The sequence below is a fragment of the Canis lupus genome, chromosome 2 (genome assembly GCF_003254725.2).
Source record: "Canis lupus dingo isolate Sandy chromosome 2, ASM325472v2, whole genome shotgun sequence".
NCBI classification, from domain to species: domain Eukaryota; kingdom Metazoa; phylum Chordata; class Mammalia; order Carnivora; family Canidae; genus Canis; species Canis lupus.
The window spans coordinates 77,419,945-77,686,563 of NC_064244.1; the positions used below are offsets into that span (position 1 = coordinate 77,419,945).

Sequence of the window (266,619 nt, forward strand, 5' to 3'; positions counted from 1 at the left end):
TAATCTTTCCAAGCTCCAATGTCCTCATCTGGAAAATGAGAGCAGTCGGGGCTTCCTCGCGGTGTGGTTGTGAGACATTGAGATCATGAGTTCAGCAAATACCTAGTTCAGCAAATACCGGTTTCCTTCCCCCTCTCTCCCTTACTTCTCTTTTGTCCCACCTTACCCAAGCCCAATCTCTCCACTTTCCCTGAGATGACTCTATACTACATACTATAATAGACGGAAACATCTATTCTAAATTATTTATATATGCGAAAGGAGTAGTTAATATCATCCATCACTCCTTTTTTCTAGGAACTAGATAAAACCTTCACTGCCCTCATGGGGAATGAAAGACATTGGTTTTTGTTTTCGTGTGATCCTTGCTTGACTTCTCTGTTTGATCAATGGCCCTTGTTGGGGTGGAAGAAAGTCCTGGAGAATGGGAATAGGGGCTTCTGTCCCTGGGCTAGATTTTAGATTGCTTGTACTCTCAATGACTTGGCTGGTCCTTGAGCGGCAAGATTGATCTTTATGGCTCCATAATGATTTCTTTGTTTGGTGTCTCTGTGCCAGAGATCTAATTGCTCAGAGAGTCTGAGTTACACAGAGTTACCCTGTGTCAACTACCTACACCATTAGCACCTGTGCCAGGACCCTGCCCTGTGGCCACATTAACCCTGCAGGCGAAGGGAAGAGGAGCCCTGTGCTGGAGGGCACACAAGGGGGCAGCAGAAAGACACCTTTCTCTCTCTCCTCTTAAACCATACACGCGGAAATGTTTTGGATATGAAAAATACAGCGTTTTTCATGGGAGAAAATTTTGACATCAAAGAATAACAAAGAAAAAAATCATCCATAATCCCACTCTCAGAAGTAGTAATTATAGCCGTGTTTACGCGTATTGGCTTGAACCATATGAGATTGCTGATAACTGACCATTATTAACCTACAAAAGTGATCATGTGGTTTAACCTAATATTTCCTCCCATCTTTTCTGTATGACAAACATAAATGCCCTTTTTAAAAATATATTTTATTTTATACTTATTTAACAGAGAGGGAGAGCCAAAGAGTGCAAGCAGGGGGAACAACAGAGGCAGAGGGAGAAGCAGGCTCCTTGCTGAGCAGAGAGCCCAATGTGAGGCTCAATCCCAGGACCCTGGGACCATGACCTGAGCTGAAGGTGGGCACCTAACTAACTGAGCCACCCAGGCGCCCCCATAAATGCACTTTTGAATACAAATTCAAGATGGGAGTATAGGCACATATGTGTGTACATCTTTAAAGCCTCTTTTAAAATGAAATATTAATGATAACAAACATGTGTACGCTAGTATGCCTAACATTCTCCCGTGAGAAATGAAATATCATGTGTACAACCAAAGCCCCATGTACATCTCTCCCCAGTGGTCACCCCCTCCCTATCTCCTTGAGGTAGCCATTCTTATAGGTTTGGTGTTTATCATACATAGATTTGTATCACACAGTATGCAGTCTTGTTTAGCATTTTTAACTTTATATGATTGATACCAAAGTGGATATATGTGACTTGTGTATCTTATTAAAATGTATATTTTTGAAAATTTGTCCATATTGATACAGCTTATTTTCAATTTTTTGCTATTAAATATTCAGATTCACTATCTGCCTCTCTCCACTACCCTGGGTGTCTCTGAGATAGGACTCTCCTCGCTATATGTAGCTTGAGAGGCTGCACAAATGGGTGTTGGATAAATGGATAAATATAGGAATTAAAAGAGTAAGAAGCACTGTGCTAGAAAAACCCAGACTCCTTTGTTGGGAACCCAAGGCAGAGCACCCTGATGACAAGAAGGTTCTCATATCTGGAGAGGCAGATGTCAAAGCTGAACAGAACACTTCATTAGGATGTCAGATACAGGGTGCTAGGGCATCCTGTTCAGAACTGCAGGGGAGAGGCAGAGCATCAAGAAAATCTTCCAGAGGGTCCTGAGCCCACTCCTGAAAGAGAACTAGGCCCCTTCCACCATCACAACCAAAGGCCCACATTCCCAGATAAATATGCTTGGGATCGACATATTCTTGGGATTCTCTGGTTATATTTATCTCCAAGTTTTTTCAGACAGTTATAATTTATGAGTGGTAGAAAATGACACTGCCGGAGCCTGTGCCGGAACACAGGCAACCAAAACCAAAACCGAAACAAAAAAAAATTTTTTTTTGATAGTTAAAATCTTCCTGACCCCAATCAGCTTAAAATTTCCCTGTAAATGGAATGATGAAACAGAATAGCCATAAACCACAATGACAATGAGGCATCGTGGCAACAGTTTAGGCGCTCTGGAAGCAGAGCTGTGTTAGAATCCTGCCTCTTCTACTCCCTGAACACATGACCCTGGGCTGGAGAGCTAACCTCACCCCATTTCTGTCTCTTTATCTGCAAAACAAGACACACCACCTTACAAGTTGATGGGTATAAACTACCTGGTGGACTGTCTGATGCACATTCTGTAAATGGGAGTGACTTTAATTAGCAAGCTGGGTTGGGAAGGAGCTACCATTGACTATTGAAGCTGGACATGGTTGTTGAACTCCTCATTCTTATAAAATCTTTATGAAATCTCAGAATCTCACCGTGACTGCTGTTGCAAGCTGCTGCTCCTGCATTGCAGCTGGGACTAAATATCCTCAGCCCTCCTCAAGAGATGCCTGTCCTTTGAAGAAGGTACTGCTCTGGCCTCCCAGGAAGCTGCCTTCGGTTCTGGATCCACTCCTCTTCTTCGAGAAGATGGAAAGAATAAAAATGTATATATCAGCAAAGTTCAGGAGAGACCCAGACCTAGAGATAAGATCTCTGAAGTAAAATGGACTGTTCCCAAGCCCGTAAGCGTCAAATCTGCAGCTGCAAAAGGGCGACTCAGAAGTATCCTGAAAGGAGGAGACACCTGCTGGTTCCCCCACACCTACTACTCCCCAGACAAACATCTCCTTTTTTTTTCAGTTAAAGGAAAAGAAACTGAGGTCAGATTGGCCCCCTTGAAGTAGATCTATTCAAAGAAGCAAGTGTCTAATTTCTATATTTTGTATTTAGCTCATCATAACATCTTACACACACATATACACACTTTATTTTAATTAGCCTTTATTTTATTTTGCACAGCTAGAGCCACTGGGATTTCCTCACCTTGCTGCCATTTTAAATTATGCCTTAAAAATGTACCACCATTTGACTTGATGCCTAACCTCAAAAAAAATCATTGCAACATTTATCCTGGGAAAAGTAGTAAACTTATTTCAGGGAGCTGATATGCTAACTGGGGAGATAGTCAATCCACCAAGAAACAAATGTATGTCTGCTTTCAGATGGTGACAGCACTATGACAAAATCGCAGAGGTTGTTAAGGCATATGAAACAGAATCTTGGGGTTCAGGGTGGCTGGATGGCAAGGGGAGCAGGGAAGTCCCCTCTGAGAAGATAGCATTTGAGCTTTGACTTTGGATAACTGTGAAAGTACTCATTTTTAAGTGCTTATTTAGCTTTTTTCAAAAGCTTTGTTCCTAAAAATAAAATTTCAGGGACATGTCTGACACCAACTTTCTGGTTTTTTTTTTTTTTTTTTAAGGTTGTATTTATTTATTTGCAAGAGAAAGAAAGCACGTGAGCAGGGACAGGGGCAGAGGAAGAGAGAGAAGCAGACTCCCCGCTGAGCAAGGAGCCCAGACCCAGGGTTCGACTCCTGGACCCTGAGATCAGGACCTGAGCCTAAGGCAGACACTTAACCAACTGACCTACCCAAGCACCCCTGACATCATCTTTTTCTTGACAGCAGGCACTAGGCCTCCTTCATCACTGTGAGCTAGCAGGATGATGTGGCAAGCACACGGGATTTGCAACTTGCACTAACTGGGTTCAAATCCTACCTCCACTACTTCCTAGCTACAGATCCGGGAAAAGTTTCCTAAGCATGGGCACCTCAGTGTCCCCATCCAAAAATGAGGATGATGATGACAGTGATGATGATTAATAATAATAACAATAACAATCATAAGACTTGTACAAAAGAGATGACTAGCCACCCACCAAAAATCCTTGATTCCTCTTCCAGAGCATGAAGTTGTTTCTTATTAGAAACAGCTGCCCAACCATGGAATGCATTTCCCAGCCCCTCTTGCACCCAGATCCAGCCAAAAACAAATTTTTGCCATTGAGATGTGAACAGAAATGATGTGTGTCACTTCCAGGCCTGGGTCCCTGAGTCACCTTAAGGAGGAAAACCACCCATTGCCCAGGAACATTCTCATGGGACTAAGTCAGGGGAAAACAAGCTTTGATTGTGTGCAATGTCTGAAGTTGGAGGGTATATTCATGATGGCATCTTTCACTATGCACTTGCTACTGCAGCCTTACAGTGTTGTGAGAAGTGAATGAGTGTGTCATGCTAAACATAAGTGTGGTCACTGGCTAAACATAACTGAGGACAGGGCTTTGAGTCCTATCGAATGGGCTTCATGAGATGTTGATCCCTTGCCCCTTCTCACCCTTCCAGAAGGGGCTGGTTTTTTACTGTCCTGGATATTTATTTCTGGGAAGAGCAGTAGCTATAGGAAGAGGGATATTAGGCTCCTTGGACTTAGCAGATCTGTATTGTCCAAAAATATATTTTTTAATTGCTGAGAATACAGAAGAAAAAAGTCTTTTGCTCAGCAATGTAATCTATCTCCTCCTTGAGCTCAGACTTTGCACAGTGGAGCTTGAAAATCAAGAGCTTTACCCAGAATATAAAACATTTTTTTTTCTTTTTTACTTCCTCTTCCTCCAAGACAATTCTTCTGTGATGGGGTCTCTGCAAGGCTTTGAGCTCTCAAGCATCTAACTAGGAAGAAAAAAACTGTATGCCTCACTTTTTAATCCACTTTAAAATGAAGTAATGAATATACAGTTCCCAGCACAGGAAATGACACGCAGTAGAAATGTGACAAAGCAGCCTGGTTTCCCTTTAACTCATTTAACTCCTGTTAGTTCACTGTAAACTATGACATGATTGATAGCTTATCTCAGCAGTAATAAAAATGATTTAACTGGTATTATTTTCCCCATTGGACAAATAAGAAAACAGAGGGTCAGGAAGGTCAAATATATAGCAGTATTTTTTTTAAGATTTTATTTATTCATTCATGAGAGACACAGAGAGGCAGAGACATTGAGGAAGAAGCAGGCTCTTCACAGGGAGCCCTATGTAGGACTCAATCCCCAGACCAGGATCACGCCCTAAGCTGGAGGCAGATGTTCAACGGCTGAACCACCCAGGCATCCCTCATTATTTTTTTAAGATTTATTGATTTATTTGAGAGAGAGAGAGCACGAGCAGGAAGGGAAAAGGGAGGAGAGAGAAACTCGAGCAGACTCTGTGCTGAGCGCAGAGCCCAACACAGGGCTTAATCTCATGATCCTGAAATCATGACCTGAGCTGAAACCAAGAGTCAGGCACCCAACTGACTGTGCCTCCCAGGCACCCCAAAAATATAGCATTATTATGTCGGTAGATGTCTGGTACAGATTTTATCTAATTTAAATTCTAACAACCATATAGGAATCCATGAGATTGGTACTGTACCTATTTTCCAGATGAGAAAAATGAGGCTCAAAGAGTACAGGCAACGTTCCTTTGAGAATTTTTAGTACTTTTCTGTGTGCCAGGCTCTGTGCTGGGATACTAGGAATCAACAAAAAGCAATAAAGACACATTCCTTGCTCTCATAGAGCTCATAGTCTGGTGTGAGATATTGCTAGATAAAAAGGCAATTTCTAATATGGTAAGTTTAAAAATCTGAATAAGCTTGGAATGCTATAGGAGCACAGAGGAGGAGCCACCTAACTCTGCATTGGGGAGAGGAGGTGAGAATAAAGCATTTTAATTTAGGTTAGATGTAAATCAAGATGTGACTTGTGGATAGGATTTAGCTAGAATGGGCACTGTGGAAGAATGTTCCAGAAACAGGGAACCACTGGGGCAGTTTCACCATTAGGTGTCCAGAGTCTGATTTCTTTCTATTTATTCTGTCTGGGAATTTCTGGGCTTCACGTGTCTGTAGAGAGATGTGCCCTCACTTCTGGAAAATTTTTAATCATTTTCTTCATATACAACCTCCATACCATTCTGTTTTTCCTTTTAGGGCTCTAATTAATCCTAAATTGGGCATTTTATGTCATTTACCTCTTCTGTACTTCATTTCTTTTTGATTCCCTATCCTTTTTTTCTGGAGATTTTCTTTACCTGTCTTATAGTATATGCTGTTAATCCTTTCTTTACCTGTGCCTAATCTGATATTAAACCTATCCATTGTACTCCTAGTTTTGGTTCTTATATTTTTTTAGTTTTAGAGTTTCTATTTGGTTCTTTCTAAAATCTGCTATGTCACTTTTAATCACTTCCTGTATCCTAACCAAATTTTCCAGCTTAGGTTGTATCTCTCAGAACATAATGCGTGTTGTTGTTTTATTGTTGGTTTCTGATCAGTCTTACAATGGTAGTCCATATGGGTCTGTTTCTGTTGTCTGTTGTTTATGTAGACACTCATGGTGTCTTGTCTTTTAGTGCACCTAGTTATCTTTAATTACTTTGTATTTTTAAACATATTTGTTAAAATAATTTAAGACCTAGAATAATGGTATGTTCTTCCAAAAAAATTTTATTAGCTCATTAGCTTCTATCAAATACCTGAGGGTACTAACTGGTCCAGGACAATTTAATCAAATTAAAAGATTGAAGTTTTCTGGGCCATTCTAATGACTCAGAGACTAGTTAGCTGTAGTCTGAACTAGAGCTGGTTAGGTCCACTTCACATTTTCACCTAGGGCACAGCACTTTTGAGTCTCAGGTGAAAATGGAAATTGTTTACCAGGATCACTACTCTTGATAGGATTCAAAATCCTACTTTAATTCTCCTAGCTCTGAGAGGCTGCCAAAAGGTAGCTCAATATTCCAGCTGTTTATCTGATATCAGCAAGTATTCCCGATCAAAAGCAGCCCTGAGTACATGGCTCACCTCTCTGGGATCCTATCTGTTCCCAGATCTCCGCCACTACTCTTCACTATCTTTTTAGGTCTTTGATGCTTTTAAGATATTTTTGTACTTTATACAGTTCATTTAAGTATCTTCAGCTTTCATCCATTACCAAATACAAAAATTCAAGAATAGTAAGTGCCCAGATGTCTCAAATCTTCTAAGTAGTACAGGCAGAATTGGAAAGATCTGTTTCAAATCCTAGATTCTTTCTACACTGCACTGCTCAATGTAGATGATGATGCTATAGACAGATGATAGATAAGATAGATGATAGATGATAGATAGATAGATAGATAGATAGATAGATAGATAGATAGATAGATAAAAGCTAGCACTTACTAAGCCTCTACTCTGTCGGGCACTCTGTTCTAAAAGCTTTAGATTCTTTAACTCATTCAATCTTCAAAACAATCTTATGATGAGTACTACCATTACTCCCATTTTACAGATGAGGAAATTAAAGCACAACAAGATTAAGTAAACTCATCCAAATTCACACAGCTAGCAAGAATTGAGCTGGAATTCAACACTGAGTCCAACTCCAGAGCCTGTGCTCCTAACTACAAAGTTTTAAACAAAACTATCCTGTTGCCAAACTCTTGAGAATAATTTAGTCTACTGCATAGATTTAGGCACAAATATCAATTATAGGACTGTTGGTTCTCCAAGGTTGTGTTTCATACTATTCCCACCTACACCTGCCTAACTCCACATAGAACAAAGTCTTCACTTCTAGGTATCAGGAAGGGTTGCTTTGAAAACAAATCTTCAATTCTATAAATCACAACCATTGTCATCACCTCCAATAGATGGAGACCATGAGTTCACAGGCTAATCAGTGTTCCCACAAGCCTCATATGTTGAAAAAGGGGTTGGGGAGTGAAGGGGAAAGCGTTTTATTGTCTCCATTTTGCAAAGGTAGATTCCAAGCCAAAGCAGGTGAGTCATTCACAGAGATCAGAATCCAACATCTCGTCTGTTCCACTCCTCTGAATTCCCTTCTAGAGCAGGAGACTTCACCCCATAAAGAATGCCACTTCTCTTCCAAGAAATATGCAAAGTATATTTTGTGTCATCAGGAAAAAGGCACTGGGAGACAGATGCATGCAAGATTCACGAGTCTCCCTAGAGATTAAGTGATCCCATATCTTGAATTTTTAGGACATTAATAATCATTCAAATTACTACTGATTGAGCATTACCACTTTGCTAAAGCACCTTTATACATTTTTTTTAAATCCTTGGACAACCCTCTAATGAAGATTCTATCATTATTTTCACTTTTGGATTAGGAAACTGAAGCCCAGAAAGGTCCTTAAGACAACTTGCCATGGCCACCTAGGTAGGAAGAAGCAATCCTTTGGTTCGACACTCTGAAGTCAGTGATCTTTTATTGCCTTTCCTTCCCCTCCTACAGACAGGATTTCTAGATACTGAGAGACAGAGTAGAGACATAGGGTTCCTTGGGGCCTTGGTTCATTCGGAGTCACAGCTGAGGGAGCTGAACCCCAGAGCAAAGGACACCAGGAAGAAAAGAGAATTTCTCTGAAAACAGCAGGGTAGGTGCAGACTGACGTGTTTGTCAACATGACAACCTGGACACACCTGGAAACACGTACTCCACCACCCAGATGGCCACTAATGGGGCAAGTGCCACCAGGTCATCCTCTTCCAGTTATTCTCTTCTCATTTCTTCAGAGCTGTAGAAAGGCCAACTCCCATCAAAAAAGTCCCAAGAATCCCTATCCCACCTTATCTAAGAATGAAGCTTCAAATATATTTTGGCACTGAAGCCCATCTACTGGGAAGGCCCCTGCCATGACAAGGAAAGTGCTGCCACAGGTACATGAGTTGAGATATGTCCCCAAATACCTATCTTATCTTGACATATCACACTGGCTGAAATTCCACCATCAGAATTATCCTTCTCTGTTGAAAAATAGTGAAACCTCTTTCAAATTATAAACATTCCCAGAAAGGGTCCTGAATTTCTGTCAATCTTAATGTTTTTCTCACATAAATACGTCTTTTCCCAGACTTTTGGAACCTAATACCATCTGTCTACCGCGAGTCCAACCCATAAAAGGCCCCCAATAAATATAGTATCTGTCTGCTATCTGATGAATGCTCTAAAATGACTACACATATAAACAAGTAGCAGCCTAAAATTAGGAAGTTCAAAGAGATTCATGCTTCATCCAACCTTTCTCTTTCTCCTTTTTTTGGGTTGAACATATAACATAGTTGCATTAACTTGTCCTTTGGGGCAAGTATATATGAGTTTTATGATGTTCCACAAAAAACACTGTGATTAAAGATACTTTTGCACCTGCCATTTTTGAAATCACTGGATTCAGGGGACTGGCTCTGCCAGCACTTGTTAATACTTTAGAATAAACTATTTTATGAAGCTGTCTTTCTTCAGACACCTTTCTGGGTGTCTTGGCATCAGCAAGAAATCATATTGAAAGGACTCAGCACACACCCTGACACCAGAATGTAAGCTCAGAATATATTTCACCTAGTATTTTTGCTATCTGGGGACTTGAACTTGGAGACTTTTAACATTTGGTCTAGAATATCTAATACCACCTAATTCTGTCTCTTAAGGAGCAAGAACACTGATGGAGCAGAATGTGGGAGAGGGGAGAAGCCACAGGTTGGAGCTCATCTGTAAAATTTATGGGCACTGCTAGGTGATTTTTGGTGCCCCTTTCTAGTACTCTAGAAATATTAGTATAGGAAAAAAAAAAAGAGAGATGGTACCTGATGGAAAGGAGTGATATGGTCTGAAAGGCTAGAGGAAGGTGCTAAGCCCCTGAAGACTATGTTGCTTATCTCATTTATTGTAACTAGTCTACAGATCCTACAGCACAAAGAACAGTAAGGAGAATAGCAACTGTAGAGATAACCTCCTGTCATCTCAGCCTGCTTTTCCTACTACAGCCTTGTTGGTTCCCACTCTATGCCAAGCAACCAACATGGTGCCCAGGACATGGTAGGTGCCCCACAAACGTCTGTTGGCTCAAACATAATCATGCTTTCATTTTAGAAAATACAGGGACAAATCACCAAAAAGTGAAAAGAAAAGAATAACCATGATTTATGAGCCCGTTGCCAAGAAATAGTAATAGAAAAAGATAAGGATTATTTATTGAGCCATTATCATGTGCTGAGCACTATATATGCTGTCTCATGCACTTAACCACTGCCAATATTTCAGATTTCTCCCCAAAGTTTTTTTAATACAAAAATAAATATTTTCTATGGTTGTGCTAAGCCCTTTACGTATGTTTTATTACCATGCCTCTCACTATTATTTCTTATAATCCTCACAACAGACTTGGGAAGTATCTGTTTTTTTTCTCCTATTTTACAGATAAAATCACCAAGACTCAGGAGGTCAGTGACCTTATGTCACAGAGCTAATAAATGGCAGGGCTGGGATTTGAACCAAGATTGGACTGGCAGTAACGTCCATGATTTTGTCTATTACATTCTCTCTCTCTCTCTCTCTCTCTCTCTCTCTCTCTCTCTCAGCTTCCTAGGTGTTCTTCCCTGTAGGATGTGAGTGAGAAGCGATGCGCTGAATGTTCCCATGGTATCCTAATGTCAGGCCTTTGACACAGTACAAGGGTTAAACACGTGTAAGGTTTGAGTGTTACTGTAAATAGCCAGAGACCCTTAATCCATACCACCCATACATCCAAAGAGATAGCCTTCTTACATCCAGTGACCCGACCAGAAAGGTATGGGCAGTTCCAATGACCATTCAGGGCTGTCACTGTAGTAAGCAGGGATTGAGCTCCCAAGAACTGTGATCTGATGAACATCACTTTTATCACTGCCTTAGCCAGTTCAGCCAGATAAAGGAGAGAATTTACCTATATCTTGAGACTAGGATTGCCAGATTATCAAGGATATCCTGAGTCCAGGATATCCAGTTAAATTTGAATTTTGCCATTTGTTCAGCATGATCAATATTATAGATATATACTTACAGGTCTAAGTATGGAGACATACTTACACTAAAATATTATCTATTCTGGGGTGCCTGGGTGGCCCAGTTGATTCGTCATCTGACTCTTGGTTTCGGTTCAGGTCATGATCTCATGGGTGGTGGGATCAAGCCCTATTTCAGGCTCTGTGCTCATCAGGGAATCTGCTTGAAGATTCTCCTCCCCCCCCCCCGCCCCCCGAATCATGCACGCTTACTCTCTCTCTCTCAAACAAATAAATAAATCTTTAAAAAATAAAAAGATACAGTATCTGTTCTTTATCTGAAATTCAAATTTAACTAAGTGTCCTGTATTTTTATTTGTTAAATATGGCAACCCTAGAAAGAGGCCCACATTGGTTTTATTTTGTTTTATTTTTCTCCTCCCCTTCATCTTCCCTTCCACTTCTCTTCTTCTCTCCCACCATAAGCACCCAAATTGATTTTAGTTAATACAAGTCCATCTAATTTATCTTTCATTTGTTTATTTTGATATATACACAAATGTGAAACTGTATCACATGGATTTTTTTTAATTCACACAATGGAATTGTACTATAAATATCATTCTGTTCCTTCTTTTTTCCTCAATACTTTCTTCTTGAAATCTATCCATGTGGATGCCTGGATGGCTAGTGGTTGAGCATCTGCCTTTGGCTCAGGGTGAGATCCTGTGGTCCTGGGATCGAATCCCACATCGGGCTCCCTGTAGAGAGCCTGCTTCTCCCTCTGCCTATGTCTCTGCCTCTCTCTGTGTCTCTCATGAATAAATAAATAAAATCTTTTTTAAAAAGAGAAAAGAAAAATCTATCCATGTTGTTACATACACATCTGGATCATTACTTTTGGATTCTACATAAAATTGCATTGAATGCATAGACCAGGTTTTACCTAGTAGTCCCCCAGTGGTAGACACCAAGGAAATTTCTACCTCCTGGCTCCACAAAGAATTCTGAGTCAGATTGTGTGCACATTTGATGGGTGTCAAATCAATTTGGTATTTATTTTATATTTCTCTAATCTTACAGAGGTGTGTAAGAGTTTCTCAGAGGAGTGTTCTTAGCAGTGGAATAGCTTGTTCATAGTATATACATATGCCTGTTATTCAAACTATTTAATAGCCATCAAGATGCAGGCACTGCCCACTCAGAACGGGCACTGCCCATGAACCAGATTGGTACCCACAAGCTGGACATCTGCCTTACACACACACAAACACAGTTTCTTTAGGGCGACTAGAGTTACTCAGGAGTGGCTCTGCCAGACTGCACTCCACCAGCAGTGCAGGAAGATCCCCTTTTTTCAAATGTTGTCACTATTTGGAACTACTAATTTTGCATTTTTGCTCAATAGATGGGTCAAGTTACTCTTGTTGTATTTATTCATATTTCTCTGGTTATTGGTTCTTTGTCTTCATCTACTTTTTAGCCATTTGGGTTTCCCCTTTTTTCTTTTTCTTTTTTCTTAAAGGAGTTGATGTTCATTTTTTAAAAATACATACGTTTTACTCTTTCATATTAGACAATGTATATCATTGATGTCTCATCTGCTTTTTTAATCTGCTATATCCTGGAAGTCTTTCCATGTCATTGCATGCTTAGCTATCTCATTTTTTTATAAATTTATTTTTTATTGGTGTTCAATTTGCCAACATATAGAATAACACCCAGTGCTCATCCCATCAAGTACCCCCCTCAGTGCCTGTCACCCAGTCACCCCCACCCCCCGCCCACCTCCCTCCCCTTTTTTCTATAAGTTTCCTGTTCATGATTTTTGCCTGTTATTCTATTGAGTCCCCACTCTTTTTTTCCTGCAGATGTACAGGAGTTTCTTGTATTGCCAAGGAGCAGCACTGTCCAGTAGAAATATATTGTGAGCCACATACATAATTAAAGTTTTTCTAATAGCCATATTTAAAAAGTAAAAAGAAATAGGTGAAGTTAATTTTGACAATATATTTATTTCATTCACCTCAAAATATTATTTCAACATGTAATCAATTTAAAATTATTCAGACACATTACATTTCTTTATGCATACTAATCTCTTGAAATCTGTTATCTATTTTATGCCTAAAATGCAGTTCAATTTATACTAGTCACATAAAAAGTGTTCAATGGCCATATTGAACAGTGCAGGCCTAGAACCTAGACATGAGATAATAATTCTCTGTTGGTTTAGGCTGAAAATATCTCCTTCTGGTCCATCCATCTGTTAACTTGGCTTATGGTGTCCTTTGTTTAAAAAATATGTTAGTGTATATGTAGCTAAGTCTATTTTTTTCCCAAAAAATTGTGTTTCACACTCTTGTTTTGGAAATCCATACCCATGCCAATATGTCCAAGATATAATCTTACACTTTTTTTCTATTAGTTTTATGGTTTTTATCTTTTGTAGGTAGGTCTTAAGTCCACTGGGGATTTTTTTCATATTGTAGGAAACAGAGGTTCAACTTCTTTTTTATTTTTTAAGTTTTTAAAAAGATAGATTTATGTATTTATTTGACAGAGAGAGAAAGAGCATAAGCAAGGTGAGCAGCAGGCAGAGGGAGAGGCAGGCAGAGGGAAAGGAAGAAGCAGGCTCCCCGCTAAGCAAAGATCCAGATGAAGGACTCAATTCCAGCACCCTGGGATCATGACCTGAGCCAAAGGCAGATGCTTAACTGAGCCACCCAGGTGCCCCTCAGCTTCTTTTTTCTAGAGCTAGTGGTTTTCCCAACACCATCTGCTCAATAATCTGTCCTCTTTCAACTCATTTGCAAAGCCATGTCTATCATACATCAGCCTCCTAAATATATAGTCTGTCTGAGTTCTCTGTTCTGATACGTAATCACCACTATAACCCTTGTGTTTTAAATATGATGATTAAATTGCAGAGAATTGGGGGCACCTGGGTGGCTCAGTTGGTTAAGCATGTGACTCTGGCTTGGATCATGATATCAGGGTTCTGGGACTGAGCCCTGTGTCAGGCTCCATGCTCAGTGCAGAGTCTGCTTATCCCTCTCCCTCTCCGTCTGCCCCTCCCCTATTCATGCACACATGCGTGCTCTCTCTCTCAATAAATAAATAAATAAAATCTTTTTTTTTTAATTTCAGAGAATTAAGGTAAATGGCCCAAAGTCATCCAAACAGCAAGTGTTAGACTTGTGATTTGAACCCAGGTATTTCCGATCCTGTTCCGATGCATTGCATTTGATTCCATGTAACAGAAACCAAACTACCATGGCTGGAACAAAGGGATTTATTCTCCTTACATACCAAATATTCTGGAGATAGACCATCAGTACAGGCATAGTGGCTCCAAGTTACCACCCAGGATCCAGGAGCCTTCAAACTTTCCAACCAGCTATATTAAGGTGTGTTTTTTGTCCTCATGGCTGCAAGATAGCTGCTGCACCTCCTTGAATATGTTCTCATTTCAAGAAGGAAGAGGAGGAAGGAAAAGAAAAAGACAAAAGTGTACCAGCTGAATCTGTGCCTTTTAATCAAGGAAACAATTGTTTTTCTGCAGGCTTGATCAACAGATTTCTGCTAACGTCTCCTTGACAGGGTAGGCCATGTGCACATGCCTAGCTGCAAGAGAATCTGGAAAGTGGAGGGGAGTGTTATTTTTTTTTTTAGCTGGGACAATTGCCACCTGTTTTAGTCTGTTTGCACTCTTACAACAAAATATCACAGACTGGTGATTTTAAAACATCAGAAATTTATTTCTCACAGTTCTGGAAGCTGAGAAGGCCAAGATCAAGTCTGTGGCGGATTTGGTATCTGGTGAGACCCCACTTCCCAGTTCATAAGCCACTTCCCATGGCAGAAGGGCTGAGGCCTATATCATAAGGGTACCAGCCTCATTCATGAGGACACCACCTCGTGACCTAATCACTTCCCAAAGGCCTCACCGTCAAATACTACCACGTTGGGGATTACCTTTCAACATATAAATTTTGAAGAGGCACAAACATTGAGTCCATAGCATCACCCAAATAAAATTCGGTTTCTGTTAAAAAATTGAGAAGCAGAAGGCACCTGGGTGGCTCAGTCAGTTAAATGTCTGCCTTCAGTTCAGGTCCTGATCCCGGGGTCCTAGGATGGAGCCCCATATCAGGCTCTCTGCTCTGCAGGGAGTCTACTTCTCCCTCTCCCTCTCCCCCTTCCTACCACTTGTGCTTGCTCTCTCTTTCTCTCAAATAAATAAATAAAATCTTTTTTAAAAAATTAAGAAGTGGAGAGTGGATATTGGGCTGGCATCAAAATAGGTTTACTGAAAAGTTAATGACGCTTAAGCTTCAGGGTAACTCATTTGTCCATCCTCCTCCAATGCCCTATGTCTAATTTTTTTTTAATTTATTTGAGAGAGAGAGTGAGAGAGAGAGGGAGGAAGCAGGAGAGGGGGGAGGAGCAGAGGGAGAGGGACAAGCAGACTTCCTGCTCAGCACAGAGCCCAACACAGGGCTCAATTCCACAACCCTGAGTTCGCGACCTGAGCCAAAATCAAGAGTTGGATCCCCACCCACTGAGCCACCCAGGAGCCCATGCCCTATATTTAATTGTATATACTTAGTTTCATATTATTTTTCTTAATATGCATAAATTTCAAATTGCATAAATTTCAGCTTCCACAAAACCCGGATCTTCACCTGGTGAACATCTAGCAGTGTCTGTCACATGTGCCCAAGCCCACATTCCATTGATTGCTTTGCATTTTTCTAGTTGTAGGAGATGATAGGGTGAAGGGTGTGCTTGAGGTTACCAAGGCAGGCAGGTACACATTTCCAACTAATGCTCCCAGGATCCACAACTATGCTTTTTTTTTTTTTTTTTTTTTTTTTTTGACTAGGACAAGGGCCCAAGAAAAAAATGTTATTCTGAGTAAAAGAGAACAATAAGAATTGCCATTTTTGAATGCCAATTACTTGCCAAGCAGTGTACTAGGAGTTTTCCCGTATGTTTTCTTTGGTTAATTCTTACCACAACTCTTTGTGGCTCAGAGAGGTCAAGTAACTTGTCCGAGGTCCCAATGTCTGTAAGTGGTAAGATTAGAATGTGACCCTAATGTTCAACCTTTCCATGCTTTCCACTGCATTTTGGCTAAAAGCTCCCCGAGGGCTCTGGACTCAGGCAAGATTGTAAAATTTAACAAATCAATATATGGATTGAGTTATTTGGTGTGTTATTTGTTGTCTGAAGTTCAAACTCAAATGACTATCCTGAATTTTATCTTCCAATCCTACCTTTACAGATAGTTACTGTGCACGTATCATTCTTAAACATTAAACAAGGTAAAGTATGAAAAGGGCCACGGCAGTCAGTAAGGTTTAACCTCTTGGTGCTGGGTGTGGGATTGCAGGGATTGGGCTCTTGGCTGGATGATCTAAGAGAAGCTGATTTCTCTCTCTGGGCTCAGTTTCCCCTTCTGTCAGATGAGGGGCTGCTCCAATCATTGCTCGGGACCCCAAAGGGGCAGTGTCCAGTGGTGGCCTGCCAAATCCAAGTCCTAAGGACTTTTCTTGCGAGGGAAGTCACATCAGCTCAGTTTCCCCTTTGGCTGTTTTCAGAGACCAAAATCACTTTGGTTGACTTTCAGGGACCACATGGCAAAAAGCTAAAATGTCCTCAGCTGAGTAGAACCTCCACCAAGTTTCTGAAACTGTGTTCTACTGAATCCTCATCCAGGGAAATGTTCTATCTGAAAGGGGAAGAAGAGGTTTTATGATTAAATAAGTTTGGGAAACAATGTTGTATATGTCCACCCCATGTATCCCTTGGCAATTCAAATGCACATTTTTGGATAAAAAGGAATTGCAAAGGTGAATCCTGTTTAACTCTACTTAACACCCCCTTTCTCAAGATCGTTTGCAAAACGTCCCATGCAATATGCATCCCATGAAACCCACTTTGGGGTGCTGAACTACAAGAATGAGGGTGACTGTTCTATTAGTATGTCTCAGATAATAGTCAAAATGGACTTCTTACTCCAGGGGTGACTTTAAATTGGGACAGGTACTAACATTCAAGATGGGATTCAGGGAAATACGGAGTAGATTTCCTTTTAACATCAATCTTATTTTCTCTTTGGAAGTGGATAGAGAACCCAGAAACTGTGTAAGGCAACCAAGTGGGGCTAGTTAGGCACAGAACAGAGACTCAGACCCCGAAAAGGAAGATAATGAATCCCTGTGCTACTAATTCCCAGCTCGGCGACCTTGGACACGATCCTTACCGTTTCTGACTCTTAGATTCCATGTCTAAAAACCAGACATGCTCTACCTCCCACATAAAGAGTAAATGAGTTACCATATGAGAACACCTTGCATAATGCCTGACACGTAGGAGGTGCTCATTAGATGTCTCTTAGATCTGAGCCAGTTGTTGAAGCAAAGAAACACAAATGGCCCATGCTGAGAAGATTGGAATTGATGGAGAGAATGGACAGGTGTAAAGAGTTGACAGACAACAGAAACGAGCATGGGGTAGTCGCGTATGCAGAGCACAAGGCAATGAGAGAGAAGCAAAATATTGACAAATTTCAAAACCAGTGAAAGCCCAAGAGGCCCCAAATGCTGAGGGCCAATCTCAAGGTTGAGTGGGACAGCAGGAGGCCCAATCTAGCCCGCCCAGGACACAGGAAAGAACCACAAAAGACCCATTTATAGATCAGATTTCTCTCGGTGCAACAAGTCAGACAGTATCTCCCTAATTCACCATCAAAGTGTAATGTAAGGATAACATGGGATTTCGTATGTGACAGAGCTTTTTTGAATCTCATGTTAGGTAGAATACGCCCATATAGATACAATTTGAAAGTAAAAGAAGTATAAAGTTTGTTACGTGGATCAACGTCGGTGTTTATACAAGGGGTGTAATGAGTGTGCATTAAACTCCTTAACAATCTGGCATACGAAGTGCTCATTTTCTAAATCAGCTAATGAGCCCCCACCGGCCTGGCTGCCAGAAAATTCCATCTCAGTTGTATTCCTCAAAGCCCTCCTCTCCTGAGAATTGTGCAAAAGTCCTCAGGGGCTTGTACAGCCTGAACCATCCCAGAAGAGACCCTCTGACCACCAGCCCTCCCTGGACTTGCTGATCCACCATCCCAGCGTACGTTGAAGGTGGCATTTCTATTGCCTTGGAGCCAAGATTGTGCACAGGACATCTTTGCCCTGGCTGGGTGGCGGTGGCAGTAGTGGCAGGGGCGGAGTTCTCTGTGCCTGGGGTCAGAACTCCCTCTTCTCAGCTCACAGCTATGCCCATCAGAGGTCCTGCCAACTCCGCTTTTTTGGAACTCATTAAATTTTTCCATCCTACCCTTCCTATTCTCTGGGGGAGCCCTCCCCTATTCCTCCTCTGTCCCCTCCCTACTAGGAGCTGCTTCTGCCAACCGTTGGAACCACATCCTCTCGCAGACAATCCCACTCTGGTCACCCAGAGGAGCTCAGGCCCTGGGGGCTCTGGCTTAAGGGGGACCTGGAAACTTCTGCTTCCGGCTACCTTCTTGGGATGAAAAAGAGGAAACTACCCATCATTGTGAGAACAAAAGCACAAATTGATACTATCTCAGCAAATGATCACATAGACACAAATAGTACGTTCTTCACACTCCTTAAACAAAATTTGATTTAAAGTGAGCTGTTTGGAATGAGTTCCTTTTTCTTTGTAATGAGAGATCCATTTGTGAGCAAACTGCGCTGCAGGCAGAAAACTTAGAGCGCCAGCCACATGCTCTGACCTCAGTCCTGATACCAGCCGGACGAAGATCTCCCTGGTTGCTGGCTCAGTTGTATGAGGAGGCAGACAAATTTCTTGAGGATGAATGGGTAATGCTGACTCTGTAGGGTGAAGACAGTTCCCCAGAGATGACCAAAGAAAAGAAATTCCAAGCCGCACCCTTCACCTCCTCGTGTCCTCACCCTCACGCTTCCTTACATTGGAAAACTGTCCTGTCTCTCCTTCCTCCTCTTTTCAGGTCACAGCTGTTTATTTTACGGCACAAATTCACTGTAAAGAAAAAGCCAGACAACCCTGGTAATTTTTCCTGTGATGTGGGGCCAAAGCTATAAAACCAGGACTTTACTCTGACGTGAAATTACCCGTCTGGACATCTCAGTGCAGAAGAAGGTGACTCAATTGCTAGGGAGATGACTTCATGCTCGTTTTTTATGAAAAGAGAGTAGGAAAATTAAGGTCAACAGAGAGAAGAAAGAAAGAAGGCTGGTGGATCCTGTTCCCAGGGAGAACACTAATGCTCCAGGATTGTCAGAGTTGGCCATGAACTTGCCACCCAGTGTGGCCTAGAGGAAAACACGAATGCATAGAGTAGGCCTGGAGGAGAAAACCAAAGTGACAGAGAGGACTGGGATTGGGGCCATGGGGGCTGGTAAAGGTGGTTGGGGAGAAGTTAGACTCAAACTGGGGTGCATTCAATTTTAGGATGACTATATATAGTTATAAGTTCCGGATTGGAGACTTTCCTCTCCCTCTTGGAGATACTCAGACATCTTTTATTGAGCAACTAGTGTATGCAAATACTCCAGGCACTGAGGGTACAAAGATGTACAAAAAGAGCCATTATTCTAATATTTAAGATCCTAACTTAATTTACTTCAGTCTCAGTTTACTTGCCTCTATTATAATGGGTATGATCATTCCTATTTTATAGAGTTGTCAAGAATCTTAAAGGAAGGTATAGAAGTATATACTTCTGTTAACTGTAAAATGCTATACAAATGCTCCTCTTTTTTTTTTTTTTACAGCAACTATGGAAAGAGTATGGAGGTTCTTCAAAAAAAATTAAAAATAGGATTACTATATGTTCCACTACTGAGTATTTACCCAACAAAAACAAAGCACTAATTTGAAAAGATATATATGCATCACATGTTTATTGCAACATGACTTACAATAGCCAAGACATGGAAGCAGCCCAAGTGTCCATCAATAGATGAATGGATAAAGATGTATAATATATATATATAATAGATAAATACTATATGAAATAGAATATTACTCAACCGTAAAAAAGAATGAAATCTTGCCAGAGGGGAAGGAGGAAGGGAGAGGGTAGGGGGGTGGGGGGGAAATAGCTGAAGTAGATTAAGACTATACTTCTGTGATGAGTAAGGAGAAAGGTATAGAATTGCTGAATCATTTGTACACCTGATACAGTAAAACACTGTATTTAATTATACTTGAGTAAAAAAATACAAATGCTCTTTATGTATTTATTGTAGCAAGCAAGCCTTGTTCAAAGGAAGGTTTGAAACAGTAACTTGTCAATAAATTTTTTCCTCTTTTTTTAACTTAATAAATGTTTGAGATCCAAGAAATGTACCAAAATGTTGGGAAGATGCTACAAAGAATGGTGTCCTGATAAATGTTCAACAAATGGCTCTCCAGTGCAAAAAAGTCTTGAGTTGTAACATTCGCTAATTTCCGTGGTGTAAATAATCCCACCACAGCCCATTTCAAGCTACCAACAGGACGTTACTAAATGCATAGTTGGGAAAATACAGATATGTGGACGCCAGCATATCACTGACACCAAGAAGTCTTTTTCCTAGATAAAATAAATTTGAGAATAAATTGAAAATCTGATGCATCACCTCCAAGTACAACAGTATGTATTTCCCACAAATACAGGCATTCCCTCATACAACCACATTAAAACTATAAAAATCAGGGACGCCTGGGTGGCTCAGCGGTTGAGTGTCTGCCTTTGGCTCAGGGCATGATCCTGGAGCCCTGGGATCGAGTCCCGCATCGGGCTCCCTGTGTAGCCTGCTTCTCCCTCTGCCTGTGTCTCTACCTCTCTGTCTGTGTCTCTCATGAATAAATAAATGAAACCTTAAAAAAAAAAAAAACTATAAAAATCAGGAAGTAAATGCCAGCTGATCCAGAGACCCTCATGCAAGTTTCACCAGCTATCCCCACAATGTCCTTTATAGCAAAAAGATCCAGTTTAGAACCACATGGTGCAATTAGTTGGTGAGTCTCTTTGGACTCATTTCATCTGGAACAGTTCCTTGGCTTTCCCTTGACTTGCATGATCTTGACATTTTTTAAGATTTCAGGCCAATGATTTTATAGAATATCCCTCAATGTGGCTTTGACTGTTCACTTCCTCACGATTCTATTGAAGTTTTGCATCATCAGCAGGAACATGAGGGGAGCAGCAGCGAGTTCTCACTGCGTCCGATCAGGTGGAACACTGTTTAGCTGTATCCCATTACTGATGTTCATTTTTATCTCTTGATTACGGAAGTGTCTGCCTTTTGCAATTAGTAAGTATTGTTCGGGGAAGTACTTTGAAACTCTGGAACTATCCTTTTCTTCATGACATTTTCAATTCATTCCTTTTTTGATTTATATCTCTATGGACTCATGGTTTCCTATTTCATGAGTTTTAATCCATTATTATCATTATTTTGTTGCCAATTTGTCCCTGATTTGGACAGTGGGACATTGTTCTTTGAACAGTTCCTTTTTTTTTTTTTTTTTTTGGCACCACATGATGTTCCAGGCTCACTATGTACCATCTCTACCCCAGCTTGGAATCAGCTGTTTCTCCAAGGTGCTCCGCTTCCCTGGACTCCTTAGCAGAGCCATTAGTGGAGGATGGTATTTAGAAACCAAGATCTGAATTGTGCTCTGAGGGTTGTCATGGGGGTATCACCGCTCCTAGGCACCTTCAGCAGAGAGAGCAGGATACACACATGTGAGCACGCACACACATCTATATTTATTTCTGAATCTATCTTTTTTTTAATTGAAAGCCATGAATTCACACCGACCTTTAATTCTGATTCAAAACCTCAAATTTTTTTCTGGTTTTCTCCCTCTTAATATTTGTATCTTCCTTCTCCAACAGTGAAAACCTGGGTCCCAGGAGTTATGGAGATATATAACTCACATCCTGTAAAGACAGGCTTCGATGGCTTAAAGACAATTTCTTGTCTTTTAGGATATTCACAAGATTGTACAAACATTATCATTGTCTAATTCCAGAATATTTTCATCATCCCAAAAAGAAACTCCAAACCAGTTAGGAATCACCCCCCAAATACTCCTCCTTCTATCTCCTGTCACCACCAGTCCAGTTTCTGATTCCATGTATTTGCCTTTGGGGACATTATAAATGGGAATCAAACAATATGTAACCCTTTCTACCTGACTTCTTTAATTTAGCACAGTGTTTTCAAGGTTCATCCATGTTGCAACATGTGTCATGACTTCATTCATTTTTAGAGGTGAATAATATGCCATCGTATGGATAAACCATGTTCTCTCTTCTCTATTGGTTAATGGGTTTGGGTTATTTTCACCTTCTTGGTTATTATAAATAATCCTGCCATGAACATTCACTTACAAGTTTTTATGTGAACATGTTTTTGATTCTCTTGAGTATATACTGAGGAGTGCAATTGCTGAGTCAGGGGGTAATCCTATCTTACTTTTTGAGAAACTGCCAAAATGTTTTTCAAAGTACCAAAAAAAAAAAAAAAACCCAAAGTACCTGCATGATTTATTTTCCCAATAGGAATTATGAGGGTTTCTTCTTTTTTTTTTTTTTTTTGAGGGTTTCAATTTCTCCACATCTTCCCCAAGACCAGTTACTGTCTGCTTGTTTTATTATAGTCATTCCAGTGGCTGTGAAATGGTCTCATTGTGGTTTTGCTTTGCATTTTGCTAATAAGAAATGATACTGAGCATCTTTTCATATATGCTTATTGATCACTAGGTAACTTTTTTGGAGAAATGTCTACTCCTTTGCCCATTTTTTAATTGGTTTGTCTTTTTGCTGTTGGGTCGTAAAAGATTGTTATGTGTTCTAGGTACTATACCCTTATCAGACATCAAATTTTCAAGTATTTTCTTTCATTCTATGGATTCTCTTTTCGCACTTGTGAGACTTTCTCTGCTAATTTTGATCAAGTTATCTATTTTTTCCCCTAGGTTGCTTGTGTTTTATGTGTTGTATCTAAGGGACTATTACTTAATCCAAGGTCATGAGGATTCTCAACTATGTGTTCTTCCGAATGCTAAGAGTTTTAGCTCTTACATTTAGGTTTGATCAATTTTAAGTTAATTTTCATATAAAATGTCCAACCTCATTCTTTTGTACATGGATATCCAGTTGAACCAGCATCATTTGTTGGAGACAATTTCCCCTTTGAGTTGTTTTAGCATCCTCGTTGAAAGTCAATTGGCCATAAATAGAATGATTTTACTTCTAGACTCTCAATTCCACTGAACTCTATCTCTCCCTTTCTGCTAGCACCAGATAGTCCTGAATACTGTAGCTTTTTGGTAAGTTTTAAAATCAGAACTGAGCTCTCTAACTTCATTCTTCTTTTTAAAATTTGTTTTGGCTATTCTGGGTCCACTGTATCGCCATATGAGTTTTAAAATCAGCTTGTCAATATCAGTTTAAAAAAAAAAAAGCCAGGTAGGTTTTCAATAGGTTATTTTTTATTGTGGTTGCCCTTTATCAAATTGAGGAAGTTCCTTTCCATTCCTAGCTTCCTGAATGTTTTCATAATGAAAGTGTGTTGAATTTCACCAAATGCTTTTTCTGCAACTATTGGGATGATCATATGTTTTTTCTCATTTATTTTAATAAAATTATATTGCATTGATTTTTTTATATTGAACCAATCTTGCATTTCTGGGATAAATCCCTAGTTATGGTATATAATTCCTTTTATATTTTGCTGGATTTGGTTTGCTAGATTTTGTCAAGGATTTTTGCATCTATATCCATAAAGAATGTTGGTCTCTATTTTTTCTTTGTGATATGTTTGTCTAGTTTGGGTATTAGGGGAATATATGTCCAGAATGAGTTCAGAAATGTTCCCTCCCTTCTATTTTTTTAGAAGAGTTGGGTTTTTTTAAAATATTTTTTAATGATTTTATTTATTTATTCATGAGACAGAGAGAGAGAGACAGAGAGAGAGAGAGGCAGAGACACAGGCAGAGGGAGATGCAGGCTCAATGCAGGGAGCCTGACATGGGACTCAATCCCGGGTCTCCAGGATCAGGCCCTGGGCTGAAGGCAGCTCTAAACCGCTGAGCCACCCAGGCTGCCCTCTCCTGTGATTTCTTTTTTGACCAATTAATTATTTAGAAGTATGCTGTTGAATTAGCACATGTTTGTGAATTTCCCAAATTTCCCTCCGTTATTGATTTCTAATTTTATTCCATTGTGTTCAGAGAACATACCTTATATGACTTCAATCCTTTTACATTTATTGAGACTTGTTCAATGGCCTATTAAATCATCTATTTTGAAAAATGTTGCATATGCACTTGAGAAGAATTTATAAGAAAAAATAATATATATCTTTATGGCTGAGGAATGATCCTGAAGGAAGCAAGAGAAGTGATTTTGTACAAAAGAGAAGAAAGAATTGTCGGTGCAATGTCCATGACCAGACCGTGGGGGAGGGGTTCAAGTTCACAAATGGAGGGACTGGCTATAGCCAGAACAGTTTACCTATGGGAATAGGAGTGCAGAGAGATCCTGATGGGTGATTGTTTCAATATCCCAATAAATAGGCAGGAAGGTCAACAGATGAGAGTAAGGATTGGGAAGAAGTAGGGGTTTAAGGAGAGAGCAGAAGATACCAACTAGCCACTCTGGAGAGGAGAGAATGAATGGACTAAAGACATGTTGGGTGCTTGCCTGGAAGCATTAAAGCCCCATTGGAAGATCATGGTCAGCAGGTTGTGTTTTTGTTTTTTTTTTTTTCAGCCTTGTTTAGCATCCCTGGGACAGGCCCAGAACACACGGAGAGTTGGATTTTATCAAGAAGTCAAGTGACTTACAATTAACCATGGAATTGTAGCTGGGGAAGGAGACAAGTAAGGGCATTAAAAGACAAGAGGCCATAAAATGCTGATAGAAGCACTAGAGGTTCCAATGTCCACAGATTGTGAGAGTTTGCATACTAAAGAAAGTGAACTAGAAAGACAGGAACTGGTAGGTAGACTTGGGTGCACAAAACCGATTTGTGGCTTATTAGTAAAACAGAGCATGGTCAGTGGAGTGAGAGACTGGGTTGGATGGGAGAGAAGATCACAGGAGGAGGGGTGGCCAAGGAACTGAGATCTCCAAGGCTTAGAAGGATCATCCACAAATATGTTGCAACCATCACAAATTCAGACTGGAGTTGGGGGGAAACCAACAGTGAGCCAGGAGCCCAGATCACTGGAAAATGAGAAGAATGAGCCAGAAGTCAGCAGAAGACAGTAGAAAGTAGAATCTGATGACAGGAAGTCCAAATCTAATTAGAATGAGGGGAGGGATAAGGGTCTACACTTGGCAATCAGGAGCAAAGAGGATCCTGCCCACCTCCAGACCCCTCGGTACAAAGGTGATGAAAAGAGCAACAGCCGCCACCTAAGAGGGACAGCAGAAGCCCAAAGGGGAGCCGGGGTCCCAGTAGCATGTGTTGGCAAAAGGAATGTCCAGGGAAGAAGTCAAGAAATGGAGATTATTTTGCTGATAACCCAACTCCAGAGGGCAGAGTGGAAGGTCTTTTAGGAGTCGGGGATAGGTGGGTGAAGGGGACCAGAATAGGGCATGATAGAGCCTTTTGGAGATTAGCAATCCAAGATGAGGAGCCACGTGGGAGTCTGGAGTCCAAACAACAGGACAAAGGGGCTTGTAGGGGCTCAAAGCAGATCATAGTAGTGAGGTGGGAGTGCTGGGGTAGGGAGGGCCAGGTGTTAGGGGCTCCTTCTTTACCCTTAAAGGTGCGTGTTCCCCCCACATGTTGCTGGCAAAGGAGGAATCTAATTTAGTGACTGGAGCATTGGTGCAGGAGCCAGATTCCTTCGGGTTGCATCCTGTTGTCACCTGCTAGCCATGTATGGCCACCTAACCTCTCTGTGACCTAGTTTCCTCACCCACAGAGTAGAAATAAAATCTATTTCCTAGATGTGTGGTGGACAGTAAGTGCCTAATCCATGAAAACGCTCAACAAAGGGTAGCTCTTGTGAGAGCCACAGGGTGAGGTTCACCTAAAGCCAGACTGCCTCAGGACTTCCCAGTCATATGAGCCAAGAAATGCCCTTTCCTTGTGGACTATACTAGCTTGAATTGAGTTTTCTGGATTTTTTTTAAAGATTTTATTTATTTATTTATGAGACACACCCAGAGAGGCAGAGACGTAGGCAGCGGGAGAAGTAGGCTCCCTGCAGGCAACCTGATGTGGGACTTGATCCCAGAACCCTGAGATCATGAGCTGAGTCCAAGGCAGACGCTCAACCACTGATTCACCCAGGTGCCTGAGTTTTCTGACTTTTATGCCCAAAAGATTTGGGAATAGGAATAGATTCCTATTTTCAATAGGAAAGGAAGCTAAGAATCAGAGAGATTAACTTGGCTACTCAAAGATACACAGCTCAGATTTAAACACAGGATAATCTGACCTACCAGCCTGCTCAAAAATAGCCATGCCACCACGATTCAAAGCCTAGGTGCCCAGGAGTCTCTAATATTTCTAGTTGAGTGTCTCCCTCCCAGGAAGACTCTGCAAAAGCCAAGACTGGACATTGTAGAGAAAAGAGAAGCTGGTTTGGCCGCCTCTTGACCTTGGGCTGATCACTCTGCAGAACAGTTTAATGGGTGACAGGCCGTGCTTGGGAGGACTAATTTTCACATGGCCCAGTGGTCCAGATCCTGGGTCTGTGCTCCCTGGAATGTGGTGAGCAGAGGACAATTGGAGAGGTGTTCTCGGATAGGCACATATTGTCTCCAGGCTCCTGTATCCAGGACAGCATGAGTCAAAGGAGGCGAGAGCCGAGGGGTTTCATTTCAGGCAAGAGATGCCACATTACACACCCACACTGTCCCTGCTTTATTTACCAATTTTTTTATTTCTTTTTTTAATATTTTATTTATTTGTTCATTCATGAGAAACACCACAGGGAGAGTATTTACCAATTTTTCTTCTATTATTCTATCTTCATGTCTCTTCTTTTTTTCTACATCTCCTCTTTGTACAAATATTTTGGAATTATTTACCAAAAATATATACAAATGAAATATAAATCCAAAGATGGAACATCAGATCTCAGGACGAAGTAAACCATAAACTAGAATAGGGCTTTTATACTAGGGGCACCTCAGTGGTTCAGTGGTTTAGCATCTGCCTTTGGCTCAGGTCGTGATCCCAGTGTCCTGGGATCAAGTCTCACATCAGGCTCCCCATGGGGAGCCTGCTTCTCCCTCTGCCTATGTTTCTGCCTCTGTGTGCGTGTGTCTATCATGAATAAATAAAATCTTTTTTCTAAAAAAAGGACTTGTACACTAGGGAATGGAGACAGACTGTAGCACCATATACTAAATGTATTATTTCATAATGGCTATGGTTGAGCTTCCTGGTGGCCAAAGCAAACATGGGAAAGTACAATATATAGTTTGGAATATCTAAGCAGTATGGACAGACACAACTGTCCTCAGAGGAAACAAAGCTTTTCCAAGATTTAGTCCAAAAAGAAAATTCTCATATTGTGTATACAGGTGACACCAAATAGTGTCATGCACAGATATCCCTAGCCACATCCCTGAATGTACATGCAGTAATGGGTTTTTTAAGCCTATTTGTTAGAGCGCCCTTTGAAAAAAACCCAACAAAATAGTCCCAAATACGACTCAATGACAGCCTCTAGGAAACACAGAGACACATGCAACTTTCTAATGATTTCCCTTGATCCAATAGCATTTCCCAAACTGTTTCTCAGCACCCCCAGAGTTTTACATAATACTCAAAAGTATTTTGCAGGAAATGAATTCCACAGGCAGAGAAATTCAAGATAAAAATCAGGATTAAACAAAATCAGGCCGGTTTTCCAATGACGGAATTTCCAAGAGCTCCTAACACTCCAGCATCCATGTGAATCTCCAAGTTCAGGTAAAGGGTGCATTCTTTCCCATGTTTGTCTCTGGAACCCTCCTTTCCACCTACTCGCACTTTTTCAGGAGGAACTTATAAGAAGCTCACAGAAAGCTGGAGTTGCATGGACATGGTTGAGAAATTAAGATCTGGAATAATGGGTGAGCCCAACTCCAAATAAAATCCCTCTCGGCCAGGTATTTAGTAGAGTTGGCCATCTGATGGTCTAAGGTCATGGCGTCTGACTGGGACCAGGCTTCAGGTGGCCTGCTACTCTCGTGATGTGATAAGAACACCTCTTCCTCAAACCCTTCTTTTCCTGGACTCACATTCTTAGTCCAAACAACTGGAGGACACAGGAAAGAGGTTATAGAGGACAAAGACAAGAACCTCTCAGAACCCATGAGATGCTCCACCTCTACCATAGGGGGACAGGTGTGCTCCCCTGGAGGCCTGAGCCAGGTCAAAGGTGGGGTTCCCTTTGCCCATGGCTTAGCTCCACAAAGCTGAGGGAGTAGATAAGGGGATGGGGGCTTAGGACCAGATATGCTAGACGTGTCCCTGGAGGTAGACAGAGGGGATCAAGGAAGAATTCCAAGTTGAAGTCTCAACTAGAGCTAGCCAGAGATAAATAGTGGGAGGGGCAGGAAAGTAAGTTTAGAGGTGGCAGAGGGAAATGGGTCTAGACCCTAGAATCACTACGAATTCAAAGCAAATGTGGCCTTAGGGGCTCATTACCTTCTTTCTGAAACCTCAAGGAGTGAAGTGTGGTGATGATTCTGAGTTGGTCAAAAGTGGCTTCATCTACGGATCATTGGCTGAGAGTTCCAACCTTCATGGCTTAAATCAGGGTCATCGACAACTCAACATAGATGCAGGTGTGGGATCCCAACCACCAGATGCTCCCCAGCCGAAATGGCAGGTAGAGAGGTAAGGCACATATCGAAACTCTGAAAGGGCCAGATATGAAAAACGCATGTCCGGGCACGCGCATCCCAGGACTGCAGATGATGGTGGAAAATGGAAAAACCTAGACGTGGCCCTTATGGGAACCGATTCATGAACACATGGTGCATTCATGAGACAAAATACCCCACCACCTTCACGAATGACTTGAGGTACATTAATATGAAAATGGATGATAAAATAATGGTTAAAGGGATCCCTGAGTGGCACAGCGGTTTGGCGCCTGCCTTTGGCCCAGGGCGCGATCCTGGAGACCCGGGATCGAATCCCACATCAGGCTCCCGGTGCATGGAGCCTGCTTCTCCCTCTGCCTGTGTCTCTACCTCTCTCTCTCTCTGTGTGACTATCATAAATAAATAAAAATTAAAAAAAATAATGGTTAAAAATACAGATCATCGAAATATGAACAGCAGCATCGCATTTCAACGGGCAAACTGTTTTGTGTGCAAGTACGCACAGAGAGACGTCTGAGAGGGGATCTCGAAATCAAGACTGGTTCTCTGTGAGCTGTGAGGCTGCTGATTACTGACATTCTTTTCCTTTTCATTCATCAGTAATTCTTTTCTATAAATAAACGTGGATTTTTTTTAACATAATTATTTTTTAAAAACAGAAAAAGAAAGCAGAGTGTGGTTTCAAACTTCCTGTAGCCGGTGCCCGAGGCACACGCTGGTCTCTCTTGCTTCATGTCTCCGTCTCTGTCCTTCAATTCTGTTATTCTGTTACTGTCACTCTGTTCCAAGTGCCATTCTTCTGTCTCCCCCAGCAGCCCATCCTCAGACTCACAGATGCTCTAGGGGGGACCAGAGCGTAGGCGGCCAGGTCCTAACGTGCACAGAGGCAGGAATTCTGGAATAAGACCCCAGCCAGCCCAGGGCAGAGAGAGGAACGAGGATGATGGGGTGTCTGTCTGGGACACAGCCCTCTGTGGCCTTGGAAATGTGGAGTGAGGGTGGGTTGGCCAAGATCAGTGCCAGGCATGGATGACGTCGTGTTTTCTCCCTGCTTTCCCGGTGAACTTGAGACAGGCCCTAGAGCTCAGATGAGCAATGTCTTTGCAGGGCGTGCATCCGTGGCCACCAGCGCCGAGTGCCCAGGTGGTCCATCACGAGAACTGGCTCTGGCTTCCCCCCTCACAGGGGACCTCGAAGGTCTAACCTCCCTTGAGACTGTACTTCTCAAACTCCTTAGAGCCCCGGGGGTTGTGTGAAGCCACAGGATGGAAGGAACTGCTTTTCAAAGGGGGAAAAAAAAAACCCAAAAGTTTTACAAAGAACAAATGAGTTCATCTCTGTGCAGCAATTTAAAACAAACACAAATATCTTTTCTTTGAAGATTTGGAGGGACTCTAACCTTTCAAATTCTCATATGATAGCAAGCACAAACATCACACATGACATCCTAAATGAATTCTCATATTAAGTCTCTAGAGACATTTTGTATTTCCCCTGAGATGGCGCTGCTTCAGGCCATGCTGCAGATCCTGCACACGGTCACTTCTCCTTGAGAAGCCCTGGCTGGGGGTGCCTGGGGGGCTCCATTGGTTCAGTGTCTGCCTTCGACTCAGATCATGATCCCTGGGGTCCTGGGATCGAGCCCCGCATTGGGTTCCCTGCTCAGTGGGGAGCCTGCTTCTCCCTCTCCTCCCCACTCATGCTCTCTCATGCTCTCTCTCTCTCAAATAAATAAAACCTTAAAAAGGAAGGAGGAGGAGGAGGAGGAAGAGGAGGGTTGGCTGAACACATCACCAAAGTGTTTTATTTCCATGTCCCTGGGAGAGCTCCATGACACCGAGGTCAGTTATAAAGCAAGGTGCATACATTGCTGAGTCTTCCCCGAGCAGGGTGGAACGGAAGTGGGGGACTTAAGTAGCCTCCCACAGTTTCCTACAATGTTAGAGTCTCCAGTTGATCAAATTAAAATCGGAGCCTCAATGAAGTTGAAATGACTTGCCTAAGGTCACACAGCTAGTAAACTGATGAGCGTTGGATGTCCAGCTATAAAAAGCCAGGGCAGGTGATAGTTAAGCCAAAACACCTTTAAGAAACAAAGTGTTGGGACACCTGGGTGGCTCAGGGGGTCAAGCGTCTGACTCTTGATCTCAGCTCAGGTCTTGGTCTCAGGGCAGTGAGTTCGAGCCCCAGGTTGGCCTACTCAGAAAAAAAAAAAAAAAAAAAGCATTTCCCAGGCTACCATGGTAGGATACAAGAAACGTGAAGGAATGTGCTGTTAAGAGCCATTATTCTCGGGGGCGGTAGTCAAAGAAGCTTTCATGTTCTAATTTCTATTTTCCTGTAATATCTGGGCTGTTATGCCCAATATATTTTCTTAATGGTGGTTGCCCAGTGATATCAAAAGGTTCTTCTTGGGGCCCCTGGGTGGCTCAGTGGTTGGGCGTCTGTCTTTGGCTCAGGTTGTGATCCTGGGGTCCTGGGGTCCTGGGATCCAGTCCTGCATCGGGCTCCTTGCACAAAGCCTGCTTCTCCCTCTGCCTGTGTCTCTGCCTCTTTCTCTGTCTCTCGTGAATAAATAAAATCTTGAAAAAAAAAAAAGGTTCTTCTTTAGACATTACCCTTAAATACCTTCCCTTGGTCTGATATCAAGCTCACCTAGCTCCCTTCCTGATTATTTGGCTTTCCATAGAGCTGGCTGGCTGGGGGTGGGCAGCACTAGCCATGCTGACATCACTGTGTTATCCATCTGATTTTCTATTTCTCATTATAAGCGAACGCACCTCAACAAATTTTTCACCCTCCATCCCCAACCCTTCCTAGGGTCTAGCAAACAGAAAGTAGTAGTATATAACGCAGGTCAAAGCAACAAAAAGACGCAGAGTCCCTTTGAGCATAGTGACACACAGGCATTAGTTCATTCTTGGCCATCTCCAGGCTAATTGTCTTATTGATGCTTGACCCTGTGTCAGACATCAAATAAAGGGTTCTGGTCTTCATCTCTCACTGTGTTACTCAGAAGTCTTTCTCATGCAAGGGACAGAAATCCAACTTGAGGTGGCCGAAGAATAAAAACAGGGATGGATTTTGTAGGTTACGATAACTAAAAAACAAAAACAAAAACAAAAACAAAGATAGAGTTCTTGCTGCAGGTATGGCTGGATCCAGGCATTCAAACAATGTCATCACGGCTGTTTCTGACCCCCTCCCTCATTTTTCTTCTGTGCTGGCCTTACTGGGGCAGGTTCTCTGCACACTGTGGTCCTAGCAGCCCCAGGGCTCCATCCTCTAGTGTGGAAACCTAGCAGTAAGACAAACTTCTCAACGGAAGTTCCAGAATTAGTTGAATCTCACTGGTGTGGTTTAGACGGCTTGCCTGTGTCTGAATCGACTGCTTCAGCCAATAGGGTGGAATATGCTGACTGTCTGCCCTGAATCACATCACCCTCCCCTTTCCACAGAATGGGAGCCACATGGAATGACAGTGGTTGGCAGTGGTGGCCTGAAAGAAAAACAGGCCCTCGGAGAAGGGGAAATGGATACTGGGCCTGGGAAAAAAACAGACGCCCAGCATCAGATCCAGGGCCCCTTTCAGCTTGATCTGGGGGAAAAGATTAATGGAAAGAAACAGCCGATTGTCAAGCTGAAGGCCAAGAAGAAATACCTTGGCAGAGGTGGAATTTGGGGAACTGGATTTCAGAGACAGAGGCCCCCCTGGGAGGGGGGGCGGGGGGCACAGAGGGTGAAGCAGGAGTGCAGCACCTGCCCCTTGCGCGGGGGGGGAGGAGCTGATCGATAGAGCTGGACTCCGTGTGGACCTCAACAGGTGACGTGGGCGGTAAAGGACCGTTCGCCACGTCCTCCTGGAGTCGGGGAAGCCTACGTGAGGCATTTTTTTGAGGGAGTGGATGGGGCCACCCCACCCTCTGATGTTCAGGGCAAAGTAGGGGGATCACGTTTTCTTAACTGCACGCTGCTTACGTCCATCGGTCCCACGTGAGTCCTGGTAAGGGAGTCGGCTGCCTGGAGGCCACACGACTTTGCATTCCTGGGAACCTGACCTTGGATCTTGGAAGATTCCACAAGGCTCTGGCCCCATGGGAGTCCACTTGGGAGGCTGCCAGCAGGCCTGCCCTGACCACACCCTGTTTTTGCTCCCAGGCCTCACAGTGCCTCCCTTACAGGCTGTGCCAGGAGCCCAGGAGACTGGGGGCTTGGCTCAAAGTCATCCCAAACACATGGTAGCTGCCCTTGCTACTACCGAGTATGGATGCGTCTTGCACACAAGAAATGGCACCTTATCATTAGGTATGGGGAGGAAAGCAGGCCCCGAGGGTGATGCTCGTGAATCCGTAGCCGTTGATTCAGCTGCTATGACGAAAAAGGAACTGGCTACAGTAGCAGGTGCTAAAGACCCATGAGCAGCTCGGGTTGGGGTTTTTCTATGTTGCCTGCGCTTTCTTCTCCCCTACCGCCCGCCACCCACTAGGAGTTTTTGTTCCCATCACTTCTCTCTTTTTCATGAGGCTACCGTTTGCAAATGCACTCGAAGCACAGCGCTGTTCTCCACTGATCTTGACCCTGGAAGGTTTTTTTCTGAAACGTGGCCATGGGTGTTATTTCTCAAAGTGGGTTCCCCAGTCCACCTGCGTCAGCATCACGATGTCTGTCAGCTGTGCCCAGAGATTCCTAGATCCCGTCCAGACCGGCTGGATCACAGTCTTTGAGTTTGGGGCGTAGAGATGTGCCTTTTTAAAGGCTCCAGGGATGGTGTGGGGTGGGGACCCTAATGCATCTCAGTGCTCCTAAGCCATCATCTTGCTGGGGCTCCTGAGGCACCTGGCCGCGACAGCAAAGTCCTGACTCACCGCACAGGCCCCGCCCCTCCAGCCTTTCTATCGGGGCAACTCGAGGTCTCCAGGTCCACGGGTTACTGATTAACCCTAGGTTTCAAGAAAAGAAATAACAATAACTCGAGAGAAGACGTAAGCCAAGAAACAAGCTGGGCAGCCCCAGGAGAGGGATGACAGACGGCTGTTGTCACCAGGCGCCTGACGAGGCCGAGAGGGAGGCTGAGACGCCCGGCCCGAGGCCAGGCTGCATCCAGGTCCCAGCAGCGCCTGCGGACACCCCCTGGCAATGCCCAGGCCCTGAGCCACCGCGGCCCGCTGACGCCGTGCCCGGAATGGCCTGTGCCGAGGTCCCCCAGCCGCCAGCCCCACGGCAGCCCCAGCCCGTCTCTGCAAAGGCCACCACTGCCACCGAGGCCTCGGACCCTGCCGGGGACCACTGCGCCTCCGCGGATGGCGACCTGGAGTGCCTGGTGTGCCGGGAGCCCTACAGCTACATCCGGCCCCCCAAGCTGCTGGGCTGCCAGCACTCCTTCTGCGCCGTCTGCCTGAAGCTCCTGCTGTGCGTCCAGGACAACACCTGGTCCATCGTCTGCCCGCTGTGCCGCAAGGCTACCGCGGTCCCCGGCGGCCTCATCTGCAGCCTGCGCAACCACGAGGCCGTGGTGGGGCGGCTGGTCCGGCCGTGCCCGGAGGTGCGGCTCTGTCCTCAGGGACTAGCAGATCCTGCCAGCGTGGCAGCAGGGTGCCCCAGCTCGGTGGGCGAGGACGGACAGGATGCGGAAAGTGCCAACCGCGTGGCGGCCCGGCGCCTGGCAGCACACTTGCTCCTGCTGCTCGGGCTCATCATCCTCATCCTGCCCTTCATCTACCCGGGCATCATGCGGTGGGTGTTTGCCGTCGTTATCTCCTTGGCCCTGCTAATGTCCTCCCTCTTCTGCTGTCACCCCAGCAGCCAGGGCGGCTGCCGGCCGGCCCCCAGGACTCTCTTCTGCAGAGGACGGAAACACAGCGAGATCTCTTCCATCGCCTGAGCGCGCTCCAAACAGATGGCACCTGCTGCCTCTTGGGCCCCATTGGGCTCGCAGTGAACAGGGTAAGGGGCTATGAACTAAGGCTGCTTCCCTCGGGGGATTGCATGCCCGCTGGACTTGCAAGCCAAAGCCGGGTGGCTGTGCTGGGTCAAGAACTACGTGCCTAGATGACAGACACGTCTACCCAGGGCGCAGCACGTCTACACCACTCGGGGTGGGGAGGGGCACATATTACTTGAACACCGCCAGCGGACTCCTGTTCCTCCCGTTCTGATGCCCCTGGGTTTTCTTTATATACTTTGATGAACTTTTTGCAGAACAAATAGAACCAAGACTCCTTTTTTTTTTGTAATTTATGTAGCCGGTTTTATTTTCTTGCTTTGCTTTGGTTTGGTCTTCCGCGTTTGGGGCAGTTTGTTCAGATTTGTAGCTGTTTGTTTTTCCTCCTGGAAGTCAGAGCCCACAGGAAGTCCTCCTGTGTGCTGCCCACCTGGTGCCCATCCACCTCGACAAAGGTCCTGGTGGCTCGGGTGTCCTCCTGAGTCACCCCCAGGGACAGAAGGGGAGAATTTGTGTAAAGGAGCGGTTCTGAGGCTGCAGGGGGTCCCACATTTAGTTGGCAGATTTGGGGAGGGGTGGAGAGGATGTAGAGGGAATTCCTCCCAGCAGCAGCACCAATTGCCCAGCCGATGTCATTGGCTTCACAGAGAATCTCAGAGTTATAAGGTCCCCCCGGCCCCTGCCCAAGAAGCAGGTCCCACTGCCTATCAGATGCACCAACTCACGTTATGGAATCAGCTCTTTACGGATGTTGTTTTTCCTGCATTATTGCATTTCAATTCCCATCTGAGCTTTTGTCGGAAAGATAAGAGGCCCCATAAATGCAACAGTTCTTAACAATAACTCCACCTTTCCTGCCTCGCCCTGACAGTCATAGTTGTCTGAAAGATTGCTCTGGAATACAGAGGAGGCTTCTGCTGGAGGGAATGACTTTCCATGGTTGCCAGGATCGAGTCTTAGCCAAGACAGGAGCCCTGGGGGGTGCAAGGGAACAAAGGGTGGGAGATGATGCCTTGTTTCCTTCCAAAGGCCTCATAATTGGGAAGCAGACGTGAAACCTCAGTGAGGCTCACTGGGCATGATCTGTTGTCCTTCCTTGACCCCACCTTTCCTCCTGATGGGATGAGAGTGGTAGGTTGGATGCTCATTCATGGCTATTGTACCTCTGTTAGGGAGGAAGAAGAGACATCTATATTGGAGCACAAAGGGCTGATCCTGGCCCCATGGGTACGTGTTGTCCAGCAAGATCCTTTGCCTCTTTGAGCTTTCTCTTCCCTGGAATGAGTTAATTGGATTGGATTATTCCTAAGACTCCTGAAGCCCAGAAACTGGGGGCACTGTTGGGCCCCTGAACAGTGGACATGAGTCACATCCCCTCTGAACTCACACAGAGAAAACTCAAAACATGAGGATGTATGCAACAAGCTGTTCTTGAAATCTGGGTGCCTTCCTTTGTTTCTTATAAAGGTATTTCCAGGGCAACTCTGCACCACCCATGCTATCGGCCGCATTTACTCCTCATGCTAAGAGTATGTGTGAGTGTGTGTACGTGTGCATGAGCCCACGCTCTTAAGCCAAGGCCAGGTGGACCTAAGAACACCCTGTCTTCCCAGGATAAGTAAATGATGCAAATCGCTCAGCATTTCCAGAACTGGCCTCGGGCATGTGCAGTTTGGGATGGTTGCCAATAGGATAGGGAAAGAACACTGTCTCCCCACTCACCTCCATTCATATTCCTTCTAGTTCTTGGCCCTCCACCAAGATTTCAGTTGCCAACAACAGCCCCATCTCTGCCATCACAATGACGGCACACATTTATTGAGTGCCTTCGACGTGCCAAGCACTACACTGACCGCTTTACATGAATTATCTAGCTAAATCTGCGTAACTACCTTATGAAGTAGAAATCATCTTGCCAATGAAGAGACTGAAGATCAGAGAGGTAAATCCATTTGCCTAAACTCACACAGCCAATCGCTTTCAGAGTTCCCCCAAGGGATTAATCCAGAGCTCTTTCTGTTCCATCAAGCTGCCTCCTTTCCATGACAATCCAAACCAACCAGGAAGTTGGTTGCTGCAAGGGAGAACAGGGAACAAATCTCAGGAGGCTCTGAATTCCAGAGTCAGGTTTCCGGAGAGGCCACAGAATTCCAGAACTTGTGGTCTGCACCAATGAAAAAAAAAGGGGGTGCTCCTGGGTGGCTCAGTCGGTTGTGTCCAACTCTTGATTTCAGCTTTGGTCATGATCTCAGGGTCATGAGATCGAGCCCCAAGGAGGTTCCACACAAAGCATGGAGTCTGATTGAGATTCCCTCTCTTTCTCTCTCCCTCTCTCTCTCTTTCTCTCTCTCCCTCTCTCCTTCTCCCTCTGCCCTGCCCCTCCTCCCATGCTCTCTCCCTCTAAAATAAATAAATAAAATCTTTTAAAAGGAAGAAGAAGAAAGAAAAAGAAAAGAGAATTATAAAAATGGAATGGCTTTCTTATAGACTTTTACTACCCAGCCCCAACCTCCCCTGCAGGAAGCTGTGTTGACACATGGTCCCCAACCATTGGCCTCCCATCTCCACTGGGGAAAGATGTCCTGACACAGCTGTCTCCACCCCCTGTGAAGCCAGCTGGTCCCAAGCACCCTCTGGCTCTGGCCGCATGTGCATGGAGGACACAAGAGACCAATATTGGTCCAGACTGTCCTGGGGAGCAGGGGAGAAGAGAGGAAGCAGGCAGCTCTGCAAAAGAACGTATGTAGGCGAATCCAGAGAGGCAAGCCTAAGCTCAAAGCTAAGCTCTGACCCAACGTATGACGAGTCGAAGTTACAGAACTTCTCTGAGCCTCACTTTGCTCACCTGTAGGGGGGATGCCACACACACACCTCCCAGGGCCCCCATGAGGATTCAAATGGATGAGATGGATGAGAATCCCATGCCCTAACAGGCTGCCTTTGTCATCAGTCAGTGACCCTTGTGGGTGAATGGGCTTCCTGGGGCCTGTTGAGTGTGATAGCAGGCTTAGGGTTGGCCTTAATAGTGGGGTGAAGCCAGTCCAGAGTCGGAGGGTTGCACAGGACAGGCCAATCTGGTAGAGAACTTGGCGCTTAGGTCCTAAGGACGAAGAGGAATTGCAGGGAGAGGCCAAATTTTATCCTTATCAGACCATTTCCCTATTCTGCGGCCTTGCAGTCAGACATAGCTGGCTTGATTCTAGCACCACCGTTCACAAGCCCCCTCACCTGTCTGAGGCTCAGGGTCCTTACGCATGAAATAGAGGTTATGGTATATATCTCATAGGGTTGCTAGGGGAGGGCTGACATAGCCCTTGGCTCAACACTGGGATTACAAGGAGTTAAAGAAGGGAGGGAGAAGACAAGGTGGAAGAGATGGGTTGAGTTCTAGAAAGCACTTACAGGAATGATGAGGACAGGCTCATCTTATTTTATTCAACCTTATTGATAGGGAAGTCTGCTAAAGCCTGGCCACTAGAATTCATCTCTTAAGTCTACTAAAGCCTGGCCACTAGAATTCATCTCTTCTGTTATCACCCTCAGCATCAGCAGAGTTCTCAACAATAATTAATAAAATAATCACTAACATGACCTGAGTGCACTGTGCAAAGTGTATTACACATGTTATCATATATGCTATAAAGTAGGTACTATTATTACCCCCCCCCCACTTAATTATCAACAGGGCTGCTGAGGCACAGAGAGGTTAAGTAGCTTGTTCAAGATCACACAGGGAGGCAGTGGTGGCATCAAGAGGGCACCATAGAAGTCCAACTCCAGAGTTTGGACTTTGGGTCACTTAGCTGTATCTGATGGATCATTCCTGGCATATCATGAGTGTTGATGGTATGTGGGTGCCGAGGCCTGAAGGGCAAAGAATTAAGAAGAGGTGTAGTTCCTCCATTTGGTTACAGCCTCCCGACTTAGTGGGTGCTTGGGGCACAGGGTTGTGAGAACCCACGTGTCCCATTACCTACAGGCACTTTCTCATCTCACCTGACAGCCCCTGTTCACTGTTGGAACTTCTTTTCAAACGCCTAGAGGAAGTGTTTCAGTCTTTGCTAAAGCAATGAATTCTTTGTGGCAGAGGAAAGCTTTTCCAGGAATGAGGGACCTGCCTGCCCTTTCTCAGGCTGTAGGAACAGCATAGAACACAAAGAGAAACCAGATCTGAATTTTTGAATCTGCCTGGAGCTGTTCTTAGGAATTTTATATTCTTGTCTGAATATATTGAAATCACCTTTTTAAGAGGGGGGAAATATTTCCTGGGTCAGTAGAGAACTCTCTGAGGACTTGAAAACACTCTGGAACCTAGGATCCATCCATGCATTTATGCAACAAACATTTATTGAGGGCCGGCTCTATGCCAGGTATTTAATCTCATTCAATAAGGAAGTTTGATGAGAAAGGAAAACTATATGCTGACCACCTGGAAGGGGTTGGATTGTGGTGCCCTCTCGAAAAGAAAATATACTGGAGCCCTAACCCCTATAACTTCAGAATGTGACCTTCTTGGAAATAGGGTTTTTAAGAGACAAACCCTATCATCCAATATGACTGTCTTTCTAGAAAGAGAAAGTGTGGACATGGAGACAGACAGGCACGGAGGGAAGACAAGGTAAGGATGCCATGTGGGGAATGAAGGCAGGTTGAGGTGATGTTTCTACAAGCCAAGGAACGCCACCGATGGCCATCAAACCACCAGAAGCTGGGAGAAAGGCTTGGAACGGATTCTCCCCCAGAACTCTCAGCAGGAATGAACCCTGATGACACCAGGATCTTGGACTTCAGCCTCCAGAAATGTGAGGGACAATTTCTGTTGTTGAAGCCACTCAGTTGCTAGGACAGCCCTAGGACACCACACCACACCTTTCCTGTGCCTGCCCTCGTGCTGTGCCCCTCAGCTGGGCTACTTCAAGTTGAGCCTATAACTTGCCTAGAGTCTTGTAGCCCATATGTGGGAATGTCAGCTCACATTGAGTCTCATTGACTCTTGGGACTCAGCTCATGTTGAGTCTCATTGACTCTTGGGACTAGGTCCTACATCTTCCATTTATGGATGGGAAATTGAGGCTCAGAGAAGCCCAGTGATTACCCCCCCAAAAAAGTGCCCAACATGTTAGAGGTGGAGTTAGATTCATCACCCACATTTCTGAAATATCCTTAACTTTTGCAACAACCATATGAGAATTACTGGATTATTATTCCCATTTCACAGATTAAAGGCTTCAAACCCAGAGTGTCAGTGCCTCCATCGTGTATGTGCCTTTCTGTACATATTTCATAGTTTAAAAAAACAATTTAGGGGACGCCTGGGTGGCTCAGCGGTTGAGCGTCTGCCTTCAGCTCAGGTCATGATCCTGGGGTCTGGGGATGACGTCCCTCATCGGGGTCCCTGCAGGGAGCCTGCTCCTCCCTCTGCCTGTGTCTCTGCCTCTCTTTCTGCATCTCTCATGAGTAAATAAATAAAATCTTTAAAAAAAAAACAACAACAATTTAAGCCCAACATAATTCTATGGAGTCTGAGCAACTTGAGGACAAAGACTCAGTGTGAGTGAAACTGGTACTTGGGGCTAATCCCGTGCTGACACGTCTGCCCCAGGGTGGTAGAGCTTTGTGGGTGATGCTGAAGACTGGTTTGCATCCTGCCTCTACCACTAAAAGCTGTATGAACGAGTCCCTAAACTCCAACTCTCTGAACCTCAGTTCTCACGTCTCTATAAAGGGGAAATAATCACAATCACAGATTTGTGAGCATCAAACAGGAGCACCTGTAGAGACCACTCAGCACAGTATATGGACACAGAGGATGTGCCGATGACCCAAACATTAACTGCTCTACTTAGACAAAAAGATGGGTGAACTGGCTCATTTAACCAAGTGGTGGCAAGGGCGGTTAGTTTCCTGGTGGACGTTGGTAATGATGAAACCACGGCCTGGGCCTTCCCCATTCAGACTGTTTCTCCCCATTTCTGCCTCCTTTTCTCTCTGCATTTGGATTTTGGGTTTTGTTCTCTCCGACCAGCTTTTTTCCATTAGCTTGGAAACTTGACCATCTCCTGCTGATGTCTTCCTCGCTTCACCTCCGGAAAGAAAGAGACAAGATTCTTCCTTTGGTAAATGATGACAAATCCCACAGGAAGGACTCCGATTGGTCCTCTTGGGTCACATGCCCTCCTCTGTGACCAGCGGGGCTGTGTCTGGCAGTCCCAAGTAGAATCTCGTGATGGGGGAGGAGAGGACCTGGGACAAAGGAGGGCGCTGTTGGCAGAAGGATGAGGGGAACCGGGGAGACAGACAGTAGTTGATGGCTCAGCAGAGAACCGATGTGAGTAGCAGGTGTGTACGCCAATCCCCCACCTGGACCCCAGTTAATTAGAGGTGAACTTCCACCCTCATTGGCTGGCCTCCTCCCCATCCAATCTCTGTCCAGGTGGGTTCCCATGGAAATAATACCATATTTGTCTTTTGAGGGAAGACTATGTGTCCCAAATCTGCCGGTCAAAGCATTGTATGCCCTGGCCACAGGGTCTGGTTCAAGGCTAAGCCAGTGACAGCTTTACCCAGGAATCTTGCTGGAGCTACCTGGAGGGAGTGGTTTCTCCACCATAGCTGACTTTCTGGTGTCAGTCTTGCCACCTCCAAGGGAAAGCTATTTCTACTGGCAAAGCCAACCCAGAGGGAAGCTGAACCCAGCTTTCTCTCTACTAGAGAGAAGTTCCTAATCATATTATTTGAGTACCCAAATCAGGCATGCCTGATGGGTTTTTCAATAGTTACATAAGTCAAAAAAAAATGCCCTTTCTGGGCAGCCCCAGTGGCACAGTGATTTAGCACCGCCTGCAGCCCAGAGTTTGATCCTGGGGACCCTGGATCGAGTCCCACGTTGGGCTCCCTGCATGGAGCCTGCTTCTCCTTCTGCCTGTGCCTCTGCCCCGCTCTCTCTCTCTCTCTGTGTCTCTATGAATAAATAAATAAAATCTTTTTAAAAAATGCCCTTTCTTTGCTTGCACCATTTTGATGGGGTTGTTTCTCTTGTAACCTAAAGGAACCCTGACTCATTCGCATGTGCTTGAGTTATAGGGTCACGTGCAGTGAAAGTTAAGGAGCTGATATGGATCCATGTGCATGTCAAAGGTAGGGAGCTGAATGCCAGTGACTAATGGAGCTGAAACTCACAGGCAGGCAAGAGGGAGGCCACATGGCCTCTTGGAGGCCAAGAGAGAAACCTCATGTCCTGACTTTCCCAATCACCAGTCTTGATAGGTCCTAGCTGTTTGCCATTCCTCTCCTGCCTGCCCATGAGACCCCCATCATATATTTTCATATCTCTCTTTAAATAAGCTAGTTACCCAGAGAATTCTGATACCTCCTTATCCCTTCCCCCAACATAAGATCTGGTGCCTGGTGAGGCCCATGACCACTGTTGAATGTTAAATGGAAGAGTGTTCAGGGCAGGACACAACATATGTGAATTCCTAGGGCAGACGCGAAGAAGGGGCAGCCAAGGCGAGCCTCAGAAAGGCTACAGGAACTGGCTGGGGCTTGAAACGAGGATTTGATTTGAACAGCCAGGAAAAAATGGGCTGAATGAGAGCAACGCAGGCAGCAGGAAGTGTGAGGACAGCACAGAAGTTGGAAATATAAACAGTATACTCGGGGGCAGAGAGCAGACCTGTCTGAGCTGGGGATTTCTCAGGGGACGAAGGCAGGCCTGATGGTGAGGGCGCTTGTATGCCAGGTGGTAGAGGTCCACTGTTGTCCAGGGAGGGCTTGGCCTGCGAGTCCCTAGCCCTGAAACTCTGAAATGGCAACAGCAGACCCTTGCTGGCAGGCCCTGAGGAGAGTCTGGCTATGAACCTGAAAAGGATGTGTCCACTAGAGGTGAGCATGGTAGGATGGGGTACAGCACGCAAGGTGTCAGGAGTTCTGGGCTGTTGTTCCACTATGGATCCTGAACAAGCTCCCTCAGGGCTTCCCTTCTAGACTCTGGCCTCCAATTGCATCTATCCTGGTGTGAGGGGGATGCGGGGCAGTTTCAAACACCACTGATAGTGATATCCATTCATTCATTATGCATTCGATCATTCAGTAAGTATTGAGCACCTACCATATACCATGCATTGAGTTAGGCCCTAGAGAGGCAGGGAGGGGTCAATAAGACTTAAGACCATCAAACTTTGGGATCCCTGGGTGGCACAGCGGTTTGGCGCCTGTCTTTGGCCCAGGGCGTGATCCTGGAGATCTGGGATCGAATCCCACATCGGGCTCCCGGTGCATGGAGCCTGCTTCTCCCTCTGCCTATGTCTCTGCCTCTCTCTTTCTCTCTGTGACTATCATAAATAAATAAATAAATTTTAAAAAATAGTTATTCTTAAAAAAAAAAAAAGACCATCGAACTTACCCTGGACACTGAGGGCCACCTACTCAACAGCCTTTCCACCTCCTGCCTTAAGACTTTTTTTCTGGGCAGCCAGGTGTCCGATCATCACTGGCAAGAGCAGTCTCCGCTCTGGGCCCCATCCTTTAGACCCTCATCCAGCCATGCCCATCCCAACGGAGAGAGACTACAAAACCAAGAAGATGTGCCCATCGAAGCCCACACTCTGGATATGTAGCACCCCAATGTTCCCTGTCCAAGCAGCCCCAAGCTCACTTCCAGCCTGCGGGAATGAGCCTCTTCCCTGACCCATTCTCCCTAGGGTACAACCAGTACCCACATTCCTGGGTTTGAGGAGTAGCCAAGGAGTGGCTGTTTGTGGGAGGGGCAGGCAGAGCTTGGATGCGAGGGCTGGAGTGTCCACACAGCTATGTGCAAGACCCCACGTGGTATAGGATGGAACTGGGAATGAGAGAGAAGGAAGGTGGGCAGCGAGCCAGGAGCCACATCCTGGCATGGAATGCTGATGAGTCAAAGGATTCTAAATTCACAACTGATCTTCCACGTGATTCTCAACGTGTATCTGCCAGGCTGGAAGGCCAGGACATGTTTTGCTTCTTCATGTGGGCTTCATCTCATGTTCTTGCCCTGAGCTCCACAAGTGTTAGGACTGGCTTGTTCCCACCTATAGGGATCTGAGCCTGTCTCCTTGCCAGAGCCTTGCTTTCCCGGACTCCCTTGCAGCCAGGGATGGTCATGTGATGCAGATAGATATATGATCCCAGCAAGGGGGCTTCCAGGAAATCTTTTCCACCCTGACCATGGGGGAAAAGCCCATAAGGAAAGGCTCCTGGAGAGGGTTCCCTTTCTCCCCTTTACTTTCCTGCTTTTGAACATAACTGCTGAAGGATGTGTATGACTGACAGAACTATCTTTGGACCACAGGACAGAGGAGTCCAACATGCTGAGTAATGGAAGGTGGAAAGAGTCTAGGTCCTTGCTGACATCACCGAGCTACTGGGCCAACTCTGGAGCCACCTCCCTTTGGATTTTATGTTTCATGAGTCAACAGTGTCATGATTTGGGCCACCGTGCTGGTCCGTGTCTGATATTTACCACAGTGGCCGACCATCCTAAGGGAAACATACGTTCTCAAGACTAGTGAGAGAAGCCAGCCTGGCTGGAAGACCATCCATCTGTCTGATAACCACCATACCAGCCCATGGGGAAGATTTTCTTACAGGTGAAATCAACCCAGAGGGAATTAAGAATTTTTACCATATCTGCATGCCACTTTTACTATTATAGATTTTTTTAATCATCCATTTTTCTTTGCTTAATGTTTTAAAGGGAAATAGATCACTGCCACCCATTTAAAAATTTGCATTATTGAAAATATTTTTTAAAAAAACTTTTAAAAATGAGATCAAGACTGAAAAAGTGACAAACCAAAAACCAGTCTTTAACTAATGGCTGCCAGAGGAGAGGTGAGTGGGGGGTTGGATGAAGAGTACGCTTATTGTAGCGAGCACTGAATAATGTATAGAATTGTTGAATACCACCCTGTATACTTGAAACTAAAATAATATTCTATGTTAATTATGCTTCAATGAACAAAAAAGACTGAAAAAATAAATAAATACCACTAAGGGCATGTGGTATCCTGGATTGGATTCTGGAGTGGGAAAAGAACATTAGTAGAAAAACCAGCAAATAAAGTCCATACTTTAGTTAATAGTAATTTACCAATATTGGTGTCTTAGTCCTTACAAACGTACCATGGTTTGTAAGATGTTAACACAGGAGAAAGAGGGTGGATACATGGTTCTTAGGTAAGAATTCTGTACTACCTTTGCAACTTTCCTGTCAATCTGAGCTCATGCCAAAATAAAATGGCTATTAAGTAAATAAATTACAGAAGGATCAAATCCTAACTCAGTATTTCAGAGAGTCAAAGGCTCTGAGCTGAGGCCTAGTCTTCCTCTGTTAAAAAGGAAGATAAGCAAATGTTAGAGGAGTACAGTGATTATTACTCAACAAAGAAGGAAATCCTCCCATTTGTGACAACCCAGAGGACGAACCCAGAGGACGTTGTGCTAAGTAAAATAAGCCAGACACGGAATGACAAATAGTGACCAATATCACTCCTGTGTGAAATCCAAAATAGTCACACTCAGCAGAGAGTAGAATGGTGGTTGTCAGGGTCTGGGGCAGGGGGAAGGGAGAAATGAGGAGACGTTGATCAAAGGTCAAAGTTTTAGTTGCTCCAGATGAATGAGTTCTAGAGATCTAATGTATAGTACGGCGACCATAGGTAGCAATACTATATTGGAGACTTGAAATTTCCTAAGGGGATAGATCTTAAAGTAAACTTTCTCAACACACACACACACACACACACAAATATTAATTGTATAAAAGTGGTGAATTAAGCTATCTAGCATGATCAAGGTGAACTTTTCGCAAGGTATACATACATCAAAATATCAAATATTAAAGTCATGTAATTTTATACATCAAAGATTTTCAATAATGTTATTTAAAAGAAAGGTAAATGTATATATGGACATATACATATATATGGTATGTGTGTATATATGTGTGTGTATATACATATATACTTTCTGTTTGTGAAGCTGTAAGTCACAAAAAAATGGTTTAAATAGAAGTTTAATTAATGGGCTTGATTACTTTATAAGAAACAAGTATTTTAAATTGTACCTCAGTTCTGTTTGTGAACCTGTAAGTCACAAAAAAATGGTTTAAATAGGAGTTTAATTAATGGCCTTATTACTTTATAAGAAACAAGTATTTTAAATTGTACCTCAAAATAAAAAAAGAAAAAAAAGAAAAAGAAAAAGAAAAAGAAAGAGGGGCACCTGGGTGGTTCAGTCTGCCTTTGGCTCAGGTCATGATCTCGGAGTCCTGGGATCGGGTCTCACATCAGGCTTCCTGCAGGAAGGCTACTTCTCCCTCTATGTCTTTGTGTCTCTTTTTAAAAAGAGAAAGAAAAAAAAAAAACACCTGGGTGGCTCAGTGGTTGAGCGTCTGCCTTTGGCCCAGGGCATGATCCCGCTTCAGGGATTGAATCCCACATCGGGTTCCCTGTGAGGAGCCTGCTTCTCCCTCTGCCTGTGTCTCTGCCTCTCTCTGTGTGCCTCTCATGAATAAATAAATAAATAAAATCTTTAAAAAAAAAAAGAGTAAAAAGAGAAGAAAGAAAGAAAGAAAGAAAGAGAGAGAGAGAGAAAGAAAGAAGAAAGAAAGAAAGAAAGAAAGAAAGAAAGAAAGAAAGAAAGAAAGATTCGATAGCATTAAATTGTGTTCTCAATGGAATAAGGCTTGAAGGGAATAACTTTCTCATGTATGATCCAAGGAGATTTAATGCAAGTTCTCACGCCAGCTAAAGATATCTCACGTACCACTGATGATGTGGGTCTCATCCTCCACTAGAAAATATGAGACCGGGGGCAAATGTAAAGCATTGTTAGTTAAGAAGCAGGCAGAGGTCGTCACCCAAGCCTCTGTGTAAGAGATATGGCAGAGAGCTACAAAACTAGAGCATAAGAACAAAGGGAGAAAATATTAACCCACTCTGCCACTTAGCCTCACCGATTCCAATTAATTGGGCCATTTGATGGTCCAACTAACAAAATGATGTCCAGTTCACTGGGTCAAAGAACCCTTCAAAACATGAACAAGAGATTGCTCAACAGTATCACAATATCCATGGTAACCACAAACCATCTGCCATGCCCTCCACCCTAGGCCTCCTCTGAAGGTGTCTCCCATCCTTCCCCAAGGCACTTCTGTTTTATTCTGGGTGTCATTAGGAAAGAAGGGACCAGGGATGCCTGGGTGGCTCAGTGGTTGAGCGTCTGCCTTCAGCTCAGGCATGATCCCAGGGTTCATAGGATCAAGTCCCACATTGGGCTCCTCTCAGGGAACCTGCTTCTCTCTCTGCCTGTGTCTTGCCTCTCTCTCTGTGTGTCTCTCATGAATAAATAAATAAAATCTTAAAAAAAAAAAAAAAAAGGAAAGAAGGGACCATAAACAATCTCCTGGGCCCTTCGGTCTCAAGCTTAGCCTGAAGGCATCACAAGGATACTCCACAGTAAGGGATTCAGGGCTGCCTTCAGTAACATCACCCCATAATTCAGTTCTGTTCAAGAAGCACCAATGCCGGGCCAGCCCCAACCACATCCTGGAAGGACAGACATCTATGGGACATAATGAAGAAGCCTTCATCTGCTGGGAAATTCATGATCTGAAACTCCTCTAAATATCTCTGAACCTGTATTGATATTTAAACCTATGGAAAGACGAGACAGCAGAAAAAGCCAAGTCTGCGATCAAATCCTGGCTCTGCCATTGGTAGCTTGGTGACACTGGCCAAGTTACTTAACCACTCTGAGCCTTGGTTCCTTCCTTTATGAAATGGGGCTAATCATAGTATCAACTGCATAGGATTGAATGATATAAAGTAAGCATGGAAACCATGTAGAGCCAGCCACAGGGTACTATGCCCTAAACAGTATTCATGGTTATTTCTACGAGAATCGAATCCAATCATTTGGTTGTTCCAAACCTGACTAATCAGCAGAATCACCAGAGGAACTTGTTAAAAATAGAAGTGTTTAGGCTCCTACACACCTGAAAAATTCTACATTGGTAGGCCTGGGGCTGGGCTCCATAATATATGCCTCCATTATATACTTTTATTATGCCTAGCCCATTGTAGGCACTCAACAAATATAAGCCCCTTCCCTAGCTGGATATTGCAACAGCTTCCTAACCAGTTGTGTCCATTCTTATCTCTGCCCTTGCAAGGAACCAGTGGGATCTGTGTAAAAGGTGAGATCATGTCACATCACTGCCCAGGATCTTCTACTAGTCTCCACCTCATACAGAATAAAATCGAGGGATCCCTGGGTGGCGCAGCGGTTTAGCGCCTGCCTTTGGCCCAGGGCGCGATCCTGGAGACCCGGGATCGAATCCCACGTCGGGCTCCCGGTGCATGGAGCCTGCTTCTCCCTCTGCCTATGTCTCTGCCTCTCTCTCTCTCTCTGTGACTATCATAAATAAATAAAAATTAAAAATTAAAAAAAAAAAGAATAAAATCGATAGACAAGCTCAGTGGTTCCTGAAGCTAAGCACACATCAGAAATACCTGGTGAGCTGTGAACAATGCCTATGCCTGGCCAGGCTCCAGACCAACAGAATCAGAATCTCTGGGAGTGGGGCTCAAGCAGGATTGCCAGATAAAATACAGGACACCCAGTTACATTTCAATTTCAGATACACAATGAATAATTCTGCATTCATAAAATTCTAAACATCCACCAAGTACCCAGCACAGTCCCTGGGACCGGGCACACAGCAGAGGACAAGGCAGCAGAGACTCCTACACCCAGAGTCTTTAAATTCTAGTGGAGATGGCAGACAATAAACTGCAAACAGGAACAGCTGGGTGGCTCAGCGGTTGAGACTCTGCCTTGGGCCCAGGGTGTAATCCTGGGGTCTCAGGATCAAATCCCACATCGGGGTCCCTGCATGGAGCTTGCTTTTCTCTCTGCCTATGTCTCCACCTCTTTCTCTGTCTCTCATGAATAAATAAATAAAATCTTTTTCTTTTTTTTAAGTAACTGCAAACAGAGAAAGAAATTAATTCCAGAGTGGTTAACTACGACCATTAAAATAGAACGGGAGTGGAAACTGGTGTGATCCCCTGTGCTCAGAACGGTACCTGGCACATAGCAGGTGTTCAGTAAATATGTGTCCAATGACTGAATGTGCTGGGTGGTCAGGGAAGACCCACAGACACCACCCTGAGTGGACACCGTAATGCAAAGCTGGAAACAGAGTGCCAGGCACAGGAACCTCAAATGCAAAGGCCCCGAGTGTGGCCCACACTTGGCGTTAGACAAGCTAAAGGAAGAATCAGAGCCAGCGCGACTAGCAATGTCCTAGCAGTGGCGCAAGGTGGAACCTGGCAGGGCCCCTCTCCGGCCCTGAGGTCTTGCTGCTTCCTGCAAGGCAAAGGCCCACACACCGCGTTTCGCGCCCCGGTTGGGCTGTCACTTCCTGATGCCGGCACCCCTGTTGCAGGGTGGCGGCAGGGAGAGCCGGATTGGGGCGTTCAGCAAGCGAGCCTGGGCCCGGAAGGCCAGCCCCCGCGCCCGGGAAGGTCTGCGCAGGCGGCGGGACCTGCTGGGCGGGGGGCGGGGCCGAGCTGGAGGGGCGGGGCGGAGGCCGAGCTGGAGGGGCGGGGCGGGGGCCGAGCTGGAGGGGCGGGGCCAAGCTGGAGGGGCGGGGCGGGGCGGCCGGGAGCGCAGGCTGGAGAATAGGCCGGGTGGGCCCGAGGGGGCGGGGCAGGGGCGGGGCCTGGGGCGGGGGCGGGGCCAGGCGGGGCTGAGGGGCGGGGCTTGGGGCGGGCCGGAGGGCGGGGTGGGAGGAGGCGGAGCCTCCGCTGCTGCAGCCGCCGCCGACACCGCCGCCAGGTAAGGAGCAGGGGTTCAAATGGGACGAGGGCGGAGTTCGTCCACGCTGGCGCCACTCCCCGCCTCTGGCCTCACGAGGGTTGCTCCCGCAAGGCCCGATCCGACCCGGCGGGCCTTTGCCCCCCACCCTGCCCTCCGCCCCGTGGGCGCCGAGCCTCCCGAGGAGGGGCTGCCCGCGACTCCCAGCGCTGACTGCCGGGAGTCCAGGCTGCCTGGTTGTTGCTTGGTTGTTGCTTTCAGGGCTGAAAATACCTTTAGAAATTACGTAGGGCGGCAGGTGGGGAAACTGAGGCCGGGCGGAGCTCCCAGGCATCTCCTGCCTCCCAGCTTGCAGCTCTGAACCCGGGAAGGTCGCCCAGCACCTCCCGTGATAAGTGAGGACGCAGCTCTGGTCCGGGGAGACCAAGGAACTTGCCCAAGGTTACACAGGGTCACTGCGCTTTCTCTTGTCACACGAGGCCCCTCCAGGGACCGGTGGGGAAGGCCTCCGGCACCCCTCATCCCCTCTCTCCTCGCCCCTACCGCCCTGTGAGCTCATCGCACACATTCGAACTGGGAACTCCAAAAGAGGGCTGGGAATTCCTTCTGGAAGGGAGCTCAGGCCCCTAGTTAGGTGGGGCCGTGTTTCCCACCCTGCCACCTGTTGGTAGGGTGAGAAAAGAATTACTGTTACTGACTTTGGGGGGGATTTAACAGCGAGGTAAACAGGCTCAGAGAGACGACCTCCCCAAGAGAGCACCCCTAGGAAGGAGAACATTTTAAGAACCTGGGTTACCTGACTCCAGAACCTGACCCAGGGCCTGGCACAGAGGCAAAGGAGGCTTTCACGGTGCTCTTTCTCTGCTCTGCCCTGGAGTCAGAGTTAGGAGCACAGCTAGATTCTGGGTCTTGGCCTAGAGACCACTGCCTAACACAAAGTAGGAGTTAACATGTTCTCTTTTCCCTGACTCAGTATTCATTTCACTGAAGAAAACACGAAACTCTTTTAAGCTTTAGGGGGCATCCGTTCATTCATTAGACAAGTGTTAATTGAGCACCTACTGTGTGCCAGTGGGTGCACTGTTTACTGAAAATACAGCAGTGAACAAGACAAGTGTTGCCCTTGGGGAGTACAGTAGGAAGAGTAGAACAAAACAGTGCCCTCCATTCAGGGGGTGGAGGGGTGGGGAGGGCTGGGCAGAGAACACAGACCACTGGAATCTTATCAACTGTGACATATGTGAAGAGGGCAGGGAGAGAATGAACATCAAAGCCTCATGGGCCTTGTTCGAGTTGCCCAGCCACCATGAGTGTGCTCCCTGACTCCCCAGGGATTGGGTGGGGAGACCTAGGTGGGTAGAGGATGGTCCAAAGGAAGCCCGAAACTAACCTCAGAGTCTGGAAACCTGGCATTGCCACTTCATAGCTGTGTGACCTTGGATATGTCGTATCGCCTCTGTGGGCCTCTGTTTCATTAGCGTTCAATGGGGGTCATAAAAGTACATGGCATTGATGATACCATGTCAGAATGCTTCTTAAATGGTAAAGCGTGATCCAAAGTGTGGCCTATAGCAGAGGCCTTGGCAAATCAGAGATGTAAGCAAGGGTGTATTTATTTAGAGGCTCCAGCGACCCTGTTGGTAACCTGTTACCGCTCTCAGTAGAGAAATATAAGAGGTAGAGGTGGAGGTGGCTGAGTTCCAAGCAAGAAGGCTGAGGCTCCCTGCCAGGCTCAAGAAACGGAATGTTTGCCACACAGCATTTCAGCCTCCACAGCCGTTGCTGTCACATGTGCAATAGCAGACTGATGTAGGCTCAGGTCCTAGCTTAGTGACCTCCTGAGTCATCTTGGACAAGCCACGTGACCTCTCTGTGCCCTCAGTTTCCTCATTTGTAAAATACTGTCTCTAAGGTTGTCATGAGGATGAAAGTAGCTGAAGCCACAAAGGCCCTATGTCTGACACTCCGGGAGCCTCTTTTGCTTTTTGACTGAAGGCCCAGGAGCAATCGGACGGCCACCGTTGAGTAAGTAGGTTACTGTAGCCCAGCCTGGGAAGCTGGTGAAGGTTGGAGTCTAGAGAATTTCCCATGAGCCCGAAGCCATGTCTCCCCGCACTGGTGCTACCGGGCTGCAGAGGCAGGACCAGCTATTTGGGCCCGTACATGTGACACCTGAGAAATGTCAGTAGGTGACTTATCACCATGTCCTTTATGGCCTGTGTGTTTTGTAAACACTGCTGTACATTATAATCCAGGGCTGCAGAATGATGAGGGGCTCACTGCCTGGAATGTGTTCTAGCAGGCCGAAGGGAGCTGAAGGAAGGAGGGGGGGCCAGTCCACTTTTTTACTTAGCCACCCTCCACATGGACAGTCGGACCAATTCAGTTGTACCACCCTCTGCTCAAAATTCTGCTGTGGCTTCCTGCGTTTTTTAGGACAAAGAACAAATCCATTAACATGGTCCATAAGACCCCGTGCAGCCTGGCCTGTACCTCCAGCCACATCTCAGACCACTTTATTAGTAGCCGTCTGTGCTTGTGGCATGCTGGGCCTTAGCACATGCTCTTCTAGAACACCGTTCCTCCCTTATCTCCCTTTTCCCAGGTTAACACTTCCTCATCCTTCCTTATCCTTCAGATCTGAGCGCAACCCCACACTACAAGATAGCCCCAGGTGTGTGGGAGGTTTGGTTCAGGAGGGAGTTGTGTCCTCATTTGGGGGCTAATTTCTGCCTATACCCTCTATGCCACCCCAACTCTAACCCTCCTGACTTCCAGGACTGGACTGAGTTTGCTGAGAGGTGCTCAGTAATGAAACCTACGTCCAGGAGTATCTCTTGAGCAAAGAGCAAATATGGGAACCTCGCTTTGTATAAAACTGTTTTGTCTTTCTTCAAAAATATAAGGCTGAGGGGTTTGTGGGTGACTCAGTCGATTAAACGTCTGACTTTGGCTCAGCTCATGATCTCGGGGTCCTGGGATCCAGCCCCGAGTCAGGTTCGGTTTTCAGCAGGGACACTGCTTCTCCTTCTACCTCTGCCCCTCCCCTCCCTTGTGTGCACACGTGCTCTCTCTCAAATATGTGTGTGTGTGTGTGTGTGTGTGAATATGTAAGCTGAGGCGGGAAGGCAGGATGAAAAAAATATATAAGGCTGAAGTCATTTTGCAGTTGTGGGGGTAGGTGTTCACTTGTTCATTCCTTCGTTCATTCATGTGACACACAGGGATCGAGCCCCTGCTCTGCCAGGGTACATTAAGGAAAGTCACATAGGCACTGCCCTGGTGAAGGTTTTTCTAGAGACACAGAGACCACAGACCAGTAAACCCGTGGCCCACTGTGTGGTGGTAGCAAATTTGATAAGAAAGCCACGCAGGGTCTGCTGGGAGGGAGGAGACGCAGGGCCTGCTCTTTCTGCTGGCGAGCCTGGGGGAAGCACTGATGTCCTGGGCCTTAACTTCCCTCCCAGGTGGGGAGACTGGCACTTAGGCCAGGCAGGTGAGGGGCTGCGCAGATGAAGCCCAGGGGCTTCAGAGGCAAGAGGCCCCAGGTCAGCTGACCAAATCCAGGGTGGCCCATGGTGGTCCCTGGGCCCCTTTAGTAAAGTGGAGAACTCGGGGTTTGAAGTCACATAGGCCTGTGGGCTGCATCCTGGCCCTGCCAGCCGTGTGGCCTTCACCTCCCCTAGCCTCAGTTTTCCCATCTGTAAAATAGGGACAGTGACTGTTTCTTCCTCATGAGGTTGTCGTGAGGCTGGAATGGGCTCCTGAGAATAAACCCACAGGAAACCTCTGGCCACCTCGGATTTTGTTATGAAACTGTGCTTTCGATAAAAGGACACCATTTGGCATGAGGACCCACCGGGAGGTCAGCAGAATTGAGGTCAGAGGTGGAAACCCCAGTGCGGGCAGGAAGCAGCAGGTGGTATGGTTTGACTGAGGCCTGGCTGGAAGAAAATGACCCTGGGAAGGCAGGTTAGGTCCGTCCCAGAGGTGCTTGGGGCAGGCTGAGAAGTGGGGGGTTAGCCTGTGGACAGGTGGGCGCGAGTGAGATTCGTCTGAGCTGGTGGCTTTTTTGAGACCCCCTGGGCCTCCTCAGGCCAGCAGCTCGGCCAGAGACCCGTGTGGCATCGTAGAGGAGATGGCTGCGGCGGGCCAAGACCCAGGTGCCTTCCATCTGGGTGACCTTGACTTCATTTCTCAGGGCCTCTCTGTCCTCTTATAAATGGGGGATAATAGCACCTACCCTGGAGGACTGTTGGGAGGAAAAGAAATGATGGATGGAAAGGAGAGGCCGGTGGCTAACATCTACCAAGCGTTCACTGTTATAATGTTTAAAAATTTAACTGTGAAAAAATAACACAGAATTTACTGGCACGCCTGGCCCGGCTCGGTCGGTGAGAGCGTGTGACTCTTGATCTCGGGGTTGGGAGTTTGAGCCCCACGTGGGGAGGAGTACTTACCTGAAAATATTGTTTTAAAAAAATAACACAATATTCACCATCTTAACCATCATTAAGTGTGTAGGTCAGTAGTGTTAAGCGTGTTCACATCACTGTGCAGCCCATCTCCAGAACCTTTCCACTTGCAAATCGGAAACTCCGTGTCCATTAAACAACTTCCTGTTTCGCCCTCTCCCAGGCCCCTGACACCCACCGTTCTGCTTTGTGTCTCTATCATGTTGACTCCTCTAGGTACCTCCCGGAAGTGGAATCACACACAGTATTTGTCTTTCTGTGACTGGCTGATTTCACTTAGCGCAATGTCCACAAGGTTCATCCATGTGGTACTATGTCAGAATTTCCTTCCTTTTCTAAAAGCTGGATAATATTCCATCATATGGATATATTGCCTTTTTGTTGTTCATCCATTCATCCACTGACGGACACTTGGGTTGCTTCCACCTTCTAGCTATTGTGAACAATGCTGCTGTGAACATGGGTGCACAACAAATATCTTTCTGAGACCCTGCTTTCATTTCTTTTGGATGGATAATACCTAAAAGTGGTACTGCTGGATTATTTACTGCTATCATTTGAATGTGGGGCGTTGAGGATCCCCACCGTGTTTTGTCTTGCCCACCAGAGTAAGAGAAGTCCCTGGGGGCCTATGGGGCAGTTTGAAAACCAGTGGATCAACTGGGACCTTTGCCATGTCCCCTCCACCTCTGTCCTCAACAGATGTGCCTCACGTTATGTCTTAGCTATTCCCAAGTAGAAACCACCGTTCATTCAACAGATGTTTCTGAGTGCCTGCTGGGCTGGCATAACGGCAGAAAGAGGTGGCCAGTAAGCAACAGGTGTAACCAAGGAAATGATCTAGTATGTCAGACAGTGATTCGTGCAGGAGACCAAGCAAAGCATCCAGGGAAGGGGGATTGGGAGGAAAGGCAGGGGCAGGGTGGTCTCATGAGCTGAGATTTGGGCAGAGACAAGAAGGAGGTAAGGGAGCTGGTCATGTGGTTGAGGGCAAGAAGAGCATTCTGGGCAGAGGGAACAGACAGTGCAAACGCCTTGAGGTGAAAGCATGCCTGGTGGTCTCTAGCAGCAGCAAGGAGGAAGGTGCAGCTGGGATAGAGCAAGTGAAGGGAGGACAGCAGTGAACAAGGACAGAGAGGCCAGGGGACAGATTGCATATGACGCAGTTACCACTGGAAGAACTGTGACTCTGGGAAGGGAGTCAGTGGAGGTTTGGAGCAAAGAAGGGACATGATCTGATTTCCGAGTGGAAATGGAGCTCTCTGGCCACAGCGTGGTGGATGGGATGGGGAGAGCAGATGGAGCAGGAGACTGGTGGGGGAGGAATGGAGTGGCCATAATGTGCACAGAATGTCACACAACCTGAGCGCCCATCCCTGTCACCCCACTTCACCACCTGCCCATCGTCCAGGCTGCTGAAGCGTCATGGGACAGGGACTCTCCCGTATGCCAACATCCCTTTCTTCTTCTGGTCTGTAGGGGGACTGTCCGAAAGCCTCTGGATTCTTCTGTGTTGGAACTGTTGCCATGGAGACCTCCTGAGTGCTCCATGTACCACTGGCTTCCGATTTAACTACCAGAGAGAGGTATAGAATGAATGAGTTTCTCTCCTAAAATGCTGGAGGGGGGTGGGGTGAGGGAGTGAACTGGGACTGCCTAGAGTCCTCCCTTCTAGGACCATCTCAAGGTTGTGTGTCTGGGTACACGTTTGTGTGTGTCTGAACTTTGAACTACCATCTTCAGAGTTTCTGGCCTAAGAACAATGCCATAGCTATTTGTTGTGAAGGATGCTTTTCTTTCTCCTCGGCTCCAGAACATCTAGTCCCCAGCCCTCCCATAACACTGTCGTTCTCCCTCTGTGATGCTTATTTCACTGTACAGCAGGCTCATCTAAAAACTCAACTGTACGGGTGCCCAGGTGGCTCAGTCAGTTGGGTGTCTGACTCTTGATTTCAGCTCAGGTCATGATCTCAGGGTTGTGAGATCCAGCCCCGCATTGGTCTCTGGGCTGGGCATTGAGTCTGCTTGCAATTCTCCCTCTCCCTCTGCCCTTCAAAAGAAAGAAAGAGGGATCCCTGGGTGGCGCAGTGGTTTGGCGCCTGCCTTTGGCCCAGGGCGCGATCCTGGAGACCCGGGATCGAATCCCACGTCGGGCTCCCGGTGCATGGAGCCTGCTTCTCCCTCTGCCTGTGTCTCTGCCTCTCTCTCTCTCTGTGTGACTATCATAAATAAATAAATAAATAAATAAATAAATAAATAAATAAATAGAGGGAGAGAGAGGAAGGAAGGAAGGAAGGAAGGAAGGAAGGAAGGAAGGAAGGAAGGAAGGAAGGAAGGGAAAAGAAAAGAAGAGAGAAAGAGAGAGAAAGGAGGGAGGGAAAGAGAAGGACAAACATTATATGTTCTCATTCATTTGGGGATTATAAATAATAGTGAAAGGGAAAATAAGGGAAGGGAGAAGAAATGTGTGGGAAATATCAGAAAGGGAGACAGAACGTAAAGACTGCTAACACTGGGAAACGAACTAGGGGTGGTAGAAGGGGAGGAGGGCGGGGGGTGGGAGTGAATGGGTGACGGGCACTGGGTGTTATTCTGTATGTTAGTAAATTGAACACCAATAAAATAAATAAATTAATTAAAAAAAATAAATAAATAAATAAATTCTCTTAGAAATGAAAAAAAAAAAAAAAAAGAAAAGAACCAAACTCAATTCTAACCAGTTCACCAGAAAAAGAAGGAAAAAGAAAGAAAGAGAACCCCTGTCCCCACCTGCCCCATGCACGGACATACACATCAAATTTGACTTTGACCTTCACTGGCTGCTCCAAGAGGTAAAAAGCATAACAGATTGGTGTGTAAGAAACACAAAAGAAGTTCATTATTGCACGTGACCCCCTAAAGGCTCAGGTCCTGGAGCTTTAAGGATGAGTTAAAGGACGTTCCAGGATGGCATTGATCATATTTGTTTTTTCCTCAACGCTGACTTTGGGATTTTTCATCTCATTGAGGAGAAATCCCGCTGCGTTGTTCATGGTGTTACTTAACAAATATGGTTGAGCACCTGCTGTGGATGCTTGCAGAGCTGAGGACAGGTGTGGAGTGGCTCTCTCCCCTCACTACTGACAATAATGGCTCGGCCAGCATTTCCTTTGGCTGTAGGTAAGAGAGCTGGCTCGGTGAAACTCATAATCATAGACCAGCATGCCACGGCCCACTCCAGTGTAACGCCTGTCCGTCCTGGGCCTGGGCTTAGCAGTCCAGCCATGGGTGAGCGTTGGCCCTGCTGGTTCTCACTGTGCGTATGTCCTCTCCCTGCCAGTTGGTGCTCTTCTGGGACAAATACAGGCCTTTCTCAGAGTTCCTTGGAGTCTCCACAGCATCTAGACAGGGACAGACCCCTGGTAGCTACTGTGTCCATCAGTGACCTCCTTGGCCCTGGGTGCTGCTGGACCAGCTCTCTGCGCAATAGGTGGCCCCAAGACATGGAGTCACCACTGGTCTTTTTCTTATTTATTTATTATTTATTTATTTATGTATTTATGTATTTATTTATTTATTTATGATTTTATTTATTTATTCATGAGAGACACAGGCAGAGGGAGAAGCAGGCTCCCCTCGGGGAGCCGGATGCAGGACTCAATTCCAGGACCCCAGGATCACGCCCTGAGCCAAAGGCAGATGCTCAACCACTGAGCCACCCAGGTGTCCCTCTCACACCCTCTTGAAATCAGTTTACCTTCTCAGACATATTTGGGAATCTCAGCTCAACTTAGACCAGATCCTGATCCCAAATCAGTCCAGGGGGTAGAGTCCCCTGCTGACCAGTGTACACACTTTAGGTGATAGATCTCCCAGCCCCACAGCTGCATCCACACTCCCTCAGTTGGAAGTGGTTTGGGGGCGCAGCCCATCCAAGGAGACAATCCGCAGGTTTGGAACCAAGGACTCCTCCATCACACCTTCACAGATAGATGGGGATTGCCTTAGCCTGTCATGCTACCCCTTGTCCATTTTGTTGATTATAAAGACTTGTTTGTTGGTCAGTGGAATGGGATTTAACTGTGACCTCAGCCCCACAGGCTTGGTGGTCCACACGAGGCCAGGGCTCTCTGAGATAAGGCACTCCTCTTCTGGGGATTGAGAGCAAAATTGTTTTAATTTAATTTTTTTTCATTATGAAAGCACTAATGTGCTCAGGTTGGCATATATTAAAAATACAGAAAAATAGGAAAGAAAAAAAACAATTACTTCTAGTCCCACAGCTCCACCCCCCAGAGGCAACGATCATTAACATTTGGAGAGATTTCCTTGTGATCTTTTTGTTCCGTGAAACTTTTTTTAAAAAAACATACCTGGAATTGGGGCACCTGGGTGGCTCAGTCAACTAAATATCTGCCTTCGGCTCAGGTCCTGATCCAGGGTCCTGGAATTGAGCCCCACATTGGGCTCCCTGCTCAGTGGGGAGTCTGCTTTTCCCTCTCCTTCTGCCCCTCCTTCACTCGTGTTCTCTCTCTCTCAAATAAATAAAATCTTAAGAAATAATAAAAATAACAATCTCTAAAAAAATATTAAAGAGGCAGAAAATAATATTCTGGTTCTTTGGCATGGAAAGTGGCCATTAGGGTGAAACTCAGATTATTTGAAGTTTTGGGAGACTCTGGGCAATTCCAGATGCTTGGCCCCTGCCCCATCTCCCTCCCTCATCTGATGCTCGATCAAAGTTATAAGAACAGGAGTGCCTGTGGGAAGAGAATCAGCAAGAAAATCTAGCCCTTCCTCAAGCCTAAAACCTAGTTCATTCATTCATTCCAGTAACAGACATCTTTTTTTAATTATTAAAGATTTTTTTAATTTATTCTTTTGAGAGAGAGAGAGAAAATAAGCAAGAGCAGGAGCAGGAGAGAAGGGCTGAGGGAGAAGCAGACTCCCCACTGAGTGGGGATGCCAACTTGGGACTTGATCCCTGGACCCCAAGCTCATGAGCTGTGCCAAAGGCAGACACTTAACCAACTGAGCCACCCAGGCGCCCTGGTAACAGACGTCTTCTGAGCATTCACCCCGTGGCAGGTGATTGCTTGGGGCACCAGGAACAGAGAGGAAGGAGATGGGGTGCCTGGTGGCTACTGCCAGGCTAACCACCGAGCTGGGCGCTATAACCACATCTCAGGTTATGAGGAGTGAGAAAAAACAGGAATATTAAATGAGACAACCTATGCCAAGTGCCCAGGCTGTGCTCAGTGGGTACCGCAGCCTGCAGCCCTGCTGAGAAAAGCATCCCAAATAGGGCAAGCTGCTGGGGCCAAGCCCCAGAGGAGTGTAAGTAGTAGGGAGGCTCCCCTGAACCTGGGGCTAGCCCATCTCTCTCTCCTCCTCCAGATCCCACACCCTATGGACCCATAGGCTGGTTTTTCTGGTTTGCTCCCCCCAGGGCAATTTGCATATTCCTCCAAGAACCTTCAAGAAGCTGAACAGCCTGTTTTCAGACACAGAGACGGGAGGCCCACAACTATTTCCTGAAATCTGGGTAAGTGTTACTTAAGGTTTCTTTTTCATCAAATCCTTGCCATTATTTAAAATCATCTTGTTTTAAATCTTTGCATATTGTCTGTCTCCCGCACTGGAATATACCTCCATGGCGGGGGGCTGCTGTCTGTTGTGTCTCCCGCTGTGTCTACGGCGTGTAGGATGATGCCTGGCGGCACGTAGGTGCCCATGGGCATTTATTAAATGGACTCGTTCATTTGGGGTGAGGTGGATATTTATTTTTCATTTCTTTAGAACTTAAGAAAAGGTCTTTAAAATTCTGTAGAGACATCCTGCTGCTTTTTTGAAAGCTTTCTATCTTAAAGTAATTATAGTCTCACAGGCAGTTGCAAAATTAGTCCCAAGAGGTCCCACAAACCCTTACTCAGCTTCCCCATGGCTGCTGCCTTTACAATTAAGGTCTGACACCAGGGATCCTTCCTGGGTGGTTCAGCGGTTTAGCGCCTGTCTTTGGCCCAGGGTGTGATCCTGGAGACCCAAGATCGAGTCCCATGTCGGGCTCCCTGCATGGAGCCTGCTTCTCCCTCTGCCTGTGTCTCTGCCTCTCTCTCCCTATGTCTATCATGAATAAATAAAAAAATCTTTAAAAATAAAAATAAATAAAAATAAAGTCTGACACCAGAGCTGGAACAACTTGGTTCTGCATGGTGCCCCCCAGCAGCTTCCCCACCCGCTCATTTCTTCCCTCCCACCCCTCCATGCCCACCCACTTGTCCAAGCCCTGGCTACACTAAGCATCTTCATGGTTCTTCAAAAGCATCTTGTCTCTTCTGCCTCTGGAAGTTGGCACATGCTGTCCCCTGAGCCCAGAACACGCTCTTCCTACCACCCCACCCCTGACGGTGGCACCTTAGAAGCCAGCTCTGGGTTGTAGGCCTGTTTGTTTCCCTCCATCTATGTTTCTCACCCCACCTCACCCCCGGCCCCATCCCAGTGCTTATCCTCCTGGTTTGTCATCATCTGTTTACTTGTCTGTCTCTACCACGGCACAGTTTCTTCTACGGAATGCCCTCTCCCACCCAACCACAGGGCTGCCCCCCTTGTTTCCTGCGGACCTCTGCTGGTACCTCGCATTGTAACTGCCTATTGTTGTCACCCCCTCCTACCCGACACTTCATATCCCCTCACCCTGATTGTTTTCCCAGATGCCTACTTCCTGACCAACTTGTTAAGGGCGTGGATCCTACCATCAGACCTGAGTATGAATCTTGGTTCCACCACTAACTAGCTATGTAGTCTTGGGCATGTTACTTAGATTATTATTATGTATTGCTGTGTTGGTTTTTTTTTTTTTTAGATGTTTGTTTATTTATTTATTTATTTACTTTGGAGAATGAGAGAGCGTGACTAGGGGGAAGGGCAGAGGGAGAGGGAATCTCAACTAGAATCTGTACTAAGCGCATAGCCCAACATGGAGCTCAGTCTCAGGACCCTGTCTCCCACCAGGATGTAAGCAGCGAATTTGTCAGTTTATCACCTGATCTGCCCCAAGACCCAGACAGGGCATCACATGTCATTTTCCCCTATTCATTTATCTAGCATATGCTTATTGAATGCCTGCAATATTCCAAGGCTTGTTCAGAGAGCTGGGGGCATAATAGTTAAAAAAAAAAAAAAAAAAAAAAAACCAAGGGCCTCCCTTAAGAAGCTTATATTCTATTCGTATATACAGGTAAACAAATACTTTAAATATATATCATTTTTCCCCACCCCTAAATATATATTATTTAAGGTGGGAATAAGTATTAGGAAAATAGAACAGGGTACTGGGATAGAGGAGTACTTTAGCCTGGGAAATCAGGGAGGGCATTTCAGAGGAAGTAACATTCAGGCTGAAGCAGAGTGATGTGAAGGTCAGAGGAAGAGTGTCCCAGGCAGAGGAGACAGCAGGAGGACAGACCAACTGGTATATATATATATTTTTTTTTAAAGATTTTATTTATTTATTCATGAGACATAGAGAGAGAGAGAGATTGAGAGAGGCAGAGACACAAGCAGAGGGAGAAGCAGGCTCCATGCAGGGAGCCCGACGTGGGACTCAATCCCAGGTCTCCAGGATCAGGCCCTGGGCTGAAGGCGGCACTAAACCGCTGAGCCACCTGGGCAGCCCCCAACTGGTATATTTGAAAGCCCAGCAACAGCCAGTGTGGCCATAGCATAGTGGGCAGGCCGGGTTTGGGGGCATGAGATGGAGTTTAAAGGCAGGCAGGGGCCATCCTTAGGGGATTGGTGTTTGTCCTGTGGTGAGGGGAAGCCTTTGGAAGCTGTTAAGCAGGTGAGTGACATGATTGGTATACATGACAAAAAGGCCACTCCAGCTGCTATGTAGAGAATGGATTATGGGATATCGAGGGTGTATTTTGTTGAACAAATGAACCAATTTGCCCTGATCGCAGCGTTTTGTGCACTAAGCACATTCCTTCTCCCCTGTGGATAGAGACAGGCCACCTCGTTTCTCTGATTAAAAGGCTATTTATTCTTTAAAAAAAAAAAAAAAGATTTTATGTATTTATTCATGAGAGACAGAGAGAGAGAGGCAGAGACATAGGCAGAGGGAGAAGCAAGCTCCCTGCAGGATTCGATCCCGAGACCCTGGGATCACAACCTGAGCCCAAGGCAGACACTCAACCACTGAGCCACCGAGGTGCCCTGAAGCTATTTATTCTTGAATTAAGAAGTAACCTGGGGCTCTCTAGGTACCAACACAATAAAATTCCATCTTGGGCACCTCTGGGTGGTAGGCACAATTACTGCAGCCTCCAAATGGCATGCAGAATGGATTAAATGTAGAAATCACTAAGCCTGCCAACATCATGACTGGGTGCTGCCCTTGGTGCTATCCTGCGTTTGTGACTCGTTGCCATCCCCTTCATTCACCAACAGGGTCTGGGCTGATCCTGTAGAGCCAGGGAAATCTGCAGATCTCAAACGTGGGCTCCTGGAGCAACCTTTGGAGGCCAGTCTTGCTGGGTGACACCGGCCAAGGTCTTAACCTCTCTGGGCCTCGCTTCCTCCATCTGAAACAAGGGAATGAGGATCCCTGTGCATATGTAGAGAAAAGAGCCCAGGGGTCAGAGCCAAAGTCTGGTTTGGCTTTCATCACTTGCTTACTGTATGACTTTGGGAAAAGCACTTGGCCTCTCCGAGTTTGTTTCTCAACTATAGGAGGGAATCATAACGGCTCCCATCCTACTCAACCCTGTGAGAATTAATTGCATTGGAAAGTGCTTCCTAAACTGTTACACGATGTACAGATGTTGGTTTGTTGCCTTTAACTACTTCGGGGTTACTTTGCAAAGCTCATGAAATATTAGTCGTGCACAGACTTTTAAATGAGTCCTCTGTAGAAGTAATATATTGAGGACAAAAGTTTTTATTGCTCAGCCAGATGAGAATGAATTTATGGAAGAAATTCAGCACAGACTGTGGTTATTAGACTTGAAGTCTCTTGGGAACGCGATGAGTGTTTAAGCAGAGGTAGCAGCCAAGAGCTCTGGCTTTCGCCTCCACTCTGCCATTTGCTGGCTGTGACTCGGGCCCAGTTACTTTTCCCCTGAGCCTGCTCCCTGTTTGCAGACTGGACATTATGGTAGTGCCGGGCTCGTGGAGTCAGCTGGGACGGGGCACGTTAACACCGCAGCCGCAGGCCCGGCTGCCAGCCACAGGCACGATAATGTTAGCTCTTGCCAGTGTCTGTGTGCCTCTGCTGTGTGCCAGGCACTGTGCTGAGCACTTCATTGATTTGTTTGTTGATTTTTTTTTAATTTTTATTTATTTATGATAGTCACACACAGAGAGAGAGAGAGAGAGAGAGAGAGGCAGAGACATAGGCAGAGGGAGAAGCAGGCTCCATGCACCGGGAGCCCGATGTGGGATTCGATCCGGGGTCTCCAGGATCGCACCCTGGGCCAAAGGCAGGCGCTAAACCACTGCGCCACCCAGGGATCCCTGTTTGTTGATTTTTTAATGCATTTATTGCTTTAACAAACGTTGTTGTGGTATGAGCCCTGTGCCAGGCTTTGTTCCAAGGGCCTTACGAATACTAACCCACACAGCTATGTCGCTTTCTGCTAACACAGCTCCTCCAGGCAGATAACTGCTAATAGGCCCCATTTGCAGGTGAAGAAATGTAAGCGCAGAAAGGTTGAATTGCCCAAGGCTCCATATCTATCAGATGGAGGTGCTTGGATTCATGCCCAGGTCTGTCTGGTCCTGAGTCTGCATTCATATCCACAATGCCCTGGAGTCAAGGCAGGTTCCCTTCCTGGTACCCACTCCCGGGACCCTTCCTGCCCCTTGGATACCTGCCTTGGTTTCATGTGTCTCCTCCTCTGCCTTCCCTGCTTCCTCTTCTGGAAGGAAAGAATAAAGGGAGAGGGAAAAGGAGACCTCCCTCCACTTCCTTCTCGCCTTCCTTCCTTTCATGGAAGTGTAACATGCATATAGTACACAAATCCTAGGCCTACAGCTTGATGAATTTTTAAATAAATTTGTAACCATATAATCACCACTGGGTGATATATTTATAGAACATTTCCATCATCCAGAAGCCTCACTGTGCGCCTTCTGAACCAGTACTCACTACCTTCCATCGGCAGTCTCTCTCCTGTCTTCTTCCACCCTAAATTGGTTCGACCTGTTCTTCAAGCTCATATGAACACAGTTCCACAAATAAGTACGCCTGCTTATCATTGTCTGTGATGTTCACCCATGTTGTTCTGGTTAGCCAGACTTCATTCCTTTTCGTTGCTTTGTGATATTCCATGGTCTGAATATGGCACAGTTATTCCATTCCACTGTGGATGAACATGCGGCTTGCTTCCTGTTTGGGACTATTGTGAATGAAGCTTCTGTGAGTGTTCATGTACATGCCCTCCGGTGGACCTAAGCCCTCGTTTCTCAGGAGTAGAATTGCTGGAGTGTAGGAAAGACATATATTTAGTGTTAGTGGGAAATGTCAAACCATATTCCAAAGGTTGTACCACGAATACTCCCACCAGCAGCATGTGGACCTTCTATGTGTCCGTGTCCCTTACCTGAGCAACACTTAGTATTGTCAGCCTTTTAATTTTAGCCGTTCTGACAAGTAAATAGCAGTGTCTCATTGGAGCTTTATTTCTCGGATGACTATTGGCTTGTTGGCCATTGGGTATCTTTTATGAAGTACCTGTTTGAGTGTTTTGCCCATTTTTAAATTTGACTCATTTTTTTTTCTTCATGACTTATAGGGGTTGTTTATACACTATAGGTATAAATCCTTTGTTGATACACACATTGAAAATATCTGCCCCCAGTCCATGGGCTCTCTTGAAAATGATGCTTTACAGTTCTTAATCTGAATAAAGGCTCCTTTATCAGCCTCTTCTTTCATGATTGGTAGCTACTGTGTCCCATTTGAGTAACTTTTACCTGCCCCCTGGTTGCATTTTTCACAGATTTTTTTTCCCACAGGGCTGGGTGTGGCCACAGGGGACAGGTCAAGCCAGAGACTGCCTCCCATGGCTGAGCCAGCTGTGGAAGGGGAGCCGCACCTGCCCACGGGCCGGGAGCTGGCCGAGGCCAACCGCTTTGCCTATGCCGCCCTCTGTGGCATCTCCCTGTCCCAGCTATTTCCAGAACCTGAGCAAAGGTGAGTGCTTCTGTCTCACAGAGGGAATGTCATGGCTTCTTCAGGGAGGCAGCTATTGACAGCCAAGCCACCTACCCTGGGTATCACCAGCAAAGAGGAGAAAATCATTGTCCTTGCCTTTAAGAAGCTCACAATCTGGGGGATAAGATGTACATCATTTCATACTCACTCATTTATACCTACACCAAGCATTTTCTGACACCTACTAAATCATGCCTGGCATGATTTAGAGTACAGGGAAGGTATACATGAATGAGATGAATAGGACACAGTCTAATGGGAGAAAAGGTATGTGCCAGGCCCTGTGAGTACTTGAGCCTGGGAGGCAGAGAGGGAGTCTCAGAGGAGGTGATACTCCTCTCAGGGGAAGTTTATTCATGCATGCAACACGCATTTGTTGAGCACCTACTCTGTGCTAGAGGTAGTGCTAGGCCCTGTGGAGAAGACAAACAAGGCCTGGCTCCTGCCCTAATTTAGGGGCACAATCTGGGGTAAGGCACCCAAATAACTGATTACCATTATACCAGACAGATGGGGTAAGTGCCTGGATGGGTTTAAACCAGGTGTCACAGGAACAAAAGATTGACAGGGTGAATAATAGTGTTAGGATCTGACATGCTGCTGTCCAGCAGGCTTGTGTTGAAATCAGACATTTGGTGTCAGAATAGCTGAGTGGTTAAGAGCTGAGGCTCTGGCCTCCTGAGTCCTTCAAGGAGTCGTGGGGGAGAGAGTTTCGAGGCAGGAGGAAGCCCACAGGAAGGCTGATACAGTTGTCTGGGGAACCAGGGCAATGACCGGGAGGTGGAGGGGCGCACAGGTGAGACAGACTTTCCTTGGAGTTGACTCTCAATGGAGTCGAATCCAGGACAGGTCGGATGCTGTGGATGGAGCAGAGGGAGGAACTAATAACTGTGGCCCCAAACCTCTAGGTGGTGGGCAAGGATAGAAGGACAGAAATATCATCACGGAAACCAAGCAACAGATGGGAGCAGGAAATGACAGGAAGTTTTTACATCCGTAGTATTTTCTAGACTTCCTCCCAGAAGGTTCCCCCATGAGTAAACTTCCCCATGCCTTAGGTCTTAGCTGGGTTTTTATTTGTTCTATTTGTTTTTTATCTTCGTCTCTCCCCTGGGACTAAATACTTGAGCATGTTTATCTTCTTGGGAGTCACCTCCAGGAAGCCTTCCTGGACCCTCCTCATGCCCCAGACCAGAGTGTTTCTCCAGCCATATGTTCAGCGACCCAGCCCTGCAACCACCACGCTGCCCTGCAGCTCTTCCCACACCCACCATCCATCCAGTTTGGGCACCTGGAGGGCAGGAGCTGCCTTGTTCACCTGTGAGTTTCCAGAGCTTCCTGGACAGCTGGGTGTACCTGACAAGCCAGCATATAGTGAGGGGGAAGATGTTTGTGTTCTTTGTTCCCATAAACAGATGTTTATGAGCCGTCGCTGTGTTCCAGGCCTGCACTGGGCACCACCTAGGAGGGCACGTAGAGAAGCTAGTTACTGTCCTGTGTGTCCCCCCAGCCCCCCCCCCCCCCCGCCCACACACACACACCCAGGGACCGCTCTAAGCACCTGTGTCTTCACTTGGCCGAAAGCATGTGCCCTGGGGTGTTTCCTTCCTGAAAGTTTCCCTTTCAGAATGCCGATTCAGAATGCACATGGTCAATCTCAGTTTTCTTAGGCCCAAAACACATTCTAAAAACAATTCCCATCATTTTAGAACCCAGATACACCATTGGTTTCAGTAATCTTTAGAAGACAGCTTTTTGTCCCACATGGGACATACAAGCCAGCCTTTTTTTTTTTTTTAATATATTTCTTATCTAAGCCGTAAACATCACCGATGCTGTTCCCTGTAATTAACTCTGTTTACGAAATATGGAGAAATTATGGGGTGGAGTGGAGGACAGCAGATGTTTTCTGTGCAGGGCCAGGTACTTTAGGCTCTCGGACCACGTAGCTTCTATGGTAGGTAGTTTCCCAGCTCTGCTGTCATAGGCTGCAAGCAGCTGGAGACAAGATGTAGAGGATGGAATCAGCTGTGTTCCAATAAAACTTTATTTACAAAAGCAGGCTGCAGGCCAGCTCTGGCCCCCATGGCTCGTCCGCCAGTCCCTGGTGAGTAGGAGGAGACTTGGACACAGTGTGAGAAACCCTGGATTTCGGGTGAGGTTTGCTCCTTGCCAGCCGTGAGACCCTTGATTTAACCTCTGCGGCCAGGTGCTCCATCAGTAAGTGGAGGCCAAGAGGCACCCCCAAACAAGGGGACGTCGGGTGCACCTGCTTACCCAGAACCCGGCTAGGGTGAGTGCCCGGGAATGTAATCACTGCAGGGTGCAGTCTCTGCGGTGGGTAAGCAAGGCCTCTGGTATCATGGAGATAGGGGTTTGAACCCTAGAGCTGTCTCTTCACTTCTCTGGGGCTGGGTTTCTTTATCTCCAGACTGGGGGTAAAAGTAGCACCTCCCTCCCCAGAGGGGGTGTGGTGAGTCAGGGTGAATAAAGCACTGACCTGGCACAGGGACTGGCAGATACTTGCTCTGTGATTGTCACATGTTATCATTGCTGCTGCTGATTCTCACACATCTTGGCTAACGCAGCAAGCACAGCAGAAGCAATTCCGGAGGCCCTGCCAATCTAGGACACTGTTTGTTCCATAATCCATGGCTGGGCTGCCACTTTACGTACGTATTTATTAATTTGTTTGCTCATTTATTGTTTTTAAAGATTTTATTTATTTATTCATGAGAGACATAGAGAGAGAGAGGCAGAGACACGGGCAGAGAGAAGCAGGCTCCATGCAGGGAGCCTGACGTGGGACTCGGTCCCAGGACTCCAGGATCACACCCTGGGCCAAAGGCAGGCGCTAAACTGCTGAGCCACCCAGGGATCCCCGTTTGCTCATTTAAAGACACGCATATATAGCGCTTTATATGGCCCAGATTTTGTTCCGAGCACAAGGACAAACGTTAACTTACTGCATCCTTTCAGCAACCCTATGAAATGGGTTTCTTCATTATCACCACCATTTTACAGCTCAAGAAACCAAGGCACAGAGAGGTCGAGTAGCTCATCCAAGATCACACTGCTAGTGGCAGTGCTGGGATTTGAACCAGAGTCTGTGCTCTTTACCCCCTCCGCTCTTATGAGGAGATGCTTCTCTACACCCAAGGCCTTCCTCTTGGACACAGGGCCAGGCCATGCTTAGCTTACTTGTAAGTAGCGCTCAGCTCACGAAGTCATTTCCTGCCTCCGTACACACCCACGTAACCGCCCCCGGGTTGTCCCTGTAGACGGCAATGGGGCAAATTGTAATAACTGTACTAGCAGTAGCTAACATTTATTGACGGTTATCAGGTGCCAGGCCCTATTACGATGTCACTTAATCTTCTCTCCAATCTCTGAGGCACATCCTGTTATCATCCACATTTTATAGCAGAGGAAAACCAAGCGAAGAAAGGTGAAGTAAGGGCACAAAGCCAGTCACCGAGGGAGCCAGGACTCCCGTGGGCCCTGCACGTCAGAGCCCGACCCTGAAACCTATCCTCTGCTCCCTCCCTTGGTCACCTTAGAAACAAAGGTCGTGAGGCCAGCTGACATTCCTTGAGCATCTCCCACATCCCAGTCTCTGCTCTGGGTGCTTTGTATGTACCGACTCATTGATTCCTCAAATAACATCATAATGTTGGTCTCTTAAACCCATTGCAGATAGGGAAACTGAGGCATGGGAGGTCAGTTTATTTGGCAGGCTGCTGCAATGGCCTCCTTCTGCCCCTGCAGAGAGCGCTGCCTCTGCTGAAGAGAGCCACCTTGCCCATGCTTCTGCCCCCCTCCCCTGGCAGCCTTGGCTCAATGATTGCCTGATGCGGGGAGGGATATAAAGGTCCCACTGGGGGCAGCTCTGAAGGGTCACCCATCTCCAGAAATCCCCACAGGACTGGCTGAGGCTCTAATTGAGGCTGCATTGCAACTCACCTGTGCCCCCTGCCAAGTCCTGCTTCCTTCTTCCCTCCCATGAGGACCCCCTGATTATCTCCATTTCAGAGCTGCTTCCTGGGGACCTGACGCATGACAGTGGCAGGCACACCTCTCCACTGGGCTTCAGCATGGAGGCTGTAGGGAGGGGGTGGGCGGGCTGATGGGATCCAGGGGCCCTCCCGAGGTCACCCGTACCACCAGGGTGCTCTGTTTCGGGGCGGGGGGCAGTCCTGGTTCTGCCCTGCCCTGGTTGGAACCCGGGGTGCAGAAGCCAGTGCAGGGAACCCCGGAACAGTGCAGTCAAGGCGGGCTGGGATGAGGGTTTGCAGATAGATGTGGCCTCTAGGCCTCAGCCATTTTTCTGGACTGATGACACCAGTAGAGGACATCCCCAGCCCCGCCATCCCATTCACCACCAGGAATGGTGGCTTTGAAGCAAAGCCCGACGTGGACTGTGCCCTCGTCTCCCAGATGCTGTGTGCTTCCCACAGTTCACGGGTTCCTTCCCCCTCGGGCACCCAACCGTCCCCTGTCCGGGGACTCCTGTGGACCTGAAGCCAACGGCATCCTTTCACACCTTGTGGGGACAGACCGTTCCTGTGCACTTACCTGCTCCTGCGGTGTCTTCTCTGCTTTCCAACAGTGGCCGACCACCCTCTGTAGGATGCTTTCTCCAGCAGCGCAGCCCCTCTCCTACCCACCCCCCCCCGCCTCCTTTCCCCTCCGCAGGTGGTTTGGGTGCTGCCTCTCTGCACTCATCAGGGTTTCAGCCCTGCCTCTCCTGGTGTATCGTGCGACACTGTGACACAAGAGTGTGTGAGTCCCATCTGTGGCTCTGCCCTGCTGTGAGCTTCTCCCCAGAGGTGGCATCCTGCTCTCGGGTTCTGCAGCCCCCAGCACAGCCTCGGGCTCAGGCCGGGCCCAGGACACCTGTCACCAACTGCTCCTCACCCTCCTTCTTGTGGTTTACCAGCGGCTTTGGTAAAAGTTCTGGTAGGGGAAGAAACTAAGACCCAAAATCACCGGAAATTAGGTTTGCAACTCTCCATCTTCTTCCACAGACTGCAGTCACCGTGGTTTTTGTCTGGGCCAGCTGCTCACACCCATAACTGTATCAGACCTAAACATGCGGCCTTGCGAGACTGTTCCAGGATCTAAGCCCTGTTTTTCTTTCAGCTCCTTCTGCACAGAGTTCGTGACGGACCTCGTGAAGTGGCTGGAGTTGCCCGAAGCCGTCTTGCCAACCATGACTGCTTTTGCCAAAGGCCTGGGAGGTGAAGGAGCAGACGTGTTTGCTCCGATTTTATTGAAGGACCCCATCTTGAAGGATGACCCTTTGGTGATCATACAGGTACACGCACCACCCCAGGGGCAGCTGCTGGGGAACATAGAACAGATCATTTCCTTTTTTTTTTAAGATTTTATTTATTTACTCATGAGAGACACAGAGAGAGAGGCAGAGACACAGGCAGAGGGAGAAGCAGGCTCCATGCAGGGAGCCCAATGTGGGACTTGATCCCGGGACTCCAGGATCATGCCCTGAACCAAAGGCGGATGCTCAACCACTGAGCCACCCAGACGTCCCTCATTTCCCTTCAAAGTCAGTCTGAAAATCGTATCTAGTGGGGTGATGTAGTTGAAAGATAAAATATTCTGGGGCCCCCTGGATGGCTCAGTCAGTTTGGCACCTGACCATTGGTTTTGGCTCAGGTCGTTACCTTGGGGTCGTGGGATCGGGCTCCGCTCAGTGTAGAGTTTGCTTGTCCCTCTCCCTCTTCTCCTCTACCCCACCCCACTCGCTCACACTTGCTCTCTCTCTCTCTCTCTCAAATAAATAAAATCTTTAAAAAGTAAATAAGGAAGATAAAATATTTCATCCTGTTATCACAGGATGATGATCACAGCTAATAGTGAGTTTACATTATTGAGTATTTACCATTGATTTAATTCAGTGCTTACATGGTGCTTCTTATATGGTAGCACCCTCCGAATATTAACTCATTCAATTCTCAAAGCCACTTTATGAGTAGGTGGTGTGATCATTCCCTTGTTATAAATGAGAAAACTGAGTCACAGGGAGGTTAAGTGACTTGTTCAGGGTCAGGTGGCTCAGCCAGGATTTGAACCTTGGCAGTCTGACTCCAGGGTCCGGGTTCCTGAGTGCTGAGCTGGGGTGCCTCTCTTTGGTTTGTTTTGTTTTGCTTTGTTTTTTATTAAATTTTTAAAGATTTTATTTATTTATTCACGAGAAACATGGAGAGAGAGAGGCAGAGACACAGGCAGAGGGAGAAGCAGGCTCCATGCAGGGAGCCCGAGTGGGATTCGATCCCGGGTCTCCAGGATCACGCCCTGGGCCGAAGGCAGGCGCTTAACCGCTGAGCCACCCAGGGATCCCCAGGGGTGCCTCTCTTTGGAAGCAGCAGCTGTGCTAACCTGTTAGCAGGTCACTAACCTGCTCTGTGTGCAGTCAAAGCAGGCAGCTTGTGACATGGCTATTGTCAAATGAGCAGATTTCACTCCTTGGGGTTCTCACACATCTGTGCATTTATTGGCCTCCCTGTGTGTCTGGCTCAGCACTAGAACACAGGGCAGGGATACTTGGTCTATCTTGTTCTCTGACTTAGTGAAAGTCAGTAAATATTGGTCAAATGAGCAGGCTAATTACCCATCAACATATTGCTAATTCCTGTTACTTTTCTCTCCCCAGGACCTTCTGAGCTTCTCACTCAAGGATGGTGAGCTGATTTTCTTTCTAAGTTCTGTAAACCTTTTTTTTTTTTTTTTAAAGTTCTGTAACTTTCGGGTGCTCATCTTCCCACTTGGCCAGTAAAGCCAGAAATGGGTGTTGCCACCTGTGGGCCTGTCCCCCATGGCCCCGTGTAGTGCGGGATTCCACCTGCATTCTGGTGCATGAAAGGAAAGGAACCCTGTGTCCTTGGGGAGCCAGTGAGCACCTCATTGGTGCCAAATGCTGTGGTTATTTCCTTTCTCCTCATAAGGCCCCATGGTTTTACCTCCTAAGGGGCTCTTGAGCCTGACTCCACCCACCAGCCTGGTCTGAGCCACCATCCCCCCGCCATCCTGGATGATGGCAGGGGTGTCCTCACTGGTCTTCCTGTCTCCACACTAGCTGGCAGGCTGTTCACAGAGCACGGCAACTCTGAGCTTTCCGAGGCACATGGGACCGTGCTGCCTCCCGGCTCCATCCTGTACTCAGGAGAGGGGCTGGCCCTGGCCCCACCCCCACCTCTCCTCTCTGCACTCCCCTGCCCACTCTCCACCATGGGCCTCCCCGAGTGCCCGTGCTTCCTGCACCATGGACTTTGCACATGCCCTTCCCCTGGCCACAGAGGGTCCTGTTCCTCTTGCCCAGTGACTCCCTACCTTGCCTTCATCCCTTGGCTCAGGTATCACTTCTCTGGCCTCCCGTCTGGGATGCTCCTCCCAGGACCACGTGGCCATGCTTGTGGTTGAATAGTTAAGGCATTTCTTTGCAGGCTTCCCCTCCAGACCATAGCTCCAGGCAGACAGAGCCCTATCTGATTTTCTTCACCACCACCACCCCGCCCCGCCCCCGGCCATATTCCTGGTCCCTAACACAGCACCTGGAGCATAGTACATACTCAGTAGATCTCTAATGAATGAATTAATGAGATAGATGTTACTGCCCCACTTTGTGGATGAAGAAGTTGGCTCAGAGAGGCTAAGTGGTTTCCCAAGGCTGCGCAGTCCGTGGCAGTGCAGGATTCCATCTACATTCTTGCCTAGGGCTGTTGTAAAAAATTACCAGATGCTGGGAAGCTTGAAGCTGCAGAAATGTATTCCCTCACAGCTCAGGAGGCCCTGAAAGCAGATGTCAGCAGGGTCTCACTCCCTCTGAAGGCTGTAGGGAGAACCCTTCTTGCCTCTTGTGGCTTCTGCTAGCTCCAAGCATTCCCCAGCCTGGGGCTGCGTCTCTCCAGTGTCTGCCTTCGTCCTCCCGAGGCCTGCTCCTCCCTGTCCTCTCCTCTCTGGGCCTCCTGTAAGGACCTCTTTCATTTATTTCTATCTGCAAAAACCCTTTTTCCAAATAAGGTCACCTTACAGCTTCTAGGACTTGGATGTGTCTTTTTTGGGGGGTCACCATGCAACCCGTTGCAGCACCCCAGAGTGTTCTGCATCAAACCACTACAGAGCTGCCCACAAGCACCTCCCTGAGCCTGTGGCTCTGCCTCAGTTTCTCCCCACCTCCTCCCTGCTGGGCTCCCCTGTGATTGTGCGTGTGGCTTCTTCCATTCCCTGAGCTGGCAAGAGGTTTTGGCACAAAGACCTCCAATGTTTCTTCTGATGGCGAGCAGGGAGGGGGAGCGCAGAATGGCAAGCGAAACCCCAACAGCCTCCAAACCGTCGCTTGGGAAAAAGTTACACCTTTATGAAAAATTACATAGGGTGCAACTGTACCAAGCCTGCCTTGGAACCCCGGCTCATGGGGGAGCAGAGGGGAGGGAGGAGGAAAAAGAACAGGAAGAGTGTGTGCAGGAGCATAGGCAGGAAAGTGCACACAGGGGAAGGTCCCCGGGGCAGGGCTTTGGGCCACCTTGGCGGGCGCGGGCAGCCGAGCTGGGAAGGGAGCAGGATGCATCTCACCTGGGCAGACTTTAGGAGGCATCTCCTTCAGCCAGGTGTGAGGAAACACAGCATCACCGAGGGCAGCAGAGACCCTGGGGGTGAGGGGCTGACCCAGGAGTGGTTCTGACCGAAGAGATCGCAGAATCGCCAACCGACCAGATGGAGGAAATTCAGGAAAGGAGCCGGGAGCAGCGTCTCAGCTCTGGAATTCTGGTTGCCCGATGCCACTGACTAGGGTGTTAGGGTGCGGCTGGCGCACCCTGGTGTTTGTCTTGGGTGACCCCTTCATGCAGAGTGGTGGTTCGGGGACCCTATGAGAAGGGCGCTGGGACCTCCTCCAGCCTACACAGCGGGTCAAGTGTATCCTCATGCATGCTTGCTCATGAAGCTGTGTTCAGCACGGTCAACTGGCCGAAGCTGGTAAGGGGCAGAGCTGGACCTTCTGAAACAAGTACTAATACCCAAAACCTTAGTGGATTTTACCCACAGGGTTGGGATATACAGACACATCCCCACAGAATATACTAATACCTTGTATCTAAGATGCACCCTCCCCAGTGACCTCAGGAGGTGCCTTTGGATTATCTGGTTAGCCTCCCCAGGCACCTGTGGCTTTGCCGCCACACAGGGACCCCACATGGTCAGGTGCGAGGGCTCCAAAGGTCTACAGGGGTCAGAGATGGGTGGATCCTCAAACCATCTAGACCACCCTCTCAGCACACAGGTAGGAAAATGAGGCCTGGAGGTGGGGCTGGCTGGCCAGTAGTTGTTGTGCCCAATGCTTCATATTAATGAAGAACCAGGGACCAAGAAGTGGGGGCGTTTGGGGAGTCAGCCTGCCTGGGTGTTAAAATTCAAGCTCCACTTCAGCAAGTTACTGAATGGCTCTGTGCCTCAGTTTCTCAGGCATTAAATGGGAATACCAGTCGTCTTTACCTTAGAGGGCGGGAGTGGAGATTAAATGAGATATCCCAAGCAGAGCTCTCCAAACAGAGCCGGCCGTGAGTGCTGCTCATGCGTGGTGGTGATTAGAAGTAAAATGGCAAAGCCCTGGGAGTCGGGAAACCTGAATACTCCTCCTGTCTCTGAGACTCTCGTTGTGTGACCTTGAGCAAGTCATTTAACCTCTGTGAATGCAGCATCAAATACAAATAAGGGGCAACAGACAGATGCTCCTTAAAAACAAAAAACAAAAAAAATAGTCTTTGGTTCTAAGAGCATGCTTAAGGATCTTATAAGGAGAAGGTTGGTGTCAAAGTTGGCCATTTGTTCAGGTGGTTCCCCCATAAGCTCCATGAGGGCAGGGCCCTGGTCTGGCTTGTTCACCATGCCATCCCAACATCTGCACTGCTAGACACTTGGTGGGCATTTAGTGATTGCTTACTGGATGGATAGATGGAAGGATGGATGGATAGACAGAAGGGTGGATGGAAGGAAGGAAGGACGACCTTTCTTTAGAGAATGAGCTTAGGTACTAGCAGGGTGGTTTGTCTGAACTTGAGGGTTAAACCATCTTCTACAGAGATCAGGAAGATAGAAACCTTACGTGCCGCTGGGATTCTGAGTATGAGGTGGGGTGATTAGTCATGGAATCAGCCCAAGAAATCAATAAGAAAGGCTGGGTTTCTCAGAACTTCCTGGAAGGTTGACCTTTACCGACACTATTGGGATCTTAGTCACCAGACGGTGCCATCTTGGCAGCTGGGTGGACTTCTGTGTGTGGTAGCCGCGGTCTCTTCACCCAGTCACAACCCACCAAGCTCTTTTCCCACACAAGTGAAAAAATAATTATTTTTCGTGCTGACAGTTAAGCTGAATTTAAGCTGATAACTCTAAATCAAGAGTCGTCAAGCTCAGCACTGTGGTGTTTGGGACTGGATCATTCTTCGTTGTGAAGCCATCTGGGCCCTGTAGGATGTTTAGTGGTATCCCGACCTCCACTCCCTAGCTGCCAGTAGCACTTCCTGAGCTGTGACAACCAGAAATGTCTCCATAATTGCCAGATGTCATCTGGAGACCAAACTGTCCCTGGCTGAGAACCACCACGCTAGAACCCAGCATTTGTCCAGGTCTCGTGGGGCCGGTTTATTTGTAGTTGGGGATCTTTGTAAGTTATCCTAGTTGTTCTAAGTCCTGCATGTAGATTGTGGATTGCTGCATAGTATATAATCCTCAGGTCAACTGCGAAGGAAGCTAACATTATCCCCGCTGATCGGGGAGGAAGTCAGGCTCAGGAGGTTAAATAGCCCAGGGTTACCTTTCAGAGTGTTTCAAAACCCCATTTAGGGCAAAGCGAATGTCACTGGGAGCTCTGCATTGATGCCCGGGCAACTTCACCTGAATTACAGGGTTTGCCCTCTGCACCCTGAAGCCAAAGGAAGTGCCTGCCACAGGCGACAGCGGTCTTAAAGCAAGCTTGACTCTACTTTGTGACCTGGGCTTTATCAGTGAATTGCAAACCCTACCTCCCCGGTGAATCAGAAACGTTTGAGATACTGGTGTTTTGGCATGATGAAATTACACACACTGTCACCTGATGGCAGCTAGTGTTTAGGGCAGCACGTCCTTCGATGAGTAGGACAGCACTGGACAGTGAAGGTCAGGGTGCAGTAGTTTCTCTATTGAGAGATGCTGGTGGAGGAAAGAGCCCAGAAGTGTGGGTTCTGGCCCCCACTCTGTCCTGGGCATACTGGGTGACTTCGGACATGCCCCTTGCTCTTCCTAGGCCAGAGGGACGAGTTAGGCAGTAAGGGCTTGCACAGTATGTGGTTGTGTGTCTGGGGGTGCCCCCCACCCCGGGCTGCTCAGCAGTTGTGCAGGGCTGGCACACTCCTGCCCCCTGGTGGCACAGCTGAGATCCCTGGGTCCCCCCCACACACACCCCATCATCACCACCACAACCACCTAGATTTTCCAAAGAACCTGTCCTCGCCTTTATATGTGTTTACAGACCATGGCCTAGGCTATACCTGGAGGTGTGTGTACACCACATAACCCCTGAAGCCAGAAAGAGGATTGGCTGCAGACCATGGGATTGTCCAGGAACCTCCAACTCACTCGAGAGTAGATTTGCCTTTAAAGGACAGCCACAGTGGAATGGATGGAAACGTTGGCATCAGATAATCCTGGCTTGTTATCTGAGCTCCACCACTCTCTCAGCTGAGTGACTGTTTTACAAAGTTCCTCTGCACCTGTTCTTCCCTCTTGTGAAAAGCCGAGCATCGTCATACCAAGCTCCTAAGACCATTGGGAGGGTGAGCAATGACACATGCCAGCTCCTCGGGTGATGCCCGGCACTTAGTAGCATGGCGGGGTTCCTTCCTGCAGGGGCAGCACGGGGGCCATCTCCATCGTGCCCCTGCCTCTGGGCCTGAGGGCACCCGGACCTTATCAGACCAGGAAGCGCCAACCCGTTTGCCCACTGCTATGTTTCTTAGTGTGGGGACCACCTGCTTCAGAATCAGGTGGCCAACTGTTAAAAGTACAGATTCCCAAGCCCCATGCCAGACCTCAGGCGGGGCCGAGGAATCTGAATTTTGGTGAGCTCCCCTGTGACCTGCCGTTGTGGGTCTCGACCCAACGTCACATCATCTGGGCTCAGGTGCTCAGTGACTTGCAGACTCTGGTCTCCTGAGGTTGGTGAAAGATCTTGCAGAGGCTGCTTTGGGGCTGTTTCAAGTCCTAGTGACCTTGGACTTTTGAAGATACCCTCCCCCTGAGGTTGGAGGGGGTGAGGACAGGCACCCCGAAGCTGACCCTTAGATCTCTGAGCTGGAAGGGACCTCAGGAGACCAGCTTCTCTGGCCTTGGTCCTTCAGGTGGGTTTCCAGAAGTGCCATCCCAGGCGCTGGGCTGGGACCTGAGCAGTCCTCAGGAGCAGCCGAGGCGACCTTGCCTGCCTACTGCCCACTACTGGGTGGGCTGGGGAAGATGAAGGCCCAGCCCAGATTCAAGGGGAGGCCAGGAGGAAAGAGTGGAAGCCAAAAGCAATATATGGGCTTGGGAGGTGTGTAAAGATAGCGTTTTGCTGCCTCAGCCCTGGTTCCCGTGTCCTGGGCGGTGCCAAGGGCACAGCCTCTACAGCCAGACCAGCTGGGTGGCCCAGGGCAAGTGACCCAGCTGTCTCTGTGTCCTCTTTAATTAAACAGAGATACTACAGCAGCTGCCTGCTGGAGTGGCTGTGACGTTTAGGGACTCAATTCATATGGAGGGTAGCACCAGATCTGGTTTGGAGGGAGCGGTGCATAAATGCAGCTTCCACTGTTAACATGAGTATTAATCATGGGGTGTTTCTGCTGGAAGGGGATACAAATCTTATGCAGCATAATTATCCTCCCCTATTTTGGACCTCTCCCAACACAGATCAGTTCATTCGTTCATTCCTACAAATATTCCATTCTTTATTCTTACCAAGATTATTACGTATCTGCTTTGTTTTAGGCACAGGCCTGGCTGCTAGGGATGTATAGTGAATTTGGAGCTTAAATTCTAGAGAGGGAGTCAAACAAGTGGGCCAATCTAAAAATCAGGTTTTGTGGTTGTTTTTTTTTTTTTTTTTTTTTAGATTTTATTTATTTATTTATTTGAGAGACAGAGAGAGAGGCAGAGACACAGGCAGAGGGAGAAGCAGGCCTCATGCAGGGAGCCCGATGCAGGACTCGATCCCGGGACTCCAGGATTATGCCCTGGGCCGAAGGCAGATGCTCAACTGCTGAGCCACCCAGGTGTCCCTAAAAATAGGTTTTAAATGGTGATAAGGAAATACCTCCTGATAAAGGAATAGAAAGCAGTGATGTGGAGTCAGGAAGGACTTCTCAGAGAAGGTGACATTTGAGGAAGAAACGGAGTGATGAGCAGATCCAAGAGAGTATTCAAGGCGTTGTCAAGACTTTGACATTTGAGAGTAACTCATTGCTGTAAGAGATGACCCTACCCAGAGGAGGAGCGAGGCCTTACCCAGCAAACCCACTGTCCGCCTTGTTCCCTGGGGCTGCAGGGCTCAGAGGATACTGGAAAGAGAGAATAAGTCTTGGCTGGAGGTGGGAGGCGGAAGAGGGTGGGCACATCGGAGAGCTCCAGTGAGCCAATACCTCTCACTAATTTGCTGGCCATCATCCTGGGCCCTGGGAGACAATAAGGAACAGAGGCAAAGTTGCTGCCCTCATAGGACTGACAGTCTGGTGGGGAGAGCCAGACAATAGAGCTATCCACAGATGCACCAGTGGTAGGAACAGGGTTGGGGACGGTGTGGCCAGAGTGCTGGTAAGGGTGGCAGCTGGTAGTTGAAGAGGGAAGGTGGTCACAGTGGCCACGGCAGGCAGTGGTAGTGGAGAGCCGGGGTCGGACTCAGGATATATTTTAAAGGTGCAGCAGGGACGCCTGAGTGGTTTAGTGGTTGAGCATCTGTCTTTGGCTCGGGGCGTGATCCCTTAGTCCCAGGATCGAGTCCCGTATCGGGCTTCCTGCGTGGAGCCTGCTTCTCCCTCTATCTATGTCTCTGCCTCTCTCGCTCTGTCTCTCATTAATAAATAAAATCTTTTAAAAAATAAAAAATAGAGGTGCAACTGACAGCATTCATTGGTGGATGGATTGGATGTCAGGATAGGGCAACAAGAAAAACCAGGAACAGTGCCCAGGCTTTTGACCTGAGCTCCACAGCAGGATAGTCAGGCCCTGGAGGAGTGAGCTGGCCACCTGGCAGGTTGGCAGTAGAGCCAGGACCAGGAAAGCCCAGTGTCGGGGTCGCCTGGGGCTCATGCCCATCCCTCACCACCTACCCTCTGCCTTCAGAGGGCCTCAGCTGCATCCTAGTCCAGCAGGGACTGGATGCCTGGGCACCAGTGACCCTTACACAAGGCTGACATTCCAGAACCCCGTGCCTGAGTATACTTTGGGAGGTGATCCCACCTATACACCTGGCAACCTATATTCCAGGAGCTGAATCACTGCTGCCTTAACCAGTGGAGTATGAATTCGCAGCTAATTATAATTGCCACCAATTAATCACTGTGGCCAATGCTGGCTTGCTTTCCACTGCTCCACTATCACCTGGGTGCAATAGTCTACGAAAGCGGAGAGCTCCTTTGTGAAGCTTTAACTGACCTAGTAACCCCAAGACACGACATGTCTGTTCCCCGACACGTAGACAGTTGCAGTCAAGGACAGCAGGCCAAATGCCACCAGATTGCGGCTCGTTCTGGGTGCCCTGGTGCTAGGAAGGAACTGGCTTACTCTGCAGAAGCTTGAAACCTCAAGCTTCAGGCCTTTGGAGGGCTGTGCGTGGTGAAGGCTAGCCACTACTACTTTAGTATAATATAACTGCCCACATCACGGGCACCCAGCGGAGGAGTCTGATCCCATAACATTCATTAGGGGCCTCTCGTGGACCAGGAGTCCTCTCCTCATGCCTTTGTGAGGTGACTCTCACCATTTCTGTTTTCCACCCGAGCAAGGATGAGCTGTTTGCTCAGGGGTAGGCACAAAAACAGGATCCCACCTCGGGTCTGTCAAGTTATTCATTGAACATATATTATTTGTGGCAAACACTGCTCGGAGAACTAAAGATAGGGCAGTGACTACCTTTATAAGATTGCCCTTATAAAGTTTATATTTTGGGAGGAGAGACAAACAAGCAAAAGTAAACGAATATATCAGAGAGTGGAGCTCTGTGAGGAACAAAAGGCAGGGAAAAAGTGATAACGAGCTATGGGCAGGTGCTCAGGAAGGCCTCCCTGGGCAGGAGGCTTTGAACAGAGACCTGAACGAGGAGGAGAAGCCTCACATGAAGATCTGATGAATGAGCCTTTTAGGTGGTAGAAAGAGCAAGTGCTACAGCCCTAAAGCAGGAACATTCTAGAAGGCAAGGTCAGGGACTTTGACCAGGGGCCTTGAAGGTCATGGTAGGGTTTGGATTTGGTTTTAATCATGACAGATCTCTATATTATCACCAAAGAAAGAAGAAAGCAGAATGTCGGGAGCCCTGACTGGAGTCCCATCTCCAGGCCTGGAGATGCTTCTGGGCTGGGGGATGAACCAAGGAGGGCAAGGGGGAGCCTGAGGGAGGGAAGCCCGAGAGCAGAGTCAGGGGGGACAGCAGCTCTGTTCCTCTTACTTCTGGCCCCAGAGCAGTGGTCCTCCAACCTGGCTGTGCACTTGTAGAGACAGACTCAGATGCTCAACTGCTGAGCCACCCAGGTACCCAATGGAGACATTTTGAGATAAACTAATGGTCTCGGGGACTTTTGATGTGTGGGATGAAAGAGGAGAGTGGACAGATTCCCCATCTCCAGCTTGGGTGGCTGAGCGGGATCATGTTCTGAGGTCCCTCATGCCTCACTCACCTGATCACAACACATTCATACAAGCTTCTGTGCCATATAAATAGAGCTTGGACAGACCACCTTTGGTTAAGTTTTGATCAATTAATTTTTCCAGTTATAACATCAGCCCAAGTTTGTTATGGATAATGTTGAAAAGGAAAAAAAAAAAAAAATCCTGTTTGACATACTTCTCTCCCTTTTTCCTGTTCAGTGGGCTTTTCTTCCTTAGTTGGGGCCCTATGGCTTATTATCCAGTCAATCTAGCCCTTTAAAAACATGTTTCATTACATAAGCATCTTTTTCAGATTTACAAACTTTCCTTAGGAATCTTTTTTTTTTTTTTTTTTTTTTTTTAGGGCTTATTCTCCATGGGGCGGATGTGCTGTAGTTTGCTTAACAAATCCCCTGATGTTAGAAATCTCCAGATGCCTATCACTTCCACGTTAGAAATGCAGCAGTAAGGCCTTTACTCACTATTTTCCACATTTAGGATTGTTTTCTTAAGATTAGCATCTCAGAGATGGAATTCCTGGGCCAGCGGGATGCACATCTTTCCTGCCTCCTTTTTTTATATATATATAAAATACTCATAACCTAAAATGTGACATTTTATGCATTTTTAAGTGTACCGTTCCGTAGTGGTAAGTGCATTCACCATGTTGTGCTGCTAGCACCACCATCCATCTCCAGAGCTCTTTTTTTTTTTAAGATTTATTTATTTATTTGAGAGAGAGAGAAAAAGCACAAGCAGGGGGAGGGGCAGAGGGAGAAGGAGAGAGATCCTCAAGCAGACTCCCAACTGAGCATGGAGCCCGGATGCGGGGCTTGATCTCACAACCCTGAGATCATGACCTGAGCTGTAACTGAGTCAGACAGGACACTCAAATGACTGAGCCTCCCAGGTGCCCCCCAGAGCTCATTTCATCCTGCAAAGCTGAAACTCCGTCCTCCTAAATGCTAATTCCTCCTCCCCCCACCCCCAGCCCTTGGTCGCTGCTCTACTTTGTGTCTCTATAATTTGTGGGGTACACACTGTCCTCACATTCTGATCCATATTGTCAAATTGCCTTCCAGGCAGTTCAAATCAATGCACCCTCCCACCAGCGATGTCCTTGAGCACCCACCTGTTTCCATCACCTCCTTCACAGCTTTGGGATCAAAAACATTGATCTTTGCTAATTTGGTGAAAAATACCACCTTGCTTCTGATCAATGGCTTTCAGCGTTGCATGGTAGCGCATCCGGGACGCCGTCCTGGGGTTTAGTTGACCGCTGCCCGCGGGGTCATGCATGTAGGGTGTTTCCAGGGCTGGGACTTTATCCATCATACTGTTGTTCGGGGTTCTGGGCTTAAAAGCTTAAACTGATTCTCTGCCCTTGTTTCTCTCTTTCGAGGGCGCTACGATGCGCGGGCCCGAGTCCTCATTTGCCACATAAACTCCTTCTTCCGAGTGCCCTTGGGGGAGCTGGATCTCCTCGAAGAGACGTTCCTTGAGAGCCTGAAGGAAACCAAAGAGGAAGAATCTGAGTAAGGGAGCCCTGTGACCCTCACTCCTGCTAGCCAGGAAGCAAGGACTTCCCCTTGAGTGTACTGTTCAGATAACTGATGCTCCCCTCATCACTCCCTCCTCCATCACCCCATTAAGAGATGGTGGTGCACTGAGATGGGAGGAGCACTGGACCAGGAGTCCCAGTGCAGCCCAGACTTGCTGTGTGGCCTTAGCAAGTCATTTCCCCTCTGGGCCCCAGTCCTCAGTTATACAAAGTGTTAAAGTCTGTGACTTTAACAGTCCATGACTTTAACACCATGCTCCACCTCAGGCTCTTGTGACACCTCGCCCATGGGCTGGAGTGGCCTGGATTAAAATCCTACCTCTGACACCCATCTACTTGTCGACCTTGGGCAGGGGTCCCCCATTCTCTAAAGATTTTATTTATTTATTCATGAGAGATGGGGTAGGGGGGAGGCAGAGACAGAGAGAGAAGCAGGTTTCCCATGGAGTAGGGAGCCCAATACAGGGCTGGATCCCAGGACCCTGGGATCATGACCTGAGCTGAAGGCAGACACTTAACCAACTGAGGCACCCAGCCCCCTCTTGTCTAAACCACAATATTCTTTTCTGAAAAATGGGAATAAGGATAGAGTCTTCCCAGGGTTACTGTGAAAAACGAATGTGGTCATGTAGAGGGCTTGGCCCAGGGCTGGCACACAGCAGGTGTGCCATAGATTTGAGTCCTTCCCTTCCCCCACGGACCTCTGAGCTACCAGCTGCAGAGCAGCCTTGCTACATATGGTCAGGTGTGTATAGAGGGAAATTATCCTGGCCAGAGCTCAGCTCTTGGGGGAATGAATAAATACCTTACACAGGATCTGATACTAGAGCAATAAGTCAATCCCAGTCACAACCTAATTGCATGCTCCTTGCACCAGGCACGTCTCTCAGCGTCCTTTCTGTCTGGCCATGATGGCTCTCTGTGAGCAAGCCAGTTTGTGCAAGTTCCACCCAGCTGGGAATGTGGCTTTGAAGCCAGCTTCAGAGCTAGAGCTGCCCTCCCACCAGGGTTTGTAGGGCAAAGGAAGGAGGTGTTTCCTTGACTAAGGAAGAAACTTGATCTGTTGAAATAACCTGAAAACAGACTTGTTTGGATTCCCAGAACTCTGTCAGTGAGGAAACACCGGGATCCAGGCCAATTGCCATAATCAGAAACAAGGCCCAGACTCTCTAGATATATTACTGTGCACAGACACACACGCACGTATCTGTATGCCTGGAAATGGAAGAAAATCTTAGCTATTAGCTTGGAAATCTTATTATCAGAAAAAACATGTCAAGAGGATTTGTTCTGACCATACTGTATAATGCCAGATCAGGGATGATGTGAAACAAGTTCTAGGACAGCCTGGCTCTGCCGCTTGTCAGGGTGTGGTGTTGGGGGAACACTGGGCTTGGGCTTCCATTTCCTCATCTGCAAAATAGGACAATTATAGCACCTCCTTATAGGGTCCTTGGGAGAACTCAAATGAGGTCATACATGTGAAGTGCTTTGAGCAGGCCTTCCATGGGGTAACTAGTTGAAAAATACCATTATTTGCTGTAGTAAAGTCATCATTGTTGACATTGCTACATTTGGTCTCTTGCCTCTGAAAGATATACCACACGTGTGATTTTTAAATTCTTCTTTAGGGTCTTTGGAGACCTCTCAGGTTCTTCCTAGGGTTGCTGGAAGAGCCTGAGATCCAGGGGAGGCCAAGTTCCCAGTGTCTGTATGGTCCTGGGCGCACTACTTTCCCTCTCTGGGCAACAGCACTGGGTTTTTTCACCTATACAAGTAGAGGATCAAATTCTGTGCAGGTTCCTTTTAGCTCTGTGGTTTGTATTTCTGCAAGGTGAGCTTATCACTCGACATCAGAGTGTGATGTACGACATTTCTGTTATTGGGTCCCCATCTGAACCCTGAGGCCATCTGAGCTTCCCCCGCCTGTTTGGTGACTTCACATCCAACAGGGGGGTGATGGTAATATCCCCGTCACAGGGCTGTTGAGAGGATTCAATGAATGGATACATATCAGAAGCTTGGACCAGTGCAGAGCACATAGTAGGTGCCTGCAAGCGTTGGCGACTGCCCTGCCAGCAGTTCACACGGATCACATCAGAATGACATGGCCAACGTGTAGCTTTCAGTGAGCTCTCCGTAGATGCAGGACAAGATGCCATCTCATCAGATGCGCAGACAATCCCCTGGTGTTTTTGCAGAGGAAGAAACACAAGGTCAGAGGAATGATGTACCTCGGTCGAGGTCACAGTGCTGGCCAGTGGCACCATCAGATTCAACCACCATATCTATCTGAATGGCACCCAGTACATCCCTTACGGCATGGTTGACATGCCCAGGTTCCTTCCTTAATTCTGAAGAAAGTAGTAAAGATAATTCTTTTTTTAAGTAGGCTCCATGCACCGTGTGGAGCCCAATGGGGGGCTTGAACTCATGACCCCAAGATCAAGACCTGAGCCAAAATCAAGTCAGATGGTTAACCAACTGAGCCACCCAAGCGCCCCAGTAAGGATAATTCTTAATGGAGCTTTCTGTGCTTTTACTAGGAAAGTGTCTCTAGACCTCCCAGAAATAAGCTCTCCCTCTATCAACTAGAGGAGGTGATTAAAAATAATGATAATAACAAGGTGTTGATGTTGAGCGAGAAAGGTAAGAAACACCCTCTCATGGGAGATGAGGTGGCAGTGGGTGATATTTATTCATGGATCCCTCAGATGGTGATGTGGGTGTCTTGCTCTTCACCATGTATCCATGGCTCTAGCTTCTGTCCTTGAGTGACAGCTCAAGGACAGCTTCTGTCCTTGACACCCAGCCTTGGGTGTCCTTGGAAGGCTGACAGGGAACACCAACTCAAGGTCATTTCTGGCATCCCAGACCATGAGTGTGGCCAGGCCTGGATGATGGCAGAGATTTGCCATGGCATCTGACCTGTGGGCAGTCAGTAATGGGAACGGGGCTCCCTTTGGATTTACTGTCATGCTCTGAATTTCCCACTGTAGAGTAACTCCGAGCGCATTGTAGAGTAACTCCGAGCCAGCATCTCCTGTGGTGCTTTAGATGTTGAAATTCAGCCAGACAATGGAATTAATTGCAGAAGTAAAATGCTGTGTTAGTTAATGATGATTGGCAGATCGCTTCATTTTACGTACAAAACAGTTATTAGGGACATTCGAGTACTTAAATAAGTAAGGCAATCAGTCTGCGTAAACATTGAGAAAGAGGTCCTTAGCTAAATAACTTTGGAGGGAACATTGTAGTCTCTTTGATTCAGCACATTTTTATAAACCTTTAAATAAGAATACTAGAGATTAGAATATAGCATCCATCTAATCTTTGCAAAATTGATTTGATACACTAGCACTCACACATTTAAGTAAAAGAGCTTCAAGGACTGCAGCTCCTGTTTAGTTACTTTATTCCCTTTAGGATATGAGTCGCCCCCCTCCCCTGCATAAACTCAGCTCAAAGGGAAGATGATCTAGTATCGTGGTTGTGCAGATGTCACCGCAGGAAGAATCTAGAAGCAGAAATTTACAAAATTTTACAACATTTCAGATTGGTCGTAGTATCTCAGAAGTTTTCTTCTTGACGGCGATTGGCCTGTTCTCTGGCTAAATATTTTATTTAGCCAAAATGCCCGGCTGGTCTTATAGATGTGGGCATTGAGTGGAAGAATAGATACCGCAGCAACGTGTTCACACGCAGTCCTTGTTGGAATGATTAGGTTCAGTTCAATAAATGTTTTCTGAAAAAAAAAAATAAATAAATAAATGTTTTCTGAGCGCCCTCCAGGTCCCATGCCCGGGCAAGCTGCTGAGGGTAGAGAGCAAGAAAGGCCCTGTCTGTGCAAGTGTCAAACAAGATACAGGGGGTCCCTGGAGGGCTTGCTACGGGTACAGCTGCCTCACCCTCATGCCCAGAGCTTCTGGCCCAGGAAGCTGTGAATTTAACAGCTACCCTGGGGGTTTGTGATGCAGCTGATATACAAGGCCCCACCCTTTGAAAACCATTGGTCTAGAATTCCATGCTGAGTACAGAGGGTTAGGGACCCCAGAGTCCAGGCAGTTAGGCAACCCTGGGGCTCAGGGAGGCTTCCTGGAGGAGGTGAGTCTTGAATGATGACTAGTGTTTAGCCAGCCAGAGGAAGGTGAGAAGGTCCTTGAAGCCGAGGTCCCCCGGGAGCACAGGGACCGAGAAGTCCTAGGCAGTGTGCCTGGTGGCAGTGTAGTGTTTCTGGAGGGCCAAGTGTCAGTGAAGAAATAATGAGCAATGAGGCTGGAAAGGAGGCAGGGTCCAGGTCACCCAGGGCCTCAGTGTCATGTCAGAGAGGTGACACTATTCTCACTCAAGGCAGAGGGAGGGGGCACAGAGGCTGGAGAGAGGGAGGCAGAGGGTCAGGGTCATACTGTCTATCGCTGTGGTGGTGCTGTCCTCATCCCCCCCATTTCCAGTCCCTATGGGAGAAAACTGTGGCTCAGGAGCCTTGGGGGATCCAGCGAGATCATGGCAGAGCTGGGCTCGTCAGGATACCTCTGTCCCAAATTTCCACACTGTTTCCCAGCCCGTTAAATGAGATGCTGCTGATTCAGCGCCAGCTGCTCTGCACTTGATGCAGTGCACGATCCTGTTGTACGTCCGCCCTCAGCAGCTGGAGTCTTTTCCTCAGACCTTGAACTCTGCTGAAAGCAGCTAATTGCCAGCCTTCCCGTTTGCATGGAATGGTGCTAGCAGTCAAGGGCCAAAGTATATCTCCAGCCTGCATGGAGGCGGATGTTATCATAATAATGAAAGGAATGATAATAGCAGCAAACATACCTGATTACAATATGCCAGTCGCTGCATATGGATTATCTCATTGACCCCCACGGTGCCCTCGGGGATGAAGTGCTATAATTATCCCCACAGGTGGGGTGAGGCAAGTCAGACGGGTCAAGTAATTGGTGCTTAGTCACAGTTAGTAGCTCAACCATCAGGATAGACTGACTTTTGCTGCAGTAACAAATGACCTCCAAGTCTCAATGGCTTGCTTGCAACAAAGGTGCATTTCTTTTAAAAAAAAAAAAAAAAAGATTCTATTTATTTATTCATGAGGCAGAGAGAGAGAGAGGCAGAGACACAGGCAGAGGGAGAAGCAGGCTCCCTGCTGGGAGCCCGATGCGGGACTCGATCCCAAGACCCCGGGATCATGACCCGAGCCAAAGATAGATGCTCAACCACTGAGCCACCCAGGTGCCCCCAAAGGTGCATTTCTTCTTCGTAACACATGTCCCTGGCAGACTGGCGGTGACTTTAACCCACTCACTGTCTTGGTTCTGGGTCCCACGCAGGGTGACAGAATGACCTCTGTCTGGAATGTTGCTAGGTTGAGGCAGAGCAGGAGACTCATCAGACCACCTGCACTAACTCTTAAAGATTGTGCCAGAAGTGACACACGGTACATTTCATTAGTGAAAGTGTGTGATGCCCTCCCCCCTTCTGCTCTACAGGGCGGGGATGTGTACTGTTTGTGTAGGGAGGACCAGTACAGGGGAGAGATAAGCACACCTGGTGGGCAGTGCTCCTCTACCACACAACAGGGGCCGAGGCCAAGTTCACAGGGTCTGCTCCTGGCAGGTCAGGACCCACGTTCTGTCGCCATCCTGCCTTCAACTCCCTTAGATATACACAGTTGAGCCTCATCCCATGCCCGATGGCATGAATCTCAGCCACGGAAAACTGGCACACCTGTGGTATGCAGCACGGGGACGTTTATGTGCAGTGTGTGCTTCCCTTTAGCAAAGTAGCTGTGAAGGGCTATCCTCGGCACCCCGGATGGGCCGTGGGGAAAGAATTTGTTGGGGTGAACTGGCAAAGAACCATAAGGCATAGCAGCTCCTGCACGCCCAGCTCAAATCCCACTTCTCTTCGATGACCCGAGGATGAGCTACTTCTCGATATAATGTGCGATTCGGGAGGAACGAGATGGCAAGGAAACGGGTGTTGGTCGAGGGCTGTGTTGTCCTGCGCACAGACATCCAGAAGTGCCAGCCCGAAGCCCACTCTTGGTGACCAGCTGTTGAATGGGTGGATGAAGAAAGAGTGCATTTCGTCTTTACAACCCACTTCTGACATGACAGTTGTTATTAATCCCATTTCACAGAAGAGGAAGCTGAGGCTTGGGGAAGTGCAGGAGCGTGGCACCAGCCACCGTTTTGGTCATCTGTCCCTTGCAGTGTGCTGTTACGCTAAATGCTTGGCTGACATTCTCTTCCTCGATGCCCGCAGCCCCTCAGGAGGGGGCTGCTGTTGTCCCTTCACTGGTCTGTGATCCGAACACAAGAACAAAACCGCTTCCAGGGTAAGAGAAACCATGCGAAGCACAAAGCACGGCGCTGGCTAGACGCAATCCCTCAGTAAATATTAACCATTTTCCCTCTTGATCGCCGTCATCTGCTATCACGCTGTACATGGAGTTGTCCAAACTCCAACTTCAGCTCAGAGTTCGCACTCACGAAGACTGCACCGACCGGCCCTTGATCCCTCCTCCTGCTCCTGATTGCCCCCCCAGCCCTGAGGGCCATGCACCTGACACGAGAGCTGCTGGGCTTGGTGACACTCTGCACACACAGTGGCCATCCTCAGCTTCATCTGACCCAGTTTATCCCCAACGCTTCCTTCCTGCTCAATTTTATAGCTTTTAAACGTCAGGTCTGGCCGATTCTAGCTTTTGCTCCAAGGCCAAGGTCTCCCCGATGGCCCACACTTGCAGAGGGAGATGGGATCAGACGGTGGGGAATAGGGAGGGAACGGGAAGGCAGGGCGATGGAGTCTGGGATCGTATTTGGTACTTGTTCTGGGTCCATCTGTTCAAAGATATTGTCTGTGCTGCTTTTGTTATTATTATTTTTTTGTCTTTTATTATTCAAATTGCAACCCCGTTAGGATGGATCCATGGGGTAAGTAGCACATCCTGCACACTGGGATTTTCCAGCTGGGTTTTAGAAACTTCACAGCTTCTTAAAACCATCGCTGGGCCCAGGGTGACTTTGGTACCTCGCTCTGCATGGCAGCGTACCCAGCATTGATCCTAGTTTGGGGGGCTCACTGAGGCGGGGTGGTCTCAAGGGGTCCCAGGCACAGCCAGCCCTAAAGACCAACCTCTTTCCCCCCAGAACGGCTGAGGCATCCCGGAAGAAGAAAGAAAACCGGAGGAAATGGAAGCGCTATCTCCTGATAGGCCTGGCAACCGTCGGAGGAGGGACAGTGATCGGTAAGGCCAGCCCACGTCGGGCCGGTGGCACATGGGTCAGGGCAGTGCAGAGCAAGGGACGAAGCCAGGCTCACGAAGCTAGAGAGGAGAGTGTAAGGGGTCAGCTGGGAGGTGGCCCCCGGCGCACACCAGGTGCCCTGTCAGCAGGAAGTGAGTTCATCCGAGTTCATAGAAGCATCCGTGAAAGGCAGTGAGCAGCCAACGGGGGAAGAACCCGATAGGCCGCATCTTCCCATCTTTACCTACTATGGGCTGTTTTCCTTGCAGGCGTGACCGGGGGTCTAGCTGCCCCTCTCGTGGCTGCTGGCGCCGCAACAATCATTGGCAGTGCTGGGGCAGCAGCTCTGGGCTCGGTGGCCGGCATCGCTGTCATGACCTCACTATTTGGTGCAGCTGGAGCTGGCCTGACAGGTAAGGTTCCAGGGGAGTGGTGGCCTAGGGGGGATTTTTAGCCAGGGTGGCCAAGCTCTTATGGTACATGCCCAGATTCTCACCTGAGATGGCTCTCCAGGAGACAGAGGAGGACGCGGCTCTTCTTAGGCTGAGTCCCAGCACCGCTGGAACTCTCAGCAGGTTTCCCACAGAACTGGCCCAGTAGCCTGGCGTGAGCCAGGTGGGCATCTGCACCTGTATAGACTTTCTGAGAAGGATCTGATTGGAACTGCTTGTCTCCATCCAGGAAATTTCCAGGCTGGCCACCTTGGAAACACGTGGCTTCTTCATGTTCAGATGCCGTATGGCCATCCTGTGTTAACCAGTATCACGGGGGCGGGGTGGGGGTCCTAAATCATATGTGCCAGCAGCACCCCAGCCCCCAGTAACTCCCCAGGTGGAATCCATCCCTCCCCACATTGAGAAACATGGTCAGTTTACATCCATGGTGTTCATGGGAAGAAAAGATCTAGAACCACGGAGTCAGGATGGAGCAATGAGTTCCAGCTCCAGCTCTGTGGCGGAGAGCTGGCTGGTCTTTGGAAGCCCCTTACCCTTGGCTGTAATCAGCACCTACCTTTAATGACTTAAAAAATGGGACATTTGTCCAGGGGCAGGACACACAGTTGGCACTCACTGTGAGTGTGTATGAGCGCAGAGCGCCACTCTGACTAACGTTCCTGGGGTCCTCAGCCATCTCCACCCTCATTTTTGTATCTGGGTTTTTAGGATACAAGATGAAGAAGCGTGTGGGGGCCATTGAAGAGTTCACATTTCTGCCTCTAACAGAAGGCAGGCAGCTGCACATCACCATCGCCATCACAGGGTGGCTGGCGTCCGGCAAATACCGTGAGGACCAGGGGCAGAGCAGAGAAGGGTGGGGGACGGGGGAAGTGTTGACTGAGCTGGGACTGCTGCTGTGGGCTAAGCTCTGGTAGGCTCTTACCTGTGTATGTCTCTAGAGGGGTGGGGGGAGCCCCGTTTTGCAGAGGTAGAAACTGAGGCTCAAGAACTTGAGAGGACTTCATCCCATACCCGTCTACTCATCCACCCTTCATCTATCTGCCAGTCTGTCCACACACCCACCCATCCATCCATCATCCACACACTCACCCATCCATCATACATCCACCTACCCACCCATCCACCCATCTACCCATTCGCCTACCCACCCACCCATCCACGCATCCATCCATTCTTCTATCAATTCATCCATTGAGCAGTATTTATAGAGTATTGTACATACCACATGCCACACACTGAGCCAGACCCTAGGAATTCAGTGATGAGTAGTAATTACAGGGAAGTTTTATGGATGGCCCAGTAAGGGAATCAACAGAGTGTTTCTGGGGAGTGAGGGAAAGGTTCCTGGAAAAAGGGACATTTAAGCTAAAAACTGGGAGCTAACTGGGTAAAGATGGAGCAAAAAGTATAAACTGAGCAAAGGAGCAGCATGTACCAAGGCCCATGGTGCAAAAGGTCCGGCTGGAACGGGGCGCTAGAAGGCAGGAGTAATGACAGGGTTGGATCATGCTGGAGCATGTGAGGTATGGCAAGGAGTTTGAATTTATCCTCAGAGCCAGTAGGAGAGAACAAAGGACTTTAAGCATGGGATGTAAAGTTAAAAAGACTTTAAGTAGGTGAGAGTGCGTCTTGACTGTGTGACCTCAAGCAAACTTCTTAACCTCTCTATGCTTCAGCTGCTTTCTTTGTAAAGTAGAACAAATTATCCCTGCCTTTCAAGATACTGGCAAAGTTTAAATTAAACAAGACAACACATGGCAGGCACCCGGTTTCTCACTGACATTCTTTCCCTTTGCTGCTCTCATTTGAACGTGTGTTTTGGGGGAGATTCTAACCAGGGTGGTCTCAAGGGCTAATACCATGGTCCACCCACTGCCTGGCTCACTGTTGCAAGTGCCTCGTGTGAGGCTTAGCAAACAGTTCATTACCAAGAGACAGAGAGACAGAGCTCAGGGCGGGTCAAGGAATCTGGAGCATCCCAGCCAGACACGAGCTAACAGCCTTCTGAGTTTCCAAATCTCTGGGATCTGAGGGTGGAAGCCACAGCTCTTCTAAATGACACAAGCAAGCAAGTGAGAAAATGTCCAGGCTCCATGTGGAGGCACGAACAGGTGCCAGAGTCTGATTAGCGTGTGATCGCCAAGCCCCTGCCGCATGCAGCACGTCTCTAATGTTAGTGGAGCACCTAGTCCGTACCTACCCCGAGTCACATTTTGCCCACACAATGGGAACTTGATAGGCATTACCTCGCGAGATCCGCACATCCACACCCTGAGGCAGGGGCTGTTCTTGTCCTGAGTGGGCAGGAGAGGAAACCCAGGAGGGGCATGTGAGGTCAGGTGAGTGGCAGATGCAGGATTCGAACCCACATCTCCTGACCCAAAGTTCATAGCTGTCTCCCTTCTCTCCTTTCCCTGACAGCACGCTGCAGGCGGGAACAAGAGCAAGCATCTAAGTTAAGGAATTTGCGATTCTGACCAATGTGAAAAGCAAATTCCTTATCTTTGTTTTAATCCCCTTCGCTCGGTTTGCCCCAAGTCAAAGACAAAATTCATTGTAGGGGGAGGGAATCCTGTTCAGGATTCTCCTCCAGCAGCCATTGCAGTGCTCTCCAGGAGAAGGGAGGGCGGGTGTTTAAAAGAAATGTGGGGGATCCCTGGGTGGCTCAGTGGTTTGGCACCTGCCTTTGGTCCAGGGCACGATCCTGGAGACCCAGGGTCAAGTCCCACATCGGGCTCCCTGCACAGAGCCTGCTTCTGTCTCTGCTTCTCTCTCTCTCTCTCTCTCTCTCTCTCTGTGTGTGTGTGTGTGTGTGTGTGTCTCATTAATGAATAAATAAAAAATCTTTAAAAATTTTTAAAAAGAAATGTGGGAAGCTAGATGACGCCAACGAGGGAGATAAGGCATCTCTTCCCGTCTCTGCCAGGAGAGAAGCCTTTGGGTCATCCCACGCTTGCTTCTGTGTGTGGTGGCGATAGCTGGACTCTCTGCAGCCCACCCCTTTATTAAACAGGATTATATGCAATAATGACAACAGCTTTGCAGCCAACCAGGCTCCACCCCAAGCATCTCGCATGCCTTGCTCACTGAGCCCCTCACTGCAAGCCAGGGAGGTGGGCATCACCGTCACCCCCATTTTATAGACAAGGAAACTGAGGCTCGTAAGGGCTGCTCAGGGTCACCAGGCTAGCCAGGGACCAGGGCAGGGCTCACCACCGTTCTCACTGGCTCCACAGCCCCTGCTCTGGGCCACGGGGTGATACAGCGCAGACGGTGCTTTAGAGTTTACACAGTGCTGTGCATTCGGCTTCTCACGTGATCCCCGTGGATCAGGAGTCAGATGTTATCATTCCGCTCCTACAGGTGTAGGGACCAAAGCCCACGAGGGCGGCCTGCCTGGCTGACGAAGCTGCTTATGACACAGCCCTCCTCATCCGTACTCTCCCCCACCCCAGCCCCTGCTCTCCATCCTGAGCTGTCGCGGGCCGTGACAGGGTCCCTGCAGAGCAGGGAACAGCCCCAGGGTGGCCCCGGCATCAGCATGGCACCCTCAGCTAGGGGTAAGGCCTTGGAGTGCAGTAGGGAGCTGACACCCAGAACCCGAAGCCTCAGGGAAGCTGATGCCACACATTCATTCATGGTCATATTTTTGTGAGTGTTTGCTACGTGCCATGTCACCAGGCTTCGGGCTCCTAATCCATGACAAACAGACCGTGGGAGATGTGCACTGAACACAGGTGCACAACCATGCGTGTAATTGCACGCTGCGACGAGAACTCTCAGTGGAAAAGGACGGGGTGCATTTGCTCCACCAGAGGGGCCACGTGGGCTTCCCCGGGGAAGACGCTACTGAACTGGAAGCTCAGGGCAAGTAAAAGTGAACAGAGAGAGTGATGGTTTAGGCAGGGGAGGGAGGAGACTCCTGTTTTGGAAAGGTTGCTTGGGCCACAGGCAAAAATGCATGGGGGGCCAGGTTAGGCATCCTGCTGTGCCCCCTTGTCCTTCTCGCAGAGCGGGGCGACTGTGTGATGTGTGCACAGCCCTGCCCGGGCCCAGCCTGAGGCCTAGGTGGCTCCATTTCCTCAGCTGTGAAGCAGTGGCAGGATTCGAACCCACGTCTCCTGACCCACCCTATTTCAGAGGCCTTGAGAGGAAGCATGTGTTTCTGGGGGGCAGAGTGTAAGTGAGAAATTGGGGAGCAATGGGTTGGGGAGGGAGGCAGGGGCCAGCTCACCGAGGGCCTCGGGGTCGTGCCGGAGAGGTGACATTATCCCCAGAGCCGAGGGAAGGGATGCGGAGCTGGGGAGAGAGGGAGGCAGAAAGTCAAGGTTCGACTTCTGCCCGACGTTGGTCACTGTGGTGCTGCTGTCCTCATCCACCCATTTCCAGTCCCTAAGTGAGAAAATTGAAACTTGGAAGCATTGGGCAACCCAGTGAGATGGTGGCAGAGCTGGGCTCAGGTGCCTCTGCCCCAAACTTCCAGACTGCCTCCCAGCCTGAGTTTGTTGAATGACTTCCCGTTGACGCCCAGAGCCAGCTGCTTGTTGCAGTGCACGTTCCTGTTGTACACCCTCAGCAGCTGATGCCAGAATGACTGCAGGGTGGGAGAGAGTGGCACTGCACACACATAGAAGCTCGAACACTTCATTCCTACGACTCCACTATAAAGAGAGATAGATACTCATCTCCCCGCTGCACAGATAAGCACAGTAAGGCTCAGGGTGGATAGTGGTGTGCCCAGGGTCGCCCAGCTACTAACGAATGCAGAGCTGAGACTCGAACCCCAGCCTGCTGACTCACGAGGTGGCGCTGTGCTCCGTCGGGTGCTTCATCTGTTCTGCTAACTGCTGCCGCTCATCAGCAGGGGTGGGCCTCTGTCTCTCCACAAGGGCACATGGTCCCCTGTCCCCACCTGCCTGGGAAGGTGGGGTGGGGCACCCTCTGTCACAGATAGGAGAGACCCCACCTACCCGTGTTCTCCCTTAGGCACCTTCAGCGCCCCATGGGCGGCCTTGGCCCGCAGCCGCGAGCAGTACTGCCTGGCGTGGGAAGCCAAGTACCTGATGGAGCTCGGCAACGCCCTGGAGACCATCCTCAGTGGTCTTGCCAACATGGTGGCCCAGGAGGCCCTGAAGTACACGGTGTTGTCTGGTAAGCCCACCCGCCCCAACCCCACCGCCAGCAGCAGCATGCCCACTGCTCCCAACCTACACTGGTGCCGTATCTTTACACACCCTAGTTGCCCCAGACAAGGCCAGAGTGGACAGTCAGCTGATCCATAGACACATGAGCAGGCCCAGCTACGACCAGCCAAATGAAGCCTCACAATTTCTCAGCTATTATGAGAAATGACTGCTGTTTTAAGCTACTGGGTTTTGGGGTTGCTTGTTACACAGCAATAGCTACCTGATACGCTGTGTGACAATGTGATCGGTTGTTTACCTGTCACCTCCCCACAAAGACTATACACTTCATGGACAGGAGTGCAGCCTTAACCTCTCTCTGAGATCCTAAGGCCCAGCAGAGTGTCTGGGGCCACTAGGGCAATTCGGGCAACTCGGCTCTGCTCCATTTGTCTGTCAACCCCCCCCCCCCACTGGGATCAGCAGGCTAGCCCACACCAGCTATAGAGGTGCACGAGAGGCCAGCCCCGATGCACAAAATCATTTCAAGTCTCATGTCTACTAATATCTTGTTGGCCAAAGCAAGTCACATGGCTGAGCCTAGCGTGGACAGCAGGGCAGGGGCTGGGGCATTGCAGAGTATAGCACAGGGTGGGAGGACAGAGTGGAGTGACAAATCAAGGCCATCTTTGGAATCCCAATCATGACAGGTGCTTGAACAGAAGGAATCTAGACCATGAATCAAAAATACATGAGCTTCGATTTTCTTCATTGCTCTTCAGTGGTTTGGCAGCACTTGGACAGCCAACAGGTTCCAAGTTCAAGACTCTGCATGCATTCACTTGGGCATCCATTGGCTAGCCCGTCACTCCCCTCACTGCTTTCCTCGCTGATATCCTGTCTCCCCAGGCATCGTGGCTGCCCTGACCTGGCCAGCCTCGCTCCTCACTGTCGCCAACGTCATCGACAACCCCTGGGGTGTGTGTCTCCACCGGTCAGTGGAGGTTGGCAAGCACCTGGCCCATATCCTGCTCTCGCGGCAGCAGGTAAGAGGGGAAGTGAGCAAGTTGACCTGTGCACAGACGTCAGCCCTAGAGACAAGTCCACATGGAGGTAGTCTAGTGGCTTTGGGCAGGTGGACGGTCTTCACCGCCCCTTAGTTGAAGTCACAGAAGCATCCCAGGATTGACGAGTGAGAATTTTAGATTGTGCATTTCTAGCAGGTAGTTAGGTGAGGACTGAATAACAGGGACATCTGTGGGTATGGACAAGGCCAGGTGCTCCTTCCTACACGTGTAGAGCTACCATCTGAGTGGATCTTCAGTGGCCCAAATACCGTGTAAAATGCTCGGGAAGATAAATGAGCATCAAACTTCTAAAATTTGGGAGCACCTGGGTGGCTTAGTTCATCAAGCAACCGACTCTTGATTTTGACCCAGGTCATGATCTCAGCATCCTGGGATCGACCCCCCAAGTTGGGCTCCATGGTCAGCAGAGAGTCGACTTAAGGATCCTCTCTCCCTCTCCCGCTGCCCCTCTCCCTCATGATCTCTCTCTCTCTCTCTCTCTCTCTCTCTCTCTCTTTCTCTTTCTCTTTCTCTTTCTCTCTCAAATAAATAAATCTTTAAAAAAAAAAAAAAAACTGGGGATCCCTAGGTGGCTCAGTGGTTTAGCGCCTGCCTTTGGCCCAGGGCGCGATCCTGGAGTCCCGGGATCAGGTCCCACGTCGGGCTCCTGGCATGGAGCCTGCTTCTCCCTCTGCCTGTGTCTCTGCCTCTCTCTCTCTCTATGTCTATCATAAATAATAAATAAAAATATTTTTAAAAATAAAAAAATAAATAAAAATAAAACCTTTTAGGGGCATCTGGGTGGCTCAGTGGTTGAGCATCTTCCTTTAGTTCAGGTCGTGATCCTGGGGTCCCAGGATCGAGTCCCACATCAGGCTCCTCTTGATGCTGTAACAAATCACCACAGATTGACTGGCTGAAAACAACACAGATTTATTATCTTAGAGCTCTGCGGTCAGAAATCTGAAATGGGTCTTCAGGGCTGCGCTCTTTACGGGCCTGCAGGGAGCATCCACTTCCCTGCCTTTTCTGGCTGCCAAATGCCATCTACACTCTGGCTGGTAGCTCCCTAGCTCCATCTTCAGAGCCAGCAGCGTGGCCTCTTCAGATCTTTCTCCGTGTCCCTTGCTTCTGCCAGCACGTCACCTGTCTGACTCTGACCCTCCTGCCTCCCTCTTTGTCATATGAGGTAGCATCCATAGGGCCCCGGGCTTAGGATGGGACGATCCCTGGGGGGGGGGGCGGGGGAGTGTTACTCTGCCTCCCATATGGGCAGCTTTGCAGCACCAGGAGCCCGGACTCCTTCCAAGCCATGATCACATGTCCTCAGCATTTAGTCTGTCTTGCGGTCCGACACAGATCTGCTGGCACTACGCCCCCATTCCAGACAGTCAGAGGCGAGAAGGTGGAGCGAAGGGCATGGCAGTCACACCGTTGCTTCACTTCTCATCCCTTGGCCCTCCCTAGCTGCAAGGGAGTCGGAGAAACTCTGTCTCTGGCCTGGGAGCTGTGCGCCAGCAAAACTCAGGAATTCTGTTACCAGGGACCAAGGGGGAGTGGGCGTTGGGGGATGACAAGCAGCTGTAGCCACACGATTTCTGTACAACTGGGTATTATCTGATCAGGGATTTCCTATTGTCATCAACGGGGTTGGGGTGGGAGCAGGGAAGGGTAGACATGCCTATGTTGGCACAAAAACAAGGAAAAGGAATAGACTGGCAGGACCAGACTGGACCTTTGGAGCTCCTCTGCTCCTTTCCCCTCCTCCCATGTAAAACTGGCACCCAGATACCCCAGGTAACTTTCTTCTTCTTAGGAGTTGTCTTTCCTATAAGTTCTTTAGTCAGAAAATTCCTCTCTGTGTCTAACTTACTACCTTCTCTTATTTAAAGCCAATATTTCATCCCCACCTTCCTGTCTAGAAACAGCACAGTTATCCCTCACATGTCCCTGCCTCTTTACCCATCACCACAGCCGGCAGAACCTGCCACCTCCTCTCCCTGGCTCTAGAAGGGCCTCACAGATGAGTCCTGACCCCTGGGGAGAAAGAGTCGATGGTCAGATAATAGTTCGAGATGAAAGGGAATTAACCCAGCCAGAGGCTGCCTGGAGGCCCTGGGAGGAAGCAGTTACAGGGCAGGTGCACTCCTGCATGAATGAGAGCCCTGCCTATCCTGATTAAGGCATCAGAGCTCCGGGACCGGGGGTTGTACATACATGAGTCATTGAGCAGGAGGCAGGCCCAGAGGAGGGTGCAAGGGCAATCCCCTCCAGGACTGATGCTTTGCTAGAACTGGCTGTGTACCCCCCTCCCTAGACACCTGTGTCCTCTCTCCTGCAGGGCCGGAGACCTGTCACCTTGATTGGCTTCAGCCTGGGAGCCAGGGTCATCTACTTCTGTCTGCAAGAGATGGCTCAGGAGAAAGGTGAGTCTGGCTTACCGTCCCAGGTGAAAACGCTTCCCAGGTTCATCCCCCAGGCAGGAGGTTTGGGGCCAGGGATCGTGAGCCTGGTGAATGTGTTCCCAGTTCTTGGTGATAGTAGTTAGAAATCAAAAATAGTTTGAGAATAGCACAACAGGTAAGTCATTTGGAAAAGGGTTTATTCTTTCTGTACATAAATTTTGAGTGGAGGTGAGACGGTCCTTTAATAATGACGTTGGCTTGGTGTTCTCATGTGCGTCCTTGAGTGGGAGGGAAAGGAGTCGGATTAGAAGTCTGAGACCGAGGTATCGGCAAGGCCACGTTCCCTCTGAAGGCTCTAGGGGACGATCTTTCTTTGTCCTTCCAGCTTCTGCTGGTGTCCAGCAGTCCTTGGCCCTCCTTGGCTTGTAGACGCATCCCTCCATTCTCTGCCTCTGTCCTCACGTCACTTTCTCCTTCCTGTCTTCTCTTCTCTTCTAAGGACAGTGTCATTGGATTTAGCCCCCCCACCCCCAAAGTCAGCATGATCCCATCTCAGGATCCTTAGCTTTATTACATTTGCATAATTCAACTATTTCTGAAGACACCATTTCCAAAGAAATTCCCATCCATAGATTCTGGGTGGACATACGTTTCTGGAGCCACCATTCAAGCCACTGCAGACACCTGGGGGTGTGTGTCAACCCTTTCCGATGACACACTTCGAGTGTCAGAGCAGTGGAAAGCTTGAGTTCTGTTGCTCTGGACCTTGGGTGGGGGAGGTCCCCAGGATAGAGTGACAGTTTGGGACAGATCAATCAGTAGGGGACAGCTGGGGCTGGCGGGTGCAGAGCTTGGGGCTCTCGGAGTGGCCCTCGGTCAGTGGGACCCAGACTTACCCCTCTCCTGAGCAGGGAGCATCAGGCCCCTGAGGCAGGAGAAGGAGCTGACACAGTGACTCCATGGCCTGGGAACAAAGAGTGGGCAGCAGAGGGGGCCGCAGCTCCACCCAGCCATCCCACTGGGGGTTTCCTGGCTCACCTCCCTGGGTGTTGGCTTCCCCACTTACAGAATGGAGTCCGAATACCCAGCCTGCGTGCTTGCGTTGAGGTGCCCTGTGTATAGTATTTCTGCAAATTGTGAAACCCCTCATTGATCAAATCTAGCTCCAGGATGTCAGTTTGCAGCATCTGCTCTTTGGAGCTGCTGCCAGCCTGAGGCTAGCCCTGAAGATGGTCCCTGGCCACTCCTTGGTCAGCCCGAGTATGTGACCTGATTGCTGACCGATTGCTAGCAAGTGAGAAGGCGTGAGAATGTCTGCCGTTGTCTGCACCTGAGGGAGCCGGAAGGGTTGGGGCTGACTGGTGTTTTTTTCAGCGTTGGCATCCTTGGAGGGCGTGGGAGAGACCCAGGGGCTTTGGGGCCTGATTCATTCCTGTTCTTTCTCTTTTGCTCAAATGTCCCCCAACCTTGGACTGAGGATCAGAGCTGTTTTCCTGGTTACTAGGGTAAAGTGGGTGCGCCGTCCCTGGCATTTACCATGGAAGGGCCAAGCCCCTGTGTATGAGCCTGCACAAGAGCCTCACATCTCCTGTCATTTTGGAGGACCCCACCCCCACCGCACCCTCTTCACTAGTAGCTCTCAGCAGCCCCCTTATCATTGTTTTGTCAGCATCACTAAGCAATGGGGAGGCACCTCTGTCCTGCTTCCTGTAGCTTTAGATACCCCAGGACCACCCTGCAGAAGGGCCTAGGGAGCTAGCTTGGAGCTGTGTTCACCAGGAAAACCCAGGCTGGGTTCAGAAGTCAGGAAAAAAACACTGAGGAGGGATCCCTGGGTGGTGCAGCGGTTTGGCCCCTGCCTTTGGCCCAGGGCGCGATCCTGGAGACCCGGGATCCAATCCCACATCGGGCTCCCGGTGCATGGAGCCTGCTTCTCCCTCTGCCTATGTCTCTGCCTCTCTCTCTGTGTCTCTCATGAATAAATAAAATCTTTTTTTTAAATGTGCAGGTTATAGAGAGGCAGGGCGGGTATACCAGTCAGCTTTTGCCACAAAGATGTGGCATAACTGGCTACCGCCCAAACTCAGAGGGTTACAACACCAAATATTTCCGTGCTCAGGATCCGTGGGTTGGCTACTGTTTGGTTGCTCTAGAACAGGCTCTGTTTCTCGCCATGGGTTGGACAAGCTCGGCCTCAGGCTGTGGGCTGGGCTCACGTCGGCTCCATCTGCATTTATTGTGGTAGGGTTGAAGGGGCAGCGGCCACCCAGGGCATGTTTCTCTTATGGTAGGTCAGGGTCACTAGAGTGCCAGAGCCAAGGCAAACCACACATGCACATCGAAGACCTCCGGTAGGCCGTATTTACTAACGTTCTGTGTCTGCTATCCGTTGCTGCAGACCACCTCTCCAAACTTAGTGGCTTAAAACAGTAATAACTGGATATTTCTCACAGTTCTGTGATTAGCTAGGAAGTTCCTCTCCTCTTCATGCCTGGGCTCACTCGTGCAGTTGTGGTCAGAGCCGGAGTGCTTGGAACCCGCAAGCAACCTCCCTCACTGACTGGCCGCTGCTGCAGGTGGTAACCTGGCATGCCTCAGTCCTTCCTGGGACTCCTCGTTACCTGGAGTGACATAGTCTTCTAGTAGGACCCATTCTCAGTTGTTGTTTTTAAGTTTTATTTATTTATTCATGAGAGACACAGAGGGAGAGGCAGAGACACAGGCAGAGGGAGAAGCAGGCTCCTGCAGGGACCCGATGTGGGACTCGATCCCGGGACTCTGGGATCACACCCTGAGCCGAAGACAGACGCTCAACCACCGAGCCACCCAGGCGTCCCTCCTTCTCAGTTTAGAGGAGGACGGCACGTCTGTGACTCCCACTAGCTTAAATTACACGTTAACGTCAGATCACTAATATAAGCCAAGTCTTCAATTTCCCTGCTGAACAAATTGAATTAATTACCATTGACCATTTGGCTGTGACAGTCACAAGTGAGGTCACACATCAGCTGAATGTGAGGCTGGAAACTGGCAGGAGGGAGGCCCGTGGCCTCTCGGTGAAACACTGAGATGTTCCTGTCCCTCAGCCTTTTGGGGCACCTTCCTTCCTGCCTCTTTCCTGGTCACTGCTCCCTCCCCTGGGTCTTCATGGCCCACTCATAAGAATTGAAGCTTCAGTATTAGGCAGACCTGGATTTGGGTCCCAGCTTCGTTGCCCACTAGCTGTGGGACCTTGGACAAGTCACTTAACCTCTCTGAACCTCGGCTTAGTCATCTGAATACGAGGTTTGGTTACCTGCAGCTTGAAGGCTGGTTGGGAGATGACAATGAGATGATGAATGTGAAGTAGGGACACTTACTGCCCTGATTTGGGGACACTCGGTGTTTCTGCTTCGAAACTCTGATCTGAACACCTACTCTGCACAGGGAACCTTGGTGAGTGTGGTGTAGATAAAGGAGCTCATCATTTTGTGTCTACGTCCTGGCCCCCTCTGAGACCATGAACTCCAGGTGGGGGGGGGGGGTCTTCCCAGGCTCCACTGACTCCCTGGCGCCTGGCACGTTTTGAGTGCTCAGGAAGCTAGAGGAACTAGGTTTGGGACAAGGCTACTCAAGCACACGCTGATGGGTTCATGCGCCGGGTTCAGACTCCCCATGCACCAGGCCACATACAGAGCGCTTACATGCAGGATCTCGTTCCAGCTCATAGCAACCCTGGAAGGCAGCCATTCTCATGCTTCGTGAACAAGAAAACTCAGGCCTCCAGGGGCAGCCATGCAAATCCCAAGTGTCAGAGCCAGGGTTCAACCCCAGGGCACCGGGCTCCAGAAGCCTCACTCTCAACCCCTGTGCTATGCCTTGCAGAGGACCTTGACCTTGAACAGTGGGCAGAGGTCATCCAGTGGGGCTAGAGGGAAGGGCACTCTAGAGAGTCAGGCAGGCACAGGGAAGGAGGAATTCTCACCCCCTATCATGGAAATAGCTCCCCCGACAGGTGTGATATGCAGCCCTGACCGGGAACCACAGCTCAGACGGTGGCAGGGGGAGCAGGAGGTGCTGCTTCTCTTTCTCGTCACTGCGTCCTGAGCCTGTCGCCAGCCCATGTCTGGCACACACTCAGTGCCAGTGGACCTGTGAGGAGTGAACCAAGTGGAGGAACGAGCCGTGAGTTGGGCAGGGGTCGGCATGTCAGCCTCCCCGATTCTTGAAGCTCCTTGCAGGGAAGAACCAGGTCCTGCTCAGCTTTGTGCACCTCCAGCACCGAGCACAGATGCTCATAAATTTTTACAGGGAAAAGGGAGGCCTTTTGGTGTTGGTAGCATAGCTCGTCTGTGTTGATTGAGAAAACCTCTGCATTTTAAAAGAAGCAGGAGAAACTAGGATGGGAAGCTTTCCAAATAACAAGGGTTTGATAGGAATCTGAATAGAAACCCAGCAGTCCAGGGGCACCTGGGTGGCTCAGTGGTTGAGCATCTGCCTTTGGCCCAAGGCGTGATCCTGGGGTCCTGGGATCGAGTCCCGCACTGGGCTCCCTGCAGGGAGCCTGCTTCTCCCTCTGCCTGTGTCTCTGCCTCTCTCTCTCTCTCTCTCTCTCTCTCTCTCTCTGTCTCTCATGAATAAATAAAATCTTTAAAAAAAAGAAAAAGAGAAACCCAGATGTCCAAAGTGCAGCTGGTTTTCTCCTTTCTGCCCACCAGAAGAAAGAACTCACGGCCAGAAGACTGAGCAAGTCTTTATTCATAATCCATCTGCTCATTTCCCCGCTGTTAATAACATCCCGCCCCACCTGTGCCTGGATGGGAAGCCAGAGGGCTCTGTAACCCTCTGCCTTGACCTTGGTCACCGATGCTCCAGGGGCTCTGCCCCTTAGTTAGCCCTGGCTCATTCCCCACGTAGTGGCAGTTGTGCGCACCTCCGTGGAGATGTGGCCTGTGGCCTGGCTGTCTCGGACAGAAGGCTCCTTTCATGCCAGGGGTGTGCAGGTCACGCTCGGTTTAACCCGCTTCACGCCCTTGGCCTTCTCAGGACTCCATGTGGAGGGGCGATCTCTCCAAATCTAGGGGGAGCTCAAAGGGCCTGAATCCCAAGTGCATGACTCCCCGACAGTCCTTGAGGAGCCCTGGGCCGAGGAAGCAGGCAGGGACTCTAGCAGCACCTTGTGGGCCTGACTTCTTTGACCCACACCAGAAACTAAAACATATAAAAAACACAGACACACACAGGCCACAAATACACACATGCGCACACACAGGTGTGTTTACGCATCTGCCCTGCGATGAGACCCTCAGAGCCCCACTGGGTGCGCCCTTCTACCGGCAACCTGGCGAGGCCCTGGCCTTCAGAGCTGCACAGCCTACCACTCCATCCCCCCCATTCAGCAGACTGGGCACAGCGGGAAGGAAGGGAGCAAGATGCAGGTCTGGGTGCTCATGAGATGACGGAAGGCACAGCTCTTCCCCACCAAGAAGCATCCAGCTCGGGAGCTGCATGCGTGTGGGCTCTGCAGGGGGGGTCCCAGACCCACCACTCTGCGAGTCACCTGACCTGTCTCCACTGCACTGATTTATATCTCTGGGGTGCCCGGGCGGCACAGCCAGTTAAGCAGGCGACTTGATTTCGGTGCAGGTCACGATCATGGGGTCCTGAGATCAAGCCCCGTGTTGGACTCCACCCTCAGCACAGAGTCTGCTTAAGACTCTCCCTCTGCCCCTTCTGGCCGCCCCCGTGTGTGCTCTCTCTCTCTCTAAAGTGAATAAATAAATCTTTTTTTAAAAAGATAGTATCTCAGCGAGGTTGTTGTGGGATTAGACACAGTGTGCGTAAAATGCTCATGTGTAGGAGCCCAGTAACCTACTGAGCGCTCATGCTAGGCAAGGGAATGTCGGGAGCTTTATAAAGGGGGCTGGCACCTAGGACCGGAGCACCCCCTGCACAGGGTGCCTGGCACACAGACCTAGCAGAGAAGCAGCCGGCCTCTGGCTTCTGCACCCACCTTCCCCCTCTCCCTCCGCAGCCCCTTCCCAAGCCTGGCCTTGTGTTACTGATGGGGCATCTTCGAGTCCCCGGCTGGCCGTGATCGTGAATGAATTATTCACCCTTTCCCATCTACTTCATTCCTGCGCAGCAGTCTGGTTTCATGGCAGCCCTGCTTGCTTAACACCCAGTTAATCTGCGCCCTGAGGAGGACCCTCTCCTAACTGCAGGAAAGCTGTCATTATCTGAGCCAGGGGGTGTAAAAAAGGAATTGCTGTGATGCATCTGAATCCATTCATTGTTTTCTGGAGTCCCTCGATGCTTCGTAATGAAATGGAGCCATAAATCCGGAGTCACCCCAAGCATATAATGCTTCAGCCGGCCTCCTCCTCCCCCCCACTGCCTCCTAGTGCAGCTCATTCTTCCTTCCCTCCCGCCCAAGAAAAGCTGCCTGCAGAATTAACCACCCTCACAGCTTCATCTCCCCTTTTGGGTGATGTCGCAAACAGCAGCGGGTGACTGCTTTGAGGACACGTCACTGATTGTGAGGTGCCCCTCACCGCAGGGTCTGCCCTACTCCCCGGCTCCGTATGATCAGCTTCCTTTCAAAGAGTCCTTGAGGGCAGGGACTGTGTCTGACTGACCCCTGTGCCTCCCGTACCTGAGATGAAGCCACCAGACAGTGCCAGCTCTTTAAGTGATTTGCACTTGAAGTGGAGCATTATAAGCATTCACATCGTATCCACCAGGATAGGCTAAGTTGTGTCGCAGTGACAGACATTCCCCAAATCTTAGAGGTGTCACACGACAAAGGTTCATTTCTCTCCCATGCTACCCATCCACTGCGGGTAGGCAGGGGCTCTGGTCACTGCTGTCATTCAGAGACCCAGGCCGACAGAGGCTCCATCTCAATATGCACTTCCTCGGTCGGAGACTGAGAATGTTTGAGTTATGCACTGGCTCTTTTTTTTTTTTTTTAATTCATCAGAGACACAGAGAGAGAGAGAGAAAGAGGCAGAGACACAGGCAGAGGGAGAAGCAGGCTCCATGCAGGGAGCCCAATGTGGGACTCGATCCCAGGCCTCCAGGATCACAACCTGAGGTGATGGTGGCGCTAAACCACTGAGCCACCCGGGCTACCCTGCACTGGGTCTAAAAATGCTTTTCCCTGAAGGGGCGCCTGGGTGGCTCCGTCAGTAAAGTGTCCAACTCCCAATTTTAGCTCAGGTCTTGATCTCAGTGTCATGGGTTCCAAGCCTGGCATTAGGCTCCATGCCCAGCATGGAGCCTCCCTTCAAAAAATAAATAAAGAAATGAAAATAAAGATGCTTTCCCCTTGAAGTAACACAGGTCACTTTTACTCTAGTTCCATTGGCCAAAGCAAGGCAGTGGACATTCCTAACGTCCAAGAGGGGCCAGTAAATGTACCCGCACCATGTGCTCAGAAGGCAGGGGGGGCCAGGACTGTGCAGTGAGCAACAGCAGTGATTGCCACCCACTCATTATTCCAGTATCCACTATGGGGGCCTCGTGGTGCCACAGAAGTAACACTGCGTAGCGTATTTCCTTCTCTGAACACATACTAGAACTTCACACTCAGTTAGCCAAAGACCTTAGTTGGATTCTGACCTCTGATTAATTCTCAGGGGAAGCCTCAGTTTCTTTACAGAATGCTGACTTGCCCACCTTCTCTTACCTTGCCTTACAAGCTGGAAGTACACCTTGATGGAAGGTCTGTGTGGGGCCCTGGGGATGCTTAGGTGAGAGCCCCAGCGATTGGCAGTGCCGAGGAGCGCCTAGCCAGGAGACCCCACGCAGACAGAAGCAGGAGGGACACCCGGCATACTGAGGCCAGTATGGAGCTGGGTCCAGTCTGGCAGGGGGCGGGCCCGGGGAGATTCTGGCCGGACCTCTAAGTTCTGTTGATGGCAGTGGGCTCCAGACCACATGCCCTGGGCCCAGAGAATCGGAGGTGATGACCTGGTGGAAATGCCTTGACAATGTAGAGCTGCCCACAAATGGGAAGGGCTCTGGGGATATTAATAGCACTGGGAGCGCAGGCCGGTGCCGTACACGGAGGCCCAGCTCTCTGCCTGGCTTTCGCTGGGAGATTTGTATGCATCCTGCCCAGTCCACACAGCAGCCCTCTGAGACAGGTCATTCTGCCCCCGTTTTTCACATGACGAGACGGAGATTCGGTGAAAGGTGGAGTAACTTGCCCCTAGGACTGAGATCTTGAAACCTTTCTCTGACTCCAGAGCTCCTCTTTATTGTTTTGGGCCCCTCCTGGCTGGATGTTTTCACTCAAAGCAGCCGCTCAGCCCAGACCTGGCAAGCAGAAGGCCTCTAAATAAAATCCACTCCGTCGGCTCGTATGCATCCTGCAGCTGGTGTGTGCCAGGCACCACACTGGGCCTTGAGGGGCAGTGAGTAAGCCCGTACACCCCCCTCTCCCCACGGAGCTTGGGGTCCAGTCTGCGGAAATAACCTGCCATCTGAGACGTGAGCCGGGGTCTTGCAGGATGGCTGTGGAGGTCTGCAGGGATGTGTGTCAGTCATCTGGAAAGCACCTGGCACACAGTAGGCGCTCAATATGGGCCATTCTTACCATTCTGCCAAACGGCCGCCTGGTTGGGGCTGACATCCTTAACCCGAGTGCCCTGCACTTAGGGAGAGAGCACGATCTCCCTCCTGTAAGTACTTGGCTTAGAAAACAGAAGGAAACACAAGCGCCTGCCCGCCCCCCTGCCCCAGGACGCAGTCAGATGCTCAGCAGGGCTGCTCTGCTCCAGGCAGGTGGCTTGAGTGTGCAGATAAACGGCTGAGCCATGCTCTACCCATGGAGCCTTCTCCCTCTGCATCCCAGGTCTCAGAGCAGCCATGCGGCGTAGTCACATATGCCCCCAGCTGAATGAGAAGGATCAACTCCCCATAGGAATCCCTTGTCAAAAAAAAAAGGGGGGGGGGGAGGAATCCCTGTCTTCTAGAGGAGTATTTCTTTTTCTTTTTTTTTTTTTTTTGGTTAAGATTTTTACTTATTCGTGAGAGACATAGAGGCAGAGACATAGGTAGAGAGAGAAGCAGGCTCCTCACAGGGAGCCCGACGCGGGACTCGATCCCAGGACCCTGGGTTCACAAGCTGAGCCGAAGGCAGACAGATGCTCAACCACTGAACCATCCACGTGTCCCGGGAGGAGTATTTCTTTTAAATTCTATTTATTATTAAAAATAAATAAATAATAAATAAATAAATTCTATTTATTCGAGAGAGAGCGTGTGTATGAGTTGGGGAAGGGGCAGAGGGAGAGGGAGAGAGAGAAGCAGACTCCCCGCTAAACTCACATCTCAGGACTCAGAGATCAGGACCTGAGCCAAAACCAAGAGTCACACACCTAACTGACTGAGTCACCCAGGCGTCCCTGGATGAGTATTTTGAATGCCTCCTGTGGCCGAGGAGTCCCCTCTTCAGACAGAAATAGACCCAGATTCAGCTAGAGTGTGCTCCCTGTGTGCGTGACTGACTCATTGCAGTCCTCCTCACCGTCCTCATCCTCTCCCCAGCTGACAGCTAGCGGGCACTTATGATGTGCCAGGCACAGCCAAGTACTATACATGCCATATTTTATTCAATCCTCACGATAATCCCGTGAGACTTTAACTATCCCCATTTTACAGATGAGGAAACTGAGGCTTACAGGGATAAAGCACCTGGCCCCTGGTTCCAGGGCTGGTAATGATTCAGCTGGAACTTGCATCCACAGTGGCTGACTCATGCTCTTATTCGCGACTTTGGTCCCTGATCCTTGCAACAACCTAAAGTCACGATGATTATCTCCAGTTTGCAGCAAAGGTTCAGTGTGAGGCCGAGCGATGTTCCCAGGGGCCTCCGTTAGGACTTTTTGGTTGCAAGGCCTTAGATTCCCATCAGCTGCTTTTCTCTCAGAGCTGCCTCGTGCCCAAGAAAGAAAATTGCAGGTTCAGGACATGTTCCCTCTGCTTGGGTCAGAGCATCCTGGGCTTTGTACCTGTGCTTGCCGCCCAGAAGCTGTGTGCCTTCTCCCAACCCAGGCGAGGTGCCGGCTCAGACACAGCCTTCAGGGTGTGGCTCAACAGCCCCTCCTCCCCCATGCCTCGTGGGAGGAAGTCTCTGGAGCAGTTGGAAAAGAAAAGGTGTTTCTTGGGACGCCTGGGTCGCTCAGTCGGTGGAGCATCGACTCTTGATTTCAGCTCAGGTCATGATCTCAGGGTCATGGGATCGAGCCCCACTTCGGGCTCTGCACAGCACATGGTCTGCTTGAGATTCTCTCTCTTTGCATTCTCTCTCTTTCTTTCTCTCTCTCACAGATAAATAAATCTTTTTTTAAAAAAATAATGTTTCTCAGGGCACCTGAATGGTTCAGTGGTTGAGCATCTGCCTTCAGCTCAGGTCATGATCCCCCCAGGATCAAGTCCCACGTCGGGCTCCTTGCAGGGAGCCTGACTCTCTCCCTCTGCCTGTTGTCTTTGCCTCTCTCTCTCTCTCTCTCTCTCTCTCTCTGTGTGTCTCCCATGAATAAATAAATAAAATCTTAAAAAATAAATACCGTTTCTTGCAAAACGATATAAGCCAGTCAGATTTCAGCAAGCCAAGCTTGCCAGATCTCACACACACACACACACACACACACACACACACACACACAGAAGGCAGGCTTCTAAAGAGAAAACATACACACTCATGAGTCCCAAGGTTACCCGTATTCGTCAGCCTGTTCTTGGTAGAAGCACAGGCCTGTTCTGAGGAGGCTGTGGAAGCCACATGTGGCATCAGAATCTTCAGACCGGAGGGCACCAGACCTGGGACAGAGTTGCTCTCGTGGAGGAGTCAGCAGCTTGTGGGAGGTGCTTGCTCATTTGGGGAGCTAGAAGCCATGAGGTGACCCTCCTGGTTTTGTTTTCTCTTGGAGGACAGAGTGCGGGGTTGCTTCTGTCTCAGGTGTTGGCCGCCACAGGGTGGGACATCCATGCTTGGGCCTAGTGGCCCAGTGTTGTTGACTGACGCCCGCGACATCCTCACGGGGCAGGTATTACCAGTCTCAGTTTACAGAATGCTGGGGAAGGAGGCAGAGACCCAGAGAGCTGAAGGGATTTGCCCCAAAGGCAGAGCCGGGAGGTCGCAGAGCTGGGATTCCTGCCCAGTCCCCAGGCCCTGAGTCAGGGCCATTCTGCTTCAGGGAGGTGGCCTATTCCCCGTCACACAGGCCAGCTGGGCTTGCACTCCCTGCACTTGCTGTACGGGGGCCTACAGGTCTCCCTCCCCAACCAGAGGGTGGTCAGCCCCACGGAGGACCTACCTGGCTTTTGGGTTCACCTCTCTCCCCACCCCCAGGCCTCGGCACATAGGAGGTGCCTGATTCGAGTTAGTCGTTGATTCATTAACGAGGCACGTGCAAGTGGCCAGGAAGCTCACTGTGAGTGCTGCCTGCAGAGGACGGTGCACAGCCCCTGGAAACCTGGGCCAGCCTCCCCGTGACCCAGGGCACCTGGGCCACCCGGGCCACCCCACTCCCAGACTACCCAGCACACATGATCCTCTAGCACATGCACACCCCGTGCAGTGATCCTGCCCCCTCAAAACTGAGACAAAATGTGCACCTGCCAACAAATGTTTGTGCCTTTGGGCAGGAAATGAATGGAGCCAGAATTCCCAGGGCCACTTCCGACAGTCCATCTGCCAGCCAACGGGATAAATGTGCTTTGGGAGTGACTGACCCTCCCACCAAGGGTATTTCTGGCCCTGGCAGGTGGGCAGGGGTAGGGTAGCGGTGCCTGGTGCCAAGAAGAGCCACCATCCGAGTACTCACTGAGAGGCTCAGGGCCCCAGATCGTAACGGATTGTTCACTTTTCTATGTATTTGTTTTAAAAGGTCTCAAAAATTAAGTAGTTGGAAAGCGAGCCCAATTCAGACTGACTCATGGTATAGCAGGCTGCGCCAGGAAATGGCCACATGAACTAAAAAAAATCAGTCCTGTTTCAGTCTATTTATGCATTTATTCTCCTCTTCATCCCAAAAGGATGTGAGGGGAATTAATTAGAGGCATTACATATTGTCCCTGCCCTGTGGCCCTGTCCACGTGGTCAGCGAGACATCTGAGATGAGCCAGCCCTCCTGTCGGCGTATTCATTGCGCAAATAAAAGCCTGCCGGGCGTGCTGCACGCTGGGCACTGGGGTGCATTCATTAAGTGAGTCCTGGCTCCCCCCATCCCTGCTCCATCTGTAAGGTGGCTCCATTTGATCGCTTCCCTGTATCTTCAAAATGCAAGGGATCATGGCAACCAAGGCAAATGACATATAGAAGGAACACTGGACCCGGAGTCTAGAAACCCGAGTTCCAACCAGGCTCTGCTGGTTACACTCTGGGTGCCCTTTGGCAAGTCACTCCACCTCTGAGCTTCAGGCTAGTTGGTAAAAATCGGGATACTGAGGTCTCTCAGGCTGGTTCTGAGATTGAGTACTATTTATTGAATACTTACCATGTACCAGGCACTGTGCTAAGCACTTTGCATATTTTCTCTTCTTTGATGTACAAACAGCACTAAGATGTAGGTATTGATACTCCTGGCTTGCCTGGGAGGAGGTTGAAGGCAGGCAATCTGCCATTTCCTTCTCCCCTGTGTCACCAGCACCTGGCACAGGACTTGGCACAGGGCAGAGGTGCGATCACTACACATGGTGGACCCGGGGTCCAACTCTAGCCTTTCCATACAGTGGATGTGACAACACGGTGCTTGGCACACGTGGACCCTCAGTAAATAAGAACTCCTGTCTCCCTTCTCCGTTAGTTTATCCAGGTGGATTTTTCCAAGGCTGCTTCTGAGCTTTGCTCTAAGACAGGAACATCTTTAGATGGCAGCTCCCAGGGGAGGAATGATTCAGCAGAACATGGGATCCATTTGCTGTTTTCATCTCAACTAACGGGGTCTCTCTGCCAGGCTTGGCTGCATATTAAGCCGCTGACTCCCTTTGAAAGGCACTTGCATCCTCCTGGGGCTGCGGACATCCTTGACCTTGGCTGTTGCCACCTGCTGAAATGCATTTATTCACACATGGAACCTGGGTGAAGAAGGCAAGGATTGGAGGGAGGGCTTGCTCTCACCTGGCCCCTGGGGCCTGGCCTCTCTGCTCACCATCAACCCTCAGGGCAGAGCCACCAGCTGTCCCACTTCGTCCCACAGACTGGCCACCAGCCCCCAGGGCCTACTAGATGAGTCCACTTACCTTTCAGTGGCCTCCGGAAATCAACTCATCATCTCCCTGGCCTGTCTTTCCTACCACCTGGACTAGCATTTGTGCTTCCTCCTCCTAACTGTAATATATACGTGGAATGAGGAGGTTAACTCTATGAAAAGTCATAGAAGAGTCTGTTGATAACTACTTGGAAGGCCACGGTTCTCCATGCAACAGGGTCAAGATCACGGGCTCAGTGTCAGAAAGCCCTGGGTTCAGATACTGGCCTCACTACCAACTCTGTGACCCTGTGCAGGTTACACAAGTTCTTCAAGCCTTCCTCAGGAGTGAAATAGAGCTAATGAGACCCACCTTGCGGAGATATAAGGATAAAACAGCACATAGGGGCACCTTGCACAAGCCTAATACTTAATAAATGCTTGATCACTGGTTTGAGTCTTGAAAGCATTAGAACTTTGGAAGAGGCATTTAATGCTCTAATCATAGTTTGATGATGCAAGGGCATTTTTTTTTTAAGATTTTATTTATTCATGAGAGACAGAGAGAGAGAGAGAGAGAGGCAGAGGGAGAAGCAGGCTCCATGCAGGGAGCCCGATGTGGGACCTGATCCCAGGACCCCGGGATCACGACCTCTGCCGAAGGCAGACGCTCAACCACAGAGCCACCCAGGCACCCCGATCCAGGGGCATTTCACAACATCCTTGGGGTCAGTCAGCAAGGACTTCAGCTCATTCTTCCATCCCATCAACACCAGAAGTACAGATTTCCTATATGCAGGTTCTGAAGGATTGTTTGGAATCCTCTGGTTCAGACCTCCACACATCCAGGATCCCCTGGGCAGCATCCATCAGAGGTATCTTCAAGCCCATGCTTATCTGCTTCTGGGAACTGGAAGCTTACTACTCCACCCCAGGGTGGTTAGGATTTAGCAACAGGTCGGTTTCATCTGAGCATCAGTGGCTTGTGGCTTGTGGGACATCAGGCTCTGTCCAGGGCACCTGTTAAAGCTGCATGTTGTTCAGATGTTGTCCAGGGTGGCCACGGGCCCAGTGACAGAGCTCCAAGTGCTGCAGTGCCTTGGCGGCCGGCACATCCCTCGGTCTCCTGGGCTTTTCAGAAACATGATTTTGTCTCCTTTGCACCCAGAGCTGATCAGAGTCCCATCAAGCAAACTCAAAAGACACAGTGCTGAGAACTGAATGCTGATTCATTAGGTCACCCATAATTGTCACCCTCCAATGACAGCAGATGGGAGCAGATGTCTGTACTCACTGCCCAAGCTCCTGGGGAAACAGATTATCTGTCAGAATTTCTGTGGTGAGCACAGAGATAGGGAGGGGATGGTCCCTAGGAATATTCCCTGTCGTGGCCATGGTTGGCCCTGATGACCATCCCAGTCTCATGGACAGATCCCGCTGCTAGTGGCCATTCTTGGTCTCTTTCCCTCCCGGGCCATCCCGGGCCCAGAATTTTGTATAAATAAGGTCCTCTGTTCAAGTCCCGGTTGATAAGCATGGAAGACTCCAGATGCTCTGCAGTGAAGGAGCGCTCCCATGGGGGTTGGGTGGATTCCAACCAGGGAAGAAAACACCCCAAGTCCCATTGATTTACATATTAATTAACCATCTCAGTTCACAGCATTCTGTAACGGAAACTTGTGGTTTTTCCTTGTAGCTAAGGTGCTCCGGTCAGCAAGCCTGCTTAGCCAGTGTCCTCAGACTGTTGTCTTGTAGAACAAGGCCAGGCCTGTTTTGCAACCAAAGATAAAAACGTTCCCACCTGTGGGTCAGGGTGTCCCCATACTTGGCGTTTTAATGACAGGGTCTGAGATTTGGGGCCCCCGTCCCTGCCACCCCAGCACGGGATGTCCCGTGTGAACTCTGACCTTCCAGGCCTCTAGAATGCTCTACATTATGGTGTATTTCTTCCAGTCTTTTGTTCACCCATTTTCTCAAATGTCCATTTTTGCATAATTTATGCAAATCCCCATTTCCTTCCTCAAAGTACTTACTGGACTTCTCAGGAAATACAGCTTCAAGTGCAGCAGCTTATGGATAAATGTAGAACATCGGAAGCAGACAAAAAGCGCATGTGAGCAGAGGCCTGAGCCCATTGGGAAGCTCAGATGCAGGAGAGCAGGGCTTGGAGCTGAAGGGGCTCAGACTCTGCAGCCAGGCGTGGGTCCGAATTCCAGCTCCCTCGCTCAGCCAACAGGCGCAGGCACCTAATCCCTGTGCCTCAGTCTCCTTGCCTGTGAAATGGGTTGAGTAGTACTTTCTTCAGAGGCTGATCAAGGGAGACAGTGTATGCAAAGCACTCAGCAGAACGGCTGGCAAGTAGTTGGCATTCGGCAACCACTAGTTATGTCACTGTTCCTGTTAATCATATGTTCTCCTGTTATTACCCAGTTGCAATAAATGAGCTGTGATTTTCACTATTAGCTTCCTAGCAATCGAAGTCGTGGAAAGCCAGGACTGCGGATTTCTCACTTCTGTGAGGGGGAGAGCAGACGCCAGCTCCGTGGGTAGCGAGCCGCTCCATCTCCCCCCACTCGCTCTATCTGAGCGCTCAGGTTCAGAGCCTCAGATGTCTCTGCCTTTGGTTAGCTACAAAGATCGCAACTGGAAGTTACAAACCTGGAACCACGAGGACAATGTCGTGGTTGGGAATCACCTCCCCAGGGTGCCACCGAGTTATCAGGAAGGTTGGCTCAGGGGCTTCTTTGGAAACTCAGACCGGAGGTAATGATCTCTTGAGCTGTCTCGTGAGACTAAGTAGGTGACAAGTCCCCAGTTGCATTTCCATTTGGGCTATTTTACATTTTGTCATCTAGCAGTTGCCGGAGACTGAGGCTGCAGGGACCATGGTTGAGCCTGGATCATAGGCTCAGACGACAGTGGAAAGTATGGTTTTCTTTTTAGTTCACTCCACCACGCTTTCCTGAAGTTTGACAGAGAACAGCTGCTCATCTCCAAGACAAGAAACCATCTTTGCAAGGTGGAGAGTGGGGAAGGGAACCGATGGTCGTTGCGCACCTAGTGTGTGCCAGGCAGGAGCAGGGCCCACCTCGATCTTGGAAGGTGTGGGCATATTACACCTGGAAGCAGGTGTTGCATTTTCCATTTTTACCGATGGGGAGCCAGAAGCCCAGGGTGGTTAAGCGACTTGTCCAAGGGCACACAGCTAGTTATCTGGGATTACACACAGGACACCTGGGATGCTAACATAGATGCGTCTGACTCTAAACCATTTCCTGTGAACCCTTTAATGCTGTGTCTCACGATAAGCTTGCTGCCTTCAGGTTGCCTGTAATCTAGTTAAGAGAATAGATGCCAGCCCTAAAGCATAAACAACAGTACCAAATGCTTACAATGCATGGGCCTAGGCAGTAAGCAGGTCAGAGGAGAGAGTGCTTCCTTCCAGAAGGCAGGGATGGCTTCAAGGAGGTGGCAGGTCTGGAAGAAAAAATGACCCTTGAGAGGCTGGGAGGGAGACAGGAAGCCTCCGAGCCCAGGACTGGCAATAGAGAAGATCCAGAGGGAAAAAGGTGAACGGTCTGGGAGGGCAGGCCACTGGCGCCCAGGTTTCTCTGGGACGTTGGGAGAAGGTAGGTTGGAGAGGTGAGTAGGGTGCAGAACTCAGGGCCTGACCTGTCAAATGGAACATGGAGACCTGGATGTAGGCGATGTTTTGAATCTTTGATATTGGCACTTCTTTCCCTTGTGTTTATTTATCCACCGATCAGCAGAACTAGGGTGACCTGCTAAGAGGACCTCCCGTGTGCCACGACCCGTGCAGGGTCCAGGGGACAGAGGTCAGCCAGGCTCCAGCCCCACCTGGGGAGATCTCAGATGGGACAAGACCACCCACCCTTCCAACCACACTCATGCTCCCTGTCCCGCATCCCTGCCTCTGGCTGCGCCCACCCACCCACCTGTCTGTGTGTCCCAGGGGCCTCTTTCCTTACTCCACTTCCCCAGGGCTGAGGCTGGGTGAACCGCACCGCACAAAGCCAGCTGACCGAGAGCCCTTCCTGCCGGGTCCTTCCCATGTAGTGTCATCAACCGGCACAGCCAGCTTGGGGGGGGGGGGGGCATGGTATCCCCGGTGCTCCAGGGAACAGGCTCAGAGAGCCCAGGGAACTTGTCCACCGCCACACAGATGTAAGTGAAGGCGCCCACAGCAGGCCTCTCTCTACTCCCACAGGGACCCTCCACTTGTCCCTTTCATTTTTAAAGATTTATTTATTTGAAGAAAGAGAGCGTGCATGTGCATGAATAGAGGAGGGGCAGAGGAAGAGAATCTCCAGCAGACTCCTCACTGAGCGTGGAGCCTGCCTCGGGGCTCCATCTCACCACCCATGAGATCCTGACTGAGCCGAAACCAAGAGTTGGATGCTTAACCGACTCCATCCAGGCCATCCAGGGGCCCCTCCCTTTAATTTTTTTAGCTGAGCGTTTACCCAACCTACCCAGGCTGCACAGCTGGTAAAGTCTGGGCCAAGGCCAGAGCCCTCTTCTTATGGATCCTCTCAGGGGTCCCCGGGGAGCAGGTGCTCCGCAGTGTGATCAGCCCTTCCCCTGTCAGGGTACCCCCACACTCTAATCTGAATGGCATTCCAGGGAGCCCCTGGAGTAGTGCTGGGCCCTGGAGGCAGCAGGAGCCTTTGTGGTCACCTCAGCACCACCTTGTGGTGGCAAAGGGCTCCTCCAAGCCTAGCCGGCCCGTTTCCAGCAGGTGCTGGCTTCTGGGGGAGGGTCTGCAGACTGCCTTCGTGGAGGGCCTGTGTGGCTGCCTCTGCTTCCTGAGAAATTCCCATGCCACCCAGTTATACCCTTCTTGTTGGCATTTCTTAGGTACCAAAATACAGAGAGGGTAAAGAACGGATATTTATCGAGTCCCCACTGTAATAGGTGTTTCCAGACTTTCCCAACAGCCTTGCATGTTAGGGATTCATGGGCTACATTCCAGACAAGGAAACAGAGAGGTGCCCTCCAGCCCCAACTCCCTACAGCCAAGCAGCATGGGACCAGCCTCAGACCCCTGCTTACACGTTCTCGGAGCAAAAGCTCTGGCCATCCAAGCACGACTGGACTTACTGGCAGCCCAGAGTGTGCTGCCATTTCAGTGACCTCATTTTTTTGCAGATGAAAATCAGGAGGTAACGGTCTGATAAAGAATTTCTTATGAGAAAATGCAAAAAAAAAAAAAAATTGGATCCCATCGGTGACAAGTCACCTTTTTTTGAAAATGACCAAAACTCTACAAAAGCAGGGTTGTGGGGCTCATTTTAAAAGTGAAAGGGAACTCAGAGGGGACTGTTTGAGAATTCCACAGCCTCCCAGAGGACACTAGGAGGCCCCTACCACGTGAGAGACCCATGTGGAAAAAGTCATTGGCAGAGAGGTTGAAGAACGATGAGCAAGTTCATGATGTGTCACCGGTGACCTGGGCTTGGGCTGAGAGGTCCACGGATGCGCACTTGCTCACAGGGACACTCAAAGATGCCGGCTGCTGCTGGATCTTGGCCCTTCCAGAGCCTGGGGCTCTGCCGTTTGGCAGGGCTGCTCATGAAAAGAGATGGTGGAGTTTGTCATACAGACTTAATACCACCAGCAGATTGATCAGTGCTCTCTGCCTTGACTGTTCTCACTAGCAATCGCTATGCCATCTGTTTCAAAATGAAATAAAGAGTTGCAAAGCAGCACCCCCAAAATTAAAGGAAATCATTCAGAGATGAGAAACAAGGAGGAAGCAAAAAATGAGAGTAGTAAGCATGTGCCCTGGCTGGAGGAAAAGAAAAAAAAGTCTCCTTGGGGAATTCAGAGACACATGACCATGCCTCACATGGATTTAGGGTTCTAACACCCCAGGATCCAAGAATCCCCAAGTCAAAAAATTGACACCAAACTACTCTGGAGAAAATAAGTCGTCAACCAGGCCACACAGATGGATTCTGCATAAGACCAGCTTTAAAGATGAGCTCATAGTCCACACGAGTTAACAAGTTTTTAACATAAGTTAAAAACCCACCAGATGGGAAAGTTACAGAAACAACAAACATCAGGAATAGACTCTCAGTCTTTGTAGAATGGTCGGAAGGAAAGGAGCCTCCCCCTAAAAAGAGAAGAGAAGAGAGAGAAGAGAAGAAGAGAAGAGAAGAGAAGAGAAGAGAAGAGAAGAGAAGAGAAGAGAAGAGAAAAGATTTACAATTATTAAAGACCTAAATTAAAATGTTATAAATAAATTGAAAGAAGACATTACTGAAAAAAAAAAAAAAACCACCAGGGAGATTTGAAAATAAATCAAGTGAAACTTCTAGAAGTGAAAAGACCAAAGTCATTGGGATGAAAACCTTAGCGGATGAGTTAAACAGCAGATTAGACAAAGGGAGAGAGAGAGATCATCAATCGGAAGATTGATGTGAAGAAATTACCCACAATGCACCAGGGAGGATAGGGAGAGAAGTTCAGAGCTTAAAGTTGCCTAGTATCAGCGCCAAAAGAAGACAGCAGGAGAGGGACACCTCGATGGCTCAGTGATTGAGCATCTGCCTTTGACTCGGGTTGTGATCCCAGGGTCCTTGGATCGCGTCCCACATCGGGCTCCCCACAGGGAGCCTGCTTCCAGAGAGTCTCTGCCTCTCTCTCTGTGTGTCTCTCATGAATAAATAAATAAAATCCTTAAAAGAAGAAGAAGTAGAGATGAAAACAGGAGAGAGATATGCTTTATTGACCGAGCATTTTCCAGAATTGATTCTGGAGATTGAAGGAGCGTGAGTCTTCGGATAACTGTTTTACACCCACACCCATCATAGTGAGATTGTGGAACTGGCAAGATGAAAAGAAGATTTTTAAAGAGGGGAGGGCAGCCCTGGTGGCTCAGCGGTTTAGCACCACCTTCAGCCCAGGGTGTGATCCTGGGGTCCTGGGATCGAGTCCCACATCGGGCTCCCTGCATGGAGCCTGCTTCTCCCTCTGCCTGTGTCTCTGCCTCTCTCTCTCTCTCTACGAGTCTCATGAATAAATAGATAAAATCTTTTTTAAAAAAAGGGGGGGTGGAGAAAACATCACTTACAAAGAAAGCTCAACTAGGCTGATGAGACTTCTCAGAATAACAATAGAAGCCAGAAAAAAAAAGAAAAAAACAATAGAAGCCAGAGGAAAAAGAAAAAGAGCAGTCAACCTAAAATTCTATCTTTGGTGAAACTATAGTTCAAGATACAGATATTTTCACACTGAGCAAGTTTATAAGAGACCTTTGCTGCAATAACCACCAAGGATCTACTTCAAAAAGCAGTGGATGGGGCTCCTGGCTGGCTCAGTCGGTGGAACAAGCAACTCTTGATCTCGGGGTCGTGGGTTCGAGCCTCACGTTGGCGTAGAGATTACTTAAAAATAAAATCTTTAAAAACAAACAAAAACAAAAAGCAGTGACGATATAGAAAGAACATCGAGCACAGTGCCCAGAACCCAGGACCATGCTTTCTCTCTCTTAGCAATTATCTGTGCACCCACTTGGTTTGTCAGATGAGCCAGAGATTACCGAAACAAAAGGTCACGTACCCGTGGCCTGGATGGCTATCCTGTGCACACATCATTAACCTTTTAGCAAATTTTAACCTACTAATACGTCTCCTGAGTCAACCAAATTGTAAATGTTCATCTTGGCGGCCTGTGTGTGTCCCGCATTTCATATGCAATTGTGGAAGATGTCACGGTCATCCATAAACATAGATTTTGGTTCAAGTTTATATTTGATAGACAAGGAAGAGGGGACAGGAGAGTAGGAGAGAACACATAGGAATAATCAAATGCCACGATGCCACTTACGGTGTGAACTGGGACAAACCCTAGTGTCTCTGAGGCAAGCTTTTCCCATCATAGAATAGGAGTAGTTGTACCTACCTCCTGGGATCCTTATGAGAAGTAATGAAATAATATGCATATAAAGCACTGAGCCTCTCTCAGAGTAAGCTGTGGTGACAGTAATAATGATAAAGAAACAGGAGGGAATTATAAAATCAAATTCTAGAATTTTGTTTACGAAAATTAAAAAAAAAAAAAACACCTTTGCTGCAAGATTTCTCTCTCCAGTCTCATGCCCAGCCCCTACGAGGCTGGACCAGCATCACCACCCCTAATGTCTGTGAGATAAACCCAAGGCAAAAGAGCTTGTCAGTAAGCTCACACAGATGCATTTGGGCATCGTGGCCCTTGAATCCCTAAGCTCCCACTTGGCTGAAAACTGCTTCTGAGCTGTCCCTAGATACCAGCTGACATGCAGAGCGGACTGCTGTTCGGTCAGCTGGCTCTCTCATCTCCATGATAGCAGACATCACGTGTGATGTGATTTATTTCCCTTCCAGGGGACTGCACCCACCAGTTGCCTTGTCCTCAGACAGACCAGGCTTCTGTCCCCCGGAGCAGAGCAAGGAGAGGCGGGGCATGGAGATCAATTCCCAGGGTCCCGGGATGCGGGTGCCAGGCTTACCACCTTGCACAGCTAGATCAAAGAGACGGGAATCCAAGTGGGGGATGAAGCCTTACTCTTTTCCTAGAGGATTCATCCCAGATCCTTACAGTATATCCAGACAGGCTCCCTGAGGCGATTCTTTCCAGTGTGAACCTCATTCCTGGGCAGGCAGGGGACAGTCAGAGCTTCCCTTTCTCCAGCTCCCTTCTTGCCCGGCCACCTGCTCCCTCCCTTTCTGGCTGCTTCTGTCTGTGTGTTTAGCGCATGCATGTGCATGTCTTTGGAGTGGATTTTGTTTGTATTAGATGCAGTTCATATCATTTCCTTCAAGGTTTGTTTTCTGGACCCGCAGTCAGGAGATAATTTCCTCCCCCGTTTCCCACCTTATCGCTCCCGACACACATGCCCACCCCACCCGCCCCTGCGCCAGGAGAGAGAAAATGCTTCTTTTTTTGCTTCTCAAGTTTGAGATCCTTTGGTCTTTGCAGGCCAGGAGAATCTCATTACTGGCAACGTGATAGGCATGTGGGAGTGTGTGATGTCGCCTTTCCAGCCGTTTGATGAGATTTCTGCGAACTCCTAGAGGGAGTTGTTTGGAAATACCTGAAAAGCTCTGCACAGGCCTGCCTCACTTTAAGAAAGCCTACTGTATGGAAAAGACAAAATGACAAAGGCCAAGCCAGGAGGGGTCGTCCCCAGTGATACAGGGTCCCCTCGCTGTACAAAAAAATTCTCCAGGGGGCTCTTTGGAAGAACCGACCCTCCTGGGTATGTTGTAAGACTGTTTAGTTTCACAAAACTTAATCTGTATAGTTTTCAAGACCAACACAATAGTGTAAACAAATTTGCTGTCATAAAGACGCTGTCTATTCTCAGTTCTCTTTTTTCTTTTTTTTTTTTTTTTTTTTAAGAGATGGAAAGAGGAGAAGGAGTGGCAGAGGGAAAGAGAGAGTCTCAAGCAGACTCCCCAGTGAGCGCAAAGCCCAACCTGGGGTTCAGTCTCACACCCCTGAGATCACAACTTGAGCTGAAACCAAGGGTCGGACATTTAACCAACTGAGCCACCCAGGCACCCCCAGTTCTTGGTTTTGGGGGGGTTTTTTGAAAAGCTAAGACAATCTTCAGAGTGTCAGGGCATGAAAGTGTCTTGTCAGGAGTGTAGTGTGAACTGCCAGAACCGTGTGAAGACAAGATCTAAATTCCGCTTGAGGGATCCCTGGGTGGCGCAGCGGTTTGGCGCCTGCCTTTGGCCCAGGGCGCGATCCTGGAGAGCCAGGATCGAATCCCACATCGGGCTCCCGGTGCATGGAGCCTACTTCTCCCTCTGCCTGTGTCTCTGCCTCTCTCTCTCTCTCTCTCTCTCTCTGTGACTATCATAAATTAATTAATTAATTAATTAATTAATTAATTAATTAAATTCTGCTTGATAAAAAGTGAGGCTGGGTAATGCGACAATGGGAACATACTGAAGGCTACTGAACTGTACACTTAAAGATGGTTAGATGGTAAATTTTATGTTCTGTGCATTTTATCACAATTAAAGATTATGCTTTAATGAGGAAGTGGCTCTGCTCTCCCTGCCACCCTCTGCCGGGCATCGCCTCTGCCCCCCTCTGCTGAGCCACCGCCGCACCTGCGCCCAGTGGCCGGCTAGAAACAGGCATGCCTCTCTAAGTGGTCGGGCCATCTGCAAAAACTTGCTTCGTGCACTCCATTTCCACCTGGTTCCAAACCGATCATGTGGGAACATAGATACCACGGACCAAGCCCTGTGCCAGACGCTGCCCTGAACATACGGCCTCTCTCTCCCGCCCTGGAGAATCAATATTATTATATTTTCTCCATCTGACAGCTGAGATAAGGCAGCTGAGAATCCACATTATTTTTTTTAAGATTTTATTTATTCATGAGAGACAGAGAGAGAGGCAGGGACAAGTAAAGTAATTCTCACCGACCTCCTCAGCTAACGGCAGAGGGAGAAGCAGGCTCCCCACGGGGAGCCCAATAGGGACTCGATCCCAGGACCCTGGGATCATAACCCAAGCTGAAGGCAGACGCTCAACCACTGAGCCACCCAGGTGCCCCGAGAATCCACATTATTGAATGACTGACCTCATTTCAGACCACAGCGATGTTGGGATTCGAACACAGGTTTCTCTCATGCCACAGGCCAGGCTGCTTTCCCTGGACCGGTGAGTCCTAGCCTTCCTGAGCATGTGGGTCCTTTCTAATGGCAGATGTCTTCACAGACCTGCCCCCGGTGGCAGTCCTATTGTCAGGGTCTCCTGGTTGAGATATGAAATGACCAAAAGCGGCCTTACCAAGCATCCTGTGAGTCACCGCAGCATCTGCACAGTCTTGAAATCATGACACCTGATGTGTGAGTCATGGGAGACATTGGCTTGGCCAACAGCAGTTGGTGCTTATGCAGTTTCTTAGGCCCTTGGAGTCGCTCTGGATCTCTGGCCCCAGAGATCGGGCACCCCTGGGCTGTACCATGAATCAGCTGAAGGGGCTGGCGACCTGGAGACTTCGTATGTAGGCCAGACGCAAGGGCGTCTATAAATACAGCTGACATCAGGGTCTTGGGAAGGTTACCGTGAGCCTTTGGATCGCATCCTCTGAGGCCAGGGGAGGAGACAAGGGCAGTGGTAGCTTCAGACCACTGAAGCTACTTGAAGACTACTTGCTTTCTGCCCGTTTCAGACTGCAGTCGTGAGAAGTGTGGCAAGCAAGATATACACTGATTTATCTAAATTCCGCTCCCCCAGAACAGAACTCTAGAACTGAGCAACTGTAGGGGCTGAGAACAGCAGTTAAAGATGCGTCCGTTTATTTTCAGCTGGGTTAGCATCTTCATTTGCTTTTATCCAGCCTTCGGAGATCCCCAGCTGTAGCTGCTGGGAAGAAGTTGTGCCAAGAGCAAAAAAAAAGAAAAGAAAAAGAAGTAGCCTCTTTGCATGTATTCTCAACGTGAAAGGTTCACACTGCTCAGTTGCGTTGCTTGCTTTCATTCATTCCACAAATAGCTATCGCACTCAGTAGCTGTGCCAGGCACTGTTCCAGGCACTGGGGATTCACTAGAGGGGAAAAAAAAGACCAATCTCAGCCCTTGGGGAGCCTGCATACTAGTAGGAGACAGGCTATAAATGAGGCTTTTAAAAATAAAACAGGTAGAAAGTCAGGTAGTCTTAAGGGAATGGAGAAAAATCAAAGAAGGAAGGTGAGGCACATGGGGGAGGGTGCATTCGTCTACCCTGGGAGGGTGGCAGTTAAGCAAAGAGGTGAGGGGGAGGGTATTAGAGGGAAGAACATTCAAGAAGAGGGAACAGCCGGGCCAATGTGGCTGGAGCAGAGTGGGCAAGGTGGAAGCATCCAGAAGGTCACTTGGGCCCTTGACGGCTGTCACAGTGACTTTGACTCCAGGGAACATGGGATCCACAGGAGAGTTTTGAGCAGAGGAGTGAAATGATCTGACTTTCCTACAGCATTATTTACAGACCCCAAAATCCCCCATTCTGTGTGTACGATTCAGTAACTTTTATTCAACATACAGAGTTGTGCAGCCGTCACCGCGACCCAATTTTAGAACATTTCCATCACCCCCCGAAAGACGCCTCATGCCTACAGCTTGCATTTTAAAGGGATCACTCTGGCTCCTGTGTTAAGAATCAAAATAAGAGGTAGAAGCAAAGAAAGTATGGGAAAGAAACGTTTTTCACCACACATGTGAGCAACAGAAAGGACTAGATGTGCAGAGGTAAAGACATAACTGGCCAGGCTTTTCTTTCCGAACTCCTGGAGTCTCAGAGCCTCCTTTGCACCAGTTATAACAGTGGTAACAAGGCAGGATATTAAAAATATACAGATAATTGTTTTTATTTTTTATAGTTTTTTAAACACTTTATTTTTTTAATTTTACTTAAATTCCATTTGCCAACATATAGTAACACCCAGTGCTCATCTCGTCATGTGCCCTCCTTAATGCCCGCCACCCAGTTTTACCCCATCCCCTCACCTGCCTCCCTTTCTGCAACCCTTTGTTTCCCAGAGACAGGAGTCTCTCATGGTTTGTCTTCACAGAGTTGTGTTTAAAAGTGAGAAATCTGGGGCGCCTGGGGGGCCCAGTCATCTGAGCATCTGACTCTTTACAGCTTAGGTCATGATCTCGGGGTCATTGATCGAGCCCTGCATTGGGCTCAGTGTGGAGTCTGTTTGGGATTTCCCCTCCCCCCTGCTTATGTTCCCTTGCACATGTGCCTGCTCTCTCTCTCTCTCTCTTTCTAAAATAAATAAATATCTTTTTTTAAGTGAGAAATCCAAGCCTCAAAAGCCTCCAAGTCTCCTGACTTGAAGATAAATGAATGCATGTTGTATCCCTCTCTCCCTTTACATTAAAAATCTATTTGTAAAGCTGTAGAATTATCTTCACACCTTAAAAATTCACAGGAACAGGGGCACCTGAGTGGCTCAGTCCGTTAAGCATCTGAGTCTTGATTGTGGCTCAGGTCATGATCTTAGGGTCGTGAGATCGAGCCCCACATTGGGCTCTGCTTGACATTCTCTTGCTCTCCCTCTGCCTCTCCCCTGCCCCCAAGAGTGCACGTGTTCTCTCTCTCTTAAAAAAAAAAAAAATTCAGAAGAAGAAAATTTGATGGTAGCAATAGGAGTAAATCCAAACGTGTCTCGGCAAACATTCGTTGTCCCTGCAGCAAGAAGGCAGTGAGGACACTAAGCTTGACACTAAGCTGGACCTGAGTGAGAATTTTCTTTTTTTCCTGAAAGAATGAAATGTTCTGGTATTATAAGGTTTGGGACCGGATGGTGAAATTAGACATTTTTTCCTTCCCAGCATCTACTACAGCAGCCAGTGTTCCTCTTTTTCCTGACCCCAGATTTCCGTGCTGGACCATCCCATTCCCTGGAACAGGCAGGTGGTGATGACCTGCCGTAGAGGACTTTACCTTGGATGGGTCTAAAGTAATTCTCACCGACCTCCTGAGCTAACGCCGGTGCGTTACCGAGAGCCTGCCGCAGGGCTTGTCTCCAGGTTTGCAACCTCACAGAGAGCAAACCCTCTTTGGGGCATGCATCTGAGTGTGGCCAACAGCCTGATGACAAAGGGCCAGCCAGGCATCATTGATGGGTAAATACAATTCCAGCTCACTGCCCACCGTGACTTGCTTTGGCTCCGGCCTGGACTGTTTTGTGAGGTTCGACTACTGGTCTCAGTTCAAGGTCACAGGCAACTACCTTTTCTGGTTTTTCCTATGAGCTTTCTAGTAGCCGCTTCCAGGATCCTGGCAGTGGCTCAGGGCCACCCACCAGGGATGCTGCTTTACCACGGCTGGCCACAAAGCTGCTGAGCTCAGCCAGTGGCCCTCCGTGGCACTCTGGGAGCAGTGATGACCCACGTGTGATCACGGTGCTTCGTGTTGTTAGTGCAAACAGCAGAGAGCATGGCCCCGGGGACCCAGCTGCTGCCCGTGCAGTCTGGGCTTTGGTCTCAGTTTTATTCTCACTTCCTGTGTGGCCTTGAACATGTCCCATCCCCTCTGAGACCCAGTTTCCTTGGCTACAAAGAGAAGGGGGGAGGATAAAATCCCATTCTCTTCAGCTTTGCCAGCCACATAAGCACCTGAAATAGCCCATCCACCGAGGGGCCACTGAGTCATCCTTTCTATTCAGCACACGCACTGCCAGCTTCCCGAAGTTTTAAATCCCCTTCTGTCGGGTTATCATCCTCCTGGAAGCAAAAGGAGCGAAATCAGAATTCTGTGCCATGGCATCTTTCAACATCAGAGACACAGGAGCTCTTAGAACACGTGATACTCCAGAGGTTCCCAAACACCTGTTAGCCTGGAACCCTTTCCTCAGACATGGAATCCCAAACAGAGTAGTTGGAAGTGCTCTGGTTAGAAACTGGAGCCCAGAGAGAGGAAGCCACCAGGCCTGTGTCACTCAGCGAGCAGGGACACCCCTCTTGGACACATTCCCCAGGAATGACACTGAGCATAGGGCTTCCCGGCACCTGCAGAAACTCAGAATCCTAAGACAGAACCACCTTTGGGGAGGTGGAGGCGCGGGACAGGGGGAGGGCACACTCACTTCACCTGTGCATCACCTGTGCTGGGGTTTTCCCACACTGTGACCCTCAGGGCCAGAGGCATCTGGATGGCTTCATGGTTGAGCATCTGCCTTCGGCCCATGTCATGACCCCAGGGTCCTGGGATCGAGTCCCACTTGGGGCTCCCCACAGGGAACCTGCTTCTCCCTCTGCCTGTGTCTCTGCCTCTCTCTGTGTGTCTCTCCTGAATAAATAAGTAAAATCTCTTTCAAAAAATAAAAATAATAAATAAAGACCCTCAAGGCCAGGGTCATTACCCACCAGGAGGCAAGTGACCCAGCCAAGTCCCATACTCAGACGTTATTTGAAGCTAGGGCCTTGCAACTGCAAAGTACCTATACTGGCTTCCCTGAGAGATGCCACCTTACTTACTCTTCGTTCGTTCGTTCAGATCTTTCCTGAGCACCAGGCACCTGCCAGGCACTGTTCTAGACGCTGCCGCACAGCTGTGACTGAGGCAGCCGAGCACCTGCCCTCACTGAACCTAGACAACATGAGCAAACAGTATGCGACAGGAAGAAAACCACAGCAGGGGAAAAGACAGGGAGTGACAGAGTCGGGGGGACGGGACAGGGGGACCGGACGGGGGTGCATGTGCAGCTCTCATTGGCCGGGAGCCGTGCTTCTCAATGTCCACTCTCACGCCCGTCTGTGAACTGCTGGGTCCTAGTCCGCCACGAGGGAGAACTGCTGCTTCCCTCTCTCTGTATTTAGAGGACAGACGGGGGTGCCTGTAAGCATCTGCCTTCAGCTCAGGTCATGATCTCGGTCCTGGGATCGAGCCCCGCATCGGGCTCCCTGCTCAGCGAGGAGCCTGCTCCTCCCTCTCCCTCGGCCTCCCAGTCCCCCTGCTTGTGCTCGCTCTCATGCTCTCTCTCTGTCAAATAAATAAAATCTTTAATAAATGAAAGGACAAACAGTCCACGGGCCAGCCTTGGTCGGTTGGATCCCACTTTGAATAACCCCGCCCGAAATGTTCCTGAACCAACTGGTCAGTGCAGCTGATGAATGTACCCCCTGTCCTGGGACCCAGTCGGCCCCACCTTCCCTTCCCTCCCGCTGTCCCGCCACGCTGCGCGGGCCCCAGGGAACTGCTGCCAAGGCAGGCTGTGGCGTCTCCGTCCTGGCAAGCACAATGACCCGGGGCCCACCGGTCCCTCCTGAAGGAAGATGTCCCCTCCGAGTCCATAGCTGGTTGGGCGCTTCACAGATGGTGAGACTAGATCTGGGTCCCAGCTCAGGCCATGTCACTTCCTAGCCACGTGACCTCGACAATGTCTGTGGTTCTTCTTAACCCTAAAATGGGGAGAATGGTGCTTTGCAGGAAGAGAGCAGTCCCAGGGCCTGGGCCTCCGTGGGTGGAAGCCCCCGTGACTACCTGTGCACAGACACGTGTGAGCATATGTGTGGGGTGAGCACATGTGCTTGCACATATGTGTGTGACACCCATCTCTTGGAGAGTCCCCTCCAGGACGCACTGCGGCCAGGGACACTGACGGCCTCTCCTGGGTTCTCTCCCTAGATTGCCAAGGGATCATCGAGGACGTCGTCCTGCTGGGTGCGCCCGTGGAAGGAGAAGCCAAGCACTGGGAGCCCTTCCGGAAGGTGGTGTCAGGGAGAATCATTAACGGCTACTGCAGGTCCGTCCAGATCTTGCACCGGAGGTGATGGTACTAACTGAGCACTTAGCGTGCCCGGGCCCAGTGCTGGGGACACAGGTGTTCGAGGCCTGGCCCCTGTCCTGGAGGATCCCGGGACCAGTGGGGCTCTGGCCTGCTAGGAACAAGGCGTTCTGACCTGGGAAGCCTCCATCCCCATAGGATGAGGGTAAAGTGTCTCCCTGTGTCAGGCCTGAGTCCAGCTAGCAGGGTGACAGGAGAGGCCACGGGGGTCACCATCATCTGGGGGTGGAGGATGTGGGTGAGTGGGTCGGACTGGAAAACAAAGATGGGGCCCCAGCATGAGGTCTGTGGATGCCTCGTGGGAAGGGGTGGGCGGGCGTGTGGGCCGAGCTCTCAGAGCACCTGAGGCTAGGCAGGGTGACAGAACAGGCAGTTAAGGTTGGAGGAGCCGGGACCCACACCTTGGAGGAGCAGGGACCCAAGCCACGCAACAACCCTTGGCAGGACCTGGGGGAGCCTGAGGGCCGGCAGCAGCGAGGCTGGAAGGGAGGTGCCCCTTGTGTGGCCTTGCAGAAGAATGCCTCAGGAACTCTGGTCAAGGCCATGCCCCAGACTTTGGGGAAGAAAAGATGAAGCCCATCACTGAGCCTGAGAAGGTGCTCGGGCCCATCAGCCTCCGAATGAGGCAGAGGATGGGGTAACAGTGTTTAAGAGCAGTGATTTAGAATTGCACAGACCTAGGACTTCATGCTGGCCTCAGTTTCTCCATGTGTACGGGGGGGACAGCGAAATGATAGTAGTAACTCCCCCCAGGCTGTGATGATAGTTAAGTGATCCACAGAGTTGCACATGGTGCACACATGCTCTGTGAGTGACGGGATGTTACTGTGGATCCTCAGCACCGTCGGCCTTGGGATAGTCCTTCAGCACACTCGTGAGCACCAGCCTCGTGCCAGGTGCACTAGGGAAGGAGCCCCAGCCCCATGGAACCCAGTGCCTGGTGGGGAAGCTGGTCGGGAAAACAGGCAGCTCCAGTCAGGCATCTGGAAGCTCGAGTGCGACACCAGAATCCAGAAGCTCTGAAATCAAAGGCTTTTCCCCAGGTTTGGTGCATCCTGAGCTGCCGAGAGACGTTTCTAGGCTTTACTCCTCCCACTGGGCTTTGGGCTGGATGACTTTGGGGCCCCACCCCAAACCTTGCAGGTGGATTATGTGATGTGCGGGCTACAAGCTGGATCACCTCCCTAAAATCCAAGGCATTATTCTGAATTCTGAAACACAGTCAGCCTCCGAGATTTTAGATAAGGGATCTGCATTTTGTGGATCAAAGCGCAGGCTGTTGACAAGAAGGTGACATTCTGGGCTCAGATCCGAGGACAGGTCTGGAGTTTAGGAAACAGGAAGGTTGGCTGACTAGTTGTAGACTCTGTGAACACAACTTAAAATACAACAATTTAGAAAACGAGGAGGTAGGACTCGGGGGAGGCAGCTGATCCACTGGGTCACGAACATGACGTTTCCACCAACCGGCAGGAAACGTGGCACTAGAGCTCAGAGAAGGCAGAGCTGGAGTGAGGGCCCGTGGGGTCACCAGCTTCCGCTGAAGCCAGGGGTCAGGGGCGATCGTTGGAAAGGCAAAGAGTAGAGAAAGAGCAAAGTGCTGGATTCCTGATTCTAAAGAATATGTTTCGGGTTTGTGGGGAGGAAGAGGCTCCCAGCTGAGGTTAGAAGAAAGGCGGGATCATCCAGCATTCTGGGCCCGAGGCTGTGGCTGGGCCGGGATACAAAGATGGGTAGGATGGGAGGGACTCACATCTAGTGGAAAGGACATGTGGAGGGGCGCCTGGGTGGCTCAGAGCATGATCCCAGGGTCCTTGGATTGAGTCCCCCATCAGGCTCCCTGCATGGAGCCTGCTTCTCTCTCTGCCTGTGTCTCTGCCTCTCTCTGTGTGTCTCTCATGAATAAATAAATAAAATCCTTAAAAAAAAAAAAAAAGAAAAGAAAAGAAACGAAAAGAAAAGGACACATTGAAATCGACAATTATCAAAAAGTCAAAACTAAAAAAGGCAACCATGCCGCAATGTGAGGGGGACGGATATCCTGAGTATTAGACTCTTACCGCCTGCCAGACCCTGTCTTTGGGGTCATGATCTCCTTTAATCCTCCCCCAAACCCTGTGATGTTAGTACTTTAATCCCCTTTTACAAATGAGAAAACTGAGACCAGTCTACCTTAATTTTGACCTAAGCCCGATCATCCAAAGTAGGACCCAAAACTAAATGGAAAAAATTGGGAAAGTCTTTATCATTTTGATGATTTCGCCCAGAGCAACAGCTGTGTAGTTCAGAGCTAACGATAAAGATAATTCTCCGCCACAGGCAGAGACCGTTAGCCAGGACACAGGAGTTCTGACCATCAGCTTGGCTCTATCACTTATACTCTAAGCTGAGTTCTTAGAATTAGGATATGGTAGGAAGAACAAAGAAGCAAAAGACAGAGACATAATATATAAAGAGCTCATGCAAATCAATGAAGCTAATAAGAAAGTGTTCCAAGGATATCTACACATAAACTCACAGAATAAATATAGTCAATAAATTTTTTTAAATTTAAAATTAAAAAATGTATAAATATTAAATAAGTTTTAATTATTAAAATTTATTATTAAATGTAAAATTATTAATTTTTAATAATTAACTTTTAAATTTAAAAATTATTTGAGAGAGAGAGAGCGTGCATTGGGGGATGGGAAGACAGAAGGAGAAGAAGAGAAGCTCAAGCAGACTGCCCCCTGAGCACAGAAGCTGATGCAGGCTTGATCTCATGACCCTGAGTTCATGACCTGAGCCAAAATCAAGAGTCGGACACCTAACCGGATGAGCCACCCAGGCGCCCCACAGTCAACAAATATTTTGAAAGATGCCCAACCTCATCATGAATGAAATGAATGCAGATTAAAATCAGTAAGATACGACTTATCACCCATCAGATTATCAAAGATCTGACACATGAATAACATCAGGCGTTGGTAAAGATGTGGAGAAACAGCACCGCCATATGCTGTTGGCGACAGTTGAACTTAGTAAATACTCTTTGGAGAACAAGTGGCCATATCCACCAAAATTTTTAATGTCCCGGTTTTCTGGTCCCACACATTCTAACTTCTGTGATCCTGCTGTACTAGGTACACACACGCACAGAAATGGATGTACAGAGAATCGTGGCAGCTTCATTTATATAACTAAATATTTAAAACAATTTAAATGACCACAAATGGAAGAATAGGTACAGAGGGAAAAAAAGGGAAAAGGCAAGTGCAGCGGTACAGACTAGGATTCCACGTATGAGGGGGAAAAACTTCTGTGTGTACATCTGAGTATCTAGGTGTCTGTAAATGTGCAGGAAGGGTCCCGAAGGACCATAGGAAACTGGTAACAAACGGCCACCCCTAAAGATTGGAGGTAAAAAGAGATTTTAATTTGATTTTTTAAAATAAGGATTTTTTTTTAAGATTTTATTTATTTTTTCATGAGAAACAGAGAGACAGAGAGGTAGAGACACAGGCAGAGGGAGAAGCAGGCTCCATGCAGGGAGCCCGACATGGGACTCGATCCCAGGTCTCCAGGATCACGCCCTGGGTTGAAGGCGGCACTAAACTGCTGAGCCACCCGGGCTGCCCAAATAAGGATAGTTTTAAAAAACAAGAGAAGAAAAAGAACCGACGAAGCTTTGATGTCAGAAGGACCTCAGCTGGGGCCCCTGGGTGATGCAGTCAGTTAAGCATCCGTCTCTTCATTTCGGCTCAGGTCGTAATCTCAGGGTCCTGAGGTCGAGCCCCAGGTCATGCTCCACGCTCAGTGGGGAGTCCGCCTGAGGAGCTCTCTCTCCCTCTGCCCCTGCCCCTCACTACCATCACCACCCTGACCCCCACTCATGCTCTTACTTTTTATCTAGTAAAAAAAAAAAAAAAAAAAAAAAAAAGGTCCCCAGTTAAAATCTTGGCTCTGCCAGTTATCTGTGGAATAATATTCCCTCCTGCTGCACAGGGCTTCTGGAAAGATTAGAAAAGGGTTGGCACATAGTAGTTGCCCAATAAACTATAGCAGTTATAATAACTGGGCCCATTCACATCGCACATGATTTTTTGGTGCTTTTCATGAACAACAAAGGGAAAGAATTACGATTGCACGGGTGCGATATGAAAGCAGCAAAAACTTATTAAACCCATCTGTTCTGCTGCAAACCTGAGGCTAATAAACTTGGTTTTCAATTATTTTGTGAGATCCCGAGCCATCTCTCTAGAGAGAAAGCAGGAGGAGGAAGAGGAGGGAGACTTGGGGGGTGTGGGGGGACACAGACCAGCAGTCACTGTAGTTTCTTGCTTAAACTAAGCACCAACCAGGATTTCATGTAATTGGCCTGCAGAGGTGTTCTACTTGCTTGGAACCTCCTTAAACGTGGGGAGTGGAGGGTCCGTGTGCAGGGAGCTTCAGGCCAAAACTACCGAAAAGTAAGCATATTTAAGTGTATATAATATATATTAATAAAGCTCTCTGCAAGTCCGTTCACTTACTTGAGCTTCCATGAACCTTCTGGAAGCCAGCCAGGGCGAGCGGTACTTACTGCTCCCTGTGGTACCATAAGGAAACTGAAGCTCAGAGAGGCTCAGGGGCCTGGCCAAGGTCACACAGCACAGCCAGGATGTGAGCTGAGGCAGGCCCGCGTAACTCCACGGTGGGCCTCCTGGGGCGCTCCTGTGGCCTCTGCTCCAAATACCCTGTGAGGAGGGGATGACAGTAAAAGGACCAGGGGGGACCCCTGCTTGCATGTGGCCTCCAGGCCTGTGAGTAGCCGAGGCAGCCGTCCCACTGGCCATGTGGCAGCAAATCCAGAGTTTGGTTGTGGTTGCTGCCTCAACAAAGCTTGGGGGCGGGGGGGGGCCAGAAGCCTACCTGGCTGGGCCCCCACCCTGGAGTGCCGCCCCAGCGCAGGACACAGGATATAGGACGAAGGCGCAGTCCTGCCGTCAGTAAGCTCTCTGCCTAGAAAAGGAAAAAGACCCAAGAATGGACACACAGAGGACATGGGACTCATGTCCCCAAAGGAGCACATGTTCCAAGCACATGAGGCTTAAAGGATTAATAATACCAGGTGGAGGGGCTCAGGGGCACTCCCTGGGGGGGTGATGTCCAAGCTGAATTCTGGAAGGACGGATGACAGCCCATTGGACGCTGGAAGACCAGGCCCAGCAAGAGGGCCTGGGGCGGGAGGCAACATTGGACCAGATGCTTCCCGAATATCCACGTGGGTGAGCGCCGTGTCCATGACGCGGTGCCTCACCGTGCGCCCCTGCCCACCTGGGAGGTAAGAGGCGGTGAGGAGACCGAGGCTGGGGGGCCAGGCAGCTGGCCCACGCTCACGCAGCTAGCAACTGCCGGGGCGGGACTTGATCCCGGGCCCGCCGGGGATCCCGGGGCCAGGTGCGGGGCTCCTGAGGCTGACGCCCCGTCTCTGCCCGCAGCGGGGACTGGCTGCTGAGCTTCGTGTACCGCACGTCGTCCATGCGGCTCCGCGTCGCCGGCCTACGGCCCGTGCTGCTGCAGGACAGGAGGGTGGAGAACGTGGACCTGTCCTCTGTCGTGAGTATCGCCCACCCTGCCTGGGGCCCTGCATTTGCCAGCGGGGCTGCTTCAGGACCCCAGCCGCCCCCTCCCCGGGCCCTGGGACACTGGCCCATTTCACCCCAGAGGAGGGAGACTGTAAGAATTTGCTTGGGGCAGGCGGGGGGAGGGGGGGTAGGTAACTCCTGTTGACGGGCACGTCTCTGAGCTGGGGCCTTTGTCACCAGGTCCTTTATGCACATTGTCTCTAATCCTCACGCAGCCCCTGGGGCAGTCATGGTTGTGCCCATGTCACAGACTGGGAAACTGAGGCTTGGGAGTAGCCCAGGTGTGCACCCCCAGAGCTCGCGCTCTGCACCCTACAGTAGTGCCCTCCCTCGCTCCCCACCCCCAGTTACTCGTCAGGACAGCCCGGTTCCCCCCCAAGTACCGAGAGCACCCACAGGTCGCAGGTGGATTGGGGCGGGACCGCAACAGAAGCCCCTGCCTGCCAGGCTGTGCCCCTCTGCCATGCAGAGCAGGGACGGTGTTCCCAGAACCCCCACCTTGGAATCATCTGGGGTTTATTTATAATGTAGGACATCCGCCCCCGCAGGGGACACCGGGAAATAATCCCCCCTGACCGCCCCCCCATGGTCCTTGACATCCAAGGCTAAGCTGAGGTCGGGCATGCAGATGGTTCAAAAGAATTCTTGCTGGGGACAGGGTGGGACAAACCGAGCTTGGGGTTCTCGAGCCACCCTTCAGGCTTGAAGGAACCTCATCCACCTGCACGTGCCTGTCACGGGGAGCTGAGAGCTTCGCGTGGGACGGTGTCCGTGTCCAGCTCTGCCCTCCGCCTTTGCCGGCACCACGTCCCACTGTACAGATGGGGACACGAGGCTCAGAGAGGCTGATGGACTTGCCCAGGGCCACACAGCGGGACTCAAACCCAGGCCTGAGGCCAGTGGGCATCGCTCCTGCTCGGTGGCAGGAGGGTGCGGGCGCTAAGCTGCAGCTGCATCACAGGCCCACTGCGGCCAGTGCAGATCCTGGCGACGCAAGGCCCCACGAGAGCCAGAGCACTGGTTTCCAGTTCCTGCGCTGTTGGCGGCCAGGCTCGAGGGCCAAGCGCCTCCCGGGCCCATCCCTGTTTCCCCAGGGTCCGCATAAGGCACCACCCTGCCTGCAAGCAGACACCCAGACCCCGTGGGGGAGGCGCACTCGGGAGGACCCGGGCTCCCCGCTGGGCTTCACAGCAGCCCCCACCCGCACCTGGATGGGGGCCGGAGCCAGGCACCTGGTACGTATTGGGCACCTGCACCTCACGGGCTGGAAAACAGACCTGAGAGAATGGGCTCATACGGCCAGAGGCCGTGGATCCGGGCCCTGCCACCAGGCCCAGGGCTGTGCTGTCCAGCTCCCTGGGGGCCAGGGAGTGACCAGACACCAGGACCAGAGCGAGGCCTCCTGCCCCATGTCCAGGGCTTGCTGTCCTATTAAATCAAAAGTGAAAAGGATCAGAAGAAACTTCCTTGTAAATGAAATTCCCTGTAAACACCACAGGGCCCTGGCAAGACCCGCTTTCTGTCCTGGGATGCCCCTGAGTGGGATACGGTGACAAGAGCGCAGCCTTTGGCCCCAGAGAGGCCAGGCTCTGCCGCTGGTGTGCTGGCTGTGTGACCTTGGGCCGATTGCTTAACCTCTCTGTGCCTCAGTTTCTCATCTATGAAATGTGGAGAATTGCCTTCCAGGGGAGGCAGCGCGTGTCGGATGCTTGGCCCACAGTAGGCCTTCATTTAGATGCCAATCCCCTCCCCTCCTGGCCCTGCCACTACCTTTGGTTCTTTTGCCCCTGAGACCGTCTCAGACCGTCCCCCTCCTCAGACCGTCTCTGGAGCGGCTTCCCGGCTCCTAGGGGATCGTAGCTCTGTATCACACATCAGGAGCACAGCACGAAAAGCAGTGCCTTTCTCTTCTGGGTAAATTGGAGGTAATCAGCATTGCCTTTGTGCTGCCCTCCTGTTTTTCTTGAAAATTCTTGCGGGCAGAGAGGAGAGGCCGCCTGGTGCTCAGAGCAGAGGCCTGCCTGGGCCTCCTCCCTGCGGGCCACGGACGGGAGGGGCGTCTCCCGTGGGGGGAGGCAAGCAGACGAAGGCCAGGCCCCCCACCTGCCTTTCGGCCTCCGCTGTGCGGGCACAGGGGTGCGGCAGGTGGGGCTTTTGCCACCGAAGGGGTGGGCTCGTGAAGTTTCTGGAAGGGGGCAGACGAGAGACCCAGCACAGGGGCCTCCTGACTCCTCACGTCCCAGAGGAAACGCCAGCGGACTTCCAGAACTTCGGACAGGGCGGGGCACGAGCTAATGACAACCAAGCCAGCAGGTGCCAGGCCCCTGGTCCCGGAGCGGCCCCATGCACAGGCGGGGAAGCTGAGGCTGCCTGCGAGTGCTGGAGCCCCAGAACCCAGGCTCGTCGCCAGCGCACTTGTGCGGCCTGCGTGGTCTGTGGGGTCCCGTCAGTGACCTCTAGCTCCGGGTCAAGGGCTCCGGCCCATGGGTCAGCTCCCTGACTGCTCACACCAGCACACATGGAGCAGGTGCCGTGCCGGCCCCACTGTACAGAGGAGGACACTGAGGCCCAGGGGGTAGAGGAACCCGATGGGGCCTGGTAGGCTTGGAAGGAGCCTGGGGCGGGGGAGGCGGGGGACAGCCAGCCCGGTTTGGGCACGTCCCCAGGTGCCTCGCCAGGCAGCAGCGGGCGGTGCTGAGGCCCGTCCAGACAGCGCGTGGCGCGGAGTGACTCGGGAGTGCTCCCTACGCTCCCTCGGCCCACAGTCCGTCAGAGAACACGGACGAGCAAGCAGATGAAGATGATGGGCACAGAGAACCTGCCACAGGGGAGCCCGGGGACGGTCCCTAGCCAGCGTGGGAAGGTCAGGGAGGGCTTCTCAGCCCCGGTGACACCCAGGGTGAATGTGGACAGGTGGCGCGTTTCCATGGAGGCAGCCAGGGAGGTGGTCGTGCATCAGCCACACAGACCTTCCCACCACCGAGGAGAGATCCTTCTCCCACCCACCTCACCTCGGTTCTCCCGTCCCTTCGAGATGGGATTCCCTCCATTGGGACTCTGCCAGCGAGTTGTCCCCCTGGGGCTTTGCAGAGTGGCAGCTGGAGACCAGGGTTGGCTGAGACCCAGGCCAGCGTGGAGCCAAGGAAGGGCTGGAGGAGCTGCACGGTGGGATTTCCACCCAGAATCAGCTACAGCCAGGGGCCACGAACACCTGCCTTCCTTCCTGTCTGCCTCCACCCGGCCCAGCAGCAGCCCAGCACCAGCCCTTCAACAGCTGTTTGTCCCTGTGGGTCTAGGTTTCTGCTGGCTGGAATTGAGACGCGATGGCTAGAGCTTGAGCAGCTATTTGGGGTCCCCAAATGGATCGGCCCCACTAGGACCCCGCCCTCTGTCCCCCATCACCCCTCCCAAGGACACTAAGGCAAGGGAGCTCCTAGTTACATGGCTCTGGCCATGTGCCAGGTGCGGTACCTCGTGGCTTGTATGTATTATTTCTTCCCTCCCACCCCATGAGCTACGTATCACTAACTCGAATTGGGTGAGGTCCCTCTGAAAGTGTTTTGGGCCATAGATGGAACATAATAGTCAGAGGTCACATATGCTGATTCCTACAAAGTGCCAGGCCCTTGAACTCTAGTAGTAGACTTTCAGGATGGGTGTCAGGATCCTCATGTCACAGATGGAGAAGCTGGAGTTCAGGACATTGTAAGGACTCACCCACTACTAGTATGAGAAAGCTGAGGCCAGAACCCCATTGCTCTGACCCCAAACTTAGGTTCTTTCTAGGGCCTTGCAGCCAGTAATGTCCACCCTCTGTGGGAAGACGCTGCCTTGACCTCCACCTTGACCTCCACCCTGAACCCAGGGATCTGAAAAGCCCCTTATATGCATGTATACGTGTGCGTGTTCACTGAACACTGTTTTAAAGCGTTTGTAAAGAAAGGAACGAGGGGCGCCTGGGCGGCACAGTCAGTTCAACACCTGACCCTTGCTTTCCGCTCAGGCCATGATCTCAGGGTCCTGGGATCGAGCCTTGCGTCAGCCTCCGTACTGGGTGTGAAGTCAGCTTGGGATTCTCCTCCCCCTACCCTTCCCACTTGCGTGCTCGCTCTCTCTCGCTCTCTCTAAAATAAATAAAATCTAGAAAGAAGAAAGAAAGAGAGAAAGAGAGAAAAAGAAAGAAAGAAAGAAAGAAAGAAAGAAGAAAGAAAGAGAGAGAGAGAGAGGGAAGGAAGGAAGGAAGGAGGGAAGGAAGGAAGGAAGGAAGGAAGGAAGGAAGGAAGGAAGGAAGGAAGGAAGGAAGGAAGGAAGGAAGGGAGTCGCCAGCAGGTTCTGGTTGTAAGAAAATAACAAAACCATACGGGGAATTGTCATCTTGTGTTCTTGAAAACACATTTGAATAGCTCAGTGTGATTTGTGATTCAAATGGAAATGCAGATGTTATCAACTGAGCCTTTGTGTGGTTCCCTAAGGGTCCCCCGTGTTTTTCCTGCCTTCTTTCTAAACAAAAAGAAAGGTTCTGTCCTGAGCAGACCCCCTGGACTGAGGGGGGAGAGCGCAGGGCTGCATTTCAGGAGCCGAGCTGAGCTGAGCAGACTCCAGCTGCAGCATTGCAAGCAGAGCCCCATGCGCCTTTGCTCCTCACGTGCTGTGTGTCGCGAAGCAAACCACCATCCCTCTCTGGACTTTGCTTTCCTCTTCGGTAAAACGACAGTGATTTTCAAAGTTCCCCTCCCCAACTCATTGTCAATGAGGACAGTAGGTCCACATTCAAAACCCAACTCTGACGGATCCTGGCTGTATGTCCTGGGGCAAGTCACCTTACCTCTCGAAGGCTCTATTCCTTCATCAACAGTTAGCAGCCAATACCTGTCAAAGGACCGTGTGCACGGAGTTCATCCACAATGTACTAAGGACATACTACGTGTGGGGCATTGTCCATGACCGCCGTCAGGCAGAGGGCATTCCCAGTCACCCCTTCCCTTCACTCACTGACACATCCCAACACAAAAGTGGGGGTATCTCTATTCTCTGAGGAAGAAGGTGGGCACTTCTCTGTTCTCAACCTTTGTCTTAGTGACAATTCCTGCCCCCAAAGGACCCAGATTTTATAAAGAAACATCTTTCATCTTTATTTAATAAATTCTAGAATGAGGGCCTCTGGGTGGCTTAGTGGTTTAGCATCTGCCTTCAGCTCAGGTCGTGATCCCAGGGTCATGGGATCGAAGTCCCACTTCAGACTCCCTGCAGGGAGCCTGCTTCTCCTTCTGCCTGTGTCTCTGCCTCCCTCTCTGTGTCTCTCATGAATAAATAAGTAAAACCTAAAAATAAATTAATAAAAATAAATTCTAGAATGGCCATGAACCCACCCCAGAGGCTTCCCACCCCACTCTGGATTTGAGAGTCATTGAGAGCTGGAGTCTTGGCGTTGGTGATCGGGTAACTGAGGGAGAGGGTGAGGCCCAGGAGCTTAGCTGGGCGCCCTGGGAAGGGCAAAGCTCTGACCACCCACCATGACCCTCGCTCACTGTCCTCCTACAGGTCAGCGGCCACTTGGACTACGCCAAGAAGATGGACGTCATCCTGAAGACTGTGGGCATCCACACCAAGCCGGGCTGGGATGAAAAGGGGCTCCTGCTGGCCCCGGGCAGCCTGCCCCAAGAAGAGCCTCACCGGGCAGCCACCACCTCGTCATCAGAGAAGACCACACCCGGAGACAGCCCCAAAGTGGCCACATCCACTGACCCTACCCGAGCCCAGGTGCCAACAGGGCTGGACCAGGAAGGGGCCTCCCCTCCTGCCGCTACCAGCCCGGCTAAGAGCCCCCAGATCTGCAGCCATGGCATGGACCCCAACCCACTGGGCTGCCCGGATTGTGCCAGTGAGACCCAGGGGCCCTGCCCCGGGCTGGACTGACCGCAGAGGGGGCTTGAGCTGCCTTCCCAGGTTCCTCCACATAGCTCGCTCTTACCCTCCACCAGGTGCCCCACACGAGCTCTGAATTTCCACCTGTACCTTTCCCAAGTGGAAGGCATTGGGATTGAAAAGAAAGGAACTGGAAGGAGGGGAGTGGCAGAGAGACAGTGTTCCCTCCCCCAGGAAGCCAGGCTGGAGCCCTGCAGAGACAACCAAGCACAGTCTAGAGCTCCAGGACTCTACCACCCTTGGGCTTCCCATATTTCGGGCCGCAGGTGTAGGGGCTGGCTGACCACCTGGGGGCCCAGGGGGCTCCCACACCACCACTCTCCCCCAGTCCCAGTAAATCCAGGTGAACGCCTGCTCTTCCATCCACATGCCAGGCTGCCCGCCAGCCCCCAGGCATCACTGATGCACCTACAGAGCAGGTGCAGGTGAGAAGCCAGCCGCTCACTCTCTGCTCTTGGGAGGCACGATCAGATGTGCCTTGTGCGGCCACTCAAGCTGTGCACTGCAGAACTACTGGGGTGTGGTCACAAGGATGTGATGTGAAGGGTGCCGCCGCCCTTGTTGTGCTACGTGGTAGCCCTGGATGTAACTGTCACAGCGTGGTGAATATATGCTGAATCAGCATGCACTGTGTGTGTGGATTGGGCCTGGTGACAAGAATGAATTCCACGGGGCAAGGGTTTCCTACAGCAGGGAGGGGAGTGATGATTATAATAATAAAAATAATCATAGAGAACTTACCACTCATTGAGAATTTGCCAAGGACAGAGTGCTTACCTGGGTTGCCTCGGCTGACCTACCAATAACCTTAGGAGATAGCTACTATTATTACCTTCATGTTACTGAAGGTCCTTGAGACCCAGAGAGGTTAGGTAGCCTGCTCAAGGTCACACAGCTGGTCAGTCTCAAACTCCACTCAGGCTCCAGAGCCTGAACTCTTGGCCACTGTATCTCAGCCTCCTGTGTTCCTTCCAGTGTCCCTGAATGAGGGGGCCAGAGACGGTTCTCCTCCATTGTGCAAATGGGGAAACCAAGGCTCAGGCAGAGAAAGTATTGATAAGCTCTGGGGGAGGCAGCCCAGAGGGGGACAGCAGAAGGAACTAGAATATTAGAGCTGAGGGGATCCTCACGTATGCGCGCTTGCTTGTTCATTCAACAAATATTTACAGAATGGCTGCTAGGAGTTCAGACGGCTCATTTTGCCCAAGGTCTCATCCCACTTCACCAAATGCTTCTCCAACCCCAGGGGCCCCTCAAGTGAATCCAGTCCACACCACGGTCACCGCCTCAGGTAGCGTTTATTCGGAGTCCACTCAGGCAGGGCTGGGGGCAGAGAGGGAGCCCCAACGAGCACCATGGCCCCTCTGTGGCCAGTGCCCAGGGCCAGAGTTGAATCTAATCAGCACCAAGGAGAGCGCCAGGCCACTGTGGAGGGCTCCCTGGGAGTTTGGCCTGATGGGGCCTCAGAATGAAAAGGACCGCATGGCAGGTAAACTGTGGGGACCAAGAGATTTTTTCCCCCACCCTCAAAAACAACCCAGGCCCCTGTGCCAGGGTCCACCGAGCTGCCTGAGGGCAGCGACCCACACCAGAGACCGCTCTGCTGACCCAAGTGGCTGCCGCTTCTATTTCCCTGGCTGACCAGGGATGCCAGGAGGCAGTGGGGCCATGGGCTGGTCTATCTCCATCAGCTGGTTCCCTTCCACGTCCAAGGAAGTTCAGGGTGGAGGGAAAGCCATTCCTGGTGTTGAGCAAGAAACCACCAGCTCCCTCTTTGCCCCCAGGAGTCGTGGTGGAGCAGCCTGGGAGTGGGGATGGGAGCCCCACTCGGCATCCAGAGCAAAGAGTTGGGGAGCCATGGTCAGTCAGGTGGTGGGATGTGGACCAGGGCTGAAGGGGAGGAGGGAGATGGGAAAACAGTGGGAACAAACAGCCCCTCCGGGCCCACAGCGAGAGGCCAGGGGGTGCTGGATGACCAGGAGTTGTACCAACAGCAAGTACCACCTACAGCAGCACCACCCATGGGTACTGGGTACTTTGTACATGGAATACCAGGCTCTGAAAGGCTAAGGAACCTTTCTGTCCAAGAGCTAGTGAGTAATGGAGCAGAGATTCAAATTTAGGCCTTCCTGACTCCCAGGGCAGGTGTTTTTCTGTGCAGCCCCACACACATCTGAGGCAGTGGCTAGACCGAAAACCAGCAAATCATCCTCACAGTTACAGATCATCCAAGCCAGCGCATCCCAAACTATAATGTGCACACATGTCACCTGGAGCTCCTGCTAACGTGCAGATTCTAACTCAGTGGGTCTTGGGTGGGGGGTAGGTAGAGGCGTACATTTTTAACGAACTGCAGGGAGGTGACACTAATGCTGGCAGCCCCCGGAGGAGTGAGGGATTCAGCCCAACACTAATCTACCTCTGCAGATAGAGGCATCCCTCCCCTGCAGTCTCATCAAATGTCAAAGGAGATAATTGCCTTCACCCTAACTTGAACCAAGAGGTCCTTTTCCCCTCTGCCAGAGCCCTCCAGCCACCTCCACACACACCCACAGGTCACACTCAGCAAGAGCATCCTGGAGAAAATTTTATCTGAGCCAGCTGTTTTCCCAGTGGGCGGGCAGTGGGGGCTGGGTCAGTGCACCCCACTGGAACTCAGAGGGCTTCCAGGAGACCTGCAGCCTCCCAGCCTTAGCCAAGAGCTGGTCCAAGGCCTTTGGGGACTTCATCCCATCTAGTCCAGCGCTCCACTGACCAGCTCCAAGCCCGCGTCAGTTCGTGGGAGCGCCAAGTGGGTGCAGCTGCAGCTGGGGCTCGACAGGATCGATGTTGAAGAAATTGACTACAGCTGCAACCCTGGTGGGGGGCGGGGGCTCCCGGGGGGCCTCTCTAGGCAGCAGGGGCTGGGCCGTGCGCTGCTGGCCTGAGGAGCCACCGGAACCCGAGCCTGAGTCAGAATTGGAGTCAGGTGGCAGAGGCAGTGGCAACACGTGCTGCAGGCTCAGGCCCGGCCGGGGGCCGCTGTGAGAGGTTCGCATAGAGGGTGAGGCAAGGCTGGCCCGGCGTTCCCTGGGGCAGTGGGGACATGGCAAGAACCTGCCCAGGGCCCGTTTGAAGTCCCGCATGAAGAGTGGGTAGATGATGGGGTTCATGGTGCTGTTACAGTAACCCAGCCATGTGAGCACATCGAAGAGGTCTGGGGAGATGCAGTCGCACACAGCCTGGAGAGATGGGGTACGTCATGCTCGGCCCTGGAGCAGAGCCACAGACCACCCCAGCCAGCACGGATGGGACAAGCACCCACAAACACATATGCCATGAGAGGCAGCCCGCCCTCCTCTATCCCCGTGTCCGGGCTGGGGTGCAGTTCGGGGCCTCCCCCAGCAAGGCCTGGACTCACCTGCCCCCTGTGGTGGCATTACCTGGACTATGTTGGCCACAAAGAAGGGCAGCCAGGTCACAAAGAACATGCCCAACAGGATGCCCAGTGTCAGACTGGCCTTCAAGGCCTTCCTGCTGTGCTTGGTGGCCAGACGCCTGCTATCGGCTGACTCCATCCCTGGGCGTGGGGTCCTGGGCACCTGTCAAACACAAGGCCACACACATAAGTCACCTGAGAAAGAGCCCCAGTCTGACCCTGATCCCAGCCACAGACTGAGCCTCGATCTTCATTCTACGTGGAGCCTTAGTCCCAGCAATAAACCGAGTCCTCCTGAGCCTTGACTGAGCCCATCTGTAGTCCTAGATATCCCAATAGTAGACCTGACCTGGACTCCAGAGTAAACCTTGATCTAGACCAAGTGCTGACATCAGCAATAAGCCAAGCCCCTGCTCATGGTCCCAGACTGAGCCTGAGAATTGCCATAGATTGAGACCCACACAACCAAGGTCTCAAACGGAGCCTTAACCCTGGACCAGACTGAGCCCATCCTTAGCCCCAGACTGTGGCCTGAGCTCAGCAATAGACTGAGCCCTGATCCTGACACAAGGATCTCTAGGAAGGGCAGAGAGACAGAGCAACACTATCAGACAATTCAGAAGACCCCCCCACACCGCCACCGCCACCCACCTCACAAAGGACAACACTCGGTACCAGTCAACACACATGACCATGAGCCCCAGCACCACACAAAGCCTTTAGCCCTCCAAGAATAGTTGCTATTAAACAGTACTTGACAAAAAAGATCCTGCTGCTGCCCAGAGCATGACAGTCTCTTCATATATGGATTCTCCTCATATTTGGGAGTAATGATTTTGCCTGGACCGCTACCCTCGTGCTACACAAGATACAGTGCTTTTCTGAAAACATGTGCACAGAGTAAATGTTTGCAATGAAGTCAATTTTAGACTACGAGGGGTGCTAGTGACCTTGGCATTTGACAACTCAAATTACACTGTGGACAGACAGACATCTTCATTCCCAAACGTTAACCTCAAGAGCTGGAGTATGGGGCAGAAAAGAAGGAGAAGGGAGCTGCCCTGCAGCAGCCATCGAAAGGGACACAGGCATGAGGGGGTTAAAATTTGACTTTGCAAACTGGCAACCAGCAGTCCCAAAACATCAAAAAGCTCTGAACCAGACAATCCTTTAGTCCAGCTGTTCTTTTAACTTTTTCAACCTCCTGAGCTCATTGAGAAGCCATGAAATCTATTTTTTAAAATTTCCCCAAAGAACAAAAAGCTTATAAATTTGTACACATGCACTCACAGAGAAGAAAACATCCCACATTTCCAGCAGGTTCCGAGACCACCGTGAGGTCCAGCCACGAAGCCCCCCTCTAAACTGTGTGTTGTAATCAATTTGGAGTTTCGTACATCGGTGTTACACAAAGTGAGACCCAGCCACATTTACAGTTTAAGTAAATACCAGCGTGCCAAGGTGTGCACAGTTGACTGAACTGTGTAAAGGTTTCATGTGTTCCCTGGGAACACACCTGGACTTTGGGAGCAAGGGCTTCCTCCAACTTTTTTTTTCCTTTTCTTTTTTAAGATTTTATTTTTATAAAATAATCTTTAAAAAAAAATTTATAATCTCTACACCCACCGTGGGGCTTGAGCTCATAGCCCCAAGATCAAGAGTCACATGCTCCTCCAACTGAGCCAGCCAGGCGCTCCTCCTCCATTTCCTAAACTGCAGGAGAGCCCAGCTGAGCTCTTGAGGGAGCCAGAGGTGGGTTGAGTGAGTATAGGGTAATTGGAAGAGTTAGAAGGAGGCAGGAAGGGAACCAGATTCCCAGGCAACCTTCGCAGATGGAAAGGGGGCGGAGGAGGCAAAGCCAAGAAGATGTGTCAGTCCCGGGGAGCACCAAAGCCAAACCCCCACCCAGCTCTCAGGCGCAGGGGCTCCCTTCCCAGCCCTGTTCTTCCCGCCTCCTCCGGGTGGCCAGGCTTGGGGTCCTGTCCATGGTGCTGAAACCCCAGGTCTACGCTGTCTTCTATGGGATGGAGAGGCCGGAGTCCAGAATGGCAGTGGGCAGGAGGGGAGAGAGGAAGCACACTCCCACCCCCTCGGTATGTGGGTCCAGGTGAAATCTGGTTATATGAATGCCAAGGACAAATTCACAAAGAGCAGCCTAAGAGAAGCCCTTGATTTCCCCTCCTCTGTCTTGGTGGGGCAGCCTTGTGCGGAGGCCAGAGCTGGACTTGTAAAGACAAGTGATCTGGCTTCAAGTCATGCCTCTACCACTTACTCGCTCTGTGATCTTGAGACAGTCTCTGTTTCCACATCTGTAAAATGGGAAAAACAATACTCAGCTTGTGGAGTTGTAGCGAGGCTGTGGATAATAAATGCATGCACGGCACCTGACACAGAGTATGTGCTACATACATGGTAGCCTTGAGGTTGGTTCAAGTGGAGTTGGAGGCTGGGGAAATTTTGAGCACCCTCAGGGGCCCTGTCCTTCTGCCAGCAGCTCAGGCTCCCCAAGCAGCCTGACAGATGTCAGGACAAATGCTCTGACTCACCATGCTGTAGCAAGGGAGGGGGAAAGGCTCTGCTTTTGTCTTTCGTCTTCTCCTTTTCTCCCTTCCAGAGTAGACTCTAGGTGGCTTCTGTGGCCCCACCATGGTCAGCTTGGAGGAGAGGCTCCTGCTTCCTCCAAAGATCTGTCATACCTTCATATTGCTGCCATCAATGGGGACAGACAGTAGGGAAGGAGGGAGCCACCACCTCCAGAGGAGCCACCCACACAGATACCCCCCTGACCTCTGGTAACCTGTGGGGGTTGGGGGAGCGAGAGACAGCCCTGATCTTATCAGAGCTCTATGACACTGGGGAACGGAGACACTGGAGAAATATTTGGGTGGGAGGCAATCACTAGGATGGGAGTTCCAGAGAAGGAATTAAAGATGGCCTCGGATTCCCTCTCTAGGAATTTTCCTGGGAAAATCCTGGGTTTTCTTTCTCTTCTTCTCCCTAAAGAGTTGACCCAAGAATACAGGACAAAAGGAAGAGAGAAGGAAACCAAGGCTCAGAGAGGATAGAGGACCTTGCCCAGTTCACACCGTCCCAGTACAAGGCCTCAAAGCAAAGCACCCCAAGTGACCCCCAATCAGCACCATCGTCTGCATTTAGGGAACAGTTACTACATGTCAGCATTAGTCAAGCCATTAAGTCTTTCCATGGGGTAGGTATTATTCTCCCCCTTTTGCCAGTGAGGTCCAGAGAGGCAAAACAACTTGCCAGAAGTCACACAGCAGCTAAGTGTTAAGTCAGGCATTCAGAGTCATTTCTAACTCCAGAAATTGCATTTCTTCCACTCCATCACACCGCCTCCATGTTGTGGGGGGGGAGGTTATAGAAATCCCCACCTCTGTCACCAAGAGGCCCTCATGAAGCAGAGGTAAGTGGCAGTCCCCAGCCTCACCCTGAGATCTAGCTGACGCCAGCCTTACCCTGCCCACTTCCCTCTGCCCTTGTCACCATGTCCTGGCGTTTGTGTGCCCCTTATACATGCATGTGTCGCCATCAAGGGCAGCCTCCTGGAAGACAGTCTGTCAGTGCCCTTCCAGGAGGCAGCTCCACCACTTACAGGTTCCTACGTTCAATAAATACCCATGCACGTCTGCACGCTCGGCATATATGGAAATGTGTATTACAACACTATTCCTGGAAAAAACTGGAAACAGCCTAAACGTGCATGGAAGGATGGTGGTTAAACAAACCATGGTAGATTCCCACCATAGACTACGACACAGATGTTTAAAAGAATATAATTGGCCGGGGACCCGTGGGTGGTTTAGCGCCTGCCTTCAACTCAGGGCATGGTCCTGAAGTCCTGGGATTGAGTCCCATGTTGGGCTCCCTGCATGGAGCCTGCTTCTCCCTCTGACTGTGTCTTTGCCTCTCTGTATGTGTGTGTCTCTTCTGAATAAATAAATAAAATCTTTAAAAAAAGAGAATATAATTGGCCAAATGAAAAGATCTCCAAGAGATAATATCAAAATTAAGTAGTAATGGCAAGTTGCAAAATAATTGATACAACAGGACTCCATTTGCTTAAAAAATACATGAAACAAAGAGCAATAAGTCCCTTCAGGTGCATAAGCAAACATGGAAACGCAAAGAAAAAGGAGTGGAAAGACATATCCTAAATCGTTAAGAGTGTCCCTGGGAACAGAAGGTGACAGGGTGGGATTTGGGAGGGTCTTTCACTTTATCTCTCTGGCTGGATTTTTTTTTTTTTTATTCCTTTTTCTAAGTAGGCTCTATATCCAATGACCCCAGGATCAAGAGTCAAATGCCCTAATGAATGGGCCAGCCAGGCACCCCCTGGGCTTTTATTTTAAAGTGTATTTATGTATTCTTTTGTGTAATTCAAAAATTGTTCCGATCATCTACTCGTAGTGCGAGGGTTCTAAGACAGACTCTGGAGCCAGACTGTCTGGTTTCAAACGGTGGCTCTGTTGCTGCCTAGCTGTGTGACCTCAAGCGAAGAGATTCACCTCCCTGTGCCTCAGCTGTCGCATCTGTAAAATGGCAATTTTACAGTGGCATCCGCCTCATAGGCTTGTGGTAAGGACTAAGATAATAGGCACAAAGTCACCTGACCAGGGCCTGGCACACAGGAGGCCCCGTGTAAGAGTCAGCCGGCATTTCCGTTATTAGGGTCCAGCTCAGCTCTTTGATTATGACGATGACACTGTTATTGGCAGCCTTCGTGGGCTTTTTCCCTAGAGAGGCTCAAATGGATGATTTCTCCAGAACCACACATCTTACCACCAAGAGGAAAGGGGCGGAACACTTGTTGAGCGCCCAGTAGGTGCCAGGCTTACAGATGTTATCCCACCGACTCTTCAAACAGCCTCATGTGATAAGCGGCATTACCCCTGGGCTCGTGGGAGCCGAATGACTTGCCCAACATCATCAGCAGCGATGGAAAGGAGGCGGGATTTGAACCCCTGACCGGCTGGAAGCCCAAGCTCCTGCACCCAGCTCTGCTGCTCCAGGCCACCTTGTTCCCCGCAGCAGCTGAGGCTGCCATGCTCGGCACTGCTCCTGTCAGCCTCTCCCCAGCTCAGCCCCCTCCTCCTCCTCCTCCGAGATATTTCTGTGATCACAGCCTCCTCTGAGGAGGAGGAAGGACAGCGGTGGAAGGGGAGACAGATCGCTTAGACAAAGTGATGCAGAGTTGGGTGAGGGAGGGTGGAGAAGGCTGGCGGAGGAGGAGAAGGGGAGAAACTGATGGGAGAGGGGGTGCGAGGAAGATGGGGGGATGGGGAAGGCAGGGAAGGCAGCGAGAAGGACCTGGAAGAGAAAGGGGTGGGAGCAGGGAAGAGCAGGGCAGCAGGGAAAGGGTTCCGGACCGAAGGCACAGGTCATGGCACACGGACCAAGAGGCTGGGGAGGGACACTCCCCGACAGATTCCTTCTCCCCGGCCGCCCTCCACCCCGGAGCTCCCACCCTGGTCCCTCCCGAGGATGAGCACCGTGCCACCCTGGCACACAGCTCTGTCTGCCTCTCTCTCCCTCTGCCCCTACCCTGGCCGCATCTCACTCACTCCGAAACTGCTCTCCCCACGCCCCCTCGTCTTCCCCAGTCTCTGCCTGGGCCGGAAGCAAGACCCCCTACCTCATAGTCGAGGGGCCAGGAAACCTGGGCCGAAACCTCTGAGCTAATCAGTGGCTTCTGAAAAGCCTGTTCACATACTTACATAGATATGGGGGTTGGGGGGGCTGACTAAAATGCTCGTGCCTGCTCAGTCACCGTGTCCTCAGACCCAGAGGAGCTGAGGCCTCAGGAACCTGCATCCCCCTTTCCCTCCACCCTCCGTGGGGAAGCTAACGGCTGGATTGGGGAAGGGAGCCAAGGGCGAGGTCGGGCTTGAAACAGGAGGAAGGAGAGCAATGCACCCCAAGTTTTGTTCATCCTCATCAGTTCCTTTAGGTCCAGGCACTTCAAGCCTCCACTGCCCAGCTGGAAGCCCGGTCTCGGGGGCAGGCCAGCTTGAGTGGGAGGGAAGAGGTCATGACCCAGGAAGATGGAGTCTATATCCCAGAAACAAATTCCACAAATGTAGGCAGTTGTGCAGACAATAAGGAAAACAGGCATGCAGGAGGCTTGCTTAGCAGCTGGGTCTGACACTTCCCATCTCTCTCTCTCTCTCTCTCTCTGAACCTCAGGCCCCCCATCTCTCAAACAAGGATGATGGTAGTCCTGCTTGGGTGGGTGTTTGGAGGACTTAGCTCGGGGCCTGGCACACAGTGAGCACTCAGAGACTGTGGGGCTGCAGCTGTCAGCACCCCTGGGCTCCTGCCCACGTCTGAGGCCACAGTCTCACATTCGATCCTGGTACCAGCCACTTACCCTCATGGACAGAAAAGTGCATCATGGGGGACAGAAAATCCAGACCTGTCCCACCCCGGCCCCACCAGGACCAGTCACCTTCTCACATCCTTAATCCCTAGAGCGAGCTCCCCAATGCGCAGAAGTGGAAGATGACCCGAAGTGGTAAATGGACCCATAAAATAACTGAATGCCAGAGTGAGAACATTGGCCTTTTCCAGCACTCTTCCAGCTCTTCTGGTTGTGTCAAGAGAAAGTTGGTGTTGATGCTGCTACGTCTTTAACATCCGCTAACACCAAAGAGGAAGCGAGCCTGGGGCTGGGCCACTACAACCATGACCGTGAAGCCACTGCCGGGGTTCCTGCCGCTCACTGAGGCTGTCTTTGCCTTCTGTGCATGGCAAAAGTTTCCATTTCCGGAAGAGATAAGTTTCCTTTCTAAACAAATGCATGGAAGTAAAAAGATAAGTGAGGTGATGGAGAGAAAATGCAAAAAAACAGGATAAGGAAGCCACCTGAGGCGTGTGGGTGGGTGGAAAGTAGGCAGATAGATAGTCCAAGGTGGTTCCAGATGCCTCAAGTTTGGGAACCACTCCTTTGAAAGAACCCAGAGAGAGAGTGTGGATGGCCCAGGGCAGCCTTCCCACTGCTGGGGAACCAAGTCAGGGTCACAGCCACCTACTGCGATTCTGGAACATTCTCCAGTGAGCACAGACAGAGGGAGGGTGTAGGACTGTAGCCAGGACCTCCTGTCCACCCCAAGCCCTGTTCCCCTGGTTGATGGGGAGGCTGCAGCTCTGGGCCACATGGACCAGGGGGACTGTATTTCAGCCCCCATCCACCCCAAACCCCCAGGTACCCACCCATCCCGTAGGAGCCTCCTCCTGGGGCTACATCAAGATCGGAGAGCCCAGTCTCAGGGCCTATGACCTCATCCTTTGGGGCTCAGGCCTGGTCAACCATTTCTTGGGGGATTAGGACAATAGACACTAAGACTGTGATGCCTTATGGCCTAAGTGACAGGAGCAGCACTGCAGGGCCTTACCACTAATTACTAAGTAATTAGTAAGCACCTAGTGCGTACAGCGGCGATGAAAACCGCCCCAGTCGTGCCCACCCTACAATCTAGTGGAGGAGATAGACAATGAACGAGTCAACAAGTAAACCCGTTGTTAAGATAGAGAATAACAGGGTGAGGGAGTGCAGATGGGTCTGCAGACAGGGTGGACAGGGACACACTCTAGGAAGAGGTGACCCGTGAGCTGAAAAAGAGTCAGGCAAGGCAGCCCCAAGGGAAGAGCGTTCCAGGCAGAGGGAACAGCGATGCAAAGTCCTGGACACAGGAGTCAGTCTGATGCCTTCCAGGAACACCAGGAGGGCCACGTGGCTGGTGCAGAAGGAAGGAGGGCAGGGGGAGGAGGTGGAGCTGCAGAGGTTGGCAGGCCCAGATTCCCAGGCCACATCCTGACATGGGATGGGAGACGTCTCCTCTTTTAGCTTAAAAGTGACGGGATCACTTTTGTTTTGTCCATTGCTCTGGCTCCTGTGCCCAGAACAGACAGGAGTGCGTCCGCAGTGGAAGCTGGGGAAAGCCCGAGGGAGACTCGTGGGGACTTCCAGGAAAGAAGCAACGGCGGCCTGGTTGACCAGGGCGGCACTGGAGGAGGTACACTTTTAGGGGGACCGCACCAACGGGCCTTGATAATGAACCCCGTGAGCATGAAGGGAGAAAAATGATTCCTACGTTCCTGTGGGGTAACGCCGTGATGGTTCCATCTGCCATGATGGGAAAGGCGGGGGAGGCGGAGGTGGGGCGGGTTGGGAAACCCTGAATTCCCCTGGCCCGCCTTACTTTCTGGAAGCTGCCCCACATGCCCACGGCGCTGTCCTGCAGACAGCCCTGAGTCTGGAGCACCCAAGAGGGCTGCGTCTGGAAATGGGCACCCAGGGGTCACCAGCCTGCGTATATATGGTGAGATGCATGCGGGGCGGGCCCCCCACGGCTGCTCTTTCCTCTCCACCCCGCGGCCCGGGTCTCCCCACGCGCCCCAGGTACCTGCAGCGTCTCCAAGGCCTGGCCGGCCGCGCCCGTGGTGAGGGAGGCCACCTGCACCGCCTGCTTGCGCGCGGCCAGCAGGATCCTGCAGTAGGTGTAGCAGATGGCGCCCGAGGGCAGGAAGAAGGTGAGGCCCGACGCCACGAGGACGAAGGGCAGGCTGGCCAGCAGGCGGCACTGGCCGGGGGCAGGGGCCCGCGCGCGGCCCAGCTGGTGCCAGCCCAGCAGCAGCGGCAGGAAGGAAGCGAGCGCCGCCAGGCTCCAGGCGCCCAGGACGAGCCCCAGGGCGCGCGGGGGCGTCATGCGCAGCTTGTAGCTCAGCGGCGAGAGGATGAGCAGGTAACGGTCCAGGCTGATGAGGCACAGGTTGAGGATGGAGGCGCTGCAGCACATGACGTCGAAGGCGGCCCAGAGCTGGCACAGGCCGCGCGCCAGCACCCAGCGCCCGTACAGCGCGTTCAGCATGGCCGGCGGCATCACCACCAGCCCCACCATCAGGTCCGACGTGAAGAGCGACACCAGGAAGAAGTTGGACGTGTTGCGCAGCGCCGGCTGCGTGCAGATGAGCGCGATGAGCAGCGAGTTGGCCGCCGCCGTCAGCGCGATGACCACGCACAGCGCGGCCGCCACCCAGCCGCTGCCCGCGGGCCCCGACGGCGGCTCCGAGCCCCAGGCCGGGGTGCTGTTGCTGGCAGGGCCGGGCTCGGGGACCATGGGGGCGGCGGGGGGCGGGGGGCGAGGAGGGCAGGCCCGGGAGGGGTCCGCAGGCCTGGGCGAGGCACCTGGAGGGCGTGGGGTCCGCGGTGCGCGTAAACCGCCAGCAGGGGTCAGGTGGGAGGCCAGGGACAGGGCGCAGGGCGGGGTGGAGGGGCGGCGACCCAAGGAGCACGGAGGGGGGGACACGTAGGGGAGGGGGCGCCTGATGGGAGGCGCAGAGCCCCCCGGGGGAGGGGCGGGGGAGGGGGCGGGGACGCGAGGTGACCCGGAGTGGACAGGTGGGAGCAGAGTCCCCTAGAGGGGGCGGGGACGCGAGGTGACCCGGAGTGGACAGGTGGGAGCAGAGTCCCCTAGAGGGGGCGGGCGGGGGGAGGGGCCGGGGACACGAGGTGACCCGGAGTGGACAGGTGGGAGCAGAGTCCCCTAGAGGGGGCGAGTGGGGGGAGGGGCCGGGGACACGAGGTGACCCGGAGTGGACAGGTGGGAGCAGAGTCCCCTAGAGGGGGCGGGCGGGGGGAGGGGCCGGGGACACGAGGTGACCCGGAGTGGACAGGTGGGAGCAGAGTCCCCTAGAGGGGGCGAGTGGGGGGAGGGGCCGGGGACGCGAGGGGACCCGGAGTGGACAGGTGGGAGCAGAGTCCCCTAGAGGGGGCGGGCGGGGGGAGGGGCCGGGGACACGAGGTGACCCGGAGTGGACAGGTGGGAGCAGAGTCCCCTAGAGGGGGCGGGCGGGGGGAGGGGCCGGGGACACGAGGTGACCCGGAGTGGACAGGTGGGAGCAGAGTCCCCTAGAGGGGGCGAGTGGGGGGAGGGGCCGGGGACGCGAAGGGACCCGGAGTGGACAGGTGGGCGGGGGGGGGGGCGGAAGTGGGCCGGGCCGGGGCCGGGCGCTGGGTGCAGGGGCCCACCGTGCGCTCGGCCGAGGGCAGCCCCTCCGCGGCAGGTGGGCGCCCCGCGCGCTCGTGGGGAGCCGCGAGCACTTGGGGCGGCAGGGCGGGGGCCGCGAGCGAAGCCCCGCGTGGGGAGGGCGGGGGTCCGCGCCGCCGCAGAGGCAGCCCGGGCGCGGCGGCCACGGTCCCCTGCGGCGTGCGGGGCGGCCCGGGCGGCCGCGGGCACCGGAGCAGCGGGGGCCGCGCCGCCTCCGCCTTGGGTCCCGGGTCTCGCGCCCCGCGCCCCGCGCCCCGCGCCCCGCGCCCCGCGCCCCGCGCCCGCCCGCGCTCGGTACCTGCGCTCGGAGCTGCTCCGCTGCCGGCGACCGCGGGGCTGGGGGAGGCAGCGGCGGCCGCGGGCCGGGCGGGCGCCCAGGGAGCCCGGGAGGCGCGCGGGGGGCGGGTGGCGCTTCCAGGGGCGCGCGGTCCCGGAGCCGCCGAGCCTGCGCCCCGCCCCGCGGTGGGCGGGGAGAGCCGAGCCCCCGCCCCGCACCCCGGCACCCCCCCCCCCCCCCGCACACCCCTCTCCGACCTGCCGCGGCCGGTTTTATAGAGGACTGCTCCCCAGGGGGGGGGGGTCACCCACCTGCCGCGGGGGGCGCCGCGCGCTCCGGGGACCCCTGGGAGCCGCTGGGGAGCTCGCTTAACACCCAGGTGTGTACACACACGCGCACGTATGACATGTAGATCATACTACACATAATATATAGTGACCCCAGAATGCTTCCTTCCAACCTGTAAACAGCTGGTTACCTCCTCCTCCTCGGGGTCCTTTGAGGTTTCTACCCACCACTCTGCGACCGCGCCAGGCACTAAGGAGGAAGCCCCTGATTTTTTTTTTTTTAAGATTTTATTTATTTATTCACAAGAGACACAGAGAGAGAGACACTGAGAGAGAGGCAGAGACACAGACAGAGGGAGAAGCAGGCTCCATGCAGGGAGCCCGAGGGGGGACTCGATCCCAGGACCCCGTGATCATGCCCTGAGCAGAAGGCAGACACTCAACCACCTGAGCCACCAGGTACCCCGACTTAATTATTTTATAACTGGAATTTTGTACCTTCTGACCACTTTCACCCATTTTGCCCACTCTCCAAACCCTGCCTCTGGCAACCACCAACCTATTCTGAGCCTATGACTTTGGTTTTGTTTGTTTTAGAATCCATATATAGGGATCCCTGGGTGGCGCAGCGGTTTGGCGCCTGCCTTTGGCCCAGGGCATGATCCTGGAGACCCAGGATCGAATCCCACATCGGGCTCCCGGTGCATGGAGCCTGCTTCTCCCTCTGCCTGTGTCTCTGCCTCTCTCTCTCTCTCTGTGACTATCATAAATAAATAAAAATTTAAAAAAAAGAATCCATATATAAAGGGGATCATATGGTGTTTGTCCTTCTCTGACTTATTTCACTTAGCATAATATCTTAACGTCCATCCATTTGTTGCAAATGGCAAGATTTATTTTTCTTTCTGGCTGAATAAAATATTCCACTGTGGTTATCTATCTATGTATCTACGTATCTACCTACCTACATCAGTATATATATTACATGATCTCTCTCTCTCTCTCTCTCCATATATATATATATATATATGTATTATGTTATATATAATATGAAGAGATATAGAAAATGTGAGATATATGTATCATACATTAATGATCTACAGAGAGAGAAAGAGAGAGAGAGAGAGAGGCAGAGACACAGGCAGAGGGAGAAGCAGGCTCCAAGCAGGGAGCCCGACGTGGGACTCAATCCCAGGTCTCCAGGATCACACCCTGGGCTGAAGGCGGCGCTAAACCCCTGAGCCACCCGGGCTGCCCCGGAAGCCCCCGATTTGTTGGTTCCCCCAGTCTAACAATGAATGTGGATTAGGGATTTGGGGATCCCTAGGCCAGGTGGGGTAGAGACGCTGCAGGTAGGAGTGTAGCACCCCATGAAGGTGATCCCGCTGTGTGCCTCTCCCCCCTAGCGAAGGAGTGTGTCCACCAGACTCTTCACAGATCAACACTGCGGATTCCACTCATTCATTCAACGCTTATTGAGCACCTCCTAGGTGTTAGATGCTGCTCTGGCCAATCAGGACACGACAGTGACCAGTGACCACGACAAATATCCAGCTTTGTGGAGTTTACAGTCTAGTGGAAGGGAGACAGACAATAAACAACAAGCATAATGGACCCTTACAGTCATCATAAAGGGATCACTGCTAAAGAAAAAAAGAAAATGGGCAGCCTGGGCGGCTCAGAAGTTTAGCACCTGCCTTTGGCCCAGGGCGTGATCCTGGAGACCTGAGATCGAGTCCCACATCGGGCTCCCCGCATGGAGCCTGCTTCTCCCTCTGCCTATGTCTCTGCCTCTCTCTCCGTGTCTCTCATGAATAAATAAATAAAATCTTTAAAAACAAAAAAGAAAAGAAAAGAAAAAAAGAAAATGAAGAGCAACAAAAGGGAATCTAAGGGGAAGAGGGTGGGATCCCTGGGTGGCGCAGCGGTTTGGCGCCTGCCTTTAGCCCAGGGCACGATCCTGGAGACCCGGGATCGAATCCCACGTCGGGCTTCTGGTGCATGGAGCCTGCTTCTCCCTCTGCCTGTGTCTCTGCCTCTCTCTCTCTCTCTCTGTGTGACTATCATAAATAAATAAAAAATTTAAAAAAAATAAGGGGAAGGGGGTGTTTTTCCCTCCGCAGAAACAGAAAAGTCGTACCTCCCATGTGTACAATTCCTGTTAGTTCCGGGGGCTTTATCCCCTTGTTCCTACCACTACAATAATGCTGACAAGTAGGTGTTGAACTGGGGCTCAGAGAGGCCGAAGGCCCCACCCAAGGTCACCAGCAGCAAGAGACCCCATGGAACTGAAATTCGGGACTGTCCAGCACCCAAGACAGAAAAACTTGAAGACCCTGCAGTGCCCCATCCACACCCAAACCACCCTTTGGGGCCTAGAGTCCCAGTTGTGCCCACGGATAGTCCATGAAAGCAGGAGAAGGAGGCCTGTCCTCCCTCCCATGTGACACCCCTGTGAAAATCTCTGCCCTGCCCCAGAGGACAGGATATCAAGCACCAGGCTGAAAAAATCCTAAAGATCAGACTTGGAATCCCGTTGCTGTTGCTTACTGGCTCTGTGCTCTTGGGGCCTTATTTTTTTTAAAGGCCTATTAAAAAAAATGACAACTTTGTTGATACTTGTGACAGCTTCACAGACATTTGTTTTATTATGATCTGTACTTAACTATAATTTTTTAAAAGATTTATTTATTTGTTAGAGCCCATGCACTCTGGAGGGAGAGGGAGAGAGTCGTAAGCAGACTCCGCACTGAGCGTGGAGTCCGACAGGAGCTTGATCTCACGACTCTGAGATCACAATCTGAGCCAAATCCAAGAGTCAGACGCATAACCCACTGCACCACTCAGGCGCCCCTTAACTATAATTTTTTTTTTTTCCAAGATTGGGCCTGGGTGGTGGTGCCACCTTGTGGCCACACTGTTATCTTGACTTTAAGAACTTCTCAAAAATTTGTTGTTTTTTTAAGATTTTATTTATTTATTCACTATAGACACAAGAGAGAGGCAGAGACATAGACAGAGGGAGAAACAGGCTCCTCTCAAGGAGCCGGATGCGGGACTCGATCCCTGAATGGGGATCATGACCTGAGCCAAAGGCAGACGCTCAACCACGGAGCCCCCCGGGCGGCCCTCAAGAGTTGTGTGTGTGCTCCTACGTTTATCATATTTGTCATGAATCATAAAGCCCTAGATTTCCTTAACCTCTCAGGGTAGATAGGGACCTTCGGGGATGCTCAGAGGCCTTTGCTTGCTTACTTCTAGCCACGGGGAGCTCCCTCTCTGGAGGAAAAAGCTGATGCCACGATGGAACAGCTGACTCTTCAGAAGTCCTCTGCCCCGGACCTCCAGGCCCACCCGAGCTCCGCATTACGGGGGTGGAGACACCGCGATCCGGGGAGGCTGTGAGGCCTGCTCAGAGCTGCTGTCGCAGAAGGCGTTGATTAACTGGATAAACTCCCCGAGGTCGGGATCCCTGGGTGGCGCAGCGGTTTAGCGCCTGCCTTTGGCCCAGGGCACGATCCTGGAGACCCGGGATCGAATCCCACGTCGGGCTCCCTGCATGGAGCTGCTTCTCCCTCTGCCTGTGTCTCTGCCTCTCTCTCTCTCTCTGTGTGTGTGTGACTATCATAAATAAATAAAAATTTAAAAAAAAAAAAAAAAAAAAAAAACTCCCCGAGGTCGGGGATTTGTCTGTTCCGTTCACTGCCGTATCCTCAGCACATAATGGGCTCTCAACAAACATCTGTTCAGTGAATGAATGAACAAAACTATCAGCCTCGCCAGCAGCAGTTGTGACCCAATCATTCGTTCTCAATCATTACGCTGTCGGGCAGCCCGGGTGGCTCAGCAGCTTGGCACCGCCTTCAGCCCAGGGCGTGATCCTGGAGGCCCGGGATCGGGTCCTACGTCAGGCTCCCTGCGTGGAGCCTGCTTCTCCCTCTCCCTCTGCCTGTGTCTCTGCCCCTCTCTCTGTGCTTCTCATTAATAAATACAATTAAAAAAATCATTACGCTGTCAACTGGCATTTTTCTTGCGTGTGTTTTGTTCTGTAATGTAAGCTCCACACCCAATGTGGGGCTTGAACTCAAGATCCTGAGATCAAGAGTCACGGGCTCTCCGAACTGAGCCAGCCAGGTGCCTCAACCGCTGGCATTTTTCAAGGTCTTGCTACCCACCAGGCACTGGGCCAAGCTCCACTTGTCCCTTAATTTATGTGAAGCTCACCAGGACCCCGGGAGTGAGAGAGGTGTGGTCACTGGTCTCCGTTTTGCAGACGGGCAAACCCAACCTCAGGGGGCTTAACTGACCCGGCTCCAGGGTGACACAGCTAGAAGTGGCCCCGGATCTGAACCCAGGCTGACTGGGGATTCCCAGAGGCTTAGAGCAGGGGAAGAAAACGAGCTGGGGGTCGTAGGCTCCATGTAGGCAAACAAGGGGGGTCAGCTGGTGCTAATTACCGGCCCTTGCAGAGGGGCCTGTGCTGTCAGGTTCCTCCCTCCTAAAGATTTCAGGTCTCTGCTCCCTTGCTGAGGGGCAGCGGGAGCGAGGCTTAGGGGAGGATCTGCAATGTTTTTCCTGGGCTTTCTTGGGGGTGCAGCTTGAGGTTGGCAGAGAGGCAAATCAGAGTCACTACGCCCCATCTGAGGCCCGTTGGCATGCGGGCACAAGTGTCTGGCTCACACCTGGCTCCGCCCACTTGCTGCTCCCGCATCCAATCAGCGGCGCCCTCCTGCCTGGCCCCGTGTCCCCAGCGCCCCAGCCTCTTGGGTCTCAGGCCCCGGCCTGGACTGTTGCAGTCACCACCGCCCGTCTCCACTCTCCGGGAAACCCAGCTCTGCGCAGGCCCCTCTGGGCTCTGCAAAGTCGGAAGTCTGAACACTGGCTGGCCTTCCAGACGTGCCACCACCACGCCAGCCCACCTTCCTGCTTTCCTCCCAAGGGGACTCTTCATTTCTGTCACCCGTGCCTGGTTCCAACACAGGATGCAGGCGGCTCCTGACCAAGAGTCATCCTGCCAACGCGGGGCTTGCTTCTCAGGGGTCCAGCACCGGGCACAGGGCCTCAGGGGGACCTGGAGTCTTGGAGTCCCCAGAAGCCCCACAGCATCTTCTCTGCGCCCTCAGGTCGGGCCTCACCTCCAGGCGTGTAGAATGGCCGCGAAGACGACCAGGCCTTGTCCCTACCAGACTGGGGGCCACTGAAGTCTGCCGGCAGGACGTGTCCTCCTCTCCAGGCCAACTCCACGTCAGGGCCCCGGGGGATGGTTATGTCCGCACAACTGCAGGGGGCGCCGTCCACCTGCCCAACAGCGCAGAGCCGCCCGGAGGGGACGCGGTGTCGCGAGGAAGTCATGCGTGCGGTACACAACCGAGCCACCAGAGGGCCCCTAGATTAGAAATGTGGGTGCCGCGGCTTGCGGGCCCAGGCACAGCAGCACGCCGGCAGCATAACATAAACGGGTTTAGGCGCAAAAGGATTTTCCAGATTCGAAATAATACACGTGAATTGCCTGGTAGTGGTGTTCACAGCCCTGGACGTGAGGAAGAAAGGGTCGAGGCCCTCAGCCACCCCACAGGCCCTGCTGTTCTCAATGATGGAGAATTCGGGGGGACCAAATGGGATGGGGGTAAAGATCCCCAACCCACAGGTCATTGTGAGACAGTCTGGCACCCACCTGGCACAGAGTAGGAGGTGGACAAGTGACAACCGCTAAGGTGATCCCGACAGCAGTGACCAGGCCTGGGCTCGAGGCCTGAGGCTGCCGTCGTCAACCGCTGGCCCTGGACGGAGGACCACCGCTGGCCACTTCAGATGCTTTCTCTGTACGGCGCAGGCAATATCCGCATCACGGGCCGGTGCTGAGGACTGAGTGCGTTCCTCTGTGTAAAGTACTTAGCACAGCACCCCACTGCACCCCACTTGTATATTCATCTATAACCACCGGTTTTGTCTCTTTCCCCTTTTTCTGGGCCAGGCTAGGCTGGGGTCTAGAGAAAGGCTGATGCTGAGTCACTGTGAGGGGGAAGAGACATGAGGCAGGCCCAAGGGGACCAGGGGTGAAGGTTGGAAGTGCCTGGTCTGGAGGCCCACCCAAGGTGTCTATACAAGGCCAGAAATGGGTGCCCAAGGAAAGAGGTGGGAGCCAGGGAGGCAGGAGCCTCGGGCGCACCACACAGGAGGGACGTGTGAGGAGCGCCAGGCCGCAGGGCGGGCTGCCGGGGGGGGGGGGGGGGGGGGGGGGCTCGCTGTGCAGCCGGACCCCCTCCCCGTGGCCCCGCTGGGGGACCCTGGGTCAGCAGAGCCACCCAGTGAGGAAGAGAACACAAGCATTGAACGAATTTATTCATGAGAAAACTCAGGGAAACAATCTACTCGTTACAAGCTCCAGAAGCTCTTGTCGGAACAGCCGTGAGGACGGGCCGGGGCACCCCCGGGACAGGGGCTGGGGGAGCTGCCGGCGCCCCGGGGACAGAGGAGCAGACTCACCCGCCCTGTCCCCAGGACCCCACTCCCCCTCTGGGTTAAAGTGCAGCTGGGAGGGAGGTGTGGGAACTGGGTGCCGGGAGAGCTGTGGGGACACTGGCCGCCAGGAGCCCTCCCCCCTCCTCTTCCTCGTTTCTTGAGGCTCAGCCAGGGTCCATCCCACCCGGGGCCCTCCCTGGAGCCTCCACACCAGTCAGATATTTAGGAAGAGCCCCCCAGGAGGGGAAGGCTGGCTCCATCAGCTTTCTGTGGGGTCCAATTTGGGGGGGCAGTGGGAGGCACTAGCATCTGGGATGGGGAGGGGTACTCAAGAGATGCTCTGGGAGTCCTCCCCTCCCCCCCAGCCCAAGTAAGCTCCTCCCTGGCCTTCCTCCACCCCCTGGAAAGCCAAGGAAGCCCGAGAGCCTGGCTCCAGGCTGCAGGGCCATGAGTCAGCAGGGTCCTGCCCAGACCTGACTCCTGAGCACGCCATCGAGGGAGGGCCACTTTGGTGCCACTGGGGAGAGGCTGCCCTGGGGATGGGAGGCTTTGGGGGAGGCCTATGGGGCTAGAGCTTTGGCCAGGGGTCTTCCTGGCCGGACCCAGCCCCTCCCTCAAGGCTGCTGTGGACAAGGTCGCCGCCCTTAGCTCAGGGCCCCCCACCCCCACTCCACCCTCTGCACCCCAGGGGCCCTGCCCCACCGGGAGCTGTGAGGACCTGATGCCCACCTCAGCAGCTTAGCCAACCTCCCTCCCCCCAAGGCACATCTCTAGGAGGCAGAAAGGAAGAGAACCGCCCCCCCACTCCGAAAAAGAACCCTGAAGACCTCCGCTACCTCCCCTCACTCTTGAATATATTAAATTGTGCGGCTTGGCCCCGACCCCGCCCTTCAGATCTCCATGGCAACCGGAAAGCATTCCAAGTCCAAGTCTGAATCCGAGTCCATCCAGTGCCAAAGGGGGGCTTCGGCCTTCCTCCCCACCGCTCCCCCACGGGTGAGACCCAGCATTCCACAGGGGACGAGAGGGGAGGAAGGGCTGGGGCCTCAGTCCTCGGCCCCCTCTTCCTCCGCGTGGGGGGCCCCGGGGGGATCCTCGGGCTCAGGGGTCTGCCCTCCAGGGTGAGGGTGGGGACGGGGGCCCGGCTGGGAGCCCGGCGCATCCTCGCCCTGCACGTAGACGCTCAGCCCGTGACTGGGCTCCTTGCCGCACGCCTGGCAGCTGCAGTGCAGGATCTTCTCCACCAGCTTGTCCACCCTGGGCACCTCCTCGTGGCCAGGGCACTCCAAGGTCACCTGGGGACGATGGGACAGAAGGGAAGACCTGTTTCCCAAGGGCCTACTCCTCATGGGACCCACCATCCCAGAGACCCCAGAATGCCTGAGCCAGGACAGGGTGGGGTACCCCAGGTAGCTCTGTGGCCCCTCGCAGGGAGGAGGGTGAGCATCAGCAGGAGCCACCCGGCGTGTCTCCTCACATCCAGTCCCGCCACCTCCCTACCCATCCCCTCACAGCAGCCTGAGGCAGGATATCCAATGTGGCCTGCCCCCGCCTACAGTTCCCCTCGGTGCTCCCCACTGCACTCAAAGAAGAATCCAGACTCCTTACTAAGACCCCCCAGGACCTCCGGGCTGCCTCTTGCTGACCTGGTGCCACTCCCACCAACTCTGAGCTGCCCGACCTGCCTGAGGCTTTGCACATGCTGTTCCCTCTGCCTGGAAGGCCCTCACCTAACGCAACCCCGACCACCTGTCCCAAACTGGCCAGGTAACTCCTACTTAACTGTTGGGTCCAGAAATCCCAACCCCAAACCCGCAGCCCAGCCTAGGTCTGCCCCACTGACCCCTTCAGCACCTTGTGCTTCCCCTAATGCCACACTCTTCCCACAGCTCTTCCTGTTCCCTGTCCTTCCTTCCTTTTCTCTCCGTCTTTCCTTCCACAGAGCACCCCTCCCTCCCAGCTCTGAGCATGGTGGCTCAAAGAATTCAGAGTCTAGCTGGGGGAACAGACTTGTCAAAATCACGGCAATGCAGGTGGAAAACTGTGACGGGACAGATGTCAAAGCAGAGGCACACAGTGTTCAGGGGAAGGGAAGGGCCCTGAGAATGACGCCGAGCTAAGGGCAGAAGAATGAACAGACGTTAACTGAGTGAGGAGGAGAAGAAAGGTATCCCAGGCAGGGGAAAGAGCATGTGCAAAGGCCCCGTGGTGGCAGCAAGCATAGCACGTACGAGAGTTGGAAAGAATGTCAAGTGTCAAGAAAGTAAAAAATAAAGCTGAGAGACGCGAGACAAAGCTCAAGGGATTGGTGAGCCAGGCCATGCTGGGCACCATGGGACACGGCAAGGATTTTGGTCTCATCTTAAGACAATGGGAAACCACTACAGGGGTTTCATCATGTGACTGACATCAGGATGGAGCTTCAGGAGGAGCTCTGGTCCTGTACACACTGGTGTCAGACTGCTAAGCCATCAGGCGGCAAGGACCACGTCCGTACCCCGCCCCCTGCACAAGCCCCGGACCCGTACACGGGGGGTCTGACTAGTGAACCCCGCGGCCAAGGCCAGGGCTCTGGGCGGAGGCTGGGCAGGGGCGGGCCGCAGTACTCACGATCTCCCACATGGACTGGGCCGGCATGCAGGAGTCGCAGTGAACCAGGGACTCTGTAGACTGTGGGAAGGTGTTGGGAACGCTGTAGCTGAAGCACTGTCCTAGGCACGCCCTGTGGGGGGAGAGGTCACTGTGCCCAGGACACCGAGGCGGAGGCAGGGATGGGCAGCCCGGGCCTCTGCCTCCCTCCCGGCCCCTGTCCTCAGCCCCTCCGCCTGCAGCCCCTGCGCCCACCTGTTCTGGATGGACTTGGCCTCACAGCCGCTGTGGCCCACGATCTGGGTGATGTTCTTGGCCTCGCACCAGGCGCTCTTGTCCGGGAACAGTGCCAGCTTGTTGATGGGCGGTGGAGCGGCCAGCAGCATCGCGGGGAGGACGGCCCCGACCAGGACCCGAAGCATCGTGCCCGCGGCCTCTAGAGCCCTAGAACTGAGCGGAGACTGCGGGTGAGGCCAGCGGGGCCCAGGGAGCTGTGGACGGGGGGCCGGTGGGGAGACACCCGACTGCCCGGATTCCAATCCTCGCTCTACTACCTACCAGCGAAGCACAACCTGGGACAAGTTATTTCTCTTTTCTGAACCTGGACAGTGAGGCTGCTAACCCGGGGGCCTGGGGAGGGCATCACCACGGTCACACGACAGCCCTCGGCGGGGAGGCTAGTAGAGAACGGGGTCACCGTCACAACCAACTGTGCGGTTCTGAGCAAGTTAACATTTTATGTCTGGGCCTTGGTTTCTTTGTCTAAGAAATGGGGATGGTGAGCGGGGATGGCAGGGGACTGTGATGCTGGGGGACCTCCGGGCAACACAAAAGCTAGCCACCCAGCGCGTCCCCTGGGCATGCTGCCCAAGTGTCGGCCACCAGGAAAGCTGACCTCCGCCGTCCCCCACGGCGACTTCTTGCGCCACCTCCGCTGGCTGGACGTCAGGTGAAAAAGCTAACTCTGGACCAGGCTATTTCTTTTTTGTTTTTTTGTGTCTGTTTTTTTTTTTTTTTAAGATTTTATTTATTTATCCATGAGAGACACAGAGAGAGAGGCAGAGACACAGGCAGAGGGAGAAGCAGGCTCCATGCAGGGGGCCCGATGCAGGACTCGATCCCGGGACTCCAGGATCACGCCCTGGGCGGAAGGCAGGCGCCCATCCGCTAAGCCACCCGGGCGTCCCAGGCTATTTCTTTTCTGGATTCCCCACCAGGGCTTCAAGCCCTGCGTCTACACCCCCACCCCCACCTCTGCCAGGTCCAACCCAACCTCGCAGACCAGCCACGCGCCTGACCCCGTCAACGGATGAGAGACGCTAAAGCAGAATCGGCCAGAAGGTGGCGCTGCAGGGCAGCGTGTGTGCAAAGCGCTGCTGAGCGGGGGGGGGGGGGGGGGGGGCTCTCCCAGGGTGCCCCAGCTTCACCCTCTCCCCTACCTCCAAATGGTGGAGGAGGGAGGTGTCAGGGCATCTTGGAAACGAAGGCAGGGCCTGCAAGGGGGTCCTCTGGGGACAGGGCACGGGAAAGGGCGCTGGACTGGGAGCCAGCAGGCCACACCTGCTGTGCGACCCTGGGCACCAGGCCTCGGTGTCCCCGCCTCTGAAAGGAGCGAGGCGCCTCGGGACGCTGGTTTCCAAACCCAGCAGACCATGCAAGCCCCCTGGGGACTTGCGGAGTGAAGGTCCTGGGTGGAGCGGGAGCGGGCATGGCTAGCGAGCTTCCAAGGCGCGACAACTGGTCCCGCTCAGCCGGGGATTCCGGGCCTTGGGACAGTCCCAAGAGGGGCCCGGGCATGGCTGAACCGGGATCAGGGCCCGGGGCTGTCCCACAGATGCCCAGCCTCAGAGTGGGAGCCTGGTCCTACCCTCAGCCCACTTCCTTGGTGAAGCGTCCAGGAAGCGGGGGTGCCGGGGGTCTTGCCCCTTCCTACAGGGAACCCCAGGTGGGTGGCTCAGCTGGGCTTGTGCGGGGGGGGGGGGGGGGGGGGCAGCCTGCAGGGCTGTGACCACGTCTGCAGCACCGTGCTCTCCACCCAGAAAGTCTGCTCAGCTCCATCTCCCTGCAGAGACCAGTCTCCTCTGCTCCCAGCCAGCGGGGAGGGGCGACAAGGGGAGAGGAGGGGAGTCGGGTTGGTGTGCCCCATCCCGCCTGCGTCTGTGTCACGACCCTGGCTCTCACCCCCAGGTTTCCGGTCTCGCTCACCAGACGGCCGGCAAAGCCCACGGTTTAAGTCCAACCACATCCTAACAAAATACAATGAGCTCCTTCCCAACTGGCAACCTAACTGATTTTTCAACAAGCCGGGCGTCCAGGAGGCTTCCTGACCCCACTGGCCCTCCTCCGTCCGTGCCCAGGGGGTGAGGCTCTGAGTCCACAGCACCCCACGAGGGTCCCTGCAGGCACCCCCCCGCCCAGGCCAGAGCTCCCGGGGCCTCCCCAGGCTGGACGGGCCCCTCAGAGACCTCAGCCAGCCCTGGGGACTCTGCCCACCCGATGGACAGGGCAGGAAGATCGGGCCTGGGCCAGGAGGTGAGGGGCCAGGAGCAAGTTCATGGGGAGTAGCCTGCAGCCCAGGCGGGTCTGCTTTGCACCTGAGCTTGGGGGCGGTGGGGATGGCAGCCACGGGCCAGGGTCAGGCTAAGGGGGCAGCGCGGGGGCTGGGGGGGTGCGGGGGCTGGGGGGGTGCTGGGGTTAATAACAGGCTTACTGAGACAGGGCAGGGGTGGGTTTTTAGGGGAGACACAGGCCTGGAGCACGGGGACTGGTTATTAGGGTCAGGTTCTAGCCATAGGGCATCTGCCTCTCCAGCAAGCAGCCCAGGGCTAATCCAGTGGTGCCCACGATGGGGGGGATGGGGGGCAGGGGCTGCAAGCCAACCCGCCAGGCCCAGCCAGGCCCTCAGAGGGGGCTGGAGCCACAGTCTGCTTGTCCAGGCCAGCTGCCCTGACTTCCAGCCAACTGCCCTGCTTGTGGCACAAGCAGGGCCCCCCCCCCCCCCAGTCCCCTGGGCCCTCCCACCTGGGAGCCGTGTGACTTCCAGAAATAAAGCTCAGCTCCCTGCCCCTACTTGCCTCAACCGTAGGATGGGGAGCACCGCCCCACCGCTGGGGAGGACGGCTGGGAGGATGCAATCAGCAGGCACCCAGCCCTGGCCAGGCCTTGTCCCCTGGGAGAGCGCAGGGAAAGCGAGGCAGGCCTCAGACTCCTGGTGCTGGAGCAGGAGGCAGGGGGGACCTGGGCAAGTCTCTCCCACACAGGCATGCCATGGGGATGCACCCACGTTCCGCCCACCCTCACACCCACCCCCCCAAGAATCCCTGCTGCCCCCCTCGCACTGGGGTGGGCTCTCTGCTAGCAGGTTTTCTTCTTTGCTGGTTTATGTTTTGTTTTTTGTTTTTTTCAAGCAGCAACTTAGCTAATTTTTTTAGACAGCAGTGGGACCTTCCTTCCGGAACAAGAGCCTCACCCAGAGATTCTCATCTCTTCCTCCCTCCCTGAAGGTCACACCACAAATCACAGGACTCCTAGAAGGCCAGGGTGGGAAGAGGGTTCCCCCCAGGCCAACCCCCCCTTGCCTTGCAAAGGGGTCAGCCCCAAGCACCCCCCACACAGACACACACACCCCGGCAAGTCAGGCCAAGCAATGCTCTTCCCCGAGGCATGCAGGGTCCCCGCAGTGTGACGCTCAGTCCACTGAGCACCTTCTAGACGGTGGAGGAGACAGCAGAGGGTGAGGCAGGGCAGCTGGGGGCCCAGACCCTACGCCCCCTCAGAGCCAGAGCCTGGCCCGGGAGGTCCAGGGAGGAGTTGTGCAGGTGGGCAGTCAGGGGCGGCTGGGCCCGAGGGAGGAGAGACCCTTAACTCTGGACTTAAGTCAGGATTAGAGTGAGCTACCAGCGATGGGGCGAGGAGGGGGCTCCCGGCTGAGGGCACCGCAGGGGCAACGGCAACGAGAGGGGCTTCAAGGCTGAGAGCCCCACGCACGCCGGCCCGTCTCACGGGCGCAGGAGCCGCCGCGGACTGCGGACAGGGCACTGCTCTGGGCTCTCACACGTACGCATTCCCGCGTCCTGACACCCCCCAAGAGCTAGACACTGCTATGCCCCCCATTCTACAGATGGGAGAAACTGAGGCACAGGGAGCTTAAGAGATATGCTCAAGCTGACAAAGTGAAGGTTGACGACACCAGGATTTGAACACGGACAGTAATAAGGTAAAGCACCGGCCACAGAGGAAGAGAAGGCGCCCAGGGAACCCAGGGAATGGTCCGGAGGCAGACGCCCTATGGCTAGAACCCGACCCTAATAACCAGTCCCCGTGCTCCAGGCCTCTGTCTCCCCTAATGGTCCGGAGTTGGCGAGAGGCCCGGAGCTCCCTGCCCCTGCCCAGCGGGCTGTGTCTCTCATCCTGACTCGCACAACCGGGGAGCAGAATTCAAGTCCCGCTCCCGACTCCCCCACCCACGAGATCCCCCAGTGACAGCGTCCAGCCAGGGCCAACCCCTGGCTCCTGGGAGCCTCCGAGTCGCGGCGCGGTTCCATCGGGGGTGTCGTCAGCCCGGGGTGACTGCCTTCTCACCGCCCTACTGCCGCTCCCAAATCCAAGCCCCCCAGATCCTCAGGGGCCTTGTGCCACCAGCAGGCGCATCCTGAGGCTGCCAACAACACAGAAGGGAAGTTCCCTGGGGGGAGTGGAGGGGACGCTGGCTGGTGGAGACGGGGACAGCACCCAGCTCTCACACCGGGGACGAGAGGGCAGTGAGCAAACGCGGGAGAGCCACTGGGGGGCTGTCTCCCGCTCCTTGGTTCAGAAGGTCCCCAGGAGGGGCGGGGGCGGTCGCAAGAACGGGCTTCCCGGTTGGGCCCTGGGGTCCTCTCTGTTTCCACACCTCCCAGAATCTAGCATCTTCCCGGAGATGCTCGGAGATGCTCGTCAATACCCAGAGGCCCGGGCCCCAGCCCTGGATGTTCTGACCCCACAGGTCCAGGGTGTGGCCTGAGCACGGACAAGTGCTCCCACATGATTCTGAGGCCCAGCCAGGTTAGGAGCTAGGACTCCCCAGACTCCCCAGGGAAGGGAGCCCCACAACAACACGGCTGACGGGAGCCTCCCAGCCTGACACCTGGATTCCAGGGCCTGGAATGAAGTCCTCGTCACTGGAGGGGCCCAGGTTTCAAGGGAGACCTCCAGGCCACCCACGGCCAGCCTCGGTGAAACCCTTTGTAGAGCAGAGTCCATTTTGCATAAAAAGTGAATCACTGCCCATTTCCTCGTTGGGGTAAATCTGAATATTCGGGCCATGTAAATCAGGATCTTCTCGTAGCATGGTCTACTCCCCACCATTCACACATACACACCGGCCCCTGGTGTCACTGTTCCCAGCAACCAGCCAGGTGTGGAAGCAGGTGAGGGCAGGGCTAGCAATCCCTGGTGGCAAAGGAAGCCTCTCCTCTGCTTCCGGTACCTCTCCTGGGCACCTTTCCCACATAGGACACCCCCCCCCCCCCCCGGCTGGATGGAGGCTTCCACCTGTGGGCCCATCATCCGGGACACTGCGACTCGCCCAGCCAGCACATGGGGTTGGTGGTGTGTTGCTCCTGAACCGATCGGATGACCCTAGTGCCCCTCTGTGCCACTTTTCCTGTCCACATAACACACAGGATCTGGGTTCTCCACAACACACTCTCCACCACTGACTGCCACAGACCCAAGTTCACAGCCTACCTCGGCCAACTTAAACTTTCCGTGCCTCGATTTCCTCATCTGCAAAGCGGGCACACACTGTGCGTGGAAAGGTCTGCAGAGGGCAGCTGCCACGGGATAAAGCCTCAGTGAGGTTAGCACCACTAGTGCTAGCCTGGGGTCCCTGAACCCGGCCCCCACCCTCCTGCCTCCAGAACGGTGCCCCTCCCCTCCCCACTTCCTCCCACCAGATCCTGGGTGGGTCCTGAAAAATACCTAAATCCGGCGTTGCCCCAGCCCCCATGAAACTGGATTTAGGGGGAAACTCAACCCTGCAAGATGATGGCTCAGAAAGGGTGTTTCAAGCTGTCGAGTGCTGCCTCACATGCTCACTGGCCAGGGTGGGAGCCCAGAGGGAGACCCCGCTCAGACTCCCACCCTGGGGCCAGTGACTGAGGCACAGGGTCTTGAGAGATCAGCCACCTCGAGCCCACCCTGGAGGAAACAGGCTGGGCCTGGCTGCCAGGCTGTCCCGGCTGCTGGTGCGGAGGGTGTGGCCTCTGGGGCCCGCGGGCCTCGGCTTGGGCTCAGCCAGGGTGCGGCAGTCCCTGCAGGTCCTGGACGGAGCACAAGGACTTCCTTGAATGGTGCAGCTGGAAAGGTCGCTCCGGGACGCCGGCCAAGAGGCGTCAGACCCCGGCCCGGCTCCGCTCAGCGGGCTCTCCCCGGCCCGCTCTGGGGTCCGAGGACAAGTCCAGGCCCAAGCTCACCCACGGACTCATTGTGCGCCTGGGCGAGGGAGAGTCTCGTGGTCACAGACGGAGCCACTGAACATTCGCTTTGCCTCCCTCGGCCTCCCATCTGCCGCCTCTAAAATAGGGAGCGTGGCCTGGGAATGTCCATTCAAGCGGGTTCCCTCAAGGGCAGCCCGGCTCGGGCGCGCTAGGACCACTGTGATTCCATGACCCCAGTCTCACCCAGGCTGGCTTCCTTCCTCCCCGGGGCCGGCAGCGCTGGCAGGGCATGAACTGACCGTCCCGGGGGCGGGGGGCGGGGGGCGGACACACAGGGCCAGGCCCATGCCCCGAAGGCCGGCCCGCCTCTCCCAGGCAGCTCCACCTTGCCGGCCACAGCCCCCAGACCCTGTGGCCCCCAGACCCGGACCGACGCTCTCCCACCTGCAGACCCTCCTGCCCACAGCCCGAAAACTATCCCCCAAACAAATCTATGCTAATGGGCTGCTGCAGGGCCGGCCTGCACATCTGCTCAGCAGAAGTCCCACTGCAGACCTCACCAGCATCCCTGCCCACTCTGCAGCCTCCGACCCTTGGGGCTGGGGGTGGGGAGAAGGAGCCAAACTGAGCCTGAACTCTCACTTTAAAAAGAATGAGGATAGGCCCGTGGCTAATGCAGACCACCTACTCCCCCCTCCGCCCCTCCACGGAGGCCCAGGAGACAGAGGTCCAGCTTGCGGGGGCGGGGGGAGACAGGGGCAGGGGTCGCCAAGCAAATGCTCCAGTCGCGCCTTTTCTTTGGCCCCAACTAAAGGCAAACCACACCCAAGCAGTGTCAGCATCTGGGGGGAGTTTCTGGAGGCTGGTGGTTTCCACAGTAACAAAGGGTGAGGGGCTCCTTGTTGACAAATTGCTTCCCCACCCCCCTCCCCCCGCCAGCGCCCAGCCTTTGGCCTCCAGCCCTGACCTCTGTTTTCCTGGGGTTCCCGTAGTTACAGGCTGGTGTCCTCCAGCTGGGCGAGGGCCTCCGAAAGCCTGAAAATGTGCCCCGGTCCCCCGATGCCTGCCAAGCCCCTGGCCACGCCAAGGCAGGCAGCTGCCCCCTTTCCTGCGGCTTGTAAAAGCTCAGGATCGCCCCGCCCAGGGAGCAGGGCGGGCAGGTGGCCGGCAGCGGGGCCCCCGGTCCAGGCCGCCTCGCGGGGGTGGAATTCTTAAGAAAACTGAGCCCCCGGAAAGGCGGGCTCCCCCTGCCCCAGACTCAATTCCAGGGGGATGACCCAGGCCAGGCCCCGGGGGCAGGCGGAAGGGAGGGGGAGGGCTTCGCTCCGGTTCCCGGGTCTAGGAAACTATTCATGAACCCCGCGGAGACGAGGGGGGGCTCGTGCCTCCGACCCCGGGGATCCGGGAGATGCACACACACGGAGCCCCCCGCTACCCCGCGCCCGGGGGCAGATGCGAGAGACACGGCGTGGAGGCAGAGGCTCGAGCGCGGGGGGACCCGACACGAAGGCAGACCCGGGGGAGGGACAGAAAGGAAGGGACGGGGGCAGGGGGCGGACGGGGGCGCGGGGACAGGCGGCCGGACAAAAAGGAGGCAGGAGCCGCGGCTCGCGGGCGGGGCGGGGGGAGCGGGGGAGAGGGGGAGCCGGGGGAGCCGGGGGAGCCGGGGGAGCGGGGAGCCGGGGGAGCCGGGGGAGCGGGGAGCCGGGGGAGCGCGCCCCGCGGCCGAGCTCCGAGCGCTGCCCCCGCGCCCCGGCCCGCCCTGCGCTCGGTGCCCCGGGGCCGCCGGAGCGTCCGGGAGCCGGTCCGGCCGGGACTTACCGCGCGCGGGGCGCCGCCGGGTCCTGCGGAGCTGGGTGCGGGGCGCGCGGGGGCGCGCGGGGCGCACGGGGCGCGGGGCGCGGGGCGCGGGGGGCGGCGCCCCCGGGGGCTCGGGCGGCGGCCGGCGGCGCTGGGGCGGCCCCGCGAGGCTGGGCTGGCTGCGCTGCGCTGTCTGCGGCCCCGGGCGGGCGCGCGGTGCGGGGGAGCGGCGAGCCGAGCGGCTCCGACGTCAGGGGTGTCTCCGCTCCAAATAGGGAGCGAGGGCGGGGGCAGCGGAGGGAGGGCCGCGCCGGAGAAAGGGCGGGCGCACGGCCGCTCCCTCCGGGCCGCGGGAGGGGGCGCCCCGGCCCCGGCCCCGGCCCCGGCCCCGGCCCCGGCCCCGCCCGACGGCGCGCCCGAGCCCCGCGGAGCCCCCGCCGGCCTCCCAGCGCCGGGCCCCGGTGACAAAGGCGGGGGCGGCCCCTCCGCGCGGCCCCGCGGCGCTCCCAGCCTGCCCGCCCTCGGGCGCGACCCGGGTCCCCGCGGGGCCCGGCCGCCGGGACGCCGCCGCCCCTCGCCCTCCGCCCGGCCTCCCCCCGCCCCGGCGCCGGTCCCAGCGTCCAAGCGTCCGGAGAAGCGCGCGCGAGCCCCGGAAGGACTCTGGACCCCGACTCCCTCGTCCCGGCCCCCGGGGAGGGCGGAGCGCAGGCCCCCGCGGCCCAGCTGCTCGGGCGCGCTCGAGGGTGGCCCTTGTGCCCCCTCGGCTCCGGGTGCTCTCGGGGGAAGGAGGACACGGCTCCGCTCCTGCAGAGGAGGAGCCCCGGACACAGTCGTGGGACCTGGAGATTTTGCCCTCAGAGCTGTGCACGGCCCTGGATTTCACCCCGGCCTGCCTGGAAGCTCCCGCCCGGGGACCTATGTCACAGGTGGCTGAGCACCCTGGGGGGCTCCCGGTGGGCTCTGATGGCCCCACACCCAGACGCATCCCGGTGCCTCTACCTCCTGCTTATGCCGTTGCCTCTGCCTGGGGTTCCCTTCTCCTTTCTTCTCCCCATAACGTGTTCTGCAAGCACCACACTGGAAAGACTTCCCAAGACCCTCGGGTAGCATAATCCATCCCTCCGGCTGTGCCAATTCCCCTCTACACCGGTTGTGCACGTCTCTCTTCCCCATTAGACCGAGAGCTCCTTGCAGGCAGGGATTGCCTGTTTATTCCAGTGTCCCCAGGGCCTAAGGAGGGGCCGGATGTATTTGGCTAAATGGAAATAATTATTAGCTCCCATAGATAAGTGTTCCCAGGAGAATGACAATAATACCAACCCTACAATATATAAAATGCATCTTATGATATGTATTTGGATGTGGAATGACAATCGCAATAGCTCACACATACCGAGCACTTCAGTGGGGACCCGGTCCCATTCTAGCCACCTGTCACCCGCACAATAATTCTATAAAATAAACAGTATTGTTATTCTCATTTTATAGGTGAGAGAAGCAAAACCCAGAGAGAGGTGTTAAGTAACTGGCCTAAAGTCACACAGCAGGAGACGAGGCCAGCTACTGTCTGTGGGATGACCCTGTCCCACAAAGTCTGGCCTTGCAGCCCGGTGCAAAGTAGACACTCAGGAAATAGTTACCGCTGTGCCCATCATCAGCCTTCTCTCTCTCTCTCTCTCTCTCTCTCTCTTTTTAAAGATATTATTTATGTATTCATGAGAGACACAAAGAAAGAGCCAGAGACACAAGCAGAGGAAGAAACAGGTCCCCTGCAAGGAGCCCAATGCGGGACTCGATCCCAGGACCCCGGGATCACGGCCTGAGCTGAAGGCAGACGCTCACCCGCTGGGCCATCTGGGTGCCCTGCCACCAGCCTTCTCAAGGCAGGGGGGAGCGGAGGCCTGCATTTTGAGAGAAGCCACTCCAGCACTGCAGGAAGCTAACTGTAGCCTCGTGAGCTTGTCAGATCACACAGAAAGCTGGGCGTGGTAGCCCTTGACGGTTCAGCCACAACTCTGAAACACAGGGAAGTTCTAGAGCAATCCCAAACACCTCATCAAGGACACGGGGCTTAGTGTTGAGTTCACACCTGCCTGGGGAAGACTGGTCATCTCAGAATGACCACAGTGTGGCCAGGGGTTCTGGAAGGTGACCTGTCAATAATACCACCAGCTACCGTCATGTGCCAGGTATTATGCCAAGCGCTATGCCTGCTTTATCCTATCAAATCCTTACCATGGTCTCGACATTATCCCCATTTTAGAGGTGAGAAAAATGAGGCCTCGAAAAGTTTAGCGACCTGCCCCAGATCCTACCAGTAGTGACTGACAAATTGTAACCTGAACCCAGACCCGACCAGTCCAAAGCCTGGGCTCCTGTGCCCACCACACCCTGTTGGCTGCCTCCGAGCCTCTCCCCATCAGGCTGCCTGCCGTGAGGATGCTACTCCACTGGGAGCCAGGGGGACGGGGCCCCTGCAAGAAAGGCAGAACCTGTCACGTCAGAGTCCCCGAGCTCGCAGAGACACACCTGGTTGGCAGCAGCGCGCCAGTTGCCCCGACAGGCCTGGCTGGCACAGGGCACGGGCCTGAAGCCAGAGCCTGCTGGCCCCGGGCCAGCCTCTTGGGGCCGAGTAATGTGGGGCCCAGGGCTGGGGTAGAGGCCTGAAAGCCTCTCTCCCCAGCTCATTAGCAAACATCTGGGCTCAAGAAAATGACCGACCTGGAATGTGGCTGGGCTGTGGGGAGCTGCTCCCTCCCCGAGTCCCGGGAATGTGAGCTCCCTCCCGCAGGGCACGGGCTCGGGCCAGCTGTTTCCTCTAATCCCGTCAGCCCGGCCTCGACAGGGGTGCAAACCTCTGCACTCTCCTGGAGAGTGAAAACAAGCAAAAGGCCTTCCTTCCCAGTCCGGCCCACTCAATCAGGGGGTTGGTACTGGGCCCGGGAGATGCTCGGTCCCTCCCTCTCCTCTGAGATAAAGACCAAGCATCTCCACGCTTCCGCGTTTGCAGCTGGGAGGGGCCGCTAGGACTCCTCACGGAAGGTTCTGGAGCCTTCCTGCTTGGGTCTGAATCCTCGCTCCATCACCCGCTGACTCCGCGACTCCGTGCAAGCTGTTTCCTGCCTGGGCCCCGGGTTCCTCCCCTGCCAAGCGTACCTGGTCATGGCACCCCACAGACTTGCTGGTCAGGACTCATTCACTTACTTAACAAATACTCATCGTGCCTACAGTGCGCCAGAAGGCACAGAGTGTGAGGACACAGCAGGGGACCCGACCCGTAAGGTCCCAGCCCCTGAGAGGCGAGTGTCCTGGGACACGGAGCAGAGCCCGCATGAGCAGGTGAATGGGTTTCCCATCGTCACGTGCTGTGAAGAACTAAGTAAGCCAGAGGGGGCGGTGGGACGGGGGAGCCCCAGGAGGCGGCTCAGAGGGGACACGGAAGGTAGGGATGTGATGAGTCAGGATGCGAGGAGTAAATGGGTGCAAAGTGCTTGGCACCGTTTCTGGAAAACACCCCGCGCTCCCCAGGTTTAAACCATCTCAGGAAGGTTCGTATGTAGTAGCAGAGGGAAGGCGGGGGTCGGGGTCCTAGGCTTTTGGCACAGGCTTCCTCCTCCCCTTCCTCAACTCCTGCACTTCCTGAGTCTGTTTCTTCATCTGTGAGAGAGGAATTTTAAGAGCAGGCAACGGCAGGCTCACCGAGAGCCACAGCCACGCACGCGGAGCAGCGCGGAGCCCGGAGCGGCAAGACCCGCTCTCAGGAAGCGGAGCGGCTGCTGTGGCCCTGGGCCCTGGACGAAGGGATTTGCCTGAGTCTGCGCAGCCTGGGAGCAGGTGCAGGAGCAGAATCAGATATTCTGACTCTGGGCCCGCCCTCTGGGCTGTGTCCTCTGGCCTTGGCGGCAGCCTCCTCCTCCTCCTCCTCCTCCTCCTCCTTCCCCCCCCCCCCCCCCCCCCCCCCCCCCCCCCCGCCCAGCCTCTGGAGCCTCAGGAAGGCTCTGGCCCCACCTTGGGCTCAGAGAAAGCGGAAGGAGAAGGTGGTGATGCTCTCCAGTGTCTGCAGAGGGATGGCCCTGGCTGGACTGGAGAGCCCCCAGGGGAGGCCCCGGGGGAGGGCCCGGGGCCCCACGAACAAATTTGAAATACCCTTTTGGGGGCAGCCGGGGTGGCTCAGCGGTTTAGAGCCTGCCTTCGGCCCAGGGCCTGATCCTGGAGACCAGAGATCGAGTCCTATGCTGGGCTCCCTGTATGGAGCCTGCTTCTCCCTCTGCCTGTGTCTCTGCCTCTCTCTCTCTCTCTCTGTCTCTCACGAATAAATAAATAAAATCTTAAAAAAAAAAAAAAGGAAAAAAGATTACATTAGGAGATCCCTGGGTGGCTCAGTGGTTTAGCCCCTGCCTTCGGCCCAGGGCATGATCCTGGGGTCCCGGAATCAAGTCCTGCATCGGGCTCCTTGTATGGAGCCTGCTTCTCCCTCTGCCTGTGTCTCTGCCTCTCTCTCTCTCTCTCTCTGTGTCTTTCATGAATAAATAAAATTAAAAAAAAAAAAAAAAAGCAATACCCTTTTGTTGGCGGGGGTGGGAGGCCAAGCATCAGAAAGAGGGATCAAGTGCTAAGAATGGAGGAAATGAGGGCGAGAAGACTGTCAGAGACGAGAACCGAATTCTGGAAATTTGTGAGAAATTTCAGCCCAGGTCCACCTGAGCCCAGTGGCTGTCCCTCCCGCACCCAGGCAGGCAGGCTCGCAAGGTGGTCCCAGCTGTACCTCCGCTCTGACGGTGGACGCCCTGATGTTGCCAGCGGTGGGGTGCTGGGGGCTGTGCCCAGCCACCCCCCTCGCCCCACACCTGTTTGCTTTCTCCCCCCTCCCCTGTGGCAGCGTCCGAGCGGGGCTGTCAGGAAAGGGGCACGTGTGCGTCACCCTGCTGCTCGTGAACACAGTGAGCAGGGCTGTCATGCCGGCGGGCCACACCAGGGAAGTCACTTCCTGGACACCGTCACTTGCCCATTGTTTTCTCACATCGTTTCTTCCATTTCTCAGCTCCCGTGGCCAAGCAAGCCCACAGAGAGGAAAGCTTCTCTCCTTCCCCAAGAGTTGGTCCTTCTGGGCATATATTTACCATCCTACAGAACAAGAACAGCCTTCTTTCTTAAGGTTTCTGTGCTCCAGATAAATTCATTGAAAAGTACCCTTTTTAGGAACATGGGAACTCACGGAGAAAAAGAAGGCACAGAAGCATATCATCTGGGGGGGTCTGTGCAGCCCCTCTCCTGGGGACACGGCCTCCAGCTACATCTGCAAACAGATCAGGCCATCTGGCAGTGAGTGTCCTCATGGAACCTGCCCTCCCGCCCAGGCAGGCCAGACCCCAGTGGGTGGTGAGCCAGGCTGCACCCATCAGATGCTCTCTGGAGGAATCTGCACTGGGGCCACACGGGGCGGCTCAATCATGGTCCGAGTGGAATTCTAGAGATGTCTGGCTCCTGAAGAAGCTGACGAGGGCTTGGGTCTTGCCCTGTACATCCTTGACACGCACCTGTCCTTGGAATCTCTGAGTTTCTCGCAGTCTTTTTTTTTTTTATGATTTTATTTATTTATTCATGAGAGACACAGAGAAAGAGGCAGAGACACAGGCAGAGGGAGAAGCAGGCTCCCTGTGAGGAGCCCGAGGTGGGACTCGATCCCGGGTCTCCAGGATCATGACCTAAGCCAAAGGCAGATGCTCAACCACTGAGCCACCCAGGCATCCTGAGTATTTTACAATCTTAAGCTAGTTTGCAGACGTTTATCATTTACCTCCCCAAAAAGTTTGATTAAAACGTCTTTCTTTGACCACTTCCTTAAGTGTCCAGCACAGCAGCAGGTACAGGGACAGAAGAAGGCACAAGGGGAAAGAACAGACACAGACAATGAGAAGTAGCAAAGTCCCAGGGGGCTGACATGCCTAAGAAAGGCTCGCTGGAGGAGGCAGGATTTGAACAGGGGCTGGAGATGTGAGCGAGGCTTGAGCCAGTCAGGAGCACTTGGGTGGCTCAGTTGGTGAAGCGTCTGCCTGTGGCTCAGGTCATGATCTCAGGGTCCTGGATGGAGCCCCACATCTAGCTCTCTGCTCAGAGGAGAGCCTGCTTCTCTCTCTCCCTCTGCCACTCTCAAATAAGTACATGCTCATGCTCTCTCTCAAATAAGTACATAAAATCATTAAAGAAAAAGGAGGGCGGGGGAATCCCTGGATGGCTCAGCGGTTTGGCACCTGCCTTTGGCCCAGGGCACAATCCTGGAGTCCTGGGATGGAGTCCCATGTCGGGCTCCAGGCATGGAGCCTGCTTCTCCCTCCTCCTGTGTCTCTGCCTCTCTCTCTACCATAAATAAATAAATAAATAAATAAATAAATAAATAAATAAATAAATCTTTGAAAAAGGGGCGGGGGGGGCTTGTGCAAGTCAGGAAAGCAGTCCATACTAAGAAAGAAAAGGCCAGGAAAGGAAGTTTGTATTTGACAAACGTGTGGCCCCCAGGCCTCCACAGCACTACAGCGGATGACAGTAATGTTAACACCCCTGGGCTTGGCCCAGATACAGCCCCAGAATCCTTCACATCGCTCCTCTAGACAGTCACCACCAAATGGGTACATGTGGAGATGAAACATGGGTGACTGAAAATGTCACCCCTAGGGAAACGTGTCTCAGGAATAAATAATGAGTTTGATGGAAATAGAGTTAATAGACTACTATTCACTTACTCAGAAAATATTTATTGAGTGCCCACTGCGTGCTGGCTAAGGATACAGCAGTAAAACAAACCCCAATCCCTGCCCTCAGGGAGCTTACATCCCAACGAGAAGAGACAGATGGCCAACCAAACATGTAGGTGCCAAGGTTGTGGGAAATGCTGGAGAGAAAAATAAAGCAGAGTGGTGGGTTAGGGTGTATGTGTAGGGTCAGAAAGACCAGAGTGGTCAGGGAAGATCTCACTGAGCACGAGACGTCGAGTAGAGACTAGAAGGAGACGAGGGCATGAGCTCTGTGGGTACCTGGGCAAAGAGCGGTCAGAGACCACGAGCCGAGGACAGCAAGTACAAGGCCCCGAGGTGGAAGCCTGCCAGTGTGGTCAGGCACAGCGAGGACAGAACGACTGGAGCAGAGGAACCAGGGAGAGGGTGGTAAGAGTCAAGGTCGGACAAGTACCGGGAGGGCCACACCTTGCAGGGTCTTTGGAGCCCACTGGATTGACTTTGGCTTTTTCTCCAAATGGGATGAAAGGCCACCGGAAGGTTTTGAGCAGGTGACTGACATAATCCAATTTCTGTTATAAACAGGCTGCTGTGTGGAGAATAAAGGGGGGGAAATTATGATATAACCCAACATGACTATAGGCCAGGGACCAGGCAAAAGGCTTCTCCTAGAGTAACGAAGTCATATGTTGATGAATTTATTCTCCTAGTAACCTTTTGAAGGAATCGTCACCGTTCCCGTTTACAGATGAGGAAAGCAAGGCATGGACAGAGTAAGTAACTTCCAGGACCCGACAGCGAGTAAGTGTCCAAACTGGAATTCAAACCCTCACCACCACCACCACCACCCCCAAAGTGTGGCTCCAGAGCTCAGGCTCTTAGCCTTTAACTTACTCTGGAGAGGGCAGTGGGCAGAAGAGGCCGAGGGAGGAGCTGGTTGGTGGAGGGTCTTGAATGCTAAGCAAAGAAATTTGGACTGAGACCCTGTGCATTACTGGGGAGCTGCTGAGAATTTATGAACAATGGGCGCAAAACAGTGTTAAAACTTTTGGGGGTTCAGGAGGCACCTGGCTGGCTTCATCGGTAGAATATGCAACTCTTGATTTCAGAGTTGTTTTTGTTTTTTTAAGATTTTATTTCATTTTAAAGATTTTTTAAATTTTCTTACTCATGAGTGACGCAGAGAGGGAGGCAGAGACATAGCAGAAGGAGAAGCAGGCTCCCTACAGGGAGCCCGCTGTGGGACTCAATCCCAGGACCCCGGGGTCATGACCTGAGCCGAAGGCAGACAGTCAACTGCTGAGCCGCCCAGGTACCCCAAGATTTTATTTTATTTTATTTTTTTAAAGATTTATTTTTATTTATGATAGAGAGAGAGAGAGAGGCAGAGGGAGAAGTAGGCTCCATGCCGGGAGCCCGATGCGGGACTCGATCCCGGGACTCCAGGATCGCACCCTGGGCCAAAGGCAGGCGCCAAACCGCTAAGCCACCCAGGGATCCCCGCAAGATTTTAAGTAATCTCTATACCCAATGTGGAGCTTGAACCCATGACCCCAAGATCAAGAGTCGCCTCAGGGAGCTTACATCCCAACTCTACTGAGTCAGCCAGGGCCCTCCTCGGGGTTGTGAGTTTGAGCCCCATGTTAGGTATAGAGATACTTAAGAATTAAATCTTAAAAAAAAAAAAAAAAAAAAAAAAAAAAACCTGGGGTAAGGGGGTGGGGCTGGAGGTTGAGAGGCCACCGCAAGTCTTACAGAGATTCTGGTAAGGTAAAAGAAATCCCCCAAGACCTCCCCTACCTTGACTGAACAAGGCTTGGGTTCAGCCCAAAAAGCAGCTTTATGACTGGTTTCTGGGGCCCATGGAGTGGAGTCAAGAAACCTGGAAGGATGTGGCTTCTGACCGACATGTTCTAACGCTCACCTTCTATGGCTCTATCTCCTGGTCTTTAAGGGATCAAGGTGGGACGCCTGGACGGCTCAGTGGTTGAGCATCTGCCTTTGGCTTAGGGTGTGATCCTGGGGTCCCAGGATCCAGTCCCACATCGGGGTCCCTGCGTGGAGCCTGCTTCTCCCTCTGCCTGTATCTCTGCCTCTCTGTGTCTCTCGTGAATCAATAAATAAAATCTTAAAAAAAAAAAAAGAAAAAGAAGGGATCAAGGAAAGATCTATAATTACCTTATACCCCTCGACAGGAGGACTTTTCCTAGTAAAACAAGTGGAACTTGAATTTTGTGCACAAAGTCCACCATAGAGTGAAGAGGAAGTGAAGTCTTTATTTCTGTGCTAAAAAGAGTCTGTCGGGACGCCTGGGTGGCTCAGTGGTTGAGTGTCTGCCTTTGGCCCAGGGCGTGATCCTGGAGTCTCAGGATCGAGTCCCACATCAGGCTCCCGGCATGGAGCCTGCTTCTCTCTCTGCCTATGTCTCTGCCTCTCTCTCTCTCTGTCTCTCATGAATAAATAAATGAGATCTAAAAAATAATAATAAAATAAAATAAAAATAAATAAAAAAAATAAAAAGAGTCTGTCGTGTGATATTGATATACGTCCATTTTAAACGGCAAAATGATTCACCTGGTCATACTTTGTTACATAGTTGAGTATATAGTGAAATATTATTTAGTGGGCTGTCCCACTTTTCTCCAAAATAACACGGTGCACGCATGACCTCACATGTGTAGTGTGGCAGGAAGGGATCATTACAGCCGTCTTACAATGAGGCCCAGAGAGATTGAGTGACTTTCTCATGATTACACAGTGACCTAGGGAAGCAGCTCAGAAGAGAACAGAGGATGCTCTATAGTAAAAACCTGGGGAAGCCTTTCTTCTAATTGAAAGTCACTGACCCATACAAATGATCAGTCAGGGCCACCCACTTAATGATTCTATTTATTTATTTAGGAGAGAAAGAGTGAGAGAGAGCACGAGATGGGGGAAGGTCATAGGGAGAAGCAGACTTCCTGCCAAGCAGGGAGCCCAATGTGGGGCTCGATCCTGGGACTCTGGGATCATGACCTGAGCCAAAGGCAGACACTAAACCATCTGAGCCACCCAGGCGCCCAGAGCCACCCACTTGAAAAAAAGGTTAATTTAGGGGTTTTGAAAATGTATGGAACATTAAACTCAGCTCCCTAACTGAAAATTAATAAGGATAAAACTGTTTCATAATTATTAGGACAAGAAAAACTGTACTCTGGGTCCTGATCGCTTCCAGAGGTGTAGACAGCAGAAAACGTAGAAGGTAAGGAAAAAGGACACGCCGAGAGACCAGAGGGAACTCATACTCCGCCTCTCGGGGATCACAGAGGATTTCCACTCATCAACACACAGGAGCCAAGTAGATATCATGGATAATAAATACTGCTCTTTAGCAATTAAATCCCCAAAGCCAGGTTTCTCACTGCTAGATAAGGGAGTTACAAACTAGGATGGGCTAGGCCAGACAAAACCCTAGGTCTGGGACTTTAGTTATCAGTACAAACTCAAGGTCACATATGGGATCCCTGGGTGGCGCAGCGGTTTAGCGCCTGTCTTTGGCCCAGGGCGCGATCCTGGAGACCCGGGATCGAATCCCACGTCGGGCTCCCGGTGCATGGAGCCTGCTTCTCCCTCTGCCTGTGTCTCTGCCCCTCTCTCTCTCTCTCTGTGACTATCATAAAAAAAAAAAAAAAAAAAAAAAAAAAATTAAAAAAAAAAAAAGGTCACATACACGCACCCACACACCTATTCCCTGGCTCTGCGGAACAGTGACACATGGACAGAAATGGGCACAACTCTCCCCTAAAAGGAACCAGGGCTCCCTGGAGAAATGGCAGGATTCCAAGGCTGGGGTAAAGAAAACACTGGAAGAGTCTGGACTACCTTGTCCTTATGGAGTGGGTATGTCAGAAGAAAACAGGTGCCAGCTTGGAAGAGCTCCTAACAGGCATACCTGGATAATCTGAGAAACAAATGTTGACAATCATGGATTATAATCAATTTAATAAAGTGAGACCCCATGAGTCCATAATGATAGAAATAAATGAACAAATAGCTTGGGAGGAAGGGAAAGTTCTTCCTCATAATGACGTCAAGTCATGAAAAATAATGAATTCTGGAAATTGCCACCGGATGCTAAAAATCACAATGGCTTGATGAGGAACAGGATATGTACGGTGTCAAAAGCATCTCCCCCATAATTTATTTATTAATTACAAAGAAAAATAATAAATGTATACTGGAGACACTAAGCCAGCAGCCCTTACACCAAGTGAGCAAAGTTCACTGCACTACTGTGAAGACACGTGGACATCCATGCATCAGAAAGATACATCTCTGCCCAAACTGCAAAACCTAAATTTAATCATGAATCGTGAGGAAACCACAGGCAAACCCAACTGAGGAACACTCTACAAAGCAACTGGTTTGTCCTCATCAAAAATGTCAAGAGCAAGAAGAAAAGCTGATGAACCGTTGTGGATTAAAGAAAGAGACTTAAAAAAAAAAGAAAAGAAAAAAAAAAGAGACTTGACGACTAAATACGGCGCATGAGTCTGGACTGAGCAAAGGGCAGGAAGATGTGTTGTTCTGACAATTCACAAAATTTAACATGTACTGTGGATTGGAGGATACTACTGTATTAATGTCAATTCCCTGATTTACTAATTTTTTTTTTAAAGACTGTGCTTGTTTACTTGAGCGAGCTTGCACGTCCATGAGACCACGAGTGCATGTGAGCAGGAGGAGGGGTACAGGGAGAGGGAGAGAACCTCAAGCAGACTGTGCACTCAGCACAGAACCTGACACAGGGCTCGAACTCACGACCCGGAGATCACCACTTGAGCTAAAAGTCGGAGACTGAGCCACTCAGGCGCCCCTTGTTTTTAAAGATTTTATTTTTACCATCTCTATACCCAACGTGGGGCTCGCACTCATGACCCCGAGATCAAGAGTTGCATGCTCTACTGACTGAGCCAGCTGGGCACCTATTAATTCCCTGATTTCGATAATTGTACTGTGGTTACCTATGAATGTCCTTATTCTTAGAAAACATACACTGAAATAGTTGTGTGTCTATGGACATAATGTCTCCATCTTACTCTCATATGGCTCAAAAATACTGCACACACACAGAGAGATACACAGAATGGTACAGTGGACAAGGAAGAGTGTGAACAATTGGTGAACATGGGTAAAACGTACAAAGGAGTCCCTTATTTTCACAACTTTTCTGTAAATGTAAAATTTTATCAAATCAAGTTACTTATCCTCAGGGATCCCTGGGTGGCTCAGTAGTTGAGCGCCTGCCTTCAGCCCAGGGCATGATCCTGGGGTCCCGGGATCGAGTCTCACGTCGTGCTCCCTGGAGCCTGCTTCTCTCTCTGCCTGTGTCTCTGCTTCTCTCTCTCTCTCTCTGTCTCTCATGAATGAATAAATACAATCTTTAAAAAAAAAAAATTTAGCCTCTTAAAAGTAGAGTATAAAGGTAGTATAAATATCACCAGTATACATTGTAAAGAGGGTTTTCATTTTCAAACCAGGCGACAGGTACATTTTACTATTTGTAAATAATGTCTTAAAAACTAATTGAAAAGTGTAGTTTTTGGGATCCCTGGGTGGCACAGAGGTTTAGCACCTGCCTTTGGCCCAGGGCGCGATCCTGGAGACCCAGGATCGAATCCTACGTCGGGCTCCCGGTGCATGGAGCCTGCTTCTCCCTCCGCCTATGTCTCTGCCTCTCTCTCTCTGTGTGACTATCATAAATAAATAAAAATTAAAAAAAAAAAGAAAAGTGTAGTTTTTAAAATGCCCGGGTCAATAAAATGTCATGATGCTTCCTCATGTTTGCAAGGAAGCTCTGATTCCCAATTATGTTTCTGATTAATAAACAGGAATTGTTTTTTAAATAAAGACAGCTGATTTCAAATTGGATCAACTTGTTATCAGTTTAAACTTAATGGAACGGATTTCAACTAGTTCAAGTGTGTCAAATCAGACTTAAACTGGATCGAGAGCCCCTCTGAATGACCCTCATCAGTTTATTTATTTATTTTTTGGACCCTCCTCAGTTTGAACAGTTTACAACTGAGTAGTTAAGAGCTTAGGTTCTGGAATCAGATAAAAATCCTGCCTGTATCACCTCTTGGCTGTTTGTCCTTGGGCAAGTTCATTTATCCTTTCCAAAGCTGTTTCTTTCTTTTCTTTTCTTTTTCTTTCTTTCTTTCTCTTTCTTTCTTTTTCTTTCTTTCCTTTCTTTTTCTTTCTTCTTTCTTTCTTTTCTTTCTTTCTTTCTTTCTTTCTTTCTTTCTTTCTTTCTTTCTTTTCTTTCTTTCCTTCCTTCCTTTCTTTTTAAGATTTTACTTATTTTTTCATGAGAGACAGAGAGAGAGGCAGAGACACAGGCAGAGGGAGAAGCAGGCTCCACGCAGGGAGCCCGACGTGGGATTCGATCCCGGGACCCCAGGATCACGCCCTGGGCTGAAGGCGGCGCTGAGCCACCTGGGCTGCCCCGTTTCTTCTTCTATAAAATGAGGATATGAGTACTTCTCTCGTTGGGTGTGTTATAAAAATTAAGCATCATGATGTATATAAAGCCTTAGAACAGTAACTGTCACCACGTATGTGCCCCATAAATAGTATTATATAGTCACTTGAAGTGATCAAATTAAGCTCTGCCTGGCTCAGACTGGCTGGACCAGGAATAGGGAAAGATGACTCGGCTGACAGTTGATAATGGGCTCCTTTTTCTAGTCCCAGTTTCTCCCCTATTAAAGACTCTTCTCCTGCCCACTCCTGAATTCCTCCAAGAATTCTTGACATCGCCTTCCCCCACTCGCATCTCCTGGCTCTGTGCTCCAACCTGAGGATCGCATGATTGAAGCCAAATATCCTGAACACACATGTTCACTCGCGGTGCCGCCTCCTACCATGCCCGAAGCTCCCCGAGGAGGTCTTAAGTTCCCTTCTTATTCCTTAGTGTCCCCTGTCCTCCTGCCCCTCCCAGCATACCCCGTGCTCAGAGTAACTCTGAGTGTTAGCTCAGGTAGTTACAGAAGGGAGATGCCACAGTGGCTTTGTGCACGCGTATCTCAATGGAGCAGAGTGAAGACAAATGACACTAATACTCATGAAGATGCAGTGTTTTCTAACTACTTTCAGTTTATTACACGAAATTCATTTGAGACATCCATTCCCTCTCAGATCTTGCTAATTTAGACTCTTAAGAACTGGACTCCCAGGATGCCTGGGTGGCTCAGTGGTTGAGTGTCTGCTTTTGGCTCAGGGCGTGATCCCAGGGGCCTGGGATCAAGTCCCACATCGGCCTCCCCACAGGGAACCTGCTTCTCCCTCTGCCTGTGTCTCTGCCTCTCTGTCTCTCATGAAAAAATAAATAAAATCTTAAAAAAAAAAAAAAAAAAAGAACCAGACTCCTTGAGCCTTAGGATTACACCCATTCCGCACTGGGACAGTCCCCTACCCACCCTTAATAATAAATACGGTGTACTCCATTCTGATTCAAATAGCAACCACCTCCTTTTATTTATTTTTTATAAAAGATTTTACTTATTGATTCATGAGAGACACAGAGAGAGGCAAGACACAGGCAGAGGGAGAAGCAGGCTCCCTGCAGGGAGCCCGATGTGGGACTCGATCCTGGGACTCCAGGATCACACCCTGAGCTGAAGGCAGACGTGCAACCACTGAGCCACCCAGGCGTCCCTCACCTCTTTTTAATACTTGTGTTAGCACATATATGTAACTCCCAAAGCCTATACAGTAGGGATTCTTTTTTGTCCCTTTGCAGAGAAGGGAGTCATCTGGCAGGTAAGTGGTGGAATGGGAACTTGGACCCCCGCAGCCCCAACCCTGCTCCTGACTAAATCCTATGCTCTTTCCCAGAGTCCTCCTGCCTCTTCCTTGCTCCCCATCGGTCCTCTTCCTTGGGGACACTTCTGGCTCTAATAGTGATCACAGATTCTCACACCAGCTCCACAGACAGGCTGCGTGGTGAACACGGGAACCTCTGCCCTGCTCCTGCCCAGGCCTGTGCTCACCCCGACCTCATCCTTTGGTGTCCGAGGGGAAGTGGTGCTGCAAGCACACTTAAGGAAAAAAGTGGTGATAGCTTCCAGATGAGCTTGTTATTTCTAAACTTAACATTCTTTTTGGTACTTAGAATTTCCACTTTCTCCCTTCCACCCTTCTGCATTTATGTAATTAGAAAGCATGCAATGGGAAACTGTTTGTGTCTCTGTACGCTCAGGATGAAGGCTGCTCCAGCCCCATGGAGTACATCCTTGTGGAAGTAGTTTGCAGAGTTTATTTGGACAGATTCAAAAATAGTCCTTCAACAATACAATCAGATGGAACCACAACAAGTAAAATGTAATTATGGCTTGGTTACATTAAAAAAAAAAATGTAAACAGTGAGTCTTGGGAAAACTAAGTCTACAAAGATATCTCCTTCATTACCAATCTCTGCATTTCCTACAAGCAAGATTTCAAGACTGCATTCTTGGATCTTTTGGAATGGGTGAGAGAGGATGACACTCACTTAAGGAGACAGCTCAACAAAGTGTGTTCTGAGGCCATTTTTCAGAACAAAGACCTATTTCTGCATAAGGCAAATGCAGCCTGATAAAGACTCCCTCAGTGGGTACTTGGAATGCCAAAGTCATTCACCTAAATGAGTTCAAAATACATATTGTTCTGGGCCAAATTATACAGTGTCAAGCTCAGACTGTATGAATTTATATATGTTGGCAGAGCAGGCCACTTTCAGGGCGCCACAGCTTTATCCTAGTATCCTGTGCCCAGTTGGGTTCCCATCACTCTCTCCCCAAACCCATGAATTTCCTTGTATTTGGTTCCAGAAGGGCAGACAAGAAGCAAAGTCAAAGTTTCACGGCCCCACAAGGGAAAAGAGCCTCGGAGGACTTGAATTTCTGATGAAACTTAAAGTAGAACAGAATGTGTGCCTTTGCCAAAGAGCTGGAACTTTCTGGAGGTTGATTTGGGATGGGGGCAGGGAGTGGGGACAAGATTGAGTACTGTGCTTTGGGCCAGTCTCTGCTAAGAGCTACAAGGCAGGAATACAAAGTACTCTGGAATTAAAGCAAACAGTCAATGCTTCCTTTGGCCGGCCTTTGCCCAGAATCATTCCCTCACAGAGCTGACCAGTTTCTCAAACACATAAGTGGCGACTCAACGATGCTGGGCAAAGGGACCCTCCAAACATAATGCCCAAGCCCATGACTATAACGAGATAGGGAAGCCGGCTCCCGGTGTTCATTTTCATTCCGTACTCTCCTGACATTATCCAGAGAACCAGTGGGCATGCTGTGTTTTCTGTTTTCTTCTTTTTTGGAAAGGGACCTATTATTCTTCTCTCTGCCTGAATAAATACAGAAAAACTGGAGGGAAATAATAACTCTTAAAGCAAATGTGAAGACAAGAGTAAGGGATGAAACAGGTTGCAGAGGTATTTTTCTTTGAACGACATGGGTTGTCTTGATCACGGAATGAAGGGGGCAGAGTGGAAAACAGCAGATGGCTATGGCGAGCCATGGCTGTGACTTAGAGTCCTGGGCTCAGGCCCACTTTGGGCTTTAAGTGATTCAAATAAACAAAAAGGCCCACAGAGCAGAGGAGTCTGGATGGTTTCAGGGCAGAGAGCCACTGCTGCCTGTTCTGGTCCAGAGCTTAGCTTACCTTTTTGGAAGGGGGGATGGGATGAAGGAGGAAGGAGGGAAAAAAAGAGAGGGTATTTCTACCCTGAATCTACTCATTACAATGCTGGCAAGAACCGTCTAATCAAGGTTCCACAACTGGGCTGAGACACTGGTTCCACCCCACTGCCGGCCCCCACCCCACCCTGCCTTGCCCCCCGTGCTCTGGCTCCACAGACCCCCTCAGACGTTCCCAAACACCATACACACTGCGCGATTCTGCGCCTTTACATAAGCCACCTTCCTGCTCTTTCTCAGGGGCTCGAATGTCCCCATCAACTCTAAGTATCAGTCTGTGGTATTCCCTCCTCCACCAGGCCATCCGAAGGACACCTCGCTGCTCCTTCTCCTTGGTTCCTCTGTACTCCTACGCCCCTCTGCTTCAGCATCAAGAGTCTGCGTACCCGGTTTTCCAGCACATGCTAAGCACCTTGAGGGCAGGGGCTTGTGTCTTACCTTTCCATCTGTCTCTGCTGCCTGGAACGGTGCCTGGCTCACACAAGCTGCTCAGTCCACATGTACAGGATAAAGTGGGGTCAAGCTCTGCCCATCTTCTTTTTATTGTAAAGACAGAAACACAGTAGGAAAGCCTGAGCTCCCTCTGGGTTTCTGTACATTTTCAGAAGAAATGGCTGTGATATTACTTGTGAGTCCAGCCTCCTGGGTTCCAGTGAAACCAAAGGGATGAACTCAGGGAGGGGCATGACAAGTGGCCCCTCCGTCCACAACCTTCAGCTGCTGTGTGAAGGTAAAATTGACCCTACCAGGCAGACATGCCACCAGCTGTCCCCACCCCCTGGGGCAAAGCCCCCTGCACTGAAGCCTGGACTGTGTCCAGCCCCATGAAGCAGCAGGAAACCGTGACATGGATGGAGTGAGCCACCGCCATCGCCGCTCGGGTGTGCACCCTTCTGTATGGCCACCATCCGCCCGCGAGCGGCAGCCACAGCCGACGGGCCGCGACATGCGGGTCTCACAGAGCTGCTGCAGCAAGACAAGGCTCCTCGAGACGTCTGTCATCATCAGCAGACAAGGCAGCGGCCACCTCCAAGCACCAACTAAATGGGTGGAGGCAGTTTTGAACACAACCCGGCAGGGGACCAGGGGCGGGTGGTGGAAAGGGTGCACACCAGCTGTGGTTTCGGGAAGGCTCTGTGCGAGGCAGGGACCAGGAGGTTACAGCTGCTGGCAGTTCAAATACAGCCGTCCTTAGGCTCAAAGACCAAAGGCAAAGAAACGCAGGCAATGCACTGGGCTGCCTATTTTTAATTTATTTCCTTTAAGACCACCTCCTTGCGATTTCCAGAGAGAAAATACAAAACAAGAAACAGACTTCGTTTCAAATACATAAACAGTGTGCTGGAGTTCAAAGCATTACTGATAACATTGTTACAGAAGAATGTCAGCTTACTCCAGGGCACTTCAGTATTCCTGAGGAATAAACATGGTTTCTCTTTTCCTCCCACTGGGATGTTCTCAGGTGTAAGTCACTGCTCCTGCTCCTGGAAAGTAAGGACACTCTGATTACAAGTGTGCAGACAGCATTTTGACACCATTGCTGACCTAAGGGATCGAATGGCCCCAAACCTTAACACCTTGTTTGCTTTACAACAAGACGACTGTAAACACCCCTCCCAGGGCCTCAAGAGTGGCTCCCTAAACCTGAGGGGAGGACAGAGGGAGAGGACCAGAGCAGGACTAAATAGTCAGTATCCGGACAACTGTTCCTAAAACTCATCAAAGGGCCGCACCACAGGTGAGCGGACACAGCACGGCTCTGCAATCACACAGCCAACTACTGATGGGACCTTGTGCAACTTCCTTAACCTCGGGAAGACTGTGTTTCCTCATCTGCTGAAAGAGGGAAAAGTAGAACCTCTCCCACTAACCTACTGGGAGGGAGGTCTTGAGAAAGAACAGAAGGCAAGGCACCTAGGAGGGCCTCGCAAAGGCACAGCAGGCACTCAACAGACAACTACCATAAAATGACTACCTTGAAACAGCCCTGTGCTGTGCTCTTCTCTTCAGAGAATGGAGGATGAGCACACAGGGGCACAGACTCAAGTCCAGGTAAGGTTACAAGGCCATTTTGAAGCAGTACATACAAGGCTGTTAAAAAGGAACAGTGTTTTCCACAGTAGCTCCCAGCCATGAAATGTATGATATGCATATAATCACCCCTGAGCCATCATCCATGACAACTCAGTTTGAAACAATTAAAACATTCTGAACAAAGAAAAGACCTGAAGCTCCGCTCCTGTCCTTTCTGTTCTCTCCCCAATCCAGCTGTCGTGCCAAAAAAAAAAAGGGTCCGGGAGCGGTGGAAACTGCCTGTCGTCGGCTGCGCTGCCAGGCAGCTGCGCCTCTTCTCACACTGTCCCTATGATGACCCCACCCGGGCGCTGGCGCAGCGATGGCTCACTAACACGGAGGGCGGCCAGGCCTCCTGGCCAGACAACTGCCCCCTGCTCCAGTTCTATCTCTGAGCACACGTAGGCTGGTGGCTCGGCCGGCAGTTGGCGACCTGAGCAGGTTCTATGACAGAGGCTACTGAGCTGCGGTGGGTCCTGTCGGTGGAAATTTGGTGACCCTTCTGGCTACAGCTCTTGACCAGAACTGGGACAATCCATTGTACCACATCTTCCAACTCCACTTGTTATTATGGTGCAACAACGGTAAGTCAATCACCCTTTCTGGGCTAGCCTCACTACCACCAACATTCTTATTGGTATAGCACTTCACAGCTTAAAAACATTTTCACAACAAATTCTCACAGCAACCACGTAGGCAGGAATTATTACTTTCGTTTTACAGATAGGAGACAGAAACTCAGAAGTAAAAACTCAAGATCACATAGGAAGCAAGTGGTGGGTGGCCCAGGACTCAAACCCCAGACTCCCGGCTTCGGGGCCCTTCCCACCAGCTCCCTGCTGCTGCCCAGATCAAAGCAACTAACTCTAGCTCAAGGGTGACCCAGAAAGGAGATGGTTTTACACATCCAGGCAACAGGATGCTCTTCACTGAAGCTGGTGTTGCTACGAAGAGTAGGCCTTAGTAAACCCAAGGCCTCAAGCACATCTAATAGGATATATAGTTTACTTCACTCATTCATTTCATATTTATTTGAGTGTCTACTTTGTTCCAGGCCCTGGGGATACAAAAATGAATACCACCCTGTCCTTGAGCACTTGGCCTCCCATGATCCTTTCCCCCAAAACCCACAGTAATCAATCATCTAACGTAAGGCAATGGGGAGAACCTCAGCAGATGTGCTACCTTCTCCCTGTGGAGGTGCGTGCTACAAGTTTTCATCTTGTCCACATTATTAAAAATCCATCTGTACACAAGAACTTACAGTCAAGAACCCACCCTCCTCAATAAAAAGCGGAATAATGTTGAGTCCCAGCTGTCTTTAGGTTTAGCCTGAGCATGTGTGAGCTGTTGACAGGGCACTCAGATCTTGAACATAAATGCTACTTACAGATATTTAAGACAAATCTACTGTACGGTGATGATAAACACCCAGGCAGGTTCATCAGTTCCACTCGCTAACATAAAAGTGTATAAGTGAATGCACAGGTACATCTCAAAGTACAGTGGGAGGGAAGGACTTCAGGCACCATATCGGTGTTAACATCTCTAAAGGTCAAAGAGCAATTAGGAGCTTAGTGGTACTATGATCACACACCTAATTTATTAATTATATGTGCTCTGAAGAATTCTTCAAGGACTCTGGAGAAATTCTTTGCTTTTAACAGAAAGAGAAATATTGAGATGCCTGGGTGGCTCCGTGGTTAAGCAACTGCCTTCAGCTCAGGGCATGATCCTCAAGTCCCAGGATCGAGTCCCACATCAGGCTCCTTGCATGGAGCCTGCTTCTTCCTCTGCCTGTGTCTCTGTCTCTCTGTCTCTGTGTCTCTCGTGAATAAATAAAATCTTAAAAAAAAAAAAAAAGAAAGAAAGAAAGAGAAATATCAATTCTGTACGTACTTTGACATATTTTCCATGTAGAAGATATGGAGCCTGGAAATCATGCTGACAGTTGGAGTAGGCCATTCCCAATCCCATGCCAGAACCAAAGGCTAATGGCCACATTCTTCCTAGTGAGCAGAAAAAGGAAAATCCCAATAGGGAACCATTAAGAGAAGATAAAGCTTTTTCTGTGGCTTAAATCCATTTGCTTAGAGTTCAAAAAATATTCAACATGCATCCTATTGATGACTACAAGACGCCATACATTTTTATCGATATTTAATCAATAGCTAAAAACCAGAAAAGGGAGCCTATTAGTGAGTTTACTAATTTAGCAAATATTTACCAAGTACCTATGCTGCTAGGTTCAAGGTCTTAACAAGTGGTGCAGGACAGCCCGGATGGCTCAACGGTTTAGGGCCGCCCTCAGCCCAAGGAGCGATCCTGGAGACCCGGGATCGAGTCCCACGTCAGGCTCCCTGCGTGGAGCCTGTTTCTCCCTCTGCCTGTGTCTCTGCCTCTCTGTGTCTCTCATGAGTAAATAAATAAAATCTAAAAAAAAAAAAAAAGTGGTGCAATATGAAAACAGTGGACATGGTTGAACCTTTGAATTTTTCTTTATCTATTCTAATCATTTGCTTATTCTAACTAATTTCTTATCAGAAATACCACCTTTCAGTAAGGTGCTTGAATTTTAAATGGAACCATGTGAACTTTGATTGCGGTAAGCCATAAGGCTTATTTATGCCAATACTATAAATGACTGTTTTGTATCAGCACTGTGAATTAATTATGACTCTCTAATGTATTCCCCACTCATTCTTCACAGAAAGGGGTCAAAGTGACCCCTCTGGCTTCTGTTCAATAGCCAAACCTTCAGAAGTTCTTCCACAGAGTGAAATGGATATTGTCTGCCCCTTGCTTAGGAGAATTTCTGGCCAAAAAGCATGTGTATTTCTGGTCCACTTGTTTTTATGACCAGCAGGACTCTCATTTTCAAGTTCCTTTAGAAAAGATTATAATTAATTAGAAATATTTGTGCATGCAGATTTGGCCAAATGACTCACTGGCATAAAGTACAGGCTTTTCGGATGATATCATATTGAAGTTATCAGGCACCCTGACTCAACGCCCAGGGGAACTCTGGAGGTGCCCAACCCATTCTGACCTCTTCAGAGTCCACATTCTCTGCCTAGCACCTTTGACAGTGGCCTACCTAACCCCATAAATGGATGGGTGGCAACCACAAAGCTGTGTCCTCCAGAAGTGTGCCTGTTATGTATGTATGCACACTAGAACATTATGCTGAAAAGGCAGTAAAAGTCACACTTACTTTTAAAGAAGGTAAGTGAGAAAACAAGTCCTAATCCAAAACCAGTACCTACAAAGAGGGAGGAAAAACATGTTAAGTCTTATAATAGTAATTTAACAAAAGTAAAATGAACATTTCATAAATATGAACATCTGTAAAACAAATTGTTTCTTAAATAATTTGGTACTGAATTGATTTTCTCATTTCTAACCTTCTTATCACAGAGGCTTTATAGATGCCTTGGGTCCTTCTGCCTATAATAGAGGATAGAAACTTTATTCCCAATTCTGTCTAGACAAGTCTGGCAGGGTAGGGGAATGAGCCAAGAGACAGTTCTTGAGTAGACGCTCTCTGCTCCACTTACAAATAGCGTCTGGCTTCTTGGGCTCTCCTAGCCATCTTCCTTAGGGGTGCCAGAGACAGAACATTAGATAAACAATGCCGACTGGAAGTTCCCCTTGTCATTTTAGCATTTTGAGTGATGGCTACTTTTTGAGGAATAGGGAAAGGAGTGATCCAGAACATTCCCAAAGGCTGTCGCATGTCAGACACAAGTCAGAGTAACCAGACAGAGGGAAAGAATTTCCTCAAAAGCCCCAAATGTGGAGATCAATTCCCTTCCCTTGTTTACACTCATACTGCATTTTCAACCACTATCGGTCAAAATAAAAGAACAAATGCAAGCGTATTATAATTGTCTGGCAGAAAAAAAATTTAAATACCTAATTTCAGTCAAACATCACAGGAACTGGAACACCTGGGTGGCTCAGTGGTTGAGCGTCTGCCTTTGGCTCAGGTCGTGATCCCAGGGTCCTGGGATCAAGTCCTACATCAGGATTCCAGAGGGAGCCTGCTTTTCCCTCTGCCTATGTCTCTGCCTCTCTGTGTCTCCCATGAATAAATAAAATCTAAAACAAACAAACAAACAAACAAAAAAACAAAAAACAAACAAACAAACAAACAAAAAAACACCTCACAGGAATCTAAGCTTGTGGAGGAAAAAGACTAGATCCCTATTTTTACCAGTATTTCTCAAACTTTGGTCATCCTAGTGCTGCCATCACAATTTTTGCTAAATCTACACCACCTTCACAATTCATCATTTTTTTTTCTTTAAAAGATTTTATTTATTTATTCATGAGAATACACAGAGAGGGGGAGGGGCAGAGACACAGGCAGAGGGAGAAGCAGGTTCCATGCAGGGAGCCCGACATGGGACTCGATCCCAGGTCTCCAGGATCACATCCTGGGCTGAAGGCGGCGCTAAACCGCTGAGCCACCAGGACTGCCCCATCTTTTTCTTTAAAAAAAGAAAAAGAAAAAGAAAATCAATGCACGTATTTAAATAAATGAATTTGGCTTGAACTTAAATAACATTGGTGTAATTATAGCTTTGAGCGCTAGTTATATCTTTTTCATAAGATGTGTTAAGATGAATGTAAAACCATTAAAAGATTTTTTTTTGTCTATGGTACCATTTTAGGGCAAAAAAATAAATCACCCCTGGTACTGTAGCGATCAATACATGTCCCAAACTTTGAGGTAAACTCATTTTTCCATTATTGAAAAAATAAGTTATATATATCAAGGAAACACACCAAGATCTGATTATGTATTTTTTCTCCAGACTTGACCATTGCTTTCAGACCTCAGAGTATTGAGGCTCTTTATATAAAGCATCTACTCCAGAGTCCAACTGAGCCCCCAACCAATCTCTTGATAATTAAGCACCACCAAAAAATTCCAATTCTCACTTTGCCTTAATAGTTTTCCAATTTGTGCTGTTGGAATTCCAAGAGCTTCTTCCCAGTCTAACCATGACTGTAGGCTACTGCAGTATAAACATTCAAAGTACTCCCCGGTCAACCAGCCTAACCTCTGCTCCAAACACAGAACTTCAGCACAAGTAAGCAAGCCAAGTCACATAATCATGCAATCACCAAGCTGATGGTGGCCTGAAGAAAGTATTTATGCAACTTACTCAGAATGATTTCTGATCATTCTCTCCTGACACGTATATGGGGCCATGGTGTATGTTTCTTTCCTATGACTGAATGCTATACAAATATGAATTTTAATTAAAAATCATTACTTTGCCCTGTCCAAAGACCCTGCATTAGGTTTAGTGCCCAACTTTGAAATGCAGTATCTGAAAATCACTAAGGTCACCCTGATTTCTGTATAATTTATAATCTGGTGGAAAACTAGTCAGTTTACAGACCACAATAGTTAACTCTGTTCAAAGCTAACATCATCTGAAGGAAAAGGAACATTTTTGGTATTTCCCATGAGTACCCACCATTCTCTCCCCTTCCCACCCCCAAATTCTCTGTCAAACCAAATGACAACCTGATACAGGATTATCCCTTATTTTTTCCGATGCAGAAAATACTTTGCTCAGGGATACTCTGTTTAGTTAGGGGTATAACAGTGAACGGGGCCAAGGTCTGCCAGACTCCAAAGCCACTCTACCCACTATGTCTTGACACTGGCCCTACAATTTCAACCCCGAAACAATCACTATCCTCCCAAGGGAAAATTGGAGTGTCAAGATTTCTACTGCCAGTGAAGATAGAGCCAAAAACCAAACTGTGCTTCCCACGCAACAGCCCAGAACGCTCGGCAACCAGGGCAGTAACAAGTCTGCACAAGGCCAAAAGGGCTTGTTCAGATTCATTCCCAAACTAATCCTACTGCACACGTCACAGACACAAGTCCACCTGGTAGGTGAGATTCCAGAGCTTTAGAGAAATGCGAGCTATCACGATTGATACTCCTTGGTGAGAGAGAATCTGCTGTTCTCCGGTTTATAAAATGGCACCGGGTTCAATTTCAAAGCAACATGCCTCACCCCCTTGCAGCTGGAAGATGAGTAAGACAGTAAATTGGTACTAGAAAATGAGGTAAAGGATTTGGACTGGCTTACAGATTTCAAACCAGGCAATGGGATGGGGAGGTAGGCCAGTAAAAACATAATGGCTTACAATCAGAGCTTTTGGTCTTCTCCATCTGGAAGGCAATTTTTTGGCAAACAAATCAAAAGCCCAAAAGGAAAATATTTCAGCATTTTTCTTGTCCCTCTGACTCCATGCCTGTCTCTCCTATTTTTCCCCAAGGAAAGAAAGCTCTCTGATGCTCAACTTTTCCAAGTAGTAGACCAAGAATGATGGTAACCCACTGCTACCAGCATCGCTCACCACGGAGATGAGAAATGCTTCAACATCACTCAATACAGAACAAGAAATCTTTACCCTAGACACTTAAGCTCAGGTATATACCCCAACCACCTGGTTCTGCTCCCAGCAAAGGCAGCTATCTGCAAGTCTGAGATCCAAATCCTAGGTCAGACTAACCAATAGATGGAGTGTGCTCTGTGGTGTTCAACTGGGCTACTACCTCTTCAATTCTGAAGAGTGATCCCCCCTCCAACATCTTTTCTATATTTTTAAGACACAAAATAACAAGACTGTCCTCTTCAGAAGAATAGAATATGGAAACTGATTTTTCAATGCCAATGTTTTACTTAAACTTAGCTATCTCGGTTATTTGAGAGATTAGCAACCTGGAGCCACTGATGAGTTTCACAGGCTCAAGTTCTCACATGCTGGATTTGTTTTAAAAGGCAACATGTTGCTTCAAAGAAAGTCCCACCTGATCTGGGGACACCCACTCTGCAGCTGTTTCCACTAAAGATTGGCACCTCTAGGCCACGTTTAAACTTTGTAACAATAAAACATGAAAGGTTTGTCTTACAATAAAAACAAACCAACATGGAAAAGAGAAGAGTTTTCTCCGCCTTTGGCCACTTTTTTGTGTTGTTGCATGACAAGCTCTCTTAGAGGAAAAAAGCCAAAGGAAAAAGTACAAAGCATTTTTCACCTTCCCTGGAAGCAAATATTTAACTATGAATAAAGTTTATATAACTTTGCCTTCCCCCTACTCAAGCCTGTTCTTTTGCTCCATGCTGTCTGGAATGACAAATAACCCTACAGGAAAGAAATGCCTGATTATAGGTACACATCTTCCTCGTGGCAAAGTCCAGTTATGAGGGGAAGGAGGGGGGCAAGGCCAAAAAGGAAAAAAAAAAGAGGAGCCTTATGGAATTGACATTAGGCAAGGAGCCCATGCTCCGAAACCATTTCTTTTGGAGAGGAAAAAGAATTGGCACAAATTCTTTCAAAAAGAAATTACTCCAAATCAATCTAACCCTGCACTTCCCTGCAAGCTTAGTGCCCAAAAGGACATCATAAAGCTGGCTAGCAGAGAAACAGATTTTTAGGAAGGAGCAATCCCTTAACAGTTCATCTGATACTATTTTTTTTATTTTTTTAATAATAAATTTATTTTTTATTGGTGTTCAATTTACCAACACAGAATAACACCCAGTGCTCATCCCGTCAAGTGCCCCTCTCAGTGCCTGTCACCCATTCACCCCCCGCCCTCCTCCCCTTCTACCACCCCTAGTTCGTTTCCCAGAGTTAGGAGTCTTTATGTTCTGTCTCCCTTTCTGATATTTCCCACACATTTCTTCTCCCTTCCCTTATATTCCCTTTCACTATTATTTATATTCCCCAAATGAATGAGAACATGTAATGCTTGTCCTTCTCCAATTGACTTACTTCACTCAGCATAATACCCTCCAGTTCCATCCACGTTGAAGCAAATGGTGGGTATTTGTCATTTCTAATGGCTGGGTAATATTCCATTGTATACATAAACCACATCTTCTTTACATCTGATACTATTTTAATAACAAAACAAGAAAGAACTCACTCCCACTAATGACATGTAAAATACATATAAAATATTGCCATATCTTATGCCCAACTGGATTTTGTAACAAATTTAAAAGAAAAACAACCCAAAGCAGTACACCCATGTGTGCCTTAAGCTTTATTCTATGTAAGAAAGGGGAGGAAATAAATACATGTTGATGGCCATTATTGTGACATGTGGACAATTTCTAGTTCCAACTGTATTTAGAAAAAAATCTTTGCTCTTGCCATACCACCTATCATAAAGCTTTATTTCGCTGCAAATCATTAAGAAGCAAGCATAATCAGCAAAAATTAACAAGCAGGCTACATAATCTGATTGCAGTCTTGGGATGTGAGCCCCTACACAGAACAAGTTGGAGCAGTACATGCTCCTGAGGAACCGACTTTGTAAAAGCTGCACTTGCCAATGGACTTCCAGGCAAGGAGGAGGGACTCATTGTTTGCAGAGACAGAGAAAAAAAAAATCCTCATAAAGTCACTTAGAAAACATTTCTATGAAAGATCACAGGGGGGAAAAAAGACCATGGGCCCATTTTATTTATCAATAAGTTATTACAATAACTAAACTCACTCCAGCTTATATTTAACGTCTTACTATTTTTTTATTTTTTCACTTTTATTTATTTATTTTTTAAAAGATTTTATTTCTTCATGAAAGACACAGAGAGAGGCAGGGAGAGAGGTAGAGGGAGAAGCAGGCACCATGCAAGGAGCCCGATGCGTAACTCGACCCCGGGACTCCGGGATCACACCCTGAGCCAAAAGCAGATGCTCAACCCCTGAGCCACCCGAGCATGCCTAGGTTTTTTATTTTAATTCCAGTATGTTAACAGCATACTAACACTATTGGCTTCAGGTGCACAATATAGTGATTCAACAATTCTCTACATTAGTACTCATCATGAGAAGTGGACTCACATGTCACACTTTAAATAAAGCTCCTATATTCATAAGCCTAAATCACAGTAATCAATGCTAAAATGTGATCTGTATCTAAAAATTAAGTGAAAATTACACAGCAACTCCATCGTAATTTCTATACCTTAGATCAAAATGTATGAGCAAAAATTTAAGTACCACAGCAATGGGCAGTTTTGTGAATATGAGAAGCTTCAGGAATTCCAAGCAAGTTTTTCAGATCCCTAGAAGCCATGTGCCAAGCAACTTTATCCTTAAATGTCGAAAAGAAAAGATAAAGGTCCCAGGACACCTGGGTGGCTCAGTGGTTAAGCGGCTGCCTTCAGCTCAGGGCGTGATCCTAGAGTCCCAGGATCGAGTCCCACATCAGGCTCCCTGCATGGAGCCACCTTCTCCCTCTGCCTATGTCTCTCTCTCTCTCTCTCTCTCTCTCTATCGCTCATGAATAAATAAATAAAATTTTAAAAAGAAAAGATAAAGGTTCCAAAGCAAGGAGGGCTTTAGTCTCCTGAGTGGCCTGGCAAGAGAACTGGTGCCATCACAAGACGAGCCCACGTCAGCCACTGTTGGGCAGCTAGCTCTCTGACCTCATGTTCATTATCTAACACCACCTGGCCTCAATCCGCTCGGCCATAGAGTAAAAACAATCTCACAGGGTTACTGTAGCAGGAAAATGGAAGGTATCTTGGCAGTGTCTGGAACAAAATTCAACAAGTGGTAGGTAAGCTGTTACTTCTCTAATGAAACTCAAAATAGGTCAAAAGTGTCATGTAATAGTTAATCCTCTATTAAAATACAACCCACTGGCTTGCCTAGGATCACACTGTGGGTGGAAAGTCACAATTCCCCCCACCGCCAACTCTGCATAGGTATCAGCAATTTTTTATAGGAACACCTCCGGTTTTGACACACATTTTTTTAAAAATCAAGGATTCCTTCAGACTCATGACTAACTAGAACATTTTGCTTAAAATATGATAAAGATTTTCCTAGAGCTATCTGGTGTTTCATATTTATGCTTTGAATGTGGATTAATATCAAACTGATCTATTTATAACGGGCATGCTTTCCTGTTCAATCATGTTTCGATCAATGCTATTAAAATCATCAAATGCATTTGTTATGACAGAACAAATAAGAATGTGCTTTTATAGAGACATACCCTTGGGACTGAGTTTAGTGAGAATTACATTTCCAAGAAACATTCCTGATTTATGAAAGATGCTCAGGGCCCAATTTATGAGGGGAAAAAAAGTTTTAAGTCCGCTCCAAACTGTGTTACTTAATGCTCTGAGGCAAAGACAGATTGTCCCAGGTGTCCATGTGTAAACGCCAAGTCATGTGAGTTAACCAGGAAAAGTGTGCCGGACCAGAGACCCAGAGATGGTAAATTCAGACTCTCAAAAGTCAACACTGCTGCAGGGTATATAGGAAACAGACTAAGAAGGTGGCTGTTTTACAAGACCTCCACCTTCCTGTGGCTCTCCGGACTAGACGGAGGCTGGAACATCTGTAGGAATTTCTCGAGTGGACGTCAATTCCCGGGATTCTGATCAGAACAAGCAAAGCAGTCAGCTGAAAGTAGTAAAGATAGGGAAGGTAAATGTGGAAGTCATTACTGGTGTGCTCTGCTTCAAGAAAGGCCCAACTCACTAAAAGGGTCCTTTTAAATGACTGCGTGTAGCACATGATCCAACTTACAGAATTCTGACAGCCATTCAACTTTTCAAGAATGCATAAAAGAAGAAACAGGTTTGGTACACATTTTCCTAACATAGAATTAGTTAATAAATTCACATGTGGGCATAGCATGCAGGAAAATGAAAAAAGGCTCTGAAGACCGAGGGAGACTGAAAAGAGGGAGACTGAAAAATACACACAATTACTAAGTTTCAATAAACACAGTAAAAGACGCAATGCATTACATTGATTTGAGGGGAGGGTGTTTGGAGGAACTAACATTTATAGAGTGTCCGGCACTGTATTATGTTTCTAAATATTATTTCATTTGACCCACAGAAGCACCTTGTAAGATGTACTATGATCCTGTCTTCCAGAAGAGGAAACAGTTCAGTGGAACTGACTTACCCAAGTACACACAACTAAAAAATGTAGAATCTGAACCCAGGCTGTCTGACTCCAAATCATGGCTCTTTCCTATACAAAGGGGTAAACTTCATGGAGAGTTGAGCAGAGCAGCAAGGGCAACTGGTCTAATGTTACATATTAATACCAAGCATTTTCTACGCTTGTAGCAGGTAGTTTATGACTATGTTACTCTTCAGTCACTCAAGAAAATAATAGAAACCACAGGAGTTTGACTTTTCAGGAGCGGTAACAAAAACCTGAAATTACTCAGAATCAATGAGAAAGAGTCAACAACTCAAGCTGGGAAGTACTTCCCTCTGTGCACCGGCTGTAGAGCAAATGACTCCAAATGGGCTGAGAGCTGATAAAATGGATCTAATTTCATCCAAACTGCTCAAAAGGGTGTCTTCTAGCGAGTTCCTTCCCTTCCAACACTCCCAATCCCTCTAGCCCATCCCCATTCATACAGTAACTGGATTCTCATCTTTGGGAAAGGAAATAGAGAAATCAGGGATTCAGGATACCCAAAATGTACATCATTATAGCAGTTATGTTGTTACCTACTCCTGATCCGAATGAAAAATTCAGTGGCGAAACAAGAACCAATAATTTCTTTTCTTTACACATTTACTTGAGCTACACTTATTAGCATTTATGAAGTAGAAGGCAAAGGTGTTTATTCTTTGGAGGTGGGAATTGTTACTCAGTGGTCTATTTCAAGTGATAAGGTTGTGTGGACTTGGGGGTAAGACAGGTTAAACGTGAATGAGAAGACCGGTTAGGTAACTTATTAGTTGTGTCTCAGTCCTTGGGCAGATGATAGAACGCTCCCAGCATCTGTTCATATGGAAATCAGGAATACTAAGAGCTCCTGCCCCAGACTAGGGACCAGTGAGGGTGACACAGCAGAATATGTGTAAAGAGTCTGAAGAACTGTGCATTGCGCATAGTAACTGTGATCCCCTTCTCCCAACCAGCCAAACCATCCTGGTGGGTCAGAGGAAGGATGGGGGAGAGGCTGGTAAGATTTGTTTCAAGAACAAATCAAAAGTTCAAATATTTACTGAGTGCTGTAGGGCAAGGCTACAGGGGTTCAACAAAGGTCAGAAATGAATAAGACAGAGCCTCTTCTCTGGGGAGCCTGTGATCGGGGAAGGATAACAAGTCAGGGACCCAGGAAACTGACTGGGACAGTCTTCTGCTGGTCCAGAGAGAACAGGTAAGAGGAACACACTTAGCTGGGAAGATTTTTTAAAATACTAATGAGGGAGGTCATTTGAGTTGTCTTAAAAGTAGACTTTGAACAGCCCTAGTTTGTGAGGAAGGGCACATGGCTCCATCCAAGGCTCACGGGGAAATTTGGGGGACTGGTGGGGGAAGGGAGGCAGTCTGCCTGAAGCTTGAGGTGTGTCCTAGAGAGGAGGTAAGGCTAGAGAGGGATTCAGCCCATTCTGAAGGCCCTAAAAACATGATGGCACTGAATCTAGTAGGCAAGAGGCTGCCCTAAAGAGTTTTTAAAAATATGACTGAAGCTGTGCTTTAGTAAGATTCATCTAACTAAGGTGTGTAGGATCACTTGGAAAGGAAGAGACATTTTGCTGGCAAAATTTACAGGACTTAACAACTGATTAAATGTGTGTATGTGGATCTGGGGTTTGGGGGCTGCAGCAGGGCAGGCTGTCAAAGAAAATGCTGAGAACTTCTATCTGGATAACTAGAAAAACATTGGTGCTATTTATAACATTCATCAAATAACCTTTTAATACCACAGTCCCTTAATCTAAAATATAACTGGGTTTATAAAACTGTAACATCTGAGGCACCTGGGTGGCTCTGTCTGTTAATCATCTGCCTTTGGCTCAGGTCCTGGTCCCCTAGAGTCCTGGGATTGAGCCCCATGTCGGGCTCTCTGCTCAGTAGGGAGCCTGCTTCCTCCACTTCCTTCCTGCTTTCTCCCCTTCTTCCTCTCCCTCTGCTGTTCCCCCTGCTTGTGCTCCCTGTCAAATAAAGTCTTAAAAAAAAAATAAAAAAAAAAAAACCTGCAACATCCAGGGGCACCAACTCTCAGTTGAGTGTTGAACTCTTGATTTCGGCTCAGGTCATGATCTTGGGGTCATGGGATTGAGCCCCATTCCGGGCTCCGGGCTCAGCTTGGAGTCTGCTTGTCCCTCTCCCTCGGCTCCTCACCTCCTCCCCAACTCAGGGTCAATCTGTCTAAAATAAGTAAATAAAATCCTTTAAAAAGGGGAACATGTACAATGTTTTCAGGAACACCACACAACATTTACTTGAAACACATTCACTAAACGCTTATGCTTCAGTATCCCATTATCTCATTTAATCCTCACCATTAAACTTCTTTTATTAGCTCCATCTTACAGGCCAAGAAACTGAGACTCAGAAAGGTTAAGTAACTTCCTCCAGGTCACACATCTGGGATTTGAACCCAGGCAGCCTGATTCCAGAGACCTGGTCCTTGATAGTCCGCTCACAGATACACAAAGCTATTATGATAATTGACTACCTAAAGTAAACTAAAACCTTCCCAAATTTGTCCTGACCAATACTATGTTGTGAGCATTTCCTTAATCACACAAGCTGAGTACCTACTGTGTGCCAGGTGCTATGGTAGGCCCTGCAATCGCTAGGTTCACTGTCCAGTGCTGGAGCCAACTGATCATCAGAGACTCCAAGGGCAAGGTACAACGATGGGAACAGGATGCATGAAAAGCACTGAGAAGGATGCCCAAACCATTCTGGAGGGTTAGAGAAGGGGCAAGGGAAATGCTCCCAGGAGTTCCACGTTGCCACATTATCCAGCGTGAGGGAGACAGAGCATGAGTTTTTCAGGCCACACTAAGGACTCCGACCTCTGTTGTAAGCAGCAGGGAAGCAATAAAGGGAATTAAGCAGGGAAACAATATATCTGATGAGCACTTGACAAATGGGGGCAGATGTGAAGAGACTCCCATCAGAGATGGGGGTACTGCAAGGCAAGAGCCATCACAGTAGCTCGAGTGGGAGGCAGGTCCAGACCGCAGACTCTCCTCTGTCCATCTACTGAAAAATGTCCTCTTACATACTGTAGTCTCTCAACAGCCCTGCCTCAGCCTCTCTTGTTATTCCCTGCTAGGCAGCACCGACAGGGACAGTATGAGGGACGGTATTTGAGGTGAGCAGCACAGGTTCCGCGTGACTCTGGCAGGAGATGGGAAGTGCTGAGCAGTGGGAGTGACCACACTCAGTGATGATTCTTAGATGATGGATCCTTAAGACATAGTCATGGAGGCACGTGGGTGGCTCAGTGGTTGAGCACCTGCCTTCAGCTCAGGTTGTAATCCCAGTATCCTGGGATCAAGTCCCACATCGGGCCCCCCCACAGGGAGCTTGCTTCTCCCTCTGCCTATGCCTCTGCCTCTCTCTCTGTGGGTCTCTCATGAATAAATAAAATCTTAGAAAAAAAAAAAAAGACAGTCATGGACAAAGGTATAAAGAGATAAAAGGGGCTCAAATATTTGAAGAATATACCAATGGTTTTGAATTTCAGGTATCGTTGGTACAAATGGGAATATCCCAAATCAGCATTTGCAAAGGTATTGGAAGGGTTCACCTGAATTTCAGGGCCTTATATGAGTAAGCAACATTTTTTTCTGCTATTCAAATCTGACTCTAATAAGGGGCCCAAGCCTAGGCAACAGCACCCAGCTGACTTTATATTCCAGTGGTACTGTACTATCTTTCTTATAGGCATCATTATTGACAAAGCCCCATAAATAAACTTCTCCAAGTCACTGGACTTGCATATGTAAAGAAACCAAGAATTCAATTTTCATAAACTGAGTAAAGAAAAAAGTCTTCTAACACAGAAGTTATGAGCTGAAATAAAATGAATTTCAGGTTGTAGCGGGAACAAGAAAAATAAGCTGTGATTTTTTGAGGGTCACGGCCAATATTTTCTGGGAATTCGTAAGATTGGTAGCATATATTCTAATGTCAACAATATATGACTACAGCAGCAATATACTGTATTTATGCTTCTAATCAGAATGGGATATTTATGAGCTCACGAATTCAGGGTTTGTCACATATAGGTCTATACTAAAACAGTGAAACACACACACACACTCTCACACACAAACCCTACAACTAATGGATCTCAATTTAATCATTTGAGATGATGCCAAGAAAGTGGCAGCTTTCTTAGGACTGCTTCCTAGTAAAAGGTGAATTATGTTGCTTAAATCATTCACTTCAGTTAATCATTTAAAATCTATCACACACAAATTCTGAGTGGTTTACATGTGCAGGTCCTGACAATCAGAAACATTTGTTCTAACTTGTAAACATTTGTCAAAGTCTACAAATCTGTCAACAATTATGTCAGTGTTACAATAATTATAAATTATCCTAAGCATTCTAATGCAGCTTTATGTTGGATAAAGAAACTTGACATAAACACACTGGATTTCAATTCCTCCCGTATACAATGTTAACTATTAATCACACAGTTTTAAAATTCTACCTGAAGAAGACACCCAACTGAAGCAACTTTGGAAAGTCTGTATGGTTTTTAAAAAGCACTGCGATCTGCTCATTCTGCCAGCCGTGCCTCAAACCATCTTGCTACTCAGCTCTTCATCATTCATTAATATTTTTTAAAAGATTTCTGTTTATTCATGAGAGACATGGAGAGAGGCAGAGACACAAGCAGAGGGAGAAGCAGGCTCCCCATGGGGAGCCCGATGCAGGACTCAATCCCAGGATCCCGGGATCATGACCAGAGCCAAAGGCAGGCACTCAACCACTGAGCCACCCAGGCGTCCCCGTCATTCATTAATATTGACTCATATTCTTGTATTCCATATTCTTCTCATATGCACACATGTGGTGTTTCTTTTTAAGGCCTTAAAAATAATGGGCTATTTTTTTTTTTTTTAAACAGAGATAGAACCAGAGAGCATAGCAAGGGGAACGAATAGCAGAGGGATAGGGAGAAGCTGGCTCCCCCCTGAGCAGGGAACCCAGTGAAGGGTGTGATCCCAGGCCCTGGGGATCATGGCCTGTGCTGAAGGCAGACGCCTAACCAACTGAGCCACCCAGGTGCTCCGGGTTACGCTTTCTTTAAAGTCATTCTAATTATTCTGTTTGTTCTTTTTTTTTTTTTCTTCATTTCCCACCTCAATTTCAGTTGCTGAAAGAGTATGTGCATATAGATATATGAATATATGACCTGTGTTGTGTATTAGTCTGAAAGGCTGTGGCAGGGGAGTCATAGGGAGTAAGAAGTTTAGAGAAGTTACATAAGCCTAGGGCAAGGTTTCTCAACCTTGACTACAGACATTGAGGGTGTACAATTCTTTGATGCTATTCTGCGCATTGTAGAGTGTTTGGCAGCATCCCTGTCCCCTACCTACAAGGAGATCAGTAGCACCCCCACTCCTCCATCCCCTATATAACAACCATACAAGCCTCCAGAGATTGCCAAATGTCCCCAGGGGGTAGGAGGTGATGGTAAATCACTCCCAGTGGAGAACCACCGGCCTAGGGGTTTACAATTTATGAAGTGCTCTCACATCCACTTATATTATCGTATCCTGAGCCTCATCAAAATCATGTAGGGACTAGCATCCCAAGCATAGAGACGAGGAGGGGGTCAGTGGGTAGAGCATGTGACTCTAGACCTCAGGGTCGTTGAGTTTGAGCCGCACACTGGGTGTGGAGCATACTACCCCCCCCCCAAAAAAAAGCAAGTTTACAGACAAGGAATTTGAGGCTCAGAGAGAGCCAATAACTGCCCCAAGTCCATGTGGCTCTTCACTATCCCACACTGCTTCTCCAGCTCAAGACCCTCAGCTGCCTTATCCTTAAGTTTATGAATTCATGGAGGTTATTTGACTGGGGCCTTCCAAGGTAACAATGGGCCATCACATCCACCAAGAGCAAACTCATTAACAGGTCACCCAAAGAGAAACTCCATTAACAAACACCAATATAATTTCAAAGTTGGCGGAAAGCTTAAAAAGATTTTCACTTTATAAAGTACTAACCTGTTAAATAACAAAACTAGATCCAATGTATTCATTTAAAGATTATTCAAAACCTTCGACTAAAGGAACCAAATGGACTCCACAGATAATTTTTTTTAATTTTAAAGATTTTAGGTTTAAGTAATCTCTACAACCAACATGGCTCAAATTTACAACCTTGAGATCAAGAGTCTCATGTTCCACCAACTGAGCAGCCACATACCCCAAATAACAATTTTTTAAAGACAGAAACTATTCTTTATTTGCTTACATTAAGCAAAGTTGATGATCCTCCTTATCTAACATCAGAATTCCCAAGAGATAATTTGGATTAAGTTTATTGTTTATCATTCCATTTATATAAATAGGATTATACATCATGCATGATGTTTTACAGTTTGCTTTTCTCACTTTATAATTATCAAGGACACCATTCTTTAACAGTGTGTCTTTTTTTTTTTTTAAGATTTATTTATTTGCTATTTGGGGAGGTGTGAGAGAGCACGAGTAGGGGGAGGTGCAGAGGGGGAGAGAGAGGGAGAATCCCAAGCAGATTCCCCACTAAGCACACAGCCGGACCTGGGCTCGATCCCATGACCCTAAGACCATGACCTGAACTGAAATCTAGAGTCAAACACTTAATCCACTGAGCCACCCAGGTGCCCCAACAGTACGTGTCTTTTAAATACTTTTTATTGAAATGCAACATATAGAAAGCTGCACAATTAAGTGCACCACTTGATGTATTTTCATAGCAAAAACCCCCAACGTACCAGGAGCCAGAGCAAAGCACAGAAGATTACCAACATCCCCAGAAGCCTGCCTTGTGCTCCCTTATCCAAAGCTCTCCATCAAGAGCAATCATATTCTGACTCCTACAAGTATAGAGTAGTTTTGCCTGTTTGTATAGGCAAATTTCTATAAATGGAATCACAGTATTTTAGCCTAACACTTGTGAACAGTTGTAGGTTGTTCACTATCATTGCCATAGAGTATTCCATCATATTGGTGTATCACAATTTACTTATTCAGTCTCTTTTGATGGGCATTTGGGTAGTTTCCAGTCGGTGCTATTATGAATAGTGTTCAATGAACATTCTAGTGCAAGTCATCTGGTGAACACATGTATGCATGTCTGTTGGGTAGATACCTGGGCATGAAACTCTTGTGTCACAGGGTATACAGACGGTTAGCTTTAGCAGATACTGCCAGTTTTCCAAAGTAGTTCACCGACTAATATTCCCACAGGCAGTCTGAGTGTTCTGGTTGCTTTTATCCTCACTGACATGGTACATTTTTCATCTTTTGTTTTTAAATAACTTTTGGGGTATAATTTAGTAGAATGAAATGCAGCCACTTACAGTCTTTGACAAGTGTATATACCTGTGAAACCACCTGTCCAGCCATGAAACACAACACTGTTGTCATCCCCAGAAGCTTCCTTGTGGCTCTTTGCAGTCTACCCTTCCCTCCGCCCTTTGCCCAGGCAACCACTTATCTACTTTGTCATTACAGATTGGTTTGCATTTTCTAGAATTTTATATACAAATGGCATCACATAAATGGAATACTGTAGGGGTGCCTGGCTGGCTCAGTTGATGGACCATGTGACTCTTAATTTCGGGGTTGTGAGTTCAAGCCCCACACTGGGCAAGAAGCCTACTTTAAAAAGATTTTTTTTAATTTTTTTAAAACAACACAATATACAATCTTTTGTGTCTAGTTTGTTACTCAACATAATGATTTAAAAAAAAATTTCATGAAAGACAGAGAGACAGAGGCAGAGACACAGGCAGAGGGAGAAGCAGGCTTCCCACAGGGAGCCTGATGAGGGACTCGATCTTAGGACCCCAGGATCACGACCTGAATAGAGGCAGACGCTCAACCACTGAGCTACTCACGTACCCCTCAACATAATGATTCTGAAAGGTATGTATGTTGTTGTATGTATTAGTGTTTGTTCCTTTTATTACTGAACAGTCCACTTTATGGATAGTCTGTATTTTGTTTACCCATTCACCTGTTGATAAACATCTGGGTTCTTTCACATATGGGGGCATTATGAGCAAAGCTGCTATGAATATTCATATATAAGACCTTGTGTGAACAAAGGTTTTTGTTTCTCTTGGGTAAATACCTATGAGTAGAACTGGATGACATAAGAAACTACCAAGCAGTTTTACAAAGCGGTTGTACCACTATACAACCCCATCAACGAGAATTCTGGCTATTCCATATTCTAGTCAAATTTTAGTGTGGTCAGTCTTTAACTATTTTTTTTTTTAAAGATTTCATTTATTTATTCATGAGAGACAGAGAGAGAGAGAGAGAGGCAGAGACACAGGCAGAGGGAGAAGCAGGCTCCATGCAGGGAGCCCGACGCGGGACTCGATCCTGGGACCCCAGGATCACGCCCTGGTCCGAAGGCAGCTGCTCAACCGCTGAGCCACCAGGCGTCCCAGTCTTTAACTATTTTAATGGGTGTGGGTTCAAATCTCCTTATGATTGAAATTTGCATTTCCCTAATGACCAATTATATTTAATGTCCTTTCATGTGCTTATTTGTCACTAGTATAATTTCTTTTGTGAAGAATCTTATCCAACAACAACAACAAAAAAAGAATCTTATCCAACATTTTACCCATTTTCTCAAATGGATTGTCTTCATACTGTTAAATTTAAGAGTTCTTTATTTATTATGGGAACACATCCTTTGTCAGATGTATGTACTCCAAATATTTTCTCCCTTTCTGTGGCTTGCCTTTCTGTTCTCTTAACGGTGTCTTTCAAAGAGCAAAAGTTTTAGATTTTGACCAAATCCAGTATATCGATTTTTTTGTGACTCTTATTGTGACCTAAGAAATGTTTTTTGAACTCAAGGTCATAGACATTTTTCTCCTGTATTTTCTTCTGGAGTTTTTATAATTTTAGCTTTTACATTTAGGTCTGTGATACTTTAGAGTTTTGGGGTTTTTTTTAAAGATCTTATTTATTTATTCATGAGAGACACACAGAGAGAAGCAGAGACACAGGCAGTGGGAGAAGCAGGCTCCCTGCAAGTAGCCTGATACTGCACTCCATCCCAGGACCCCGGGGTCACAACCTTAGTGAGCCAAAGGCAGATGCTCAACTGCTGAGCCATCTAGGTGCCCCTCTTTCGAGTTAATTTTTACACATGACAATGAGGTTCATTTTTTTTTCTCTATATGGATACCCAGCTGTTCTAACACCATTTGTTGGAAAGATTTTCACTCCCTTGTAAAACTCCCTTCTACTGATGGGTCTATTTCTGGACAGTGATCTAGATGTATCTCTCCCTTCTCCAATACCCAGGTCTCATTTACTGCAGCATTACAGTAAGTCTTAATTTCAGGTAATGTTACTTTTCCAACTTTTGTTTTTCATTTTAAAAACTGCCCTGGCGACTTTGGATTGCTTACATTTTAATGTAGATTTAAAAATCAGCTTCTCAATTTCTATAAATATCTCTAAGCCTTATTTTTCCTGCTAGAGAAAGAGAATATAAACTTCCCCACTGAGTTGCCAGGAGGGTAAAAAGGGGTAATATGTTGGTGTACCAAGTATGGTGGCAGATACCAGGCATTCATTTAATGTTAGCTTCCTCTCTCTTGGTCTTTAAATAAACAAGATCCAATCTAGCAATGCCCTCACATTTTACTAGTGGGTCAATGGCCACAGTGAAAATATTACCACACCAAAAGACTTTTATAAGTAAATATTTGTATTTTCACTTGGATTCAATACTGAAATGCACTTGCCAGAGAAAGCAATTCAGCATATTTACTAATAAACTCTTTCAGGCCACATTTTAGGAAAGCATAAAACCACAGCCAGAACAAAAATTTAAATGTTTTCAAGTTCCATATACGGCCTAATTACATTATTCTATAATACTAACAGAAAATTCTCCTCTAGCAAGATCACAATTTTCCATTATTCATATTGCTGCCACAAATGGAAAAAGTATTTTTGCTCTCAAAAACTGTTTAGAAATACATATAACAAAATATGGCTACTAACTCAACAATTAACATGTACTAATTTGAAACCCAAACCTATAAACAGCCAAAAACCTTTGAAGTATTTTAGTTCGGCCTAAGTGATATCACCCCATGAAATGGAGACATATCAGTTTGCAAACACAGGCTACCAAAAGACAATTTCTGGTGAGCCACCAATACTTTGTGGTAAGCCACATTTATCAGATGAACTGATATTTAAAGACAAACAATAATTTGCTTTCTTTTTCCATGACCTTATTCAATGGCTTCTTTCCATATAGTATTTTTTAACCTGAAAACGGCCTTCACAATTAATTTAACTACACTCAATTGATTACTGGATGAATACACAAAATCTACTGGTTAATTCTAAGGCAGATCAGCTGCTAAGTTATTTACTGTCCTACTTTCTTAACAAGGAAGAAACAAGACCAAATCCTTTCTTCTCATGAAAATGAATGCTTGGCAAAGCAATTTCATCTCTGTTGACTGAGCTGCATATAACCAGCGACCTATCTCAAGATGTACCAGATGCACCAGAAATTAATAAACTGCAAAATGTTGCTTGGGCTCCCCTCCAAGGGCAAGGGCTCCCCTCCAATGTGTCAAGGGCAACACCATTGTCCATCTATCTCCATACACAGATATGGCATCATCCCAACTCCTCTCACTCGCAAGCATTTCAAGTTCCATAAAGATGACTGCTGCACAGCACCATGACATCTGTCCCCATTCTACTCCTCTGTCCTCATCTGAGTTTTGGTCTCCTCTAATCAGATCACCTCATCTTCAGCATGAATTTGCAATAATATACTAACCCCATCCCTGCCCTCATCTTGGTCCCTTCTAATTCATTCTCCTCGTGCTACATCAGTGATCTTTCTGAAATCAGAAATCCAACCACGTCACTCTTCATCTTCACGTTCTGTGGTTTTCCTCAATGCTATCCAAAGAATGGCCATACAACCCATCAATTCCACCCCTAGGTACATATATACCCAAGAGAAATGAAAACATGCCTCCACGTAAAAACTTGTACACTTGATCAGAGCAGCATTACTCATAATAGCCAAAAAGTACAAACAACTTCAAGGTCCATCAACTGGTAAGTGGATAAACAAAATGTGGTATGATTCACATCAGTGTTCTAGGTCAACAGAATAAATGATATTAATACTAATGGTATTAATGGAAATAAAAATAATATTAAATACTAATAAACAATATTCTGTTTGTTAACACATGTCAATACTATCCAAAACAATCTACAAATTCAGCGCAATCCTTATCAAAATCCCATGATGAGGAGCCTGGGTGGCTCAGCTGGTTAAACGTCAGACTCTTAGGTTTTGGCTGGGGTCATGATCTTAGTGTCATGGGATCGAGCCCCACGTTGGGCTCTACACTCGGTAGGGAATCCACTTGGTATTCTTTCTCCCTCTCCTTTTCTCAAATAAATGAATCTTTAGGGGGAAAAAAAAATCCCATGAGCTGTCCTACACAAGTCAGAACCACCTATCCTAAAATTTATATGGAATCTCAAAAGATCCCTGAATAGCCAAAATAATCTTGAAAAAGAAGAATAAACCTGGAGGACTCACATTTCCTGATGTCAAAACTTACAACAAAACTACAGTAATCAAAACAGTGTGTACTGGCATAAATACAGACATACAGCCCAATCGAATAAAATACACAGCCCAGAAATATATTCTTGCATATACAGTCAAATGATTTTTCACTAGGGTGCCAAGATATCAAAAGGACAGTCTTTTCACCAAATCATTCTAGGAAAACTGGATAGTCATACACAGAAGAATGAAGCTGGATCCCACTTCTTTTTTTATTTTTTATTATTTTTAAAAGATTTTATTTATTCATGAGAGACAGAGAGATAGGTAGAGAGACAGGCAGAGGGAGAAGCAGCAGGCTCCATGCAGGGAGTCCAATGTGGGACTTGATCCTGGGAATCCAGAATCACATTCTGGGCCAAAGGCAGGCGCTAAACCGCTGAGCCACCCAGGGATCCCCCACCCACTACTTTAAAAAAAAAATTTTTTTTATTTATTCATTTGACAGAGAGTGAGAGAGCACAAGCAGGGGGAGCCGCAGAGGGAGAGGGAGAAGCGGACTCCCTGCTGAGAACAGAGCCCAATGCAGGGCTCGATTCCAGGACCCTGGGATCATGACCTGAGCCAAAGGCAGACACTTAAGTGACTGAGTCACCCAAGTACCCCTGGATCCTTCCTTACCTGACACCATATGTAGAAATTAACTCAATATGAATCAAAGAGCTAAATGTCAAGCCTAACACTCTAAAACTCTTAGAGAAAACATAGGGCAAAAGCTTCATGACATCGGATTTGGCAATGATTTCCTGAATATGACACTGAAACAACAGAAAATACATATATTGGTCTCTGCCCCCAACTCCCAGCAGAGCTCCTATATCCCTTGGAATTTCCCAGGTAATAGGAGTGTCTTGATCTAATGAGGCAAATCTTGGTGGGTTCCTGGATAGCTTCAGGGTGGGATGTGGTCAGGAGAAAGACCAAGCCGACCTTGGAATTTTCACCCCACCCCACATCCTCCCAGAAGGGGAGAGGGGCTGGAAGCTGATTTAATGACTGATTGTGCCTCCATGATGAAGCTTCCATAAAAATCCCCGTGTGGGTTCTGAAAACTTTGAGAACTTCCAGGTCAGTGAACATGCGCCAGGAGCGTTGCACACCCCTACTAAACAGAAACAGAAGCACCTGCATTTGGGCCCCTTCAGGTCCTCAGTATGTGTCTCTTCATCTGGCTGTCCGTTCATATTCTTTTTTTTTTTTTTTTTAAGATATTACTTATTTATTCATGAGAGACACACAGAGAGAACAGAAGACCTAGGCAGAGGGAGAAGCAGGCTTCCTATGGGGAGCCTGACATGGGACTTGATCCCAGGACGCCGGGATCATGATCTGAGCCAAAGGCAGATACTCAACCACTGAGCCCCCCAGGTGCCCCATTCATATTCTTTAATATCCTCAGTGATAAACTGGGAATCTAGTAAGTAAACTATTTCCCTGAGTCCTGTGAGCCATTCTAGCAAATTCCCAAGCCCTAGGAGGGAGCCATGGGAACCTCAGGTTCATACCCAGCAAGTCAGAAGCAGAGGTAAGAATCTGGACTTGTGATTGGTATCTAAAGTGGGGGGCAGTATTATGTGACTGAGCCCTTAACCTGTGGGGTCTATGCTAACTCCAGTTAGTGTACTGAACTGAATTAGAAGACACTCAGCTGCTGGCAGAGAATTGCTTGGTGTGGAAAACCCACACAGTGGATGCCACAACTGCAGGGGAAAAATGGATAAACCACAAAAAGATTTAAATTTTGTGCATTAAAGACAATGTCAACAGAATAAAAAAAGACATCCACATAATGGAAGAAAATATTTGCAAACATATATTTGACAAGGGTTAATATCCAGATATACAGAGAACTCCTAAAACACAACAATAAACCAATTCAAAAATGGACAAAGGACTCAAGCGGACATTTTTCCAAAGAAGATATACAAATGGCCAGTGAGCACATGAAAGGAAGTTCAACATCACTAATCATTAAGGAAATGCAAATCTAAACTACAATGTGATACTAGCTTACATCCATTAGGATGGCTACTATCAAAAAAAGGAAGGAAATAACAAGTATTAGTGAGAGGTGAAGTAATGGGACCCTGGTGCACTCCAGGTAGGAATGTAAAATGGCCCAGCAGCTGTGGAAAACAGCGTGGCAGATCTTCAAAACGTTAAAAATAGAATTACAATATGATCCAACAATGCCGCTTCTGGGTATATCTCAAAAGAACTGACAGCAGGTCTCCAAAAGATAGTCGTATACCCATGTTCATAGCAGCATTATTCACAGTAGTGTCCATGAATGTCCATGAATAGTGTCCATGAATAAGCAAAATGTGTTACACACACCCACACCCACAGTGGAATATTAAGAGTTAAAAAGAAGGAAATTCTGATGCTACGACACGGATGAACTTTGAGGGCATCACACAAAGTGAAATAAGCCAGTTTCAGAAAGACAAGTGCAGTATGATTCTACTTACAGGAGGCACTTAGAAGGGTCAAAATCAGAGACAGAAAGTAGAACCGAGGTTGCCAGGGGCTGCCAGGATGTAGGAATGGAGAGTAAGTGTTAAATGGGTACAGAGTTTCAATTTTACAAGATGAAGAGTTCTGGTGATAGAAGGTAGCAATAATCCTTACAAATGTACTATCATTTACTTGCACATTTTTAAATGGGTCAGATGGTTAAGTTTTGTTATGCGTGTTTTTTAAGATTTCATTTATTTGGGCAGGCCCGGTGGCTTAGAGGTTTAGCGCCGCCTTCAGCCCAGGGCCTGATACTGAAGACCTGGGATCGAGTCCCACAGGCTCCCTGCATGGAGCCTGCTTTTCCTTCTGCCTGTCTCTAACTGTGTCTCTCATGAATAAATAGGTGGAATCTTAAAAAAAAAAAAAAAATTGTGGAGAAGAGATGGGAAGTAACCCATAAGGCTATGAGGCTTAAATGCAATGACGTACATAAAATGTAACGTAAAACGCCAGTATCTGGCAGCACAAGCTAAGTGCTTGATAAACGGCAGCCACTAGCCTCGTTCTCTGCAGAAGCCTCTGGGACACCGCCCGGACAGTTTCCAAGGCCTAGAAATCAGTCCTCCACCTGGTCCACCTACTAAATGCCGACAAATGCTCCAAGGTGGAACTCCAATGTCACCACCTTCTTGGCACATTCCTCAGAAGGTAAGCCCCTCGGGGTAAGGCCAATGCCTATTATCTGTGCACTGCACCCCCAGGCTTCCCACAATGCCTGGCACTAAATTGTTTGGAGAAGTATACATTAATGGTTACTATTACATATATAACTGGAATACTGATCATCGGGCTTCCATACTACCCGCAACAACAAGATAAAAGCAAATGTGACAATTATTTTAACTTATGACTGCTATCCTTCATTCACATGCCTGCAGCTAATAATTATCAAGTACAGGTAATATCCTAACTGCTGTAGAGAGAGTATCTCATTTTACCCTTACTTGTAACAACCCCCGAGGAAGGTACCACCATTCTATAGATGAGGAAAATGAGGCACAGAGAGACACTTTTGATACCTTTTTTTCTTTCTTTCAAGTGAACTCTACGCCCAATGTGGGGCTCAAACTCAGGACCCAGAGATCAAGAGTTGTACACTCTATAAACTGAACCTCAGAAAAGAAAAGGAAAGGACCAGGAATGCCCCATAGTCCACTGAACAGCACACTTTCTAGGGCTGCTTCCCAATGTCCACGGCCTGTAATTTTCCCTGTTACTAAGAAAATGAAAAACGCACCTGTGCTGAATACATCTGGCTGGCAGGGACAGGCTTTTCCAGGAAAGCACCGCAGTTTTGGGCAACCCCTAGCCCAACCACGACATCTCCTTCCCCTCTTCTAGATCTCCTAACCAACTCACAGGTTAGTGAGACTAGATATTGGTACTCTGGCCTCACAGTGGGAGTGAAATGTGGGGAAGAGGGGAAGAAGGACCCAATCCATGGTCCAACTTTACAAGTCACATTATGAATCCTGGAATTGGATTTTCCTCAGAGCCTCCTCAGGCAAATCTGCAACTCTGAGGCCCGGACCACTGTCACACAGACATCAACTTGGTCATGAGGTCACAGCCGGGCAGCACAGATCTCCAGCATTCAAGAGTGAGTTATAACAAGGCTCTGGGGGCAATGGCAGTACTTCCACGACCCACACGTGCAGAGCTTAGAGATCCTCCTATCCCAAGGAAGCATCTCCCTAAGTCTCCGGGCTGGGTTTTTCTCATCTCCTGAATTATTTTCCCAGGTAAACAGAAAATAGATATAACAGCCCATCCAGTCCAGAGTGATGAGCACAAGCTGAGGGCACCAGCTCTGCTCAGAGCTTTTAAGCCCTCTATTTTGGCATGATAGCTATGCCTTCTATTCTCATTAACAAGAAGATGTGATTGATTCATGTGGGTACACATATGAGACAAATTACTCGCTATGTACAAGGGAAGCGAACGGCCCAGCCCATGAACAGAGTGCAAAAAGAAAACCAGAGCATTCAAAAAAATCTGATAAACCTTAAAAATAAATCCATAAAATTAGCAAAAAACCATTAATGACGCATTCCCATAAAAACTAACGGAACATGCCATTCATAAAATGTAATATTCCTCACTCCTTTTTAATTTCCTGCAATAAGGCTTTGGCACTACTGCTTAAACCAACATCAGCCTTTACTTGTTTAAATACAAAAGTGCTCTCTGGTTCATGTTTCTTAGAGGACTACTCCCAGACATTTCTAATACTACTTTATTATGAAGATCTGACAATAATTCACATTCCCAGATGAAATAAAAAGTTGGTAAAAGTCCCAAGATTACAGGGACACATGATCAAACATGTGAATTGGCAGAAATTCACATGAAATCTACCTTACTTGACTTTTCTTATTTTTTTTTCAGAGTTTATTTATTTTTAAGAGTTTATTTTTTAAAGAGACACACAGGGAGACAGAGACACAGGCAGAGGGAGAAGCAGGCTCCCTGCAAAGAGCCTGATGTGGGACTCATCCTAGGACCCTGGGATCATTGAGCCACTCAGGCGTCCCCTTACTTGACTTTTTAATTTAAATGCTAATTCAAAAATAAATAAAAATAATTTTTAAAATAAAAAATGCTAATTCATTTGGTTAATAAACACACACTGAGGAGGAAATATGGGCAGAGAATGTAATTTGCAAAATTCTCGGCAATACATATCATTCATTTAATAGTAATCACTGTATGCTTCCTCTATGCCAGGGGTTAGGGGATCAACAGTGAACAAAAAAAGTTTCTGGGTCTCACTGAGTTCACATTCTAGTGAGGAGGGACAATCACATAAAGAAACAAATCACAGATTTCAGATGGTGATATGTGCTACTGAGAAAAATTAGGGACGTCATGGAGTATAAACAGGACACCTAGGAACTTATTCAATGCTAACAAGTTTATTTTAAGAAAAAGATACATTAATCTCAAACTTTACAGAGGAAGTAGGCAATGCACATGAGTGGCAGGAATAACACGGGCCAAAGAGAAGGGCAAAAATGTGAGGGGGAGAAAGGAAAAGAAAGGAACAGGAGCTGAAAGAGAGAAACAGATGTGTAAGGAACAATGGCCTATTGTGCCTATTACAGGGAGGCATGTGTTTTGTTTTCTTTTGTTTGATTCATGGGCTTGATATATTAGGTCAAACTATTAGAAACCACCTATCCTACCACGCTCCTATTACACACAAAATAAACTGATATTTTAAAACCAAAATTAACAAGGAAAATAAAACTGTTTGTCTTATGACAGCGGAGGGTATTCATGAATAAACGTAGCTCTTCCTATAGGACAAAATCATAGGAGAATTTTCTGTTGAGACATTGCTCAAGCTTCAGAGTAAGAGATCCATGAAAAGCAGTTGCTTTTATGTTTTTTTAAAGTCTAGGGGATGACTGGGTGGCTCAGTGGTTTACTGCCTCCCTTCAGCCCAGGGCATGATCCTGGAGTCCCAGGATAGAGTCCCGCATCGGGCCCCCCGCATGAAGCCTGCTTCTCCCTCTCCCTGTGTCTCTGCCTCTCTCTGTGTCTCTCTCCTGAATAAATAAATAAAATCTTAAAAAAAAAAAAAAAAAGAAAGAAAGAACTACTGTCTAAAGTACAAGCTTATATGCTCTTTAACTCGGCTGTACTACATCTAGGCTAAACATGAGCAATGAAAATAGACATTTTTCAGCAAACCAGTGGGAGAAGAACAAAAACACTTCACATTTAAGGCAGCCAAACACACAGAGAAATGCTCACAAAGGGAGCTGTCCATTCACCCTGGCTTCCCTCAGTCAAGCCAGAGCATGAAATTCCCAATATGGAGCTGAAAGCCTGCACTGGCCCCTTCTTCCTCGCCTACATCTTCTCCGAAACCTCTATCTTCTGGCAGGCTGCCACTCTGAGTCTCCACCTCCTTCCTGAAGGACAGGGCAACAAGCAGCCAAGGAGGTTTGAAGAGTCCCCATAACCTCACCGATTCCGGGAATTGGGCCCAATACGCTCACTATAGAATGTGCTCGTCTTCACCGACTCAAAGACCTCTCAGACCAAAGCCTCCCCAAGTAACGCATCTGTGCTTCATCGATTTTAAGCACTTTCTCTAAGCTCACTACTAACCAGACAATGCCCTCCAAATCTGAACTCAGTTTCTCCAGCAAAATTAAAACCCCCTACTCAACTGCATTATCATTCTCAAACAATTCAACCATGTAAGCAGAAAAGCAACCAAAGTCATGACCATTGTTCTCACTGTTCTCCTGCCATCCCCCCATGGTCAGTTTCTAGTCTTTCATTACTTCAGATAAATGAGGTATACACACACACCCCTCTTGTTTTGGGTCCAGCTCCCATCAGTGAATCACCCCTTAACTATATATATATATATATATATATATATATATATATATATATATTATTTTTTTTTTCTTTCTAATGAGAGCTAGAGAGCAGGAGCAGAGGGAGAGGGAAAAGCAGACCAGAGCAGGGAGCCCGATGCCAGACTTGATTCCAGGACCCTGGAATCGTGACCAGAGCCAAAGGCAGACGCCTAACTGAGCCCCCTAGGCGCCCCCCCCTTAACCACATTCTAACCTTAGAGTCATCTTTGTAAGAAATGGAATGAGGCAAAGTTAACCAGTTGGAGAGAAAGATGAATAAAATAGCATTTATTGAGTTCCTACTATGAACTTGGCACTGTTCTAGCCTAGGAGGTGGGAATTACTATCTCCGTTTTATAAATGGGGAACGAAGTTGGACGTTTCTCAAGTACACCCATTCCTCTCTGGTCTAACAGAGCAGGCTTTCATCACTTCACATTCACAGCACCGCTGGCCTCGACTCCTGACCTGTTCTGTATAAAACACTGCCAGAACAATCATACCAAAATTCCATTTATATCACATCAATTCCCCGTTGAGGGAAGTGAAATGCCTTCTGCTCCTCTATTTGCCCACTGACTGGCCCAGAATGCAATAAATATTTGTTGCTTAAAACCATCCCATGATTCTCCACCAGCCTAGACCTAATGAGCCCGAGAAGCAGAAATAGATCTTTTAAGACAGCCGTGTTGAATATGCACCATGCATGTAAATAAAAAATCCAAAGGCAACTCAAAAGCCTTTCAGATAAAGTGGAATTTCTCTCAGACATTTCACAATTCTGACTCCACCCAAACCAGCCTCCTTCAGGGAGGAGGGGTGTTGGACTTAGAATGCCTGATTCTAACTCCTGCTCCAACACATCTAGCTTCTTAACGTCTCTGTGCTTCAATCTCCTGCTCTACAAAAGTTCACCTGGCCTCTGTTCCAGTTCTCCCGCCCTCCCTGACCATCCATGTCCAAGTCATTCTCCAGAGGTCAGATGAAGGCCCATTTTCCTTGCAAACTCACTGGATGACCTCAGCCCATCACTGAGGGACTGACTGGACTCATAACAGCTCTACTGCAGAAAGAGCCTGCATCACTCATTTCAACTTTTACCTGTAATCCTGTATCACTGTGCCTCATTTAATTATTCTCTTGTGTGTTACCCCCACACCAATGTCCCACTCACGTATGACAGCGACGCTACTCACAGCCTCAGGTGATCCTCAGTGGCACAAAATATTAACGTCAACAATTATCATGACCACCATCTGTTGACTATGTAAGTGCCAGGCCCTGTGCTCAGTATCCTATGTACTTTTACTATCCTTCAATCTTCCTAATCATTTTAGGTAAATCTTTTTTTTTTTTAAGATTTTATTTATTTATTCACGAGAGACAGAGAAACAGAGACACAGGCAGAGGGAGAAGCAGGCTCCCTGTGGGGAGCCCGATGTGGGATTCGATCCTCGGACCCCAGGACCACAACCCAAGCCAAAGGCAGACGCTCAACCACTGAGCCACCCAGGTGCCCTAGGTAAATCTTTTTAGCTCCATTTCATAGTGAGGGAAGGGAGCCTACGCAAAGATACAAAACTAGCGAGGACAAGGGTGAAGTGCCAGAGAGGTGACTTCAAAGTCAGCTGTCTGCCTCCCACTCTTTACTGCCATCATGCTGCTTAGTACTTACTGTGGTCATTTAATATCTACATGTTAAATGTGAGTGGTTTACAATAACAAAAATTGTATTCCTTGGCTCACTTACAGAATAACCCATTCTTTTTTTTTTTTTTTTTTTTTTATTCATGAGAGACACAGAGAGAGAGGCAGCGACACAGGCAGAGGGAGAAGCAGGCTCCATGCAGGGAGCCCGACGTGGGACTTGATCCCAGGTCTCCAAGATCACACCCTGGGGGGAAGGCAGCACTAAACCGCTGAGCCACCTGGGTTGCCCAGAATAACCTATTTTTTTTTTTTTTAGAATAGCTCATTCTATTTTTTTTTTTTAGAATAACCCATTTAATAAATGATTCATACCCAAGCCTTTACTTATACTAACTCATAATCCTAACAACTCTGTGAGATAGTAACCTTGGCTACTGTCAATTTACAAATGAGACAGAAGGACAGAGGGATCCAACAACTCGCCCCAAATCACAGAGATGAGAAGCGAATTCAAGGCTGTCAAGCCTTGGCTGCCAAGTAAGTACTCCTCTTATTAACTCCTTCTCAACAACTTTTTTTTTTTTAATTTTTATTTATTTGTGATAGTCACAGAGAGAGAGAGAGAGAGAATGAGGCAGAGACGCAGGCAGAGGGAGAAGCAGGCTCCATGCACCGGGAGCCCGACGTGGGACTCGATCCCGGGTCTCCATGATCGCGCCCTGGGCCAAAGGCAGGCGCCAAACCGCTGCGCCACCCAGGGATCCCTCAACAACTTTTTTAAGCACAAGAAAACCGAGAAAAGGCCTAGAGATACAGCAGTGACTAGACCACAAATCATCTCTGCTCTCATGGTGCTCCCCATCTTAATTCCCTTCCAACCCTGTCACTCAAAGGGCACAATCCTAAATCCTCTTCAATATTCAAGCTTCCCATGCAAAAAAACAAAAACAAAAACAAAAACAAATTTTGGATAACAAGAGCCAGTCCTCAAAGAAAAAAAGCGTGGGACCTGAAGCCAGAAAACCTGAGTTCAAATATCCAACTTTGCATGGGGCGAGCGACTCTGTCGCTTACCCGACCCTGGACGCATCGGTTCACCTCTCCGCGTCACCGCCTGTGGGAGCTGACGTCATGCGTCGCACACCTAGCACAGCGTGCGGCCCTTAGGACGGGGCAGTGACGTCATAATCCGTGTCGTCACTGAGCACGTGTTGCAGGCTCCGCGGGAGTTACACCAGGGACACCCCGCCCCATCCCGCCCCCAAAAGTGTCCAGTGTCTTACTTCCCGGGGCAGTTCTCATCCGAGATCTGGAGGTCTCCAGTCTCAAGGCCGCGGGCGACTCGGGCGCCAGGCGGTCGGGCTGCGACTCGGCATTGACAGCCACGCTCGCCAGGGCCCGGCGGCGTCCACAGGCGGCTCCCCGTGACCTTCCCGGGAAGGCGCTGGCTTCAGCCGCCGAGCTCGGTGCCCCCTGACCGGGCTCCACGCCCCGCCCGGGGAAATGCGGCGGCGGGAGGGCACCGGCCGCGCCCCGCAGGCCGCCCTCTGCCCGAGCAGCTCCGCAGCCCTGAGCCACCTGCCGGCCCGACCGCGCCCGCGCCCGCGCCCGCGCCCGCGCCCCGGGGCTGCAGCAGGCCGGTCGGCCCGCCCTCCCCCGGGGGCTCCCCCTCCAACCCCGCCTGGACAGCGGGGCCCGGAGCCGGCCGCCCGGCGCGAGGCGGGAGGCCCCTTACCTATCTTCACGACCGCATCCGCCATGCACCGGTCCCACTTCCTGCCGAGCTCTGAATCCGACATGTTCCCCACCCGCGGCTCCCGCTTCCCTTAAGGTCGGGCCCCGCGCGCTCCGACTCCCGGCAAGTCTCGCGAGAGCCGGCCGCCGCTTCCAGGCCCGGAAGGCCGGCGCCGGCCTGCCAGATATCGCGAGACGGTCTGCACGCGCCCGCCCCTTCCGGTCCCCCCTCCTCCCCCTCCCCGTCGGTCGTCAAGGTGACGGGTTTGCCGGGAGGCCCGAGGTGACCCTGACCTTGGAGCCGCGCCTACCTGAGCCCGCTGCGCGGCTGACGGGCTGCCCAGGCGGCCCAGGCGGCCCAGGCGGCATCCAGAGCTGGTCGGGAAGGCCCTTCCAACGCACCGGCTCCCGACGTTGGCCTTGGCAATTCCTGGGGCAGATGAGGGCGCAGCGCATGATTTATTCATTCCTGTTACTCGTCTTGGCTGTTTCGACTGATTGCGGCGGGGCTCCCGCCTGCACCCCCAGCCGCCGCGGAAAAGCCACCTAGGGCAGAGCTAAGGGATGCTCTGGACCAGCCGCCCCGGAAGGGTCACCTAGGGCAGAGCTAAGGGATGCTCTGGACCAGCCACCCCGGAAAGGTCACCTAGGGCAGAGCTAAGGGATGCTCTGGACCAGCCGCCGCGGAAAGGTCACCTAGGGCAGAGCTAAGGGATGCTCTGGGGACTCGGACACGCGCTGGACCTCCTTGTCCCCGCGCTGGACCTCCTCGTCCCCGCCTTCACTTTGCTCCGCGGGCTCCCAGGACCCGGCCTTTCCGAGTCCTGCTCCGGACTCGAATCTTTAGGTGCCCTCCCAGGGTTGCCCTAAGGGTGCACCCATCCATCCCCCCTTGGCTCTGCACACTGTCCCAGAGCAATTGCAACCACTGCCAACCTCCATCTCCAGATGCAACGGTCCAGCTCAAGCCTCCTGTTCACAACTCAGCCTTTCTGCTGCTGGCGTTGGCCTCAGCCCGCCTTCCCCTTTTACATTCCCCCTCCGACCAACAAATACACATGTGAGCTCATTCGTCCTCTGATTAGAAGCTGTCAGTGAGGGTGGCGCAGCAGTTTAGCGCCTGCCTTTGGCCCAGGGTGCGATCCTGGAGACCCGGGATTGAATCCCACGTTGGGCTCCCGGTGCATGGAGCCTGCTTCTCCCTCTGCCTGTGTCTCTGCCTCTCTCTCTCTCTCTCTCTCTCTCTCTCTCTGTGACTATCATAAATAAATAAATTAAAAAAAAAAAAAAAGCTGTCAGTGACTCCCATCTGCCTGTGGGATATTGTGGAGGCCAACAAAAGTAAGGCCTTTCCACCTCCAGTTCGGCGTTAGCACAAGTACAGACCTCTCAGGCCCCTGTGCTTAATGCCTGTGGCAGGAAGTCCCATATCAGAATGAGAACAGAGCTTAAGAAATTCCTCCACCCCTTCTGGAAATCCCCTAGACCAGCCCATAAAAATCCAGCTGAAACCCACCTAGGGGTCCAAGTCCCTGCTCCGCCGTGTCGGTTATACTTGGACCCAAGCTCGAGCTTGTTAATAAACCCTCCTGTGCTTGCATCGGTGTCAACTCCTTGGTGGTTTCTCGGATTCGCAATCTTGGGCACAACAATATATGCCCAAGCCTCAAGGAGTTCATTCTAGGAAGCTTACACTTAATGGATCTTAGAGCACCACCCCCTTCCCAACCTCATCTACTAATAGAGCTTACAGCCCCCTCTATCCTCTTGTTGTCCAAGTAGCTTGCCTCTCCCATAGAGATCTCTACATTCTGTAGAAACAGCTCTTTATAGATGTTTGTATCTGCCAGTAAAACTAGAAACTCCTTATGGGCCTGAGCTGCCTCTTCATCTCCACATTCCGGGCACAGAGCAGAATGCCTCGGACAGTAGGATCTTCTATGAAGTGCTTATTGAACTGAATTGAACTCATTTACCCAGTAATTTATTCATTTATTCTTGGCAACTTTATTTTTTTTAAGATTTTATTTATTCATGAGAGTCAGAGAGAGAGAGAGGCAGAGACACAGGCAGAGGGAGAAGCAGGCTCTACACAGGGAGCTCAACGTGGGACTCGATCCCAGGACTCCAGGATCATGCCCTGGGCCACAAGCGGCCCTAAACTGCTGAGCCACCCAGGCTGCCCTCTTGGCAACTTTAATAGTAGAACTCCTGTGCCAGTCCTTGCTAGACAGAGCCCCTTCCCTCAGGAAGGTTTTCTCCATGACCACCTTTCTTCCAGCTCTCATCTGAGCTACATTTCAGATTGTATTGTAATTCTTTGTGTACAAATTCTTGGACCAAACTGGGAGTTCTTCGGGAATGAGGGCTGTGCCATTTTTTGCATCTCCAGTGACTAGCAGAGGGCCTAGTGTGTATGGAGTCTCAATAAATGCTTTTTGAATGGATGTATAAATGAATGACTGATTGAATGAGTTAGAGAAAAAGATTCTCTCAGAGTACCTGGCTGGTTCAGTCAGTAAGGCCTGTGACTCTTGATCTCAGGGTCATGAGTTGAAGCCCCATGTTGAGTGTAGAGCATATTAAAAAAAAAGGGGAGGATCCCTGGGTGGCTCAGCGGTTTGCCACCTGCCTTTGGCCCCAGGTGCGATCCTGGAGTCCCGGGATCGAGTCCCATGTCAGGCTCCTAGCATGGAGCCTGCTTCTCCCTCTGCCCCTCTCTCTCTATCGTGAATAAATAAATAAAGTCTTTTAAAAATTTTTTTAAAAATGTTCTAAGGATATTGTGTAATGTAACAGTTGTGTTGAAAAAGAAAAAAATTTAACTTCATTAAATACCTATGAAGTGTCACAAATAGCACCGGGCATTTCCTATAATTCCATTTATCCTCTTAGCAGATTGAAATTGGTATCTTCATTCTCACAAATTTGGAAACTGAGTCTCAGAGAAGTCATGTGGAAGATGCACAAGGCTCTGCATTGTGTTGAGTTAGAAACTGACAGAGGCATTTTTATTGGATTCAAGAGAGTTGTAAACTTTGGTAGAAGGCAGAGAGCAACTTACAAAAGCAATCAGAGGCAGATGGTATAGCGTGAATTCTGGAGCCAGGCTGTCTGGGGTCTGATCCCAGCTTTGCCATTTCCTAGCCTTGTATCTATTATTCTCTCTTTCCACAGTTCCTTTCCCAGCACGATGTTTTGTTCACTGCTGTATCCCCACTGCTAGAACATTATCTGACAATGTTTGCCTGATAAATACATGGTGGTGGTCGAATGAATAAAATAAATGAAAATTCCGGAGTTTTTATAGCTCTCGGAGAACAAAGACCAATACAAGTGTGGAACATATATATTAAAAAAAAACTGCAATACATTCATTATAAACTTAGTTATGTTTGAAATGATTAAAAATAGATTTCTCAAGCAGGAGCGCCTGGGTGGCTCAGTGGTTGAGCATCTGTCTTTAGCTCAAGGTGTGATCCCGGAGTCCTGGGATCGAGTCCCACATCGTGCTCCCCGCAGGGAGCCTGCTTCTCCCTCTGCCTGTGCCTCTGCCTCTTTCTCTGTGCCTCTCATGAATGGATAAATATAATCTTAAAAAAAAAAAAAAAGTCCCAATGCTGGAGAAGGGAGTTACAAACATGGAATAGGGGAACCCTTGCAAGAATTCTTCACTGTTGGATTAGAATTGAATGTATTGGTATGAATTCATGGTATTTAATATAATAGAGATAAATTTAAATATACGTATGTGTATTTCCTGATCCTGTCTGCTTAGAGGGTGTAAAACCACAACACTGGGCCCCTGGGTGGCTCAGTTCGTTAAGTGTCCAACTCTTAATCTCAGCTCAGGTCTTGTTCTCAGGGTTGTGAGTTCAAGCTCCACACTGGGTGTGGAACCTACTTTGAAAATAAATAAATAAATAAATAAATAAATAAATAAATAAATAAATGCAAGCAATGACACATCAGTAGCAATAAGCAAGCCCAGCTTTTGTCTTCTAAATACCAGGACTCCTTAGAAAAATGATGGAGACTCCAGAGCTGGAGCAGGGAAAATACAAGATGACCCTGGAATGTCTTCTTGTGTCACAAACACAAAGTAAGGAAGTCTTCAGAGGTTAACAATGTCATGCCAAAATGTTTTTATAACTCCAAACTGCCAAAGGAGTGCTTGGTTCCTAACTGGAACTCTGTATAAGTCACTGTTATCACAGCTAGGACTTCTCCCAATGGTATGAAACAAGTTTCATGAAGATGAAGTTTGACCTTCAGATGGGTAAAGACAAGGGGGATCCCTGGGTGGCTCAGCGGTTTAGCGCCTGCCTTCAGCCCAGGGTGTGATCCTGGGGTCTCAGGATCGAGTCCTGCATCGGGCTCCCTTCATGGAGACTGCTTCTCCCTCTGCCTGTGTCTCTACCTCTCTCTTTCTCTCATGAATAAATAAAATCTTTAAAAAAATGGGTAAAGATAGAGTCTTGCAATAAAGCAATTCCACAGCAAGAGAGCCAGCATCCTTTTATACTGAATAGGAGAAAAATGAAAAAGTGAAAACTGTCACTTAAGTAGTCTAGATGTCACCCTCAACTGATTACTCAGGTACACATAAGCTCTTTGTTTAGTTTACTAGATTGTAAATCCAGCTTAGTTAACCAAGCAGATTAGAATATTTTATAGCACAGCACCTGCATAAATAAAGGTCTTTGCGATTCCAAGAGGGTCTTTTTTCCCCTAAGTTCCCTTCAATTAAAAGTGAATTCCTTTCCTTTTTCTTTTTTCTTTTCTTTCTTTCTTTTTTTTTTTTTATTTTATTTTTTTTTTTTAAGATTTTATTTATTCATGGGACACCTGGGTTGCTCAGTGGTTGCACCTCTGCCTTCGGCTCAGTTCATGATCCTGGAGTCCTGGGATTGAGTCCCACATCAGGCTCCCCTAAGGGAGCCCGCTTCTCCCTCTGCCTATATGCCTCTATCTCTTTCTCTATGTCTCTCATGAACAAATAAATAAAATCTTTCTTAAAAATGGAATGAAGGGGTCCCTGAAAGAGAAGACGATGAAGACACTTTGGAAAATCAATGCTTTGCAAATAAGCAGACCTACTGAATTGAATAGTGCCCCCTGCCCCCAATTCATGTCCTTCCTGGAACCTCAGAATGTGACCTTATTTGGAAATAGGGTCATGGCAGATGTTATTAGTTAAGATTAGATCATACTGGAATAAGAGGAGCCCTAAATCCAAAATGACTGGGGTCCTTATAAGAGGACAAGAAAGACAGAGACAGGCAGATGCAGGAGAAGGTGGCTGAGTGATGATGAGGGCACAGACTGGAGTGATGTGGCTGCAAGCCAAGGGATGCCAAGGACTCCTGGCAATCACCAGAAACTAGAAGAAAGGCATGGAACAGAGTCTCCCTCTGACCCACCAACCAGAAGCCAACCCCGCAGATGCCTTGATTTTGGACTTTTAGCCTCCAGCTCTGAGAATAAAGTTCTATTATTTTAAGCCACCCAGTCTGCAGTACTTTGTTACAGCAACCCAGGAAAACAAGCTAATAGGGAACTGGCTAGATGGGAAATCGGAAATTGTGAGCTGGATCTCAGTCTACACTGACATTAATTGTTGGTTGTGTACATACATGGAGCAGCTCCCATCAGTTGGGCCCCCCATCAACTCTCTCTTCAGATTCTCATGTTTGCTTCTTCCCCTTGTACTGTGGACATAATACCGGTAAGGTTCCCACTGTTACTAACTGCGAAGTATTGAACTCTCCTCCATGTCCCACTTTGAGCGTACCACGTGTTTCCTACCAGGATCCTGGCTGCTAAACCCATGACAGACCCTTCTCCTCCCCTGTTCTCTTTCTGGCCCATCACCTTCTTTCCTAGTGCATATCAAAATTTGCAATCATATTCTCTGTGTACTCCTCTCCTCTCTGCCCTGCCCTGTTTCTCCCACCAGACTTTACATTCCATGAAAGCAAGGACTTCATGGGTCTCATGGTCATTGTATCCCTAGTGCTCCACATGGTATCTGATCATATTGAAAGCATTTTAACTAATATTTCTTAAAAGAATGAATGAGGAGCAGGAATGATGGTGTGTGTGTGGGGGGGGGTTCTTTCATTTCCACATCTCTAGCACCAGCTGTGCCAGGTACAAAGTGGTGCTCAGTCAACGCTCTGTGTTCTCACATGGCCCCCCATTGGAGGCCAGAGGGTCCCAGGGTGGGACACAATTGGAGGGTAACAACCAGAGCAGATTTAAGTGTAGCTTTGCGGTCAGTATGTGTTTGAATTGATGTCAGAGAGAGCTTGAGTCTAAGGGAATGCTTGGAAAGATGTGTTTGAAGGTGCATTTATATGCATTTGAAGGTACACTGAAGGGGCATGGAAATGGATTTGTGAGAGAGTGTGAGTTTGAGACAAATACCATCACTGAGTTACTTTGGATTTAAATGTATGAACTTGAGAGTAAGAGTTGGTGCACGTGTAATCATTATAGCCTGAGTGTTGATAGTTCAAAGGCCAACCAAAGCCATGGATTTATCCACAGGACAGCTCTCCTGGTCAACTTAATGTGAAGTTAGCTTTGATTTTTGTCTGGATTGTATGAACTCAGCCATAATGAAGTTACTGGCTATCACTTGCCTGTTCTGTTTGGTTAACAAAAAATTGGGGATTTCTTAGTCAATGCAATTCATTTGGTAGGGAAAATATATTTTTTTCTTAAAGATTTTATTTATTTATTTGAAAGAGAGAGAACACAAGCAAGGAGGAGGGACAGAGGGAGAGGGAGAAGCAGACTGCCCACCGAGAGAACCCAACACGGGGACTGGATCCCAGGACCCTGAGATCATGACCTGATCCAAAGGCAGACACTTAACCGATGAGCCAACTAGGTGCCTCTAGTAGGGAAAATATTTCTAAATATAGGCTCCAAAGAAAAGAAAAGAAAAGACTTTCTTGGCAGAAAATAGGTTGAGTAACTTCATTTTTATTTATCTTCTGTCTCACAGCCATATAGGTGGGTGTCTCAGCCCTGAACTGGCATTTAGGTCTGTCGGGTTCACAAGTTACACCTCTATGGGAATGTAAGTTAGCATAACCACTGAGGAAAACAGTATGGAGTTTCCTCAAAAAAAAAAATTAAAGATAGAATTACCATATGATCCAATAATTTCACTACTGGGTATTTACCCAAAGAAAACGGAAACACTAATTTGAAAATATGTAAGCACCCTATGTTTTTTGCAGCATTAGTTACAATAGCCAAAGACACGGAAGCAGCCCAAGAGTCCATTCACAGATGAGTGGATAAAGAAGATGTGGTGTCCGTATACACTGGAATATTACTCAGCCACAAAAAAAAAAAAAAAAAAGAACGAGATCTTGTCGTTTGCAACAACATGGATGGAACTACAGGGTGTTACATAAGTAATATGAGTCGGAGAAAGACAAAATATCATTTCATTTATGTGTGGAATAAAACAAAACTAATGTAACATAATTGTGTGTCAATTATATTTCAATTTAAAAGAAATCTAAATACATAAATAAGAAAAAATAAAGTTATACCTTTATCTGGAAAGTTGATGGATGGATTTCAGAGGGTCTTTCCACAAATCCTTGAAACTATGCAAATCTTTATGGATGAATGCATATATTTTTTGAGTCCGTAGCTTGCCTCAGATTGTCGAAGGGACCCACGGATCCAAGAAGGTTAATGGTGGACCTGGAGCCAAATACAGGCCTTGGGGAGGACTCCAGTCCCTCCAGCAGAGGGCAGTGGCACCCACAGTCGCTGACCTTCTTGACCTTACAACACTGGTGTCGAGATCCTAGTGGTTGAGCCAGGTAGGCCTGACCTAAGAGCACCAGAACACCGAGCTTCCCCTGTTCTTCCCCTGTTGGGTCGGTTTTGAATCCCATTTCCAACACCCAGGTGCCACATCATGGGATGTGTGAGTTCTCAAATAGCGGCTCTGGGGAAGGCTCCCTTCTATCAACTTCTTGAAAGGGCCTGGAAAATTCTTCCCAGGAACATATATTTTTTCTCAACTTTGTTGCTCCTTTGTCAATGCTGGTTTCTCTTGCCTCCTTCGTGGATATGTTTAGGCCACCAGGACAAACACTGACTCAGAGTTCCTGGTTGGGAGACATTTTTCAATGGAAACTTAAATGAATTGACTATGACTCTCAGTTGGATGCCCTTGTCTACAGAATAAACAATTCTCCCATTTACTTAACATTCAAAGCCTTTCGAAAAGGCTCCACTCCCTCTCCAACTCTTTCTTTTCATGGGACTTTCTCCCATACATTAGGTCTCCTTGGTGGCCAAACTATCCTTGCAATTGCTTTGGACTTTCTGACAAGCTCCTGAAGGGATCTTTCCTTCCCTCCTGTTTTCCTGTCTTTCCCATCCCTCAGCCCCATCCTCCACGGAGCCGTCTCCAGCTGAGAAGCAATGGAACAAGGTTAAGGACTCTGAAAGAATGAGGAAGCAAGCCACACAGATACTGGCGAGAGAGAGTCTTGTAGGCACATAGAAGAGCAAGCACAAAGGCCCTGGGGTAGGAGTCTGCTTGACTCTATCTATAAAGGCACAGTGTGGCTGGAACGGAGCGCACAAACAGGAGATAAAATCAGAAGGGTGGTAGAAGCAGATGGTATAGAACCTCTCAGGCCATAGCAAAGCTTGGTTTTACTCTGAGTGAGACGGACAGACATCAAAGGCTGGAGGGGAGGAGTGACCACTTGCGTTTGAAAGTGTTGAGAACAGAATGTGGGGGCGAGAGCAGAAACCGAGAGCTGGACAGAAAGACTCTTGTGATCATTTAAGAATTACGGGAAAGGAGGCAGTGAGAAGAGCTTGGCTTCCAGATATATTTTGAAGGTAGAGCTGATAGGATATGCAGATGGATGGGATGTGGGTTTGAGGAAAAAAGAAAGAGGACTTAAGAACAGTTCTAAGATTTTGGAAGTGAGGAAAGAGAAAGGTAGGAGTTGAAGCTGTGATAGAAGAAAACAGGCGGGGGGCACCTGGGTGGCTCAGTGGTTGAGCCTCTGCCTTTGGCTCAGGGTGTGATCCCGGGGTCCTGGGATCGAGTCCTGCATTGGGCTCCCCGCACGAAGCTTGCTACTCCCTCTGCTTGTGTCTCTGCCTCTCTCTGTCTTTCATGAATAAATAAATAAAATCTTTTAAAAAAAGAAGAAAACAGGAGGATGGAGTTTGTGCAGGGGAACAGAAGCAGGAATTGGGTTCTAGCTAGCTTAAGTTTGGAGCTGCTGAGACCCAGTTTATGGGCTGCCCTATATTGCCTCCCTCCCCATCCTCCCCACTCGCTCTTGACTCAAAGAAAGGCCTGACCACCACCGCTAATGGCCTCCTGCTGCCTCAGCCTCTGGGCCCCATCGTGCCTGCTGTCTGGGGACCTGCACAAGCTCCCCACACCCGGCCCACATGTCCACACACTGAGGCTACAGCTTCTCCAAACACTTCTGAGCCCAGATTAGGCTCTAAAGCATGGCTGGGAGAAACAGCCTCCTAGGGAGTCCAGAAAGGCCGGGGACCACAGGCCTGACGTGCAAGGGGTAAACTCTTATCATTGAGAGACAAGACATAAGAAGGAGCCAACAGATGAAATCTATTTCCTTCTACAGGCCAGAAATAAACTCTTCTCCTTCCTGCGAGGCAGCCCTGAGGTGCTGTGGTCCCTCCTGACACACACACACACACACACACACACACACACACACACACACGGCCTCTCTCTGGACATGTTCCCGTGTGACTGAGCCGCTAGCTGTGTTCTCTTGTGAACATATGGCTAGCTAGATAATGCACCTCTCTGTGTTTGCTTGCCCTCCTTCCTTGCCTCCTTTCCCCTTCCCCCGCCCCCCATCTCTGCCCTGGGATTGCACTCTTCCAACAGAGCATGCCCAAGCATAAGCTGGGCCTCGGGGTCTGATTTCTAAGGCACCCAGGCTAAGTCAACATTTGAGGGGAAATACAGAGTAAGCAGAGGGAGAGGTCAGTGCAGTTGAAAAATGGGGAGTTCAATGCATACATGTGCTTCTCTAAAATCACCTAAGGAACAAGTATAGAGGAGGAAAAAGGAAGAGCAAGCGCTGAGCCTATGAAAGTCTAGCCTGGGGAGCAGAGGATGAATCAGCAAACGAGAATCAGAAGGAACAACCGTGGGTGGAAGGAAACCCAAAACGAATAGTTTCCTGGAAGCCAAAGGATGAAAAAAAATGTTTCAAGAAAGAGAACATGACTGGCTTGGTCCAAGGGAGGTGAGGACCCGGCCGTTGGATTTCTCACCAAGGTGGTTCTTTGGGGTTACGTTGACAAGGACGGTGTCCTCGGAGGGGTCGGAGCCAAAGACTGGAGATGGTGGGTTTGAGAAAGACCAGGAGGAGAAGGGTTGGAGACGTTAAGTGCACCGATCTTTTCGAGGAGTATTTCTCTAAAAAGGAACAAAGAAAAGCGGTGATAGTTCGAGAAGCAGTGGCATCCAGAGCAGGTTTTCAGGGTCAGAGGAATTAGTCATGTTTGCAGGCAGATGGGAATGATTCAGGGAAGAGGGTAAAACTGGTGGAACAAGGGAGAGACTGCAGCCTGCAAGATCCCCTGCAGAACCCTGAGGGTTTAGATTCCATGGGGCTGCAAGTAGGAGGTTGACTTCTGACGAAAGAGGGAGAATGCGAGACATCTGGAATTTCCTCTCCATGGATGCCTGGGTCTCTAGGGCCCAACTTTTAAAGTTGAACATTCACTTTTTGATGTGGTTAGAATCCCTGAGCCCGCAATATGTTCCCGAGAGAATTTAATTCAATGGGAATCTGGCGTGCATCTGTGACTAATTAATGCTGATCAAAAACAATTAAATATTAAATGTCAGTGCTGTTACCTGGTTCCTTACTAATAATTGCAAAGGGCTGAATGTAATTATCAAGTCCTGACCGCCATAGGAACCAAGTTCATGTTAAAATAATGAAAGACGAAGACTGAGCTAATGAAAAAGCAGATTTTGTGAGTTTTTAAAAAATATTTGAAGCAGTGAAATGCTAAATATCAAAGTGAGGGTATTGCTTAGAGTTCTCCTCAGCATATGGGTTGGGAAGGGCCTTCTCTCTAAGAGAAATAATGGCAGCACCACTTAGCAATGTAGGGAACATCTCTAACCGTTCCCCCCGCAAGAGAATATGTCTTCAAACGCGGATAACTATTATATGATATACATAAAATGATGTAATTCATTCAACAACTGTTGAATGAGGACTTGATCTGGCCAGTGCTTGAATAGTCCTATAGTAAGCTTTGAGGATAAAGAAACGCATACGACGAACCCTCTGTCCACACAATCTAGTCTGGTGTTTCTCTGGGGATGCTCTGATGTCCACATGGGGTGCTTGGCTCCTGTCTCTCCACTTTCCTGCTCCCTGTGAGATCGGGGGGGCGGGGGGGGGGCTGCTGTTTTCTCCTGGTTTAATAAACAATACTCTTGTTTTCATATCCTGCACTGCTTGTTTTGGAGTGCTTTCTTTTTAATGATGGGGGCAGAAATGCCCTTATTTTGCCCACTTGGAACTGGAAGGCAGGCCCCCACGATCCCTGTGGTCCTGGCGAGGGGTGGGGTGCATCCAGCAGACCTGACAGACGGGCTGCTTCTTACCCGTCGGAGCAGTGTGGGAGTTCGAAGCACAAAGACCAAGCAGTGACTTGGATCAGTGTGGTTGCCGAGAGCCAGGAGAGTGAGTCAAGCCCAGAGGACCATCCAACACAGAGATGGGTGGAGAATAGGAACCATAGTACGAAGCCAAAACAAAGAGAGTTGAAGACTAAGAAATTTATGAACGAGGAGTAAGCAGGGTAGAAAAACAAGGAGGTGGTCTGGAAGGATTCCAGAGACAGACTAGGGATGCTTGTAGTGACTTCAAATCTCGCCCCTGCACCAGCTTGAATGTGCTGCCCACCTCACCGGAAAGGATCATGGTGGATGGACAGTTTGACATGATCTCCTCCGCTGCCCATCTGAAAAGTGGTGAGCTCACTTCCTGAGAGTCCGAGTTCTGAGCTGTTGAAAACTGTAAAGTGCTCGTCTGATGCTCTTGGGATGGTACCTGGTACTCTGAGTTCTCAATCTGTAAGTAGGGGACAGGTGTAGTTTCCTCCCTCTGCTTTACAGACGCACGGGGAAGGTTGTGTAGATTAATGAGACTTGCATTCTGACTTTCCCCTTTGGCTACGCAGGATGCTCAGATAGAGACCATTTATCCTGAGAGCTCAGACACGTCTGTCTTCATCTGGAAGCTGAATGCAGGAGAGGGATGTAAGAAGAAGGGGAAGGGGAAGGGGAGAAGGAAAGGAAGAAAGGAAGAAAGGAAGAAAGGAAGAAAGGAAGGAAAGGAAGAAAGGAAGAAAGAAAAGGAAGAAAGAAAAGGAAGAAAGTAAAGGAAGAAAGAAAAGGAAGAAAGAAAAGGAAGAAAGAAAAGAAAGAAAGAAAAGAAAGAAAAGAAAGAAAGAAAAGAAAGAAAGAAAGAAAAGAAAGAAAGAAAAGAAAGAAAAGAAAGAAAGAAAGAAAGAAAGAAAGAAAGAAAGAAAGAAAGAAAGAAAGAAAGAAAGAAAACTCACAATTCTCTTTAGCATTCTTTGGGTGCTAAGCACTTTCCATGTGTTGCTTCCTTCAGTCTTTAATAGCCATCTGGCCTGAGCCTTCTAACCCACTTTTATACATAAGGAGAGCAGGCTCTTGTAAGCAGAGAATATGGAATTTCTTTTTTTTTCTTTTTTTTAAATTTTTATTTATTTATGATAGAGAGAGAGAGAGAGAGGCAGAGACACAGGCAGAGGGAGAAGCAGGCTCCATGCACCAGGAGCCCGATGTAGGATTCAATCCCAGGTCTCCAGGATCGCGCCCTGGGCCAAACCAGTGCACCACCCAGGGATCCCGAGAATATGGAATTTCGACACAGGTCTCTCTGACTCCAAAAGTAAGATCTTTCCAGTACAGCGCAGGGACTATGGCTCTGCCCACTGCCAACTCTTTTCCTCCCTCCCTACTCATCTCAGAGAGAGAAACACTGCTTCCTGAAAGATGAAGATAAGCTGACTCGTGGCTGAACTTCCCTCTGAAATATGTGACTCTGATCTTTTGAACCATGAATAAAAATATTTGACTTTGACTTTTAATACGGCTAAATGTAAGAGATCCTCTTATCCTTTGAATAAATACATGCTGAACACCTACTTTTTAGAAGATACTGTGCTAGATTTCTGGAAGATCTGGACATGTACAAAATATACATGAATCATATAAAATTACTTTCATGGTTAAGATTAATGGGACTCTAGACATACTAAAAATGCCCAGTTTTCAGTTTGAAATTTGACTGGCATTCACAAGAGAGGTCAGAGCTGGACCTGCCAGTTGGGAAGTCACACACCTGGAAGTATTGAAACCTTGAAAATGAATGGATTTCTCAAAGAAGATAGAATTACACGGGATAAAAATAAAGACAACCAGAGAGCCTTAAATTACACCAATTGTTAAGAGCTGTAAGAGAAAGTCAACCCGCAAAGCCCTAGGGATGAAAGAGGAGGAAGGGATGAAGGAGGAAAAGGCAAACAAGAATAATAAGTCTAGAAAGGTCGTGCACACAGAGCTCCAAGAAGTGGAAATGGTCCAAAGTGCCCAGTGCTGTATAGAGGGCAGGACGAATGGAGTTGGTTTTTTTTTTAAAGCCATAAAGGAAGAGTATTAAGAGGTCAATGATTCTCTGCAGATGTGGCATCTTAAGACAGTAGCCAGAGCAGGGACACCTGGGTGGCTCAGTGGTTGCACCTCTGCCTTTGGCTCAGGTTGTGATCCCGGGGTCCTAGGATTGAGTCCTGCATCAGGCTCCCCACAAGGAGCCTGCTTCTCCCTCTGCCTATGTCTCTGACTCTCTCTGTGTGTCTCTCATGAATAAATAAATAAAATCTTAAAAAAAAATAAAAAGACAGTAGCGAGAGCAGAGAGACGAAGATACGTTGGGAATGCTGGTTCATTACACAGAGGTAAAAGGAAGACACACCCACATAATACCCACATCCAGAGTAGGCTCCAGAGGGGCTGAAGACCTAAATTTTTTTTAAGATTTAAGAGAACCCAACCCATATCAGTTGATACAGAAAGTGGTTTTAGGAAGCAAGCTAAAATGAGATTTTAGAGCTGGATCACCTGCCAGGTGCCTGACAGTGAAGACCCTATCATTGGTGGGTTGTGGAGTTCCAGCAGCCTCTCACATGCAATTACTGCGCAATTGTTAACATTTTCACTGGGGGTGAATGGAATAGGACAGGAAGGGAATTAATCGATGGGGGCAATTGCTCAATGGTTTCAAACACTGGAATTAGATGGCTATTCCTGGAGGCTACCAATGCCCTGGAGAAAGATGATGAAAGACCAAAGAGAGAGGGTGAACCAATGGAGGGTGAACTCACCCTCGTGGTCCTGGAAGATGGCAGTGGACTACTGCAAACCCTACCAAGGAACAGCAGCAATGGCAGCTGCTGTGCCGGATGTGATATCTTTGCTAGAGCAGATTAACGCAACCTCAGAGACAAGGCATAGGGTCACTGAATTGGCACATGCATTCTTTTCCATCCCTACCAGAAACGAAGACCAGAAGCGGTTTGTCCACATGGGACGGAAAGGGTGTATGTGCACAGTCTTGTCCCAGGACTATGTCAACTATCCTGCCATTATCTAAACGGGCTGGGACCCCAGATCATCTCTTGAATAAGAACCAGTCTTGGCCCTGGATTATTTTATGGTCTAGAAAGAAAGAGACAGGGGCACCTGGGTGGCTCTGCTGTTAAGCGTCTGCCTTCCCCTCAAGTCATGATCCCGGGGTCCTGTGATGGAGCCTCACATCGGGCTCCCCGTTCAGTTTGGAGTCTGCTTCTCCCTTTCCCTCTGCCCCTCCACCTACTCCTGCTGTCTCTCTCTCTCAAATAAATAAAATCTTTTAAAAAAATAGAGACAGAAGGTAACCAATCACAAAACAATTTACTCAAGGATTGCTCGTACTAGTCAGGATTCTTGATTGTGATCGCAAGGGACAGAAACCCAATTCCAACTGGCTTACACAGAAAGTCCCAGATTCTAACCTCACGGATCAGGCTTGGCTGGTGCGTGCATCCCTGAACCCATCACTATGGTTTGGGGAATGGAATACTCTGATTGGCCAGGCATAGTCATGTGCTCAGTCCTGGGCACATGAGGGATGACATAGGGTTAAGATCTGCCCCTTGGACCAAAATCCAGGAAGGGAATGGTTCCCTAAAGGACAACTAAGGACAATCAAGAAGTTGGTGCTGAGCATGTAAAATAAGCAGATGTCCCCTGGAGGGCTCAAGTAGAGTGGCCATCTTCCCTGGGGAAGTCAAAGGAGGCTTCATGGAGGAAGTGGACATTTGATGCAGGCTCCAAAGAATGAGTAGGAGTTTATCAGGTGGGAAGGACATTCCAGGCAGAGGGCCAAGCAGGTATAGAGGCATAGAAGTGGTGAACGGGAGCTCCAAGTCTAGAGAAGAACGCAGTTCTCTGTGTGGGGGATGGGGCAGGAGACTGGTCCCCACTGGGACCAGTGTAGAGAGCAAGACACTGTGGACCCATGCCCAACACACTGATATGAAGTTATTATTGTCAAATATTAATGTGATGGGGGGGCCTGGCTGGCTTGGTTGGATGAGCATGCAACTCTAGATCTCAGGGTCGTGGGTTGGAGTCCTGTGTTGAGTGTAGAGTTACTAAAAGAAATAAATAAGCACTAAAAAATATGAATGTGGGATCCCTGTGTGGCTCAGCGGTTTGGCACCTGCCTTTGGCCCAGGGTATGATCCTGGAGTCCTGAGATCAAGTCCCACGTCGGGCTCCCTGCAAGAGGCCTGTTTCTCCCTCTGCCTGTGTCTCTGCCTCTCTCTCTGTCAGTGTCTCTCATGAATAAATAAATAAAATCTTTAAAAATAAAAATAGGGAAGCCCAGGTGGCCCAGTGGTTTAGCACCGCCTTTGGCCCAGGGCCTGATCTTGGAGACCTGGGATCGAGTCCCACGTTGGGCTCCCTGGAAGGAGCCTGCTTCTCCCTCTGCCTGTGTCTCTGCCTCTCTCTCTCTCTCTCTCTCTGTGTGTGTGTGTGTGTGTGTGTGTCTCTCTCATAAATAAATAAATAAAATCTTAAAAATAAATAAATATATAAAAATAAAAATAAATCCTTATAAACCAAGCATCTTCTGGATTCTGGGCTCTGTCACACACTCGTGACTGCACAACAGATTTCTGCTGGTGGCATCCTTATCCCCATGATGCCTATGTTATAGACATAGGAACAAGAGCACAGAGAGGTTGAGTAATTTAGCCAAAGTCACAGGTAAACAATCCGCAAAGGCTGGATCTGAGCCCAGTCAGCCTAACCCCAGTCTTCAGTTCTTTTTTTTTTTTTTTTTTAATTTATTTGAGAGAGAGAGAGCACAGAGGGAAAGGGAGCGAGAGAATCTCAAGCAGACTCCTCGCTGAGCGTGGAACCCAGTGCAGGGCTCGTCTCACAACCCTGAGATCAGGACCTGAGCCCAAATCAAAAGTTGGACACTCAACCCTCTGCAAACCCAGGCGCCCCTCCAGTCTTCAATTCTTAATTACTACCACCCTGCCGCTGGGCTATGACGCTGTGCTGATTCACAGGGGCATGTAGGGCTTGGCATATGATCCAGTTTGTTTTAGTAACATAAACACGGGCTTTAGAAATCGCCTGGAGTTTGGGCGCCTGATTTTTCACTGAGCGGCTGGGTGACTTTAATGTCTCTGAGCCCCAATTTCCTCAGTTGTAAAGGGGGGAAGACTAGGAATGCCCACCTTGCAACTGGAAGGATTTCATGAAGTGATATCTATAAAGTTCCTGACATGGTTCCTGCCACGGCCCAAGAGATGTTTGCGTCTTATTTATTGATTTTTGCTCCTGTCTTGTCAAGGATATTTATCTTAGATCGGGGTCTTAACTTCTTTGTGCCATGGGCCCCTTTGGCAGTCTGGGGAAACTGATAAAGATTTCTCCGAATACCCATTTTATTTTTACTTTATTATTATTTTTAAAGATTGTATTTCTTTGTTTTAGAGACAGAGAGTAAGAGAGCTGAGGGAGGAGCAGAGGGAGGGGGAGAGAGAGAATCTCAAGAAGACTCTGCCCTCAGCCTGATATCATGTGGAGGCTCGATCTCACGACCCTGAGATCATGACCTGAGCCAAAACCAAGAGTCTTTTTTTTTTTTTAGTATTTTATTTATTTATTCATGGGGGGTGTGGGGCAGAGACACAGTCAGAGGGAGAAGCAGGCTCCACGCAGGGAGCCTGACGTGGGACTCGATCCTGGTCTCCAGGATCACACCCTGGGCCAAAGGCGGCGTTAAACCGCTGAGCCACCTGGGCTGCCCCAAAATCAAGAGTCTGATGCTCAACTGACTGAGCCACCCAGGTGCCTCTCAAAATAATGATTTTAGAGTCAAACAGTAAAATGCATAGAATTACCAGGGAAACCAAGTATGACAAAATACCATTATCAAAAATGTCTTAAATTCAAATTTACGATAGAGTAATTAATACATGTGCTTGCCAATGCATGAAACCATAAAGTGTAGTGGGGTCTAATAGTTACCATAAGTTCAAAGAGGTGATGAAGACAAAAGACATTTGAGGATAATCTGTGGCACCAATCATGTAAAGTGAAAATATCTGTGATCCTTATTGGTAACAGTCACTGGCCTTGCTAAGTCTACTGGGGTTTGTCGCCTACATTCGTTAAGTGAAGGAAATGCAAAATTCCAGGAAGAGGTTAGTGGGGGAAAAAGATGTAATTGTTCTCCCCATCCAAGTTCATGGACCCCCGAGTTAAAAACAGGTGGATAAGAGGAAGGTGACGTCAGGGCACCTGGGTGGCTCAGTTGGTTAAGCATCCAGCTCTTGATTTCAGCTCAGGTCATGATCTCAGGGTCCTGGGATCAAGCCCAGCGTCGGGCTCCAATGCTTAGTGCAGAGTCTGCTTGAGATTCTCCCCTCTGGCTCTGTCTCTCTCTCAAATAAATAAATGAGATCTTTTAAAGAAAATAGAAAAGGTGATGTTGGGGAAACCCTGAAATCAGCTGGTTTTTGTTTGGAGGCTCCTCATAAATGCACCTCTTCGGTCTTGCCTTTGAGTGTTATTTATCTGGCTCCGTGTGGAGAGAAGTTACGTATCTCAGAACTCACTATGTCCAAAAGCAAACTCCTGATCTCCCTTCCCTGCCCACATCTGCCCCACTCAAAACCAGCAGAAACCTTGGAAGCGCCCTGCTGCCTCTCCCTCTCACAGCGCATCTAATCCAGCAGGAAATCCTGCTGACTCTGCCTTCAGAATAAATCCAGAATGCAACCACCATCCGCTGCTCCCAGCCCCCTCTGAGCCACTACAGTGTCTCACCTGGGACTGCAGCAGCCCTTCCCGGCTCTCCTGCCTCTTCCCCGCCCTCTGTGGTCTAGTCACAACACGGCAGCGTGGCCCTTTATGTGTAAGGATTCCTTGCACACTCTGCTCACCCTCACCTTCTTGCTGTTGCTCAGACACTCCGGGCACACTCCCACCTCAGGGTCTTGGCACTGACTTGACTCTTCCCTCTGACAGTAATAATTTCCCTCAAACACCATCCCCACCTCTCATCCTCCCACCAATGTCACCTCCTCCGTGAGGCCTATCTTGATTACCCCGTTTAAATGTACAGCTGTGTCTCCAGCCTTCCCAGGGCCTTAGCCCACTCAATTTTTTTCTTTTGTTCTCAGCATGTAAGACGTATTTTTTTTGTAAGACATATTATTCATAATTTACATATTGATTACATTTTTTTCCATCTACCTCCTTCCTCTGCTCCACCCCCAACTAGAATAGAAGCTCCATAGAAAAATAGATCTTGGGGCTCCCCATGGGGAGCCTGCTTCTCCCTCTGCCTGTGTCTCTGCCTCTCTCTCTCTCTGTGTGTCTCTCATGAATAAATAAATAAAAATCTTAAAAAAAAAAGAAAAATGGATCTTTGCTCACAACTAGAATGGGGAGTGGCACATCATAGATGCTCAATAAATTGAGTAAATCAACGAATAAAGCGCGGTTAGCGGATTGCTCGTGGTAGTGACCCCGCTCACGCCTAGGACTCAGAGTCAGGCCGTGTTTCCTGTGGACAAGCTGTGCTCCCCTGGGGCACCACATTACACCTCTCTGAGCCTCAGCTTCCTCGTCCGTAATATGGAAGTCACAAAACCCATGTCACACCGCTGTGGGGATTCAACAAGCCTGGCACCTTGCAGCTTTCCTAAATGCTGGTTCCGGCCCCCTTCTGATCTGGAGTAAGCAACTTCCTCCTCTTGGCACAGGGTCCCGGGAACTCCCGTAAAAGGGCAAAGGCTTGTGTCCCCCTCCTTCATCCTGTTCCCAAAAAAAGCTCAGAATAGAACCACCGTCTCCCGGCTCTCCTCTTGGAGTTGTAGCCAACAGACCACACGACCACTTTTTTCCTGTCCACTACTTTCTTTTGAGGTGGAAAGTAGTCGTTGGAATAACTTACCCAGGGGCAGGGAAAGGAAAAAACAGCAAAAATTGTTTTAAAAGGGAGTTATACAAGCATATGCAGGAAAACCCCATTGAGGGACATAAATGCTGATTCAAAGGAGGAGGAAATATGAAATTGGACAGCTTTCCAGGCCTTCCCTGGTTCTGAATTTCCTCTCTTCCATCACACATTTTTCTCGCCCACAAAATAGGCATTAAGGAAGATGACGGGTCAAAAAATAGACCATGCAGAGAGGAGGAGGGGGGTTGAGGTTGTTGTTAGCAAGAGCAGAAGGGCTGCCCCCGTTACCACCAGCCAGTTCCCTGAGCAGTGCCGGGGACAGGCGGGCTGGAGCAGAGGCTGATGTCTCCCCAGGGAAGGGGAATGAATTCTGGATCCCCAATGGAGCCCGGCTTCCAGGGCTGCTTTGATCTTCTGCTCTCTTGGGGCTGGGGGCCGGCGCTGGGACCCCAAGGACCACAGAGGGCCCCCCGGCCCCAGGCAGCTGTCGCCCCATCCAGCCCAGTTACGGGCTCCCCTGCCCTTGCCCCGCAGCCCCAGGGAGCCTTGCCTCCCCTGTCCTCCCCACCCCAAGGCAGAGCCGAGCTGGCGTCTGCAAATGAGTAAGTGTGAAGCGAGACTGCACACTGGTCTTCGTTGAGGATCTGTTTTTGCCAAGCGTGGTGGAGAAGATTGCATTTCTCGGTTATTTTTAAATCTGGGTTTCTGGAATTTGATTTGCAAGAAGAAACAATGACAACAACCAAAAACCCCCTAGGGAACTCCAGTCCTGGGGGGGCCAGGGGCTCCGGGCATCCTCTCTGGGCGGCTTCATATTCCCTGGAGCCCACAGGAGCCCAGGGAGTGCTGGGCTGGCACAGAGGGGATGCTGAGGGGTTCCGGGCAGTTCCAGAAAAGCATCGCCCCTGCTCTCAGGGGGAGAGAAGGCCCCACCTATGACGTCCCACTTCTGGTGCTCTCGCAGGGGCATTTGCTGCCCGCCAGGCCCTGCGCTGGGGTGATGATGCCAACAGTCTGGGTCCCTGGTTGTACGGGGCTCATCCTTCAGATGAAGAAATTGATGGTTGCAACATATTTACGACATGGGGCTTGACGGGAAGATGCAAGGTTGTAGGCGGAGCTGTGGACCTAGCCCAGAATGATCCAGAAAGACTCCAACACTGAAAGCTGAAGAATGCATGAGAATCAGCAGAGCACAGCCAGAGAGGACAGGGTTATGGAGAGGGTGGGGACCACAAGACCGAGGGCACTTCTAGTTCTGTTCCACCTCTGACAAGCTGTGTCATTTAATAAAGCAAATTTGCTTACCTTCTCTGCACCTTGTTCTCCTCATCTGTGAGGTAGGGATAATCCGCACCTTTTACTTTAAAAAGTTAACATTTATTGAGCCTGTACTAGATGCCAGGCACTGTGCTATGCATCCTACATTAACTCAAAAGATGACTTTCAAAAAAGATAAAATTTTGTCTCTCATAAGGATATGAAATGAGCCTGCCTCAAAAATTTTATGGAACCTGTTAAATAATGAGGGAACCAGTTAGACATTGATGAGTGCAATGGAGAAATTAAAGTTTTCCATCATTATAGGGAGATAAGGAACAGCGAAATTAATCTGTAAACACATACAAAACAGGCAAGGTTGGTCGATACCCACAAAACAATCAACTGCACTCTGCTAGACACAATTTGCATATCAACAGCTAAGAATAATCTGCATTACTCTCAATTTTCTACAATTCTGAGCTGCAAAGTAGCTCAGTGGTAATGAAAGAGGTAATGTGAATCCAGTCAGAATGCCCACTGCATTTCTAGGTCTTTCCAACTTGTCCCTTTGGTCTCTGCCAACCCCTTATGATCATAATCATCTGAAAGAAAAATTATTCTTTTTTTAAAGTTTTATTTGTTTTTTTGAAAGAGAGAGAGAGCAAGCATGAACAGGGGGAGGAGCAGAGGGAGAAGGAGAAGCAGGCTCTGCTGAGCAGGGATTCCCCTGGCGGGGCTAGATCCCAGGACCCCAAGCTCATGACCTGAGCCAAAGGCAGACGCTTTACTGACTGAGCCACTCAAGAGCCCCGAAAAATTCTTCTTCTTTTTTTTTAATTTTATTTGTTTACTCATGAGAGACACAGAGAGAGAGGGCAGAGACACAGGCAGAGGGAGAAGCAGGCTCCATGCAGGGAGCCCGACGTGGGACTTGATCCCAGGTCTCTAGGATCACACTCTGGGCCGAAGGCGGCGCTAAATCGCTGAGCCACCTGGGCTGCCCCGAAAAATTATTCTTGATCACAAAATAAGTCTCATGAGATTTGGTCTGATTGTTTACATAGGTTCAGTGAGTTTATTAATTTGTCATATGGACCTCCTAAATTTGCTTTGCAAAATTTAAAGCCATACGGTTTTAAATAATTACACAATTAACTTTTGTCTGGAAGTTTTCATAAGGAATCTCCAAGTGGAATTTTATTTATTTTTTATTTATTTATTTATTTATTTATTATTTATGATAGTCACAGAGAGAGAAAGAGAGAGAGAGAGGCAGAGACACAGGCAGAGGGAGAAGCAGGCTCCATGCACCGGGAGCCTGACGTGGGATTCGATCCCGGGTCTCCAGGATCGCGCCCTGGGCCAAAGGCAGGCGCCGAACCGCTGCGCCACCCAGGGATCCCTCCAAGTGGAATTTTAAAAGGCTCTATTATCTGTAATTCCTAGGTTAAGAAACCAACCTAGATTTCTTTCACCTGTCATAGATAAATTCGGGTGAGTTCATCTCCTTTTGAGGTCCCCCAAATATTCCAAATATCATACCTCAGCACCAGTAACTCAGGCACCAGGACAGTTTTCTTGGAGAGCTCTGTAGGCATAAGCTTCTTAAGTAAAGCCAAAATTCCATTCCTTAAAATGTCTTCTCATACCTGATTTGATGAGCATCATTCTCAAATATGACACTTGGTGCCTTGATGTACAATTAATTTATCCCGGTAAGAAGTAGGACACACTCTTATTGAACCTGCACAAGTAGCTATTACCATGCAAAGTAAAAAGATATCAACAGTTTCTGGATTCTGTAGGGTCAGTGAAAATCAGATATTTTAAATGGTTTAGTTCAGTTTATAAAAGCAAAATCAACTAAGTTGTTATGGATAACAGATGGCTTAAGAAGAAAGACAAAGGGCTTCCTTATGAATCTGGAAAACAGAACATTACAAGATCAACAGTATTCCAAACAAATAACTACCATAACATTTCCCTTGTCAGTTCAATCAGCCCTATGTAATTAATTCTTCTTCAGCTGGCTCTTGAGTTAGAGTCTCATGAAGCCATCTGCTTAACTATAGAGTCCTGGAAATCCTGACTCAGTCCACTGGTACAGTCTAAAAGCTGTCTAAGCTGAGTCAGCTCAGGTTTGAGTGCCAATAGTTTTAAGTATCTGGTATAGTCGTTTGCCACGAAGCTCTGAGACTGGGTTCTTTGAAGGAAACACAAACCCTGTGTTTACAGCAGGGTCTTCGGGTAAGCCTCAGAGTTATTGTGGATGAAAAAATAAATAAATAAAAAAAGAGTTATCGTAGATGGCAATGACTTAAAATGGCTCTGGTTAACTTATTTCTGATCATTTCCCAATGTGCAAGGGCTGATGACGAATCATAACAAGAATCATGGAACTGGGGGCACCTGGGTGGCTCAGCAGTTGAGTGTCCGACTTTGGCTCAGGTCATGATCCTGGAGTCCCAGGATCGAGTCTCACATCAGGCTCCCCTCAGGGAGCCTGCTTCTCCCTCTGCCTGTGTCTCTGCCTCTATGCGTCTCTCACGAATAAATAAAATCTTAAAAAAATAAAAAGAATCCTGAAACTGACTAGGAAACTGCGTTGTTTCTGGCAAGCTAAACAAAGATGATGAAACCATTCCAAAAAGAATAAAATTTAGGCAAAATACTCTGAAGATAATGATTAAGTCTATTTTCTAAGAAGTTAGCTAATGTTACGTCTGATCCACAAAAATAGACGAACATAATTGGTACAGAGGAAAGCATCTTAAGAGAGAGCATATAATAATCCTGAGACATAATTTTTTTTATACCAAGAATATCAAGTAAAGAGATTCAGTAAGTTTAAAGTAGGACCTAGAAATCTTATAGATGCCTACAGATCTCTATTCCAAAGTCTAGAGTGCATCCCACTGGATCTAGACCATGCTAGATCCAAAATGAAGAAGGAAGACTACAGCAAGTAAACATTTTAAAGAATATCCAGGCTCATTATACGTGGTGCTGTAGTTGCCAGTTTCATCAGTCGAAGCACTGACAGGACTCTGACATGGGAAAACTCAACAGAGCTATTTCATGATGGTTTTTGTTCTTAAGAGAACCAGCTTCTAAGAGTGTTTTCCTACTATGGAGAGCAAGGAGGTTGTCCGAGGGACTTCCCATAAGGCATACAATTTTAAAATATTTATACACTTTTTAGTAGGCTCCATCCCAACATGGAGCCCAACGTGGGGCTTGAACTCGCAACCCTGAGTCACGGTTGGGTCAGATGCTCATCCAACTGAGCTACCCAGGCATCCCTGAATTTTTGTTTTTAACCAAAGCTTTACTTTTCTACCAAAGTAACTAACTTCCATTTCATAGATAATACTGGGGCATGTGGGGATAGCTGATGAAGACCTGTCAGCCATACCCCAGTATTGTAGCAGATGAGCAAAACTTACAGTGCAACTTTCTACAGCCACACATTTCTCTTACACCTTTTAAAATGCCCTGTTAGAGTAATTAGAATAATTCAGAATACAGCCTTTATATAACAAACATATACGCAAAGTATAAAAGTTGAAAATTATGCCTAGTAAACAATGTTTCACTGTTGTATCTTAGAAATTATTTGGGTATCGATGATTATCCATTCAATAACTCAATTATCAGTTCAAGGTTTTCGGTCCTCTGAAGACCTTGGGAATGATCTATCAGCTGACATACTGTTAAGACAGGATCACTGTTAAAGTGTGTCACTCCCTTTGCTCAGCAGGGAGCCTGCTTCTCCCTCTGCCCCTCCGCCTCCCCATCCATGACCTCCCTCGTTCTCTCAAATAAATAAATAAAATCTTAAAAAACAATAGCGTGTCGGAGTGATTTGATTTAGTTGAATACAGATCTTCATTTCTTCATTTTGTAAATGTTACACATGAATACGTTAGCTTATTTGATCAATAATCCTGAATGAATTCAGAGTAAACAAACCCAAGTATAATAAAATGTACACTGTTATTATACTCACGCTGGTAAATCAGACATAGCTGTTTTTATTAAAGCAAAATTGTTAAGCTAATCTTTTTTTGCCAAAGATTTATCTTATACATGTGAGGCAGGCAGGCTGGGTCCAAGGACCCAGGGGAGGCTCCCACAGGACCAGCCAACAGGGTCTTTGGCTTCTTGCAGATAGAAATCAAAGAGGAGGGGCGCCTGGGTGGCTCAGTCCTTTAAACCTCTGTCTTTGGCTCAGGTCATGATCTTAGGGTCCTGGGATAGAGCCCCACGTCAGGCTCCCTCTTCAGCAAGGCAGTCTGCTTCTCCCAATCCACGTCCCCCCCACCGGCTCATTCTCATTCTCTCTCTTGCTTTCTCTCTCTGAAATAAATAAAATCTTTTTCAAAAAGAATGGTTTACTTATCACACATTAAAGTATTAGAAATTCAATTTCCTCATTTTATTCATATTTTAGAAATATGATCACTTTTTAAAAATCTCTATGAAATTCAGAAAAGAGCTCCTTTACTTCAGAAGACTTCTTAACCTGATTTACTAATATCCTCCGAAGATAGGAAAACTTTACATACTTAGAAAAGAGATAAGAGCCTTGCTGTATTACAGATACACAAACATACAAAAAGCCTCCAGCTTCAGACCTACACTGTAGCCAAGGGTCAAGAATAAACTGAAAAACATGTAAAACTCACTGGTCCGGATATCAAAGAGCTCTTTTCCTTCCTGGCAAGCATAAAAGTCTTCATTGATTTGAGCTCAAATAGACAAACAAAAAGACTAACGAGCCAGATTCTCTGCCTCTCTCAGCAGAGAATAGATCTCTATAATCCATTAACCCATTTACAGAGATTGCTAAATGTTCTGACCGTAAAAATCAAATTCTCCATTACTGTCGCCACTAAAGGAGAATAATTTATTGGCTGTAAATGAGCCAAAACAAGAAACAAAACACAATCTTAGTAGAGAGAAGAGAGAAACAGAGAGTTAGGAAAGTCGAGATTCCCTTGTTAGTTGGGATCTATTTCTGAGAACCAAGAAGCTACGGGCCTGCGTTTAGACCAGCCCCGAGGCACACTCCTGCAAGCACGGACCGGCCGTCAGGTGGGTCTGTAGGATGTTTTGGTGGAACATTAAAGGATAATTCTCCAAAAAAGTAAAATCCTGACTCTTAGACAGAGTGAACTTTGGGCAGCCCGGGTGGCTTAGCTGTTTAGCGCCGCCTTCAGCCCAGGGCCTGATCCTGGAGACCTGGGATCGAGTTCCACGTCCGGCTCCCTGCATGGAGCCTGCTTCTCCCTCTGCCTGTGTCTCTGCCTCTCTCTCTCTCTGTCTCTCATGAATAAATAAATAAAATCTTAAAAAAAAATAGAGTGAACATTGTCAAAGACTTTACTGAACTCAAGTACTGAGGGAACCACTCAGATACTATGGGTAGGAATAAAACTTTGAAAAGTTGGAAGTGCTACCCTTGATAGACCGGGGATACTAAAATGAATTTTCAAATAGATGCAAAACTGACAAAACTGGCCGAATTCCCCAGGGCAAAACCAACTGCATTTCATCACATACAATTTGCATTTCTATTAGCAATAATTATTGCATTACTATCAGTTTCCTATGACTTACAGAGTTGCAAAATAACTCAAAGACCATGAAAGGTAGCAATAACTGTGACGGGTAAGTTCATCAGACACCCATTTGTGGGTTTTTTTGTTTTTGTTTTTTTTCCCATTTCAAAGTCTTTCACAATTTTTCCCTACTTTTTTTTTTTTTTTTTTTTTAAGTAGGCTCCATGCCCAGCATGGAGCCCAATATGGTGCTTGATTTCAGGGTCCTGAGATCAAGACCTCAGCTGAGATCAAGAGTCAGCTGCTTAACTCACTGAGCCACCAGGTGCCCCTCCTTACACTTTTTAAGTAGGTACTATTATCCGCAGTTTAGAGAGAGAGAGAACCCAAGGCAGAGAGGGATTGAGTCTAAGGTCACACAGCTATGTTAGAAGTTGAACTATTATGAAATGTATCCATGATTTCATCTTTTTTTTTAATATTTATTTATTTACTTATGATAGACATAGAGAGAGAGGCAGAGACACAGGAGGAGGGAGAAGCAGGCTCCATGCAGGGAGCCTGACGTGGGACTCGATCCCGAGGCTCCAGGATATCGCATCCTGGTCCAAAGGCAGGCGCCAAACCGCTGAGCCACCCAGGGATCCCCCATGATTTGATCTTATAAAAAATTTTAAACAATTTTTAAATTTGAGAGCACCTGGGTGGCTCAGTTAGTTAAGCATCTGCCACCGGCTCGAGTCATGGTCTCAGGGTCCTGGGATTGAGCCCCGTGTCTGGCTCCTGCTCAGCAAGGAGTTGGCTTCTCCCTCTCCCTCTGCTTGCTACTCCCCTTGCTTGTGCTCTCTCTGTCAAATAAATAAATAAAATCTTTAAAAAATGAATAAATAGGGCAGCCCGGGTGGCTTGGTGGTTTAGCGCCACCTTCAGCCCAGGGCCTGATCCTGGAGACCCAGGATAGAGTCCCACACTGTTCTCTCTGCATGGAGCCTGCTTCTCCCTCTGCCTGTGTCTCTGCCTCTCTTTCTCTGTGTCTCTCATGAATAAATAAAATATTAAATAAATAAATAAATACATACATAAATAAATAAATAATAAAAAATATTTAATCTGATTTTAAAGTAACCTACCTCTAATGTGGGGCTGGAACTCACAACCCTGAGCTCAAGGATCACATGCTCGGGATCCCTGGGTGGCGCAGCGGTTTGGCGCCTGCCTTTGGCTCGGGGCGCGATCCTGGAGACCTGGGATCGAATCCCACGTCGGGCTCCTGGTGCATGGAGCCTACTTCTCCCTCTGCCTATGTCTCTGCCCCTCTCTCTGTGTGACTATCGTAAATTAAAAAAAAAAAAAAAAATCACATGCTCTATTGACTGAGCCACCCAGGTGCCCCTCCATGACTTGATTTTAATGAGGAATGGTAAGATGTCAGACAACTGACAGATGGAGGCAACTGCCTTCAAAAGAAGGATTTAGGGCAGCCTGGGTGGCTCAGCGGTTTAGCGCTGCCTTCAGCCTGGGGCGTGATCCTGGAGATCCAGGATCGAGTTCCACGCTGGGCTCCCCGCATGGAGCCTGCTTCTCCCTCTGCCTGTATCTCTGCCACTCTCTCATGAATACATAAAATCTTAAAAAAAAAAAAAAAAAAAGAAGGATTTATTACTTAAAACTCCCAAGGAGTTAAGTTTAGGGTCACCCCGTGTGGAAAAGCACCAGGACAAGTTAGACACAAAAAGCACCAGCATAAGCCTTGATTGCGGTTTTCAGGGCAAGGAATGAGAGAGGCTAGACAAGCAGTTGAGGATTGGCTAGTTTGAATTATGTCAACAGGCTCCAGGCTATGGGGTGACCCTGGTTGTCTGGCTACCTGGCCTCCGGTTGTCCAATTAGGACAGGGAAATATTGACTTGCTGCATGGGGGTTGGATGGAGGAGGGGCTCGGGGTGTGGGCTTTGAATTGACTGGTGTGTGTAGGATAAGGCATGCTTGAAGGCCAGTCATTTACTGTCTCTACGAATTAGCTAGCCCTGGGAGATGCAATCTCTCCGGGATTGGCGAGGCCCTGAGATGTTAAAGCATCGTAAAGTTCTGAAAGTGAAAATATGATTAATGCATAAGCCTGAACGTGAACTCCAGCAGACCAATTGTGTGTATCCCACGGACCCTGCCTCCTTTCATAGAGTTCTGGTGAGTGCTCACGTTGGGTATATACTGCTCACGTAATGCTTAGCACATTGCCTGGCACTTAGTAAGTTCTTTATAAATCACCAAGACTATTATGCAAGAGCCAAGAAGTAGGAGAGAGAACAAGGCATATTTGGACAACTAGGCAATGCAGCCTGGCTTTACTAAGGAATGCTAGGGAGCGTGGGGGGTGGGAGAGGCCAGGTCCTGGAGGCCTTGTTAAGGAGGGTGGAATTTACCCTGAAGGCAAAGAAGAACAACCAAAGAGTTTTAAACAAGGCTCAGATTTGTTCCGTTCGGAGGGCCCCTTTCTGGCTGCAGTTTGGAGAATGGATTTACCCCAGGACAGCGCTGGAGGCAGTGTGACCACCAGAGCTCCACTCGGGCTTTGTCTCCCCAGCAACCTAGCAGCACTCCTGGAGGTTCCTCAGGGCCTCTGCCTCCCCCTCTCTTTCAGGGCTTTGTGTGGGGATGGGGGGGAATCGGAGCTCTTGAGCAACCCAGCCCAAGCAATAACTCAGCCCATTTACGGGGTCGCTGTGATTGGGTCCACAATGAGTCTAAAAACAGTGAGTGTCAGAACTTTGACTACTAGAAAACCCGCTTTGGGGGGCCCCTGGGTGGCTCAGTCAGTTAAGCATCTGCCTTCGGCTCAGGTCATGATTCTGGGTCCTCAGATCGAGCCCCACTTTGGCCTCCCTGCTGAGTGGGGTCTGCTTCTCCCTCTCCCTCTGCCACTCTTCCTGCTTGTGCTCTCTCTCTCTTTCTCTCTCTCTGTCTCAAGCGAATAAATTTTTTAAAAGAAAAAGGAAGGACAAAAAGAAAACATGCTGTTGTGTGCAGAACTTGAACCTGAAAGGATAGGAGAACTGGAGCTACTGCAACCACCCTGCTCCGTAAAGGAGAGCGGGCCTGGAGGTGCCTGGCTGGCTCAGTTGGTAAAGCCTGCAACTCTTGATCTCCTGGTTCTGAGTTTGAGCCCCACATTGGGTATAGAGATTACTTAAAAATAACATCTGAAAGAAAAAAAGAGAGAGAAAGAAAGAAAGAAAAAAAGAGAGAGCCTGGAGCTGCTGGGGGCATGACCTAGAATAGAAGTAAGCCAACCCCGTGGGAAACAGAAAATGAGTTCCAATGGCAACATCTGAGCCCTGAATCCAGCCTTGCCTGAAGCTATTTACTTCCTAAGGCCAACTTTTTGCCAAACCAATTTGAGTTTGGTTTCTCCCTAATTCAATGGAGGTAAAATGAAAGCAAATGGCTCACTGCAATGCGTTCCCTAACACTGACCAGGTGCAACAGGTAAAAAGCAGCACAGTCCTCCGCCTTGACTGGATGTGTCCTCACCAAACTAATATACTGGAATCTAATCTCCAGTGGGATGGTACTGGGAAGTGTGATCTTTGGGAGGCCATGTGGGCAGAGCTCTAGAAAATGGGATTCGTGCCCTTATCAAACAGATCTCAGAGAGCTCCCTTCCCTCCCAACACAGGAGGAGGGCAAAAAGACAAGAGTTTGTGAAGTGGGAAGCAGGTTCTCATCAGACACCCAGACTGGCAGCACCTTGACCTTGATCTTCGACTTCTCAGCCCCCAGAACCTCGAGAAATAAATTTCTGTTGTTTATGTGCCACCCAGCCTATGGTAGTTCATTCTAGCAGCACGGACAGATTAAGACATCTACTGATGGTTTTTATTAGTGAGAAGAAAAAACAAGGTTAGTATCCCAAGCCCTCCAATGCATTAATGGTAAAAGCTGGCACAACTGCTGGACCCTAGGATAAAAGTTGGACCCCAGATATTAAAACTTTATACCCTCTGACCCAGCAATTGGACAGTAAGCGATAAATTCTACATTCTTACACAAGCAAGCAAACAGAAAGATACAAATAGAGCATTATTTATTAGAGCAAACATTAGAGATAACCCAAATGCCCATCAAAGAGAGACTGGAAAAATAAATTATGGAATTTCTATAAAATCAGAACTACCACACGCTGGCAACTCCGGCAACATGCACAGCCCTGTGCACAATGAAATACGATGCAACGCTTTATTTTTTTTATTTTTATTTTTTAAAAGAGTATATAAAGACATGGTGAATTGTCCATGATGTATCCAAGAAAAAGTCACAAACATATATGGTATAATCCATTTGGGTCTAAGAACTTCCTATTTTACTATGTACTAGAATATCCAGCAAACTGTCAATTGTGGTTGTCTCAGAGAGTCAGCTCACCGGGAAGTTTACGTATTCTGGGTTTTTTTTTTTGCTTTTGTTTTTAAAGATTTTATTTAGTTGTTCATGAGAGACACGCAGAGACACAGGCAGAGGGAGAAGCAGGCTCCATGCAGGGAGCCTGATATGGGACTCGATCCCAGGATCCTGGGATCACACCCTGAGCTGAAGGCAGACGCTCAACCACTGAGCCACCCAGGCACCCTTATGTATCCTGGTTTATCTAGTCCTTTAATGTTTTATTTTTCTAAGATATTTCTCACTTCCCTAAGGAAAAAAAGATGAAGGTGAAATATTTTTTAGAAGTCTAGATATGTGTCTACCTCTGTTCTTTTAACATTAAAAAGATACAGTCCGCATGTGTCTACCTCTATTCTTCTAACATTAAAAAGGAAAAATAGCTCAAAATGCTCTAAAAACAATGACATCATTGAAGGAGGTTAAGAGGAAGTTGTACAGATATTTCAGCAAATGTATTTAGGGTCCTTCTCTCCAAGTTCTGCACATACACTTCTAAGGAGAGCATGAGCATCAAGCCCTTTGGCATTGACAGAGCTCCAAAATTACCAGATCAAAAGCTAGAAGTTCTGTTTTTGTGTTGACAAGCATCCAAATGTTTGAAAACATGGGGGAAATGGACTGACCTTTCCCCTTCTTCATCCTGTTGTTTTGGCTTTGAGCAGGAAGTGCTTTTGTATCCCATTTCAGGGCCTGATGTCTGACCTAGAGCCACGGCTCCTAGCAGCAGAAGAGGAGTCAGAGGGAATGAATGACCAATGAGTTGGGAGGGAAGAGTGAATAAGAAGGTGTTGATCTCTTGGTGGTAACAGAAAATCCAGCTCACACTGGCTTAGGCAACATCTCTTGGAAAAGTCCACTGACTTCAGGTTTGGCTGTATCCGGAGGCTCAGCAGCATGTGACCAGTCTCTGTCTCTTTGTTGTGAAACTATGTAGAGAAAGAAAAAAACCCACTTTGTATAGGAAGGCCCTTTCCTAGCTGTGGCACTGGTGCTAGCCATTCCAGGCTTATATTTTGTTCTCTCTTAAAACTGGCAGGAAAGTGGTGCCTGGGTGGCTCAGTCGGTTAGGCATCTGCCTTTGGTTCAGGTCGTGATCCCGGGGTCCTGGGATCCAGTCCCACATTGGGCTCCCTGCTCAGCGGGGAGCCTGCTTCTCCCTCTCCCTCTGCCTGCTGCTCCCCCTGCTTGTGCCCTTTCTCTCTGTGTCAAATAAATGAATAAAAAAAAATTTTTTTTAAAAAAGGTTTTATTTATTTATTCATGAGAGACACACAGAGAGGCAGAGAGAGAAGCAGGCTCCATGCAGGGAGCCCAATGCGGGACTCGATCCTGAAACTCCAGGATCACACCCTGAGCCAAAGGCAGATGCTTTAACTGCTGAGCCACCCAGACGTCCCATGAATAAAAAAAAATCTTAACAAAAGAATGGGCAGCAAAAGATGCTCTGTTTCTCCAGCAGCCTCACTGACTTAAATTGGTCCTGATTCTCTTTTATCTCAGTGCGGTCACATGGCCCTACCAAGGCAGTCACTGCAGCCAGAGGATAAAGCAGGGGGACCAGTGCAGCCTTGCCCATGTGCCTCTTCCTGGGGCTCTTGAGAACTATTCCAGTTAAGCCATTTGAATTGAGTGGGGAGGTGGGGGGTGAGGGGAATGGTCCCCCAAGGAAAATCAGAAGAAAGGAGAGTTTCAGAAAAACAGACGTAAAATGCAGAAACAGCCAGGTGGCTAGATGGGGCTTCAGCTCTGTTTCAAACAGTGACAAATGCTATGAAGAAAAATAAAGCAGGGTACCAGGGACAAGAAAAAGCAAACTGTTTAGGCTCTGCTGTGGGACTAGAACCCCTTGCCCTGCTCTTGAGGCTTTGGGGCATTTAAAAGGTCAATGCCTCAGCTCTTAGTTTTATAGTCTGGAAATTCCCCCAGTGTGAAGTAAGGGAATTCAAGATCAACATTCTGAGGTGGGGGTGGGGTGAGGGGGTGGAAAGAGGTTCATTTTCACTCTAGGGCGCTTCAGGGTCCCGAGCTTCCCAACGTTCAAGGGAAGCAGTGCCCTTCCCGGGTCAGGATTCTTCCATTTAACATATATTCATCGAGGGCACCTGGGGGGCTCAGGGATTGAGCATCTGCCTGCAGCTCAGGTTGTGATCCCGGGGTCCTGGGATCGAGTCCTGCATGGGGCTCCCTGCATGGAGCCTGCTTCTCCCTCTGCCTGTGTCTCTGCCTCTCTCTCTCTCTCTCTCTGTGTGTGTCTCTTATGAATAAATAAATAAAATCTTGAAAAAAATAACATCTCTTCATGGAGTGCTACTCTCTCTGCTCCAGGGCGGGTCCACAGGGGCACAGCAGCCCTTGGGCGTTTGCTCTCTGAGATGAGTCAGACAGTGAAGAAATGAACAGATGTGTATAGCGTGTCTGCTGGTGGGAGATGCCAGGACGAGAGAGAAAGCAGGGTGAGGGAGATCAAGGTCACCTTCTCTGCCGAGAAGACATTTGAGCAAGGACTGAGGGACCCCATCGGTGGAGTCCCGCAGCTACCTGGGGGAACAGAGCTCTAGGCAGAAGGCAGGGCAAGATCAAGGGCCTTGCGGCAGGAGAACACTTGCATAATCGGACAGAGAGCTCAGGGAAGAATGGCAGGAGATAAGATCAGAGAGCCAGTGCGGGGACAGATGACGCCGGGTGGGCCATGGTGACAATTTTGGCTTTGACCCTGAGTTAGACAAGAAGCCACTGGGCACCGTGAACAGAGATGTGATGGAACCAGACTTCGGGTTTGCAGTGAAACAAACAGTAGAAGGAATATTCTAACAGCTGTGTGGACAACACACTGGAATAAGCAAGGCTGGGAGCAGGGAGACGGATAAGGTACCTATTGCAATGAGAGATGACCCTGGCCATATTTTCTGGATGAGGGCTGCTGCTAGCGGGAGAAGATTCTGGATGGGAGGCATGACAATGAATGAATAAGACAACCATGTCTACCTTGGTGGGTCATAAAACAATGATTGTGCTGTTCGTATTTATGAGGCCATTTGGAGACTTTCAGCCAATCAACATCCAGCTCCCTCTTCCTCCTATTAGGACCTGAAGCCCCCTGGCTAGGAACTCACTTGGGGTCTTATAGGAAGGGCCAGGCCTGGCACCCTGATCCACCCTTGTAAATGGGGCCAAGAGGGCCCAATCCTTCCACCTTCTGTCCCATGGTACAGAATGGCCGCAGGACTTAACTCTCAGCCAGTGGCCTCTCTAAGGACACAGAGAATGGAAAAAGGGGTTGGAAACCCCAGACCCTTCACAGAGGCAGCAGGTGAGCCTGACCTGACCTGTAGCATAACCTTAGCTATAGTTTCTGCTGCCCAGTGTCCCTCCAGACAAGGCCACCAGTGCATTGTACAACTTTGGGGGGCACCACTTCATTCTATTCTAGGTTAGTCTACAGCAGGGATGAGCAAACACATTGGGTAGGTATTTCAGGCTTCACAGGTCATGTGATCTCCGTTGAAACTACTCCACTTTGCTGTTACAGTGCCAAGGCAGCCATAGGCAACGTGTACACCGAAGAGTATTCTAGGGCCAGTTATTGTTCTCTGCAGTCCCGACGGAGGAAACCAGCAGTGTTGTAAGAGAGAGGTAGTTCTAATAAAACTTTATTTGCAAAAGCATGTGGCAGGCAAGAAGTGACCAGCAGGCCATGGTCGGCTGACTCCTGGTCTGTAGGAACAGTGCTTTTCGCCCCAAGAATTGTACAAATGTGGCTGCTGGGCTTCTGGAATTCCCTGGAAAACCCCTTCCTGCTGATTTTCCAAGCCAGACCCACAGCGTCCTCTTGATTCTGTGAACCCCCATAGCTTTTGTCTCGGGCAACACAGGCTGCTGTAACAAAATATCATAGACTGGGGGACTGAAACAACAGACATTTATTTCTCTTTATTTCTCACACTTCTGGAGGCTGGGAAGTCTGAGATCAAGGTGCTGGCAAGGTGGGCTTCATCCTGAGGCCTCTTCTGTAGGTGGCTGGCATCATGCTACGTGCTCACATGACCTCCTCTTTGTGTATGCTGTGGGGAGAGGGGGCGCTAGGCCTCTGGAGTCTCCTCTTACAAGGGCACTAATCCCATCATGAGGGCCCCACCCTCATGACTTCATCTCCTCTAATTACCTCCCAAATGCCCCCTCTCCAAAAGCCATCACACTGGGGGTAGGGCTTCAAAATACGAGTTTTGGGGAAACACAAGCATTCAGTCTATAACATCTCTCCTGATGTATTTTGGCTTTGCCTAAGCGAGAGTTCATTTCTGTGGCTTGCAACCAAGAACCCTAATTGATGTAGCACTTACTCAATTTGATTTAATTCCACGAGGCCCTTAGCAAAGGGGATAGCTCAAAGTCCCTCGCTCCCATTGCTGGAGAAAGCACTCGAAGCCGATTATGACTAACAGGAATCATTAGTGTCATCGTGATTTATGATACATCTGTGTGTTTAAAAGTCTCCTCACTGCATAGTTTTAACTTCCTATCTCTTTCTTAGAAGGTTGCTGGTTTCTTCAGTCGAGGCTGCTACAAACAATAACTACCCCCAGGACGAGTTGGTTCAGGAACCAGCCTTCCTCCCCACCTCCTCCTCCCATCAGCTGCTTGGCTTGGCTGTTAGAACTGCGTGCTTCCTGTTTACAAAGAGATATGAAATATATTAGTTAAAGAGTCCTCCCCTAATGCTTTGCTACTTCCTTCTGCTTCGCAGGATGAATTTCACTTGGCCTTGGAATTTTATTTGTCTTTGGAAGTCATGGACTTGATGATGTTTGGAAATTTATGACTATATAAGAACAGATCTGTAAGGTACTCAGTTCACATTACTCATTTGTATTTTATATTTATTGACCTCACCATGTTCCAAAGAGGATTTCCTAAATGTATATTGTGCAAAAGATTAAAAAAAAAAAAAAAGTCAGTGATGAAACTGGGCCAAGCAAACATTAGGGGAGGGAATAAATCAGATGAATTAAGAGACAAAATAAAACATGATGTTGCCTAAACACATATTGCCTAAAATTCTGGGTAGAGGTTTCCCCGCTGGCTCAGTTGGTAAAGCATGTGACTCTTGATCTTGGGGTCGTAAGTTCGAGCCCCGTGTTGGGTGTGGAGCCTACTTTAAAATAAACAAATTTAGAAAAAAAATATAAAGTTCCTGGTAGACGTTAGAGATGTACTACAAATCTTGTTTTTGAGCTTCCTGGTTGTCATAGCAAATAAGGAAATACTTCTAATGTGGTTTTAAGATTAAAAACGAACTAATTACCCAAACAACATAGCTCGTTCTTTTTTTTTTTTTTTTTTTTAGATTTATTTATTCATTTGAGAGAGAGCAAGTATGAGCAGGAAGGGCAAAGGGAGAGAGAGAGCGATTCTCAAGCAGACTCTGCGCTGAGTGCGGAGCTTGACACAGGGCTCTGTTTCATGATCCTGAGATCACGACCTGAGCCAAAACCAAGAGTCAGACACCTAACTGACTATGCCATTCACATGCCCCGAAATGACTGGTTCTAATTCTTTATCCAACAAGGGAAGTTGAATAGTTGCATTTTTTTGTTGTTGTTTTACTCAGAAAACTCAAGTATTTTAACCCCAGAAAATGCTTTTGATGCCCTTAGGAAAACTTAAAGAAGGTTTAGCGCTGCCTTCAGTCCAGGACCTGATCCTGGAGACCTGGGATCGAGTCCTACGTCGGGCTCCCTGCATGGAGCCTGCTTCTCCCTTTGCCTGTGTCTCTGCCTCTCTCTCTTTCTCTCTGTATGTTTCTCATGAATAAATAAATAAAATATTTCTAAAAAAAACTTAAACAAAAATCTCACTTTTCAAATCTGATAAATTAGAGTTGGCTGCTCTCACTGCAAAATAATCATGCTTTTTCACAAGCAGTCCCTTTAAGACACTTAAAAGATACTTACTATTTAAAACTTAAATAGTAATAACATGACATTTTTAAGTATTTGCTTACAGATGGATTTCTATAGGGTCTGGTGGGACCTGAAAAGTCTTCCAGTTCATCCTTCCAGTCCAATATGGAAAGATCATTAACATTTTTTTCAGATTGTAGAAAAATCACATAGCATTAGATTTATCATCTTAATCATTTTAAGTGTACAGTTCAGTAGTGTTAAGTATATTCACATTTGTTGTGCAGCAGATCTCTAGAACCTTTTCATCTTAGAAAACCAAAACTCTATACCCATTTTAAAATTTTATTTATTTATTTATTTATTTATTTATTTATTTATTTATTTGACAGAGAGACAGAGAGAGAGAGAGAGAGAGAGCATGCACACAAGCAGGGGGAGTAGCAGAGGGAGAGAGAGAAGCAGGCTCACCACTGAGCATGGAGCCTGATGTGGGACTCAATCCCAGGACCCCAGGATCACAACCTGAGCCAAAGTCAGATGCTTAACTGACTGAGTCACCCAGGGACCCCCCTTTTTAAAAAAATTTAAACTCTATACCCATTAAAAAACTTCCCACCTCCACCTCCCCCCAGCCCCAGGCAACCACCATCCTACTTTCCGTTTCTACAAGTTTGACTACCCCGAGTACCTCGTATAAGTAGAATCATACAATATTTGTTTTTCTGCAACTGGTTTATTTCACTGAGCAACATGTCCTCAAGATTCATCCATGTTGTAGCACTGAACTGATTTCCTTCCTTTTGAAGGCTGAATAATATTCCATTGTATGCATTACCACGTTTTCTGTATTCGTTCATTTGTCTTTAGACATTCGAGTTGTTTCCACAACCCAAACTGTGAATAATGCTACAATAAACATAGGTGTGCGAACATCTCTTAGAGATCCTGCTTTCAGCTCTTTTGCGTATAGACCAGGAAATGGAATTGCTGGGTCATATAGTAATTCTATTTTTAATGCTTTGAGGAATCTGCACTCTGTTTTCCATAGTGGCTGCACCAGTTGAAATTCCCAGCAACAGTGCACAAGAATTCCACATCCTTGCCAACATTCGTTGTTTTCCATGAGATTATTAGGTTTTTTGTTGTTGTTGCTGCTAAAGATTATTTATTTATTTATTTGAAAGAGAGCATGGGCCAGGGGAGGGGCAGAGCGAGAGGGAGAAGCACACTCTCCACTGAGCAAGGAACCCGATGTGGGGCTCAATCCCAGGACCCCAGGATCATGACCGGAGCTAAAGGCAAATGCTGAATGAACTGAGCCACCAGGTGCCCCACATCATTAGCTTTCGAGGAGTAAGGGAATAGAGACCAATGCACTTACAGTTTTGTGTGTAATGGCAGTGCCTCAGCACATCAGCACTCCAAGTACCTTTCTAAGATATCCTTCCACTATTTAAATTAAATATTTGGGATTCCTGGATGGCTCAGCAGTTAAGCTCTGCTTTCATCTCAGGGCGTGATCCTGGAGTTCAGGGATCAAGTCCCTCAGGGAGCCTACCTCTCCTTCTGCCTATATCTCTGCCTGTGTGTGTGTGTGTGTGTGTCTCTAATGAATAAATAAAATCTTTAAAAAATATCTTTAGGGGTGCTGGCTTAGTCAGTAGAGCATGCGACTCTTGATCTCAGGGTCATGAGTTCGAGTCCCACATTGGGTATGGAGATTACTTAAAAATAAAATCTTAAAAAAATAAACATTTTTAGCAAAGTAATACACTCATGGAATAAAAAGCAAATGGTGTATAAGATATGCAGATTGGGGAGGAAGAGATAAAACTCACTTTGTTCCCAGGTGGCATGATCGTGTTTATAGAAAATCCCAAACCATCAACAAAAACCTGTGGAACTAAAAAGCAATTACAGCAAGGTTATAGGATACAAGTTAATACATAAACACCAATCACCTTCCTGTATACTAGCAATGAACAATTGGAATTTGAAATTAAAAGTAATACGGTTAGAAAGGGGAACCCTCAGGGATCCCTGGGTGGCGCAGCGGTTTGGCGCCTGCCTTTGGCCCAGGGCGCGATTCTGGAGACCCGGGATCGAATCCCACGTCGGGCTCCCGGTGCATGGAGCCTGCTTCTCCCTCTGCCTGTGTCTCTGCCTCTCTCTCTCTGTGACTATCATAAATAAATTTAAAAAAAAAGGGGGGGAACCCTCTTACACTGTTGGGAATGCACGCTGGTGCAGCCACTCTGGAAGAGTGTGGAGGTTTTTCAAAAAGTTGAAAATAGAGCCACCGTAGGATGCACCAATTGCACTACTGGGTATTTACCCCAAAGATACAAATGTAGTGATATGAAGGGGCACCTGCACCCCAGTGTTTATAGCAGCAATGTTGACAATAGCCAAACCATGGAAAGAGCCAGATGTCCATTGACAGATGAATGGATAAAGAAGATGTGATATACATATAGAGATAGAGATATAGATATCTATATATAATGGAATACTACTCAGCCATCAAAAGAAATGAAATCTTGCCATTTGCCATGACATGGATAGAATTGGAGGGTATTGTGCTAAGGGAAGTAAGTCAAGCAAAGAAAGACATTTATCATATGATCTCATTCATGTGTGGAATTTAAGAAACAAAACAGAGGAGTATAGGAGAAAGGATGATAAAATGAAACAAAACAAAATCAGAGAGGGAGACAAACCCTAAGAAACTCTTAATCATAGGAAGCAAACTGAAGGTTGCTGGAGGGGAAGGGGGTGGGGGAATGGGGTGACTGGGGGAGGGGCATGAAGGAGGGCACGTGATGTCATGAGCACTGGGTGTTATATAAAACCAATGAATCATTGACCTCAAAAACTACTAGGAAACTATATGTTAATTAACTGAATTTAAATTTTAAAAAATTGAAAACAGCAACAAAACAAAACAAAGCAAAAGACTCTGCTCACCTCTCTGCATTTCCATCTCTTTGATCCTTAACTATTCCCACCTTTAACTTTGGGCTGGGTTTGTGGTGGTTAAAGGAAGCTTTGATTTAAAAAATAATAATAATAATACTGTTTACATTAGCACCCTCCAAAATTACGTATTTAGGTATAAAATCGAACAACATATATACAAGATCTAGATGAGGAAAACTACAGAACTCTGATGAGAGAAATCAAGGAACAACTAAAGAAATAGATATTGTTTGTTCATGGATGAGAAAACTTCATATTGTTATCGGTTATTCCCCACTGGATCTGTAGATTCAATTCAGTCAAAATGCAAGCAAGTTATTTTGTGGATATCAACAAATGAAGTTTATTTTTTTTAATTTTTTATTATTTTAATATTTTATTTATTTATTCATGAGAGACCCAGAGAGAGAGGCAGAGACACAGGCAGAGGGAGAAGCAGGCTCCCTGAGGGGAGCCCGATGCAGGACTCGATCTCTGGGCTTGGGATCACGACTTGAGCCGAAGGCAGAGGCTCAACCACTGACTGAACCCCCTAGGCATCCCTCCTTAAACAAATTAAAAAAATAAATATACGGTAATCAAGACAGTGTGGTATTAATGGAAGAATAGAGAAATCAGTGGAACAGAATAGAGAGCTCAGAATTCGACCCACACAAATGGAGTCAATTAACTTTTTTACAAAGGCAATTCAGTGGAGAAAGGATAGTGTTTTTGACAAATGATGTTAGAACAACTGGACATCCACCTGCAATAAAAAGGATTCTAGATACTGACCTTACATTTGTTACAAAAATGAAACTCAAGATAGGCCATAAAGCTCAATGGAAAACATAAAACTGAAATACTTCTGGAAGACAACATAGCAGAAAATCTAGGTGACCTTGGGATTGACCAGTAGTTTTTAGACACAACACCGAAAGCACAAACCATGAAAGAAAAAATTGATAAGATGATCTTCATTTAAACAAAAACCTGGGATCCCTGGGTGGCACAGCAGTTTGGCGCCTGCCTTTGGCCCGGGGCGCGATCCTGGAGACCCGGGATCGAATCCCACGTCGGGCTCCCGGTGCATGGAGCCTGCTTTTCCCTCTGCCTGTGTCTCTGCCTCTCTCTCTCTCTGTGTGTGACTATCATAAATAAAAAAACAAAAACAAAAACCTCCTCTGTGAAAGACAGTTCATAGCGTGAGAAGACAACCCACAGGCTGGGAGAAAATATTTGCAAAACACGTTATCTGATAAAGGACTTGTATCCAACACACACAAAGTCTTTAAACTCAACAAACCAGAAAACAAGCAACACAACAAAGAAATGGGGGAAAGCTCTGCACCAACATTTCACCAGAGAAGATGCACACATGGCAAGTAAGAATATGAAAGGATCTAAATACCACATATCATTAGGGAATTTTGAGTTAAAAGTCACAATGAGGTGGCACTTGGGGGGTTCGGTGGTTGAGCGTCTGCCTTTGGCTCAGGGCGTGATCCTGGGGTTCCGGGATCGAGTCTTGCATCAGACTCCCTGCATGGAGCCTGTTTCTCCCTCTGCCTGTGTCTCTGTCTCTCTGTGTGTGTCTCTCATGAATAAATACATAAAATTAAAAAAAAATCACAATGGGGGACGCCTGGGTGGCTCAGTCGGTTAAGTATTCAACTTGTAATCTCATCTCAGGTCTTGATCTTACGGTTCTGAGTTCAAGCCCCAGAATGGAGCCAAGAAAGAAAGAGAAGAAAGGAAAGAAAGGAAAGAAAGGAAAGAAAGGAAAGAAAGAAAGAAAGAAAGAAAGAAAGAAAGAAAGAAAGAAAGAAAGAAGAAAAGAAAGGAAAGAAAGAGAGAAAGAAAGAGAAAGAAAGAAAGAAAGAAAGAAAGAAAGAAAGAAAGAAAGAAAGAAAAATTAAAACCACAATGAGATGCCACTACACACCTAAAATCCAAAACACTGACAACACCAGATGCTGGTGAGGAAATGGGGCAGCAGGAAAGTCCCTTTCACTCCTACGGGAATTCAAGATGTACAGTCACTTTGGAAGCGGGTCCTGCAAAATTAAACATCATCTTACTGTAAGATTCAGCAATGACATTGCTACAGTTGCATTTGTATTTACCCAAGTGAGCTGAAAACACACACAAAACCCTGCACATGAATGTTTATAGCAGCTTTATTCACAGTTGCCAAAAAAAATCAGAAGCAACCAAGATGTCCTTCAGTAGGTGAATGGCTATAAGCAAACAGCGGTACATCCAAACAATGGAAGGTATTATTCAGGGCTCAGAAGGAAATGAGCTATGGGGCCACGAAAACCCAGAGAGGATGTTTCAATGCGGATTGCTAAGTGAGAGAAGCCAGTCTGAAAAGGCTTCGCTCACACTGTAGGATTCCACTATATGACATTCCAGAAAAGGCAAAACTATGGAGGCAGGAAAAAGATGGGTGGTGGCCAGAGGTTCAGGGAACATGAGGGCTGGTGGGGATCGGGGGTGGGGACAAAGGAAGAAGGGCAGCCCGGGAGGTGGTTTAGACAGTGAAACGATTCTACACGATACCATAATAGTGGATTCGTGATATTACGCATTTGATGAAACCCATAAACCATAGACCTCAATGAAGGGCCCCCACTGTACACTATGAACTTCGTTGCTAGTGATGTATCAGGAACGCGTCATCAGGCAGGACGAATGTTCTACGCTCCTGCAAGATATTAAAAATTGAAGAAATTGTGCTCGCTTCGGCAGCATAGACACCAAGATTGGAACGGAGAAGACTGGCCTGCCATCTGCACAAGGACGCGCAAAATCGGGAAGCGTTCCATATTAAAAAAATTTGAGGAAATCGTGCATGAGGTGAGGGGAGAAGGGCTATATGGAAAAACTCTCTGTACTTCTGCTTGATTTTCCTGTTAACCTAAAACTGCTCTCAGTAATCAAGTCTATTAATTTTTAAAAAGTGAATGGTCTTGCAGCAGACAATGCTGTGCGTCTTCCCGGGACCATCGCATGTCCCCTGTGTGTCTGAGTTCCGGCGGGTAGGATGAAGCAATGTGAGCCATTTCCAGGGGGGGGACCTTCAAAAAGTCCCTCCAGCTTTTTCTTCTTTTTGCAATGACCCTGTTCCAGATGATGGGGCTACAAAACTGAAGAGGGCTCTCCCACCCACACTGGATTCTGGAAGAATGAGGGGGAAAAAAACCCCACCTGTTATCGTGCTAAGCCACGGAGGTCTTTGGGATTTATTATTGCAACATAGCATAATGTAACTGGACCAAAATAATCACCAAAAGGGTTATAACAAAACAAACTACAACAAAAGTAGCAGCTCCCCTACCTCACCTCTCCTCGGTCTCTGTTTTGCTCCCCAGATGACTACTTGCAATGTTTCAGCAGCTTCTTTGAGCATTTATGTTCACCTTTCTTTCTTTCTTTCTTTCTTTCTTTCTTTCTTTCTTTCTTTCTTTCTTTCTTTTTTTGGTAAAGATTTATTTATTTGAGAGAGTGAGCGAGAGAGAGAGCACAAGTGGGGGAAGGAGCAGAGGAAGAAGCAGACACCCCGCTGAGCAGGGAGCCCAATCTGGGGCTCAATCCCGGGACTCTGGGATTATGACCTGAACTGAAGGCAGACGCTTAACCGACTGAGCCACCCAGGCACCCCTATGTCCACATTTCTAAATATGATTTTACTTCTAACTTCGTATTTATCCACTTTAGGTATTATCTATGAACTTCCTATTACAGCAGATCACCTTTAGTGTTCTTAAATCATCAACAACCCTGACTGTCCCCTTTCCAACTTTGCAATGTGATAAATGTGACCTTTGGGGTTAAATCTACATTTAGTTTATACATTATGCAGGATATGCAAATATAGAACACTGATGAGCCAGATAGTATAATGGATTATGTGTCCCCCCCTTTTTTTCTTAAGATTTATTTATTTATTTCAGAGAGCATGAGAGAGAGCGTCCGAGTGCAAGGG

At 49.0% G+C, this 266,619-nt stretch overlaps 5 protein-coding genes and 4 long non-coding RNA genes across 21 annotated transcripts; 5 read left to right on the forward strand and 4 right to left on the reverse strand.

Annotated features, from left to right (window-relative positions):
• The first annotated feature begins 18,547 nt into the window (after positions 1-18,547).
• Positions 18,548-20,058, forward strand: LOC125754473 (uncharacterized). Its single transcript, XR_007408798.1, has 3 exons — positions 18,548-18,839; positions 18,989-19,140; positions 19,776-20,058. It is a non-coding gene; the product is annotated as an uncharacterized LOC125754473 (long non-coding RNA).
• Positions 20,059-32,679: 12,621 nt separating this feature from the next.
• Positions 32,680-41,905, forward strand: RNF186 (ring finger protein 186). Its single transcript, XM_025447904.3, has one exon. It carries the CDS (start codon positions 33,861-33,863, stop codon positions 34,719-34,721), a length of 861 nt encoding a protein of 286 aa, XP_025303689.1. The 5' UTR covers positions 32,680-33,860; the 3' UTR covers positions 34,722-41,905.
• Positions 41,906-49,594: 7,689 nt separating this feature from the next.
• TMCO4 (transmembrane and coiled-coil domains 4) lies at positions 49,595-140,812 on the forward strand. 5 transcript variants are annotated; one of them, XM_025447198.3, is made up of 16 exons: positions 49,595-49,661; positions 55,595-55,701; positions 59,492-59,639; positions 65,111-65,288; positions 70,452-70,626; positions 71,983-72,010; positions 82,597-82,729; positions 89,907-90,004; positions 90,272-90,415; positions 91,166-91,285; positions 95,447-95,611; positions 96,493-96,629; positions 98,992-99,076; positions 128,383-128,500; positions 134,005-134,122; positions 139,693-140,812. In XM_025447198.3, the coding sequence occupies exons 4-16, from the start codon at positions 65,158-65,160 to the stop codon at positions 140,065-140,067; spliced, it is 1,827 nt and encodes a 608-aa protein (XP_025302983.3). In that variant the 5' UTR covers positions 49,595-49,661; positions 55,595-55,701; positions 59,492-59,639; positions 65,111-65,157; the 3' UTR covers positions 140,068-140,812. The 5 variants fall into 5 exon arrangements, with proteins under 5 accessions (XP_025302983.3, XP_025302982.3, XP_025302986.3 ...); XM_025447197.3 differs by having other exon boundaries at positions 59,544-59,639; XM_025447201.3 differs by lacking the exon at positions 65,111-65,288 and having other exon boundaries at positions 59,544-59,639.
• Positions 63,415-66,985, reverse strand: LOC112659957 (uncharacterized). Its single transcript, XR_003136608.3, has 3 exons — positions 66,871-66,985; positions 66,628-66,770; positions 63,415-64,573 (listed from the first exon to the last, which is right to left on the reverse strand). It is a non-coding gene; the product is annotated as an uncharacterized LOC112659957 (long non-coding RNA).
• Positions 140,813-141,355: 543 nt separating the features above from the next.
• Positions 141,356-153,126, reverse strand: HTR6 (5-hydroxytryptamine receptor 6). Its single transcript, XM_025447203.3, has 3 exons — positions 151,918-153,126; positions 143,499-143,657; positions 141,356-143,297 (listed from the first exon to the last, which is right to left on the reverse strand). The coding sequence occupies exons 1-3, from the start codon at positions 152,629-152,631 to the stop codon at positions 142,848-142,850; spliced, it is 1,323 nt and encodes a 440-aa protein (XP_025302988.1). The 5' UTR covers positions 152,632-153,126; the 3' UTR covers positions 141,356-142,847.
• Positions 153,127-160,450: 7,324 nt separating this feature from the next.
• Positions 160,451-222,993, reverse strand: NBL1 (NBL1, DAN family BMP antagonist). Of its 5 annotated transcripts, none has more exons than XM_049106478.1 (4): positions 222,865-222,993; positions 163,432-163,626; positions 163,198-163,309; positions 160,451-161,882 (listed from the first exon to the last, which is right to left on the reverse strand). In XM_049106478.1, the coding sequence occupies exons 2-4, from the start codon at positions 163,596-163,598 to the stop codon at positions 161,634-161,636; spliced, it is 528 nt and encodes a 175-aa protein (XP_048962435.1). In that variant the 5' UTR covers positions 163,599-163,626; positions 222,865-222,993; the 3' UTR covers positions 160,451-161,633. The 5 variants fall into 5 exon arrangements, with proteins under 5 accessions (XP_048962435.1, XP_025302780.1, XP_025302782.1 ...); XM_025446995.2 differs by lacking the exon at positions 222,865-222,993 and adding an exon at positions 188,290-188,312; XM_025446997.3 differs by lacking the exon at positions 222,865-222,993 and adding an exon at positions 171,417-171,567.
• Positions 161,876-163,994, forward strand: LOC125754476 (uncharacterized). Its single transcript, XR_007408807.1, has 2 exons — positions 161,876-162,354; positions 162,530-163,994. It is a non-coding gene; the product is annotated as an uncharacterized LOC125754476 (long non-coding RNA).
• MICOS10 (mitochondrial contact site and cristae organizing system subunit 10) lies at positions 189,085-223,533 on the reverse strand. Of its 4 annotated transcripts, none has more exons than XM_049106486.1 (4): positions 223,175-223,533; positions 193,139-193,186; positions 191,824-191,933; positions 189,085-189,335 (listed from the first exon to the last, which is right to left on the reverse strand). In XM_049106486.1, exons 1-4 carry the CDS (start codon positions 223,317-223,319, stop codon positions 189,321-189,323), a joined length of 318 nt encoding a protein of 105 aa, XP_048962443.1. In that variant the 5' UTR covers positions 223,320-223,533; the 3' UTR covers positions 189,085-189,320. The 4 variants fall into 4 exon arrangements, with proteins under 4 accessions (XP_048962443.1, XP_048962460.1, XP_048962453.1 ...); XM_049106503.1 differs by lacking the exon at positions 223,175-223,533 and adding an exon at positions 222,865-223,003 and having other exon boundaries at positions 189,085-189,329; XM_049106496.1 differs by lacking the exon at positions 223,175-223,533 and adding an exon at positions 222,865-223,003 and having other exon boundaries at positions 189,085-189,332.
• LOC118353989 (uncharacterized) lies at positions 190,320-204,419 on the forward strand. Of its 2 annotated transcripts, XR_004813779.2 has the most exons (3): positions 190,320-190,508; positions 196,234-196,387; positions 200,833-204,419. It is a non-coding gene; the product is annotated as an uncharacterized LOC118353989 (long non-coding RNA). The 2 variants fall into 2 exon arrangements; XR_007408799.1 differs by lacking the exon at positions 200,833-204,419 and having other exon boundaries at positions 196,234-196,610.
• Positions 223,534-266,619: the final 43,086 nt, after the last annotated feature.

What these genes read in the sequence shown, in the direction of transcription:
- RNF186 (XM_025447904.3), top strand. Translation starts at nt 33,861, where the DNA reads ATGACAGACGGCTGTTGTCACCAGGCGCCTGACGAGGCCGAGAGGGAG.
- TMCO4 (XM_025447198.3), top strand. Translation starts at nt 65,158, where the DNA reads ATGGCTGAGCCAGCTGTGGAAGGGGAGCCGCACCTGCCCACGGGCCGG. An exon ending in GAGCTTCTCACTCAAGGATG is followed by an intron (nt 72,011 to 82,596) that starts GTGAGCTGATTT and finishes CTCTCTTTCGAG; the next exon opens with GGCGCTACGATGCGCGGGCC. An exon ending in ATCATTAACGGCTACTGCAG is followed by an intron (nt 128,501 to 134,004) that starts GTCCGTCCAGAT and finishes CTCTGCCCGCAG; the next exon opens with CGGGGACTGGCTGCTGAGCT.
- HTR6 (XM_025447203.3), bottom strand. Translation starts at nt 152,631, where the DNA reads ATGGTCCCCGAGCCCGGCCCTGCCAGCAACAGCACCCCGGCCTGGGGC. An exon ending in AGGCCTTGGAGACGCTGCAG is followed by an intron (nt 143,658 to 151,917) that starts GTACCTGGGGCG and finishes TGTGTTTGACAG; the next exon opens with GTGCCCAGGACCCCACGCCC. An exon ending in TTGTGGCCAACATAGTCCAG is followed by an intron (nt 143,298 to 143,498) that starts GTAATGCCACCA and finishes CCATCTCTCCAG; the next exon opens with GCTGTGTGCGACTGCATCTC.
- NBL1 (XM_035713456.2), bottom strand. Translation starts at nt 169,942, where the DNA reads ATGGGCCTGGCCCTGTGTGTCCGCCCCCCGCCCCCCGCCCCCGGGACG. An exon ending in GAGGAAGGAAGCCAGCCTGG is followed by an intron (nt 163,627 to 169,838) that starts GTGAGACTGGGG and finishes GTCTCCGCTCAG; the next exon opens with TTCTAGGGCTCTAGAGGCCG. An exon ending in CCCAGTCCATGTGGGAGATC is followed by an intron (nt 161,883 to 163,197) that starts GTGAGTACTGCG and finishes CATCGTCCCCAG; the next exon opens with GTGACCTTGGAGTGCCCTGG.
- MICOS10 (XM_049106486.1), bottom strand. Translation starts at nt 223,319, where the DNA reads ATGCGCTGCGCCCTCATCTGCCCCAGGAATTGCCAAGGCCAACGTCGG. An exon ending in CAGCCGCGCAGCGGGCTCAG is followed by an intron (nt 193,187 to 223,174) that starts GTAGGCGCGGCT and finishes CCCTCTTTGTAG; the next exon opens with GTACTGGTTTTGGATTAGGA. An exon ending in CTCACTTACCTTCTTTAAAA is followed by an intron (nt 191,934 to 193,138) that starts GTAAGTGTGACT and finishes TCTGCTCACTAG; the next exon opens with GAAGAATGTGGCCATTAGCC.